General features: G+C 47.0%; 1 protein-coding gene across 1 annotated transcript; it reads right to left on the bottom strand.

The window, feature by feature from the left end:
• Positions 1 to 61,419: 61,419 nt before the first annotated feature.
• RAB2A (RAB2A, member RAS oncogene family) lies at positions 61,420 to 236,981 on the bottom strand. Its single transcript, XM_063923775.1, has 8 exons — positions 236,788 to 236,981; positions 199,166 to 199,237; positions 162,198 to 162,265; positions 135,600 to 135,682; positions 134,886 to 134,978; positions 125,129 to 125,240; positions 77,435 to 77,503; positions 61,420 to 64,345 (listed from the first exon to the last, which is right to left on the bottom strand). The coding sequence occupies exons 1-8, from the start codon at positions 236,831 to 236,833 to the stop codon at positions 64,253 to 64,255; spliced, it is 636 nt and encodes a 211-aa protein (XP_063779845.1). The 5' UTR covers positions 236,834 to 236,981; the 3' UTR covers positions 61,420 to 64,252.
• Positions 236,982 to 240,042: the final 3,061 nt, after the last annotated feature.

Here is a 240,042-nt window from a genome sequence, read left to right as displayed (position 1 = left end):
AAGGGAACACTAAAATAACACATCCTAGATCTGAATGAATGAAATCTTATTAAATACTTTGTTCTTTTCATAGTTGAATCACACAAACATTATCAATGGAATCAAATTTATTAACCCATGGAGGTCTGGATTTGGAGTCACACTCAAAATGAAAGTGTAAAAACACACTACAGGCTGATCCAACTTTGATGCAATGTCCTAAAAACAAGTCAAAATGAGGCTCAGTAGTGTGTGTGGCCTCCACATGCCTGTATGACCTCCCTACAACGCCTGGGCATGCTCCTGATGAGGTGGCGGATGGTCTCCTGAGGGATCTCCTCCCAGACCTGGACTAAAGCATCCGCCAACTCCTGAACAGTCTGTGGTGCAACCAGTCTGTGGTGCAACGTTGGTGGATGGAGCGAGACATGATGTCCCAGATGTGCTCAATTGGATTCAGTTCTGGGGAACGGGCGGGCCAGTCCATAGCATTAATGCCTTCGTCTTGCAGGAACTGCTGGCACACTCCAGCCACATGAGGTCTAGCATTGTCTTGCATTAGGAGGAACCCAGGGCCAACCGCCAGGGCCGGCTCCAGGCCTACTAACACCCTGAGCGAGAAAATGTAAAAGAGCCCCCCCCCCCATGCGCGCGCCGAAGGCGCGCGCGCTCCCGGAAAAGTGGGTGTGGCCTCTGGAAAAGTGGGCGTGGCCTCATAACTTCATATCATCAAACTATAAACATATTTTCACACAATTAGCAGCCTTACACATAGCCACAGTAGTGTTCCTTACACACAATGTCTCCAGTATAGTGCCAGGTACACATGACATGCCCCCCAGCAGTGCCAGCTACACATGACATGCCCCGCAGCAGTGCCAGCTACACATGACATGCCCCGCAGCAGTGCCAGCTACACATGACATGCCCCGCAGCAGTGCCAGCTACACATGACATGCCCCCCAGCAGTGCCAGCTACACATGATAGTGTTCACTTTTTAGGGCATGGTGCTGATCACAGGGAGGGCACATTTTTAAGTTAGGAGGGCAAAATGATGTACATACTGCTTGTTGTTCCCATACCTATATGTCAAAGAATGGACAGTGCGCGCCGAAGGCGCGCAGCAAAAATTAAGGGGAGTTACTTTGTGGGGAAGGTACGTGGCCACATAATAGTGGCAATTTGCATTACACCACACAGTAGTGCAGCTAATACACACTGCACCAGGTAGAACCTCCTATACACTTTGCGCCAGGCACAGCACTGAGACGCATTGCACCAGGGAGAGCACTGAGACACATTGCCTAGCCACAGACGCCTAGCGGGAACACTACATGACATGCTCCCCAGCAGTGCCAGCTACACGTGACATGCCCCCCAGCAGTGCCAGCTACACGTGACATGCCCCCCAGCAGTGCCAGCTACACGTGACATGCCCCCCAGCAGTGCCAGCTACACGCGACATGCCCCCCAGCAGTGCCAGCTACACGCGACATGCTCCCCAGCAGTGCCAGCTACACGCGACATGCTCCCCAGCAGTGCCAGCTACACGCGACATGCCCCCCCCAGCAGTGCCAGCTACACGCAACATGCCCCCCAGCAGTGCCAGCTACATAAATGGCCACACAGTGCCAGATACATAAGTGCGCACACAGTGCCAGATACATAAGTGCCCCCACAGTGCCAGATATAAAAATGCCCACACAGTGCCAGATATGTCCCCACAGTGCCATATATAAAATTGCCCCCACAGTGCCAGATATGCCCCCACATACTTAAATGCCCACACATTGCCAGATGCATAAATGCCCCCAGTGCCAGATGCATAAGTGCCCACACAGTGCCAGATGCATTATTGCCCCCCACAGTGTCAGATACATTAATGCCCCCAGTGCCAGATATGCCCCCACAGTGCCAGATACATTAATGCCCCCAGTGCCAGATATGCCCCCACAGTGCCAGATAAATAAATGCCCCCCACAGTGCCAGATAAATAAATGCCCCCCACAGTGCCAGATAAATAAGTGCCCCCACAGTGCAGATATACCCCCACAGTGCCAGATACATAAATACCCCCACAGTGCCGATATGCCCCCCCAGTGCCAGATACAGAAATGCCCCCACAGTGCCAGATACATACATGCCCCCACAGTGCCAGATACATACATGCCCCCACAGTGCAGATACATAAATGCCCCCACAGCGCAGATATGCCCCCACAGTGCCAGAAATGCCCCCACAGTGCAGATACATAAATGCCCCAACAGCGCAGATATGCCCCCACAGTGCCAGAAATGCCCCCACAGTGCCAGATACATTAATGCCCCCTCACAGTGCACAGATAAATGCCCCCCCCTGCAGTGCCAGATAAATGAATGCCCCCCACAGTGCCAGATAAATTCCCCCACAGTGCCAGATACATAAATGCCCCCACAGTGCAAGATACATAAATGCCCCCACAGTGCAGATATGACCCCACAGTGACAGATATGCCCCCACACAGTGCCAGTGCCCCCACAGTGCAGATATGCCCCCACACAGTGCCAATGCCCCCACACAGTGCCAGTGCCCCCACAGTGACAGATATGCCCCCACACACAGTGCCAGTGCCCGGCCCCGACTATCCCAACAATACCTGCGGCGGCGCTGGGAGGGGACGTGCTGCCATTGAGCCTGAGGGCACCGACTGTTCCCGGCCGCTTGAGCGCTCAATGCGCGCTGCGCGGCGCCGGCATCTGACGTCAGACGCCGGCGCCGCGCAGCGCAGCGCGCACACACAGTTTTGAAAGGCCGGGGACGGCGGGGAGAGCTGCCTGCAGTGTACAGGGCCGGCTCCAGGTAAGACTATGGCGGCGCCAGCGCGCGGCGCCCAGTAAGGGTGGCGCCCCGCGCGGCCGCTCTAGTCGAACGTGCCTAGAGCCGGCCCTGCCAACCGCACCAGCATATGGTCTCACAAGGGGTCTGAGGATCTCATCTCGGTACCTAATGGCAGTCAGGCTACCTCTGGCGAGCACATGGAGAGCTGTGCGGCCCCCCAAAGAAATGCCACCCCACACCATTACTGACCCACTGCCAAACCGGTCATGCTGCAGGATGTTGCAGGCAGCAGAATGTTCTCCTTGGCGTCTCCAGACTCTGTCACATCTGTCACATGTGCTCAGTGAGAACCTGCTTTCATCTGTGAAGAGCACAGGGCGCCAGTGGCGAATTTGCCAATCTTGGTGTTCTCTGGCAAATACCAAACGTCCTGCACGGTGTTGGGCTGTAAGCACAAACCCCACCTGTGGACGTCGGGCCCTCATACCACCCTCATGGAGTCTGTTTCTGATCGTTTGAGTAGACACATGCACATTTGTGGCTTGCTGGAGGTCATTTTGCAGGGCTCTGGCAGTGCTCCTCCTGTTCCTCCTTGCACAAAGGCGGAGGTAGTGGTCCTGCTGCTGGGTTGTTGCCCTCCTACGGCCTCCTCCACATCTCCTGATGTACTGGCCTGTCTCCTGGTAGCGCCTCTATGCTCTGGACACTATGCTGACAGACACAGCAAACCTTCTTGCCACAGCTCGCATTGATGTGCCATCCTGGATGAGCTGCACTACCTGAGCCACTTGTGTGGGTTGTAGACTCCGTCTCATGCTACCACTAGAGTGAAAGCACCGCCAGCTTTCAAAAGTGACCAAAACATCAGCCAGAAAGCATAGGAGCTGAGAAGTGGTCTGTGGTCACCACCTGCAGAACAACTCCTTTATTGGGGGTGTCTTGCTAATTGCCTATAATTCCCACCTGTTGTCTATTCCATTTGCACAACAGCATGTGAAATTGATTGTCAATCAGTGTTGCTTCCTAAGTGGACAGTTTGATTTCACAGAAGTGTGATTGACTTGGAGTTACATTGTGTTGTTTAAGTGTTCCCTTTATTTTTTTGAGCAGTGTAGTTTCAGGTATGTGCACAGGGATGCAGTTAAAATGCTGCCGGGCGGGATCCCGGCGGACATAATACCGACACCGGAATCCCACCCGGCGGGCAAAATACCGACATCACATTGCCGACACAGCTGGGATTCCCAACGTCAAAATAAAGATGCATAGAATCCCGAACCGACTCTCAGCAGGACGCGCTTGGGAGGGGGGGGGGGGGGGGTTAGGTTTAGGCACTAGTAGAGGGGTTAGGGTGTAGGGATGGGAAGGTTAAGGGCCACATACACTAGTGCGATATTGCATGTTTTCGGGCAATTACGATGAGTTCCTGAGATGGATAGCATGAAAAATGTCAAATTGCATGTACTTTTCTTGCGATTTCGTGCTCCCGTGCAATCGCAGATCACACGTGGTGCACGTAAGATTTATCACAATTGCATGGAAATAGGTTTAATAACATTAGATTGCCTGAGATAAATCACATGTAAAGATACACTCAAGTATGAAATCGCAATTGCAGGCACCCCGGGAAGCACCCGGCCAGATTGCAGAAAAATTGCATGGAAGTCATTGCTGAGATACGTCTCCCTAGTGTATGGGGCCTTAGGGTCAGGTACTGGGGAGGGAGGGTTAGGTTTCGGCACAAAGAAAGGGAGGTTAGGGTTAGGCACCAAGCGGGGAGGGTTAGGTTTAGGTAGCGGGGAAGGTAGGGTTAGGGTTAGGCACCCACAAGGGAGGGTTAGGGTTAGGGTAGGGGACAGGGGAAGTTGGGTCTTACCTGCAGGACTGTTGGGATTTTAAAGGCCGGCATGCCGATGTCGGTATTCTGACCACTGGCATCCCATCCATCTGCATTACCTACTGAACCCACCTAATTACAACATTACAAGACTTTAAACAGAATTTAATACATTTTTAATTTTATAAAAGTAAATTTGATCGAAAAGCTAAATCTGAAACTTTTTCCAGCACAAATGACAGAGGAGAATAAATACAGAGGCTGATTCTGAGTCAGATGGATCCCTGGACATGGACACCAATGGTGAGTATTTGCAGACAGCGCATCCTATTCTGAGATGGAGAGATCTTTGCCCAATCTGTCCTTCCATGAAATTGGGTGTATTGAGGCGGGAACTGGGCAGCATCAATGCAATCACGCAGAACCGCTCTGTCTTCTGGGAGTGTCATGGGCATTTATGTAAAGCTAAGTGCGAATCAGCCCCATAATATCTACATTCTACTGAGAGCACAGAAGCTGAGATGTTGTACCGTAGAGAGAAAGGGAGACAACAGAAAATCTCATCCAGAATATTTTCACATATGTAGGGCGGGATGTAATTAAGCCCGAGATCTCCAAAGGAACGGTATGTTGGACGGTATCAGATGTTTTTTAAAGGGACAATCACTTACAAGTCGTGGTTTCTCACTTTAAAAAAAAAAAAGTCAGAGATCGTCCGTCATCCCGCACCTCCAGCAATCCGGGACTTCATTACATCCCGCCAGTAGAGTGATCAAACTGAATTGTAAAGGAAAGACACTTTTTGAGGGATCAAAAAAAATATCAAATACAGTTTAGCTTTAAAAAAAACCCACACACACAAAAACCACAACTAATATTATTCCTCTAAGTTGAAAAGGTTCCCGTTTACCAGACCTTCATCATTTAGACCACAGGCGAACATCATTTGCATCTTACCAGGAGATGAGCTGAAAACAACCTTCCAGAGTCATTATAGACATTAGGACTATTTAGTCTGTTCAGCCTATGCAGTGTCCTAGCTACATTACAATACTTTATCATTGTCGTTCTGCAGGAAGTGCTGGCTCAGTTCCTAGTAGCCTATCATTACAACGGCCTCATTTTCTCTGACAATCTCCATGAACAACATCGACATTCATCTGGGGCTTCTGTGGGTCTCTGATTTATGAGAGAGAGAGAGAGAGAGAGAGAGAGATGCTCGCTCACAGAATCTGTGCCAAAAATGTGAAACTTTTTAAACCGAGTTTTACGTTTGCATGTTTCAAAGGGGATGTAGTTGCTTTACCGGTGGTTGGGATCCCGGTAGTCAAGATACCGACAATGGAATCCCGACCGCTTACAATTCCAGGAGCTGGAATTCCGTCAAACGGGCTATTCCCACTTGTGGGTGTCCGCGAAACCCATAGAGTGGGAATAGAACCTGTGTGCATGGCGAGCGCAGCAAGTCCACAAAGCTGCTGTGCGATGCTTTTGCGTTCCTGGGGGTGGGGGGGAAGGTGGATGGCACTGACATGCGGGGCGGCCTAGCCCTGTGCTGGGCATCCCCCCCACATGTCTGAGTGAGTACCTGATCGTAGCTGTGCTAAATTTAGCACAGCAACGATCAACTCGGAATGACCCCCTAAGTCATTACAGCAGAGGATTAAGTCTGACTGCCCTGGCTCAATTAATCCTATTAAAGGCCAAGATAAAGATGGCTCCATCTGTAGATAAGTATGTATGTATTTACATCTGATTAGAACAAAGAATGATACCTGATGAGCACAAACATTCTTGTTTTGGGTATGCAAATATCATTGTTATTATTATTATTATTATTATTATTATCATCATCATCATTTATTTATATGGCGCCACATGGGATGCGCAGCGCCCAATTACAGAGTAAACAAATAAGCAAAACGTAAAGAAAGTGACTTACAGCTCAATACAATATAGGACAAGTAGAGGGCATATAAACATAGCTGCGTCAGTAAACAGCACTGACATAAGTATCAGGGTGGCATAGGGTTGACTACATAGGGTTGACAACAATTAGGTTGACCACTATTGGTCGACAGTGACTAGATCGACACGGTTATTAGGTCGACATGAACAAGGTCGACATGGAAAAGGTTGACATGAGTTTTTTAAACAATTTTGGTGTCGTTTTCTTCGTTAAGTAACCGGGAACCTGAATTAGTGCACCGTGTTACCTTGCATGGCTCGCGCGCTGCGCTCGGCACAGGTTATTATTCTCAATCGTAGTCCACGTGGGTCGTATCAAAAAGTACAAAAAAGTATGTATGTATTTTAAAAAAAATTAAATGTGAAAAACGCATGCCAACCTTTATCCAAGTCGACCTAGTACACGTCGACCTAATGCATGTCGACCAATAGTGGTCGGCCTAAGTGTGGTTGACCTAACGACTGTATACCGATACAGGCATCTTTTATCTTTTAATGTTATATTTAATATAAAACGTCCAGAAAGGGCTTTATATACTGCACCGGCTGCGGTTGGAAAAAGATGTCGCTATTTAGATTTTTCTCATGAACCTCTTCACCAGCATTTCCTGCCCTTCCTCCGAGATATTTGTCTGACAAATCTGTATATGAAATTGTATTTACATAACAGTGTATAGCATCCTGTATATTCTGGCAAGTTAGATGATTAACATCTTATTTTCCTACAGGACAATAAGGAGTTAAACTATATAACATGTAGTTGTTTGTTTTTCATGAATTATCACATGTTGTCTTTTCACATAACTAATTTAGTCTATCTTTAGTCTATTGCTGTCATTTCATATATAACATTAATATTAGAGATGAGCGGGTTCGGTTCCTCGAGATCCGAACCCCCCGAACTTCACCTATTTTACACGGTTCCGAGGCAGCCTCGGATCTTCCAGCCTTGCTCGGTTAGCCCGAACGTCATCATCCCGCTGTCGGATTCTCGCGAGATTCGTATTCTATATAAAGAGCCGCGCGTCGCCGCCATTTTCACTTGTGCATTGGAGATTGAACGGAGAGGACGTAGCTGCGTTCTCTCCCTGAAAAGCTCCGTAATCTGTGCTCAGTGTGCTGCAAATATCTGTGCTCAGTGCAAATATCTGTGCTCAGTGTGCTGTAAATAACTACGTTCTCTGCCTGAAAACGCTCCATATCTGTGCTCAGTGTGCTTCATTTTGGTGACCAACAGTATATAGTTGTACAGTACATGATTAGGCCATTGCTGTAGTATCTTGCAGCTCAGTGTCACTGCAAGTATCCATTCCATATCTGTGCTGCATTTTTGTGAGCAGTATATATAGTATTACAGTGCAGCATTTTGGTGACCAACGGTATATAGTTGTACAGTACATTAGGCCATTGCTGTAGTATCTTGCAGCTCTGTGTCACTGCAAGTATCCATTCCATATCTGTGCTGCATTATTGTGAGCAGTATATAGTAGGACAGTGCAGCATTTTGGTGACCAGCAGTATACATATATAGTACAGTACAGTAGGCCATTGCTGTATCTTGCAGCTCTGTGTCACTTCTAGTATCCTGAATAGAAGAAGAAGATAGATATACACACTCCAGCGCTAAGGAGAGTACCACATTCACAAAATATATTCAGAACACTTCATGCAAAAAACTTATCACCAGTGTGGATAATAGGTCAATCGGTAATACTTAACGTTAGGGAAGTAATCAGCACAAATGGAGAATGGTCTTAATCCGTAGATTTCCACAGTTTACCATTTAAAAAGAACAAAAAATATATAATAGTGCAGATTATTTAAAACTAGATTCAAATTTTATTACAGGAATCCACTTACAAACATGAGGTTTGGTTTGAGCCTGATATTATTCCTGTAGTGGCAATTTCAGCATCTAGTAGTTGCATCGATTCCAGGTATACTTTGGATCCTTCAAATTGACTCCATGATAAGGTGTATGATACTGTGAACAACCTTATTGTGAAAAGAACCTGTGTGATGGCTTCACTGTAGTTGTCTGCAGTTCCAGACTCTGACTCACAGCAAGTCCAGTTATCGGTTTCAATGAGTTTTAGCAGTAAATCATAGGTGTCCTGGATTCAAGGTTTATTTTGGTTATCCTATCCATATGAACCTCAGTTCCTGCTGATCAGATCTCTGGACTTGTTTAAAGGATTTGCTTCTGCCTTTCCCTTGTAATACTGCTAAAACTCATTGAAACCGATAACTGGACTTGCTGTGAGTCAGAGTCTGGAACTGCAGACAACTACAGTGAAGCCATCACACAGGTTCTTTTCACAATAAGGTTGTTCACAGTATCATACACCTTATCATGGAGTCAATTTGAAGGATCCAAAGTATACCTGGAATCGATGCAACTACTAGATGCTGAAATTGCCACTACAGGAATAATATCAGGCTCAAACCAAACCTCATGTTTGTAAGTGGATTCCTGTAATAAAATTTGAATCTAGTTTTAAATAATCTGCACTATTATATATTTTTTGTTCTTTTTAAATGGTAAACTGTGGAAATCTACGGATTAAGACCATTCTACATTTGTGCTGATTACTTCCCTAACGTTAAGTATTACCGATTGACCTATTATCCACACTGGTGATAAGTTTTTTGCATGAAGTGTTCTGAATATATTTTGTGAATGTGGTACTCTCCTTAGCGCTGGAGTGTGTATATCTATCTTCTTCTTCTATTCACTGTTTTCTGAGTAACCTGGATGTACTACTCTGATATACATAACTAGCTGCAATATAGGGGGGGTTTCTTGCGCACCAAAATTAGAAACATATTTTTTGTTTACTATAACTTCTAGTATCCTGATCAGTGCTCAATATCTGCTGCATTGTTGTGACTAGTATGTATACTGTACTGTGTGACGTGTGTTATACACCTGGTGATTATACATCCTGTAATCTGTACTGAGCGATGTGTGAGATACACCTGGGGATTATACACCCTATATACTGTACTGTGTGATGTGTGAGATACACCTGGGGATTATACACCCTATATTATTATTGTTGTTATTATTATTATTATTATTATTATTATCCTTTATTTATATGGTGCCACAAGGGTTCCGCAGCGCCCAATTACAGAGTACATAAATAATCAAACAGGAAAACAGCAACTTACAGTTGATGACAGTATAGGACAAGTACAGGGTAAATAAACATAGTTACATCAGCAGATGACACTGGAATAAATATAAGGTGGCAGAAGACTACTGGATGTGGTACAGTTGAAGATTATTAAAGTAAGACAAAGGATAAGCACATGAGGGAAGAGGGCCCTGTTCATGAGAGCTTACAATCTAAAGGGGAGGGGTAGACAGACAGGGGTGACACAGATGGGGTACATAGAGAACGTGGAACAGAGGGTTAGGATGAGATTTGGCTGGGTTTGGTGAAGAAGTAGACCCCCAGAAGGCACAAGTCAGTACTTAACATTGCAACATTTTACTGGGCTATGCAGGAGAAAATTAAAAATAGGGGAAAAAAAAAATAAAAAAAAAGAATCGATAACTTCTACCGCTTTCAAAAAGGTCAATGGAAGCTGAAATAATGGACAACTACCTCATGGAAGCCAGATATAGTATACCAAACAGTACTTAGCAGAGTTAGGAATGAGTGCTTATGAAATACAGTAACATTTTGTCATAATATTTCAGAAACTGCATGGCTGATCTCTTGCACTCTTTTGCTCTAATACACCACCTGCTTTAGGATTTATATTCAAAAACATTATGTCTTCATAATCCCAAAAACATCAGTCTTCTTGGAAAGTGGTTTGTTCCTTTGTAAGGGAAAGAGAACAAACGTTCTCAAACAACGGTTTCTCAATTTCTTTTTCCTCTAGGAAGGGACTGTGGATTCGCAGGAATATCTGAGCATTACTGTAATCAGAAAGCATCGACTTTCTACAAATGTTTACGAATAATTCCAGTGATTTTGTCATTTTCTTCCAGTGATTTGGACCAATAATACCATTGATTAGAACGAATAATTCCAGTGATTTTGTCATTTTCTTCCAGTGATTTGGACCAATAATACCATTGATTAGAACGAATAATTCCAGTGATTTTGTCCTTTTCTTCCAGTGATTTGGACCAATAATACCATTGATTAGAACGAATAATTCCAGTGATTTTGTCATTTTCTTCCAGTGATTTGGACCAATAATACCATTGATTAGAACAAATAATTCCAGTGATTTTGTCATTTTCTTCCAGTGATTTGGACCAATAATACCATTGATTAGAACGAATAATTCCTGTGATATTGGGGTGTTTGTGTCGCTTAGCTTAGCCATCCGGCGACCACAGTGCACCTCTTTTTCTCTTTTCTTTGCATCATGTGCTGTTTGGGGCCAATTTTTTGAAGTGCCATCCTGTCTGACACTGCAGTGCCACTCCTAGATGGGCCAGGTATTTGTGCCGCCCTCTTGGGTCGCTTAGCTTAGTCATCCAGCGACCTTGGTGCAAATTTTAGGACTAAAAATAGTATTGTGAGGTGTGAGGTGTTCAGAATAGACTGGAAATGAGTGGAAATTGTGGTTATTGAGGTTAATAATACTATGGGATCAAAATTACCTCCAAATTCTATGATTTAAGCTGTTTTTGAGGTTTTTTTTTTTTTAAAACACCCGAATCCAAAACACACCCGAATCCGACAAAAAATTTTCAGGAAGGTTTTGCCAAAACGAGTCCGAATCCAAAACACGGCCGCGGAACAGAATTCAAAACCAAGACACAAAACCCGAAAAATTTCCGGTGCACATCACTAATTAATATGTTGCCACTATTTTCCTCTTCAGTAAAATAAATATTCTATAATTTTCAATGAGAGTATGGAGTAGAATTATCCTATTGGTATATATATGTGTGTACCAGGGAAGCTATCAGCGCCACAGATGCAGTATCCTAAATATCAACACTAGTACTGGAACCAAAACAGTAAGAAAACTAAAAAGATCTGCCTAGAGGACACTCCCTACAGTTTATTAGGGCGTCAGCCTGTTACCTCAGGTAAAGTTAGGCACTGGTATAAGTACCTAAAGTAAAAAGTGTGTGGACAAAGAATGAGGTAGTAAAGGCGACCGCTGATGTCAGACAATTGAAAAACTAGGCAGTTATGTAAAAAATAGAAAATATTTATTATACTGTGAAGCACTAAACAAACCGAGTGTTACAGGGTGGAAATTAATACATTTAAAATAACATGCACAAGGGGGTGAATAAAACGCATAAAAAGCACATAAAAACTCATAAAAAACTACACAAAACATAAAAAAGGTACATAGGACATAAAATATACAGGAATAAAAAAGTCAAAAATTCAAAGGAGAGAGGAGTAAAATATCTTAACTTAATAATTGAGGTTAGATCAAGGCAGCACCCAACGCATTTCGTCATGTGTGGACTTCATCATTGATGAAGTCCACACAGGACGAAACGCGTTGGGTGCTGTGGAAGTCTGGTGGAAGTCTCTGAGTGCCAGGTATTATGCATACACTCTGCGTGTTTTTAACTGTTTTTTAATGCATTGTCACGTAGGTGAGGGTGGTGAGCTACCAGCTGGAGCTACTGCTACCCCCGAGCGCCCTGTCAGACTCTCAGCATCTCTAGCGGGATCACTTTGACGGCATGGGACGCGCCGCACTGCCTGGATGTATTGGCGGCGCCATAGCAACGGGTGGAACGCAGGCCGGACTTCCGCTGCTTGGTGGAATGCATAGACCGGAAGTTCGGCTGTGAACAGCGGAAGCGCTCGGGGACGCGGATGCCGGCGGGAGCTGACTGAGCACTAGATGGTGTGGTATATAGTGGGTAAGTTTTTTATGTTCTTGTTATGTCTGTTTGTGCTGTAATGCATTCTTGATAAAGGGGGTTGCACCCCGAAACGTTGAATCTGAATACAGCTTTCTGCATTTATACATCAAAGTCTCTGAGTGCCATCTATTCATGGGGGATTCTGCATTATTGATTCGGATGGAGCACCTGAGCCTGTTGCATCTGAGTATGTGAGTGCCGGCTGGTTGTGGAGGATATATATATATATATATATATATATATATAGTACATAGTGAGCGCAGGAATGTGTGGAGCGAGCAGCAGCAGCAGGGTATAGGCTCAGCAAAAGCACCGCCCCCCGCCGCAGCCATTGGTCTCATGGTGGAAGACAGCCCTGTGATTGGCCGGCCGTGCTGCTAGCAGCGCAGTGATTGGCTCCCGTTGGGTCCCCGCTCTCTCAGGCGGATGCTGGTGGTCACTGCACTGGCGGGCATGTAATTTGTGCCCCAGGCCATGTAGAGCAGGGAGAGGATGTTACTCATCCCGCTCAGGATCACGCAGGGGGACAGGAGTGGTGTGTTCTGCGTGGTACAGACCATCCTCAGCTCCCTTTATATAGCGGGGACCGGGTGGGGAGTCTGTGGACCGGGAGCGGCTCAGTGTCAGGGGACAGTGCGCACGGGCACCTTACCGGACTTTCCGTCGCCTTTCAGCGCAGTGACTGGCAGCGTCCGCCTAAGAGAGCGGCGACTAAGCGGCAGCCAGTGATAGCAGCACGGGCGGCCAATCACAGGGCTGTCTTCCACCATGAGTCCAATGGCTGGCTGCAGGGGGCGGTACTTGTACTCACCCTTAACCTGCTGCTGCTGCTGCTCTCTGTGCACATTAATTGGTTTTATATATATATATATATATATCCTATTATCCTATGTATTATCCTATTCTGCTATATATTATCCGATTCTCCTATATATTCAGGCTGGGCAATGGATCAGACCCAATTGCTTAGCAGGTAAATCTGGGAAATTGGTGTGCAATTTAATAACCTTGGTCCAGCCCCCCATAAACCTCTGGGCCCCATAGCAGTGACACCCCTTGCACCTACTATGGTTACTCCCATGACAGTATCAGTAGCCAAGTGGATGCACCAGGATGTCTGAGGCACCCGTCTCCTTAATGTGATGAAGAAAGAAAATAAAAAAAACATCTCTGGCTATAGACTTTCATATGTCATTTATTACAGGTGTTATTGTGATGGGAATTTGAAGTACAGAGGGACAGATAGATTTCCAATCCAAGGCCAGATTTTGGAACGCCACAATCACCACCACATGTGCTAATCCATGCGTTTATCTGTAGAAACGAGCGCATTAACTCAAATATACTGTAGGTGAATTGTGTTATACACAGAGTAAGAAATTGGTTTGAGCAGCAAGTTTGCATACAGGTGACAAATAACTGTTACTGGACCCATATTTCTTCCCTTACATGATTTGGCTACGAGAAACAGAGATTTCACCAATGCACAATGCAGCAGCAAGTTATATTTTACATTCATTTTTCTAAACACAATTTTGTACCAAGATATTATTTTTAATTTCTGCTAGTCAAATGATTTGAATAATATAATAGGCCTCAAACATTACTTAGTGCCTACATAGAAAAGTACAGTTTATGTAATCATATTTGTAGCCTTTTTTTTTATTGGTGAATTCCGGTTTAATTACATATTATGAAGTCACATTATCATTTTTAAATGTATCTATCTACTTTGTTTCACGAATGTTTTATCCATCGTTTATTGTGACACTGGGTATTTAATAATTGGACTGTATGGGGCTCGTTTATGAAGTGTAAAATTGCAGTGGCGCAGCACAAAGCCTGTTTGGCGATCATGTGCTTCAGGTTGCAGCTAGATTTCTGTCAGACCACATAGGTGAGCAGAGCAAGATGGCGGTGTTTTCTCTGGCAGCTGGGAAGAGTGAGAATGCTCCTTTCAATGGGCCTGATTCAGAGATTTAAGCAAACCCGTTATATGAGCAATTATCAGCAATCTGCGCATGCATGTAATTCGCAGTTTGTATGTGCGATAATGACGGTGCTCGCAGAGAGGATTTATTCATAAAGTGATTGACAACAGGTTTGGGCAGGGTCGGACTGGCCCACAGGGGAACAGGGGAAACCACCGGTGGGCCCCACTGCCTGTAGGCCTCCTCCTTCTCTAGGGATCAGGTTACAGACTTTATCCAGGTGCACTTGAATTGTGCATTATACATATGTTATGTTATACTTCACAAGAATATGGTTTATATTATATATTTACCAAGGGGTACAGAACATGTACTCTGTAATGTTTAGCCAAACCTCTGTGGTGGCTGGCTATGCCCCCACTGGAGCCTGGACACACCCTTAAGCATGGGCCCCTACAACAGCATTCCCCCGGTGGGCCCTTAAAGCCCCAGTCCAACACTGGGTTTGGGGGAGTGTTTGAGCCTGTGACTGCAATTCCTTATGCGGTGACTCCGGCGTCTCACTTTTTGCAGCCATGCTACGTAACAAAAGGGCTACTGGGAGAGTCTCAGGGGACTGCCCAGCATTTACAGGAATGCTGGGCATGCCCCTCAGATGGATGAAACATCGGTGATGAAAACCATAGCCTCCTGGAGCACCCCCTTCTTGTGAAGCCACAGCCCTTTTCAGCCACACGTGCCCAAGGGGGTCTCTATTTGCCACACCAGGTGTTAACAGTACCAGTGATGCCACTGACCAGCACTAACACTTCTGCTTAGTTAAAATCTAGGAGACAAGAGTACTGGGTCATCTAGCCAGGGCTGGTGGCACTATAATAAGGGTCAACACAAAATATATTAGATAAATCTCTAGGCCTTTTTAATCTGTCCTCAAAAAAGGGCCTTGAGTTTTGTACCTCTATTCTAACATATTTTTTTTTGTCTGCTTGGTTGCACAAAGCATCATTTCTTTCTCCAGGGATCGAGACCTGCTCCACTCCTGTGTCCAGAACCCAGCTAAAATAATTGTCTTCATAAATAGCTGAAACCGTAGTCTGTATACTCTGGTTCCAAGATTACCTTTTCTAAAAGTTGACGCGTCTAAAACCATATGGTCAAACACTGGTAAATCTGAGATTTAATTTCTGACAGATGTGTCAATAAAGATTTCTCATATTGCAAAAATTGTATACTTTATTAAGAATGATCTCCATCCAATAATTTTTAAAGAAGAAGCTGTCATATAGTATTGGCACTTTGACCTGCTCCATTATGGGAGCTACTCATATATGCATTATGTGATGTATGTGCAGATCCTGTTTCTAGTTTTTTAAGGCAGAGGTCATTATTTAGAGAGAGTTGAAAAATGATAAGACTAGTGAAAAGTCTAACCAGGCAGTATAGGGATTTCCAAAGGATGGTAACATCACGGATGAAGTCTTGGAGGAAGTGAGAAGTGATAGTAAGAAAGGAGGAGAGACGCCAATATATGAATGGATGGTATTGAGGGTTCGGTAGGTGAGCCATTTGCTTTGGATTCTTGTGGACATGGAGAGTCAGTGAAGGGATCTACAGGTACGTGTGGTGGAGATGGAATGGAGCAGGGCTGTAACTAGGGGTGCCGCAGCACACAGCACAGAGCCCTGTCGGTGGCACTGTCACTGCCCCACAGCCCCTGCATCTGGCTAGCAGGGTGCTTGGAATGGCACCCTGCAGCCAGTATCGCTTTGGACAATCCAGTCTTGAAGACTGTAGCGTGTGCTGTCCCCCCCCCCCCCCCCCCGCCCCCCGGAACATCCTGAGGATGTTCCGGACGGTGCTGTTCCTCCTAGCACTGGCGGTCCCTCCCCTTTCACATAACATCATGATGTCATGCATTAATTCAGGGTGTGTGGCTGCCACAGGGCGCAAGTCATCCCTACAGTCCTGTTAGGGTACTGGAATGTATTGGGAGCATTTATGATGGATCAAAGTTGGTATAGATGGACGAGAGGAATGCCAAGTAGGAGGTTGCAGTAGTCAAGCTGTGAGGTGATGACAGAATGGATAAGGATTTTATATTGCTCTCACAGTAGTAACCACCAGACACCTTGGGGAAACCACCACCTACTCCCAAACTGTATCAAAAAGTTTGAAAAAAGTGTGGAATTATACAATTCCAGACATTTAGAATGTACCCATCAAAAATAGGCACTAGGGCAGTGGTCTCCAACCTTAATTGGGGTGTGAGCTACTTGAGAAAAATGACACCTCTGAAAGAGCTACTAAAATTTTTGAAAAAATAAAAACTGGCTAATAACCGAATGTTCCTTCTGCTCCTTCCCTTTTGCTTGCCCGTGTATAGGGAAGGTAATCCCTAGGTGCTGGTCCTGCTGTGTGGAAGGTGTGCATATAACACCCACAGAGTAGTAATGCCATACATAATGCCCACAATAGTGCCACACAAATAATGCCCAGGGTTGGCTCCAGGCCTACTAGCATCCTGATCGAGGTTTCTTGAAGCCCCCCCACCTTACCCCCAATGCACGCTCCGATGGCACGCGCACTACTGTGAAAGTGGGTGTGGCCTCATAATTATATATTAGTTACACATAATGCTCACAGTAGTGCTCCTTACAAGTAATGCCCCCAGTATAGTGTCAGATACACGTAATGCCCCCAGTATAGTGCCAGTTACACATAGTGCCAAATACACTTAATGCCCCCAGTAGTGCCAGTTACACATAATGCCCCCAGTAGTGCCAGTGACACATAATGCCCCTAGCAGTGCCAGATAGATGTAATGCCCCCAGCAGTGCTAGATACACTTTATGCCCCCAGCAGTGCCAGATAGATGTAATGCCCCCAGCCATGCCAGATATAATGCTAACAGTAGTGCTCACTGTTGCTGGCTTCATCTGTGCCGCTGTCGGTGCTGCTCATGTCTGAGGGGACGGAAGCGGAGGAAAGCGCAGTATGCTCCTCTCCTGCCACTCACTGAAGTTTGGCGGCCATTTGAAATATGGCACTTGCTCGTGAGCCAATCAAAGCTCATGGTCCAGCAGCCAATCAGCAGCCACCGCTGCCAGTTTGAAATCTCTGATTGGCTGATGGCTGGCACCATATTAGAAATGAAGGGAGCAGTGCCAGTTACTGCCCAGGACAGTGCAATCTGCGAGCTACCGACAATACTACGGCAAGCTACCGGTAGTTCGCAAGTTAAGGGTTGGCAGTCAATGTACTAGGGCCTCCATTTCTATGGACTGTGGGACTGATACAGAGATGTACATAAACCCAATTATTTACATACATCTCCGATGGTAAGAGATCTGCGCACATGCAGAGATTTCACTGTGCAAGCGCAGGTCTTGTTCTACGAGAGTACACGGCAGTTCCAAGCTGACATGTTGCGGCTGTTTGGGAGCGGAGGGGTGGCAGAGGCAGGCAGCTTCACTGGCTTTATCTGTGTAAATATCCCGGCCATCCTGAGTAACCTGAGGGTCAGAGAAGCCAACAGGAGGTGTCTTTTTACACAAGACACCTCCTGCATTAGAATATTATGGCACAGGTGCTGCATACAAAGTTGCAGCAGCTGTGCAATAATAATCTCTGAATCAGGCCCTGTATCACCACCATTCATGATGATGCAGCCAATAAATTCACTATGAAATAGTGATCTAGCGGATTGTACTGGTTCTTTGGTCACTGGCAGGTTTATTTTCATATGTCAGGGGCTCAGTCCACAACATGGCCGCTTCCATTGTGTGTAGTAGATGGGACGCTTTAAAGCAGCTATGAGAACTAATATCTTGGTTACTGTGGAAACACATAAATAACATATATAAAAAATAAATTCCTCTTTAACAGATATTTAGAATCTAATTTAATGCAAATTAAATTGCTACAATTTATTATGCAGAATATTTATGCGCAAAAATTACGTTCTAGTAACAGCTTCAGAATGTACAAAAAAGAGCTTTATTCGGTTGCTAAAAGCAGATAATACTAATGCTTACATTTTTACATCTCACTCTCCCAAAAGCCCTGTCAGGAAGTATTAGTCCCGTCACTCAGCCCATTTGTGTTGTGCTATGCAAACCTGCATGCTGCCACAAACTGTCATAAACACAATTTAGTCTAAATTGCCATTGAATAATTCTACCTTTGCAATGGAAATTGGGCATGAAGTCTGGAATTCCACAGGCTCCTCTTGGTTTGATTACAGCTGTTATCACACTGACAGCCGGGTTTCAGTTTGAATAAAACAGATGTAAAGGGTTTCCATGTCTCCCACGGTTACATTTCCATGAGAGTGATGCAGTTCACACCTTCGGTCTCAATCACTGCTGTGTTTATGCAGCTTAACGTAGTGTTTATAAAATGTGCTGAAGCGATTTTATATAAGGTCTGTGTGAATCTGTTCCAATGGCCGGACAGTGCAGGACAGATGTAATCACTGACCAATAACACCACTGTGGAATATAACAGTACATGCCAAAAACTGACACGTGTAAGGCTAATTTGTGTACAAACACTAAGGGGAGATTTAACAAATCTTGGAGAGAGATAATATGGAGAAATTGCTTATAGCACAGCCTGTAAAATGACAGATAGCAGCTGATTGGTTGGTATGCATAGCCAGATTAAGGGTGGGATGCAGGGCATACTGTACCCCAGGCCCCCCTTTATCAGGGCAGCCCCCCCCCCCCCCCCCCTTCCCCAGCTAGAGCACACTGACCACTAGCTTTACCTCTTAAACAGCAGCAGAACCAGCAGCCAGAATGCGAGCAGGACAGTATGCAGTGCAGGCAGAAACACAGGAATATCATGTTTCATGAACTACCAGCAGCATTCTGACCAGAGGAGAGATAGGAGGGCAGAGAGAGCTGTAAGTGACACAGGGATCCCAGCTTCTCCTCCTCCCCACCTGGGTGTCTGAGTCCTGTGTAAACAGTTATGCAACTAAACCATTTGGATCTAAGGATAGAGACACACACAGAGAGTCCCTCTTAGTCCTGTCCCAGTGTGTAAGTAGTACAGAGGCTGCTGCTATTCTTGGATGTGACAAAATAAATTATTTTCTTTTTCTATGTATATTTTAAGGTTAAGTTGTCTTTGTTCCACTACAAGAAAAGTTTATAAAATAGTGATGTGCACCGGAAATTTTTCGGGTTTTGTGTTTTGGTTTTGGATTCGGTTCCGCGGCCGTGTTTTGGATTCGGACGCGTTTTGGCAAAGCCTCCCTGAAATTTTTTTGTCGGATTCGGGTTGTCAAAGTCGAAAAATATTGCAGTACACACATCACGTACAAACAACACACAGATGGCCTCCGCGCGTGTACTTGTTCTGCTGTGCGTGCACATATTCGCAATTTGCGTATGGTCGCTCCCGCGGTCATGCGCATCAGCGCATGGTATGGGTATTTACGGTAGAGTTTGTGAACGCATGGAGAGCTATTAAAACACATTACATATTTAATCCAAATAGTGCACATTGTACACATAGTCCCCCTGCACCACATCAGAAAGTAACAACAGTTTAAATGATTCCAGAACAAAGGGATTCACCTTTACAGGATAAAAGGGGACAGACTAAGGTTATGAGGTGGTGTTTGGTATCCAGCTGTAGGGTATTTTAAGGGTAACATTCCGGTGTTGGTCTGCGGAAGATCGCATGTTCCTGCGGATAGTTATGTGCAGAAGCAGAATATAGATATAAACTGTATTTACTGTATATTATGTATGCGGCGGGAATCCAGAGGAGACCACCCACAAGAGCAGTTGAGAAAGACATCACCTACCTTTTCAAATTGACCTATGACCTCTCCTGTACTGTAAAAGTGCATTCCTGTGTCCAATGGACAAAGGGATTACAGTATCCATTGTATTGCTTTTGGAAGAATTGTATAAATAAAGCCTGCTGCAGCCTGGCCTAGCACAAGACTCACAACGTTATCTATCAGATGACCGGGGACCGGCCGGGTTGTGCAAGCGATTCCAATCACGTATGTACATTGACTGTAGCCATTATTCTGTTATATTGTCTTGTATTGTAGTGTATGATTTGCATTGTAAACCCCCTTTCAGCAAATATTACGCTGTGGTGTCGGAACCCAGTGGTTTAACTACAAATCGGTGTTGTGTCTTCCTTTTCCTGCTAACGTTTAAGAGTGTATTAGTAACGCATCGCATTGCTGTATAAGGTTTAAAGTGTATCTCTGGGTGTGTGCGCGCTGTGTGTACTTTGTACCCCCAGCGCGGCGTTTGTACGCTAAGTCCGTACAGTGATACGGGACTCCGTACGCAAACAGTGTATAAAGTGCGTAGCGTGTTTATTAAGTATAGCGGCCGCAGCGGCTAAAGGTTTAAAGTGTATTTAAGGTGTGTTTAAGGTATAGCTTTCTTTCCTGTAAGATAATCGACATTATCAGGGTGTGTTTTGGATTCGGGTGTTTTTTTACAAAAAACCCTCAAAAACAGCTTAAATCATAGAATTTGGGGGTCATTTTGATCCCATAGTATTATTAACCTCAATAACCATAATTTACACTCATTTCCAATCTATTCTGAGCACCTAACACCTCACAATATTATTTTTAGTCCTAAAATTTGCACCGAGGTCACTGGATGACTAAGCTAAGCGACCCAAGTGGCCGACACAAACACCTGGCCCATCTAGGAGTGGCACTGCAGTGTCAGACAGGATGGCAGATTAAAAAAAATTGTCCCCAAACAGCACATGATGCAAAGAAAAAAAGAGGCGCAATGAGGTAGCTGTGTGACTAGGCTAAGCAACCTAAGTGGCCGACACAAACACCTGGCCCATCTAGGAGTGGCACTGCAGTGTCAGACAGGATGGCACTTCAAAAAATTAGTCCCCAAACAGCACATGATGCAAAGAAAAAAAGAGGCGCAATGAGGTAGCTGTGTGACTAAGCTAAGCGACCCAAGTGGCCGACACAAACACCTGGCCCATCTAGGAGTGGCACTGCAGTGTCAGACAGGATGGCACTTCAAAAAAATAGTCCCCAAACAGCACATGATGCAAAGAAAAAAAGAGGTGCAATGAGGTAGCTGTGTGACTAAGCTAAGCGACCCAAGTGGCCGACACAAACACCTGGCCCACCTAGGAGTGGCACTGCAGTGTCAGACAGGATGGCACTTCAAAAAAATAGTCCCCAAACAGCACATGATGCAAAGAAAAAAAGAGGCGCAATGAGGTAGCTGTGTGACTAGGCTAAGCAACCCAAGTGGCCGACACAAACACCTGGCCCATCTAGGAGTGGCACTGCAGTGTCAGACAGGATGGCACTTCAAAAAAATAGTCCCCAAACAGCACATGATGTAAAGAAAAAAAGAGGCACAATGAGGTAGCTGTGTGACTAAGCTAAGCGACCCAAGTGGCCGACACAAACACCTGGCCCATCTAGGAGTGGCACTGCAGTGTCAGATAGGATGGCACTTCAAAAAAATAGTCCCCAAATAGCACATGATGCAAAGAAAAAAAGAGGCGCAATGAAGTAGCTGTGTGACTAAGCTAAGCGACCCAAGTGGCCGACACAAACACCTGGACCATCTAGGAGTGGCACTGCAGTGTCAGACAGGATGGCACTTCAAAAAAATAGTCCCCAAACAGCACATGATGCAAAGAAAAAAAGAGGTGCAATGAGGTAGCTGTGTGACTAAGCTAAGCGACCCAAGTGGCCGACACAAACACCTGGCCCATCTAGGAGTGGCACTGCAGTGTCAGACAGGATGGCACTTCAAAAAAATAGTCCCCAAACAGCACATGATGCAAAGAAAAAAGAGGCGCAATGAGGTAGCTGTGTGACTAAGCTTAGTGGCCTTCTGTACCGTACTGCTATATATTATATACTGGTGGTCAGCAAACTGTGCAAAACTGAAATGAACCACAGGTATGGATGGATAGTATACTTGACGACACAGAGGTAGGTAGAGCAGTGGCCTTCTGTACCGTACTGCTATATATTATATACTGGTGGTCAGCAAACTGTGCAAAACTGAAATGCACCACAGGTATGGATGGATAGTATACTTGACGACACAGAGGTAGGTAGAGCAGTGACCTACTGTACCGTACTGCTATATATTATATACTGGTGGTCAGCAAACTGTGCAAAACTGAAATGCACCACAGGTATGGATGGATAGTATACTTGACGACACAGAGGTAGGTAAGCAGTGGCCTACTGTACCGTACTGCTATATATTATATACTGGTGGTCAGCAAACTGTGCAAAACTGAAATGCACCACAGGTATGGATGGATAGTATACTTGATGACACAGAGGTAGGTAGAGCAGTGGCCTTCTGTACCGTACTGCTATATATTATATACTGGTGGTCAGCAAACTGTGCAAAACTGAAATGCACCACAGGTATGGATGGGATAGTATACTTGACGACACAGAGGTAGAGCAGTGGACTACGGTACCGTACTGCTATATATATAGTTAAACTGGTGGTCAGCAAAATTCTGCACTGTCCTCCTACTATATACTACAATGCAGCACAGATATGGAGTGTTTTTCAGGCAGAGAACGTATAATACTGGTGGTCACTGGTCAGCAAAATTCTGCACTGTCCTCCTACTATATAATACTGCTGGTCCCCAGTCCCCACAATAAAGCAATTAGCACACTGAGCACAGATATTTGCAGCACACTGAGCACAGATATGGAGCGTTTTTCAGGCAGAGAACGTAGATATTTGCACTTGCAGCACACTGAGCACAGATATTTGCAGCACACTGAGCACAGATATTTGCAGCACACTGAGCACAGATATTTGCAGCCCACTGAACATAGAAACTGAGAGGACGCCAGCCACGTCCTCTCACGATCATCTCCAATGCACGAGTGAAAAATGGCGGCTCCTTATATAGAATACGAATCTCGCGAGAATCCGACCACGGGATGATGACGTTCGGGCGTGCTCGGGTTAACCGAGTAAGGCGGGAGGATCCGAGTTGCTCGAACCCGTGCAAAAAAAGGTGAAGTTCGGGTGGGTTCGGATCCCGAGGATCCGAACCCGCTCATCACTATTATAAAATAGTTGTCTTTCAATTAGGTGGAGCTATAAACAGTACCTAGGCATTATTAAACTATTAGTTAAAACTAATATACACCATTGGTTTAAATTTAATATATACAATCTATACCTCCCACCATGATCCATTCCAGGAGGGACAAAATGCTCTCTACCTGGACTTCCATTTTAATTTTTGATTGCAATCACCTGTGTTGAAACACCTTTCTCATCAATTAAATAGTTCAACACCGGTTAAGTGGGAAGTCAAGCTAAAGAGCATTTTGTCCCTCCTGGAATGGGAGATGTTGGGAGGTATGCACAATTTAATATACATCCCCCACCTTCCATTGGGGGCCCCCTGTCTTAAGTTCCCCCGGGCACCCCCAAGACTTAATCCGGCCCTGTTGGTATGGACACCTTATTCACTTTACCTCTCTCCTAGATTTGATAAATATCCCTATAAACGTCAAACCCAATCTAAACCCACATCATAAAACTAACTGAAACACTACACTATCCTAGCAGTTCCCACTGCACCACCACAAATCCTGAAACTGTAAGAAACTGCTAGCTCTCTGAAGAGATCCTAATTAATATTATCCTTTATTTATATGGTGATACAAAGGGTTCCGCAGCACCTTAAAAAGTATGTAAACAACTGAATTAAACAAGAAAACCATGACTTACAGTATAAGTCATTGCAAGACAAGCATATGGTTTAGAAACATTCCTGCATCAGCGATCATACCTCTTAAATATGCAGCAGGATGGCAGCAACCAAGGGTTAAGTGCTGGGGTAGGCAGTATGGATACATGATAATACAAGTAAGGCAAGGAGAAGCACATGAGAAAAGAGGACTCTTTTCTAACATTGTAATTGGGAGTGGCAGACAAGGGTTAAACTATACCTCCCAACATGACCCAGGTGGGACAAAATGCTCTGCTTCTGGACTTTTCTGTTAATTTATGATTGCCAGCCCCGTGTTGAACAGGTTAATGGATAAGAAAGGTGTTTCAGCACAGGTGATGGCAATCATAAATTAAGAGGGAAGTCGAGGAGCAGAGCATTCTGTCCCTCCTGGAGAGGGTTATGTTGGGAGGTATGGTTAAACCATACTTGAATACCTGCCGTCTCCATGAGGGAGAAAATGCTCTGTTCCTGGACTTTCCTGGTAATGTATGATTGCCATCACCTGTAGTGAGCTAGTTAATTGATAAGAAAGGTGTTTCACCACAGGTGATGGCAGTCATACATTACCAGGAAAGTCCAGGAACAGAGCATTTTCTCCCTCATGGAGAGGGTCAGGTAGGCAAGTATGGGTTAAACACAGATGTCATAGGCAGTGAGGAAGGAGCAAGGAGTAGTTGATAAGGGTGTGTACACACGGTGAGATCCTTGCTATGCCCGATTTTCACTTGCGATTTCCCTTGAACTCCCCAGAGCCCAGCACCACCGATTTTGACTAACTTTTCTTGAGATATGGACTATGTGTGCTTACGATTTTGTCTTATGTGAGATTTTGGCTTATGTGAGATGTCATTGACATGTGAGATGAACTAGATAGTACACCGATCTAGCAAGGATTGACTTGCCTGCACAGTCTATCTTTTCTTGCGATGCCGACCTGGTGGGACCGCGCATCGGGATCGAAAGGTGACTTTCACCTTGCGGTCTGCACTAACTTTTCTTGCGATTTTGACTATATAGTCAAAATCGAAAGAAAATATCTCACCGTGTGTACACACCCTTAGGATGAGAGCTGGATGGCATTAATGATGAAATGGTTTTGAGAGCCTGTTTGGAGGAGAGGTGTAGAGTCTGATAGGGAGATAATTACAGAAGTAGGGAGCAGCATGGGTGAAATCATGGAGGCGGAATTGTGAGGAAGCAATCAGTTGGCAGGAGAGGTGGCATGCATTTGTGGGGAAAAGTGGTCAGGCTGGAGTGTGAAGGGTGAAGGAAGATGAGTCAAGCAGAGGCATTAATGACAGACTGAGTGGAGAGAGGTGGGAGTCTGGGAGGCCAGTTAGGAGGTTACAGTAGTCCAATCTGGAGATAACCTGTTAGTGGATAAGGATCTTTGTTGCCAAAATGGTGAAAAAGGGCTGATCTTAGAAATATTTCTGAGATTGAAATGTCAGGACTATGGGGATAATTCCAAGTTGATCGCAGCAGGAAATTTTTTAGCAGTTGGGCAAAACCATGTGCACTGCAGGGGAAGCAGATATAACATATGCAGAGAGAGTTAGATTTGGGTGGGGTGTATTCAATCTGCAATCTAAATTGCAGTGTAAAAATAAAGCAGCCAGTATTTACCCTGCACAGAAACAAAATAACCCACCCAAATCTAACTCTCTCTGCAAATGTTATATCTGCCCCCCCTGCAGTGCACATGGTTTTGCCCAACTGCTACAAAATTTCCTGCTGCGATCAACTTGGAATTACCCCCTATGAGAGGTATTGGTTTAACGGAGAGGAAGAGAGAGAAGTTTCAAGACAGTGCACCTGGGGACTAGAGGAGATGGTTGTGCTATCAATAGAGAATGAAATTGTGGGAGGTAAGGTTACGCAGGATGATGGACGAGGACCAGATCAGTTTAAGACATGTTAAATTTAAGAAAGCGCTAGGACATCTGGGAAGATATAGCAGACAGACATTTGGAGGTACGAGTGAGAACAGAAGGGGAGAAGTCAGGTAAGCAAAGGTAGATCTGAGTGTCATCAACATAAAGATGATATTGGAGGCCAAAAGGGTTCACATAGAAATGATGTATAGAGGGAGAAAAGGAGAGGTCCCTTGGGGACACCTACCATTAGTGGAAGTGTGGGGGGAGTGAAGTCATGAGAGAAAATGAAGAAAGAGTGGTCAGAGAGGTAGAAGGACAGCCCAGAGATGGCAGTCTCATGCATACTGAGGGAGTAAAAGATTTCCAGGAGGAGAGTGTGGTCCACAGTGTCAAAAGCAGAAGAAAGCAAAGGTCTAGAAGAATGAGCAGAGAGTAGTGGCCCTTGTATTTGGCAGCGAGGAATATGTCATGCAGAGAGTGGGAGGCCAGAAAAGCGGTAAGGTGGTTGAGAAAAAATGGTAAGATGGTCGTAGACAACGAGTTGAGACAAATGGGAGGAGAGAGATGGAGCGGTACATAGAGAGAGTATTAGGATCAGGGGTGGGTTTTTAAGAATGGGGAGACAAGGGCAGGTTTGGTCTGCTGAGAGAGGGTTAGGGTTAGGCTGCAGAGGTGGGAGGGTTAGGTTGCGGGTTGGGGGGGTTAGGATTAGGCACCCCCGGGGAGGGTTAGGGTTAAGTAACGGGGGAATGAGGGTTAGCTTTAAAGTTTTAAGCTACGGGAATGGGGGGAAGGGGGGGTTAGGTTTAGGCACCACCGGGGAAGGTTAGGTTTAGGCTGCTGGGAGGGAGGGTTAGAGATTAGGGTAAGGTGCATCACTGTTTGACTGCCCGCATCCCAACTGCCGGGATAACGTATGTATTCCCATCACTGTTAATGTGACATTGCACTGCAGCCCTTTTGAGTGTACACACTAGACGAGATTGTAAAAGATCTCGCTCAGATTGGCTCTTCTGAGCGATATCTTTTACTTTCTCATCTAATGTGTATAGGCCTAAACCTGGTACCAAACAATGGATGATTTGGCAGACATCTGTATTGCTGATACACCTTTCACATCACCAATGCTGGATCCCACCCAGGAAATGGAAACAGGTGGGATTGGTCCGGCTGCCATAGTGGCAGGGGGCGGAGCCAGTAGCGGGGGCGGAACCGGCGCTAGGAGATGAGCTCATCTCCGCGCCGCCTCTCCCTATGTAGTGAACGTGTCAAAGGTTGCATTGACCCGGCAACCGGTTCATACTCCCGGGAATTCTCCATGGCCCCTTTCACTTCGCACAGTGACCAGTGTCAACCCGGCAATATACTGAGTCGATACCGGGTTATTTGTGCAATGTTAAAGGGGTATGAGTGATCAGTGGTCGGTCCTGCCCCTATATATGAATCAACCAATGCATGCAAAGAACTGTATTTATAAAAAGCAAGTCTTCTTAAGTGTCAGTAACTGTCTGTTCAGTATAGAATGGTATCCTGCAGAGGTATAAAGCCACCAAGACATACATATTTAGTTATGTATAAGTCCTCCAGTTATGCCATAAAGCACCATGCCATACATAAAGACAAAAAAGATATAGCACTGTGCACATATAATATAAAATATTTTTATACGGTATATATTCAAAATGCCATCATTAAGAATGTCAGAACAAGAATGAATGTTGACACCAGAATGTCAACATGGACCTTATGTCGACATTCACAATTGTAAGTCAAGATAAGAAAGCGCTAATTGATCTTGTAAAAAAACATCCGTTACCTTAATTCTAAATAGCAGCAATACAAAAACAGTTAAAGGAAAAAGTGCCGGTGTTTATAGCCCTTTTGTGATTGATACCTTGATGTATGGAAGCGGAACACTTTACCTATATTCCATTTCTGCTAGAAACATTTGCACGTAACTGTTTCTATATTGCCGCTATTTAGAATCACGATCATGGAGGAATTGAAGCTTTCTTATCTTTTACAATTAAGAACAATTAAAAAAGAAAACATTTGTGTTGAAAGGCAAAGCTGCATTTCAGGCGAGCTCTTGGCTATCATTGTTTTATTATTCGACATTCAGTGTCAACACAGTGAATATTGACAGGCACAGTGTCCTCATGTTACTGTGTAGGGTTTAGGCTGTGGTTATGGGGCCCAATTCAGACCTGATTGCTGCTGTGCATTTTCGCACAGCGGGAGTTTATCGATTGACTGCGCATGCATATGCACTGCAGTGCACAGGCGCGTCGCCAAACAACGGGCATCGCAGGCTGGTGCGAAATTTTCAATCGCACAGCCATTCACATTGTGGGTGGTAACTGACCATTTTCTGGGAGTGCCAGGAAAAACTCTGGCGTTCCTAAGCGTTTTCTGGGAGGGTGTGTGACATCAGATCCGGACCCGATCAGGCTGTTTTCATCGCACTGTAGGAGTAAGACTGCACACACTGGAAAAATCATTAGATGGTGAGTGAGGTGCGTACGGATTTGCAGCTGTCCGCTGGCTGAGCGATTTTTTGCAGCTCGGTGTACACATGCGATCACACACTTGCACAGTGATTATACACTCCCCTTGGGCGGCGACAATCTGAATGCAGGACAACAAATTTAGCAGCCCAGCGATGAGGTCTGAATCACCCCCATAGTTAGGGTACCGTTGCCTTTTTATACATGTCTGAGAACACACACAACAGCACAACCTGCTCTAGCTCATTCCATGATCTTGCTGGGGAGAAACAGTGGGGGTCATTCCAAGTTGTTCGCTCGCAAGCTGCTTTTAGCAGCTTTGCACACGCTAAGCCGCCACCTACTGGGAGTGAATCTTAGCTTATCAAAATTGCGAACGAAAGATTTGCAATATTGCGAAAAGACTTCTCTGTGCAGTTTCTGAGTAGCTCGAGACTTACTCTGCCAGTGCGATCAGTTCAGTGCTTGTCGTTCCTGGTTTGACGTCACAAACACACCCAGCGTTCGCCCAGACACTCCTCCGTTTCTCCAGCCACTCCCGCGTTTTTCCCAGAAACGGTAGCATATTTTCACACACTCCCATAAAACGGCCAGTTTCCGCCCAGAAACACCCACTTCCTGTCAATCACATTACGATCACCAGAACGAAGAAAAAACCTTGTAATGCCGTGAGTAAAATACCTAACTGCATATCAAATTTACTTGGCGCAGTCGCACTGCGGACATTGCGCATGCGCATTAGCGACTAATCGCTCCGTTGCGAGAAAAAAATAACGAGCGAACAACTTGGAATGACCCTCTGTACTTCTCTTTTTTGGTGAAACAAGAGCATCTGGTAACCATATTATAAATCACCAACCTACCTTCCAAGGTGTGCATACCTGTGGAGGTCAGAAGACCCTTAGCAGTAACCATGGTGATATTTTCTGTTAACAGTATTTTATAAAACTTCATCACCATTTACTGGAAATTGGTCACTTTTCTTTCTAAAAACAGTTGAGATCTCATAAAGGGGGTTATTTGTGTTTTTAAAGAAGTTAATGATAGTATTTATTTACGTGTGTTATCACTTCTATAGTTTGTTATGATGAACCAAGATAAAAATGAAATTGATGTTGTCTCAATTGCTGCTAGTAACAGTTTTGTTAAAATCTATTACCTGCAGCTCCACCCATTTCATCTACGACTCTACAGCTGGAGCTTGTAGTAGTAAAACCTTATGAGTTACAGGTTAGCTACCTCTACATAACAGATATAGCCATTCTTATCTTACTGTGTTGCGGCATGTTGCATCACGGCATGCTGCATGGCATGCCAGTATAGTCGCAGCCTGGCACACCGTGCAGCACATCGCAGCAAAAATTAGCATACCTACATCTGTACGTGCTGTACGTGAAATCATGAAATTGAAAATGTAAAATGAACCTCTCTCAGTAACCACAGGCTCTAATTAAGGGCCTAATTCAGACCTGATTGCAGCAGCAAATTTGTTAGCAAATGGGCAAAACCAGGGGGGTCATTCCGAGTTGTTCGCTTGTTGCCGATTTTAGCTATGCTGCGATTTGTTGCTAACTGCGCATGCGCATGGCACGCAGAGCGCATGCGCTAAGTTATTTTACACAAAACTTAGTAGATTTGCTGGTGTTCAAGTGACGCTTTTCAGTTGCACTGCTGATCGGTAAGTGATTGACAGGAAAGGGGCGTTTCTGGGTGGTAACTGAACGTTTTCCGGGAGTATGCTAAAAAACGCAGGCGTGTCAGGGAAAGACGCGGGAGTGTCTGGAGAAACGGGGGAGTGGCTGGCCGAACGCAGGGCGTGTTTGTGACGTCAAGCCAGGAACTAAACGGACTGAGCTGATCGCAATCTGTGAGTAGGTCTGGAGCTACTAAGAAACTGCAAAGAATTATTTTGTAGCAGTTCTGCTAATCTTTCGTTCGCAATTCTGCTAAGTTAAGAAACACTCCCAGAGGTCGGCTGCATAGCGTGTGCAATGCTGCTAAAAGCAGCTAGCGAGCGAACAACTCAGAATAACCACCCATGTGCACTGCAGGTGGGGCAAATATAACATGCAGAGCCGTAACTACGTGTGTGCCAGGTGTGCCTGGCACACAGCGCAGTCGCCCTGAGGGTGCAACGGCTAGTGGCTTGTAATGAGCCAAATTGGCTCATTACAAGCCGCCTGTGCTGTGCTGTGTGCGCCGCTCTCGAGAAGAGGAGAGGAGCAGCTCCGGAGGCAGGAGAGGAGGAGGAGGAGGAGGAGGAAGGAGTGGAGCCGCAGCAGCGCTATGTAATTGGTAGTGGCGCCGCTGCAGCAGTCCCTCTCCTTCAGCATTGGCTGCCCGGTGCTGCTGTGAATGCTGGGATGCGCTTCCCTCATCCCAGAATTTACAGCGGTGGCGGGCAGCCAATGCGGAAGGAGAGGGACAGCTGCAGCAGTGCCACCACTACACTGCTCCAGTTCCCCTCCCTCCTCCTCCTTCACCCCTGCCTGGGATCTGCTGCATGAAGCCTGCACCGAGGAGCCTGACTGCCTGAGCCAGCGGGGAGAGATGATAAGTATCTATCTATCTATCTATCTATCTATCTATCTATCTATCTATCTATCTATCTATCTATATATCTATCTATCTATTCTGTCTGCCGCAATGTGTAAAAAGGGGGACTGGCTGCTATAATGTGTAAAAAGGGGGACGCTGTCTGCTGTACAGTGTAAAAAGGGGACGCTGTCTGCCGTAATGTGTAAAAAGGGGACGCTGTCTGCCGTACAGTGTAAAAAGGGGACGCTGTCTGCCGCAATGTGTAAAAAGGGGGACACTGTCTGCCGTAATGTGTAAAAAGGGGGACACTGTCTGCCGTAATGTGTAAAAAGGGGGATGCTGTCTGCCGTAATGTGTAAAAAGGGTACGCTGTCTGCCGTAATGTGTAAAAACGGGGACTGGCTGCCGTAATGTGTAAAAGGGGGCTCTGACTGATATAGTGGCGCTACTGTGCAGCGTAATTTGAATAATGGAGACTACTGTGCACCATAGTAGGAATTGGTATTATTTTGTGGCCACAGCCCTTCCCTGTGAAGCCACGCCTCTATATATTTTTTGCACGCCTACGCCGTGCACTGCCCCTATCTTGCATGGGGGGGAGGTGCCAATGCCATTTCTTGCACACAGCGCTAGTTACGGCACTGATAACATGTGCAGAGAGAGTTAGATTTGGGTGGGGTGTGTTCAAGCTGAAATCTAAATTGCAGTGTAAAAATAAAGTAGCCAGTATTTGCCCTGCACAGAAACAATATAACCCACCCAAATCTAACTCTCTCTGCACATGTTATATCTGCCCCACCTGCAGTGCACATGGTTTTGCCCATTTGCAAACAAATTTCCTGCTGGGATATTGGGGGTCATTCCGACCCAATCGCTCACTGCAGTTTATTGCAGCGCAGCGTTCGGGTCGGAACCGCGCATGCGCCGGTGCCACAGTGCTCCGGCGCATGCCAGCCGCAGTTGCCTAGCGATCGCCACTGAGGCAGAGGCGGTCGCTGGGCGGGAGGGGGATGGATGGCGGCGTTAAGCCGCCATTTAGGGGGCGAGGCCCGGCCAACGCAGTCATGGCCGGACTGTTGGGGGGGCGGGACGCAGGAGCTGCGCTGGCCGGGAGTAACTGCTGAGATGCAAAAGCATTGCCGCTGTGCGATGATTTCGCATTTCTGCGAGGGGGGGCGGCACTGACATGCAGTGCAGACTAGCCCTGTGCTGGGCGTCCCCCCGCATGTCTGAGTGCCTGATCGTAGCTGTGCTAAATGTAGCACAGCTACGATCAACTCGGAATGACCCCCCAGGTCTGAATTAGGCCCTAAGTCAGGGCTTGAAATTATTACTATAAATTGTACATCTAGTGTGCTGTTCCTTTAAGGCGTGAGTACTGAAATTAGAGCTTTATAACACTCGACATGCTGACAATTAAAAGGAATGGACTTGTACATGTATTTGTTTAGGCCAGAAATTACCATTTGTCAATGCATCGAAATTTTCTGTGCCACATTAGCTCTTTAATTTAAAGATTTGTTTTTCCTAATAGATGAGCTTATATAAGACAGCTTCCACAAAAGGCATCGGCTGACAGCATGCTCTTGTCCTAATTAGAGTCTGAGCGATAATTTTTTATTTAATACTAGACATTAGTGTAATTGTTGACTTTGAGATAAATAGCCATTTTTGGCATTAATATTAAAGCATAACAGCAGCATGGCAGCCTGACTTCAAAGTTCCACTGGCTGCAGATCGTTACATTTAATAATCACTTGCTAGGATGTCCCCTATTTATAATTTAGTCTAATTCCAAGCAATTATATTCTTTAATACTTTTTTTTCTTTTACTTAAATTAACTCCTTTTCTGCTTTGTCTCGGGTTTGAGTGTGATGTAGTGTGGTACTATGGGCCTTATTCAGACCATCTGTAAGCAGTTTCTGTATGCGGAGAGTCTGCGCTCGTGCATTGGCCGTAGTGCGCGTGCACAACCCTTCACCATGCAGCCGCATCCCGGAAGGGTCCGGAACAAAGGTGATTGACAGTGACGGTCGTCGGGGGGGCATCAACGCAGCATGTCCGGACCATCTGTGGGGCTGTTGCATGATGTCACACACAGCTGCTCTGAGAGAAAAAAGGCGCTGGACTGGCTGCACAGGCAGGGGTTGACCCCAAATTGATAAATTCGCTATTAATCGCGGGGCGGCGCATCACACATGTTGGGTGGCCCCCAGCATGTGAGTAGATGATGCAGATCTCGCTCTCACTGACACTGTCTCTTTTTCTCTCTCTCTGCCTTTCTCTCTCCCTGGCACAGTCTTTCTCTCTCTCCCTGACACCCTTTCTCTGACATACTCTTATTGACACCCTCTCTCTTCCCGTCTCTACCTCTTTCTCTCCCTGAAACTCATTCTCTCTCCCTCCCTCCCTGACACTCTCTCTCTCCCTCCAGCTCGCAATCTCCCATTTCTCTCTCTGACACCCTATCTCTGTCTTTCTGATGCCCTCTTTCTCTCCATTCTCATCTTTTTCTCTCTCTTTCTCCATGACACCCTCTGTCTCTCTCTCTCTCTCTCTCTCTCTCTCTCTCTCTCTCTCTCTCTCCTTCTCTCATCCCCTATTTTTTCATGAAACCCTCTCTTTCTTGCTCTTCTCTCTGCTTCTCTCCCCTGACACCCTCTTTGTCTCTCACTCGCCTCCATCTCCTGCTCCACTAAAGGACATTGTAGTGATAACGGTGGTGGTGGTGGTGGGGAGGGGGGGGGGGGCTTTCAAGAGCTTGCTATTGGGCCCACAAACTTCTAGTTATGCCACTGTCGAAGTCAAAAATATTACATACACACCACATGCAAACCCCAAACAGAGTGGCCTCTGTTCGTGCGCGTTGCCGCAGTGCGCACGCATACACGCATGCTACATACACTGGTTCACGAGCCTTGCGTATTGGCGCATGGTATGAGTATATACGGTAGCATACGCATTCGCACAGAAAAGGCACAAAGACATATTCAATATTCTATTTATATAGTGCATAATTTACACATAGTCTCCACACACTTTGCCAGCAAGTTACATATACTCAAAGGGTAGAACAACAGAGTTATTCAGGCTTACAGGATGTGAGGAGATGGAGCAAGGTTAGGACTTAATGTTTGGTATCCAGATGTGCAGTATTCTGAGAGCTACATTCCGGTCGCTATTTGCAGTTTATCGCATGTTTCTGCGCATAGATATGCGCAGAATTGTAATATTCATAAACTACTGTAAATACTGTACTCTTGATATTTGGCGGGAACCCAGTGGCGAACATCTGCAAATACATCTGGACCAAACATCGCCCATTCATTCAAACCAACCTATGACCCCTGTTGTACTGTAAATGACCTGCCCCTTGACCTATGGAAGAAGAGCTTACGTTTCCCATTGTGCTGTATTTGGACACATTGTATAAAAGAGAGGTCTCCTGATCCAGGCTTCAGTCCCTATTTCTCTGAGGTCATCTTGCCAAGACTGACTGAGACCTGGATCCAGGAGCGCTCGCGAACAAACGTATGTACTATTGGTTGTAGCTCTTCTCTGTAATATTGTTGTATCTTTTATCTGTATCTTTTGAGTAAATACTGTTGATGCGTTGGACCACATTCCATTTTACTACTGGTATGGCATTCCATTCTTATTTGGGATAAGGTGTATTCAGCTACACGTGTCGCTGCATTGTGCGTAACGCATGTCGGCTTGTATATGCAACTTATATGCATACTTTAGCGGGTGTACGCATATCTTTAGCGGCCGAAGCGGCTAAATCCCTAGTGTGATAAGGAACTGCTTTTTCTTGTAAGTTAACTTCACACCACTGCCCAGCAATAATATACATCTGGTGAAGAAAGATGCAAAAGTTCCTGTAGATGGTCTCTGGACCTTATTATTCTACTAATATTATAAAGTTGGAGTTAATGAAACAACTGTATAGCAGTCAGATGGGAGAAACACTTAAGGAAGTATCTGCACATGGTGGGAAAGCTGTCAATAAGGAAACTGAAGGTACGACGGGGACAGATACTGTAGCAAGATAGAGATTATAGGAGTGAAGGAACAAAGGACATAGGACCTAAAGAGGCAATATAAAGAAACTGGGAGACAGACCGCGCTGCAAGTAAAGAAAGAAACCAGTGGAAAGGGGAGAGTTAGAAATTAACAAGGAAGCGACAGGCACTGAGAAATGAGCAACGAGGCTGAGCGGCAGACCAATAAGGGGGAACTGCTGACTGAGGGAAAAGAAAGATAATTAAGAGTATCAGTACAAGAGGAAGGGAGAGGCTGGGAATGGAGAGAAAGCTGACAGGTTACAGGGCTTAAAGATAGATACCTAAAAAAAAGCAGATACAAGAGTTTTAGTAAAAAATTAATTAAGGGGAAGGACAATGGAGAACAAATATTCTGCCAAGGCTTAATAGACAGTAAACACAACATTAACTGGGATAAAGGTGTTATAATAGAGAAAAAGAAACAAGAAGATAAAAAGACATTTCTCTCAAGTGCAGTCAGGTAAACATCATTTAGTTCATTGTAAATTGTAATTATAAGCAGTGCTTGAAGGGAGTGACAGTATTTAGTTTAAGCGGTAGAAACAGAAAAGTTTCGTTCTGAAGGAAATGTTAGCCAAAAAATGGGGACCATATAGATAAGTGACAGCCAATGAGGATAAAGTAAGGGAGAGCCATGGAAGGCCAAATCACTAGTCCTCCTCACCAAGAGCCAGACATAGATAACTCAGAAAGACTTCAACCTGGAATGAGTACAATGGCCCAAAGATTTAGGGTTACCAAGACAATGCCAAGTGTCTCACTGTCGCTGGCACATAAAGTGCTAACATAAGTTACACCTCCAAAGATCCAAAGTAGATCCAAAATTACAGAAGCATCAGAAGAAGGAGAGGGGAGCTGGCCATACATCAGACCAACTTTCCTTCAACTATCCAACTTATTTGTCCAACTAAACAGTGCCGTGCCCCACACACCTAACCAACTTTTTCATCAGATCAGCCAACTTTTCTAAGCAACCAGCCAACTTCTCTTCAACTTGTGATGTCACAGAAGTAGGTGGACAGTGTTTGCACAAGCAGGCAGCATGTACTTGCACAGTAAGCCCACATATGTGTCTCTCTCTCTCTCTCTCTATATATATATATATATATATATACAGATCTCTCTCTCTCTCTCTCTCTCTCTCTCTCTCTCTCTATATATATATATATATATATATATATCTTTCTCTTTTATAGACTGATGTTTGTTGACTCAGGGATGTAACCCTATATCTGAACTTTTGCTTGTATTGAGAATGATTCATCAAATGAGGTTTATTTTGATGTGGAGCTGCTCCACTGTAGCGTGTTGGTTGGCACTCACGCACCTTTGTAGCTGACGTTCACCTGTCACATCAATGACACATGGTGGTGCTCCGCAGTTTCCACGTCAGTTATTGGCAATGGTGCCATTTTTCCAGTCACGATACACCTTCACCACAGCAGCACGCAAACAGTTCAGACACTGCGCTGTTTCAGAAGTACTGCCACCCTTGGCGTGACAGCCGATAATCATCCTTTTTTGCAACTTGGCTAAATCGCCCTTTTTACCCATGACAGCAATGAGAGATATGTGTGCAAATGGCCTATCACACACCTTATATACCCACCATCCCAACGCACGACACGTGATGTACTTCATAGGCTATGTGCTGCCGACGTCAAATGTAGGTGGTCATAGTGATGTGTCTCGACCGTGTATAAAAAACTAAATATTTGTTTCTGTTAAATATATATGTCCACAGATTTGCCCACATACAAAAAATATCAGAATATAGCATGCAGATAAACATAGCTAGATAGACACAATTAGATACACTGTATGCACTGATTTAATATCACTGATGCATATTACAATTAGTCATATCTGTAGTGTATGCAATCTGCCAGGGTCTGGGAGGCTGATCTTTGTACCTGTGCTCAGCCTGCAGCTGGCGAGTCACTACTCCAGTCAGCAGCCCCAGGGAGGATGGGTCAGTGCCCTCTCCCCTTGTCACATGCAGAAACCTTGCGCCCAGGAACCTTGGCACAGTGAGATTGTGAGAGGGGGCATGAGTTAGACTGGGGTCGCCATAATATCCCTCAAGCAGAAGCTGATGGTAGCGGGTAAGGGGCTACTCTACTGCTTCCTGACACCTGCAAAAACCTTTGTGCCTCTCCAGAATTGACACTATTTGAAAGACTTAATGTCGCTACCTGTAGCCCAACCCATACGATTTCCACCTTATATAAGTTACTGCAGAACCCCACCTCCCAGACACCTCCTTCCTTTATTTCAACTTGGGAAAAAGATTTGGATATATCACTTTCACACAAGGAATGGAAAGATATATTCCACAAAGCACACCGAAGCTCTATTTGTATACAAGTGAGGGAAACTCAATATAACATTTTAATGCGATGGTATAGGCATCCCTCCCTTTTACATGCTATGTATCCCACGCGAGATGTACTAAAGGGAAAATGCGATAAAACACCCGTTTTGGGGGGTTTTATCACATTTTCGTATGTACTATCACCCGACCGCCGCGTTTTCATCGTTGAGGGTATCGCCACCTCTGGATGGTGATACCCTATAGAAGCCTATGGGCTTCTTTTCACCAGCAGCCGCAACCTGCCGCAGATGCCGACCCCCCTCCCCCCCGCATACCTTCCTTCAGTAAGCCTGGACCCGGGAAGGTAATCTCCTCCTCCCCCCTAGCAACGCAGTTGGAGGTCCTTCCGGTTGCAGGGGGGTGGAGGAGGCGCCGGGAACAGCCTACAGCCTGCTTCCCGGCAGGGGAGCAGGTGAAGATCCTGGGGAGGTGACGCACACCACCTCACAGGTATCGCGGGGTGCCTCCTTCACTGCATTGCGATATTGATCGCATATGTTAGTACATATGCGATCAACAGCGCTGCGATAGGCGGCGATGTATGTTGATACATCCCACCCTGTGTGTCTCATAAATGTTGGACATGCCAACATGCTATTGGCTCTCTATTGCCTATTTGGTGGGACTGCCCCTTACTCCACCCCTTTTGGAATTCTGTTATTGTTGTCTCTGAAGATAAACTTAAAACTACTGTTCCTGTCACTCCAGCCTTTTGGCTGTTGAACCATTCGCCAAGTGTCAGTGTCGACTTATAAACTGTCATTACTTCGACACTTGAGCAATGCCACTCATGCAACCATTCCCTCCCTCTGGAGGTCCACTACCCCATCCACCCAAAGATTATGATTCTCTAGAATTGATTTCTATATGAACATGGATGATATCCTTCTTGTTTCGAAGGATAGATTGTCCGAGTTCATTGCCATATGGCTTCCCTGGCTAGACTATAAATCTACCTTGGTTTATAAAGATTATGTTTTCTCGATGACAGTTTTGAACACAGGGAATATATTTTAAGAAGCTCCTGATAACTACCCACAGTAAGCTTTCCCTGGTCTAGATCACTGTTCTCATTTTTTTTTTTTTTTTACATTTCTTTCACATTTTCTTCCCCACCCTTTTCTCTATTCCCACTTTCTTCTCCTAATTGAAGTACATTTAGTTTTCAATGGTATTTGTATTGTGACAGACTTTGGTTATATTAACTATATACTTTGTTTGCAAACTTCGATTTGTCTTACTGTTTCAAATGTATATGTTAATTCTTACTACTCGCAGTGTCGAGTAATACTATTTCTTTTTTCTGCCTTCTGTTTTACTACCTTCTGCTCTGGTACGTACTTCTTACTTCATTCTTTCAATAAAAACAGATTATAAAAAAATATTAAAAAAAGCCTCCCAAAAAATCAACTTTGTGCTGAGACCAGGGCACAGTGAGAATGGGCATGAGTGAGCCTGGGGCACCATGATATCCCGCAAGCTGCAGCTAATGACAGTGGTTATGGAGGAAGGCAGTGGGTATGGGGTTACTCTAGTGCTTCTCAACACCTGCAGAAACTTTGCACCAGGACCTTGGCAGTGGCATGAGTGAGCCCGGGGTACCATGATGTCCCACAAGCAGCAGCTGATGGCAGTGGTGGAGGAGGAGGGCACAACGTCGGCAGCGAGTAAGGAGCTACTCTGCTGCTTCATCTGTGTGTAAGGGGTGTCCCGAGGGCGTGATGTCTGGCTGACAGTCCGGTGCCCAGGCTGGGGAGGGCTGCGCCTTCTTTCCCTTACTACAGCAGCAGGAGCCTGTGCCCACTGTCCACCTACTTCTGTAAAATCTTTCAGTTGGGGGAAAGCGCCCACCTTTCCCCCTACACTGAAACGATAGCCACCCAACTAGTTGGTAAAAAAAAAAAATCAATGTTTGACTTTTACAACAACTTAAAACGACTGTTTCTAGCATTACAGTCCAGGTTTTAAGGATTTCCATGTCCAGATGGTTAAACCAAATTGGCTGAGGTACTAATTAAGTCATCTGTGATGAACCATAAATCTCCTGAAAACCTGGACTGTAATGCCAGAGTTTGTGAAACTCTGCACTAGATATTTCAGGATATCCCTTACGGCAGGAGTATTCAACATGCAGCCTTCCAGATGCTGTGGAACTATGCATCCCAGCATGCCCTGCGACAGTTTAGCATGCCCCAATAGCAAAACTCTGGACACGCTGGTATGCAGTGTCGGACTGAGGCACGAAGGGCTCACCGGGGGAATGCAGTGGTAGGGGTCCATGCTTAGAGGATTGGCTAATCATTAATGAGTGCATGGTCTGGACCCCTTGATACATATATATAGGGAATACTGCTAGTGCATGCATGATAATGTACCAGATTAATAACAGCAATGCCCTGTAGAAAATATGCCATAGTCCTGTGCAGTAAAATGTAACACATGTATAATATATAATTCAATTGCACAATCTAGAACCTGATCACTAGAGGTAGAGGTGGGCCCACAGGTAGTAGGGCCCACCAGGGGTTTCCCCTGTAGGCCAGTCCGACCCTGCTGGTATGTGTAGTTCACCAGCAGCTGGTGGGACACATGTTAAATAACCCTGCCAAAGGTATTGAGTCCAAATATAACATACTGTAATATGTGATCTTGTCTTGGGGAGAATGATACTCGGTCTGCTGTACTTATTTCTTCTGGGTGAAGAAGGGACCAGGGTGAGTATAATGATTGCTTGCATAATAATATTAGTAGGAGTTTATTAAGTTGAATTTATGCTGTTAGTTTAAAGGATACTCCTAATATACAAAGATACATTGTAGCCAAAAGCTACTGAGCCTGCAATTACTATGAGATGTGATTTGTTTAATTACAGCACAAGCTTCAACATTCTAAAGCTTCTGTGTAAGATATATGTAATCGTGATGCAATCAATTTGTCAGCTGTCGGGATCCCTGTGGTCAGGGGCTATTCACACTTGTGGGTGTCCACGACACCCAAGGGAACTCTTAGCGCTTGCCCCGCTGCCGACATTCTGGAGGGCAGGATGCCGCTGTCGGGATCTTCACAGCCGGCATCACGCCCGCTGGTAAATAGTATGTAACCCATGTATTTCAGGAAGTCTCCTTTTCATAGTTTTCTCTAGCCCCAACCATAAACATCTTAATTTTCTCTCACACTAGATCTACTTAACCTGTTGGTTGCCATGTAAAGATGGTTGTACTAACAACTCTAATGGTGCCCATACACTAGGGTGATATCGGGTTCAATCATGCGTTTGTGACCGCAACGGTGCGATATATCGCATGAATCGCATGTCAATCGTATGTGTCCCCCGATGCGATGTACAGGCACGCTGGTTGAATCTCGCATCTCAAGATATTATGTGCTGCACTTAATATTTATTGCATCGCATGTGCGATCGCATGTGGTTTTTAAGCATATGCGATTTATCGCACTGCGATGTGCGATCTGTGTTGTTTTGAGCTCACTTCCTGGACACTCCCCTCCACCCATTGTGCTGAGGATACAGGAAGGATGAGGAAGCACGCTGCCCCGATTTCAGATCGCAAGGGGCATGCGATTTATCGCATGATCGCACGCACTTTGAATGCAAAAAAAAGGCACTTCAGAAGCGATTTATTACAGCCTTGCCTGCCGGGGGAAATCGTAGCGTGCTATCGCATCGCGGCCAATCGCACAAGTGAATGAGCTCCATTATATTATCTTTTTTAAATACTTGATTGTACACATTTATTAATCATTATACATAGTAACATAGTAACATAGTATTTGAGGTTGAATAGAGGCAAATTGCCCATCGTGTTCAACCTGTTTTAAGTTGTGATGATTCTACATACTTGCTAAATAACGTTTTATGACTAGTTAGCTACTATAACTCATGTTACCCCCGGATTAACCACGTTGATATTTTAAGTATTATAACCTTGGAAAGCTTTTTCATTCATAAATTTATCCATTCCTTTTTTAAATCCAATTACAGAGTCCGCCATTACCACCTTCTCTGGCAGGGAATTCCACATTCTGATTGCCCTAACAGTGAAGAACCCTTTCCTCCGTTGCGTTTGGAACTTTCTCTCCTTCAGTCGCAGCGAGTGCCCACGTGTCCTAAACTGTGTTCTTTTAATAAATAATTCCTCTGATAACTTTGTGATGTCTCTTTACATATTTGAAGATATTAATAATATCTCCTCTTAGGCGCCTCTTTTCTAGTGTATACATCATTCAGCCTAGTAAGTCTTTCCTTATAGTCCAGTCCTTCTAGGCCTTTAATCAATTTAGTAGCTCGCCTTTGAACACTTTCGAGTTCACTGATGTCTTTTTTATACAATGGTGCCCAAAACTGAACACAATATTCCAGGTGTGGACGTACAAATGCCTTATACAGTGGCATGATTACATCCGAGTCCCTTGTCTCAATTCCCCTTTTTATGCACGCTAGCACCTTACTTGCCTTCTTTACTGCGTTTTGACATTGTGTACGGTTATTAAGCCTATTATCAATGAATACCCACAAATCTTTTTCCAACTCTGTTTCCCCTAGGCGTTCCCCATTTAATATGTAGGATGCAAGTTTGTTTTTAGTCCCAAAATGCATAACCTTGCATTTGTCTGTATTGAACCTCATTTTCCATTTAGACGCCCAGAGTTCAAGTTTAGATAGATCATTCTGCAAGGACTCCACATCTAGTTCTGAACTAATTACCTTACACAGTTTAGTATCATCTGCAAAGATTGACACTCTGCTTTCCAGGCCTATTTCTAGGTCATTAATATATATGTTGAACAGTAGTGGTCCAAGTACGGACCCTTGTGGTATTCCGCTGACTACTGGGGACCAGGTTGAGGACTTCCCGTTGACCACTACTCGCTGTACCCTGCTATCCAACCAGCTGCTTATCCATGTGCAAATAGTTTTTCCTAGGCCAATCTCCTTTAATTTGATCATCAGTCTCCTGTGAGGAATTGTATCGAAGGCCTTTGCAAAATCTAGGAAGACCACATCCACTGCTTTTCCTTGATCAAGATTATTGCTCACTTCCCCGTAGAAGCTAATTAAGTTAGTCTGACATGACCTGTCCCTCACAAACCCATGCTGGTTCTTGCTAATAATCCAAGCGGACTTTAGATACTCCTGCATGACGTCCCTTAGAATTCCTTCCAATATTTTCCCCACTATAGATGTTAAACTAACTGGTCTGTAGTTTCCCAGAAGATTTTTGGATCCCTTTTTAAATAATGGCACTACCTCAGCTATACGCCAATCCTTCGGTACCATGCCTGATCTAATTGAACTATTGAAAATCAAGTATAGGGGTCGTGCTAGTTGTGAACTAAGCTCCATAAGAACCCTTGGGTGAAGTCCATCAGGACCAGGTGATTTATTAATCTTAATTTTGCTTAGTCTCTCCCGGACTACTTCTTCGCTTAAAAAGTATCTAACCATGAATCATTACTGTCACAATTGTTATGCTCTACTCCCACCATCAGTTCTTCACTGGTGAATACTGATGAAAAGAATTTGTTCAGTATTTCCGCTTTTATTTCGTCATCATTTATCAATTCTCCTAATTCATCTTTTAATGGACCTATATTCTCCTTTTTTAACCTTTTACCATTTATGTATTTAAAAAACTTTTTAGGATTGGTTTTACTCTCTATAGCGATTTGATTTTCATTTTCCATTTTAGCTGCTCTTATTGCTTTGCTGATTTCTTATTACACTCCTTGTAATACTTGAAAGACTCCTCCTTTCCATTAGATTTAAATGCTTTGAAAGCCCGCTTTTTTTTTATCCATTTCTGCCTTAACCTTCTTCTTAAGCCACATCGGTTTGAGTTTAATACTCCTGAGTTTACCGCCCATGGGAATAAAGTTATGAATATTGCTATCCAGCAACCCTTTTAAAACATCCCACATTTCCGAAGTGTTCTTGTTATTAAACAGAACCTCCCACTCTATGTCGTTAAGTGCACATCTAAGCATACTGAAATTAGCCTTCCTAAAGTTAAAAGTTTTGGTGGAACCCTTGTAGCTATGTTTCCTGAAACTGATGTCGAATGTGATCATATAGTGATCACTGTTACCCAAAGTCTCCCCAACTTTAGTGTTTGATATAATGTCCACATTATTAGTAATTACTAGATCCAGGGTAGTTTTACCCCTAGTTGTGTCCTCGACTAATTGAGACAAGTAGTGATCCCTAATCATATTTAAGAAGCTGCTGCCCCTTGCATTAGCACATGAATCGTTACTCCAGTTTATATCCGGGTAATTAAGATCCCCAATGACAAGGATGTCCCCCAATCCCGCAGCCGTTTTGATTTGCTGCAATAGTTGTTCTTCCTCATGTATGCTAATATCCGGCTGTTTGTAGCACGTTCCTATGACTAGTTTTTTTGCATCAATTCCCCCACTTGAGATTTCTACCCATAGTGACTCCACATTATCGCCAGTCTCCTCATAGATAACCTCCTTTAGGTATGGTTTAAGTGATGGTTTAACATAAAGACATACACCTCCTCCTCTTTTGTTAGCCATGTCCCTCCTAAAAAGAGAATACCCCTCCAAGTTAGCAAACCAGTCGTGAGAGTCATCCCACCATGTTTCCATAATACCTATAATGTCATACTCACCCTTTGATGCTAACAATTCCAATTCCCCCATTTTACCTGCTAGACTTCTTGCATTTGCAAGCATACATTTTAGTTTATCGGTTCCTTTATTTGTTTGTTTTCCTAAAGATTTCCCATCCTGGTTAGCTAGTGCATCCGTAGAGTTACTGATACAGACTGTCCTTCTCGCTCCCTCTCCAACCCCACCGTACTTAGTATTGCCCACCTTACTTTTCTCTTTGGTCAACCCAATGTTCCCATCTAAAATCACCGCCCTGACATAAGTATTTTCCCTTAAGTCCCGTACAACATTTTCTATAGTCTGTAATGATGACACATTATTGTTATTATTTAATGCTTTAGCAATACCTTTCTTAACACCCTTAATAGAACCCATGTAAATACACTTACAGGCTGCACTTTCCCTCCCCCCTTCTCCACCCCCATTTATCTCACTACCACCATCCCTACTATACTCGCTGCATGACCCATAGTTTCTAGCTAAACCCTCCCCCCAGGCTCCTAGTTTAAAAGCTCCTCCAACCTACTAACCATCCTACCCCCCAGCACCGCAGCCCCTTCCTCATTCAGGTGCAATCCGTCGCGAGAAAAAAGATGGCGCCTGACTGAGAAGTCCGCCCAGTGTTCCAAGAACACAAACCCCTCTTTCCTACACCAGTCTCTGAGCCACACATTTACCTCCCTAATCTCTCTCTGTCTCCCTGGGCTAGCGTGTGGCACTACTATTATGACCTCCTCCTACATTTAACGCCAGCAGTGCGTAGCCTATATATAAGGTATGCGATAGACCGTTTGCACACATATCACTGGTTGCTGTCATGGGTAAAAGGGAAGATTGATCAAAGTTGCAAGAAGAGATGATTATCAGCTTTCTAATCAAGGGCGGCAGTATTTCTGAAAAAGCGTAGTTTGTGAACTGTTTGTGTGCTGCTGCGGTGAAGGTGTCATTGATGCGAGAGGTGGCCGCCAGCTACTAAGGTGCGTGAGGACCGACCGACGCGCTACAATGGAGCTGCTCAGTCAAACTGGGGGCTACCAGACGTGTGTCTAAAATGACAGTTCAGTGAACCCTGCTGCGTATGGGGCTCCGAAGGGGTTACTCTGGCTATTAGCTGGTGGTCATATTACTGTGACTAGGCCGTGTATATAACATTCAGAAAAGGTTAAAATCTTGTATTGCAGCACTTTATTTGGCGCATTGGTATATATAAAACTTCTGTTGCTATGCCCATTTGAAAACACAATAAACTGGAGAAATTGCACATAATATAAAGAACATTTTATTCTGGAAATTAACACTAGAAAGACTCTAACGGGGCAATCCAATTGCAAGTGGCAAATGTAAAATCCGCGCAGGAGTTTTTTTTCCCCAGCTGCTGGGATTTGGTATCCAATTGCGGGAGAGAAAACGGGTCTTTTTTCTCGCACCTCCAGAGCAAGTCTGATTTTTCCTAAAATTGTTTTTAGGAAAAATCACTGGGGCTTGCTCTGGGACCACCCCCTTCCCCTCAGAGATAATTAAGAAATTGGAAGTTTCCAATTAGCTTAATTAGTCAGTAATTACCTTCCAAAGTGGGCCCTTCTTCCAGTGTCGGGAGCCAGTCCTCTGTAGCAGCGGAGTATGTAGTGTGTGTAGAGTGTCTGTGTTTGCAAGTGTGTGTGTGTATGTATGCGAGAGACCAGGTCTGTGTGTAATCCCCCCTGGAGCTGGATGATGAAGAAACTACATCTCCCCAATGACAAGTTGGAGGGGAGGTGACTAGGCAGGTATGGTTTTTACATTTTTTTACGCACCGCAGGGTTTTCAGTGCTGAAAACCTCGCAACCACTTTTTTTTTATTGGATACCACGGGTATCGAGAGCGCTCATGACTGCGTTAATCTAAATTTGGGCACGAGGTAAGATGTTTTACCTCGCTAACCCTCGCGCCCAATTGGATTCCCCCCTATGGATAGGTCTCAGCCTCCCAGACAGCACTTTCCATTTTAGCTTTGGTCTCGCTAAAAATAAATAACAGAAATAAAATGGTAATTTATTTTTTTTATAGTACATAGACTTTCACATAATACTTTTCCAACAAAATCCCGGGTCGCATCTGGCTTAGATACTGTTTCTACTGCACCCTTGTTCCGTGTTTTTTCAGGATTGCCTCCATTCAGGGGCGGATCCAGAAGAAAATGAAAGGAGGGGCACCATGATAGGGGAACGGTAATAGTTATGTTTACATGCAACAAATGCTGCTTTCAGATCGCAAATCCCGGATCCTACCCGGTAAGAGAAACGTGTCCTTACCGGGTGGGATCCGGCATTTGCTCTCCTCTGCTGGCTTTCCGACCCGGCAATATACCGGGTCGGTTGCCATAGCAGCGGGGGGCGCAGCAGCAACAGGGGCGGGGGTGGAGGCGGCGCTGGTAGATGAGCTCATCTCCTGCGCCGCCTCTCCCTATGCTGTGAATGGGAGCCGTCTCGCATCGAAACGGCTCCCATTCACACTGCACCTGACCCGGTATTCAACCCGGTAATAACCCTTCTTTTTAACCGGGTTGAATTACCGGGTTAGGCGACCCGCTAATTCGGAAAAGGCGCTTTCACATCGCACACTGACCCGTTTCGACACTGCAAAATGCGGTGTCGATACCGGGTTATTTGTGCAATGTGAAAGGGGTATAAGGCACGCGTGTTCCCAGATAAGGAGTGCAGTATCACAGAGGGACGTGGCCTCACAGTATACGCCATCAGGTAATGATTGGCTGTAGGAGCGCATCCTGGTTTATTGCCAATGTTTCACGCTGATGAAAAGGCTGATTGGGCCTTGAAATGTTTGTCACCTGTTCCATTAGTTATGGGAGCCTGGAAGGCATCCCAGCACAATATAATTAATAACATTTTTAGTTGGTGGTAGCAGGTGCAGCATACCTTGTTTTGGTCACTGCACTGAGACTGAACTGCCCATCTTTAATTAGCAGAAGCAGCAAGCTGGATCTCCAACAAGTAGCATAAGAATTCTGCAGGGCAGCCCTGTCACAATCACACGGGCCGCCTTCTCAAAGCTGAGGCTGAGTTTGACTGCACCTAGCATGGTGGTAAAGGAAGTGGAGGAGGAAGCGCTGGGAAACTGTGCGGTGCAATGAGGGCTAATGAAGCCTTCTGCGCAGTCATAAGTAACAGTCTTAATCGATGCTGGCATTTAAACCCCACGCCTGGGCTGGTCTCTGGCCGGCTGTCAGTGGGGGAGGTAGGTTGCAGTGTGAGCAGGGGGAGGCAGGAGCTGCAGTTCCAGCCTCCCCATTGGTTACCACACAGACTTGCTGTTAGAGCCGCGGCGGGTCCTAGTGCCTGCCGGCTCTTTTATCAAATCTGACTGACGGAAATAGCAGTAGTGCTGCTGCTGTTCTCCTTTTGAAAAAAAGAAGTCAGAAACAACAGGTGTGTGTGTGTGTGTGTGTGTGTGTGGGGGGGGGGGGGGGGGGGGGGCCCGAGTGCCCCCCCTGGATCCGCCTATGCCTCCATTTCCACTGAACCTGGGTAAATCCAGCAAAAAATAAGATTTTACTCACCGGTAAATCTATTTCTCGTAGTCCGTAGTGGATGCTGGGAACTCCGTAAGGACCATGGGGAATAGCGGCTCCGCAGGAGACTGGGCACAACTAAAGAAAGCTTTAGGTCACCTGGTGTGCACTGGCTCCTCCCACTATGACCCTCCTCCAAGCCTCAGTTAGGACACTGTGCCCGGACGAGCTGACATAATAAGGAAGGATTTTGAATCCCGGGTAAGACTCATACCAGCCACACCAATCACACCGTATAACTCGTGATACTATACCCAGTTAACAGTATGAATATAACTGAGCCTCTCAACAGATGGCTCAACAATAACCCTTTAGTTAGGCAATAACTATATACAAGTATTGCAGACAATCCGCACTTGGGATGGGCGCCCAGCATCCACTACGGACTACGAGAAATAGATTTACCGGTGAGTAAAATCTTATTTTCTCTGACGTCCTAGTGGATGCTGGGAACTCCGTAAGGACCATGGGGATTATACCAAAGCTCCCAAACGGGCGGGAGAGTGCGGATGACTCTGCAGCACCGAATGAGAGAACTCCAGGTCCTCCTCAGCCAGGGTATCAATTTTGTAGAATTTAGCAAACGTGTTTGCCCCTGACCAAGTTGCAGCTCGGCAAAGTTGGAAAGCCGAGACCCCTCGGGCAGCTGCCCAAGTTGAGGCCAACTTCCTTGTGGAATGGGCTTTTACAGATTTTGGCTGCGGTAGTCCAGCCGCAGAATGCGCCAGCTGAATTGTGCTACAAATCCAGCGAGCAATAGTATGCTTAGAAGCAGGAGCACCCAGTTTGCTGGGTGCATACAGGATAAACAGCGAGTCAGTTCTCCTGACTCTAGCCGTCCTGGAAACATAATTTTTCAAGGCCCTGACTACGTCCAGTAACCTGGAATCCTCCAAGTCCCTAGTAGCCGCAGGCACTACAATAGGTTGGTTCAAGTGAAAAGCTGATACCACCTTAGGGAGAAACTGGGGACGAGTCCTCAATTCTGCCCTATCCATATAGAAAATCAGATAAGGACTTTTATATGACAAAGCCGCCAATTCTGATACACGCCTGGCCGAAGCCAAGGCCAATAACATGACCACTTTCCGCGTGAGATATTTTAGATCCACGGTTTTTAGTGGCTCACACCAATGTGATTTTAAGAAACTCAACACCACGTTGAGAACCCAAGGTGCCACTGGAGGCACAACCGGGGGCTGAATATGCAGCACTCCTTTTACAATGTCTGAACTTCAGGTACTGAAGCTAGTTCTTTCTGGATGAAAATCGACAGAGCCGAGATCTGTACCTTAATGGAGCCTAATTTTAGGCCCATAGACACTCCTGCTTGTAGGAAATGCAGAAATCGACCTAGTTGAAATTCCTCTGTTGGGGCCTTTTTTGGCCTCACACCAAGCAACATATTTTCGCCATATGCGGTGATAATGTTTTGCAGTTACATCTTTCCTGGCTTGAATCAGCGTAGGAATGACTTCCTCCGGAATGCCCTTTTCCTTTAGGATCCGGCGTTCAACCGCCATGCCGTCAAAACGTAGCCACGGTAAGTCTTGGAACAGACAGGGCCCCTGCTGCCGCAGGTCCTGTCTGAGCGGCAGAGGCCATGGGTCCTCTGATATAATTTCTTGAAGTTCTGGGTACCAAGCTCTTCTTGGCCAATCCGGAACCACGAGTATCGTTCTTACTCCTCGCCTTCCTATTATTCTCAGTACCTTTTGTATGAGAGGCAGAGGGGGGAACACATAAACCGACTGGTACACCCACGGTGTTACCAGAGCGTCCACAGCTATCGCCTGATGGTCCCTTGACCTGGCGAAATATCTTTTATAGCTTTTTGTTGAGGCGGGACGCCATCATGTCCACCTGTGGCCTTTCCCAATGGTGTACAATCCTTTGGAAGACTTCTGGATGAAATCCCCACTCTCCCGGGTGGAGGTCGTGTCTGCTGAGAAGATCTTCTTCCCAGTCGTCCACTCCGGGAATGAACACTGCTGACAGTGTTAACACATGATTTTCCACCCATCGGAGAATCCTTGTGGCTTCTGCCATCACCATCCTGCTTCTTGTGCCGCCCCGTTGGTTTACATGGGCGACTGCCGTGATGTTGTCTGATTGTATCAGTACCGGCTGGTTTTGAAGCAGAGGCCTTGCCTGACTCAGGGCATTGTAAATGGCCCTCAGTTCCAGAATATTGATGTGTAGGGAAGTCACCTGACTTGACCAAAGTCCCTGGAAGTTTCTTCCCTGTGTGACTGCCCCCCAGCCTCAAAGGCTGGCATCCATGGTCACTAGGACCTAGTCCTGTATGCCGAACCTACGGCCCTCTTGAAGATGGGCACTCTGCAGTCACCACAGTAGAGATACCCTGGTCCTTGAAGACAGGGTTATCAGCCGATGCATCTGAAGATGTGATCCGGACCACTTGTCCAACAGGTCCCACTGAAAAGTTCTTGCATGGAACCTACCGAATGGGATTGCTTCGTAGGAAGCTACCATTTTTCCCAGGACTCGCGTGCAATGATGCACCGATACCTGTTTTGGCTTCAGGAGGTCTCTGACTAGAGATGACAGCTCCTTGGCTTTCTCCTCCGAGAGAAACACTTATTTCTGTTCTGTGTCCAGAACCATCCCCAGGAACAGTAGACGTGTCGTAGGAACCAGCTGTGACTTTGGACTGTTTAGAATCCAACCGTGCTGTTGTAGCACTTTCCAAAATAGTGCTACCCCGACTAGCAACTGCTCCTTGGACCTTGCCCTTATAAGGAGATTGTCCAAGTACGGGATAATTAAAACTCCCTTTTTTCGAAGGAGTATCATCATTTTGGCCATTACCTTGGTAAACACCCTCGGTGCCATGTACAGTCCAAACGGCAGTGTCTGGACTTGGTAATGGTAATCCTGTACCACAAATCTGAGGTACTCCTGGCGAGGATGGTAAATGGGGACATGCAGGTAAGCATCCTTGATGTCCCGGGATCCCATGTAATCCCCCTCGTCCAGGCTTGCAATAACCGCCCTGAGCGATTCCATCTTGAACTTGAATTTTTTTATGTATGTGTTCAAGGATTTTAAATATAAAATGGGTCACACCGAACCATGCGGTTTCGGTACCCCAAACCGTGTGGAATAGTAACCCCATCCTTGTTGAAGTAGGGGCACCTTGAGTATTACCTGCTGGGAATACAGCTTATTAATTGCCTCTAGCGCAGCCTCCCTGCCTGAGGGAGTTGTCGGCAAGGCATATTTGAGGAAACGGCGAGGGGGAGACATCTTGAATTCCAGCTTGTACCCCTGAAATACTACTTGAATGAAACAGGGATCCACCTGTGAGCGAGCCCACTGATCGCTGAAATTTTTGAGACGGCCCCCCACCGTACCTGGCTACACCTGTGGAGCCCCCGCGTCATGCTGTGGACTCAGAGGAAGCGAGAGAAGAATTTTGATTCTGGGAACAGGCTGACTGGTGCAGCTTTTTCCCTCTTCCCATGTCTCTGTACAGAAAGGAAGCGCCTTTGACCCGCTTGCTTTTCTGAAGCCGAAAGGACTGTACCTGATAATACAGTGCTTTCTTAGTCTGTGAGGAAACCTGAGGTAAAAATATTTCTTCCCAGCTGTTGCTGTGGATACGAGGTCCCAGAGACCATCCCCAAATAATTCCTCACCCTTATAAGGCAGAATCTCTATGCGCCTTTTAAAGTCAGCATCACCTGTCCAGTGACAGGTCTCTAATACCCTCCTGACAGAATGGACATTACATTCATTTTGGATGCCAGCCGGCAAAATATCCCTCTGTGCATCCCTCATATATAAGACGACGTCTTTAATATGTTCTTATGTTTGACAGGGTCACCGACCACGCTGCAGCAGCACGATCTGCAGGTCTCAGTCTAGTACCTGAGTGTGTAAATACAGACTTCAGGATAGCCTCCTGCTTTTTATCAACAGGTACCTTCAAAGTGGCCGTTCCTAAAACGGCAGTGCCACCTTTTTTGACAACCGTGTGAGCGCCTTATCCACCCTAGGGGATATCTCCCAGCGTAACTTATCCTTTGGCGGGAAAGGGTACGCCATCAGTAACTTTTTAGAAATTACCAGTTTCTTATCGGGGGGAACCCACGCTTTTCACACACTTCATTCATTCATCTGATGGGGGAACAAAACACTGCCTGCTTTTTCTCCCCAACATAAAAACCCATTTTTAGAGGGTTAATGTCAGAAATGTGTAACACATTTTTTTTATTGCCGGGATCAAGTCACGGATGTTCCTAGTGGATTGTGTATATGTCTCAACCTTGTCGACACTGGAGTCAGACTCCGTGTCGACATCTGTGTCTGCCGTCTGAGTGAGCGGGCGTTTTTGAGCCCCTGATGGCCTTTGAGACGCCTGGGCAGGCGCGGACTGAGAAGCCGGCTGTCCCACAGCTGTTACGTCATCCACCCTTTTATGTAAGGAGTTGACACTGTCGGTTTATACCTTTCACCTAACCATCCACTCTGGTGTCGGCCCCACAGGGGGCGACATCACATTTATCGGCATCTGCTCCGTCACCATATAAGCCTCCTCATTTAACATGTCGACACAGCCGTACCAACACACCGCACACACACAGGGAATGCTCTGACTGAGGACAGGACCCCACAAAGCCTTTTGGGGAGACAGAGAGAGAGTATGCCAGCACACACCAGAGCGCTATATAATGTGGGGATTAACACTATAACTGAGTGAAATTTCCCCAATAGCTGCTTGTATATATAATATTGTGCCTAAATTTAGTGCCCCCCCTCTCTTTTTAACCCTTTGAGCCTGAAAACTACAGGGGAGAGCCTGGGGAGCTTTCTTCCAGCTGCACTGTGAAGAGAAAATGGCGCCAGTGTGTCTGAGGGAGATAGCTCCGCCCCTTTTTCGCGGACTTTTCTCCCGCTTTTTTCTGGATTCTGGCAGGGGTATTTACCACATATATAGCCTCTGGGGCTATATATTGTGGTATTTTTGCCAGCCAAGGTGTTTTTATTGCTGCTCAGGGCGCCCCCCCCCAAGCGCCCTGCACCCTCAGTGACCGGAGTGTGAAGTGTGTATGAGGAGCAATGGCGCACAGCTGCAGTGCTGTGCGCTACCTTGGTGAAGACTGATGTCTTCTGACGCCGATTTTCCGGACCTCTTCTTGCTTCTGGCTCTGTAAGGGGGACGGCGGCGCGGCTCCGGGACCGACCACCAAGGCTGGGCCTGCGGTCGATCCCTCCGGAGCTAATGGTGTCCAGTAGCCTAAGAAGCCCAAGCTGGCTGCAAGCAGGCAGGTTCGCTTTTTCTCCCCTTAGTCCCTCGCTGCAGTGAGCCTGTTGCCAGCAGGTCTCACTGAAAATAAAAAACCTAATTCTATACTTTCTTTCTAGAAGCTCAGGAGAGCCCCTAGTGTGCATCCAACCTCGGCCGGGCACAAAATCTAACTGAGGCTTGGAGGAGGGTCATAGTGGGAGGAGCCAGTGCACACCAGGTGACCTAAAGCTTTCTTTAGTTGTGCCCAGTCTCCTGTGGAGCCGCTATTCCCCATGGTCCTTACGGAGTTCCCAGCATCTACTAGGACGTCAGAGAAATGGCCTTTATTCAGGCTCACAAAGATAAGGTCACAGAAAGGGAACAAAAGGGAGGGGTGGGGGCTGTTCGCACCATTGCAGCAAGGATGATGGCGACGAGTTACAAATATGTAGCTTGGAGTTCCTGACTGTTTGCAGCTTTCTGCTGTTTTACACAGCTACTGAGGGGTTCAGTATATTCTCCCTCTATGGGACAGCATGGTGCAGCTTGTGACACTGTGCCAACTGGTGCAGTGTCAATTAAGGAAGAAGAGAGTGCAATTTCTGTTGGAATGGGCTAATTCTTGACATCAGTATCATCGACCATGGCAACCATACTGAAAATCAGCACTGCGAAACAACCGAGAATGTGGGTAAGGAGCCGCAGGCATGGAGAAGCTTTCATGATGACTGTGGAAGCCTTTTAGGATAGACAGTTGATGGCAAACTTATATACTGGATCAACCCCATCATGGCTACCCCCCCCCTCCCCTCACCTGTAAGGGACTACAAGTACTGGTAAGCATTGTTAAACAATGTGTGTTTTATAGCCACGTCACACTTTTTTTTGTGGTTTGGGATACATAATCTGATCAACATTATTTTGTAGCTCACTGATCTGTTTGTGGGATGGCCTGGCCAAACATATGATGCGCAAATTCTGGCCAACTCTGATCTCTATAGGCTTGCAGAGGAGAAGCAAAATGTCTGTGTTTCCTAAGGAAGTAAGACTATCTGGCCCTTGTTCTAATTCTGATAGCTGTACTTTATGTTTTTTTTTTTAAATTGTTGTGCTGTGAAAAGCTAGGGCCGACTACACATTTTAATCATTTTTGTTGTCATTTTTCACTACACCCTATTGAATAAGGCCCATAGTCTGGTGAACACAAGATCACGGCAGTGGCCCTCCTGATGAGTAGAGGAGTCAGTCCATTGGGAAAGGCTGAGAGAGACGGTAAGAGAGTAGTTTGGAGGCATGAGGAGATTGTGGACTGTCAATAGCAATATTGAAATCTCTCATAATTATGGTGGAGATGTCAGAGGATAAGAAGTAAGGGAGCCAATCAAAAAAATCTTCCAGAAATTGTTTGGATTTCCCAGGTGGTCAATAGATCACAGAGAGAAAGGGATGAAAATACTTATAAAATGTATTTCAAATGACATAAATGTAAGTGATGGAGTAAGTGGTAGAACTGTGTATGTGAAATACTGGGACATTAATATTCTAAACCCACCTGCTTTACTGTTACCAGGCCTGGAGGTGTGTGTAAAGTAAAGCCCACCATGTGACAGTGCTGCAGGAGAGGCCGTGTCCGATTGTGCAAGCCATGTTTCTGTTATAGCCAGCAGGTTGAGTTTTTTCCCCCCAAAACATAGAAACATAGGTGTTGGATAGATGTTAATTTGTTGTAACAGAGCCTGCATTCCATAACGCACATTTTAATGACTTGAAGGGAGGAACGTGGTTTATAAAATTTGTTGGATTTACATTTTGTTGTGAATCAGCTGAATGTGAGTGGGGACTGGATTTGGTGATATGTCACCAGCTGGAAGCCAAAGGAGAGAGACATAAGTATAGTTGTAGGAGATGTGTGATAAGTTGTTTTTTATGGCAACAAGTTAAGGAAGTTACAGTCAGTGTAAAAAGCTCATGGGTATTAATAAGGGGATCCAGTTTCTAGGTCGACCTTTATTGGTCAACAGTAACTAGGTTGACAGGGTCTCTAGGTCAACATGTTCTAGGTCGACAGGTGAAAAGGTCAACATGAGGTTTTCACAATTTTTTTTCTTTTTTTTTTACTTTTTCACACTTTACGATCCACGCGGACTACGATTGGGAGGCATATGTAATAGGGCCAGAATTTGTCAGAGGTGCAAGATGCCGGACGATCTCTGAGGTTTTTTTGTAAAGCGGCATACATTAACAAGGCAAGAACATTCCTTGTAAATGATTGCTGCTTTACTTCAGTTAATCTATTCACAAACACAGGTAGTAACTACGAGCAGCTGAAAGTTAGTTAGCAAAAAGAGATAAAGTCACATACCTTCATAAACAGAAGACATTCAGCCAGATGTACTAAGCTTGAAAAGTGATAAATATCACTGTGATAAAGCACCAGCCAATCGGCTCCTAACTGTCATTTTTCAAACACAGCCTGTGACATGGCAGTTAGGAGCCGATTGGCTGGTGCTTTATCACAGTGATATTTATCACTTTTCAAGCTTAGTACATCTGGCCCTCTATGAGCATGAAATGCTGCAGTCTGCAAAATCAGATGAAGTCAACTATGTGTATAAACAGATTAATTCTAAGAGTATGAAATGCTGCAGTTTGCAAGATGAGATAAAGTCTCATTTATGAGAGTAGAAATATGATCTGCCCTACCTGTAGTGTAACATGGTTTTGCCCAGTTGCTTGGTAATTTGCTTTATTTACAAACATGAATCAGGCCCATAATCTCCAAATGTCCCATAATTTCTTTAGTCCATTTATATGTCTTCATATCGTATAAGCAGTGATAAAATAGATAGGGACATGAGCATGCTTTTCCAATTCTCCCTATGGTATCTAAATGAATTGACCTACAATATTGCACAATATAGAACAGTTTCTCTACTGCAGAGCACCGATCTTACATCCTGTACGAATAGTTGGAGGTTATTAGATTACCCTTCTTGTAAGAGACCAGTAAAAAACTTTGTAATGTTGGAACTTTTCATTGAGAGAGATGCAAAGTTGCACAGTCTCTCAGTAGGGTCAAACCTCACTTCCTGAACATCTGCACTTCCTATGGGAATAATGCTCCTACTTTCTTGTCCACTGACTTTAGACTTTCTATAGTTACATAGTTCTGAATCACATACTGTATTTTATGCTATTCCAGTTACTAATAAATATCATATTTCTATGTGGACATTACCTGGCTAAACTATTTCTTACAAACAATTTGAAGTCTTGTAATTCTGTTTTATCTGGGCAGAGATAGTATATATACAGTACCTATATATAAAATAATAGGCCAATTACCATGCAGCTATGCACAGCAAATTATAGTGCACAGCTTCTACAGGGTGATTATATGAAATTCAATTATCTTTAGAAAGGATGTTATAGTTATTAATCCATATGAACTAATGTATTCATTCACCTTAGATGGGCGTTATGGAGTCTCCGATGTCATTTAATGTCAGGTTTGACAGCTCTTGAAAATACTATTCACAAGAAGTTGTATTAAATTCAACAACAGAGCTCATATGTTTTAACAAAGTAAAACTGAAACTTCCAAATTTGTTTCAAATACTATTGCGTTACATTTTCTGAAAGGGGTTTCTATCTGTCCATCTAGCACTGGGGCTTTTAACCTTCAAATCACAGTGGCTTGCAGGTCTACACTGAAGTTGCTGGTGATGTGTGTCAATCTCAAGACCCCAAACTGCCAGGACAAATGATATGGTTGAGAGAGGAGAGATTGCTAAAGTTGCTGTTTAAACTATCTGACCAATCAGGACATTAGAGGAGACAATGTGGGTCATTCTGACCCGTTCGCTCGCTGCGTTTTAACGCAGCAGAGCGAACGGGTCCCTGCAGCGCATGCACCGTCGCATGCCAGACGGCCAAAGGCCGTAGCCGGGATGCAAACGCCTCTGCCTTATTGACAGGCAGAGGCGATCGCTGGGCGGGAGGGTGCAGAACAGCGGCATTTGGCCGCCATTTTGTGGGTTTGGTCCGGCCAACGCAAGCGTGGCTGTACCGAATGCGCTGCGGGCCGGGGAGAGATGAGTAGCTCCCGGCCAGCACGCTCCAGCTGCGCTGGCCGGGAGCTACTCTTGAAGTGCAAAGGCATCACCGCTGTGTGATGCCTTTGCACTTCTGCGAGGGGGGGCCGGACGGACATGCGGGGCGGACTAGCCCTGTGCTGGGCGTCCCACCACATGCCTGGGAAGATCGTAGCTGTGCTAAATTTAGCACAGCTACGATCAACTCGGAATGACCCCCAATATGCTTATTACTCCTTACCCAATGGGGATTTTGTCACACTTGTTTTGGCATTTTGGGGTTGGCCTCATTTCAACATTATCAGTAATTTATTTATGCAGTTACCACACAAATTAGAAAAGAATCTTTTGCTGCGCCTGTGTATAGTAATCTATTACAGATAAATTGAACCTGGAGCTTATGGCGTGGGGGACACGCTCGCCACTATAAGGAGATGTGCAATACTCCTACGGGGTTAACCAAATAAAGAATATAAATAGAGGCGCTCATGAGAATCACACACCAGAATTTCACAGGTTCAATATCAACCAAGGAATCAAATATGTAAATATAAAATATATGTATTTATTAATGATAATGTAAAAATACTATTTCATAATAGATGATTCATAAGTAATATTCCTTATGACTTAGCATGATTTGTAAAATACAGAAATTTAAAAAACACATGAATTTTCTAAGCTTTAATTATTGTACTAAGTATCCTTGAAATATCACTGAACTAAATAATTTGAAAGTTCAAAAAGAGGTACTTCATATACTAACTTATGCTGACAATCCTCAATACGTGCAGCCACTGTGATATACTCAGGATTTACATCTAGCAGCTGTGGCAACAGTGTTCCTAAAAAGACTGCAACATTCTGATACATATTCTTTGAACTTTCAAATTATTTAGTTCAGTGATATTTCAAGGATACTTAGTACATTAATTAAAGCTTAGAAAATTCATGTGTTTTTTAAATTTCTGTATTTTACAAATCATGCTAAGTCATAAGGAATATTACTTATGAATCATCTATTATGAAATAGTATTTTTACATTATCATTAATAAATACATATATTTTATATTTACATATTTGATTCCTTGGTTGATATTGAACCTGTGAAACTCTGGTGGTGTGTGATTCTCATGAGCGCCTCTATTTATATTCTTTATTTGACCACACAAATTATACATTTATATTTTAGAAGATTTAGAATTTTCAGAAAATTGCATTAGCTTATTAAAAATAAAAAACTACCCAAAATGCCACAAAGTATTTTATTACATTTACTTAAATAGCAAGAAAGTGATCTAAGGGAGTCATTGCGAGTTGATCGCTAGCTGCTTTCATTCGCAGCGATCAGGCAAAAAAGCGGCACTTCTGCGCATGCGTAAGCGGCGCAATGTGCATGCACGACGTACTTTCACAACAGCCGAAGTAGTTTCACACAAGGTCTAGCGAAGCATTTCAGTCGCACTGCTGACCGCAGAGTGATTGACAGGAAGTGGGTGTTTCTGGGTGTCAACTGAACGTTTTCAGGGAGTGAAGGAAAAAACGCAGGCGTGTCAGATACAAACGCAGGCGTGCCTGGGGAAATGCAGGTGTGGCTGGCCAAAGGTAGGGAGTGTTCGGGACGTCAAAACAGGAACTAAATAGTCTGCAGTGATCGCAAGCTAGTAGGTGGTCTGGAGCTACTCTGAAGCTGCACAAAATTATTTCGTAGCCGCTCTGCGATCCTTTCGCTCGCACTTCTGCTAAGATACACTCCCAGAAGGCGGTGGCTTAGCGTTTGCACGGCTGCTTTAAGCAGCTAGCGATCGAACAACTCGGAATGAGGGCCTAAAAGCAAATATATTTTCCTATTTCGTTTTCACAATATGTTGAAAATTAGGATTTCTTTACTAGTTTGAATAAAATGTGCAGTAACCTGGCAATAACAATAACAATTACAATAACCTGGCAAGGCTTATAACAATTACAATAACCTGGCAGGCCATTACAATAACCTGGCAAGGCTTATAATTTTGAAAGTAGACCACTTAATGCATCAAAAAGGGCACTCAAGTTTCTTGGAGCAAGGATGTGGGAGATCTGGGCATTAGAAATCCCCATCTTAATGCTCTCTGTAGTATAAAGGTGTTATTGTTTGGTGACCAAAGAAGTGCTTTTTGAGTGTGTAGGTACCAGGATGGGGAAGCCCAGGCACATTTAGTGCGCTCTGCCATCCACTGGCTCTACTAGTATTTCTGATGTGAACAGTAGTGGGACAACTATCCTTCCTCTTAGGGTTTCCTCGACACCCCTGGAGGGAGAATAAATAGCGTACCGTGCCCGTAGCGTGGCAAAGCGCAGCGAGCCCACAAGGGGCTCTTTTGCACTCACCCCGCTGCTGGCATTCCGGCTGTCGGGACCCCGGCATGCTGGGTGCCGGGATCCCGATAGCCGGCCATTCGTAGTACACCCAACATTAATATTGTCTAGTGATCACCAAATAATAAGCACATAAGGGCCACCACATTTGGAAGAAGAGGACTCCTCTTTCACATAAGGGTGCCCCAGAGTTTTTTTTTTGTTTTGTTTTTAAACTAGGATAGAGGAGACTGCCACATACATGGACTGCATAATGATTGCTGTAGTGTAGTGGTTATTGTGTGGAGATCCCACGGATCACATGCAATACGATGGGTATATAAGGTTTAAAAGAGGGAGCTGTCCAATTTCAAAAGAAGGTGCCCATTTTTTTTAAATTACAGAGTAGGGGAGATACAGCACTTTAAATGCACCCCAGTTGTAGATGAGAGGAAGCGGGATTTGGTGAGATTGCTACCCCATCCCCTCATTGGGACCCTGCTGGTAGCAACTGCTGATGGGGAGCTTGTAAGCATGCCCCCTCTCCCTTTTATTAATGTAGTGCATGCAGCACTGGATGCTGGCAGCTCCTTTCCCCGCAAAGCTGCCAGCTGCTCCTCCATATATATTATGGGCTGGGAAATTTGAGGCTTGGCTATGATGGCAGAGCCTAGTGTCATAGTCCTACATGGAGAAACAGAGCATTCTGCTCACACCTCTAAGGTGTGTTGGGCACCTATACAGAGTGATATTTTCAAACACTGGGGCAGATGTATTAAGCCTGGGGAAGGGATAAAGCAGTGATAAGTGCAAGGTGATACACACCAGCCAGTCAGCTCCTGTCATTTTTCAAATCCGGAATGACTGGCTGGTTCGTTATCACCTTGCGCTTATCACTGCTTTATCCCTTCTACAGGTTAGTACTTCTGCCTCTATGTCACTTTAAACACCATGAAAGTATGAAATGGGTTGAAAACAAAAATATTAAAAGCAATGCTGATACCAGGTAAGTAAATGTACTGCTGGCATCTATGTTTTATCAGTCCCTACTTCCATCTATGTGATAGGATACATATTTCTCTCGGCTGCTGCTAACCTCATGTCACAAACAGGTTTGGTGCACTGCCTGTGGAGTACGTGCTTGGCAGGCCAGATTGCTGCTCATCTTTAGCGTCTGTCCTGCCGTAATGAAGGCAGTGCACTAAACCTGTTTCTGTGACATGATATCGCATACATCTCAACAAGTTGGTGATAAATTTCAGCTGCTGATGTGCCCGGTAGACACAGAAATCTGATCACACTACCCACCTCAATGTCTAACCAGGTTTCCGTCAGCCACAGCTACACCTGATGTTGGGACAGTAAGACCAATGAGACGCAGTCTAATGGCCTTGAAGGGAAGCAGTGGTCTACCTGCTTTGGCCCGGCCGGAAGTTAGAATGCAATAGGGAACATTACACACGTGAGGTGTCTTGTTACTTTACTTATTGAACCATCCTCGTACAAAGTGAGCCCCTACCTCCTAGACTGTAAATTCATTTGAGCAGGGCCATTATGACCTTTATTTCATATATTTTATTTGTGTCATGATCCCCTCAATAAACAAGGCTGTGTAAAATGTTGGCGCTTTATTAAATGTAAAAAGCTAATGAGAAGACCCCTCTCCTCCCCCTTTTATGCTGCAAGTAACCATGACCAATATCAGCAGATAGTTACTCCCATTCACGTAAACCTTATAGAGCTGTTCTCTAAAGAAGTGTAAGGAAGATATTGTTAACAGACAAGTAGCATATTATTGAACATCTCATTCATAGAACAATACTGTCATCAAGACCTATCTACACACCATCTGTTTTCTATAAGTTGCACATTTTATGGCACAGTTCCACATTTAGCGTACAAGATGTGTAACGGTTACCGCAACACAACTTACAGCGTATGGCAGTTCTCTCAGATACAAATAAAGAGCGTAGTTAAGAGATCTAGTTTACAATATTAAGAAAAAGTAATTTATTTAGTTTTTGTTTTACATTTATGACATCATATTCTGACACAATGCAATGTCCACCTGAACAAAGATCTAGATGAAAAACTAAAATTGTTTAACACAAACAAAAATATATAGTTTCCATATGTAAAAGCTTGTAAGCAATCATGCCTTAACAGATGATTATGTTTGTCAGCCTGTCCTCCAACTGGCACAGGTTTCCCAAACCATTGGCACGGCGAAGGGTATTATAGTTTTACACGTGTTTGAAGTCAAACAACATACTGTACATTAAAGCAGTCACTGGACTGGGATGAACATGCCAAAAACGTAAACTTTAAAATGCAGTACTGAAGCAAATCCTGAAGCAACTTTCTATTAGCTGTAGCTAGTGTAAAAAGGTCAAATCTACCAACCTTAGCTTGGCATATATACCAAGGCACGTTATGTTATACTGTATATACAAAATGTCAATGTTAAGTACAGAATTAAAAAATTTTTTGTGTAAAAGAGAATAGCTTCTAAATCGTTTTATTAAAATGGACACATTTACTCATTGCGCATGTAATGCTAGCAAGTAAGTTTGTGGTACTGACAGCGTCTGTAGTGGAGAGACAGCCATATTGTGTACTGAACCAATGTTTAAGAGAAGAGTCTAAAAGAAATAGTGACAGCACTGAGCCATGATAAAGGCCTCAGTGACATCACTGGACTCTCTTGTAATGAGCTCCGCATACAAAATGGCTTCCTCCCTCGTATGTGGGGACCGACACACATGATATAAACTGATGGGACAAATGTATCACAAATAGTAAAAACAAACTTTGATCATAAATATTCAGCAGACTACAGGAAAAAAAAATCTTTATTGTGAACACAGACCACAATAATAAGGCAAAGGAAAGGATTTTCAGCATCAGAAAACCATGATTTATACCGGGAATCAGATCTAAAAGGGAAAGTACTGAGAGGGAACACATTTAGTATTATAAAAATAGCAAATGTATTTACAGACATGACTTAAGTCAACAAATTCATGACTGCATACTAACTAAGTGATTTTAGGGGGAGGGGGGGGGGGGGGGGAGTAAATTCTGGGTATCTTTCTGTCCGCAGAGAATGGAAAGAATAAAATATTGAACATATCGTTTCCGGTACTTCTGAGTACCTCAATGCAGCATGCTCAATAAATAGCACAATAAAATCTAACCAGATTTCTACAAGATACGATTTCCTAAATCTTTTGTTACAGACTCAAAAAATAAGCCATGGGTTTTATAATCCAAGTGATATTTACATCTCCATATCTTCTTTGTGCCAAAGCCTCCCTCAAAAGTTGTACGTTTAGGTCGTATCCCGAATGCATCAGACATTTAAAGTGCACCTGTGACCAACACATTTGAGGCAGCGAACCAACATTCATGAGAATGTAGCCTATCAATTCCCTAGAAAGCCACATAATCCTTCTAAACTTTCCTAGCACTCTGGATAAAGATTTCCATACATGTATACGTCATTTTTCTCTCTTTTATTTTTATTTATTATTCCGTTGAGGTGCAGATTACATACACATCCAGAGGATTTCTGCAGCAGGAGGAAGCCACATAGGTGTCCTGGCCGGAAAGGATGTTCTAGTTCAGTGGTGGGTGGTAACCGACTACCAAGCGCTATCCCAAAAGATCAACAGATGAATGCAATTCAGTTTTGTCCAGCTGCATTGCCAATGAATCCTTTTCAAGCTCAGAGCTAGTATACATATATCAAGCATAATACACACATTACATCAGCATGATCCCCAAAATATTACACAGAGAACAATAATCACTTCATAGTCACAATATGATGTGCAAATAGGAGAATAACTCAAACAGTTTTGCATTAAAAAAAAAGAAAGAATTCTTTCACTAGGTTAGATAATGACAATACAGCTGTTTTACTTGAGGATAAAAAGGACTATAGCAAATTAAGTGTATTCTTGCCAATAATTTACCAGCTCACCGACTGGCCCACATCTTGCTTGTATGTATATTGTAGCATTACATTAGGAAATATGCACACTATACATGAGTAAATATGAAACAAATACATTTTGATTATACCCAATTCTTCCTATCTACCAATTTTAAAAATGGTTTTGGATTTTAATTAAAATGATTAATTTTGCAGCTTTCTTCATATAGCATAAAACCTTGCCAAATGAAATCTTCCTCTTGAGGGGCAACTATGAAGTACATGTGACCTTCATGCCTCAATTAAGTTTTTCACTACATGTTGCCATATTTCTGTGACAGACTGTTCCAATCATTGGTCAATGAATGTTAGCAGCAATGCATACAAGGTGAACATTTCAGATATTACACAAGGCAGCAATCAGCCAGCAAAATTAAAGATCAGATGCCTTTTACATTTTAATGTCATTTTATTTATTGGGTTTATTTCCTTCATTTAAAAAATATTTATTTGTTGGTAGACAGGAAAAATGGTATTATCAAATGTTTTTATTGTTTACTTTCATGCCCCTTTAACATGTCAACACAGTGCCCACATAAACCATTTAAAATACTCTGAAAATTTTTAGTGTTGATAAGTCAGTCTTTAGTTAAGGGAACAAGACGACAACATTTAAACAAATAACCACAATCAATAAACCTAGAAATCAAAAAGCAAATAGATACGGTATGTATACAATTTCCAAAATCTTTCCTTTTTAAAGTGAACATTGAAACACTGGAGGAGGAGGGGGCAGGGCGGGTGAGTAGGTAAAAGTACATGTATTTAACCAATGAATAAGTAAATAGCCAAAGCAGGCTTTTCGGATGGAAAAAAACAGGTTCAACAACATCCGCTGCCAGCTTGCTGCCCTCCAAGATGCGATCCAGGTGATCCAGGGGTTGAGTGCTGTGGTCCAATTTTAATTCCATTTGCCTAAAATAAAAAACAGCATTGTATGAGTTTGTAGAACACAAATACGGCTATTTAAATAAATTCCAATATCAGCAAAATATCCCGATAACGCCATGTATGAGGTTCTATAAAATAATCCAGTCAAAATGAAGGGCTTAATTTCCGCACATTCCCCCAAAACATATCTTGCTTGCCTGGTTGTGTGAGGGCATGAATGACTGCACTAACAGGCCCCTATATCATCTGGTTGCTCTACCAAGTATATCCAATTTGACCGCTAAAAGCAGAAGAGGCCTGACACTTGGAAAAAGAAAAGCAATCAAATGTCTGTTCATATTCTAGCAGTATTTATCACTGGCAGCAATTACCGCTATCCCGCAATATTTATTATTTGAATGTCAAAATATAGGTATGTAATAAAACCAAAATCTAAGCGGTATTGTCTACTGCTCTATAAACCCTCCTTCTCTAGGTGGCTGCCATATTGCTGCTCTCCAGCACAACTCAAAGCAGCCATTTGTACAATGTATACCGTTTATTTCACCTTTATTTTTTTTAATACATGATTCCCACACATACATTTTAGCCAGAGACCCATGAACCTTGGCCAACTCATATTTATTACCGTAAGTAAAAACTACCGAATTGGCAATAGTGTCCATATGAAAAGTACATTTTAGCCATAAACACCAATGGGGAAATCATCATGGTAGAACACTTGCTTGGCTTTAAAAGCTATGACATATGGGAGCAATTGTGTCTGTTCTACAAAACATTTAAAAAAACAACAACTAAGCCTTCAGTAAAAGTTTAGTTCAGGAGTAGGTGACCTGTGGCATTACACATCATAGCATGTCCTGGCAGATTTGCTGTTAGAGCATGCTAAAACACTAGCAGGGCCTGCTGGGATATGTAGTTTCACAGCAGCAGTTGGCGTGCCACCGGTTGCCTACCCCTGATCTAGCAGAAGGACTTCAGCTGAGTATACACTAAGTGATACTGTATATCGTACAGACGTGATCGCATTTGCAGAGGTCGTTCATCGTATGTTCCCATTTCCTATGTTCCATGTTACCACGTTATATGGGATCATGTAATGAACAACGGTAGGAACGACGCGATTGTGTCATCGTTCACCAGATTGTGCAATGTGTACGATGTATTGTTACATCACATTGCACCATTGGATGAATGCTTGCATGGCACTGAGACCATACATTTTGAACCACTGTACAAGAGATCTTTGACGCCGCCTCAGGTCTATGCTATAGCAAAATACCTTTTCTAAAAAAATAAATTATATATATAGGTGTATATGTATGTAATATATATCTACATATATATATCTATATATATCTATATCTATATATATTACATACATACATTTAACCAATATTGCATTTATTTTGGATTTGATATCGGCGGCAAGCGCTGCGTGTCCGCTCGCCACGCTTCGGGCCCGGTGGAGACACAGGTTTCTATTCCCCTCCAGGTGGTGGCTTGGACCACCACCCAAGAGGGATAACCAGCTGGCGGTCAGGACTCCGAGCGCCGGTATTTCAGCTGGTGTCGGGATTCTGGCAAGTGTTCGCAAATACGCGCTATAGCGCGTATTTTACCCGGATCTGAAGGCGGGGACTCACTTTTCAAAAATGTGAGGGTCCCCGGGGACGCGCTCCGCTGCAGCCAACTCCTTGTAAATTGACGGCGACGGCGCTTCTTGCCTGTACAGAGCGGAGGTGGAGCCTTACCACTGGCAGTCTGGCGGTGCCCCCTTCCCCTCCTGGTCACGTGCTGCGGCTTCACACGGGGGCCGGGCAGAAAGAGAAGACGGCTCTGCGGCTGCTGTACGCTGTGCTGCGGGCGGGCGGTGACTCGCCAAGACCGTGAACTGCAGCTCCCTCCCAACCCGATATCTGCCTCCCTCTCGGCTGCCTCCAGTGTGCTCTCCCGTGATCTGTGTGAAGGAGAGCAGTGGTGACCGGCCAGGAACCTCACCTCCAGCCCCTGCCGTGCTCAGCCACCATACTGCTGCCGTGAGAAGAGCAGGCTGCACCATTACCATCAGGCGTCCCCAGCATCCCTACGGACGCCCAGCTAGCGGGCCTGTGACAGGGGAGCCAGATCCCGAGGTGGCCGCATTGGGTACACACAATCCCCCCCCCCCCTCCTAAAACTTCTTCTCACTTCTTTTACCTGACGGAAGCAGCTGCGACAGCACAGGGCCCTGGTGGTGCGGAAGGTACGTGCTCTACCTGGCGCAGTGTGTATAACGGCGTGCTCCACCTGGCGCAATGTGTAACGGCGTGCTCTACCTGGCGCAATGTGTATAACGGCGTGCTCTACCTGGCGCAGTGTGTATAACATGCTCTACCTGGCGCAATGTGAATAACGGCGTGCTCTACCTGACGCAGTGTGTATAACGTGCTCTACCTGGTGCAGTGTGTATAACGTGCTCTACCTGGCGCAATGTGTATAACGGCGTGCTCAACCTGGCGCAGTGTGTATAACGTGCTCTACCTGGCGCAGTGTGTATAACGTGCTCTACCTGGCGCAGTGTATATAGGAGGTTCTACCTGGTGCAATGTGTATAAGCGGCACTACAGTGTGGTGTAATGTGAATTGGCACTATTATGTGGTCACGCCCCTTCCCCATGAAGCCATGCCCCTAAATTTTTGCGGCGAGCACCGCCTGTGGTTTCGGATCTGGGAGGTGGAGCTCCAATTCACTTTCTGCCAAGGGGCACCAAAATATCTAGTTAAAGCTCTGGGGCAGAATGTCCTGCATGCTACACAGCCCAGCAGCACTGTCACCCCATTCCCCCACCTTGCAAAACTTCTGTAGTGTCCAAATAAGATTAATATTAATAAAAACCTTAATTCCGTGGGACCCAGAAAAGAACAGGTAGGACCCCAATTTTTAAAAGTGAGGGGTCCCTGGGACCCACTTTTTTTTCGGCTCAGCGCGATCACTGCTGGCATCGGTATCCTGACCGCTGGGATCCCGACAGGCGGTCGACTGCCTCCCGGAAGGATAAACTGCCCAGAGGGTTTTGTTTGCTACATATGCTTTTAAAGGAATGTAAATGATCAGGGTAGACACTAGTATTAAACAGTACAAAACTTAAATTAAAGGTGTATAAACAAATTAAAGAGGTGTTCTAAAGTTTTCAAGTTAAAAGCAAAAATAAGATTTTACTTACCGGTAAGTCTATTTCTCGTAGTCCGTAGTGGATGCTGGAGACTTCGTAAGGACCATGGGGATAGACGGGCTCCGCAGGAGACATGGGCACTTTAAGAATTTAGGTTCTGGTGTGCACTGGATCCTCCCTCTATGCCCCTCCTCCAGACCTCAGTTAGAGAAACTGTGCCCAGAAGAGCTGACAGTACAAGGAAAGGATTTTGGTAATCCAGGGCAAGATTCATACCAGCCACACCAATCACACTGTATAACAAGTGAAAACAACCAGTTAACAGTATGATAAACAACAGAGCATCAGGTCAACACTGATGCAACCATAACATAACCCTTATTGAAGTAATAACTATATACAAGTATTGCAGAAGAATTCCGCACTTGGGACGGGCGCCCAGCATCCACTACGGACTACGAGAAATAGATTTACCGGTGAGTAAAATCTTATTTTCTCTAACGTCCTAGTGGATGCTGGGGACTCCGTAAGGACCATGGGGATTATACCAAAGCTCCCAAACGGGCGGGAGAGTGCGGATGACTCTGCAGCACCGATTGAGCAAACACAAGGTCCTCCTCAGCCAGGGTATCAAACTTGTAGAACTTTGCAAAAGTGTTTGAACCTGACCAAGTAGCCGCTCGGCAAAGCTGTAATGCCGAGACCCCTCGGGCAGCCGCCCAAGAAGAGCCCACCTTCCTAGTGGAATGGGCCTTAACTGATTTTGGCAGCGGCAATCCAGCCGCAGAATGAGCCTGCTGAATCGTGTTACAGATCCAGCGAGCAATAGTTTGCTTTGAAGCAGGAGCACCAAGCTTGCTGGAAGCATACAGGATAAACAAAGATTCTGTTTTCCTGACCCTAGCCGTTCTGGCTACATAAACCTTCAAAACCCTGACCACATCAAGTAACTCGGAATCCTCCAAGTCAGTAGTAGCCACAGGCACCACAATAGGTTGGTTTATATGAAAGGATGAAAACACTTTCGGCAGAAATTGAGGACGGGTCCGCAATTCTGCCCTATCCGCATGGAAAACCAGATAGGGGCTTTTATGTGACAAAGTCGCCAACTCTGACACACTCCTAGCCGAAGCCAAGGCTAATAGCATGACCACCGTCCACGTGAGATATTTCAACTCCACCGTTTTGAGTGGTTCAAACCAGTGGGATTTCAGGAAACTCAACACAACGTTAAGATCCCAAGGTGCCACTGGAGGCACAAAAGGGGGCTGAATATGCAGCACTCCCTTTACAAACGTCTGAACTTCAGGTAGAGAAGCCAACTCTTTTTGAAAGAAAATGGATAGGGCCGAAATCTGGACCTTAATGGAACCCAATTTTAGGCCCAAATTCACTCCGGACTGTAGGAAGTGAAGGAAACGGCCAAGCTGGAATTCCTCCGTAGGAGCATTCCTGGCCTCACACCAAGCAACATATTTTCGCCATATACGGTGATAAAGTTGAGCTGTCACGTCCTTCCTAGCCTTTATCAGCGTAGGAATGACCTCATCCGGAATGCCTTTCTCTGCTAGGATCCGGCGTTCAACCGCCATGCCGTCAAACGCAGCCGCGGTAAGTCTTGGAACAGACAGGGCCCCTCTTGCAAGTCCTGTCTTAGAGGAAGAGGCCACGGGTCCTCTGTGTGCATTTCTTGCAGATCTGGATACCAAGTCCTTCTTGGCCAATCTGGAACAATGAGTATTGTTCTCACTCCTCTTTTTCTTATTATCCTCAGCACCTTGGGTATGAGAGGAAGAGGAGGAAATACATAGACCGACTGGAACACCCACGGTGTCACCAGGGCGTCTACAGCTATCGCCTGAGGGTCTCTTGACCTGGCGCAATACCTCTGTAGCTTTTTGTTGAGGCGGGATGCCATCATGTCCACCTGTGGCAGTTCCCACCGACTTGTAATCTGTGCGAAGACTTCCTGATGAAGTCCCCACTCTCCCGGGTGTAGGTCGTGTCTGCTGAGGAAGTCTGCCTCCCAGTTGTCCACTCCCGGGATGAACACTGCTGACAGTGCGCTTACGTGATTCTCCGCCCAGCAAAGAATTCTGGTGGCTTCCGCCATCGCCACTCTGCTCCTTGTGCCGCCTTGGCGGTTTACATGAGCCACTGCGGTGATGTTGTCTGACTGAATCAGAACCGGTTGGTCGCGAAGCAGGGTCTCCGCTTGACGTAGGGCGTTGTATATGGCCCTTAGTTCCAGGATGTTGATGTGAAGGCAAGTCTCTTGACTTGACCACAGACCTTGGAAATTTCTTCCCTGTGTGGCTGCACCCCAACCTCGGAGGCTTGCGTCTGTGGTCACCAGGACCCAGTCCTGAATGCAGAATCTGCGGCCCTCGAGAAGGTGAGCGCTCTGCAGCCACCACAGGAGTGATACCCTGGCCCTGGGGGATAGGGTGATTAACCGATGCATCTGAAGATGTGATCCGGACCACTTGTCCAGTAAGTCCCATTGAAAAGTCCTCGCATGGAACCTGCCGAAGGGAATGGCCTCGTATGATGCCACCATCTTTCCCAGGACATGAGTGCAGTGATGCACTGACACCTGTTTTGGTTTTAATAGGTTCCTGACCAGTGTCATGAGTTCCTGAGCTTTTTCCATCAGGAGATAAACCCATTTCTGGTCTGTGTCTAGAATCATGCCCAGGAAAGGCAGACGAGTCGTAGGAACCAACTGCGACTTTGGAATATTTAGAATCCAGCCGTGTTGCCGTAACACTTCCAGAGAAAGTGCTACGCTGATCAGCAACTGCTCTCTTGATCTCGCTTTTATGAGGAGATCGTCCAAGTATGGGATAATTGTGACTCCTTGCTTCCGCAGGAGTACCATCATTTCCGCCATTACCTTGGTAAATATTCTCGGTGCCGTGGAGAGACCAAACGGCAACGTCTGAAATTGGTAATGACAATCCTGTACCACAAATCTGAGGTACGCCTGATGAGGTAGATAAATGGGGACATGAAGGTATGCATCCTTTATGTCCAGAGACACCATAAAATCCCCCCCTTCCAGGCTTGCGATGACCGCTCTCAGCGATTCCATCTTGAACTTGAACCTTTTCAGGTATATGTTCAGGGATTTTAAATTCAATATGGGTCTGACCGAACCGTCCGGTTTCGGGACTACAAACATGGTCGAATAATAACCCCTTACTTGTTGAAGGAGGGGAACCTTGACCACCACCTGTTGAAGATACAATTTGTGAATTGCAGTTAACACTATTTCCCTCTCGTGGGGGGAAGCTGGCAGGGCCGATTTGAGGTATCTGTGAGGGGGCATCTCCTCGAATTCTAGCTTGTATCCCTGAGACACAATATCTATTGCCCAGGGATCCAACTGGGAGTGAACCCACTTGTGGCTGAAATTTCGAAGACGTGCCCCCACCGGGCCTAGCTCCGCTTGTGGAGCCCCAGCGTAATGCGGTGGATTTTGTAGAGGCCGGGGAGAACTTCTGTTCCTGGGAACTAGCTGTGTTGTGCAGCTTCTTTCCTCTGTCCCTGCCTCTGGCAAGAAAGGACGCACCTCGGACTTTCTTGTTTTTCTGTGATCGAAAGGACTGCATTTGATAATATGGTGCTCTCTTAGGCTGTGAGGAAACATATGGCAAAAAATTTGACTTTCCAGCCGTAGCTGTGGAGACCAGGTCCGAGAGACCCTCCCCAAACAATTCCTCATCCTTGTAAGGTAAAACCTCCATATGCCTTTTTGAGTCGGCATCACCTGTCCATTGCCGAGTCCACAGGACCCTTCTGGCAGAAATTGACATAGCATTTATTCTAGAACCCAGTAGACTAATGTCTCTTTGAGCATCTCTCATATATAGGACAGTGTCTTTAATATGCCCCAAGGTCAACAATATAGTATCCTTGTCTAAGGTATCAATTTCCTCAGACACGGTATCCGTCCATGTTGCTACAGCACTACACACCCAGGCCGACGCGATCGCCGGCCTCAGTAAGGTACCTGAATGTGTATAAATGGACTTCAGGGTAACCTCCTGTTTGCGATCCGCAGCATCTTTGAGGGTAGCCGTATCCTGTGACGGCAGGGCTACCTTCTTGGATAAGCGTGTTAAAGCTTTGTCCACCTTAGGGGAGGATTCCCAGCGTAACCTGTCCGTTGGCGGGAAAGGATACGCCATAAGAATCCTTTTGGAAATCTGCAGTTTTTTATCTGGAGATTCCCAAGCCTTTTCACATAACTCATTTAGCTCGTGTGAGGGGGGAAAGGTTACCTCCTGCTTCTTTTCCCCATACATATGTACCCTCTTGTCAGGGACTGGGATTTCCTCTGTGATGTGCAACACATCCTTAATTGCTATAATCATAACGGATGGATTTAGCCAATTTTGGCTGTAACTTTGCATCATCGTAATCGACACTGGAGTCAGAATCCATGTCGGTATCTGTGTCAACAATTTGGGATAGTGGGCGCTTCTGAGACCCTGATGGCCTCTGCGACATAGGATCAGGCACGGGTTGGGACCCTGACTGTCCTGAGGCTTCAGCTTTTTCTAACCTTTTATGCAAGGAATTAACATTATCATTTAAAACCTTCCACATATCCATCCAATCAGGTGTCGGCGCCGTCGGCGGAGACACCACATTCATTTGCTCCTGCTCTGCTTCCACATAGCCTTCCTCATCAGACATGTCGACACAAGCGTACCGACACACCACACACTCAGGGAATGCCCTTTTTGAAGACAGTTCCCCCACAAGGCCCTTAGGAGAGACAGAGTATGCCAGCACACACCCCAGCGCTATAAACCCAGGAATAACACAGTAACTTAATGTTAACCCAGTAGCTGCTGTTTATATATTGTCTTTTGCGTCTAATTATGTGCCCCCCCTCTCTTTTTACCCTCTTATACAGTGTATCTGCAGGGGAGAGCCTGGGGAGCTTCCTCTCAGCGGAGCTGTGGAGAAAAAATGGCGCTGGTGAGTGCCGAGGAAGAAGCTCCGCCCTGTCCCGCTTAAATATGCAATTTTTGGCGGGGGCTCATACATATATACAGTGCCCAGCTGTATATATGTTTAACTTTTGCCAAAAGAGGTCCCCAATGCTGCCCAGGGCGCCCCCCCCCCCCCCCGTACCCTTACAGTGACCGGAGTATGTGAGGTGTGTGGGAGCAATGGCGCACAGCTGCAGTGCTGTGCGTTACCTCAGTGAAGAACGGAGTCTTCTGCCGCCTGTGAATTCTTCTTTGCTTCTCATACTCACCCGGCTTCTGTCTTCCGGCTCTGCGAGGGGGACGGCGGCGCGGCTCTGGAATCGGACAGCGAGGGTGAGATCCTGCGTACGATCCCTCTGGAGCTAATGGTGTCCAGTAGCCTAAGAAGCATGACCTAGCTTCAGAGAGTAGGGCTGTTTCTCTCCCCTCAGTCCCACGATGCAGGGAGTCTGTTGCCAGCAGAGCTCCCTGAAAATAAAAAACCTAACAAAATACTTTCTCTCAGCAAACTCAGGAGAGCTCACTGAAAAGCACCCAGCTCGTCTGGGCACAGTATCAAACTGAGGTCTGGAGGAGGGGCATAGAGGGAGGAGCCAGTGCACACCAGAACCTAAATTCTTTCTTAAAGTGCCCATGTCTCCTGCGGAGCCCGTCTATCCCCATGGTCCTTACGGAGTCCCCAGCATCCACTAGGACGTTAGAGAAAACAAATTGTACTAATTACGTCATCCAAGTTGATAAAACCCTGTGTTATGGTGTGTACACATGGTAAGATATTTTCTTACGATTTTGACTATATAGTCAAAATCGTAAGAAAAAAAAGTTAGTGCAGATCGCAAGGTGAAAGTCACCTTGTGATCGCAATTCAATGCCGATGCGCGGCAACGCGCGGTCGGCATCGCAAGAATAGATAGTCAAAATTGACTTACCTGCACAGTCTTCTCTCTGTAGAAGAGATAGTCAAAATTGACACTTCGCCAAAATCGCAGAGTCAGTATTGCAAGCACATACTGAGTGTGCTTGCGATACTGACTATAGGAGTCATTCCAAATTGATCTCTAGCTGCATTTATTTGCAGTGCAGCGATCATGCTAAAAAATGGCAGTTCTGAGCATGCGTATGCGTCACAATGCGCACGTGCAACGTACGGGCACAACGAACTATGCAGTTTTGCACAGGGTCTAGCGATGCATTTCAGTCGCACTGGTTGCCGCAGAGTGATTGACATGAAGTGGGCGTTTCTGGGTGTCAACTGACCGTTTTCAGGGAGTGTTTGGAAAAACGCAGGCGTGCCAGGGAAAACGCAGGCGTGAATGGGCGAATGCTGGTCGGGTGTGTGACGTCACATCCAGAACTGAATAGTCTGAAGTGATCGCAAGCGCTGAGTAGGTTTGGAGCTACTCTGACACTGCACAATTTTTTTTTGCAGGCGCTCTGCGATCCAACCATTCGCACTTCTGCTAAGCTAAAATACACTCCCAGTGGGCGGTGGCCTAGCGTTCGCACGGCTGCTAAAAACTGCTAGCGAGCGATCAACTCGGAATGAGCACTATGTCACGATCTAGCCCCTGTCGCATAGTGACAATCGGGCATAGTCCTAATCTCACCGTGTGTATGGGCCTTTACAGTGATGAAAACTTATTTTCCAGCCATTTCTAGTGAAAGATATTTCACGATTCTACATTAGATTGTTTATATTACAATATACAAAGCCTTTTGTGTTCTTTTGTTGCCTGATCTCTCAGTCTCTGGGTGTAAGCCAGCAAAAATAAATACACACATTGTACACTGTATAACCGGCATTTTCCAATGTACGTCTTAATGAGCCATTCCATGAACATGAGTAAAAATGTGCCATTCGTGACACTGTAAAAATCTGTAGCTGTGTATCTTGAGTTTTCAACATAAGTTGAGAAGTTAAAGTATAGCTCTTTCTCATAGATTTTCATAAAATGACACAGGCCCTTAATACAAAGAGCTGAGCTGAATTATAAGGTAAGTTTGCAACACGCTGGAGAACTTGGCTTGTCCCGTACGCAACAACTACATTTTGTTTTGCGTATAACGAAGAAAGAAAAACAGTTCTACCTACAATATAAGCCTAGTCAGAAACGCCTCCTTACACATCATCCACTTGGATTGTGCAAAGCAGTGATCTCAATTTTATTCTGGAGCTTAAACCAACACTAAACAACTAAGTCGAGACTGCTACAAAGTTTCCCTCTGCAGCCTGCATTTTCCATGTTGAATCAGCTGTGGAGATGCGTAAAAGTGTTCAGTGTCATCAATAATTTCTATGATCCCCAAAGACATGGCAGCTTGCCAACAACCCACACACGGAGCAGTTCCTTTCATTCATCAAGATCACACTTGGATCTTAACGCACGCTCCCTCAAGTGGGTTTCACTAAAGAATACAGCACTTTAGAAGGGAGGAGGGAAGTAATACAGTAGCTTTCAGAAATTAAGCTCTTAAGGAAACTTTGCGTCACACTAAATCTCAGATTTATAGTGCTTGGCAGTTCTGCAACTGTAGTAGCCTTGGGGTTTCTGGCAATAGCTCAGTATTGACAGCAGCTGATGTGGTTTCTAGACTTTCTTTGACTGTGTTTTAATAAAAAGCATGCCCTATGGCTCATTGGTTTTGCCCCCTCTCGGCTGGTAGCAACTTCTCGAGGACTCGGAGCCAGACTTGGCGTTGCGCCAGTAAAGTAGCACAGACGGCTGGGTCTCACAGCAGATTGCAGCCAGAGCTCTATAAAGGCACATTCTAGCAGTCAGGTGCTGTATTATGCAGGAAGAAGGAACTCGTACAACATTATAAACCATGACCTGCCCAACTTTCCTACAGGTTTTTATACTGGCATTACTGGTTTAGGATTATTCATGACCACCCCTCCCCCTTGTGTCATATCCCTCTCTCACTCTGAGAGACAAAGACAATGAGATAATAGCTGAGAGACGGGGAGGGAGAGCTAACAGCAGTGTACATACGTGGTGTGTGCGGCCAGAAAACGCTGGGCACTGGGAGGCACTGTGGGATAAACCACTGGAGAAAAGGGGAGTAACAGGACTAATACTGGCAGCAGTACCAGTGTCTGACAAAGGCTGGAGATGTGCCTGTACATATATACTGGCATAGATCATCTCCAGGGAGGCACAAGACGGCACTAAAGGACAATAGTAACTTTAGAGGAGAGAGAGACACAGACAGACATGTCGACAGACAATAAATAGATGACATGATTATTACAGGCTCTGTGTCTTCTCCACGTGGAGTGAGGATATTCCTCTAGATAACTTATTAATCACTTTAAGGGCATTAACCTGGTGCATTCAATATGTATGGAACTCAAACGTAGAGAACGGATACATGTATAATGGTATGGGATGGTAACGGGATCCCAGTGGTCAGAATACAGAAGCGGCATCCCGACGTGCAAGCTCCCGACACCTGAAAGGTAATATGCTACCCCTCCTCTTCTACCAACCTTACCCTAACCCTCCCTTCCCACAGCCTGACCTTAACAGCGCTGAGTGCTGAGCGGGGTGAGAGATGTGTGCTGAGTGGTCTGTGATAGATCCTTCAGCACACATCTCTCTAGTGTGTACCCCCCTTAACCCTAATCTCCCCCTCTGAGGCCTGACCCTAAGGAGCCCGGCATACCTACGGAGCCCGGCATACCTACGTCGACTGCCAGCATCCAGAACGCTGGTATGCTGACTGGATCCCGATTGTACAGCTTGCCTTTTTGCACTAGTGTTTCCACACAAATGTCAACAAACACATGTGACACAGAACATATGCAAATCCATCCTACACAATGCAGAGGTGTTCTGTATCAACAAGTGCACGCCTCGGCCTCCAGCAACACAAAACATCTCTCATAACTGTCCAACTCAAGGATACATTTGTTGTTCCCTATCTTTGGGAAAGTGGAGCTATATAAAAAAAACTGTTCAATCAATGACATTTTCCCCCAGATGACTTCTGGGGTGGTCAGCAATTACAGCAATGTATTGTGTCACACCCTGGGTTACAGAATAGCTGGAGTACGGCTGCGAGATGAATTGCTAGCAAATAGGGGAATTTTATAGTCTCTATACTATATTAGCATAACGGCTGAATCCAGACCAAATGGATAATAAATGCAATGAGAACAGATACGAATTCACAAAAGAAACTTCAAAGGAACGAACTAGGAACAGTAAACTCTGGGGGTAAAATGTATTTGGACAGACTGCAAACTGTTAATGAACCAAAATCAGCAGTCAGCCTTGTCTCAGAAAAGGAAAACAAAAGAGAACAAGTCCTGTGGCAGCCAGAACTGAGCCAGGTGGCGACCCTTGCAGTATCTGTGCTTTGCGAACAGCCAGTGCTTGAAATTTAAGTCCTCCATTTACTCACAGGCCACATGTAGTGTAAGCAGCTGCAGGGCTTCTGGAGCTTTCCCACAATGCTCTGCCAACGTCTGCAACCCCTGACCCACAGAGACATCACAAACACGGAGAGAGCGCCTCCACTGCACCTCCTTGTGGTCATTATTTATCAACATTTGCTAACCTGACATTTTTCATGGAAAAATTCCTTCTTACTGTATATAGTTTCATCATCACTGGGCTGACACAAGCTGGCATGACCTTCAGTTTATTTTATGTACATGGCTGGTATTTTTTTTACAGGTAAAGAATCCAGTTTACATGATGAGAACCAGTAAACATAAATAATTCTGCTTATTTGAATATGCCTTCATAAAATGCAGGAAACACTCGCAGAGTAGCACAGCTTCCCCACTAAAAGCTTGCCCCCCTTGCTTCGGCTCATCAGAAACGCGAGCATACCACGTGAAAATACAGAGACAGCGGCCACTAGTGTCCTCACCGCACCGGTCTAATAATGGCACAAACATCCTATAATGCAAGATGAATAAGAAAGCTAAATGCTAAAATCACCTCATTATTAATGTCGAAGACTCCTTCCTGAATTTTTTCGTAAATTTCTTTTGCTGTGTTTATAAATGCCTGAAACACAAAAATAAAACAGATTAAACATTAACTTGTGACATTTCACAGGTCACGTGAGCTGTACCAATCATCACAATGGCAATACAACATTGTCTGTACATTACAGTGGCGTGATGAGAACGCTGCTATTACAATGAAAACCCGGTAATGTCCTATAAAGAAGTGCAGGTAAGAAAAAGGACATCTGCAATGTTTTCCCTGTAGCGTGTTTCTGTTGTACCTACATTGTGGATATCAGGAGAGGGGACTATGATGATTTATGGGCCGGATTTAAGAGTATCATTCAGAAATTTGTGCGCCAACATCGTTCATGGACATATAGCGTAGACTGTGCAGCACAGCCGATGGCATATATATCTGAAGATATACCGGCGTATCTGGCTGGGTGTACAGGCGGTCCGCTTGCTTCAGGGACGGACGTCCGAGCAGGTCAGGCAAATTTAAATGTCCATCCAGCTTTGATGTCAGGATTACATAAAGAGTGGCAGTTCGGTAATAATGTACTTACCTAAATCACCCACCGGGCTGTCAAGTCGCCAAGGTATGTACCCAGCTTTACCAAAATTCTTCTTGAGTAGGAAGAATCATCATTGGAAGGGATGACCCAAAATAAATGGCTGCCACATTTATGTATTATATTCATAGTTTCTATATTTTATGCAACTCTAAACCGCTGTATTATGTTCATAATCTCTATAGAGCGCCTTCAGAACAGGTTATGTACTCAGTATATCAGTCCACTGTGGAGACCCCCCCTCCCCTTTAAACAATTGCAGCGCTTAAGAGAAGTTCCACTAGTCCAGTGATGGCTAACCTTGGCACTCCAGCTTTTGTTGAACTACATATCCCAGCATGCCCTGCTACAGTTTTGTTATTTGGCCATGTTAAAATTGATGCAGGGCATGCTGGTATGTGTAGTTCAACAACAGCTGGAGTGCCAAGGTTAGCCATCACTGCACTAGTCCTTAGAAGAGAAAGGGTAAATGCGTTATGAAGTCAATAGTGATGTCTGACAAGTAAACTTACACCAAATTACCCAATGTTGGGAGAATGCGGTTGCAGACTGTACCTGGCTAAACAAGAAAGTGTTTATAAAAAAATAAATTGCTATTTAAAATGAAAAAATAAATAAATATGGAAACTATCTAAAATTACTATCTAAATTACTGAAAAGATTTCATAATCACAAAAACAAAATGTTAAAACAGCCCCAACAACCTAACACAACCCCAGCAGGTAAATCCTACTGTATCAAACATTAAATTACCCAGCGAACATTCTTTTCAGTAAAACGCAGGACACAAAATGGTTCTGCCGGGGAAAGTGTTAAATTGGGCTTTGAAGCATCAATTCCACAGTCCGGAAATCCTCCCCGGATTGTCAGAGCGGGCAGCTATATTAACCAATGGTGAAATTACAGAGCAGCTATGAAGTCACCGCAGTAACAGATAGCGAGCACACTTTTACGAGCTGCCTGCTGCCGAGCTAGAGCCATTAAATATTAATGGTGACCTTACTAACATTGGGCAGCAGACACTAGAGATGTTACGCTTCAACAGAGTGCACTGGGGGAAGATGACACTTGCAATGGTTTATGTTCTGTAGAGTGCAGCACCACTTATCTGCAACACATCTGCAGGCAGAGAGAAGGGGATTGCTAAGCACCTTCTTTTCTCTCCCTAGGTTTTCACTGGGTCCTCACATACAGGCTTTCTAGAAGAAAACTACCACTATACACTTTTGTATTTACATTACAGGGAAATCAGAGTTTAATAAATGTAAATAATACAGGCAGAGCCAGGCATTCTACACAATGCATTCAGTAATCTATACAAAGCCTGGGCTGTTATTAGGGGAAGTAGACCCACTACAGAGTATCCATTCCAGGAGAGGAGCGGAGTAAAGAGAGGGAGCGCAAGGGAAAGGGCACAAGTGGGCGACACAGTCTATACCAATTTTCAGCAGACTAGGGCTAGCTTGTACTTTCTTTCCCCGTTCAGGTACATGTAATATGGACACACTATATAACCACACATATGGCCTGACTCAAACATGGACAGTGACCAGGTTCCTACTCAGTCGACTGTACGTGTATCTAGGTTGCACTGTGCACGTGACACAATGGTCATGTGACGGTGGTTGCAGAGAGGATTTATTTGCAAAGCGAGTGGCAGTTAGGGGCGGTTATGGGGAGTTGCAGAAAAAAAAAAAAGTGCTGTGACCATTTTTGGGGCTTATTTCTGCCTATGACGTCCACCTCAACACAAATCCAGGCAGCCATGTCATTTGCATGTTCGTACACATTTGCAGCTGTGGACAGTAGTGTACATCTCTGAACTAGGCCCATATGAAATATTTTGTCATGTGCCAATTATCTCCCCTACCAAAAAAAAAAAAATAACAGAGTAGATTACAATATGCATGACTTAAATCAGGCTACTTAGGAAGTCTTACAGCATCTTCGGGTTAATAGAGGAAAGATTTGGGTGAATGAAACAAGGAAGAGTACGTTTTTCCTCTATTTCTAATTCTGGTCAGAGGAGGGAGATGTAAATGATTGCTGACTGATAATCCAACACATGCTGACAGACAATACGTGGCCAGGCCAATCAATCTATACACAAAGACAGATGCTTTTCAGATTCTGAGGAGGATTAGCTGTCTTGTGGTTTGGTCTCTTGTCTGTGAAGTTTGAGATGCCTCCTCAGCACAATTCTCCCCTCACACAGTCTATTTTAGTATCAACATTTCCATAACTACCAGACTAAACAACCTACCGTGAGCAATATTTGCTGAAATCTAGACCCAGGTGCATACTGCCTCTCTTCCTTTATGCAGTTAGGCCTCACTGGTAAGCCAGAACATTTGCAGGTGTATTTATGTCCCACTGAAGCCAACACTAATAATGGCAGCCTACTCTCTCTGGAAAAGCCAGGACTCAACAAACGCTCAAGAAACTAATGAAAAGACTTGAATGATAAAACTAACACTGTACAGTAAAGGCCTGTCAGTAGGTTGCTCTACGCTCATATTATAGTATGCCACTTTTACTGGCACCTCCTAAGCTGCGAGTAACAGACCAGCGAGTGCCACCTCTGGCTAAGCCGACACAGGCAGTTCCGGGTGCTGCTCATGGCTAATGGAATCGGCCCAAATATAACATGCACCAAGAAATTGAGCCAAAATGACAAAAATGTTGTAAATCACATTGCAATTCCCATATAACGCTGCATTACTGAGCGGTTGCTATAGCATGAATCTTTCATGTGCACAAGATGGATATGTATGTGTACAGTGGAATCTCAATCACATTAAAAAAAAAAAAGTAAACAAAGGTCTAGGATGGAAAACTCATCACAGTCGTCCTCATTTCGACAGTGGTAGCATTTGACTGTTGAACTTGCCACCAGAGCTTTGTTTCCTAATTAACAGGACTGATATGTTTTCACCTTTAAAGGCCTTACAGCTCCCCAGAGCAATCAATCTACTGCAGCTCAATTACTGCACCAAGCTCGGGCTGGAGCTAAATAAGGGAGAGCGGTTGGGTGCACCAGGCACAGGGGCAAAATGAATATGCATGTGCTCTAAGTGGGTGATCGAATCATCAGAGGGGTCAGGAGAATTTGCAGCAAAATAATGAGAGGAATTAATCATCGGAGATTCGTCAAGCACTTAGGGAAAGCAACTGTATTTTTCCAGGCGTGCCGTTGGGTTGGAGAAACCCTGGCTCCGAGCCAGCCGTGAATTGATTCACAACCCTCAGAAATGGAAGATTTTAATTTTTAAATAATAATAATAAAAAAAAAATTCCTGCGCTTACGATTAACATACCAATTATCGCGATGGCCTAACAAACCATGCTAATTGAAAACGGCGGTCAAAAGCTGCACGAATCCAACCAGCTGGGATCCCTTATGGGGTGTTCAGTGGTTCACATTAAGTAAAACATTAAACAGAGCCATGAAATCCTGAAAATGTGTTATGATAACTCCATGTAAACAAGCACTTAACAACTGGCACATGGAGGAAAGTATTACGGCTCTCTGGACTTCCTCCCTCCCTTGTTTCATTACAGGGGAAAATCCGTTAAATTAAGTCCAAGGGCTCAGTTTATTTTAGGTCAAGAGAAATTATATGCTGATTTATGGATCTACAGATCTCATACTGTAAAGTATGACAGTGCCAAGAAAGGATTACTGTAATGTTAGAGCAATATACCATTTAGCCGCAATTACTCACAAATAAACATCAGACAATTCCAATTTTCGGTGCCTGACATCACAAATGACATGAAAACTGTTTTTATACCGCATTATGTTGTTGCCAGCTTAAACAAACCAGCTTTGTTAGGAGAACAAGTAACAGATGAATCCCAATGCGGTACTAGGTCCACGACTCCAGATGTTTAAAATCATATGCACCACTTACTCTAACATACCTTAGCATTTCCCTACTGTTCAATGCTATATATTCAATCTTTCAACACACATCAACTTAAATTACAAAAATATATACGTTTCCATGCGCTCGGTGTCTGGTTTTGTGCTCCTGCCTACTTTTCCTCTTGGCTAGTGAAATCCCAATTTGTTATGTGCTGCCTGGGCTGCACATGCTGGCACAAGGGAAGAGAACACCAAGCTGGCAAACTACAGGCCTGCAGACCAAAGCTGCCAGGACACAAACAACTTTCATGTATTTTTAAAGGGAAACCTTCAGGAAAAGATATATTTTGATTTACCACGACCTTATGTAGGAACAGCAATTACGTCTCGTGAAATGCACTTGTCCAATCCATTTATTTGATGCATTTGCACTGAAGCACAAAGTTGGCGGAATTCACAAAGTGTGATCCACCAAGAGATTCTTTTTTTTTTTTTTTTTTGTGTGGCCAGAGTGCAGATCCGCACATACATCCTATGAATGATGATACTCTGTGTATTTGCAGCTCCGCACAATGTATGAATGCTGGCCTGGGTGGATAACATGGTCACTGCAAAGTAATACCCAGGATTAGGTGATCATAGCTGTTGTGGTGGCATCATCACAGACATGGGAGATAGTGCAGCACCCATTTCATTCACTGGGCGACAGCCCAGATATACGCACAATAGCTGGGATTAGAACTCCTTTATGTGCAACTCTATGGGCGTTCTGACTTGTTCGGTATCACGGTGTACATTTCTGCATCTTGGGTGCCAAAAGTAAAAGTTACTCACTTTTCTTAAATGCCAGTCACAGACTCCTACAGTGTCCCAGCTGGTTTGTACATTTCCTGAGGCCTTGTCTAACAGGCACACTGCATGCACAGAAAGTCTAGTAACCTTATTCAGTATGTATCGCATCAGGGGGGGTAGGTTTAGGCTACGGCTCGGGGATAGGTGTGTGTGTTAGGGTAAGGCTGCAGGGAGTGCGTGTGTGTGGGGGGTGTTAGGTTTAGGCACCCACAAGGGGGATACAGTCAAAAGGTCAACATGTGTTTTACATTTTTTTTCCAAATTTCGAAATTTTTCATACTTTACAATCCATGTGGACTACAATTGGGAACGGTAACCTGTGCCGAGCACCGTGGTAGCGGAGCGAGGCACCTTGACTGAAGCGAGGGGACATGCTGCACTAATTGGGGTTCCCCGACACTTTACAAAGAAAACTACACCGAAAAAAGTCCAAAAACCCATGTCAACCTTTTGACCTGTCGACCTTCAGTGGTCGAACTAATGGACTGCCGACCTAAGTTGAGTCGACCCATACCCCATAGGCTGCAGGCGGATAGGTTGCGAGAAGGGAGGGTTAGAGGGCCAGTTGGGGGTGGGGAGGTAAGTATCTGTCTGGATTCCGATAATTGGGGTTGGTATTCTGACAGCCGGCATCCAAACCGCTGGCTTTTCAATCCCAAACTCACTATTGATGGTTACACCACACAATGGTGACAGATGATACCATCCCACTGCGGGCACAGTAATCTCTGGAAAGCAAGTCTGCCTAGCTGTCAGTCAGTGCCTGGCTGCTCCGTTAGATAGCAGCTCCCTCCTAATGATACCCTGCTGTAGAGATAGAAAGAGCATTATAGTGGACTTACGTAGTTTAGCATAAACACTACACTGTCATGCATGGTTCTATTATTCAGATCAGTAACACAAATCATTTAATAAATATGAATGTCAAACAGTGGCTTCCCTATATAATTAGTGAGCGTCCATCATTATAACAGTGGTACTATACACTGCATTTACCCACTATGCTCCTGCCCAAATCCAATAGAATTATTAGACAGAAATAAAGCGTACCATACGACAGCACTGGAAATAATGGGATGCTGCACAAAACTCACTTGGATAAATAGGATATATGATTAGCTTCTGCCCGACAGAAAGGCCAAAGAGACGCTATAAATTATTTATTTCAAAAACGTTCACATAAGAAGTGTTTTTATTAACCCCTACAACATTAGAGGAGACAGAAAAAGCTGGCACAGGCTCCTATTTAGATCAACCCAGAAGCAATGTGAGCTTTACATCACCGCTCAGCCATCGTTCCAGCCATTCCCAGATTTCACGTGGGACGATTCTAACCATTATTGTATTGGGAATTGAATGTGTGTAGTTTATGAGTTAATAAATGCTGTGTGCACAATAAATTTAGGAGCCAATAGAGAAGTGTTTATTAGCTCAGGGAACAGTTATTACTTTGTTAACCACAAACCCTTCCCAACTTAGTTATCCAAACCTTTGGAAATTAGATTAGCCCCAAAATAATACCTCTCTGCCAACAAAATATCTGACCTGGAACAAGGAACTGGAGGAGAGGGTGTAACGCAGCAACACTGAGCGAAAGAAGGCAATATAAAGCCCGTGTGCTTCCATCCTGCATCCTTATGCCACAGCAACACTTCTACGGACAACGGAATAAAACTAAAACATAAGATTATATGCCTTGCATAAAGAATCCCACACATGGCCACAGCTCTCTCGGGTGTTAGCTGGGAGCAGACACAGGTGGGGTTATATAGTAGCAGGATTTACGCATTTTATGCTATTTAATGCTTATTTAACCTAATCGAGCCCCCTACATACGTAGATATATAGGTAATACAGGTTTCAGAATTTTGATATTGGGCCCGATTCAGAGATGTGCAGAACAGTGGATGCGGTGAAGGTCGCAGTGCCCCCTAAGCCACAGCATGATTGACAAGCAGAGGCCGTTTGGTTGCGGGGAGGGTAAGACCCTAGGAGTGAAGGGTTAGGTTAAGGCAGGCATTCCCAACCACGGTCCTCAAGGCACACCAACAGTGCAGGTTTTAGTGATATCCAAGCTGCAGCACAGATGGTTAAATCAAAATAACTGAGCTACTAATTAAGTCACCTGTGCTGAAGTCTGGATATCACTAAAACCTGCTCTGTTAGTGTGCCTTGAGGATCGTGGTTGGGAATGCCTGGTTTAAGGTATAGGAGGGTTAGGACCTAGAGGAGGGTTAGGGGTTACTGTTTCTTACTGCCGGAACCACTCCATGACACCAGGAAGTCATGATCGGCTGACCCAGATGACACAGACGTATCCCTGCCACCAGGTAAGTGAATGCTGAATCAGGGCACACTGTTTTGTTGACCTTCTAATTACTGTATGTTGACATTTTATCATTGTCAACATTGCGCATGTCAACAAAATATGCATAAACCCAGCTTAGACACGATTATATACACAGTATGTGTGTGTCTACACAGGAAAAGGTTATAAAGACAGTATTAGGTGGTAGTTACCAAATATAAAGAATACTACTATATTATGATTGGTTTCCTACTGCACGTAATACCACACACACAAACATTATACTATAATCCCATATGCATAAAGTAGAGAGCCTCATGTTCCCTGTGCCCTGCATACCGGATGCATTACTCAGTAGTACACACTGTTTGCCTGTTGTGGGGGCATCACAGATCCAGATTATTGCATTCAAGAATCCCTTATATCCAAATACTTAAATGTATAATAGTAGCATTGTATCAGTGAAACATAATACAAACATGTTATTTAAAATCCAGTTATTTATGTCAACGTATTGCAGGAGCTAACAGCTGCTCATCTACTACCATGTATCGCTGCTGGAAAAAAAAATCACATTGCCTCCAAATGGAAAATCATTGCTTTAAAATGTCTTTCCCCCAAAAACACACTGTAGAGACCTATGATAGATAACATACAGTACAGAATGCAGAGCTACTCATGTGGGAGAGAGCATCACTACACAGAGAGTGGAGGCTGTATGATTAGAGAGAGGCTGGCAGCTTACGGTAGATGACAGCCACATTCATCACTGGGGTTCCCCATGGTATTATATCTATGGAGCCGGGCTCCTCTGGAATGCCTTCTGTACACCTTACAGCACCCATCCCCCTCCATACGGCATCAATAATTATTTCAATCTCTGCATCATTGTCTGTCACCCTTACTCAATATTTTGCCCATTCTGTCTCAACTAGAAGCTACATGCAAGAAACCAGGAGATGCAGCCATTACTGAAGATGCAGAGCCTTTTGTGTAGGCCAAGGAACCCCTTCAAATATAAGAAATACAGAATAGCTTTCATTCATTCACAGTTGTGCTGGAGAAATGTTTGCAAAAAGCCATGAAAATAAAATAAGCTCTTCTTTATATAAACTGGTCAATAACATTCCCACATATACGGGATCTAATAGAAACAGGTTTGGGGACGGGTGGCTTCCATGAAACCTATTATTCAGAGGCCTGAAAAATGGAAAAGATTAAAGGACCCTTATGTGGCTATTTGTCATGCGCCCAGACATAATTACCAAGTGTCTCTTCCTATAATTCCTATGAAGAGCTCTGCTAAGCAACTCAATGATTCAGGTAATGTTGGGAGCAGTTAGGGGGAAAGACAGGGAAAATTGTAAATGCATTTCAGTACGCTGGAAACCACTGCACCCCCAGTATGGCATACATCCTAAGCATGACATACAATAGATCCTACACCTGTATTTGCCATGCGGCAGTGGTACCACGGAACCAATGACACTTCTAAGAGGAGGCGTGGACCCAAAGAGAGCCACACAATTTAGAAATACCAGCTCTGCAACTTATTTCATTCATTTAGCACCACATCTATGTAGCACTTCTGCTAAGAGTCAGTGGAGGATTTTATGGGGCAGATGTATTAAGCCTGGAGAAGTGATAAAGCAGTGATAAGTGGAAGGCTTAATACATCTGTACTTATCTGTGCTATGTGAGCTCTCTCTTATAAATAAAAGGTGGAACAGAATGAATTGGAGGGGGAACTTCTGTCACCATGCACAGCAGTCTCCCTGCCTTCAAGCCCTTTCTCAGTCTGAAATGACATAACGTAAAACAAATGCAAATGTACACAGCAGTCGCTCATCTTGTAAGGTGCTATGCTCAGATCTGGAATTCCTAACACTACAAAAAATACCGAGCTTTTATCCATGTCCATGTAGAGTAACTGGTCAAAACCCACTTGGATAGACAGAATATTTTCCCACAGCCCTATAGGAAAAAAAAACCCTCTCTGTTTAGGCAGCTGTGACCCAAATGTTTTAAATATAATTTCTACCTTCCCCAATCCTTACCATACTCCTGAGAATAGTTTTGTGTAGGAATTGATTGGGGATCTCTAAAACCAAATGTGCCAATGTATCTGTGCATTTCAATACATGCAGAAATGCGGACAAGAGAGGGAGATGTACTAAGGCTTGGAGAGAGAGATAAAGTACCAACAAATCAACTCCTAATTGCCATGTTACAGGCTCTGTTTGAAAAATGAAAGGAGCAAATTGGGTTTGAATTGAGTTTGGTGTCTATGTACTAAAACTTGGTGGGAGGGAAGTCAATGGTTTTTATGGGCATCTATCAGCTATTGAAATGTTGCCCTGATCAGAGGCTCATAAGCTCACAAGCCACAGTAGACACATTTTAGCTCGCACCCCCCCCCCCCCCCTCCCGTTTTCCGAGTCGTGTTGTGCCACTCTATGCAGCTAATTCCTGTCTAATTGGGGGTGGTCACTATTGGGCGTCCAAAACAATTGAAATGCAACAATGGGCACCCATTAATTATCGTGACTTTAAAAGCAATTGAATTCCTCCCGGAGAGATAAACTGGACGGAGATCAAGTACCAGCCAACATGTGTAAAAATAATTTAGCATTTTTTTTAATTAGTGATCGAAAAATCAGAGACAACAAGTGTTTTCAGCAAATTAAAGTATTTTTGAGGTACAAAGAAATGTATTTAATGAGATTTTTCAGTGTTTTTACACAAGATATAGATGTGTATATCACTGTGTGAATCAATTGTAAAACGCCTCGCTGGACAGAACTTACTCCTTCCTGAAATGACCCATAATATTGACATCATGCAGTATTAACAGATAAATAGGCAGTGGAGAGGGTAACAGTATTCACGACATGCATAATTTTGAAAATGTCAACATTATGTCAGTAGCGACATAGTGAATGTCGATATATAAACATTCTGAGCGTCAATGTGATATACAACACCAGAAAATACAATGCAATGTATTAGGTAAAATAATAAGAATTTACTCACCGGTAATTCTATTTCTCGTAGTCCGTAGTGGATGCTGGGTACTCCGTAAGGACCATGGGGAATAGACGGGCTCCGCAGGAGACTGAGCACTCTTTCAAGAAAGATTAGGTACTACATCTGGTGTGCACTGGCTCCTCCCTCTATGCCCCTCCTCCAGACCTCAGTTAGGGAAACTGTGTCCGGAAGAGCTGACATTACTAGGAAAGGATTTGGAATCCAGGGTAAGACTCATACCAGCCACACCAATCACACCGTACAATTCGTGATACTATACCCAGTTAACAGTATGAACAACAGCTGAGCCTCATTAAACAGATGGCTCAGAACAAAAACCCTATAGTTAAGCAATAACTATATACAAGTATTGCAGAAGTCCGCACTTGGGACGGGCTCCCAGCATCCACTACGGACTACGAGAAATAGAATTACCGGTGAGTAAATTCTTATTTTCTCTGACGTCCTAGTGGATGCTGGGTACTCCGTAAGGACCATGGGGATTATACCAAAGCTCCCAAAACGGGCGGGAGAGTGCGGATGACTCTGCAGCACCGAATGAGCAAACTCAAGGTCCTCCTCAGCCAGGGTATCAAACTTGTAGAATTTTGCAAACTTGTTTGATCCCGACCAGGTAGCAGCTCGGCAAAGTTGTAAAGCCGAGACCCCTCTGGTAGCCGCCCAAGAAGAGCCCACCTTCCTCGTGGAATGAGCTTTGACTGATTTAGGATGCGGCAGTCCAGCCGCAGAATGTGCAAGTTGAATCGTGCTACAGATCCAGCGAGCAAGTCTGCTTAGAAGCAGGAGCACCCAACTTGTTGGGTGCATGCAGGATAAACAGCGAGTCAGTTTTTCTGACTCTAGCCGTCCTGGAAAATAAGAATTTACTTACCGATAATTCTATTTCTCGTAGTCCGTAGTGGATGCTGGGACTTCCGTAAGGACCATGGGGAATAGCGGCTCCGCAGGAGACTGGGCACAAAGTAAAAGCTTTAGGACTAGCTGGTGTGCACTGGCTCCTCCCCCTATGACCCTCCTCCAAGCCTCAGTTAGGATACTGTGCCCGGACGAGCGTACACAATAAGGAAGGATTTTGAATCCCGGGTAAGACTCATACCAGCCACATCAATCACACCGTACAACCTGTGATCTGAACCCAGTTAACAGTATGATAAAACTTAGGAGCCTCTAAAAAGATGGCTCACAACAATAAACAACCCGATTTTTTGTAACAATAACTATATACAAGTATTGCAACCAGCTTGTTGGGTGCATACAGGATAAACAGCGAAAATCTGACTCCAGCCGTCCTGGAAACATATATTTTCAGGGCCCTGACTACGTCCAGTAACTTGGAGTCCTCCAAGTCCCTAGTAGCCGCAGGTACCACAATAGGTTGGCTCATGTGAAACGCTGAAACCACCTTAGGGAGAAATTGAGGACGAGTCCTCAATTCTGCCCTGTCTGAATGAAAAATTAGGTAAGGGCTTTTATATGATAAAGCCGCCAATTCTGAGACACGCCTGGCTGAAGCCAGGGCTAACAGCATTACCACTTTCCATGTGAGATATTTCAAGTCCACAGTGGTGAGTGGTTCAAACCAATGTGATTTTAGGAACCCTAAAACTACATTGAGATCCCAAGGTGCCACTGGTGGCACAAAAGGAGGCTGTATATGCAGTACCCCCTTGACAAACGTCTGAACTTCAGGCACTGAAGCCAGTTCTTTCTGGAAGAAGATCGACAGGGCCGAAATTTGAACCTTAATGGATCCTAATTTTAGGCCCATAGACAGTCCTGCTTGCAGGAAATGTAAGAAACGACCCAGTTGAAATTCCTCTGTGGGGGCCTTCCTGGCCTCACACCACGCAACACACTCTCGCCAAATGCGGTGATAATGTTTCGCGGTTACATCCTTCCTGGCTTTGATCAGGGTAGGGATGACTTCATCCGGAATGCCTTTTTCCATCAGGATCCGGCGTTCAACCGCCATGCCGTCAAACGCAGCCGCGGTAAGTCTTGGAACAGACAAGGTCCCTGCTGGAGCAGGTCCTTTCTTAGAGGTAGAGGCCACGGATCCTCCGAGAGCATCTCTTGCAGTTCCGGGTACCAAGTTCTTCTTGGCCAATCCGGAGCCACGAGTATAGTTCTTACTCCTCTCTTTCTTATGATTCTCAGTACTTTTGGTATGAGAGGCAGAGGAGGGAACACATACACCGACTGGTACACCCACGGTGTTACCAGAGCATCCACCGCTATTGCCTGAGGGTCCCTTGACCTTGCGCAATATCTGTCCTGACTTAGGGCATTGTAAATGGCCCTTAGTTCCAGGATATTTATGTGAAGAGACGTTTCCATGCTTGACCACAAGCCCTGGAAATTTCTTCCCTGTGTGACTGCTCCCCAGCCTCTCAGGCTGGCATCCGTGGTCACCAGCATCCAATCCTGAATGCCGAATCTGCGGCCCTCTAGAAGATGAGCCCTCTGTAACCACCACAGGAGAGACACCCTTGTCCTTGGAGATAGGGTAATCCGCTGATGCATCTGAAGATGCGATCCGGACCATTTGTCCAGCAGATCCCACTGAAACGTTCTTGCATGGAATCTTCCGAATGGAATCGCTTCGTAAGAAGCCACCATTTTTCCCAGGACTCTCGTGCATTGATGCACTGACACCTGGCCTGGTTTTAGGAGGTTCCTGACTAGCTCGGATAACTCCCTGGCCTTCTCCTCCGGGAGAAACACCTTTTTCTGGACTGTGTCCAGAATCATCCCCAGGAACAGTAGACGTGTTGTTGGAATCAGCTGTGATTTTGAGATATTTAGAATCCACCCGTGCGGACGTAACACTACCTGAGACAGTGCTACTCCGAACTCTAACTGTTCCCTGGACCTTGCCCTTATCAGGAGATCGTCCAAGTAAGGGATAATTAAGACGCCTTTTCTTCGAAGAAGAATCATCATCTCGGCCATTACCTTGGTAAAGACCCGGGGTGCCGTGGACAATCCAAACGGCAGCGTCTGAAACTGATAATGACAGTCTTGTACCACAAACCAGAGGTACCCTTGGTAAGAAGGGAAGATTGGGACATGGAGATAAGCATCTTTGATGTCCAGAGATACCATATAGTCCCCTTCTTCCAGATTCGCTATCACTGCTCTGAGTGATTCCATCTTGAACTTGAACCTTTTTATGTAAGTATTCAAGGATTTTAGATTTAAAATTGGTCTCACCGAGCCGCCCGGCTTCGGTACCACAAACAGCGTGGAATAATACCCCTTTCCCTGTTGTAGGAGGGGTACCTTGATTATCACCTGCTGGGAATACAGCTTGTGAATAGCTTCCAATACTGCCTCCCTGTCGGAGGGAGACGTTGGTAGAGCAGACTTCAGGAATCTTCGAGGGGGAGACGTCTCGAATTCCAATTTGTACCCCTGTGATACTACCTGCAGGATCCAGGGGTCCACTTGCGAGTGAGCCCACTGCGCGTTGAAATTTTTGAGACGGGCCCCCACCGTGCCCGAGTCCGCTTGTAAAGCCCCAGCGTCATGCTGAAGACTTGGCAGAAGCGGGGGAGGGCTTCTGCTCCAGGGAAGAGGCTGCCTGGTGCAGTCTTTTTCCTCTTCCTCTGCCCCGGGGCAGAAATGAGTGGCCTTTTGCCCGCTTGTTCTTATGGGAACGAAAGGACAGTTTGAAAAGACGGTGTCTTTTACTGCTGAGAGGTGACCTGGGGTAAAAAGGTGGACTTTCCAGCCGTTGCCGTGGCCACCAGGTCTGATAGACCGACCCCAAATAACTCCTCACCTTTATACTGCAATATTTCCATATGTCGTTTGGAATCTGCATCACCTGACCACTGTCGCGTCCATAACGCCCTTCTGGCAGAAATGGACATCGCACTCACTCTTGATGCCAGGGTGCAAATATCCCTCTGTGCATCACGCATATATAGTAATGCATCCTTTAAATGCTCTATAGTTAATAATATACTGTCCCTATCCAGGGTATCAATATTTTCAGTCAGGGAATCCGACCAAGCCACTCCAGCGCTGCACATCCAGGCTGAGGCGATTGCTGGTCGCAGTATAACACCAGTATGTGTGTATATACCTTTTAGGATATTTCCCAGCCTTCTATCAGCTGGTTCCTTGAGGGCGGCCGTATCAGGAGACGGTAACGCCACTTGTTTTGATAAGCGTGTGAGCGCCTTATCTACCCTAGGGGGTGTTTCCCAACGTGCCCTAACCTCTGGCGGGAAAGGGTATAGTGCCAATAATTTGTTAGAAATCAGCAGTTTTTTATCGGGGGAAACCCACGCCTTATCACACACCTCATTTAATGCATCTGATTCAGGAAAAACTACTGGTAGTTTTTTCACACCCCACAATACCCTTTTTTGTGGTACTTGTAGTGTCAGAAATGTTCAATGCCTCCTTCATCGCCGTGATCATGTAACGTGTGGCCCTACTGGACATTACGTTCGTCTCCTCACCGTCGACACTGGATTCAGTATCCGTGTCTGGGTCGACCATCTGAGGTAACGGGCGTTTTAGCGCCCCTGACGGTGTCTGAGACGCCTGAATAGGCACTAACTGATTTGCCGGCTGTCTCATGTCGTCAACAGTTTTTTGCAAAGTGCTGACATTGTCACGTAATTCTTTAAATATAACCATCCAGTCAGGTGTCGACTCCCTAGGGGGTGACATCACTAACACAGGCAATTGCTCTGCTTCCACATCATTTTCCTCCTCATATATGTCGACACAATCGTACCGACACCCAGCACACACACAGGGAATGCTCTGACAGAGGATAGGACCCCACTAGCCCTTTGGGGAGACAGAGGGAGAGTTTGCCAGCACACCCCAGAGCGCTATATATATATTCAGGGATAACCTTATATAAGTGTTACTCCCTTTATAGCTGCTGTATTATATATTAGCTGCCAATAGTGCCCCCCTCTCTTGTTTTACCCTGTTTCTGTAGTGTAGTCTGCAGGGGAGAGTCAGGGAGCAGTCCTTCCAGCGGAGCTGTGAAAGAAAATGGCGCTTGTGTGCTGAGGAGATAGGCTCCGCCCCCTTCACGGCGGCCTTTTCTCCCGCTTTTTTCTGGAAAACTGGCAGGGGTTAAATGCATCCATATAGCCCAGGAGCTATAGGTGATGCAATTCTTTAGCCACATAAGGTTTTTATCAAGTTTTATTGCGTCTCAGGGCGCTCCCCCCCAGCGCCCTGCACCCTCAGTGACCGGAGTGTGAAGTGTGCTGAGAGCAATGGCGCACAGCTGCAGTGCTGTGCGCTACCTTATCTGAAGACAGGAACGTCTTCTGCCGCCGCTTTCTCCGGACCTCTTCGCTCTTCTGGCTCTGTAAGGGGGCCGGCGGCGCGGCTCCGGGACCCATCCAGGCTGAACCTGTGATCGTCCCTCTGGAGCTAATGTCCAGTAGCCAAGAAGCCCAATCCACTCTGCACGCAGGTGAGTTCGCTTCTTCTCCCCTTAGTCCCGCGCTGCAGTGAGCCTGTTGCCAGCAGGACTCACTGAAAATAAAAAACCTAAGTATACTTTTACTTCTAAGCAGCTCAGGAGAGCCACCTAGATTGCACCCTTCTCGGCCGGGCACAAAATCTTAACTGAGGCTTGGAGGAGGGTCATAGGGGGAGGAGCCAGTGCACACCAGCTAGTCCTAAAGCTTTTACTTTGAGCCCAGTCTCCTGCGGAGCCGCTATTCCCCATGGTCCTTACGGAAGTCCCAGCATCCACTAGGACGTCAGAGAAACATAGATTTTCAGGGCCCGGACTACATCCAGCAACTTGGAAGCCTCCAAGTCCCGAGTAGCCGCAGGCACCACAATAGGTTGGTTCAAATGAAACGCTGATACCACCTTAGGGAGAAATTGGGGACGAGTCCTCAATTCTGCCCTGTCCATATGGAAGATCAGATAGGGGCTTTTACATGACAAAGCCGCCAATTCTGACACACGCCTAGCCGAAGCCAAGACCAAAAGCATGACCACTTTCCACATGAGATATTTCAACTCCACGGTCTGAAGTGGCTCAAACCATTGTGATTTTAGGAAATCCAACACAACGTTGAGATCCCAAGGTGCCACTGTAGGCACAAAAGGGGGATGAATATGCAGCACTCCCTTAACAAAAGTCTGAACTTCAGGCAGTGAAGCCAGTTCTTTTTGAAAGAAAATAGACAGGGCCGAAATCTGGACTTTAATGGATCCCAATTTTAGGCCCATAGTCACTCCTGACTGTAGGAAGTGCAGAAACCGACCCAGCTGAAATTCCTCTGTTGGGGCCTTCATAGCCTCACACCATGCAACATATTTTCGCCATATGCGGGGATAATGTTTTGCTGTCACATCCTTCCTAGCTTTTATCAGCGTAGGAATGACTTCAACCGGAATGCCCTTTTCCATCAGGATCCGGCGTTCAACCGCCATGCCGTCAAACGCAGCCGCGGTAAGTCTTGGAACAGACAGGGCCTCTGCTGTAGCAGGTCCTGTCGGAGCGGCAGAGGCCAAGGGTCCTCTGAAATCATTTCTTGTAGTTCCGGGTACCAAGTCCTTCTTGGCCAATCCGGAACGATGAGTATAGTTCTTACTCCTCTCTTTCTTATTATCCTCAGTACCTTTGGTATGAGAGGAAGAGGAGGGAACACAAACCGACTGGTACACCCACGGTGTCACTAGAGCGTCCACAGCTATCGCCTGAGGGTCCCTTGACCTGGCGCAATATCTTTTTAGCTTTTTGTTGAGGCGGGACGCCATCATGTCCACCTGTGGCCTTTCCCAACGATTTACAATCAGCTGGAAGACTTCTGGATGAAGTCCCCACTCTCCCGGGTGGAGGTCGTGCCTGCTGAGGAAGTCTGCTTCCCAGTTGTCCACTCCCGGAATGAACACTGCTGACCGTGCTATCACGTGATTTTCCGCCCATCGGAGAATCCTTGTGGCTTCTGCCATCGCCATCCTGCTTCTTGTGCCGCCCTGTCAGTTTACATGGGCGACCGCCGTGATGTTGTCTGACTGAATCAGCACCGGCTGGTTTTGAAGCAGGGGTTTTGCTTGACTTAGGGCATTGTAAATGGCCCTTAGTTCCAGAATATTTATGCGTAGGGAAGCCTCCTGACTCGACCATTGTCCTTGGAAGTTTCTTCCCTGAGTGACTGCCCCCCAACCTCGGAGGCTTGCATACGTGGTCACCAGGACCCAGTCCTGTATGCCGAATCTGCGGCCCTCGAGAAGATGAGCACTCTGCAGCTACCACAGCAGAGACACCCTGGCCCTTGGGGACAGGGTGATCAGCCGATGCATCTGAAGATGCGATCCGGACCACTTGTCTAACAGATCCCACTGAAAGATCCTTGCATGGAACCTGCCGAAGGGAATCGCTTCGTAAGAAGCTACCATCTTTCCCAGGACTCGCGTGCAGTGATGCACCAACACCTGTTTTGGTTTCAGGAGGTCTCTGACCAGAGATGACAACTCCTTGGCCTTCTCCTCCGGGAGAAACACCTTCTTCTGTTCTGTGTCCAGAATCATACCCAATACCATACCAGACGCGTCGTAGGAACCAGCTGCGACTTTGGGATATTCAGAATCCAGCCGTGCTGTTGTAGCACTTCCTGAGATAGTGCTACTCTGACCAACAACTGCTCCATGGACCTCGCCTTTATAAGGAGATCGTCCAAGTACGGGATAATTATAACTCCCTTCTTTCGAAGGAGTATCATCATTTCGGCCATTACCTTGGTAAATACCCTCGGTGCCGTGGACAGACCAAACGGCAACTTCTGGAATTGGTAATGGCAGTCCTGTACCACAAAACGGAGGTACTCCTGGTGAGGTGGGTAAATGGGGACATGTAGGTAAGCATCCTTGATGTCCAGTGATACCATATAATCCCTCTCTTCCAGGCTTGCAATAACCGCCCTGAGCGATTCCATTTTGAACTTGAACTTTCTTATATAAGTGTTCAAGGATTTCAAATATAGAATGGGTCTCACCGAACCGTCTGGTTTCGGTACCACAAACATTGTGGAATAGTAACCCCGTCCCTGTTGAAGGAGGGGAACTTTGATTGTCACCTGCTGGAGGTACAGCTTGTGAATTGCCGCCAGTACTACCTCCCTGTCCTGGGGAGTAGCTGGCAAGGCTGATTTGAAGTAACGGCGAGGGGGAGACGTCTCGAACTCCAGCTTGTATCCCTGAGATACCACTTGTGGAACCCAGAGATCCACCTGTGAGCAAACCCACTGGTCGCTGAAGTTCCGGAGACGGGCCCCCACCGCACCTGGCTCCACCTGTGGAGCCCCAGCGTCATGCGGTGGACTTAGTGGAAGCAGGGGAGGATTTTTGTTCCTGGGAACTGTCTGTCTGGTGCAGCTTTTTCCCTCTACCCCTGCCTCTGGGCAGAAAGGACGCGCCTCTAACCCGCTTGCCTTTCTGAGGCCGAAAGGACTGTACTTGATAATACAGTGCTTTCTTAGGCTGTGAGGGAACCTGAGGTAAAAAAGTCGACTTCCCAGCTCTTGCTGTGGATACGAGGTCCAGGAGACCGTCCCCAAACAATTCCTCACCCTTATAAGGCAAAACTTCCATGTGCCTTTTAGAATCAGCATCACCTGTCCACTGCCGAGTCCATAATACTCTCCTGGCAGAAATGGACATTGCATTAATTCTAGATGCCAGCCGGCAAATGTCCCTCTGTGCATCCCTCATATATAAGACTACGTCTTTAATATGCTCTATGGTTAGCAAAATAGTGTCCCTGTCAAGGGAATCAATGTTATCAGACAGGGAATCAGACCATGCGGCTGCAGCACTACACATCCATGCTGAAGCAATAGCAGGTCTTAGTATAGTACCTGAGTGTGTATACACAGACTTCAGAATAGCCTCCTGCTTTCTATCTGCAGGCTCCTTTAAGGCGGCCGTATCCTGAGAAGGCAGTGCCACCTTTTTTGATAAGCGTGTGAGCGCCTTGTCCACCTTAGGGGATGTCTCCCAGCGTAACCTATCCGTTGGCGGGAAAGGGTACGCCATTAGTAACCGCTTAGAAATCACTAGTTTCTTATCTGGGGAACCCCACGCTTCTTTACACAATTCATTTAACTCATCAGATGGGGGAAAAGTCACTGGCTGCTTTTTCTCCCCAAACATAATACCCTTTTTTGTGGTAACCGGGTTAATGTCAGAAATGTGCAACACATTTTTCATTGCCGTAATCATGCATCGGATGGCCCTTGTGGATTGTACATTTGTCTCATCCTCGTCGACACTGGAGTCAGACTCCGTGTCGACATCTGTGTCTGCCATCTGAGGTAGCGGGCGTTTTTGAGCCCCTGATGGCCTCTGAGATGCCTGAGCAGGCGCGGGCTGAGATGCCAGCTGTCCCAAAGCTGCGTCATCGAACCTTTTATGCAAGGAGTTGACACTGTCTGTTAATACCTTCCACATATCCATCCACTCAGGTGTCGGCCCCGCAGGGGGCGACATCACACTTATCGGCACCTGCTCCGCCTCCACGTAAGCGTCCTCAAACATGTCGACACAGCCGTACCGACACACCGCACACACACACACACAGGGAATGCTCTGACTGAGGACAGGACCCCACAAAGTCCTTTGGGGAGACAGAGAGTATGCCAGCACACACCAGAGCGCTATATAACAGAGGGATATACACTATACACAAAGTGAATTTTCCCCCAATAGCGGCTTAAATCACAATTTGCGCCTAAATTTATGTGCCCCCCCTCTTTTTTTTACCCTTTCTGTAGTGTATACTGCAGGGGAGAGCCTGGGGAGCGTCCTTCCAGCGGAGCTGTGAAGAGAAAATGGTGCTGGCTGTGCTGAGGAAGATAGCCCCGCCCCTTCAGCGGTGGGCTTCTCCCGCTTTTTTAATGAAAATTATGGCGGGGGATTAGGCACATATACAGTTTAGAACTGTATTATGTGCAGTTTGCCACTTAAGGTATACTAATTGCAGCCCAGGGCGCCCCCCCCCCCCCCCCCCAGCGCCCTGCACCCACCAGTGACCGGAGCGTGTGGTGTGCTGTGGGAGCAGTGGCGCACAGCTGCAGTGCTGTGCGCTACCTTATTGAAGACCGGAGTCTTCAGCCGCCGATTTTCTCCGGTATCTTCAGTCTTCTGGCTCTGCAAGGGGAACGGACGATCGAGGTCGGGCCCTGTGTTCGATCCCTCTGGAGCTAATGGTGTCCAGTAGCCTTAGAAGCACAAGCTAGCTGCAAGCAGGTAGGTTTGCTTCTCTCCCCTAAGTCCCACGTAGCAGTGAGTCTGTTGCCAGCAGATCTCACTGAAAATAAAAAACCTAACAAATACTTTTATAGTGAACTCAGGAGAGCCCACTAAGTGCATCCAGCTCTGGCCGGGCACAGATTCTTACTGAGGTCTGGAGGAGGGGCATAGAGGGAGGAGCCAGTGCACACCAGATGTAGTACCTAATCTTTCTTTAAAGAGTGCCCAGTCTCCTGCGGAGCCCGTCTATTCCCCATGGTCCTTACGGAGTACCCAGCATCCACTAGGACGTCAGAGAAATAGTAATAAACATCTGTTCCATCCCATGGCTTCCCTTTCATGTGTATAGGTAGGGCCACACATAGCGGCCAAGCGGATCCCGTTCAACGGGACCAGCTTGGCCGGGAGGGGGGGTTTAAAGTGCACGCAGAACAGGACGTGGACAGTGAAACACAGTATTTCATAGAACACAGTGTTCACATTGAAATCCCGTCGTCCTGGCGTCCGGCCCAACCGGGATGGAACCGGCGACGGTGGAACTGACACACGTGTGATCGCATGCATAGGCACCCATGTGCACTCTCCTTCTGGCCAAGCGGGTCCCGTTCAGCCGCTATGTGCGGCCCTACACTTAGGGCTAAAACACACTACCCGGCTTTTGCCGGCCGGGAAAAAGACGGACGGCTTTTTCCCGTGCCGGCATTGTAGTTAACAGTGTGAGGGCTATGGTCCCTTCACACTGCACGGCCCCGGCCCGGCTGCCGGGTCTCACCACTGGAAGGTCCGGCGGCCGGGCGGCCGCCGGGCCGTCTTTGCAGCCAGTGAACAGTGTGTGTGAAGAGGAGCTTTCACACACAACGGTTTTTTCTGAAGCCGTGTCTGATGCTGCGCATGCGCACAGCATTACACACGGCTCAAAGCCGTCCTGTGTGCGAGACTCTGCCGGTTTCTCCCGGATGGCAAAAAGCCGGACAAAGTTTGTCCGGCTTTTTGCCATTCGGGAGAAACCGGCCAGTGTGTTACAGCCCTTAGAGGCAGAGACACAGGGGCTGAATTTGAGTCAGGAGCAATACAAACCAAGCAACTCTGTATCCAAACCAAACCATGTTGCAATGCAAGGAGTGCAAATACATTTGTTTTCTGCATGCAGGATTAATACAGATTGCTTTTTCATGAAGCTCACAAATGCAGAACAGCTTTCATTTTGCACGCCCCTCCCAAACGTAAATCTCCCTGCACCTTTTACATCTGCCCCACCTGCAGTGCAACATGATTTTACCAAAGTGCAAACTTACTTGCTCTGAACTCAGAATCAGCCTCATAGGGATGTGTAGAGATTTATCCATCACTACACGCTGCAGTAATCAGCAATACTGGCTATAGATGATAATATTACGATGTATAGAATCTAACGCTGGTCAGGCAGGGAACTTATTGGTATTATAAACAAATTATTGCACATTTTTTACTTTATTCCCAGCCTCTAGCTTGTAAGTACACTACACATACATACATAAATTAACATGAGCCAGGTAGCTAGAGTCCAAAATATCTCGGCAAGATTACCAAGATCTCAATGGGTCTACACCGTCGCTGACTCCTTAAGTAGCGCTTAATGCGTTAATAAAACCCAAAAAAACTAGTGTATTGCTAAGTACATTGTCCTTCCAGTGTTAAGCAACATAACATTTTCTCATACACCCCCATCCACCTTATATAAAATAACTGCAGCCTTTTCAGGAACTTATCGGACAATATTGGATACTAAAGCTGTAATTGAGGGGGCTATTTCTGCACCATGCAAATCAGGCCTCACATAAAGATGTGTCCACTTACATCTAGCCTCTCTGCACGTTGAACAGCCCTTATAATCCTGAAAAGGACGCACAAGCAGCTTATGCTGATTAAAATGATATGCAGTATGCCTATATTCTGTAAGTGACCGCAGGTGTATGTGCATATGAAATGCTATGCTACACTGTTTTCATATGAAGATACAGGTGCGGTCACTAACAGAATATAGAAATGCTGAGTATCATTTTAATCAGAGTCTGCTTGTGTGTCTTATTCACTTAGCAATGCCAATAAAATGCATTTTTGGTACGTATTAAAAAAAAATAAAAAAATGCCTGACCCTAACGGAGTTACACGGGACCTGTCAGCTCACCCATGCCATGCCTCTCCTGCTGTGTGGCGTAGCGAGGCAAGATGTATGAGGACACATCTGTAATGTAGCCAATGGAAGCATAATGTATAATGCTTCCCTATGGCAGCTGATAACTACACAACAGCTTGCATTCACATTATAATTAGGGATGTTTTTAAACTGAACCAATTGTCAGCTTTACACTTCGTGACCTTTACTCTGCTTCATCCATTTCCATTTAAGATTTTCCTTAAAAGTCAAAGATCTGTAGAAAGCTATCGCTTCATCTTGCCACACACAACAATGCATTGTTAGTTTCCGAATTAAATATTGCATTTCTTCGTAATCAAATCTGTACACACATTACATTCTGCAATTTGATTTAAAAATAAATTAAATCTAGAATAAATCCTGTTTTCCAGGCTTCTTCTGTGACTGAGTAATTTGTATAACTAGTAAAATTAAGCCAGTAACATAATTATTACTTAAAAGTATTGCAATCATTTAAAAAAAAAAAAAAAAAAAAAAGGAAAAAAAAAAACAACCCACAAAGCTGTATTTTGCACACATCTCAATTCTGCAGCAATCCCTAGTGCTTACATGTGCAGGTTTGAGATTGTATAGGCTATGCTGCCACCTTGTGGAAAAGTATCGCAAGTACACAATATAAATTGTGTCATTTCAAAAATACCAATAACATATTTAAAACAGACAAAGAAAAAACACATTCATTTTGTTTTGCAATTGCTGGTTACAGAATGCTGCAGTTGAACAAATTGTATCTTTTGGATCTATAGGTAACACAAAAACAACTTTGACCATAGTTTGGAATTTCGGTGAGACGCCAGGAATTTGGGAGTGTTCTCTCTGCTCCCGTGATAGCAGGCATCCCTCTGGCTCCTTCCCGCTTCTGAGAATCCCAGCATTATGTTGCAGGGGCACAGCTGCAATGATGCAATTCAGAGCACCAAGCCCCCACCTCTCGGATCCTGGACCTCTCACTGGCCTTTTTCCAAATAGTTAAGGTGGGTAAGTATGCATGGACACATGGCAGGCCATGATTTTCAGAGACACTTACAATTCTACCTATTGGTTCGCAGTGCAACAGGGACGCAGTGTAGAGCAGCTGCAGTATGGATAAGCAGAAGTGTAGCTAGGGGAGGTCCAAGTGACAAATGGAGTGGGCAGATCGCCAAGTAATGCAGCGCTGTGCAGAAAGGAGATTATCTGCAACAAGCTTATTTTAATGAGATAAACGTATGGAGGGGAATCATTTTCAAGGACAACCATTGTAATGTATGGCCTTTTCCACTATGAACAGGTACAGAAGTTGCAGAGTTGTCAGAGAATGGTCTCACCCTATACTTTCAATGATACAAAAGCAGATCCCATGTACAGTGCTTGGTGATCCCCTCACCAAATCCATTGCCCAGCCAATATCAAGGCATTTATGAGGTGAAAATTATTAAGATTAATTAAATATCGACGGTAAGTCCCACCTATAGTTATTTTGTTTCCACTGGCTGAAGCTTGCAGATAGGTGATTTTATTTTATGGGGATCAAAAGAAAAGATGTGTCTGTCTGTGAAGTAAATGAGGGCACTGGAGACTGTTTATTTGCTATAATAAAAGGTTTCAGGGACCATTTTCTGGGACCACTGGGGTTGTAGTGGTATTATCAGGGGTCCCCAGCTTAACAGCCACAGCCGGGGGTTGAAGGCACTGCTTTTTGTTTTGTTTTTGTGTCTCCCACTACAGACTCCAGAACTGCAGATTTCCTGTTCATGTGGAAACCAACTCAGGCCATCGGGCACAAAGGCCAGCTAAAGCATAACAGGTTCCTTTAAAAGACTGGACAAGGCCTAGTCTCAGGCACCTTCCAACCAAAAACCGAATTTGTAAGGAAACTCACGCAATAGGGACATATAATAAAAACAGTCACATTGTTCTTTTAAAAAAGTGACCTATTTACTTATCCTGTCTTGTCTTTGTTTGTCTCCCCCCCCCCTCCTTGTTAATTTTTGAGGTTTAACTTCTTAGTAATATAGTAGGTCTTTGACCTATCATCTTCTGAACTTAAAATTATACTACACTTCACTACGAGACCTGGTGAATACAACTGATTTCCTTCATGGAATATCTCTTCTGTGTTATCTTTCTGTTACATTTATATTGTTACTGATTCTCTATAATTGAAATGTACAAAACCCTATTTCAAGAAAAATGATTGAACCAAAAGTGACCTATTTGGTCCATAATTAAGGTTATAGTAGAAAATTGGGAGCATTTATTTAAATGAAAGACGGGGTAGTAAATCGGTTGCGCAGCACGGATGATGTAATGGTTAGCATTACTGCCTCACAGCACTGAGTTCATGGGTTTGATTGCCACTATGGCCCTAACTGTGTGGCGTTTGTATATTCTCCCCATGCTTCCGTAGGCTTCCTCAGGGTACTCCGGTTTCCTCCCACAATCCAAAAATATACTGGTAGGTTAACTGGATCCTAACGAAATTGCCCATATCGTGAATGTGTGTATACATGTGGTAGGGAAAACAGATTGTAAGCTCCACTGGCGCAGGGACTGATGTGAATGGCCAAACATTCTCTACAAAGCTCTGCTGAATTTGTGTGCGCTATATAAATAACTAGTAAGAAATAAATAATAGCATCTTGCACAATGATGTCATGTTTACACTTTTGCGCAGATCTGCACATAAATAGATGGCTCAGAGTAGGTTGACTCTACACAATAGTGACTTCACCTTATCGTGGATCTCCTAAATCAGCACTTGTTGCAAATGCTTCTTTTCAAAGAATTGCTTTCACCAATTTTCCGGTACCATGGAGGAGTCAGGAAGGAAACCTGCAGCTCGACTGGTTCAGGATGGGGGGCAAACTATTTTTGTTTACATGATAAAAAGTAACAACTTTTGTTACAAACCAGTATAGAATATGCCAGTTTGTACAGATGACCGCATTTAACATGACTGGCCACAAATAAATCGCATCCTGTTAAAAAAAAACCCTCCTGAACGGCTTGTTAATTAAACTTAACATATTATTTAATTTATGTCTTCTCCTACCGTGCCAGAAATGCCAGGCCGCTAGTGGGGATAAATGCTGCCACATCTTTCCACCATGCACACCTCTTCACATTGGCAACACTATCAACTGCTGCTGCCTGTGGCTGGAAATGGATGTAGTAATTCAATAACAGACTAGGAGGTCCAGCAGTGAATACTTAGAAATCCCAGCGTTTGACAGTCACTGCTCAATCATCTCCCGGCATGGAGGACCTCTGTTTTATTGTCAAACCATACATGCTGGAAACAGATAGGCACTGGAGGGGATGCCATCAGTTATTGGGCAGCCTAGCCTTGTAAAACAACTTTTACACAACGCCGTGGTGACTTTCCTCGTCCAATTTCACCTGCTGTGGGCCACAAAGTTTTGAGTGACCCCAGAACCGTTCTAGGTAACGGATTGGGGTTGCAGTCTCTAGGAGAACCCCCTGCTGTTTCTGCTCAAGTGATAAATCTCCTATTGAAAGCTGAGGCTTGGTGAGAAGATGTATCTCCATTATTCCTGTACTGCTAATTAATCTTAAGCTGTCATGTTGATGGGGGACCCTGCTAAGCTGGCTGACTTTCTACATTCCTTCCCAAGCCTTGCAGAAGGAGCAAAAAACAATAAAAAATTAAAAAGGTAAGGAAGCGGAAACTTTCTGAGTACCTAATTAATGGGATGCCACTTGCAATTAAGCATATCTCTTGTTAATTAGTTTAGTAATTTTCGAATATCTAAATTCATATTTTGCCTTGCACAATATAAGCTCCTAAACTGACATAGGCCAAACAGCTAACCGTGAAGTATGGTTTTAAAGGGACAAGACGTACTCACAGAACATCCAAGAACTAATAAAACTGTACCAATTTTCTCCAAACACAATACACTCGAATATGAAATCTGAGCACATATTGCATTGGGCTTTACAGAGATCCTGTCACCAGTTGCCTAAAGGAACCGGGCATCGCAAACAGCAGCCAATCACAGTCAGGGACACCACATCCCAACAAGCTCCGCCGTGCGTCTTTTGTTCGCTCAAAATTTGCATCTTATTCACATGATTAAAAGTGGAGGCGAGCGACAGAGTACGAGTGGGATAAAAAGTGTTTAGATATGAGCAGCTGCAGCTTTTCCTCACACAAAGTTCCGTTGTGCTTCATCTGCGACTTTGTACATGAGTGCAACCAACTCCTGTGCGGTTATAGTGGCAGCCTAGCATCCACGATACCGCGCAAGAGGCGCCAACAGTGTAATGTGTGCGGACACACCTGTATTTAGCAAGGTTATTTTTATAGACACAGGCAGGTAATATTGTCTATTAACCCTGAGAGCAAATCAATGAACCCTGGGCTTTCTTCCAGTAAGCAACCAAAAATGGAAGTGTTTCTAAATGAGCAAGAACATAAGGTAGAATGTTTAGTGCAGCAGTCAATGCTTAATGGCTTAACGAAGAATTCCCCCCTTACCACAAACAATCACAAAAGATATATGCCTTTTGCTGGAATAGTATGCAAGATCATTTAAATAAGGAGTGTGAAGTCTGCTCTAATTATAAATGACTAAGGGGGTATGCAATTAGGTCCGTTTTTTGCCTAAACGAAAAAATGGGACTATTCGCTATATTTAGGGTGAATGGGGATACACCCTATTCAATAGCAGGGCCATTTTTTCGCCTAGATGAAAAATTTAGAAGGAGCTAAAAACATATGGGTCGGCGAATCCACATGTTTTCTCACCTACGGCAGCTAAAACATGGGCTGTTTTCGACGATTGAGACATTTTTCGCCAATGTCTTCACAAAAAATAAAATAAAAAAAAAGGCATTGGCAAAAACAGGATTTTAATACCTACCGGTAAATCCTTTTCTCTTAGAGCGTAGAGGATGCTGGGGACTCCAAAAGGACCATGGGGTATAGACGGGATCTGCAGGAGACATGGGCACTTTAAGACTTTAAATGGGCGTGAACTGGCTCCTCCCTCTATGCCACTCCTCCAGACCTCAGTTATAGGAACTGTGGCCAGAGGAGACGGACATTTTGAGGAAAAGGATTTTGTTAAACTAAGGGTGAGATACATACCAGCTCACACCACCACACACCGTACAACATGGCCTGTACTACAACCAGTTAACAGCGTGAACCAAAGCGATCAGCAACAGGCTGACCTTAACCAAACACAACCTTTGTGTAACAAACAATAACCATTAACAAGTACTACAGATAGAGTCCGCACTGGGACGGGCGCCCAGCATCCTCTACGGACTAAGAGAAAAGGATTTACCGGTTGGTATTAAAATCCTATTTTCTCCTTCGTCCTAGAGGATACTGGGGACTCCAAAAGGACCATGGGGTTTATACCAAAGCTCCAGACCGGGCGGGAGAGTGCGGATGACTCTGCAGCACCGATTGAGCAAACATGAGGTCCTCATCAGCCAGGGTATCAAACTTGTAGAATTTTGCAAAAGTGTTTGAACCCGACCAAGTAGCTGCTTGGCAAAGTTGCAACACCGAGACACCCCGGGCAGCCGCCCAAGACGAGCCCACCTTCCTAGTGGAATGGGCCTTCACCGAATTTGGTAACGGCAATCCAGCCGTAGAATGGGCATGCTGGATTGTATTACAGATCCAGCGTGCAATAGTCTGCTTAGAAGCAGGAGCCCCAACCTTGTTGGAAGCATATAGGACAAACAGCGCCTCTGTTTTCCTAGAACTAGCCGTTCTGGCTACATAAATTTTCAAAGCTCTGACCACATCGAGAGACTTAGAAACAGCCAGGCCTTCAGTAACCACAGGTACCACAATAGGTTGGTTCATGTGAAACGAAGAAACCACCTTTGGGAGAAATTGTTGACGTGTCCTCAATTCCGCTCTATCAGCATGGAAAACCAAGTAGGGTGTAGGAGCAGGGATTTTGCTTGACTTAGGGCATTGTAGATGGCCCTTAGTTCCAGAATATTTATGTGAAGGGAAGTCTCCTGACTTGTCCATAGTCCTTGGAAGTTTCTTCCCTTTGTGACTGCCCCCCAGCCTCGCAGGCTGGCATCCGTGGTCACAAGGACCCAGTCCTGAATGCCGAATCTGCGACCCTCCAGAAGATGAGCACTCTGCAGCCACCACAGAAGAGACACCCTGGTTCTTGCAGACAGGGTTATCAAGCGATGCATCTGAAGATGCGATCCGGACCACTTGTCCAACAGGTCCCACTGAAAGATTCTGGCATGGAACCTGCCGAATGGAATTGCTTCGTAAGAAGCTACCATCTTTCCCAAGACCCGCGTGCAGTGATGCACCGATACCTGTTTTGGTTTCAGGAGGTCTCTGACTAGAGAAGACAACTCCCTGGCTTTCTCCTCCGGGAGAAACACTTTTTTCTGGACTGTGTCCAGAATCATCCCCAGGAACAGTAGACGTGTCGTCGGGACCAGCTGTGACTTTGGGATATTCAGAATCCAGCCGTGCTGGTTCAGCACTTCCTGAGATAGTGCTACTCCCACCAACAACTGTTCTTTGGACCGTGCCTTTATTAGGAGATCGTCCAAGTACGGGATAATTAAAACTCCCTTTCTTCGAAGGAGTATCATCATTTCCGCCATAACCTTGGTAAATACCCTTGGTGCCGTGGAGAGTCCAAACGGCAGCGTCTGGAATTGGTAATGGCAATCCTGTACCACAAATCTGAGGTACTCCTGGTGAGGATGGTAAATGGGGACATGCAGGTAAGAATCCTTGATGTCCAGGGAAACTATGTAATCTCCCTCGTCCAGGCTTGCAATAACCGCCCTGAGCGATTCCATCTTGAACTTGAATTTTTTTATGTACATGTTCAAGGATTTCAAATTTAAAATGGGTCTCACCGAACCGTCCGGCTTCGGTACCACAAATAGTGTGGAATAGTAACCCCGGCCTTGTTGAAGTAGGGGTACCTTGATTATCACCTGCTGGGAATACAGCTTGTGAATTGCCGCTAGCACCGCCTCCCTGTCTGAGGGAGCAATCGGCAAGGCAGATTTTAGGAACCGGTGGGGTGGAGCCGCCTCGAATTCCAGCATGTATCCCTGAGATACTACTTGAAGGATCCAGGGATCCACCTGTGAGCGAGCCCACTGATCGCTGAAATTTCTGAGGCGGGCCCCCACCGTACCTGGCTCCACCTGTGTAGCCCCACCGTCATGCGGCGGACTTGGAAGAGGAAGCGGGGGAGGACTTTTGTTCCTGGGAACCTGCTGTCTGTTGCAGCCTTTTTCCCCTACCTCTGCCTCTAGACAGAAAAGACCCTCCTTTTCCACGCTTGCTTTTCTGGGTCCGAAAGGACTGAACCTGATAAAATGGCGCCTTCTTAGGCTGTGAGGGAACATGGGGTAAAAATGCTGACTTCCCAGACGTTGCTGTGGAAACTAGGTCGGAGAGACCATCCCCAAATAATTCCTCCCCTTTATAAGGCAAAACTTCCATGTGCCTCTTGGAATCTGCATCTCCCGTCCACTGACGAGTCCATAAGCATCTCCTAGCAGAGATAGACAATGCACTTACTTTAGATGCCATGCGGCAAATTTCCCTCTGTGCATCTCTCATATATAAGACTGAATCTTTTATATGGTCAATCGTTAGCAGAATAGGGTCTCTGTCTAGTGTGTCAATATTTTCTGACAGTTTTTCTGACCACGCAGCGGCAGCACTGCACATCCAAGCTGACGCAATAGCTGGTCTAAGTATAATGCCTGAGTGTGTGTATACAGACTTCAGGATTGCCTCCTGCTTTCTATCAGCAGGTTCCTTAAGGGCGGCCGTATCATGAGAGGGTAGTGCCACCTTTTTTGACAAACGTGTGAGCGCTTTATCCACCCTAGGTGGTGTTTCCCAACGTGACCTATCCTCTGGCGGGAAAGGGAACGCCATTAGTACCTTCTTAGGAATTACAAATTTTTTATCAGGGAAAAGCCACGCTTCTTCACACACTTCATTTAGTTCATCTGATGGGGGGAAAACTACGGGTAGTTTTTTCTCTCCAAACATAATACCCTTTTTTGTGGTACCTGGATGTAAATCAGAAATGTTTAACACCTCTTTCATTGCCTCAATCATGCAGTGAATGGCCCTGACAGGCATTAGGTTTGACTCATCGTCGTCGACACTGTTATCAGTATCCGTGTCGACATCCGGGTCTGCAAACTGAGGTAGCGGGCGTTTTAGAGCCCCTGACGACCCCTGAGGCACCTGGACAGGCACGAGCTGAGATCCCGGCTGTCCCACATTTGGCATGTCGTCAAATTTCTTATGTAAAGAATCTATACGTGCACTCATTTCTTTCCATAAGTTCATCCACTCGGGTGTCTGCCCCGCAGGGGGTGACGTCCCTTCAAAATGCATCTGCTCCGCCTCCACCTCATTATCCTCATCAAACATGTCGACACAGCCGTACCGACACACCCCACACACACAGGGAATGCTCAACAGAGGACAGGACCCACAAAAAGCCCTTTGGGGGGACAAAGTGAGAGTATGCCAGCACACACCAGAGCGCTATATATATATATACAGGCACTAACTGAGTTATGTCCCTAATAGCTGCTTTTCATATAATATATGTATATATACTGCCAAATTTAATGCCCCCCCCTCTCTTTTCCCTCTTACTGTTTATTGCAGGGAAGAGCCAGGGAGCTTTCTTCCAGCCGAGCTGTGAGGGAAAAATGGCGCCAGTGTGCGGAGGAGATAGGCTCCGCCCCTTTTTCGCGGCCTATTCTCCCACTTTTTATGGAACTCTGGCAGGGGTATTTACCTCATATATAGCCTCTGGGGCTATATATTGAGGTATTTTAGCCAGCCAAGGTGTTATTATTGCTGCCTCAGGGCGCCCCCCCCCAGCGCCCTGCACTCTCAGTGACCGGAGTGTGAAGTGTGAGAGGAGCAATGGCGCACAGCTGCAGTGCTGTGCGCTACCTTGGTGAAGACAGAGTCTTCATGCCGCCGATTTTCCGGACCATCTTCTTGCTTCTGGCTCTGTAAGGGGGACGGCGGCGCGGCTCCGAACACCAAGGACTGGGCCTGCGGTCGATCCCTCTGGAGCTAATGGTGTCCAGTAGCCTAAGAAGCCCAATCCAGCTGCAAGCAGGCGAGTTCGCTTCTTCTCCCCTTAGTCCCTCGCTGCAGTGAGCCTGTTGCCAGCAGGTCTCACTGAAAATAAAAAACCTAAGTCTATTCTTTCTAAGAGCTCAGGAGAGCCCCTAGTGTGCATCCAACCTCGGCCGGGCACGAATTCTAACGGAGGCTTGGAGGAGGGTCATAGTGGGAGGAGCCAGTGCACACCAGGTAGCCTGAAATCTTTCTAGAGTGCCCAGCCTCCTTCGGAGCCCGCTATTCCCCATGGTCCTTACGGAGTTCCCAGCATCCACTAGGACGTCAGAGAAAATAAAAAAACTAATTCTATACTTTCTTTCTAGAGGCTCAGGAGAGCGCCTAGTGTGCATCCAACCTCGGCCGGGCACAAGATCTAACTGAGGCCTGGAGGAGGGTCATAGTGGGAGGAGCCAGTGTACACCAGGTAGTCATAAATCTTTCTAGAGTGCCCAGCCTCCTTCGGAGCCCGCTATTCCCCATGGTCCTTTCGGAGTTCCCAGCATCCACTAGGACATCAGAGAAATGGAGAAAACAACCCAGCTGAAATTCTTCCGTAGGCGCCTTCTTGGATTCGCACCAAGCAACATATTTTCTCCAAATGCGGTGGTAATGCCTCGCCGTTACCTCCTTTCTAGCTTTCAGTAGAGTCGGGATGACCTCTCCAAGAATACCCTTTCAAGCTAGGATTTGGCGTTCAACCGCCATGCCGTCAAACGCAACCGCAGAAAGTCTTGGAACATGCAAGGCCCTTGCTGTAATAGATCCTCTCTTAGAGGAAGAGACAAGGGATCTCCTATGAGTAATTCCTGAAGATCCGGATACCAGGCCCTCCGTGGCCAATCTGGAACAACGAGTATCGCCTGAACCCTTGTTGTTCTTATGATCCTTAACACCTTTGGGATGAGTGGAAGTGGAGGGAACACACAGACCAACTGAAACACCCACGGTGTCACTAGTGCGTCCACTGCTATTGCTTGAGGGTCCCTCGACCTGGAACAATAAGTCTGAAGCTTCTTGTTGAGGCGAGACGCCATCATGTCTATTTGAGGAAGTCCCCAACGACTTGTCACTTCTACAAAGACCTCTTGATGAAGACTCCACTCTCCTGGATGGAGATCGAAGACCCCACTCTCCTGGATGGAGATCGTGTCTGCTTCCCAGTTGTCCACGCCTGGAATGAAGACCGCTGACAGAGCGCTTGCATGCTTTTTCGCCCAGCGAAGAATCCTTGTGGTCTCCGCCATCGCTGCTCTGCTCCTTGTTCCGCCCTAGCGGTTTATGTGCGCCACCGCTGTTATGTTGTCCGACTGAATCAGGACGGGTAGGCCGTGAAGGAGATGTGCTGCTTGTAGAAGGCCGTTGTAAATGGCCCTTAAATCCAGAATGTGTATGTGCAGACAAGCTTCTTGCCTGGACCATTTCCCCTGGAAGTTTTCCCCCTGCATGACTGCTCCCCAACCTCGGAGACTTGCATCCGTGGTTACCAGGACCCAATCCTGGATCCCGAACCTGCGACCCTCTAGGTGGTGAGAACTTTGGAGCCACCACAGGAGAGAAATCCTGGCCCTGGGGGACAGGCTTATCATCCGGTGCATGTGTAGATGGGACCCGGACCACTTGTCCAACAGGTCCCACTGAAAAGTTCTGGCATGAAACCTGCCAAACGGAATGGCATCGTAGGCCGCCACCATTTTCCCCAGCACTCGAGTGCATTGATGAGTCGACACTCTTGCCGGTTTCAGAAGTTCCTTGACCATGTTCTGGATTTCCAGAGCTTTTTCCAACGGGAGAAAAACTCTCTGTAGATCCGTGTCCAGAATCATGCCCAAGAACGACAGCCGTGTTGTCAGAATCAACTGTGACTTTGGCAAATTTAGGAGCCAGCCATGTTGCTGCAGAACTGTCAGTGAGAGCGCAATGTTTTTAGTAACTGCTCCTGCGATCTTGCCTTTATCAGGAGATCGTCCAAGTACGGGATAATTGTGACCCCTTGCTTGCGCAGGAGCACCATCATTTCCGCCATTACCTTGGTGAAAATCCTCGGGGCCGTGGAAAGACCAAACGGCAACGTCTGAAATTGGTAGTGACAATCCTGAACAGCGAACCTCAGGTACGCCTGATGAGGAGGATATATGGGAACATGTAGGTAAGCATCCTTTATGTCGACTGACACCATAAAATCCCCCCCCTTCAGACTGGAGATCACTGCTCGGAGAGACTCCATCTTGAATTTGAAAGTTTTCAAATACAGATTGAGGGATTTTAAGTTCAGAATCGGTCTGACCGAGCCATCCGGCTTCGGGACCACAAACAGGCTTGAATAAAACCCTTCACCCCGTTGTGATGAGGGTACCGCGACAATCACTCGCTGCTGACACAGCTTTTGTATTGCCGTACACACTACCTCTCTTTCCGGAAGAGAAGCTGGCAAGGCCGATTTGAAAAATCGGTGTGGAGGCACGTCTTGAAACTCCAGTTTGTATCCTTGGGTCACAACTTCCAGCACCCAAGGATCCAGGCCTGAGAGAACCCTGACCTGACTGAAGAGCTGCAGATGTGCCCCCACCGGTGTGGACTCCCGCAGGGGAGCCCCAGCGTCATGCGGTGGATATGGCTCCTGGGAGCCTGCCCCAGCCGACGATCTTTTTCCTTTTCCCTTACCTCTTGCCGCAAGGAAGGATGACCCACGTCCTTTCCGGAATTTGTGTGACCGAAAGGACTGCATCTGGTATTGAGGCGTTTTCTTTTGCTGTGGAGGGACAAAAGGCAGAAAAGAAGACTTACCCGCGGTAACTGTAGAAACCAGGTCCGCGAGGCCTTCACCAAACAAAACTCCACCCTTATAGGGCAGAGCCTCCAAAGCCTTCTTAGAATCAGCATCACCATTCCATTGATGAGTCCGCAACGCCCTCCTAGCCGAGATCGCCATGTCATTGGCCCTTGATCCCAAGAGACCAATATCCCTCGCAGTCTCCTTTAGATAGACTGCAGCGTCCCTGATATGACCCAGTGTCAACAGCACTCTCTCTATCCAGGGTGTCCATTTCAGCTGACAAGGTATCTGCCCACTTTTCAATAGCGTTACTCACCCACGCCGCTGCCACGGCCGGCCTGAGCAGCATACCTGTCGTGACAAATAGATTTCAGGGTAGCTTCCTGCCTACAATCAGCAGGATCCTTAAGGGCCGCCATCTCAGGGGACGGTAGCGCCACCTTCTTGGACAATCGTGCTAGAGCTTTGTCCACCGTGGGTGTTGACTCCCACCTAACCCTATCCTGAGAAGGAAACGGGTATGCCATAGCAATTCTCCTGGGAATCTGCCACCAATTGTCCGGAGTTTCCCAGGCCCTTTCAAAGAGAGCATTCAGTTCATGTGAGGGAGGAAACGTTACCTCTGGCTTTTTCCCCTTAAACATACAGACCCTTGTCTCAGGGACAGCAGGGTCTTCCGTGATATGTAACACGTCTTTTATTGCCACAATCATGTATTGAATACTCTTAGCCACCTTAGGGTGCAATTTTGCATCATTATAGTCGACACTGGAGTCGGAATCCGTGTCGGTATCAGTGTCTGATATCTGGTTAAATGAACGTTTTTGGGACCCCCGAAGGGGTCTGAGTGTGTGGCACTAACTTTCCCATGGATTGCCTCCATGCTTGGTTCTGAGACTCAGATTTGTCCAACCTCTTATGCAAAAAAGCCACACTTATTTAAAACACTCCACATCTCAAACCAATCAGCAGTCGGCGGTGCCGACGGAGTCACACGAGCCTCCTCCTGGGAAGAGCATTCAGCCTCAGACATGCCGACACACACGTACCGAAACCCCAAACACACTGGGCTAAAGGGGACAGACCCACAGTAAGGCCTTTCAGAGAGACAGAGAGGGAGATTTGCCAGCTCACACCCAGCGCCCCTCCGGTCTGACGAATGAAACAATGCCCCAGACCTATAAGCGCTGTTATATATTAAGAATAATAATAATAACCAACACCAATTTTTGTGCCCCCCCCCCCCCCCACGTTTTTAGAACCCTGTTACTTGTGCCAGCAGTGAAGGGCCAGGAGCAGCGTCTCTGCAGCAAGCTGTGGAGAAAAATGGCGCTGGTTAGAGCTGAAGGACGAAGCCCCGCCCCCTACATGGCGCGGTTCCGTCCCGCACTTTTTTACACTGGCGGGAGTCCCCTGATAGCACTCCATATACATGCCAGTCATAAATTATGAGGTTTTTATTGCTGCCAAGGGCGCTCCCCCTGCCCCCATGCAGTGCCTGTGTGTGTGGGAGCAATGGCGCGCAGCGCGACCGCTGCACGGTACCTCAGGAAGACTGAAGTCTTCTGCCCCCTACACTGAAGTCTTCTTTGCTTCGGTTACTCACCTGTCTTCTTACTTCTGGCTCTGTGAGGGGGACGGCGGCGCGGCTCCGGGAACGAGCAGCTAGGCGACCCAAGTGATCAGACCCTCTGGAGCTAATGGTGTCCAGTAGCCTAAGAAACAGAGCCTTACAACTCACAGAAGTAGGTCTGCTTCTCTCCCCTCAGTCCCTCGATGCAGGGAGCCTGTAGCCAGCAGGCCTCCCTGAAAATGAAAAACCTAACAAAAGTCTTTTTAGAGAAACTCTGTAGAGCTCCCCTAGTGTGTGACCAGTCTCCTCTGGGCACAGAATCTAACTGAGGTCTGGAGGAGGGGCATAGAGGGAGGAGCCAGTTCACGCCCATTTAAAGTCTTAAAGTGCCCATGTCTCCTACGGATCCCGTCTATACCCCATGGTCCTTTTGGAGTCCCCAGCATCCTCTAGGACGAAGGAGAAAATGCCTTAAACACAGGCGAAAATGGGACATAATTGAATAGGTGGGGGGGGGGGGGGGGGCGAAACCAACAGCCACGAGATTACTGTAGCAAATTTCATACCCCCCTAAACATGCAACATTTGGGAAGTTTGTATGCAAGCATGTGATGAACACAATTATTCCTCAACACAGACTACAATTATTGTAGGACCTCATATCAGCTCGTGATGCTTCAAATATGCTGACCTACTTTGCAAACTCTTAAGGGCCTACACACTGGGCGATATGAACGATATCACGCAGAAAATAGGATTTTGGTACTTACCAGGTAAATCCTTTTCTTTGAATCCATAGGGGGCACTGGAGTACTCTTGGGATATGGACAGTGTTAGCAAGGAATGCACTGAATATTCAAATTTCAGTAACTCTCCTCCCCTCCATACTCCCCGAATACCTCAGTGTTTTTTCCTGAGGCGAACAGGATAGAGAGGATGAACAATGGAGAATTACCTATAACATTATAACATAACGGACAACAATAAAGTTGACACATAACGTAACTGACAACTAACCAGTTGACACCATAACCGATAAATCGGTGAGAATGTGTCACCATAAGGTCCACTGAACTTACCACAACCAGGTAAACTGCTCTGGGTGGGCGTCCAGTGCCCCCTATGGATTCAAAGAAAAGGATTTACCTGGTAAGTACCAAAATCCTATTTTCTTTTTCATCCACTAGGGGTCACTGGAGTACTCTTGGGACGTACCAAAGCTTCCCCTGTGGGCGGGAGAGCTGTTTGGCACCTGTAACACTAAGCGGCCCAAGCTATATGCTGATGCCGCAAACGTATCAAACTTGTAAAAGCGCACAAACGTGTGCACTGATAAGCATGTAGCCGCACGGCAAAGCTGCGTCGTAGAAGCTCCACGAGCAGCTGCCCATGAAGTTCCCACAGAACGTGTGGAATGAGCTGTTTCTGATGTAGGCGGCTGTAACCTAGCATGAAGGTAAGCTTGACGTATGGTCAGTTTTATCCATCTGGATAAGGTCTGCTTAGACGCTGGCCAACCCATATTGGCCGCAACATAGAGAACAAACAACGTATCCGTCTTACGAACTGTAGATGTTCGGGATACATAAACGCGTAATGCGCGTACCACATCCAGAGTTCCAGAATGTGCTGTCAACACAGGAACTACTATTGGTTGATGTGAAAAGATGACACTACCTATGGTAAGACAACGGGATTCATCCGAAGTTCCGCTCTGTCATCATGAAACACCAAATACGGTGGCTTGCATGACAATGCACCCAAATCTGAAACACGCCTTGCCGAAGCTAAGGCTAGAAGAAAAATGGTTTTCCAAGTGAGAAACTTTATATCCACTTGTTGTAAGGGTTCAAAATATGAAGACTGTAAGAAATGTAAAACCAGATTCAAGTCCCATGGCGCTGTAGGTGGAATGAATGGAGGCTGTACTCTGAGGACACCTTGCAGAAAAGTGTGTACCGACGGCAATAGAGCCAATCGTCTTTGAAAATAAATTGACAACGCAGATACCTGCACCTTTAGTGTAGATAAACGCAGTCCTCCATCTAACCCCGTCTGGAGAAATAACAAAAGACGGGATAACTTGAAAGATGATCTCGGAAACTTCCGAGCTTCACACCAACCTATATAGGCACGCCAAATTCTGTAATAATGAACTGCCGTAACTGGCTTCCTAGCACGTAACATGGTTGGTATAACCGATTCTGGAATGCCCTCTCTTCTTAAGAGGACGGTCTCCCCAGTCACCTCGTCAACCGCAGCCGCGCTAAATCGGGGTAAAGGAACAGACCCTGTTGTTACAAGTCCGGACATAGTGGGAGCGGCCAAGGATCGTCTGCGAGTAATTCGCGGAGATCCGAGAACCCAGTTCTCCGAGGCCAATGAGGCGCCACTAGTATGACTGTGGCGGACTCTCTTGATACGTTTTAGCAACAGAGGGAGCAGCGGAAATGGTGGAAACAGATACACGAGGCTGTACGGCCAAGCGATTGTGAGAGAATCCACCGCCACTGCCTTTGGATCTCTCGTTCTGGACACATACTGGGGTGTTTGGGGATTGTGGCGAGATGCCATCAGGTCCACTTGAGGGTAACCCCCATTTTGGACCAACATGTGAAACACTTCTGGATTTAATGCACATTTCCCTGGATGAAAATGCCGACGACTGAGATAATTCGCCTCCCAGTAGTCCAATCCCGTAATGAACACTGCCGACAATATCACTTGGTAAGGCTCGGGCCAAATGAGGATTCGAGCTACTTCCCGCATTGCCATGTGGCTTCTCGTTCCTCTTTGTTAATGTACGCGACCGCCGTCGCGTTGTCTGACTGCACCTGGACAGTCTGAGACCGGAGCATGTGCACTACATGTCGTAGACCATTGTAAAGTACCTGAAGTTCCAGGACATTTAGAGACAGCAATCTTTCGTGCTGTGCCCAGAGACCCTGGAGCTGACAATTTTGAACCACAGCTCCCCAACCTCTGAGACTCGCGTCCGTCTTTAGAATTATCAAATTCCAGGCGTTAAACCGTTTTCCTGCGGTTAGATTGTGTACTTTGAGCCACCAGAGTAGAGATACTCTGGTCAGTGGCGACAACTTCACCCCGTGGTGAATCTGCAGATGCGAGCCCGACCACTGTGCGCGCACATCCAGTTGAAAAGGACGCGAGTGAAATCTTCCGACCTGAAGCGCTTCCAAAGCCAACATCATTGTGCCTAAGAGGTGACTGCACAAATGTACTGTGCGTGGCTTGAGCACTAATTGCACCAGATGACGAATAATCTGTACTTTCTGATCTGGTAGGTAAATTCTTGGATTTACCGTATTGAGAATCATACCTAGGAATTGAAGTCGTTGAGACGGAATTAGATGTGATTTCTTGAAGTTGACAATCCAACCGTGCTGAACGAGTACATTGTACTTTAGCAACGCATGTTGGAGAAGTATCTGTTGAGACGGAGCTTTAATGAGCAGATCGTCCAAGTACGGAACTATTATAACTCCTAAGGATCTGAGATGAGCTATCATCAGAGACATCACTTTGGTGAATACCCGAGGCACTGACGAGAGGCCAAACGGAAAAACGTGAAACTGATACGGGTTCTGCCGTATCGCAAACCGCAAGAACCTCTGATGAGGTGGCCAAATCGGAATGTGTAAGTACGCATCCTTGAGATCCAGCGCAATCATGAATTCCTGTGGCTCTAAACCTGCAATTACTGACCGCAGAGATTCCATCTTGAATCTGTAGTAAATGACGAACTGATTGAGGCCCTGTAATTTCAATATTGGCCTGACCGAGCCATCCGGCTTTGGTACCATAAACAGACTGGAATAAGAACCCTGACATCGTCGTGTACAGGGACCTGAATCAAAACAGTTGAATCCAGCAGAGACTGAATGGCAATTTGCCAAACCGCCCTCTTGTCGTCCGACACAGGCAGTCCTGTCTTGCGCAGAGGCGGTAGACAGTCGAACTCTATATTGTAATCTTTTAACACGAAATTGCGTATCCACCCATCTGTGGAAGTCTGGAACCATGCCAAATGGAATATTTTAAGGCGTGCTCCCACAATTGGAGATCCGAGAAGGGCTGGGAGCCCATCATGCCACCGGCTTGTGGGTGACCTTAGCTTCCCGATTACAGGTGTTGGTTTGTTGAAAACCACGTCCTCGACCTCTCGTCTACTAGGCGTGGCTGTTCTTTTACCACGGCCTCGAAAGGGCTGAGGTCTAAAGGATTTGAAGGCCGGGCCAGAGTAGTTTATTAGCCTCTGCCTCCACTTGCCAAGACCGCAGTCAGAGTGCTTGTCGTAACTAGCGACGAGGAAATGCAAGAAGTGAGCTGACAGACGTCAGTAGAAGCTGTATCTAGATACTCAGCATCTTCACAGATGTGATCTGTGAGAAGTATAAGGTGATCGTCATGTAGACCAGACTTGTCTTAGTTACCCAAATGGCAATCAAACCAGGTGTAAGCAACACCCCTGCTGCTGTATACATGGACTGTAGCATAGCTTCTAGTTTACGCTCGGACGGGTCTTGAAGCGTATTAGCAGTTGTTACTGGATGTTAATTTTACAAACTGTGGAAATGGGCAACTAGACTTAAATCTGCGAGGTATAGAAACCCGGTTATCTGGTTTCTTCCGTGTTCCTACTAACATCTTATTAAGAGATTCCGAAACCGGAAAACACACCGGAGCTCTGTTTCGTCTAGTAAATACTACCCCATCAGGCATTAGAGTTTCTTCAGACTCGTAAACTTCAGAGACTGACGCACTGCCCTGGTGAAATTAACACTGGCCGACTGTTAATATTCCCACTATCTTGCGCAGTGAGGTTTTGCTGGCGCCTTACCTATTATGTTCCAGACAAATTCCACGACTCAGTAAAATTCTGTATATGGCTGAAGAACAGTGTACAAATGAAAATTCCTACTAACACCCCTGCGCCATCTGGTGGAGAGTGTTGTAGGACCGGAAAGTTCTAGAAAAGAAACAGGAAGCATTGTTAAAAAAAAATGGCCTCCAGCCATGTGCGTATAGTCTGTCACACAGAGCATACTACATATTGCATGTGAATGTTATAAAACGTGCCCTTATGTATATATAACACAATACAGTCTTTAGCAAAAGCAGTCTATTGCTGCTGCTGAGGGCACACACTCTCTCCCCCCCCCCCCCCCCTGCAGTCCATGAAGTAGGGGAAGTGAAACTCCTGTCTGTCCTGCATGAGCCCAGTAACTACGAGGACTGTTTTTTAGGGACAGACCGCGGCAGCACTGAGCGCTGTCCGCGGTCTGATTGAGCAGAGCCGCCGGCAACTTCCCCCTGCCCTTCTGAGTGACTGAGCTCCGTGACAGGGACAGACCCCGGCAGCAGTGAGCGCTGTCCGCGGTCTGTGCAGAGCATCAGGGAGCGCTGACAACGGCGCTTGGAGCGGCCCTGCAGCGCATCCCTCTGAGCGGCAGCCGGCCGCACGACCTCCCTCACAGACGGCCCCCGGCACAAGCACTGACTGTAGTCAGTCTCCCCTCTCTCCTCCCCCGGCAGACAGAGCCGCGCCAGCCGCCGTTCGCGGGTCAGAGCTCTGAAGCGGGAGGGAGGGGGAGAGCAGCGGCGCAGGGCGCCGGACTGTCGTGTACAGGGACCTTTAGGCGGGGAGCGGACATCAGCGGCGAGCGGTAGTTTCGGGGGAGGGAAGGGGGCCAGGTGGCAACGTAATAATAGTCCCCCACACGGCGGGGCGGCAGCCTGACTGACCGCCCCGTTCAGAAATACCTGTTTGTCGGCTTCTCCTCTGCAGCACTGCTGAAGTCATGTGCTCATGGGCTCTGACGGGGCTTCTTGATCAAGTGCCGTCCAGTCCCTTCTGCAGCCTCAGCTGTTATTAGCTGAGCTGCTTGTGGCTGTGAGGGGGCTCCTTTGTGAGGCCCAACACGCCAAGAGCTGCACGCAGCAGCTTCTGTAATCCTGGACCCAGAGCTTTTGTGTAAGCTGGGAAAGGATTGTAATAGAAAAAATAAAAATACTCTAAAAGTAGAATATGTGGAGGAACTCCACGCTTTGTGCTCCTTCCATGTGAGCACCGAAAAAACACTGAGGTATTCGGGGAGTATGGAGGGGAGGAGAGTTACTGAAATTTGAATATTCAGTGCATTCCTTGCTAACACCGTCTTCATCCCAAGAGTACTCCAGTGACCCCTAGTGGATGAAAAAGAAATGAACGATATATTGTTCATATAGTTTAGTGTGTAGGCACAAACGATGAACGATGCGCGTCCCAGTGGTCGTGAATCGTTGATTTCCCGTCGTTTTGCAATGCAAAACAATTTGGATGATAACGATCATCATTCTGATCGTTATCGTCCAAATTGCTGCCGTCGCACAGTGTGTAGGGCGTATTACACTGGGCTCCCTGTATCTTCAGGAATCCATTCCAAAATTTCTCACCCTTACCTACAAAGCTGTCAATCTCTTATCAAAGTACCCTGCTTCTCAGACCCACTTCTGATCTCTGGTAACAACATCTCACTGCCACCTACAAGACTACTCCCGTGCAGCTACCTTCCACCCCTGACCAGACTCTCCCCCAGACATCAGATCTAACTACTCTCTGAAAACTGATGTCTGTATAAGAGATTACCCTACTTCCACTAACGCACCCTCACAAATGTCCCAATCACTTGATTCAGCTGTACCCTCTTCCAACTACAAGGTAAGCTTCCCTCATGACCAGGACCCTCTTCTTTCAAGCCTGCATCTATTTTATCCACGTTTTACATATGTCGTTTTCTCAACATTATATGAGCCCGCTCATAATGCACAAACTGCTAACAGATGTCCTGGCATAATTTACACTTATTGCTAGTGCCAATGTAAAACTTTCAGCTCCAACTCACCGATAAGCAGCGGAGCCTGGTTCATTAATAAAACCCTTAAGGGGCCTACACATGGTGCGATGCTGCCTATGTGGCCAATTTGCACTATGCGATTTCTCTTGAACTCCTTGGAGCCTAGAACCATTGATATTGACTATACACACAGTGCGATTTTGACTATGGCCAATATTGACTATACTACGTCCTAGATTGTACACGTCTGCGTAAGGGGACACACGGACTAGCAGGAGGAAATCCACTCCGCATATGCGCAGAATGGTTTCCTCCTTAAAGGCCGAGGGGATGCAGCGAGGCGGCACTACTGTATGGGATGTGGCTGTGTCAGCTAAAGCCCAGTTGGCTGCAGTCACATCTCACGCGACCGTGCCAGTTGAGCAGTTAATGGACCATTTTAAGTTTCCACAGATCTTACATGTACAGTGTTCAGGAGAGAATGCAGATTTGTGCATAGCACTCGGGATAGTAGATTCCCATTCCTAAATGTGTGTGCTGCTCACACCACAGGAACTCAATGAGTCAACGTCCAAAATGCTCAAGGAATATATAATGCTGCTGCACTCTAGCCACAGTGTGTACATTGAGAAAGCAGAGAGGCCTTGATTTCTGCTGAGGAAGGGTGTGGCCCGAAAGTAAATAGATATTATCTGCGCAGATAACTGGTTTCCTGAGCAAACAGACACTTTCAGGTGAAGGGAAGTGTGTGGTTTAGTACAGAGTAAGAACAGATTAGTTACAACCGCCGGATGACTTCTGGTGTGACTACCCAGTACTCGCATGGCGACACCAGGTGGAGACAATGAACAGACCCATTCCAGTTTGGTTTACTTTGTCTTTTAAAAACAATATTTCTTAATTTAAATTTGACAATTGCACAAATTATACATTGGAAAACCCTAAAAATGTATTTCGCTGCGGACGTGCAGGTGCCTCATGAAGAGACATAGCTAAATCAATAAACCAGATTTAACATTGCATTGATGTCAAAGTGAAACCACAGTAATCATCCATGTTTATGTAGAAGAGAGAGTCATTACTGGGGACCGGGCACTTCGTTGCAATACATCAGAACATCATGACACAATGTATCATCAAGGAATTTAAAGTACATTGATTATGGATATAAGTAATAGAAATATGTATGTGCCAAACAGGTAGAAAGTTCTGCCACTAACTAAATAAAACCAAGGCTGGATAACAGTTTTTTTTGTTTTATTTTGTTAATGTTAGAAAGCACTAAAACATGGTTGATGACGTTTTCAAATAGATAGCAATATTTCAAAGTATTAATATAATAAGCAGGATCACATTTTTGTTCTCATTAAAACATTAGTGCAAAAAAAAAAATGGGAATAAAAATGTTTTAAGCAAAAAAACTAAATTCCATCACTGAATAAAACCATATTAATACTGTGATTCTGAGACAGTTGGGCTCACTTTCACAGTGCTTTACTTACTCTATCATTTACTGTATTATGCACAATGACAGGTCTCTCCTAACATTATATCAGTCCTGACACCATCTATTGAACCAGCCTGTCACTAAAACGACTGTCCTATGGGCCTAATTCAGACCTGATCGCAAAAGCAAAATCTTTCACTAATGGGCAAAAACATGTGGACTGCAGGTGGGGCAGATATAACATGTGCAAAGTGTGTTAGATTTGGGTGGGTTTTATTGTTTCTGTGCAGGGTAAATACTGCCTGCTTTATTTACACAGCAATTTATATTTCAGTATGAACACACCCCACCCAAACCTAACTCTCTCTGCAAAGGATATATCTGCCCCACCTGCACTGCACATGGTTTTGCCCATTAGAGAAAAATGTTGCTGTTGCGATTAGGTCTGAACTAGGCCCTCTGTTTCCCCATTTCCTCCAAACCACTTGAGAGACTTGCATTCAACCACCTACCACACATTCTCTCCTCTTGCTCAATCCACAATTCTCTGAAAATAGGGCTTCCACCCCAACATTTCACCAAACTGCTCTCAGAAAAGTGAACAATGATCTACTTAAGGCAATGCCTAAGAATCCCTTCTCCAGATACCTCTCCCTGGGACCTTACCGCTGCCTATGACACTGTTATTCACCCTCTTTCTCCTGCACACCCTTCAGTCAACTGCCTTATGTACCGCAGCCCTATCCTTGTTCACATCCTGTTCAGCTTCTCAATCTCTGGCACACCAAGCTCCCCACTAGAAACTGGGGTCCCACAAGATGGTTTTCAGCCTACAGGTTTTTCCAGTCTACACCCTTCTCTTGGTGAACTAACCCTTTCATTCAGCCTTCAGTACCACCCCGCCAACATCCAAACTAACTCTCCTCCACAGACTATCCTCCTTATTGTACTGTCTCTTGTAACTGTCATTGCCATCTCCGCAAGTTGGGTACAATGTCAATACTCACTATGCAGTGTGTCAGTATCTTGCCATGAAAATACTCACGCTGGGATCTCAACACGGATCTAATGCTATTTAGAGCATTTTCAGTGTATACAGACTGGTGTCATATTTAAAGTTGTAAGACCCACATGGCGAAAATGCTGTAAGTAGCACAAGACCCGTGTTGGGATTCTTGCATCGCCATTGTCATGTCGACAAACTGACTGTAGACAGTCAGCGTCAACATGCTTACTGTATGCCCATCTTCTCAGGTCCCAATGCCACCTAAAGCTGAACATGTCCAAATCAGCTGAGTTCTCTCTGTTTCCAGAGTCTCCACCTATTCAGATCACCCAGCCCACACCAGCACAATGTTTCAGCCTCTTAAGCCTTGGTGCCAACACACTGCAATATTTCTCACATCCCACCTGGGTCCAGCTTATTTCCTGCTTTAACCTCCTCCCCCATCTATCCCTTATAGCCTCTAGAATCCAATTCAAATTACTAAGCCTTGTTTAATTACCACCCTGTTCAAATCTCATTTGGAAACACTCTTGTGCTGCTACCAACCTATGGAATTTCCTACCACGATCAGACTCTCTCCTAGCCTTCCAATCTTTTATACCCCTTTCAGACCTAAAACTCCGGGTCCCGGGATCATACAGGGGCATTCCCGGGTAAGACCCCTTGCATACTGCATATTGCAGGGTTGCTGATGTCAGCGGTGACGCAGCGGGGGTGGCGCAAAAGATCACATGATCTCTAAGCGCCGCCTGCTACCCGTTCACACTGATCAGGTTCCCGGGAAGATCCCGGGACCAACCCTGGAAGATAGCAGGGTTGAAATGTCGGGGCAGGAATCCCGGGATTTTGACCCTGTACCCTTTCACACTGAGAAATTTCCCGGGTTGGTGCGCGTTCATGTGCATTAACCCGGGAAATTTTGGCTGGTGTGAAAGGGGTATAAGCAATCTCAGAATTTATTAAAACTAACCCTACTCACATGGAACACATGGAATTACCGTATATACTCGAGTATAATCCAACTTTTTCAGCACTTTTTTTTGTGCTGAAAAAGCCCCCTCGGCTTATACTCGAGTCAGTGCAGTGTGAAGGAGGAACACAGGAGGGCACAGCGCACGCCTCTCCTGTGTCCCTCCTGCGTCAGCGGCGGGTCTATTAAAGGAAGTACCCGTTCGTGAGCTCTGATTGGCTCACGAACCAGCACTTCATTTAACAGACCCGTCGCGGCCGCCGGAGATGCAGGAGGGACACAGGAGAGGCGCGCGCTGTACCCTTCGTGTCCCTCCTTCACAAGACAGCGCGGGAGCGGCGGAAGGTAAGTAACTGGCACTTTGGGGGGGGGGGGGGGGGGGGGGGGGGCGCATATCTGGCACTGAGGGGGCATATCTGGCACCGTGGGGGCATATCTGGCAGTGTGAGGGCTGTGTATGGCTACAGCTGCATTTCCCACCCTAGGCTTATACTCGAGTCAATAAGTTTTCCCAGGTAATTAGGTGCCTCGGCTTATATTCGGGTCGACTTATACTCAAGTATATACAGTACTAAGGTTCCGTTCTCCATTGGGTCACACTCACTCTGCATCTCAGCTGTGCGCTTTTAGCATTAGACTGTAAGCTCTGTACGGAACAAGGCTCTCACTACGCTGTGTGTTCAGGTCCGCATTTATGTGGACTACCTTGTAGGTCTCTGTTTTAGGTGTACTCTATTCTGACCACTGGCTGAGGAAACAGTGCTATATGGTGACCATGTAGTAATGTGTGCCATTAGTAGAACAGACAAAACAGGTGTAAGTTACCTCTTCCACATTTGAAGCGGTCTTTGCAGAGGTCTCCATGAAAATTAGGCCATGTTCCCGGGCAAAGGCTTCCCCTTCTTCTTTTTTTACTTCTCTTCTTGATTCTAAATCACTGTCGAGGACACAAACATGTCAGGGAGAAACTCGCTGAATAGGATCCCAGCAAAAATTGTATTTTAATTACCTACCGGTAAATCCTTTTCTTGTAGTCCGTAGAGGATACTGGGGTCCACATTAGTACCATGGGGTATAGACGGGTCCACTAGGAGCCATGGGCACTTTAAGAAATCAATAGTGTGGACTGGCTCCTCGCTCTATGCCCCTCCTACCCGACTCAATCTATAAACTGTGCCCGAGGAGACGGACATACTTCGAGAGAAGGATTCAATTGAACAGTGGTGAGATTCAAACCAGCACACACAAACAAGAGGAAAGCCATGCTAACCAAACTTGAACAGGAACACCAACAGCTGAACCAACAATAATACTTAACCAAGGAACAGTGCAGAAAAACCAAGCACCAGGCGGGTGCCCAGTATCCTCTACGGACTACGAGAAAAGGATTTACCAGTAGGTAATTAAAATCCTATTTTCTCTTACGTCCTAGAGGATACTGGGGTCCACATTAGTACCATGGGGATGTACCAAAGCTCCCAAACCGGGTGGGAGAGTGTGGAGGTTCCTGCATAACTGATTGACCAAACCGAAGGTCCTCAGAGGCCAAAGTATCGAACTTGTAGAACTTAGCAAACGTGGTCGATCCTGACCGAGTAGCCGCTCGGTAGAGCTGTAAAGCTGAGACACACCGGTCAGCCACCCAGGAAGTACCCACTGACCTAGTAGAGTAGGCCTGTACTTTAGGAACCAGCAATCCTGCCGATGAATAAGCCTGCTGGATAGTAAGCCTGATCCAGCGAGCAATAGACTGCTTTAAAGCAGGACACCCAATTTTCTTGGTATCAGAGAACAAAGACCGAGTCAGATTTTCTGTGACGAGCTGTCCTCTTCATGTAGATCCTCAAAGCCCTCACAACATCCAGGGACTTTGAGGTAGCAGAGGTGTCAGTAAGCAACGGAACCAAAATAGGTTGGTTGATATGAAACGCAGACACCACCTTAGGAAGAAATTGCTAACGAGTTCGGAGTTCAGCTCTATCCTCATGAAAAACCAAATAGGGACTTTTGTGAGACAACGCCCCCAGTTCGGACACACGCCTTGCGGAAGCCAAGGCCAACAGTGTAACAGTCTTCCACGTAAGAAACTTATCAACCAACCGCCTGTAAAGGTTCAAACCAGTCCGATTGCAGAAACTGCAACACCACGGTAAAATCCCAAGGTGCCGTGGGAGGCACAAAGGGCGGTTTGATGTGCAGAACACCCTTCAAGAATGTCTGAACCTCAGGGAGGGAAGCCAATTGTTTCTGGAAGAAAATGGACAAGGCCGAAATCTGGACTTTGAAGGAGCCCAAATGTAGGCCCACATTCACACCTGACTGTAGAAAAAGGAGAAAACGTCCCAGTTGAAATTCCCCTGCAGGAAATTTCCTGTTCTCACACCACGAGACATATTTTTTTCAAATACGATGGTAATGTTTAGACGTTACCCCTTTCCTAGCTTGGATCAGGGTTGGAATAACCTTGTTCGGAATGCCTTTCCGGGCTAAAATCTGACGCTCAACTTCCATGCTGTCAAATGTAGCTGCGATAATGCTTGATAGACGAACGACACCTGTTGCAGAAGATCCTCTCGAAGAGTTAGAAGCCACGGGTCCTCCAGGAGCAACTCCAGCAGATCCGCATACCAGGCCCTTCTCGGCCAATCTGGAGAAATGAGAAGTGCTTGAACCTTTTCCCTTTTTATTCTCTTGAGAATTCTTGGGATTAGTGGAAGAGGTGGGAACACGTAAACCATCTGGTAAACCCATGGAGTCACAAGAGCGTCCACAGCGACTGCTTGTGGGTCCCTCGACATGGAACAATAGCGCTTTAGCTTCTTGTTGAGACGAGAGGCCATCATGTCTATCTGTGGAATTCCCCACCGACTAGTTAAGGACTTGAACACCTGTGGGTGAAGGCCTCACTCTCCTGGACGGAGGTTGTGTCTGCTGAGGTCGTGTCCGCTTCCCAGTTGTCTACTCCCAGAACGAAGATTGCCGACATCGCCACTGCGCGTCTTTCTGCCCAGAGGAGAATTTTTGTTACCTCTGACATTGCAGCTCTGCTCTTCGTTCCGCCCTGTCGGTTTATGTACGTTACAGCAGTCACATTGTCCGACTGAACCTGAATGACTTGATCCTGAAGATGATGCGATGCCTGTAGAAAGGCGTTGTATATGGACCTTAGTTCCAGAATGTTGATCGGGAGAATGGCTTCCTGATTTGATCATTTTCCTTGGAACTGTTCCCCCGGGTGACTGCTCCACAACCTCTGAGGCTTGCGTCCGTGGTTAGCAGAATCCAATTTTGAATCCCGAACAGTCGACCCTCGGTCAGATGAGAAGTCTGGAGCCACCATAGAAGAGAAATCCTGGCTTTTGGTGACAGACGTATCCTCTGGTGCATGTGAAGATGTGATCCGGACCATTTGTCCAACAGATCCAGCTGGAATGGCATGGCATGAAACCTTCCGTACTGCAGAGCCTCGTAAGGGGCTACCATTTTCCCCGGGAGCCGAATGCACAGATGCACCAATATTCGGGTTGGTTTTAGGACATCCCGCACCATTGACTGTATTACCAATGCCTTTTCCAACGGAAGGAACATCTTTTGTTCCTCTGTATCCAGGATTATTCCTAGGAACGGAAGCCTCCGTGTAGGTTCCAGGTGGGATTTTGGTAGGTTCAGAATCCACCCGTGATCCTGGAGAAGTCTGGTTGAGAGGGCAATGCTGTCCAACAACCACTCCCTGGAAGGCGCTTTTATCAGCAGGTCGTCCAGGGATGGTATCATGTTCGCTCCCTGTTTGCGGAGGAGAAACAATCTCTGCCATCACCTTGGTGAAAATGGTCGGTGCCATGGAGAGGCCAAATGGCAGGGCCTGAAACTTGCAGCGACAGTCCTGCAGTGCAAACCTTAGATACGCCTGATGAGGCGGTCAAATCGGAATGTGAAGGTACACATCCTTGATGTCGAGAGACACCAGTAATTCCCCCTCCTCCAGACCTGAGATCACCGCTCTCAGAGACTCCACCTTGAACTTGAACACCCGTAAGTATGGGTTCAGTGACTTGAGGTTTAAAATGGGCCTTAATGAACCGTCCAGGTTTCAGTACCACAAACAGGTTGAAATAAAAACCTTTGTTTGGCAGGTGAAAAGGAACTGGAACAATGACCTGAGTCAGTAACAGTTTTTGAACAGCTGATTGTAATGTTGAACTGGCTTCTGGAGAAGCTGGTAAGCCGGATTTGAAGAATCTGGGAGGTGGGAGTTCCTGAAACTCCAGTCTGTATCCCTGTGCTATAAGATCTTTGACCCAGGGATCCTGGCATGACGTTGACCAAATGTGACTGAAACAACGTAACCGGGCTCCCACCTGCCTGTCTTCCAGGCAGTGTGTTCCACCGTCATGCTGAAGGCTTTGAGGAAGCAGACCGAGGCCTGTTCCTGAGAACCTGCAGCTGCAGGTTTTCTGGGCTTACTTCTATTCCTTTTGATGGCTGTAGAACCACCCTTGGATTTGCCCTTGAATTTAGCCATCCGAAAGTACTGCAGAGTTGGAGCAGAGTAGGCTTTCCTAGCCGGGGTAGCTGCGGAAGGAAGGTATGTATGTAGACTTATCCGCCGTAGCCTTGGATATTAGCTTATCCCCGAACAGGACCTCTCCTGTGAAAGGCAGATTTTTCACTCCTTTCCTGGAGTCCGCTTCCGCAGTCCACTGGCGTAGCCACAATCCCCTGCGTGCTGAAACTGTCATGGCAGTGGTGCGTGCATTGAGCACACCAATTTCTTTTATGGCTTCCACCATAAAGTTAGCAGAGTCCTGGATATGCTGTAGGAGTAAAATAATATCGTCCCTGGTTAAGGAATCTAAACCATCAATTAGGTTACCTGACCATTTAGCGATGGCCCTAGTGACACAAGCAATAGTGGGTCTCCGGGCCGCCCCCGCCGCTGTGTATAAAGATTTGAGAGTGGTCTCAATCTTGCGGTCAGCCGCGTCTTAAGGACGCAGCCCCGGGAACTGGTAAGACCATCTTACGCAACAACCTGGACACCGATGCGTCCACAATCGTCGAGTTCTCCCATTTCTTCCTATCATCTAATGGAAAGGGAAAGGAAGAAATCAACCTTTTAGGGATCTGAAATTTCTTGTCAGGGTTTACCCAAGCCTCTTCAAAGAGGGCATTCAATTCCTTTGAAGCGGGAAAAGTAGTGGAGGATTTCTTTTTAGTATTAAAATAAGATTCCTCCTCTGTCCTGTGAGGAATGTGCAGGACAGTTCTGATAGCCCCTGAATCCCCAGTGACAGCACAGCACACTCCTCTCTCTCCCCATCCCCCCCCCCCCCCCCCCTCCCATCCCCACACATCCACTTCCTCCTCCTCTGGATCTGATGCATCAAGATCAGTATCATCATGCATGATTTGGGCCAGAGTACGCTTTTGTGGGCAAATGGCGAGGGCTTGAGACGCAGGCATGTGAGCTGAATCTTTATCAGGTCATCCATAGACTGCCGTAAGAATTGCGTCTCCTTCTCATTATGAGACAGTTTAGTGGAAATATTAGAAATCATCCCTTTTATGTAAGCTAACCATGGGGGTTCAGCCCCACTGGACTGGGAGTGAGCACTATCCTGGGTACAGGGCAGTGCGTCCCCATGGGATGAGAGACATTCCGCTGTACAAGAAACAGTCCCTGGACATGAATGTGAAGGGACACCCACAGACACCAGGTGAAAACACAGTATATGTAGGCAGGGTCTTCAGAGAGACACAGAAGTCAGAGCCAGCCACACAGCGCCCCTTTAGCAAAAGTGAAACTTAGCTGGGTCGCAAGAACTAACACCTCAGTAGTGCTTATAATCTTAACACTGCTCCCCCCACCCCCTTCACTAAGACCCCCTGGTACCGCTGAGGAGACTGAGTCCTTGTGGAGGAGCTGCGCTTCCCTGTGAATGCTGCCTGTATGAGCTACAGAGGGAAATGGCGCCGGAGAGCTGTAGGATCCGCTCTGACTGAAGCCCCGCCCCCCTGTAATGGCACGTGGCTTCCCGCATTTATTATACTGGCCTGAGGTAATATAATGTCCAACCAAGGGTCAAAACCCCTGTTAGATAGTTGTAGCCAGTGTGGGTATCAATGGTGGCTCAGCGCGCCCCTCACAGCGGGACACACTGCAGTGTGTGCCTTCTGAGCCCCCTGAAGCGCAGCCTGTACTCAGAGCTGCGCTCCCACCCTTGTGCAGTCATTCCCGCCGGCGACCCGCTAACCGGGACGCCGGCGCTGTACTCACCACTCTTCTGTCTTCAGGCTCTGTTAGGGGGTGGCGGCGTGTTGCGGGAGGGTACGATGCGCCGTGGTGTGGCTTGCGAATGGCTCCCTAAGGTGCTCAGTGTTCTGTCAGCAGAGAAACGGGACCATTAACTCTAAGGAAGTTGGGCCGTTCTACCCACTAAGTCCCACGAAGCAGTCAGACTTCTGTCAAAACAGACCTGACTGAAAAAAAACAACATTTAAATAAAGGTGGAAAACTCTTCAGGAGCTCTCCAAAGCGTGACCAGCTCCCCCGGGCACATTTTCTAAACTGAGTCTGGTAGGAGGGGCATAGAGGGAGGAGCTAGCCCACACTTGATTTCTTAAAGCACCCAAGGCTCCTAGTGGACCTGTCTATACCCCATAGAACTAATGTGGACCCCAGTATCCTCTAGGACGTAAGAGAAAATTAGTTGTGCTTTTAAACATATATACTTATTGAGTGCAAGACATGCTTCTACATTGGTGGTGTCTAAATTTTAAAAAGGCAGGATAGAAAACAAGTGCAAGTGGCCTCAGCATGTATAAAACACTTAAATGGAAAAAAAATAATTCTGATGGGAACACTTTCTATTGGTGACATAGGAAGTTGTGTTCTCAGCTGTGAACACTAGCTGTCTACCTTCATGCAATCTTTCATCTCAATACCTCTAATGAGATCTGCGAAGCGCAATTAGCAGTGACAGTGCTGCAAAGGCAATGAGGGGAGATGATGGGGCCGTTAGCTTACTGAAGGTCATGGTTCTTTCCTGCCTAGTAGTTCAAGGTCTGTGTTAATTAAAAAGAGTTTGCTTTATGTATAAATAATAATTCTGAAAATAACATTAAAAAAAACCCCACACACATTGAAAGCAGCATAGTATCTATCTCAAACCAAGATTATATACTTTTAAGTAAGGATTTAATGACATCCAATTAGAAAACTAAAATGATTTGCTTTATGACACTGCACCATATACATCTATGGGGGATATCCAATTATCCCCGGTAAAACATCGGGTCCGAAAAACAGCCGTTTTTCTGATGCGTCACCGTTTTTTGTTTTTTTTTTGTTTTTTTACAGGCTATCCAGATGGATCGCCTATAAAAAACAAACAAAAAAAACCCTCTTCTCCTGAAAACACACAGGTTCAGTGAAAGCTGTGTGTTTTTGTGTGAAACAGGCCCGTTTTCAGACGACAACGGGCTGTTTCCAGGGATTCTGCTTCGGCTGCCCCCAGTGGGACAATTAGCCCCGGTAATTTACCGGGGTTAATTGGATATCCCCATATATCTGTTATTACCCAGTTTTGTGTTATCACTGTTGTTCCAATTGTAAAGCGCAACGGAATTTGCTGCGCTATATAAGAAACGGTTACTAAATAATAAAATATGACTGAAAAAAAATGGTGTGGTATAGAAATCTTCACTGTCCAGATAGACAGTCATTAGGTCGGCAGGTACAAAATATTGACATGATGATGGTTGACAAGTTTTTTGGGTGTCATTTTGTAGGTTTAACCATATCAAAGCACAATCAATGGAAAGGTGTACACTTGCTGGCTTGCTTCGCTCGTCACGCTCTGGGTAAGGTTACTATTCCCAATTGCAGTCCACAATTTGTGTGCGTCAACCATTGTAATGTTGACCTTTTGTACTTGTCAACCTTTGAACATGTCAACCTTCTGAGAATGTTGACCATATGGGGTCAACCTATACACTGGAAGCCGGAAAATTTGCTTATAGACCAATTACAAATCTGTGTGTGGTCATCGCCTATCCAAAACGAATGGGGCTCTTGAGGTCATCATTGCTACCTCATCAGCTACAGATCTATGTAGTCTTATCTTTCTGAATAACCACGCTAATACATTTTTCATTACAGGAGTAGGGAGCGTGGAAGGGGGGCTGGGGTGGTGATAATGCACAAAGATAATTGGCCGGTCACATTTTACACAGGCCTTTCAGTAAATACTTCATTAGGACATAATGCAAGGTAGAAAGTCCTAGGGGTGCAGATGCAGACCCCTCTGAGTTCTCAGTGAGAAATACATACATGTTTTTTCAAAACAGGCAAGACTAGAATCTTGCACCGATAATCTCTACCCATTAACTCTGCTGCTTTAGTATTTCCTGTGGCTTTACGAGTGTCAAGGCTGTTATCAAACATACAATTTAATAACTATAGCCTTATTTTTGTTTAACTTAAACACCCATTTATTGTGATTTACATTAAAGCACCATGATGAAAATGTATTGATTCATTTTACTGAGATTAAGAGCAAAATGTGCGGCACTTTGTGCAGCTAGAGAGCCGTCCAATGTGGCTCTTGATTGCCTGTCACTGCTCTATAATCTGCTATAACATATTACATTACAGAAATTACATCTGCATAAGACACAAGGTATGGCCATAGCAAGGGCAAGATGAAATTGCTTACCGTCTTGCCAGCACGAGTACAATGCCTATCGATGGCATGTAACCACTGCATGTTAACTATTCATGCAATGGTTGTACTCAGGCGCATTGAGGCTCTCCTACAGACTTATAGTACCACCTTGTGGTGTCAGCAGCAGGAATGGCATCACCAAACATCAGAACAACCATCGGAATGAGGTGTATGGAATCAAGTGGAAACCATCAGGATGAAAACATCAATGGTTAAGTAACCATGAGTTACGGATGAGCATCCTCATTAGACACTGGCCTAAGGGCTGAAACACACACTCCGGTTTCTCCCGGATGGCAAAAAGCCGGACAAAGTTTGTCCGGCTTTTTGCCATCCGGGAGAAACCGGCAGAGTCTCGCACACAGGACGGCTTTGAGCCGTGTGTGATGCTGTGCGCATGCGCAGCATCAGACACGGCTTCCGAAAAAAACGTTGTGTGTGAAAGCTCCCCTTCACACACATGGTTTACTGGCTGCAAACACGGCCCGGCGCCCACCCGGCCGCCGGACCTTCCAGTGGTGAGACCCGGCTGCAACCCGGCAGCCGGGCCGGGGCCGTGCAGTGTGAAGGGACCCTAGCCCTCACACTGTTAACTACAATGCCGGCACGGGAAAAAGCCGTCCGGCTTTTTCCCGGCCGGCAATAGCCGGGTAGTGTGTTTCAGCCCTAAGGAGCACTCAAAGGCTTTCCATCTAGGCGGAAAGCTTGCAGATGAGCAGTATGTCCTAAGACTAACTAGCAAGACACAAAAACCCACCAGACATCATACTTTTATGAAATAAAGAATATATCTCTTAAAAAAACAATACAGACAGAATTTATTTTGTAAAATGTATGATAAGCATCCGTGGGTTGTCTGAACTGCAAGCCCTTGGTTACCGTACTTTTCTACAGTCAGGTCATGTATATCAAAGCATAATGTGTGTGTAGCATTATACCAATGCTATAAAACCAAACACACAATACATATTGTTTCCAGGGATCGGGTATGATATACCAGCAGGCGGGATGCCGGCTGTCAGTATATTGGAAAGCAGTAAATGATGCCAGCACTCTTCTGATAGAGCAGATGCTGTAATACTAGGTACACACTAGTAGATATATCTGCAAATTACTTGATCTGCAGATGTATCTATGGAGGGACAAGGCAGTGTGTTGAGCATACACACTGCCTGATCCGTCAAGACTGACATCAGGAACTGGGCGTGCGTTTACATGCGCACGCCCAGTTCAGCTATCAATCACACATAGCAATGCACCAATATATCAGTAGATATATTGGTCATCGGCTGTGCTGTAGGGCCGACGTGATATATCTTAACGAGGGCGTTCACAGACATATCGATCGTACACACTGGCTGATAGACCCACAATATATCCGGCTGTTCAATAGAACGGCGGATATATCAGCCAATGTGTACGTACCTTAAGTCACAGCTGACAATGGCAGTCAGGGGTCACAGAAAGATGCCAGGACCAGCTACATCTGGTTTCCAACACCCCAATCACAGCTTAAAACCGTCAAAGTGAACACTCTGCGCTGATTTTCCTTAAAGCAGGAAATCCTGGGATGAAATTCCAGGGGTGTCAAAAACTTTTTCTCCAGCAGAGGGCATTTACAGGGCAGCAATGGAGAGACTTGTATCAGGAAAGCGGTGGGAAAGTACCCTAATATACCAAGATAAAGCCTTCTCTCCCCCCCTTTTGGTATATAAACACATTTTGAGTTATTACAGATGCAATGGATGTTTAACAAATCTAAAAACTGGTTTGATCATGAAAGGGGGAGATAATAGTATTAATAAAAGAGCAACAATAGAAAAATAATATCATCACAAACATCCATGTAAATTTACCTTTTATTGGCAATTAGCATAATCACCATGTTTGAATTTGAGTGTTGGCGAGCGTCTTCAAGCCAGGTTGTCAGATGGTTGAATGTGTCTCTCCTAGGCACAGAAACATAAGGCAAACTGTTAATATAACGTGGTACTTTAACACATACTTTTTTTTTTTCTCCTTCCATCAAGCAACCATGGGTTTGGAAATAGCACACCCTACTAAACAAGATGGCCGTGTGGTTAGAACTGTCCTTGAGCTATTCTCCTTTTTGAGTGTAACCCTTTCAGAATTTACTGCGACATACTGGCTACCAATTTTACAAAGGATGCTCAAAAATTCACAAATGATGCTTTTATAAAGGATGCTCAAAATAAGAATTCTACCAGTTTTTTTTTTTGTTTTGTTTTTTTAAATCCTGGTTCTCGGCAACCCCCAACAGGTCAGGTCTTGTGAACTTCTTAATTCATGCACAGGTGAGTAAATCTATTTAGCTGGGTCAGTAATTATCCCAACTGCTTCCAACTCCTGAGCTAACTGGGTGTAATTGAGGGTTGGTACTGTTGTAAAATGAAGTGTAAGTGGCACCTGTGGAAGAAGTGCACCTATAAAAATCCACAAGGAGCTTAATTAGACACCAGCATGACAGAGTGAGGCACAACGGCTCCCCCTCTTGCCTATATGCAGTAACTTGCAGGGAGGGATTAAAAGTCTGGGACAAAAACACTCACCTTGTAATATCATAAACTAATAAAGCACCGGCTGCACCTCTGTAATATGATCGCGTGATGGAGCGAAACGATTCCTGACCGGCCTAAAAGAGAGCGAGAGCACACTAGATATCAACAAAGAGAATTTTCTGTATAAAATATGCTGCTTCTATTTAACATTTACTGGTTTTGAGAGTACAAATAAACCCCCAAAAATGCAGAGGCTTGTGGATGTAAAGAAGAATAATGCCGCCCCTCTCAAAGATCTGTAGCTACCCCTAAAGCTCCTAACCAGGAAAATTAAATATTGGGCAAAAAATAACTTTACTCACCGGTAATTCTATTTCTCGTAGTCCGTAGTGGATGCTGGGGACTCCGTAAGGACCATGGGGATTAGCGGCTCCGCAGGAGACTGGGCACTCTATAGAAAGATTTCGGACTATCTGGTGTGCACTGGCTCCTCCCCCTATGACCCTCCTCCAAGCCTCAGTTAGGAACTGTGCCCGGAAGAGCTGACACAATAAGGAAGGATTATTGAATCCCGGGTAAGACTCATACCAGCCACACCAATCACACCATATAACACGTGATAGGAACCCCGGTTAACAGTATGATAACAAATGGAGCCTCTGAAGAGATGGCTCACCACAAAACCCGATGTTTGTAACAATAACTATGTACAGGTATTGCAGACAATCCGCACTTGGGATGGGCGCCCAGCATCCACTACGGACTACGAGAAATAGAATTACCGGTGAGTAAATTCTTATTTTCTCTGACGTCCTAGTGGATGCTGGGGACTCCGTAAGGACCATGGGGATTATACCAAAGCTCCCAAACGGGCGGGAGAGTGCGGATGACTCTGCAGCACCGAATGAGAGAACTCCAGGTCCTCCTCAGCCAGGGTATCAAATTTGTAGAATTTTGCAAACGTGTTTGCCCATGACCAAGTAGCTGCTCGGCAAAGTTGTAAAGCCGAGACCCCTCGGGCAGCCGCCCAAGATGAGCCCACCTTCCGTGTGGAATGGGCTTTTACAGATTTAGGCTGCGGTAAGCCTACCGCAGAATGCGCCAGCTGAATAGTACTACAAATCCAGCGCGCAATAGACTGCTTAGAAGCAGGAGCACCCAGCTTGGTGGGTGCATACAGGATAAACAGCGAGTCAGTTTTTCTGACTCCAGCCGTCCTGGAAACATACATTTTCAGGGCCCTGACTACGTCCAGCAACTTGGAATCCTCCAAGTCCCTAGTAGCCGCAGGCACCACAATAGGTTGGTTCAAGTGAAAAGCTGAGACCACCTTTGGGAGAAACTGAGGACGAGTCCTCAATTCTGCCCTATCCATATGGAAAATCAGATAAGGGCTTTTACAAGACAAAGCCGCCAATTCTGAAACCCGCCTGGCTGACGCCAGGGCCAACAGCATGACCACTTTCCACGTGAGATATTTTAAATCCACAGTCTTAAGTGGTTCGAACCAATGTGATTTTAGGAATGCCAAAACCACATTGAGATCCCAAGGTGCCACTGGGGGCACAAAAGGAGGCTTAATATGCAGAACTCATTTGACAAAAGTCTGAACTTCAGGCAGTGAAGCCAGTCCTTTCTGGAAGAAAATCGACAGAGCCGAAATCTGGACCTTTATGGACCCCAAATTGAGGCCCAACGTCACCCCTGCTTGCAGGAAGTGCAGGAATCGACCCAGTTGAAATTCCTCCGTCGGGGCCTTCATGGCCTCACCTTCAGGATCCGGTGTTCAACCGCCATGCCGTCAAACGCAGCCGCGGTAAGTCTTGGAACAGACAGGGTCCCTGCTGCAGCAGGTCTTGTCTGAGCGGCAGAGGCCAAGGGTCCTCTGCAAGCATCTCTTGAAGTTCCGGGTATCAAGCTCTTCTTGGCCAATCCGGAACCACGAGTATGGTTTTCACTCCTTGCCTTCTTATTATTCTCAGTACCTTTGGTATGAGAGGTAGAGGAGGAAACACATAAACCGACTGGTACACCCATGGTGTCACTAGAGCGTCCACCGCTATCGCCTGAGGGTCTCTTGACCGGGCGCAATATCTTTTCAACTTCTTGTTGAGGCGGGACGCCATCATGTCTACCTGTGGTTTTTCCCACCGGTTGACCAGCATTTGGAAGACTTCTGGATGAAGTCCCCATTCTCCCGGGTGGAGGTCGTGCCTGCTGAGGAAGTCTGCTTCCCAGTTGTCCACTCCCGGAATGAACACTGCTGTCAGTGCTAACACATGATTCTCTGCCCATCTGAGAATCCTTGTGGCTTCTGCCATAGCCCTCCTGCTTCTCGTGCCGCCCTGTCTGTTTACATGGGCGACCGCCGTGATGTTGTCTGACTGGATCAGTACCGGCTGGTTTTGAAGCAGGGGTCTTGCCTGGCTTAGGGCATTGTAAATGGCCCTTAGCTCCAGGATATTTATGTGAAGAGAAATCTCCTGATTTGACCACAGTCCTTGGAAATTTCTTCCCTTTGTGACTGCCCCCCCAGCCCCGAAGGCTGGCATCCGTGGTCACCAGGACCCAGTCCTGTATTCCGAATCTGCGGCCCTCTAGTAGATGAGCCCTCTGCAGCCACCACAGCAGCGACACCCTGGTTCTGGAAGATAGGGTTTTCCGCTGTTGCATCTGGAGATGGGACCCGGACCATTTGTCCAACAGGTCCCACTGGAACGTCCTTCCGTGGAACCTTCCGAATGGAATTGCTTCGTATGAAGCTACCATTTTTCCCAGGACTCGTGTGCATTGATGTACCGACACTTTTCCTGGTTTTAGGATGTCTCTGACCAGAGATGACAATTCCTCGGCTTTTTCCAGTGGAAGAAACACTCTTTTCTGGTCTGTGTCCAGAATCATTCCCAGGAACAGAAGACGTGTCGTCGGGACCAGCTGTGACTTTGGAATATTGAGAATCCAGCCGTGCTGTTGTAGCACTTCCCGAGAAAGTGCCACCCCCACTATCAACTGTTCTTTGGACCTCGCCTTTATCAGGAGATCGTCCAAGTACGGGATAATTAAAACTCCCTTCTTGCGAAGGAGTATCATCATTTCGGCCATTACCTTGGTAAAGACCCTCGGTGCCGTGGATAACCCAAACGGCAGCGTCTGGAACTGATCATGACAGTCTTGTACCACAAATCTGAGGTACTCCTGGTGCGGAGGGTAAATGGGGACATGCAGGTACGCATCCTTGATGTCCAGGGAGACCATGTAATCCCCTTCCTCCAGGCTCGCAATAACCGCCCTGAGCGATTCCATCTTGAACTTGAACCTTTTGATATAAGTGTTCAAGTCTTTTAAATTTAAGATGGGTCTCAACGAACCGTCCGGTTTCGGTACCACAAACATTGTGGAGTAGTAACCCTTTCCTTGCTGAAGGAGGGGTACCTTGACAATCACTTTCTGTGAATACAGTTTTTGAATAGCCACCAACACTGCCTCCCTGGCAGAGGGAGTTGCCGGCAAGGCAGATTTTAGGAAACGGCGGGGGGGAGACGTCTCGAATTCCAGCCTGTACCCCTGAGATACTACTTGAAGGACCCAGGGAACCACTTGTGAGAGAGCCCACTGTGTGCTGAAAAACCTGAGACGTGCCCCCACCGTTCCCGGTTCCGCCTGAGCAGCCCCAGCGTCATGCTGTATACTTACCGGACGCAGGGGAGGACTTCTGCTCCTGGGAACTAGCTGTGTGCTGCAGCTTTTTCCCCCTTCCTCTGCCCCTCGGCAGAAAGGATGAGCCTCTAGCCCTCTTATTTTTCTGGGGCCGAAAGGACTGTACCTGATAATACGGTGCTTTCTTTTGCTGTGGGGTAGCCTGTGGCAAAAAAGTCGATTTCCCAGCAGTAGCTGTGGAAACGAGGTCTGAAAGACCTTCCCCAAAAAGTTCCACCCCTTTATAGGGTAAAACTTCCATGTGCCGCTTGGAGTCGGCATCACCTGACCATTGCCTAGTCCATAACCCCCGTCTGGCGGCAACGGACATAGCGCTTATTTTTGATGCCAGCCGGCAAATATCCCTCTGTGCATCACGCATGTATAAGACCGCGTCTTTTATATGGTCAATCGTTAGCAAAATATTGTCCCTATCCATGGTATCAATGTTTTCCGACAGGGAGTCTGACCACGCAGCTGCAGCACTGCACATCCAAGCTGATGCAATAGCGGGTCTCAATATAATGCCAGTGTGTGTGTATATAGCTTTTACGGTACTTTCCTGCTTTCTATCAGCAGGTTCTTTTAGGGCGGCCGTATCCGGAGATGGTAGTGCCACCTTCTTTGATAAGCGTGTCAGCGCTTTATCTACCCTAGGGGGTGTTTCCCAGCGTGACCTATCCTCTGGCGGGAAAGGGTACGCAGACATTAACCGTTTAGAAATGATCAATTTCTTATCTGGGGAAGTCCACGCTTCCTCACACCTCATTTAATTCGTCAGATGCAGGAAAAAATAAGATTTTACTTACCAATAAATCTATTTCTCGTAGTCCGTAGTGGATGCTGGGGACTCAGTCAGGACCATGGGGATTAGCGGCTCCGCAGGAGACAGGGCACAAAACTAAAGCTTTAGGATCAGGTGGTGTGTACTGGCTCCTCCCCCTATGACCCTCCTCCAAGCCTCAGTTAGGATACTGTGCCCGGACGAGCGTACACAATAAGGAAGGATATTGAATCCCGGGTAAGACTCATACCAGCCACACCAATCACACCGTATAACTTGTGATCTAAACCCAGTTAACAGTATGACAAACGTAGGAGCCTCTGAACAGACGGCTCACAACAATAACAACCCGATTTTTTTGTAACAATAACTATATACAAGTATTGCAGACAATCCGCACTTGGGATGGGCGCCCAGCATCCACTACGGACTACGAGAAATAGATTTATCGGTAAGTAAAATCTTATTTTCTCTGACGTCCTAAGTGGATGCTGGGGACTCCGTCAGGACCATGGGGATTATACCAAAGCTCCCAAACGGGCGGGAGAGTGCGGATGACTCTGCAGCACCGAGTGAGAACTCCAGGTCCTCCTCAGCCAGGGTGTGCCCCTGACCAAGTAGCAGCTCGGCAAAGTTGTAAAGCCGAGACCCCTCGGGCAGTCGCCCAAGATGAGCCCACCTTCCTTGTGGAATGGGCATTTATATATTTTGGCTGTGGCAGTCCTGCCACAGAATGTGCAAGCTGAATTGTACTACACATTCAACTAGCAATCGTCTGCTTAGAAGCAAGAGCACCCAGTTTTTTGGGTGCATACAGGATAACAGCAAGTCAGTTTTCCTGACTCCAGCCGTCCTGGAAATCTATATTTACAGGGCCCTGACAACATCTAGCAACTTGGAGTCCTCCAAGTCTCTAGTAGCCGCAGGTACCACAATAAGCTGGTTCAGATGAAACGCTGACACCACCTTAGGGAGAAACTGGGGACGAGTCCGCAGCTCTGCCCTGTCCGAATGGACAATCAGATATGGGCTTTTGTGAGACAAAGCCGCCAATTCTGACACTCGCCTGGCCGAGGCCAGGGCCAACATCATGGTCACTTTCCATGTGAGATATTTCAAAACCACAGATTTGAGCGGTTTAAACCAACGTGATTTGAGGAATCCCAGGACTACGTTGAGATCCCACAGTGCCACTGGAGGCACAAAAGGGGGTTGTATATGCAGTACTCCCTTGTCAAATTTCTGGACTTCAGGAACTGAAGCCAATTCTTTCTGGAAGAAAATCGACAGGGCCGAAATTTGAACCTTAATGGACCCCAATTTGAGGCCCATAGACACTCCTGTTTGCAGGAAATGCAGGAATCGACCGAGTTGAAATTTCTTCGTGGGGCCTTCCTGGCCTCACACCACGCAACATATTTTCGCCACATGTGGTGATAATGTTGTGCGGTCACCTCCTTCCTGGCTTTGAGCAGGGTAGGAATGACCTCTTCCGGAATGCCTTTTTCCCTTAGGATCCGGCGTTCAACCGCCATGCCGTCAAACGCAGCCGCGGTAAGTCTTGGAACAGACATGGTACTTGCTGAAGCAAGTCCCTTCTTATCGGCAGAGGCCCTGAGTCCTCTGTGAGCATCTCTTGAAGTTCCAGGTACCAAGTCTTTCTTGGCCCATCCGGAGCCACGAGTATAGTTCTTACTCCTCTACGTCTTATAATTCTCAGTATCTTTGGTATGAGAAGCAGAGGAGGGAACACATACACCGACTGGTACACCCATGGTGTTACCAGAACGTCCACAGCTATTGCCTGAGGGTCTCTTGACCTGGCGCAATACCTGTCCAGTTTTTTGTTCAGGCGGGACGCCATCATGTCCACCTTTGGTCTTTCCCAACGGTGCACAATCATGTGGAAAAAACTTCTCAATGAAGTCCCCACTCTCCCGGGTGGAGGTCGTGCTGAGGAAGTCTGCTTCCCAGTTGTCCACTCCCGGAATGAAAACTGCTGACAGTGCTATCACATGATTTTCCGCCCAGCGAAGAATCCTTGCAGTTTCTGCCATTGTCCTCCTGCTTCTTGTGCCGCCCTGTCTGTTTACGTGGGCGACTGCCGTGATGTTGTCCCACTGGATCAATACCGGCTGACCTTGAAGCAGAGGTCTTGCTAAGCTTAGAGCATTGTAAATTGCTCTTAGCTCCAGTATATTTATGCGGAGAGAAGTCCCCAGACTTGATCACACTCCCTGGAAATTTTTTCCCTGTGTGACTGCTCCCCAGCCTTTCAAGCTGGAATCCGTGGTCACCAGGACCCAGTCCTGAATGCATAACTGTGGCCCTTTAGTAGATGAGCACTCTGCAGCCACCACAGAAGAGACACCCTTGTCCTTGGAGACAGGGTTATCCGCTGATGCATCTGAAGATGCGATCCGGACCATTTGTCCAGCAGATCCCACTGAAAAGTTCTTGCGTGAAATCTGCCGAATGGAATCGCTTTGTAAGAAGCCACCATTTTTCCCAGGACCCTTGTGCCATGATGCACTGACACTTTTCCTGGTTTTTGGAGGTTCCTGACTAGCTCGGATAACTCCCTGGCTTTCTCCTCCGGGAGAAACACCTTTTTCTGGACTGTGTCCAGAATCATCCCTAGGGACAGCAGACGTGTCGTCGGAGACAGCTGCGATTTTGGAATATTTAGAATCCACCCGTGCTGTCGTAGAACTACTTGAGATAGTGCTACTCAGACCTCCAACTGTTCTCTGGACCTTGCCCTTATCAGGAGATCGTCCAAGTAAGGGATAATTAAGACGCCTTTTCTTTGAAGAAGAATCATCATTTCGGCCATTACCTTGGTAAAGACCCGGGGTGCCGTGGACAATCCAAACGGCAGCGTCTGAAACTGATAGTGACAGTTTTGTACCACGAACCTGAGGTACCCTTTGTGAGAAGGGCAAATTTGGACATGGAGGTAAGCATCCTTGATGTCCAGGGACACCATATAGTCCCCTTCTTCCTGGTTCGCTATCACTGCTCTGAGTGACTCCATTTAGAATAGGTCTCACCGAGCCGTCTGGCTTCAGTACCACAATATAGTGTGGAATAATACCCCTTTACTTGTTGTAGGAGGGGTACTTTGATTATCACCTGCTGGGAATACAGCTTGTGAATTGTTTCCAATACTGCCTCCCTGTCGGAGGTAGACGTTGGTAAAGCAAACTTCAGGAACCTGCGAGGGGGAGACGTCTCGAATTTCCAATCTGTACCCCTGGGATACTACTTGTAGGATCCAGGGGTCCACTTGCGAGTGAGCCCACTGCGTGCTGAAACTCTTGAGACGACCCCCCACCGCACCTGTTTGTATGGCCCCAGCGTCATGCTGAGGACTTGGCAGAAGCGGTGGAAGGCTTCTGTTCCTGGGAATGGGCTGCCTGCTGCAGTCTTCTTCCCTTACCTCTATCCCTGGGCAGATATTATGGGGACGAAATGGACTGAGGCTGAAAAGACTATGTCTTTTTCTGCTGAGATGTGACTTGGGGTAAAAAAGGTGGATTTTCTAGCTGTTGCCGTGGCCACCAGGTCCGATGGACCGACCCCAAATAACTCCTCCCCTTTATACGGCAATACTTCCATGTGCCGTTTGGAATCTGCATCACCTGACCACTGTCGTGTCCATAAACATCGTCTGGCAGATATGGACATCGCACTTACTCTTGATGCCAGAGTTTCGCATATATAGAAATGCATCTTTTAAATGCTCTATAGTCAATAAAATACTGTCCCTGTCAAGGGTATCAATATTTCCAGTCAGGGAATCCGACCAAGCCACCCCAGCGCTGCCCATCCAGGCTGAGGCGATCGCTGGTCGCAGTATAACACCAGTATGTGTGTATATACTTTTTAGGATATTTTCCAACCTCCTATCAGTTGGCTCCTTGAGGGCGTCCGTATCTGGAGACGGTAACGCCACTTGTTTTTATAAGCGTGAGCGCCTTATCCACCCTAAGGTGCGTTTCCCAACGCGCCATAACTTCTGGCGGGAAAGGGTATACCGCCAATAATTTTCTATCGGGGGAAACCCACGCATCATCACACACTTCATTTAATTTATCTGATTCAGCAAAAACCACATGTAGTTTTTTCACACTCCACATAATACCCTTTTTTGTGGTACTTGTAGTATCAGAAATATGTAACATCTCCTTCATTGCCCTTAACAAGTAACGTGTGGCCCTAAAGGAAAATACGTTTGTTTCTTCACCGTCGACACTGGAGTCAGTGTCCGTGTCTGTGTCGACCGACTGAGGTAAAAGGACGTTTTAACGCCCCTGACGGTGTTTTAGACGCCTGGACAGGTACTAATTGGTTTGCCGGCCGTCTCATGTCGTCAACCGACCTTGCAGCGTGTTGACATTATCACGTAATTCCTTAAATAAGCCATCCATTCCGGTGTCGACTCCCTAGAGAGTGACATCACCATTACCGGCAATTGCTCCGCCTCCTCACCAACATCGTCCTCATACATGTCGACACACAAGTACCGACACACAGCACACACACAGGGAATGCTCTGATAGAGGACAGGACCCCACTAGCCCTTTGGGGAGACAGAGGGAGAGTTTGCCAGCACACACCAAAAACGCTATATTATACAGGGACAACCTTTATATAAGTGTTTTTCCCTTATAGCATTTTAATATATATATATATACATATCGCCAAATAAGTGCCCCCCCTCTCTGTTTTAACCCTGTTTCTGTAGTGCAGTGCAGGGGAGAGCCTGGGAGCCTTCCCACCAGCATTTCTGTGAGGGAAAATGGCGCTGTGTGCTGAGGAGAATAGGCCCCGCCCCCTTTTCGGCGGGCTTCTTCTCCCGTTTTTCTGAGACCTGGCAGGGGTTAAATACATCCATATAGCCTCCAGGGGCTATATGTGATGTATTTTTAGCCAGAATAAGGTATTATACATTGCTGCCCAGGGCGCCCCCAGCAACGCCCTGCACCCTCCGTGACCGTTGGTGTGAAGTGTGTGACAACAATGGCGCACAGCTGCAGTGCTGTGCGCTACCTTCATGAAGACTGAAAAGCCTTCTGCCGCCGGTTTCTGGACCTTCAATCTTCAGCATCTGCAAGGGGGGTCGGCGGCGCGGCTCCGGGACGAACCCCAGGGTGAGACCTGTGTTCAGACTCCCTCTGGAGCTAATGGTGTCCAGTAGCCTAAGAAGCCAATCCATCCTGCACGCAGGTGAGTTGAACTTCTCTCCCCTAAGTCCCTCGATGCAGTGAGCCTGTTGCCAGCAGGACTCACTGAAAATAAGAAACCTAAAAACTTTTTCTAAGCAGCTCCTTAAGAGAGCCACCTAGATTGCACCCTGCTCGGACGGGCACAAAAACCTAACTGAGGCTTGGAGGAGGGTCATAGGGGGAGGAGCCAGTACACACCACCTGATCCTAAAGCTTTAGTTTTGTGCCCTGTCTCCTGCGGAGCCGCTAATCCCCATGGTCCTGACGGAGTCCCCAGCATCCACTTAGGACGTCAGAGAAACTACTGGTAGTTTTTTCTCACCAAACATAATACCCTTTTTTGTGGTACCTGGGGTATCATCAGAAATGTGTAAAACATTTTTCATTGCCTCAATCATGTAACGGGTGGATCTATTAGAGGGTACACTCGTCTCATCATCGTCGACACTGGAGTCGGTATCCGTGTCGACATCTGTATCTGTCATCTGAGGTAGCGGGCGTTTTATAGCCCCTGATGACATTTGAGACGCTTGGACAGGCACAAGCTGAGTAGCCGGCTGTCCTATGTCGTCAAACCTTTTATGTAAGGAGCGGACCCTGTCACGTACTTCCTTCCATAAGTCCATCCACACTGGTGTCGACCCCGCAGGGGGTGACATCACATTCACAGGCATTTGCTCCGCCTCCACATCATTATCCTCATCATACATGTCGACACAGCAGTACCGACACCCAGCAGACACACAGGGAATGCTCTTACAGAGGACAGGACCCCACAAAGCCCTTTGGGGAGACAGAGGGAGAGTATGCCAGCACACACCAGGGCGCTATATGACACAGGGATATCACCTATACAGAGTGTTTTCCCTTATAGCTGCCTATATAATATATATATACTGCGCCTAAATTGTGCTCCCCCTCTCTTTTTTACCCTTTCTGTAGTGCAGGACTGCAGGGGAGAGCCAGGGAGCTTCCTTCCAGCGGAGCTGTGAGGGAAAAATGGCGCCAGTGTGCTGAGGGAGATGGCTCCGCCCCTTTTTTGGTGGGCTTTCTCCCGCTATTTTATCGTTTCTGGCAGGGGTTAATATACACCTATATAGCCCCTGGGGCTATATATGGTGTTAGTTTTGCCAGCCAAGGTGTTAATATTGCTGCTCAGGGCGCCCCCCCCCCCCCAGCGCCCTGCACCCATCAGTGACCGCAGTGTGTGGTGTGCATGAGGAGCAATGGCGCACAGCTGCAGTGCTGTGCGCTACCTTGGAGAAAACCGAAGTCTTCAGCCGCCGATTTTCCGGACCACCTTCTTGCTTCTGGCTCTGTAAGGGGGACGGCGGCGCGGCACCGGGAACAGACGACGAGGTCGGGTCCTGTGTTTGATCCCTCTGGAGCCAATGGTGTCCAGTAGCCTAAGAAGCCCAAGCTACCACCAGTTAGGTAGGTTCGCTTCTTCTCCCCTTAGTCCCTCGCTGCAGTGAGCCTGTTGCCAGCAGGTCTCACTGTAAAATAAAAAACCTAAACTATACTTTCTTCTAGGAGCTCAGGAGAGCCCCTAGTGTGCATCCAGCTCGGCCGGGCACAGAAATCTAACTGAGGCTTGGAGGAGGGTCATAGGGGGAGGAGCCAGTGCACACCAGATAGTCCTAAATCTTTCTATAGAGTGCCCAGTCTCCTGCGGAGCCCGTCTATTCCCCATGGTCCTTACGGTGTCCCCAGCATCCACTAGGACGTCAGAGAAATCTCCAATACAAAGCCTATCATGTTAACTAGATCATTTAGCTCAATAATATTATAATTTGAAAAAAAAAATGTTTTTATGAAATCCTTTTTTCCACCCAAAAATCCAAGCTCTGTATCAATTACGCCAATGTATACTGCCTACAAGTATACTTCAGTGCACTGTTTTTTTCCTGAGGGCTATCCCTGCACTGAAATCACTAATCTAGGTATATTCCAGAGTGCAAGAGGTGATCTCCAGTGGGTTGATCCCTTGAGCAGTCCCTGTAGTAATATTACAGCACAAATTGCTAATGAGATTAGCACTTCACTGTGAGAAAATAAATCCCTGCAGTATGCACAGCAGCTTCTCTTCAATGTTAGAACAGATATCTAGCCAACAGTCAATGATATTGGAGACGGAACGGATAATGTGCAACTTGATTGGTTTAACTCCGGCTAAATAATACCAAGCCACAGGTTGTTTAATAGACCTGATTCATATTAAATGTACCCACTCCAATGACCTCTGCAGTCACACACCGATACCAAAAACATCAAATAACCTTTAGATAGAAAACATAGAATTTGATAGCAGATAAGAACCGTATGGCCCATCCAGTCTGCCCATAGGGTATTAGGGTTAGGCGTTATGGTATTAGGGTTGTTTTAGCGGTTTGGATTAGGAGTGAGGGTTTTAGGGTTAGTTTGGGGGATATGGTTAGGATATTAGGGTTGGTTTATCAGTTTGACTTAAGGTATTCGGGTTAGGGGTTGTGATTGGAGTTAGGTTAAAGTCAGAGGTTAATGTATTTGGGCCAGCGTATTAAGGTTAATACACAAACACACAGAAAAATAAGCCGTTTCCTGGGTGCACTGGGAGCCTAGTAATTACAATTAGTTATATAAAACCTCTTATTATCATTTAAAATTTTCAGCCATATGAAATATATAAAAATAAAGTATGAAGTGAAACATTTTCAGAAATTGTGATATTAAAATTAATGTCTTATCCACAGAGACTGCTATCGCTATGTTGAAGACTTTTCTTCCATTAAGGGCATAATAGCCCCCCGCTGCTATTAGAAGCTGAATTGATACAGTTCTGTCGGCTTTCTATATTACTTTTCAGCAGTTATCAATATTTCTTGTTTCATATTAATAAAGAGTAACAATTGACACACAAATTGTAACCCTTTCTTTATTTGCATCAACAAGCTCTTCACAGAGATGTGTGCCTTATTTGTAATACTCTTGCTCTCGCTGTGTTTGGGTTAAATAAGCATCTGTCTTGTTCTGCATATTAGGTATACATGTTACTGATCTTATATTACACATATAATAATGTAAGATCAGTAACATGTATGCCTTATATGCAGGACAAGACAGATGCTTATCTAACCCAAACACAGCGAGAGCAAGAGTTACAAATAAGGCACACATCTCTGTGAAGAGCTTGTTGATGCAAATAAAGGGTTACAATTTGTGTGTCAATTGTTACTCTTTATTAATATGAAACAAGAAATATTGATAACTGCTGAAAAGTAAAGGTGGGTACACACTAACAGATATATCTGCAGATCAATTGATCTGCAGAAATATCTATGGACGGATCGAGCAGTGTGTTCAGTATACACACTGCTCGATCCGTCGGGGACTGACATCATGAACTGGGCGGGCGTGTACACACGCCCGCCCAGTTCACCTGCCAATCACCGCCGGCCGCCGCAGCGTGTGTACGGGCGGTCGGCCGACCGCCCCGTACACACACAGCGACGAGCCAATATATCGGTAGATATATTGCCCGTCGGCTGTGCTACACAGCCAACGCGATACGTCTGTGAACGACGGAGTTCACAGACGTATTGGCCGTACACACTGGCCGACGGTCCCGCGATATATATCGGCCGTTCAGGAGAACGGCCGATATATCGACCAGGGTGTACGGGCCTTAACATAGAAAGCCGGCAGAACTGTATCAATTCAGCTTCTAATAGCAGCGGGGGGCTATTATGCCCTTAATGGAAGAAAAGTCTTCAACATAGCGATAGCAGTCTCTGTGGATAAAAATAAGATTTTACTCACCGATAAATCTTTTTCTCGTAGTCCGTAGTGGATGCTGGGAACTCCGAAAGGACCATGGGGAATAGCGGCTCCGCAGGAGACTGGGCACAACTAAAGAAAGCTTTTAGGTCACCTGGTGTGCACTGGCTCCTCCCACTATGACCCTCCTCCAAGCCTCAGTTAGGACACTGTGCCCGGACGAGCTGACATAATAAGGAAGGATTTTGAATCCCGGGTAAGACTCCTACCAGCCACACCAATCACACCGTACAACTCGTAATACCATATCCAGTTTAACAGTATGAAAACAACTGAGCCTCTCAACAGATGGCTCAACAATAACCCTTTAGTTAACAATAACTATGTACAAGTATTGCAGACAATCCGCACTTGGGATGGGCGCCCAGCATCCACTACGGACTACGAGAAATAGATTTACCGGTGAGTAAAATCTTATTTTCTCTGACGTCCTAGTGGATGCTGAGAACTCCGAAAAGGACCATGGGGATTATACCAAAGCTCCCAAACGGGCGGGAGAGTGCGGATGACTCTGCAGCACCGAATGAGAGAACTCAAGGTCCTCCTCAGCCAGGGTATCAAATTTGTAGAATTTTGCAAACGTGTTTGCCCCTGACCAAGTAGCAGCTCGGCAAAGTTGTAAAGCCGAGACCCCTCGGGCAGCCGCCCAAGATGAGCCCACCTTCCTTGTGGAATGGGCTTTTACTGATTAAGGATGCGGCAGTCCAGCCGCAGAATGCGCCAGCTGAATTGTGCTACAAATCCAGCGAGCAATAGTCTGCTTAGAAGCAGGAGCACCCAGTTTTTTGGGTGCATACAGGATAAATAGCGAGTCAGTTTTCCTGACTCTAGCCGTCCTGGAAACATAAATTTTCAAGGCCCTGACTACGTCCAGTAACTTGGAATCCTCCAAGTCCCTAGTAGCCGCAGGCACCACAATAGGTTGGTTCAAGTGAAAAGCTGATACCACCTTAGGGAGAAACTGGGGACGAGTCCTCAATTCCGCCCTATCCATATGGAAAATCAGATAAGGGCTTTTACATGACAAAGCTGCCAATTCTGACACACGCCTGGCTGAAGCCAAGGCCAATAACATGACCACTTTCCACGTGAGATATTTTAGATCCACGGTTTTAAGTGGCTCAAACCAATGTGATTTTAAGAAACTCAACACCACGTTGAGATCCCAAGGTGCCACTGGAGGCACAAACGGGGGCTGAATATGTAGCACTTCTTTCACAAACGTCTGAACTTCAGGTAGTGAAGCTAGTTCTGTCTGGAAGAAAATCGACAGAGCCGAGATCTGTACCTTAATGGAGCCTAATTTCAGGCCCATAGTCACTCCTGCTTGTAGGAAATGCAGAAATCGACCTAGTTGAAATTCCTCTGTTGGGGCCTTTTTGGCCTCACACCAAGCAACATATTTCCGCCATATGCGGTGATAATGCTTTGCAGTTACATCTTTCCTGGCTTTAATCAGCGTAGGAATGACTTCCTCCGGAATGCCCTTTTCCTTCAGGATCCGGCGTTCAACCGCCATGCCGTCAAACGCAGCCGCGGTAAGTCTTGGAACAGACAGGGCCCCTGCTGCAGCAGGTCCTGTCTGAGCGGCAGAGGCCATGGGTCCTCTGAGATCATCTCTTGAAGTTCCGGGTACCACGCTCGTCTTGGCCAATCCGGAACCACGAGTATTGTTCTTACTCCTCGTTTTCTTATTATTCTCAGTACCCTTGGTATGAGAGGCAGAGGAGGGAACACAAACTGACTGGTACACCCACGGTGTCACTAGAGCGTCCACAGCTATCGCCTGAGGGTCCCTTGACCTGGCGCAATAGCTCTCTAGTTTTTTGTTTAGGCGGGACGCCATCATGTCCACCTGTGGCCGTTCCCATCGATTTACAATCAGCGTGAAGACTTCTGGATGAAGTCCCCACTCTCCCGGGTGGAGGTCGTGCCTGCTGAGAAAGTCTGCTTCCCAGTTGTCCACTCCCGGAATGAACACTGCTGACAGTGCTAGTACGTGATTTTCCGCCCATCGGAGAATCCTTGTGGCTTCTGCCCTTGCCATCCTGCTTCTTGTGCTGCCCTGTCGATTTACATGGGCGACTGCCGTGATGTTGTCTGACTGGATCAGTACCGGCTGGTGTAGAAGCAGGGATTTTGCCTGACTTAGGGCATTGTAAATGGCCCTTAGTTCCAGAATATTTATGTGTAAAGAAGTCTCCTGACTCGACCATAGTCCTTGGAAGTTTCTTCCCTGTGTGACTGCCCCCCAGCCTCGAAGGCTGGCATCCGTGGTCACCAGGACCCAGTCCTGTATGCCGAATCTGCGGCCCTCTAGAAGATGAGCACTCTGCAGCCACCACAGCAGAGACACCCTGGTTCTTGGAGACAGGGTTATTAGGCGATGCATCTGAAGATGCGATCCGGACCATTGGTCCAACAGGTCCCACTGAAAGATTCTGGCATGGAACCTGCGGAAAGGAATTGCTTCGTAAGAAGCCACCATCTTTCCCAGGACCCGCGTGCAGTGATGCACCGATACCTGTTTTGGTTTCAGGAGGTCTCTGACTAGAGATGACAGCTCCTTGGCTTTCTCCTCCGGGAGAAACACTTTTTTCTGGACTGTATCCAGAATCATACCCAGGAACAGTAGACGTGTCGTCGGAACCAGCTGTGATTTTGGAATACTCAGAATCCAACCGTGCTGGTGTAGCACCTCCTGAGATAGTGCTACTCCCACCAACAACTGCTCCTTGGACCTCGCCTTTATTAGGAGATCGTCCAAGTACGGGATAATTAAAACTCCCTTTCTTCGAAGGGGTGGTCTTCTGTTTGCCGGCGGTCGGGCTCCCGGCGCTCAGTATACCGGCGCCGGGAGCCCGACAGCCGGCATACCGACACTTATTTTCCCTCGTGGGGGTCCACGACCCCCATAGAGGGAGAATAAAATAGTGTGGCGCGCGTAGCGCGCCACCGTGCCCGTAGCGTGGCGAGCGCAGCGAGCCCGCAAGGGGCTCATTTGCGCTCGCCAAGCTGTCGGTAAGCCGGCGGTCGGGCTCCCGGCGCCGGGATGCTGGTCGCCGGGAGCCCGACCGCCGGCCAGCCGTAGTGAACCCCTTCGAAGGAGTATCATCATTTCCGCCATTACCTTGGTAAACACCCTCGGTGCCGTGGAGTGTCCAAACGGCAGCGTCTGGAATTGGTAATGGCAATCCTGTACCACAAATCTGAGGTACTCCTGGTGAAGATGGTAAATGGGGACATGCAAGTAAGCATCCTTGATGTCCAGGGATACCATGTAATCCCCCTCGTCCAGGCTTGCAATAACCGCCCTGAGCGATTCCATCTTGAACTTGAATTTTTTTATGTATGTGTTCAAGGATTTCAAATTTAAAATGGGTCTCACCGAACCGTCCGGTTTCGGTACCACAAATAGTGTGGAATAGTAACCCCGGCCTTGTTGAAGTAGGGGTACCTTGATTATCATCTGCTGGGAATACAGCTTGTGAATTGCCGCTATCACCGCCTCCCTGTCTGAGGGAGCAATCGGCAAGGCAGATTTTAGGAACCGGTGGGGTGGAGACGCCTCGAATTCCAGTTTGTACCCCTGAGATACTATTTGAAGGATCCAGGGATCCACCTGTGAGCGAGCCCACTGATCGCTGAAATTCTTGAGGCGGCCCCCCACCGTACCTGGCTCCGCCTGTGGAGCCCCACCGTCATGCGGCGGACTTGGAAGAAGAAGCGGGGGAGGACTTTTGCTCCTGGGAACCTGCTGTTTGTTGCAGCCTTTTTCCCCTACCTCTGCCTCTGGACAGAAAGGACCCGCCTTTTCCACGCCTGTTTTTCTGGGTCCGAAAGGACTGAACCTGATAAAACGGCGCCTTCTTAGGCTGTGAGGGGACATGGGGTAAAAATGCTGACTTTCCAGACGTTGCTGTGGAAACTAGGTCCGAGAGACCATCCCCAAATATTTCCTCACCCTTATATGGCAAAACTTCCATGTGCCTTTTAGAATCTGCATCTCCTGTCCACTGGCGAGTCCATAAGCCTCTCCTAGCAGAAATGGACAATGCACTTACTTTAGATGCCAGTCGGCAGATTTCCCTCTGTGCATCTCTCATATATAAGACTGAGTCTTTGATATGGTCTATGGTTAGCAGGATCGTATACGTGCACTCATTTCCTTCCATAAGCTCAACCACTCAGGTGTCTGCCCCGCAGGGGGTGACATCCCTTCTAAAGGCATCTGCTCCGTCTCCACATCATTATCCTCATCAAACATGTCGACACAGCCGTACCGACACACCGCACACACACAGGGAATGCTCCAACAGAGGACAGGACCCACAAAAGCCCTTTGGGGGGACAGAGTGAGAGTATGCCAGCACACACCAGAGCGCTATATAATGCAGGGACTAACTGAGTTATGTCCCCTATAGCTGCTTTTTCTATATAATTGTATACTGCGCCTAAATTTAGTGCCCCCCCTCTCTTTTTTTTTACCCTTTTCTGTAGTGTAGACTGCAGGGGAGAGCCAGGGAGCTTCCTTCCAGCGGATCTGTGAAGGAGAAATGGCGCCAGTGTGCTGAGGGAGATAGCTCCGCCCCTTTTCCGCGGACTATTCTTCCGCTTTTTCCTATATTCTGGCAGGGGTATTTTCCACATATATAGCCTCTGGGGCTATATATTGTGGTATTTTTGCCAGCCAAGATGTTATTATTGCTTCTCAGGGCGCCCCCCCCCCAGCGCCCTGCACCCTCAGTGACCGGAGTGTGAAGTGTGTGTGAGGAGCAATGGCGCACAGCTGCAGTGCTGTGCGCTACCTTGGTGAAGACTGATGTCTTCTGCCGCCGATTTTCCGACCTCTTCTTGCTTCTGGCTCTGTAAGGGGGACGGCGGCGCGGCTCCGGGACCGAACACCAAGGACTGGGCCTGCGGTCGATCCCTCTGGAGCTAATGGTGTCCAGTAGCCTAAGAAGCCCAAGCTGGCTGCAAGCAGGCAGGTTCGCTTCTTCTCCCCTTAGTCCCTCGCTGCAGTGAGCCTGTTGCCAGCAGGTCTCACTGAAAATAAAAAACCTAATTTCTATCTTTCTTTCTGAAGGCTCAGGAGAGCCCCTAGTGTGCATCCAACCTCGGCCGGGCACAAAATCTAACTGAGGCTTGGAGGAGGGTCATAGTGGGAGGAGCCAGTGCACACCAGGTAGTCATAAATCTCTCTAGAGTGCCCAGCCTCCTTCGGAGCCCGCTATTCCCCATGGTCCTTACGGAGTTCCCAGCATCCACTAGGACGTCAGAGAAACATTCACTTTAATATCACAATTTCTGAAAATGTTTCACTTTCCATACTTTATTTTTATATATTTCATATGGCTGAAAATTTTAAATGATAATAAAAGAGATGTTTTATATAACTAATAGTAATTACTAGGCTCTCAGTGCACCCAGGAAACGGCTTCTTTTTCTGTGTGTTTGTGTTGTAGTCTTCTAGGCTGAGGGTAGCACTCCCGAACAGTAAAGAAGTGTGTATATCACAAGATAAAATGTTGTAAGGGAAAGAGAACACTTATTTCATAAAATATCCTTACTGGTGCGGGATTGTTCCTTGTTCTGTATTAAGGTTAATGTTTAGGGTGAGAAGGCTCCCATAGTTACACACAATGGGCGGTATTCAAATGTCCCCCTCCCTCCCGTCGGTAGCTCAGAGATTGCAAAATACGTGCTACAGGGCACAAGGGACTCACTTTTTAAACATGATCGGGTCCTGCAGGATGCGCTGTGAATTACAGCCCTGTGCGCGCCTCAGCCAATACTACTGAAACATGTTATTTTTGTACTGTGAGTGGCTCACAGCACATCCTGCCGGACACGATCATTCCCCATTGCCCACATCCCATAAGTCACCGCCAGCATGTTCCCAAGGCACCTCCTACATCCGTCCTTCTCGCCCGCCGCTCAGCACTATGCTGTGTGCGCGCACTGTACAACTGTTGTCTCACTCAGTCCCTGCACACAGCAAGATCACTGCCTGGTGCTGGCATGTATATCATCGCTGATTAGAGGACCGTCCTCCTACCCCTATATCTGTCTGTCTGTCTCTATCTATCTATATAGCTGGTTGGTTATGTATAAATAAAACACCTCACAAGTCCTGCTTGTGGAACTACAAGAACCAGGTTCAATGGTCTCTTATCAATACCAGGCGATTTTCTCCTTTTACACAGTGCTGGATCCCGTGCACTCAAGACCTTCTTATTTAGGTCTTATAATTCCCGTATCAACATCAGGTAATATCAGCAAATAAATTTAAAAGAAAGGGTTCCCTCCATACTGTATAAAACCACAAATTTATTAGGACAACCAAATATGCTTAAGTATTTAATCACGTACCAACGGTGACGATATAACCAGTGGTTCTCAACCGCTGTCCTCAAGTACCCCCAACAGTTCATGTTTTCCAGGTCTTACAGGATTGCAAGTGAAACAATTTGCTCCTCCTGTGGGTCTGTTTAAATGAGTCAGTGAGTAATGAATACACCTGTGCACCAGCTAGGTGACATGGAAAACATGAACTGTTGGGGGTACTTGAGGACCGAGGTGGAGAACCACTGGTATAAACCACCGCAAGTAACATCAGCATGAAACAAGGTGGAGACTATGGCTAACCTCCCACTTTGATACTTACTTTCAGGATGTTGGCTGTCTTTGATCCGGCGTCGGCCTCTTGAGTGGTGTCGGGATTCCGGCGTCTGTCACATGACCACCGTCATCCCGACCGCCGGGATGCTGAACAGATCCTCTATAAAATAGGTATCACTGATGAGTTCTGGATATCTTATACTGGCCACAGAACAAGTTTTGCATAGCGGAGAGGATGAAAAGCTTTACATGACTGACTTAAGCATACCACATTTGGGTCCACAAACCTTGACGGATAGACCAAAGGTACTAATGCAATATTTCAATGATAAAGACAAATAGAGAGGAAAGCGGGTGTCCAATCAGGATGCGGTTACATTGCCGGAAGTTTGGATCCCAGCGATCAGGATACAGACGCCGAAATACCAACCACTGAAACGAAATCCCGGCTAACGGGCTATTCCCATTCGTGGGTGTCCAAGACACCCATAGATTGGGAATAGAACCTGTGGCGAGCGCAGCTAGCCACTGAGCCTGCAGCGTGGCGAGTGGAGCGAGCCCACCAGGGGCTGCGTTGCACTCTCCCCCCCTGCCGGCATTCTGGTGGCCGGGATACCATGCCAACCGTCAGTTGCGTCCAATCAGTGGGAACTGATACCTATGCACAAAGGATTTGGTCATTAACGGGATTAACCAGCAATGCTAGAGAAGAATCAGACTGACCCTAACTGGATTATAACAGGGATTTCTGGCCATTTTGGCTAACACGCCAGGTGTCTGGGCAATTTGGTAAAAATGACGTCTGAACTGCAAAGCATGATTGATTGCTCTGTGTGTTGTCAGCAAATAAATAAAAAAAGTAATCAGTACACCACCTTATAATTCCTTAACAAATGTTTGTACTTAGACCATCACTTGTGCAGTCTACATTACTGTCACCCTTAGCAGGGGCTTGCCTGCTTATTCAAGGGTCAGTACAGTCTGCCCACTCGGCTTTGATCAAACTCTCCCTAATCAACTGAGGAAAAGTGGATGAGTTGCCCATAGCAACCAATCAGATACTACAGTAGCTATCATGTTATAGTATACACTGGATGGCTACAATCTCATTGGATGCTATAAGCAACACCTCCCCTACCAACCACAAACTTATGACTGCAAATGGGGAGGTGATTAAGTGTATGGCCTTGTGCTTCTATTTATAGTGTCTCTGAAACTTAAACCGGTCACTCCGAAAACATGGTCTGTATCTCTCATGCAAAAGAAAGCTGCAGGCACCTGCAACTATATTTCACGGGCATATGTTTCAGATGCTGTCATTTCACAGCAGTCTTCTAGGTCTCTATGGTTTAAAGTGCCCTGAGGATACTGCAGTAGATATCAAAATTGAGCTTTCTAACCGTATGAACGAGCGAATGTGAGAAACAGGTAGCCACATACAGTATGTTTGTTTCCCCTTCTATTTCTAGGAACAAGTAGCTCTCTAAAAATCTTCCTTGGCAATCCCGACATCCCAATTTACTGAATGGCTTCACAATACATGAATCATTATTAGAACACAGAAAGGACTCCTAGCAACTGAGCTCAGAAGACAAATCTGAAAGGAAGCAAATAACCCAGAGCTGCGCATTTCAATTCAATAACCTGCTCCCTGGGGCAGCTGTTGACACTAGAATAAATAAAGCCCATTGTAAATAAATGATGAATGACATCTTTACGCCCACCATCTGCTGGTGTAGAGGTTGTTGGAAGGCCAAGGATGCAGATTTTATCCGTTATATCGGAAGCTGCAGCCAGCCTTTCAGCAGTCCCTGGACTTAATGTGCTCAGTTTTTCCCTTTTAATCTGTTTAGGCAAAAAACCCAGAAAGCTGAAATTCACTGACAGCCCAAATTCTTCCGCTGGTCACCTAAATGGATTTATTGAGTCTGTTGCTAACAAAAACAAAGGAACCATAAAGTATTTCTAGCAAGACAATTAAGTTACACATCTTTTTCAGAGTCTGCTCTTCCCAGATGTTCTTATCAACACAACAGCTGATGTTTTGTAGAATAAATTATAAAGAAAGAACTAAATAGAATTATAATCTTGGGCAAAAGATCTAGTGTTATATCACGGTCCAATGACTTCATATGTTAGTCTCTAAAATCTTATCTGTGACCCAGATAACAAATGTGCAGGAAAATGTGGACATAAATTATGGTGCACTTGCACACACGTAGCTAGAGCATGTGCCGGTATCTCAATAACCAGGGATGTTACCAGTCCATACCTTCAGATCCTCATGTCACTTGTGCTGTGCTCATTATAGCATACCCTCCAACACTGCTGGGCCGAATAACCGGTAAAAATTCGGGAAGGGGACATGGCCACGGGTAAAGAGGGCGCTGCCCCGCAACGCTCCCATAGGATTGGGAGATGGCAAAACCCGGTACAAAGCCCTTTTTGGCTGGTACAGACCATAAAAGAAGTAGAGGATTTTAATTACCTACCGGTAAATCCTTTTGTCGTAGTCCATAAGGGATATTGGGGGAATCTAGTACGATGGGGTATAAGCAGGGCCCAAAGGAGCCGCTGTATTTTAAATTTCTTCAACTGGGTGTGCAGGCTCCTCCCCACTATGCCCCCTCCCACAGACAGTTATAGGTAAAAACGTGCCCAAATGAGAAAGGACATATATGAGAGAAGGAAATATGAACAACAGAAAGTGGTGAGATTTATAAACCAGCACACCAGTAACATACAACAACCAACAACGGCTGGTAACAACAACAGCAACATCTGAACAGGTAACCACATAAAAGAGAACCTGCAGAAAAGTCAACGCACTGAGGCCAAATATCCCTTAAGGACAGCCTTGGACAGGGAGGGGAGGGGGTGCGAAATCTCAGCAAGGTAGAATGTATATTTTGGAGGAGCTGAGGTCCGGTAACTGTGCTCAAATTTCCGAATAAAAAGTATGACATAATTGTTACCTTGCATTGAGAACACACATCCGCCACACCTGTACAAAAACCTCCGTTGGTCAACGTGTTTCGAGTCTACTGTGACTCTTTTCAAGGCATGTGAAAAAAAGTTACATTGCTGAGATTTCGCACCCCCTCCCCCCCCTGTCCAAGGCTTTTTTGTATTTTTTATGTACTATATTAACTTTTTGTAAAATAAATTGTATTTTTGTGACATCTTTGTACAAGTTTACCTGACGTAAAGAAACCTTGATACGTGGAGTCACGCTATATCCATCGTGAGTAATGGTACGCTTGAGGCGCACCTCATGATAAAGATACCTTGATGTGTGTTAAACCCTACCTCACTATGTAAGTGAGGTATGCTGTTCCTAGGCTCACCTATAAATTTTATCACCTGTGGGGTTAAGAGATAAAGAAACCGCTATAAGATTAACTACACACCTTATTGTGTGAGGTACACCACCTCTAATCCATCAGAAAACAGATTGTTTACTTTCATAAGGAGTATTATCTCATAAGGAATAGTCTTGAGACATACCGTACAATAAAGAAACCTTGATGCGCGTTAAACCGTTCCTCACTATATAAGTGAGGTATGCTGTTCCCTAGGATCATCTACATATCTTATCATCACTTGTGGGGTTAAGAGATAAAGAAACCGTTATAAGAGCTACAACACACTATACTGTGTAAGCTAGGTACGCTACCTCTAATCCGTCTGGAAAAAGAATATCGACTTCCATAGGGAATATTACACATAATCACATTTCTCAAATAATTTTAAATATCCACACAATTCATTGGAATTTTCTACATGATTGTTTTTCTATTATGTTTTCCATGTACCTATGAGCCTATTGTGCAATAGCACAAAGAGAGGATACCTGTTTTCATCAAGGAGTCCCAGTTGTCCTAATTAATTTAGGATAAGTATCAACCTAATTTTCTCTATTATTCACTAGTCTTTCATTCACATAGGCACAGTAGCTCCATCTGTTTCACATCCCTCCATTTCTATTCCTTCAAGTAAGGATTCAAGGATTTTAGATTCAAAATGGGTCTTACAGAACCATCCGGTTTCGGCACCACAAACAGGTTGGAGTAAAACCCCTTGCCACGTTGCGGTATTGGTACTGGAACAATGACGCGAGACTGGACCAACTTTAGGATGGCCTGTTGCAACGTAACTTGCATATCCCCCAAAGCTGGTAAGCTGGATTTGAAAAATCGTTGGGGAGGAGTAATGTCGAACTCCAGCTTGCAGCCCTCAGAAACGAGATTTCTGAGCCAGGTCTCCTGGAAGGAAGCCTCCCAGACGTGGCTGAAGTGACGTAGTCGAGCTCCCACGTCGAGGTCCCCTTGGGGTGGGTGGGCACAGTCATGCTCGGGCCTTACCGGAAGCAGAACTGGAGGTCTGTTCCTAAGAGCTGGTGCTTGCAGGTTTTCTGGACTTACCTCTGGTGCCTCTAGTCGCACCTCTGGCCTTAGATCGAAATCTGTGAGACCGAAAGGTCTGTACAGACGGCCCCAGGTAGCAGCATCTTGCCGGCAGGGCCCCAGAGGGGAGAAACGTGGATTTCCCAGTTGTAACTTTGGAAATCAAGGTATCCAACTGAACCCTAAATAGCCATTCCCCAGAAAAGGGGAGGGATTCCACACTACGTTTGGATTCTGCATCCACAATCCACTGACGCAACCACAAGGCCCTGCGCGCCGACGCTGCCATGGCAGAAGTCCTAGCATTAATGTTCCCCATCTCCTTGAGCGAATCACAGAGGACACGTGTAGTGTCCTGAATGTGTTTTAGGAGGGTCACCATAGTGACCAGGGGCATATCCCCAGAGAAGCACCCCTGAATTTGAGTGGCCCAGGAATGAATGGCATGGGTCATCCAGCAATCCGCAATGACCGGCCTTTGCGATACACCTGCTGCCATGTAAATATATTTGAGTGTAGTCTCTGTTTTCCTATCCCTAGGGTCCTTTTATGGTAAAAAAAAAAAAAAAAGTCCGGGCATGTAGCACCGCCTTTCTAGACAGTCAAGTGACTGTACATCAACCCCTGGGGGCTCCTCCCGAAATTTCCTACCTTCAGGAACAAATGGGAAAGTGCGCAAAAACTTTTTGGACACTTGTAATTTTTTTGTCCTGATTTTTTCAGGCCAGCTTGAATAGGTCATCTAACGGTGCAGAATCAGGGAAAGTGACATTAAGCTTGTTGTGTGTAAAGAAAAACGACTGCTGTGATGCAGCGTTCTCTAGAGGGAGCTTTAACACGTCCCTAATAACCAGAATTAGGGGTTCAATACTCTGAGCAGAACCGGGATCCCCAATAACGGGGTCCAAGTACTCCCCATCCTCCTATATATCCTCATCTGTGTCAGATAGTAGTGCAGGTAAACCACGCTTTTGTGTTCCTGCATGAGAGGAGGGGGGCTGTGTAACATCCGACATAGAAGCTAAATCTGCAACAGCCTGTTTTCTGAGCATTTGCAGTGAGCTGGGATGACAGACATCATAGTTTTAAGAAACTCTAGCCAGCCAGTGGGGCTCTGGACCCTCTCCCCCAGCCCCTTCACTGATTTGTGAAGATGGCTGCATTGTTCACATGAAACAGAATCAGATGATAATGGAGAGAATCTGGTGTGGCATACACTGCACAGCTTGTGTTTACCAATGATTCACATTAAGCACAATAACATACACACACACAGTTACATTGCAAGCCTGACTTACTGTATGTGAGAGGAGACCCACAGAGAGGAGGACACCAGCAAACCCCCAGCTGTACTGCCCCAGAGAGGCTGTCAGCTCACTATATCACAGTAAACACTAATAAATTCTGTCCTGTAGAGGACCCAGATAGTTAACAATAGCGGCTCTCCCCCCTTGCTATACCCTGTACCAGATATCCAGCGTGGCTGAGGAGTCCGGAAGCGCTGTGTGTGCGGTGTATGACTGCAATAAGCAGTGGAAGGGACCAGGATGCCTCTGGTCCTGAACTGAGGTAGCTACGCCCCCTCCAATGGCGCCGAAGCTACAGTGATTTATTATACTGGCAAAGACCCCTTTCAGCTTAAAAACATCACAACAAGTGCTAGTCTAAGCGGTTTTGTGCAAGTCTAAACGGTGGATCTTAGCAAGACCCCCCCCCCCTGGGAGGGTCACGTACGCAGCCTTCAGCCGCACAGTGAACCGGGGGACCCCCTAGTGGGGCCCCCGGTGTGTACTCACCACCAATGACAGCAAAGGTGCAGTGCCCCGCTGAACAACCACCCCTCAGGACGGTGGTCCTGCAGCAGGGAAGCGGCTCTGCACCTCATAAGGCCTGTGACCGCCGTGTTGTGGGCTCAGTTTCACACCTGGCCTTGGATCCTTTGATGTTGGTTTCAATATCAGACAAGTTCATTTTCCTGAGCAAGGTTTAGCAAATCTTACAATCACAGCAACTCCCTATATTTTTACAGCATGGCTATAAAGGGCTTATTTGAGTGTTAGGAATCAGGGCAAAAGGTGTGAAATATGTTACTTACAGTATCCCATATCTGAAGCTTAATCTGCTTGCCATCAATGGTTATCATCCGTGCACCAAATTCTACACCTTTGGAAGGAAAGAAAGAAAGGCGTTAATATGCATTCTGCAATTTATCAGCTCACAAATATGGTTTCATATATTAAATAAAGCAAGGGACAATCATCATTCATATATTTAGGTGGAGCCAGCCTTCAGAGTATCAGCAATTCTATAACGGCTATGAGCTGGCCAGCGCTACAATACTCAGGTTCTCAGTCTAACCGCCTTTAATATGCCCTTGTGCCACTAGCCTTATGGTGCCCACACACGGTGCTCTCTCTGCTAGGTGCAATTTGAGCTATACTATGTGTGCTATGCGATTTGTACTTTAGTGGGTATGTGATTTGAACTACAACTACCCCTATGTCATACATACCGGTCCCTGAACCACAAAAACTAAAAAACAGCAAAATAAGTGACAACGGTAAATAATCCTGCCAGAGTAATATTCCCTCTCACAGGAAAAGTTGTGCTGCACACAAAACAGTAAAGATATACACCTCAAATATAACCAGAAACAGTTTACTTCTATAAACACAGAATAAGGCTACACTGCCATCTACCAGGAACTGTAGAGTAGCAACACAGCTCTCTACATAGGACAGTGTGCATCATAGATCCATAAACAAGTTGACACACTTGTATACAGGTCATCAGCTCAATTCTGTGAGAGAGAGAGAGAGAGAGAGAGAGAGAGAGAGAGAGAGAGAGAGAGAGAGAGAGAGAGAGAGAGAGAGAGAGTGTGTGTGTAATATTGTAGAACGGCTATTATCCTGTCAATTAGACAAATATACCATTACAATAATCCAAAAGTACAATCGACAGTTATTAGGCCTTCAGCTGCCTACCTCATAGTGGGCTGCCCATGGCAGGAACAGTGCTTTCATCTCAATTATGGTGTAGGCACCCTACAACTGATTGTGAGACTTTATTGATCATTTGGATAGGTTTAGTGTCATCCAGAAGTCACAGAGATCAAATAAACACTACAGAAACTCTAACCTGAACGCAACACCTGACCAGGACATGAAACCCAGGTTTTCCAAGCAGGAATCTTGCCCAGTGCAGGATTAACAATGGGGCAGATGGAGCTGCAGCTCCAGGCCCTTCATCAAAATAGGCGCACAAAAACCGCTGTGTTTCTGTAGACAGGATTTTTTCCTGTTACAGCAGCCTGCCAGCTGTGCTTCCCACTGAAACACCCTCCCATCACCGCCGCCCGCTTATTGATCAAACGCCGAGTAGTGGGCGGGCACAGGGATATAACTACTGACAGTGCTATCGCTATCCCTTCATGCCTTGAACCTTGCTCAAGTTGCCGAAAGTTCCCTCTGCCAGGCCATTCTCAGTGAGGACTCGGAAAGACGGGCACTCGGACAGTGTGTCCCCAGTGATTGACAGCACCTCTCCCTCAAGCAGCCCCCTACCCCAACTGCCAGGTAACTGGTCCTCCAGGCACCTTCCCCACTTTATTATTTGTATTGCATGGATAGTCTAGGGCTGATCTGTCTACCTCCCACCTCCCCATGATAGTAACCCAATGCAACGCTCCTCCGCGCTGCCCAGTACCCACATGTGGCTGCACTGTAGCACTGTGACACCCCCCCCCCCACACACACACTGTAGAGTGTGTGGGAGATCACTAAGGAGCATGCAGACAGCGCTGATCGGGAGCCAGAGTCAGCCTCATCACAGAGTCCGAGCTGCAGAGTGGCCCCGCCTCCTGTCCTCATTGCTCAGCCTCTCATTGATGGTGTCTGCCTGAAACTGATGCCAGGGCTGGGTACAACAGTTCTCTTCTCCACCCACCAACCGGGCCGCACAGCATCGCAAGGGTGAGGTAAAAATCACTCTCAGCCACCTTATGAACACAACAATGACAGATCCCAGCAGCAGCAGCCGGAGCGGAGGGTCTGCTCATGAAACTGCTGTGTGAGAGTGCGGTGCTGCAAGAAGTCTGTAGAGCAAGAATGGAACACCAGCACAACCCCAGGTCAGTGCTCCCATCCCAGTGCCCCTCACCATTATTGACCCCCCATCCCAGTGCCCCCCCCTCTACCTCCCCAACCAGCCCACTATCCCATCTGTTAGAAGCCCCTAGCCAGTCCAATCACAGTCTGTCCCCTCATTAAGCCTAGTGTACACTTGTCCTGCCTAGTCTCCACCCCTCCCACCCTTATCTCACTGTCCCTCCTTCCCATTCAACCCCTTGTCCCCACCAACTCACTGACATCCCAGTGTCTCCTACCTAACCAGCTCAGTGTCTGCCCCTACCCTCCCCAACCACCCTCTGCCTCGCCCCATCACCCTCTTACCCACTGCCTCTCCCTTGAGTCACCCTCTCCCTGAAACCCACTGCCTCTCCCCATCATCCACTACCTGTCCCTGTCACCCTCTTCCAGTCACCCACTGACTGTCAGCTTCTATCACCCATTGCCTCTGGCCATCACTCTCTCTTGGTGCTTTGAAGCAGGACACCAAAATTTTATTGGGATCGTATAGAACGAACAGAGAGTCGGATTTTCTGTGACGAGCTGTCCTCTTTACGTATTACCTTCAAAGCCCTTACTAAATCCAAAGACTTTGAAGTAGCGGAAGTGTCCGTAATAACCGAAACCACAATAGATTGATTGAAGTGAAATGCAGACACCACTTTCAAAAGAAATTGCTGACGAGTTCTGAGTTCAGCTCTGTCCTCATGGAAAATTAAATAGGGGCTCTTTTGAGACAAAGCCCCAAGCTCCGACACACGTCTTGCTGAAGCCAAGGCCAACAGTGTGGCAGTCTTCCACGTAAGATATTTTACGTCCACCTCCTGTAATGGTTCAAACCAGTCCGATTTGGAGGAACTGCAGCACCAAATTGAGATCCCAAGGTGCCGTGGGAGGCATAAAGGGAGGTTGTGTGCGCAGAACACCTTTCAAAAACGTCTGAACCTCAGGGAGAAAAGCCAATTGTTTCTGAAAGAAAATTGAATAGGCCTAAATCTGGACTTTTATGGAGCCCAGACGTAGGCCCACATCCACACCTGCCTGCAAAAAAAGCAGGAAACGTCCCAGGTGAAATTCCACCGCAGAATAAGTTCTGCTCTCTCACCAAGAGACTTATTTCTTTCAAATACAGTGGTAATGTTTAGACGTTACCGTTCTGGCTTGAATCATAGTCAGGATAACTTTGTTAGGCATCCCTCTTCTGGCTAGAATCAGCCGTTCAACTTCCATGCCGTCAAAAGGTATCCGCGGTAAGTCCTGATAGACAAACGGGCCCTGTTGCAGAAGATCCTTGCGAAGAGGAAGAGGCCACGGATCTTCGAGGAGCATCTCCAGAAGGTCCACGTAGCAAGACCTTCTTGGCCAGTCTGGAGCAATGAGTATTGCTTGAACCTTTTCCCCTTTTTATTCTTTTGAGAATTCTTGGGATCAGAGGAAGTGGAGGAAACACGCACACCATCTGATGGAGTCGTCAGAGCGTCTACCGCCACCGCCTGAGGGTCTCTCGACCTGGAACAATACCGCTTGAGCTTCTTGTTGAGACGAGAGGCCATCATGTTGATCTGTGGATATCCCCACCGAAGTGTCAAGCACCTGAACACTTCCAGGTGAAGGCCCTCTCCCTCAGGTGCAGGTCGTGTCTGCTGAGGAAGTCTGCTTCCCAGTTGTCTACTCCCGGAATGAAGACCGCTGACAATGCCACAGCAGGATTTTTTTCCTGCCCAGAGAAGAATTCTTGATATCGCTGACATTTCTGCTCTGCTTTTCATTCCACCCTGTCGGTTTATGTACGTCACTGCCGTTACATTGTCCGACTGGACTTGAATGGCCCGATCCTGAAGATAAAAGAGGCCTGCAGAAGGGCGTTGTATAGGGCCCTGAGTTCCAGAATGTTGAATGGAAGGACAACTTCCTGACTTGACCATTTTCCTTGAAACTGCACCCCCTGGGTGAATGCTCCCCAACCCCGGAGGCTTGCGTCAGTCGTTAACAGGATCCAGTCCTGAATTCCGAACCTCCGACCCTCAATGAGGTGAGAGGTCTGTAGCCACCACAGAAGGAAGATCCTGTCTTTTGGCGACAGACAAATCCTCTGGTGCATGTGAAGATGCGATCCGGACCATTTGTCCAACAGATCGAGCTGGAAGCGTCTTGCGTGAAAACCTTCCGTATTGAAGCGCCTCGTAAGAGGTAATTTTCCATAGAAGGCGAATCCATAGATGCACAGATATCTGGGTTGGCTTCAGGACATCCCGAACCATCGACTGAATTACAAATGCATTTTCCAACGGAAGGAACACTTTCTGGGACTCCATGTCCAGTATCATTCCCAGGAATGGGAGCCTCCGTGTGGCTCTAGGTGAGATTTTGGAAGGTTCAGAATCCACCTTTGATCCTGGAGAAGTTTGGTTGAGAGGCCAATGCTGTCCAGCAACCTCACCCTGGACAGCGCCTTTATCAGAAGATCGTCCAGGTACGGAATTCTATTTACTCCCTGCTTGCGGAGTATAAACATCATCTCTGCCATCACTTTGGTGAACACCCTCAGTGCCGTGGAGAGACCAAATGGCAGCGCCTGGAACTGGTAGTGACAGTCCTGCAGTGCAAACCGTAGAGAAGCCTGGTGGGGTGGCCAGATCGGAATGTGAAGGTATGCAGCCTTGATATCCAGAGACACTAAGAATTCCCCTTTCTCCAGACCCGAGATCACCGCTCCCAGAGACTCCATCTTGAACTTGAACACTCTTAAGAACAGGTTCAAGGACTTGAGGTTCAGAATTGGTCGTACCGAACCGTCTGGTTTCAGTACTACAAACAAGTTGGAATAGTGCCCCTTGTTGTGTAGATGAGGTGGAACTGGAACAATGACTTGAGTCTGTCCCAATTTTTGGCTGGCCTGCTGTAAAGTTATACTTGCCTCTTGTGAAGCTGGTAAGCCTGATTTGAACAATATGTGAGGTGGGAGCTCTTGGAACTACAGTCTGAAGATCTATCCCACAGGGATCCCAGCACAAACTTGACCAGATGTGACTGAAGAATTGTAGTCGGCTCCCACCTGACAGAGCTCCAAGGCCTCGCGTCCACAGTCATGCTGAAAGCGTTGAGGAAGCAGAGCCTGAGCTCTGTTCCTGAACACCTGCAGTTGCTGGTTTGCATGGTTTACCTCTTGCGCCTCTGGAGGCCGTAGAAGCACCTCTGGATTTTCCCTTAAACTTGGCTGTCCGAAAGGACTGTAAATTTCAATCTGAATAAGCTTTCCTGGCTGGGGGAGCTGCGCAAGGAAGATATGTAGACTTACCCACAGTAGCTTTGGAGATCCATTTGTCTAGTTCGTCTCCAAACAAGGCCTCTTCTGGTAATAGTAGGCCTTCCACGCCTTTCCTGGAGTCTGCATCAGCAGTCCACTGGCGTAGCCACAAGCCCCTGCGTGCTGACACTGTCATAGCCATGGTGCATGCATTAAGCAAACCAATCTCTTTTATGGCTTCCACCATAAAGTTCAGAGTCCTGTATATGCTGCAGGAGTAAAACATCCCCCCTAGACATGGAAACTAACCCCTCAATTAGGTTACCTGACCATTTAGCAATGGCTTTTGGATCCACGCACATGCAATAGTGGGTCTATGGGCCAGCCCAGCAGCTGTGTACAATGATTTGAGTGTAGTCTCAATTTTACGATCAGTTGTATCTTTTAGGGAGGCTGCACCAGGGACAGGCAATACAATTTTACGTGACAGCCTAGAGACTGATGCGTCCACTATCGGTGAATATTCCCATTTTTTTCCTATCCTCCAGAGGAAAAGGAAAAGAGAAGAAATTTCAAATCCCTAAAATCTCTCATCAGGATTAACCAACGGTTCTTCAAACAGGGTATTCAATTCCTTTGACGCAGGAAAAGTGACTGAGGGCTTCTTTTTTACATTAAAATAAGATTCCTCACAATCCTCTGACACCTTATCAGGAATTTGCATAACATCTCTGATAGCCTCTATAAGAGCCTCTATTCCTTGTGACAGAGCAGCATCTCCCACCTCCAAATCCACCTCGCCCTCCTCCATATCTGACCTGTCAGAGTCAGACTGCAGGATATGGGCCAGAGATCGTTTTTGCGGACAAATGGGAGGGGATTGAGATACTGGTTTGGGGACCGAGTCTCTGTTCAGAAACTCATCAACAGTCTTAAGTATTGCGTCTCTTTCTCATTGCAGGATAGCTTTGTAGAAATATTTGAGATCATTCCCTTAATGGAATTAACCCATTCCGGTACAGCCCCACTATTCTTGGAAGGTGCACTGCCCTAAGTACCCAGTAGTGAGTCCCATGGTGAAGAGGAACATTCCGCTGTACAAGAAACATACTCTTTGCCTGACATAATGTAAATGTGACAGCGCACACACACCCACACACAGGAAAGATTAAGCACAATTAACCCACAAAGAGCCCTTCAGGGAGACAGAGTAATTTGGAGCCAGGTCTCACCGCGCCCTTATCGCTAATGCCAAGCTTAGCCGGGTCGCAGACTAAGTACTCTGACAGGGGACTTGGCACACTAATAATAGCTCTCCCCCTGCTATGACCCCCTGGTACCGTTGAGGTAATCTGGAGTCACACTGGAGGAGCTGTGCGTCCCTGTCAGTCAACGTCTTTGTCCACTGCAGAGGGAAAATGGTGCTTTTGAGCTGCTGGATCCTCTCATAGTGAAGCTCTGCCTCTTCAATGGCACGCGGTCTTCCTGCATTTTTTCTATACTGGCTGAGGTAATCTGTTGCTTAAAATGGAGAGAAAACGGTTGTAAGGCTGTTTTTGCCAGTGTGGGTACTGTGTACTGAGACGCAGCTGTGTACTGTGTCTGTAGACGCATTCCGCCCTGGTTAGAAGCCGTGCATCTCTGTACCCACATGCCGCCGGCTTAGTACTCACCACTCTTCTTTCTTCTGGCTCTGTTAGGGGTGGCGGCGTGCTGCGGGAACGTACGCTCGCCGTGGTGGGGCTTGCGAATAGTTCCCTCAGGAGCTCAATGTCCGGTCAGGGGGAACGGTACCATTAACCCTTCAATAGGTTGCCCCCCCCCCTCTCCCCCTCTAAGTCCCACGAAGCAGGCAGGCTGGTGCTAACCAGCCCTGCCTGAAAATAACAAACATATAAAATAAATGCAGAAAACACTTCAGGAGCTTCCATAAGCGTGACTGGCTCCTCCGAGCACATTTTCTAAACAGAGTCTGGTAGGAGGGGCATAGAGAGAGAAGCCAGCCCACATTATCAAATTCTTAAAGTGCCCATGGCTCCTAGTGGTCCAGTCTATACCCCATGGTACTAAATGGAACCCCATTATCCTCTAGAACATAATGTCATGAGACAGGCTGCGTAGTATCTATAAAGGGTGCAGGGTACCCATGCATTACACTACCCTCACCAGTCTGGCACTGCAGAAAGCCCCAGGAAAACGGCACAATAGCCATTTTCGAGAAAGATTTGCACAGGGTCAGTAGAGAAATCATCAGGAACATGTCACAGGCGCCATGTTTTTAGTGACCTGCACATGGCAAAGCACTAGAGTCTACTCTCCAACTGTGCTGGTGAGAAAGGGGCCCCTTCCTATATTAAACCACCCCAGTACTGCTGGTGGCCATCCAGAGGTGAGATTGAGAAAGCTTAGAATATAAACTCTGCAGATATCATCCTAGCAGCATCTTCAATATTTTGCTATGGGGCCCATAAAGTTCTAGTTGTGCCCCTGCGTCAAATACTCTCACATTACACTATTGATATAGCCCATGTGCAGATCACACATTCACAACACTATTCACACCTCTCAAATCACTAGTCACCTCTCCATGGTGCTGGTCACACCCCTTGTGGCAGCATACAATAGGCCTTTCACAATTGTAAACTCCAGGCCCACGTGTACCTTTATGTGGCACTGATCTTGCAAAGTTGTGGGGGCATACGAAAAGCTGCACCAGCGACAACTGCTGGCAGTGCCTTCTATCAGAACAGGAGATTCTCCTGCCCACCTACAGTCTAGCAATGACAGTTATTTACTCTTTTAAAACGTTGTTTTTTTTGAGTGCCACAAAGAAAATAACTTTGAACTGAGGGGGTCATTCAGACCTGATCGCACGCTGCCTTTTTTGCAGCCGTGCGATCGGGTCTTAACAGTGCATGCGTGCAGGCCGCAATGCGCTGGTGCCGGACAGCGGCGGATTCTACGAAAAAAGCGATCGCAAGAAGATTGATAGGAAGGAGGCGTCCGTGGGCAGCAACTCACCATTTTCAGGGAGTGTCCAGGAAAATGCAGGCGTGCCTGGCCGTTTCCAGGGAGGGATCCTGACATCAGCTCCATCCAGGATCAGCGCAGCGGCTGAGTAAGTCCTGAGCTGTGCAGAGACTGTACAAACTTTAGTTTGTGAAGCTCTCTGCACAAGCGTTCGTACCAATGCACAGCGATTACCCCCTCACCTGTAGGCAGCGACTACCTGATCGCTGCAGTGCAAAAAATAGCCTGCTAGCGATCAGGTCTGAATCACCCAGAGTGCCACAAAATGTCTCTCTACCGACAAGAAACACTGGACAATGTAACCTTTACTGTTAACCTAATTACATCGAAAGAGTAATTTTTCGTGATGTCGCATCATTCAACAGGCTACATGATGGGTTATATAGTAGGCGTGGAGAGAAATATAATGATAAATGGCACACACATTAATGTCTGGTTGGTTCTATATCGGAGTGGCAGAAGGGACCTTCTGACGTATCTAGGGGAGGAGACAAGTCACATGGGGGAAGAGCTACGGCCGAACAGGGTACCCGAAAAGTACCCTCGCGGGCTCGCTTCGCTCGCCACACTTCGGGCTCGGTGGCTCGCTCCGCTTCGCTCACCACCTGATTACTAAAGGTAATAGTTGGTGGCGTGGACAGTAGAGGAACTATCCCGCTGGCCTAGCTCCTCCCCCTTGTGTCGTGACTCCTCCCCCAGACGGAAAAGGTCCCTTAGCCCACTTGATTCTAGCATCTACCATTAATGTCTTGCTCGGTTGTCCCACCACCTGCTCTACTTCCTCCTCATTCCTCTCATCCTCACCTGCTCCACTGTCTGGTGCTCATCCCCATCCAGCCAATTATAATCTGTTCAGTTTTCCGTATTCATGGGATATTACTTTGGGCAGCCTTGTCTATCACAACCTTGTGCTCATTCTTGTTCCCTGACATGCCTGTCTATAGCTGGCATGCTTATCGCCACTGCAACGATCCCCAGGTCGCATAAGAGCATTTCCCAGATGTGCATTGTAGGCCCCTCAGACGTGAATAATGCAGTCCAGTCACCGGGCTCCCACCCTGCTCTATAACAATAAGTCTCAGTGGATGTAGTCGGGATCCCGGTGGCCAGAATAGACACCAGGATCCCAACCGCCAGAATGCCGGCAGAGCCGCCACAGCTATGCCCACTCCTGGGTGTCCACGATACCCATGGAGTGGGAATAGAACATGTGGAGAGCTTAGCGAGTCACTGAGCCCACAGCGTGGCAAGCGCAGCGATCCCGCAAGGGATTTCATTTGCGCCCCCCCCCCCCCCCCCGCTGGCATTCTGGCGGTCGGGATCTATGCGTCTGTATTCTGACTGCCGGGATTCCATACCCAACTCGTTTGCACATATGCACTCTGCAGAAATCTTCCTTTACGTTCCCCTAGCATCCTCAGTATTAGGTTTAATCCAATTAGGTCATATTTGGAAACAGACAATTTTTGTAATTTTAGCTGTTAACCAAAACATACTCAGGTTACATATAATAAATATGGTTTAAAAGTGTAGACTAAGCTCTAAATGTGAGGTTATTCACATCCAAATTTTTAGAAATTACTACTGTTTAATATATGGCCCCTTCTTTTTCAAGGGACCAAAAGTACTTCAGTGATCGCAAAAACGCGCTATAACGCGTATTTTACGAGTTATAGGCAGTGAGGACTCAGTTTTAAAAAATGAGAGGGTCCTGCAGGCTGCGCTATGACTCCCCTACCAATCACTGCGGGCAGCATCACCAGTCTTTCCAACCAATCACTGCTGGCAGTGTCCCCAACCAATCACTGTTGGAAGTGTTTCCGGTCTTCTCATCCAATCGCCGCTGCAGCCTCCGTCCTAAAGGGGGATATTCTAAGCAATCTGACTAGATTGCTTACAACTTAAGCATTATCGCTCCGTGTGTACCCCCTACAGCGATAGCGATGCGCAGCTATCGCTGGTCTATCTAGCAGGTCGCTCACTTCACCTGCTGGGTGAAATGAGCGGCCCCAGTCTCCCCCCGCACGCTCAGCACGCATCTCTCCCACATCGGACCGTCTATATAGGCCTTAACTTCTCTTCCTGCTCTGCAGTTTGAACCAGCATTGGACATCCTCCTCCATGAGCTCCGAGTGACAGGATCCTGGGGCTCGGACATTCAGCAGCGCTCTTTGTGCCTGCTGCAGGGCGGAGCTCCGGTATTGTAGGGATGAATTTAAAGGCGAGGACGCGCTGCGCTTCACTGCAATGGACCGAACGCTGAAGACGTTCCCAGTTGGCGCAGTTAGTGTGTGACCCGTCCTCCTACCTGTCCTCACCCGTCTGGTTGCTGCCGTGGGATCCGGTGCCGATGCTGCTAGTGGCGGAGGAGAGGCGCTCACCACACAGCCTGGCAGCCAGGACAGTGAGCAGGGCAGTGGCTTCTCTGCAGCTTTGTCCACTCCTTGTCGCCTAAGCCATTGTGGGCAAGTTAGGCGCTTCAGTCTCTAGGTCGGGGGGAGGGGATTCCGTGAGTTGTGTGAGCGAGAGAAACGGGCGGAGGTTGGATCTGGAGGGAACAACACGTTTAGCTCGTGAACCCTTCCCTTGCGAACTCCTTCTGCCCCTGCCCATCAGAAGAGCGGAGAAAGTAGATTCATCCTGTTATTCAACATCAAAAGTCTTATGAGGGGTCGAAGAGCAAAGCCCCCTGTCAGCGGCAAGTCATGGCGATCAGGAGAGACTCACATTTGAAATCAGATGTCTGATGCCCATAGCATGGGACGTCTCCCTACAGTGAGGGAAGTAGTTAGGGGTATCAGAGCAATAAAACCTGAATAAACGTGCCGGAGCCACAGTCGTGGCTGTAGGACGGGCTCAGGTGGGATTTTACAGGAAGTCAGCAATGCTGTAAAACAAGGGGAGGCCCCCAAAACGGCAATAGGTACAAGGTGGAGGCCCTATTAATGTAAGGCATACAGGCCAAAAAAGGTAATATCTAAATGTGGAGTGGTTACAATCCACAGGAGCATAGGACAGCACAATATAAAATACGTGGGTTAAAATAAGATTTTACTCACCGGTAAATCTATTTCTCGTAGTCCGTAGTGGATGCTGGGTACTCCGTAAGGACCATGGGGAATAGAAGGGCTCCGCAGGAGACTGGGCACTCTAAAAGAAAGATTAGGTACTATCTGGTGTGCACTGGCTCCTCCCTCTATGCCCCTCCTCCAGACCTCAGTTAGGATACTGTGCCCGGAAGAGCTGACACAATAAGGAAGGATTTTGAATCCCGGGTAAGACTCATACCAGCCACACCAATCACACCGTATAACTCGTGATACTATACCCAGTTAACAGTATGAAATATAACTGAGCCTCTCAACAGATGGCTCAACAATAACTCTTTAGTTAGGCAATAACTATATACAAGTATTGCAGACAATCCGCACTTGGGATGGGCGCCCAGCATCCACTACGGACTACGAGAAATAGATTTACCGGTGAGTAAAATCTTATTTTTTCTGACGTCCTAGTGGATGCTGGGAACTCCGTAAGGACCATGGGGATTATACCAAAGCTCCCAAACGGGCGGGAGAGTGCGGATGACTCTGCAGCACCGAATGAGAGAACTCAAGGTCCTCCTCAGCCAGGGTATCAAATTTGTAGAATTTAGCAAACGTGTTTGCCCCTGACCAAGTTGCAGCTCGGCAAAGTTGTAAAGCCGAGACCCCTCGGGCAGCCGCCCAAGATGAGCCCACTTTCCTTGTGGAATGGGCTTTTACTGATTTAGGATGCGGCAATCCAGCCGCAGAATGCGCCAGCTGAATTGTGCTACAAATCCAGCGAGCAATAGTCTGCTCAGAAGCAGGAGCACCTAGTTTGTTGGGTGCATACAGGATAAAAAGCGAGTCAGTTTTCCTGACTCCAGCCGTCCTGGAAACATAATTTTTCAAGGCCCTGACTACGTCCAGTAACTTGGAATCTTCCAAGCCCCTAGTAGCCGCAGGCACTACAATAAGTTGGTTCAAGTGAAAAGCTGATACCACCTTAGGGAGAAACTGGGGACGAGTCCTCAATTCTGCCCTATCCATATGGAAAATCAGATAAGGGCTTTTACATGACAAAGCCGCCAATTCTGACACACGCCTGGCCGAAGCCAAGGCCAATAACATGACCACTTTTTTCCACGTGAGATATTTCAGATCCACAGTTTTAAGTGGCTCAAACCAATGTGATTTCAGGAAACTCAACACCACGTTGAGATCCCAAGGTGCCAAAGGAGGCACAAAAGGGGCTGAATATGTAGCACTCCCTTTACAAATTTCTGAACTTCAGGCAGTGAAGCCAGTTCTTTCTGGAAGAAAATCGACAGAGCCGAAATCTGGACCTTAATGGAACCCAATTTTAGGCCCATAATCACTCCCGACTGTAGGAAGTGCAGAAAACGACCCAGCTGAAATTCCTCTGTAGGGGCCTTCCTGGCCTCACACCACGCAACATATTTTCGCCAAATACGGTGATAATGGTTTGCGGTTACTTCTTTCCTGGCTTTTATCAGAGTAGGAATGACTTCCTCCGGAATGCCAATTTCCTTTAGGATCCGGAATTCAACCGCCATGCCGTCAAACGCAGCCGCGGGAAGTCTTGGAACAGACAGGGCCCCTGCTGTAGCAGATCCTGTCTGAGCGGTAGAGGCCATAGGTCCTCTGATATCATTTCTTGAAGTTCTGGGTACCAAGCTCTTCTTGGCCAATCCGGAACCACGAGTATCGTTCTTACTCCTCGCCTTCTTATTATTCTTAGTACCTTTGGTATGAGAGGCAGAGGAGGGAACACATAAACCGACTGGTACACCCAGGTTGTCACTAGAGCGTCCACAGCTATCGCCTGAGGGTCCCTTGACCTGGCGCAATATCTCTTTAGCTTTTTGTTGAGGCGGGACGCCATCATGTCCACCTGTGGCCTTTCCCAACGGTTTACCAACAGTTTGAAGACTTCTGGATGAAGTCCCCACTCTCCCGGGTGTAGGTCGTGTCTGCTGAGGAAGTCTGCTTCCCAGTTGTCCACTCCCGGAATGAACACTGCTGACAGTGCTAAGACGTGATTTTCCGCCCATCGGAGAATCCTTGTGGCTTCTGCCACGCCATCCTGCTTCTTGTGCCGCCCTGTCGGTTTACATGGGCGACTGCCGTGATGTTGTCTGATTGGATTAGTACCGGCTGGTTTTGAAGCAGGGGTCTTGCCTGACTTAGGGCATTGTAAATGGCCCTCAGTTCCAGAATATTTATGTGTAGGGACGACTCCTGACTTGACCAAAGTCCTTGGAAATTTCTTCCCTGTGTGACTGCCCCCCAGCCTCGAAGGCTGGCATCCGTGGTCACCAGGACCCAGTCCTGTATGCCGAATCTGCGGCCCTCTAGAAGATGAGCACTCTGCAGCCACCACAGCAGAGACACCCTGGTCCTTGGAGACAGGGTTATCAGCCGATGCATCTGAAGATGCGATCCCGTCCAAGAAGTCCCACTGAAAAGTTCTTGCATGGAACCTGCCGAATGGAATTGCTTCGTAGGAAGCTACCATTTTTCCCAGGACTCGCGTGCAGTGATGCACCGACACCTGTTTTGGTTTCAGGAGGCCTCTGACTAGAGATGACAGCTCCTTGGCTTTCTCCTGCGGGAGAAACACTTTTTTCTGTTCTGTGTCCAGAACCATCCCCAGGAACAGTAGATGCGTCGTAGGAACCAGCTGCGACTTTGGAATATTCAGAATCCAGCCGTGCTGTTGTAGCACTTCCCGAGATAGTGCTACTCTGACAAACAACTGCTCCCTGGACCTCGCCTTTATAAGGAGATTGTCCAAGTACTGGATAATTCTTTCGGCCATTACCTTGGTAAATACCCTCGGTGCCGGGGACAGACCCACGGCAACGTCTGGAATTGGTAATGACAATCCTGTACCACAATTTTGAGGTACTCCTGGTGAGGAGGGTAAATAGGGACATGCAGGTAAGCATCCTTGATGTCCAGTGATACCCTGAAATTCTCCAGGCTTGCAATAATCGCCCTGAGCGATTCCATTTTGAACTTGAGCCTTCGTATATAAGTGTTCAAGGATTTCAATTTTAGAATGGGTCTCACCGAACCGTCTGGTTTCGGTACCACAACATTTTTGGAATAGTAACCCCGGCCTTGTTGAAGGAGGGGAACCTTGATTTCACCTGCTGGAAGTACAGCTTGTGAATTGCCGCCAGTACTAACTCCCTATCTCCGAGGGCAGCAGGCAAGGCTGATGTGAGGTAACGGCGAGGGGGAGTCGCCTCGAACTCCCGCTTGTATCCCTGTGATACTACTTGCAGAACCCAGTGATTCACCTGTGGGCAAGCCCACTGGTCCCTGAAGTTCCCGAGACGCGCCCCCACCGCACCTGTCTGTGGAGCCCCAGCGTCATGCTGTGGACTCAGAGGAAGCGGGGGAAGATTTTTGATCCTGGGAACTGGCTGTCTGTGCAGCTTTTTCCTTCTTCCCTTGTGCAGAAAGGAAGCGCCTTTGGCCCCCTTGCTATTCTGAAGCAGAAAGGACTGTACCCGATAATACAGTGCTTTCTTAGGGTGTGAGGAAACCTGAGGTAGAAATTTTTCTTCCCAGCTGTTGCTGTGGATACGAGGTCCCAGAGACCATCCCCAAACAATTCCTCACCCTTATAAGGCAGAATCTCCATGTGCCTTTTAAAGTCAGCATCACCTGTCCACTGCCGGGTCTCTAATACCCTCCTGGCAGAATGGACCTTGCATTAATTCTGGACGCCAGCCGGCAAATATCCCTCTGTGCATCCGTCATATATAAGACTACGTCTTTAATATGCTCTATGTTAGCACCATATTCTCCCTGTCTAGGGTATTAATATTATCTGACAGGGTATCAGACCCTGCTGCAGCAGCACTATTCATGCTGAGGCAATTGCAGGTCTCAGTATAAAACCTGAGTGTGTATATACAGACTTCAGGATAGCCTCCTGCTTTTTATCAGCAGGCTCCTTCAAAGTGGCCGTATCCTAAGACGGCAGTGCCACCTTTTATGACAAACATGTGAGCGCCTTATCCACCCTAGGGGATATCTCCCAACGTGACCTATCCTCTGGCGGGAAAGGGTACGCCAGCAGTAATTTTTTTAGAAATTACCAGTTTCTTATCGGGGGAACCCACACTTCTTCACACACTTCATTCACTCATCTGATGGGGGAACAAAACACCGGCTGCTTTTTCTCCCCAAACATAAAACCCCTTTTATGTGGTACTTGGGTTAATGTCAGAAATGTGTAACACAATTTTTATTGCCGAGATCATGCAACGGATGTTACTAGTGGATTGTGTATATGTCTCAACCTCGTCGACACTGGAGTCAGACTCCGTGTCGACATCTGTGTCTGCCATCTGAGGTAACGGGCGTTTTTGAGCCCCTGATGGCCTTTGAGACGCCTGGGCAGGCGCGGGCTGAGAAGCCGGCTGTCCCACAGCTGTTACGTCATCCAGCCTTTTATGTAAGGAGTTGACACTGTCGGTTAATACCTTCCACCTATCCATCCACTCTGGTGTCGGCCCCACAGGGGGCGACATCACATTTATCGGCATCTGCTCCGCCTCCACATAAGCCTCCTCATCAAACATGTCGACACAGCCGTACCGACACACCGCACACACACAGGGAATGCTCTGACTGAGGACAGGACCCCACACAGCCCTTTGGGGAGACAGAGAGAGAGTATGCCAGCACACACCAGAGCGCTATATAATGTAGGGATTAACACTATCACTGAGTGAATTTTCCCCAATAGCTAATTGTATAAACAATATTGCGCCTAAATTTAGTGCCCCACCTCTTTTTAACCCTTTGAGCCTGAAAACTACAGGGGAGAGCCTGGGGAGCTGTCTTCCAGCTACACTGTGAAGAGAAAATGGCGCCAGTGTGCTGAGGGAGATAGCTCCGCCTCTTTTTCGCGGACTTTTCTCCCGCTTTTTTGTGGATTCTGGCAGGGGTAATTATCACATATATAGCCTCTGGGGCTATATATTGTGATTATTTTGCCAGCCAAGGTGTTTTTATTGCTGCTCAGGGCGCCCCCCCCCCAGCGCCCTGCACCCTCAGTGACCGGAGTGTGAAGTGTGTATGAGGAGCAATGGCGCACAGCTGCAGTGCTGTGCGCTACCTTGGTGAAGACTGAAGTCTTCTGCCGCCGATTTTCCGGACCATCTTCATGCTTCTGGCTCTGTAAGGGGGACGGTGGCGCGGCTCCGGGAACGAACACCAAGGACGGGTCCTGCGGTCGATCCCTCTGGAGCTAATGGTGTCCAGTAGCCTAAGAAGCCCAAGCTAGCTGCAAGCAGGTAGGTTCGCTTCTTCTCCCCTTAGTCCCTCGTTGCAGTGAGCCTGTTGCCAGCAGGTCTCACTGTAAAATAAAAAACCTAACATATACTTTCTTTCTAGGAGCTCAGGAGAGCCCCTAGTGTGCATCCAGCTCGGCCGGGCACAGAAATCTAACTGAGGTCTGGAGGAGGGGCATAGAGGGAGGAGCCAGTGCACACCAGATAGTACCTAATCTTTCTTTTAGAGTGCCCAGTCTCCTGCGGAGCCCGTCTATTCCCCATGGTCCTTACGGAGTTCCCAGCATCCACTAGGACGTCAGAGAAATAGGATTAATGAGCAGTGTTATAGAACTGCACAATCAGCTGGACACTCAAGGTCCACAGTGTGGAGGGGTTTAATTAGTGCAGAGAAGAAAATGTAATAACTGCAGCTCCCTGTCTGCAGCGGCTGGACAGACCTGTAGCAGCGGGCAGGCAGGAGGGCTGACGATCTGTGTACCTCTCCGCCTTGGGCTCAGTGGAGCGCAGTGTAGGGTCCGGGGACCAGTAGCCGCCACGAGCAAGAGAAAGCTGCGGCTTGAGGCCGGGATCCCGCGCACACACGCCGCTGGCAGGGGCAGACAGAGCTTTTAGCTGAAAGCGCGACGTGTTCAGCGATCGCGCCGGGAGGCAGACAGTCTGCGTCTCCGGCGGGGCCACATAGTGCGGCAGCGGTGAAGGGCCTCCAAGCGGTGAGCGCTGCATGGTGAGTGCAGGAGCAGCAGGGAGTAGCTCCGACGGGAGGTCCAGCATGGGTCTGCTATCAGGGAACCGGGCGGGGAGCCGAATATCTAGGTCCCGGCTTTGATGAGGGAGGTAGGCCGCAACGAGGCCTAATGCCTTTCCCGGCTCCGCAAACTCTACCTCCAGGGGAGTGATCAGTGGGCAAGCCCAGGGGGTGGTCTGGAGTGAGGGTTTCAGCCCGGTAATAGCGGTTTAGGGGCAAAAAACAGCAATAGTTGCAGGAGCTCTGCAGAGAGACAGCTACTCAGAATGGCCGCCGAGCCACACCCCATAACTCATATTTTAAAGGTGAGGATACGCTGCGCTGCACTGCAATGGACTAAGCGGGGTGGCAAGAACAATAGTGGCCAGGGCCAGCGATTCCCCAACCATTGGCTGATCTGTCCCTCTCACCCCCTCCCCAGCCCTGCATTAGAGGGAGCGCTTGCGTACTGTATATTAATGCATTGGCTTCGTTTTTTTTATTATACCAGGTGAACTAAACTAGTTTAGAAGGAAAGTCATAGCCAACAGTGAGTGAGAAGTCTACAGGCAGGTAGCCTCTGTGAATACATCTTTACAGCTGGTACCCACCACTGGGGGATTGTTTCTGTCAATATTGATGGATGCATCTCTCTTCTATGGCCGCATTGGGTATGTTTGACTGGCGGTTGGGATACTGGCGGTCAGCATACAGACGCTGGGATCCCAGCCATCAGAATGACGTCAGGGAGTGAGCGCGGGTCATCTCAAAACGTAGTCACGTCTGCCCCACAGTGCAACGTCTGCATGATTCTCCACAGTACACACTCCCACATACATGAATCCACAGTACTCACAATATTTACAAACATATTTACAAAGCAGTGGACTTTCAAATCCCGCAATCTTACCCTCTCCCTACCCCCAGCACTGCCCCAGTATTGTCTGCCGCTAACCCACTACAGGCACCTAGTACTGCAAAAGCTGCTATCTACCCCTATCCCCAGTAGCTACCTATACATACCACCTTCCTACCCCCAGCATTGCCCTAGTGCTGCCTACCCCAACCCCCTTCTTGCTCTAGCCGCTGTCTATCCTTATCCCCTCTCTACCCCAACTGCTGAATGCCCATATCCCCCTCTACCCCAACTGCTACCTGCTCACATAAATTCCCACACTGCTGCCTGCTTTTACTTCCTCCCTACCCCTAGTGCTGTATGCGCTTAACCCCCTCTCCCCCTAACTCCCTCTACCCCAAGTGCTCCCTGCCTCAACCCCCAGCTCTACCCCAACTGCTGTCTTAATGCCCAGCTCTATCCTGTTACCTGTCCCCAGCAAGCCCATATAGTGTAAGAGGTGATGCGACCCAGAAACAATGGAGTAGGACCCCAATTTTTTTTTAAAGTGAGGGGTCTCTGGAACCCACATATTTCACTCAGCACGATCACTGGTAATTGGACAAGTGACTCTAAAGCTTTGTTATGGACAGTGTGGGCTATTCCTTTGTTATTTCTATATCAATTAAGCAGGCAAAATGTCTTGAATATGGCATTTGCATTTGGAAGTTGTTGCTGTGAACCCACAACATGCATTCAAAGGAGCTCTCAATGCAAGTGAAACAGGTCATCCTTAAGGGGGGTACTCACGGAGAGATCAATGCTTAAAATCCAAGCAATCTGACTAGATTGCTTAGATTTTAAGAACAGATCACTCGTGTATACCCCCCACAGCGATAGCGATGCGCGGCTCCGCACATCGCTATCGCCGGTGCTAGACTGGCCTGCATGGGTGAAATGAGCGTCCTCCCCCGCATCGCTCAGCACACATCTCTACCTTCAATATGGGCATTTAGACTGCATAAACAACAAAAGATCCATCAGAAAGATAGCAGGTACATTAGGAGTGGCCAAATCAACAGTTTGGTACAGTCGGAGGGAAAAAAAAAAAAAAAAAAAAAAAAAAAGAAGGAACGTACTTGTGAGCTCAGGAACACCATGGAAGACAACAGTGATATAGGGGGTCATTTCGAGTTGATCGCTCGCTAGCAAGTTTTTGCTGTGCTGCGTTCAGATAGTCGCCGCCTATGGGGGAGTGTATTTTCGCTTTGCAAGTGTGCAAACACTTTGGCAGCCGACAGCACAAAAAATTTTGTAGCAGTTTCTGAGTAGCACTGGACTTACTCAGCTGCTGCGATCACTTCAGACTCTTTGGACCCAGAATTAACGTTAGACACCCCGCCCTGCAAACGATTGGACATGCCTGCGTTTTTTCCAAACACTCCCTGAAAACAGTCAGTTGACACCCATAAACGCACTCTGTCAATCGGCTGTGCGAATGGATTTTTCGTTAAATACATCGTCCAGCACAGATCCTCTTTGTACCCGTACGACGCGCCTGCGCATTGCGGTGCATATGCATGCGCAGTTTTGCCAAGTTTTAACCTGATCGCAGCGCTGCAAAAAGTTGCTATCGAGCAATCAACTCGGAATGACCCCCATAGTGTTCATTCTAGCATCCTGCACCTTTCAAAACCCACGCAGTTCCTCTTTCCTGCATGGGGTGTCGCTCTCTGCTGTGGCGCGTATAGCACAGTCTGGTCTGTATCTCAGTGCTGAGATACAGACCAGGCTATGCTAGAAGCACCAAAGCAGAGAGCAACCCCTCAGACAGGAGACGAAATGCATAGGTTTTTGAAAGGTGCAGGGTGCTAGAATGAACACTAGTGGTAGATGAACGCAGAATCCTTTCTACGGTAAAGAGAAAACTCTTCACAACATCCAGACAAGTAAAGAACACTCTCCAGGAGGTAGGCGTATCATTATCCACATTTACCATAAAAAGAAGAAGACTTCACAAGACCAAATACAGTGGTCACCACAAAGTGCAAACCATTCAGAAGTCTCAAGAATAAGAAGGCCAGATTATACTTTGCCGAAAAAATATCTACAAAATCCATCTCCGTTCCGGAAACAACATTCTTTGCACAGATGAAACCAAGATCAACCTGTACCAGAATGATGGTAAGAAAAAACATATGCATTAGGCTCGGAATTATGGTGGACAATCCCGGGATCAGCGGGATCCTGAGATTTTGACCAAAAATTAGCCAGGTTTCAATCCCTGGACTGGAGTTTCCAATCCCGGGGGATTTCGGGATTAGCCAGCCCCCTTTGTCTTTTCAATGCCGGGCGGCATTGCTCGTCCTGAGACGTTGCCCGGCTTCCCCCTGCCACCGACTGTGTGCACTGCGCAGCGAGGTTAGAGGTCACGCACTGCTCCACAGGAAGTGAACCCCCCCTCCCCGCTTGTCCAGAAAACGGTGAGTTGTGTGGGCTAAGGGAAGGGGGCGCGAGGGGTTTCAGGGGAGAGGGACAACACACATTGAAAACAAAACAATCCAGAGAATCCTGGGATTGATCATTTTTCAATGCGATCCCTAGGATTGAAAAAATAGCCTGGGATTGGCCACCCTACTTGGAATGGCTCATGATCTGAAGCACAGCACGATCGGTAAAACATGGTGGAGGCAGTGTGATTGCATAGGCATGCATGGCTTCCAATGGCACTGGGTACTAGTGTTTATTAATGCTGTGACAGAAGCAGCCGGATGAATTCGGAAGTGTATCGGTATATACTATCTGCTCAGACGCAGCCAACTTTAGCAGAGTTGATTGGACAGCGCTTCACAACACAGACAATGACAAAAAACGTACTGCGACAGCAACCCTGGAGGTTTTTGTTTTTTTCTCCACATTTTTATTGAAGCACAAGTAACAGTGACAAAGTTGCAAGACATAACATAACATGACTATCACACATACTGGTAAACTTCCGAAGGTGCCCATCATGTAGACAAGGTATTAAAGATTATTTAAACACCAGAAAATGGGGTTAGAAAGTATTTAGGTACAGGAATGTGTAATATAAAAACATTCATGTAGCTCAAGGATCATGTTAAGTATAGACAAGTACACAAAACAAAAAGAAAGTAAGACGGGTGTTTGGCACTCACCCGGCAGGCACGTAATAGGAGTATCACATGAGAGTTTGGGTTTCATACCATTGGGTTAGACGCATACTATGAGAAATCTAGTAATGTACTGAGGTTGGTACGGTGGCGATAAAGCTTCCCCATGTATGAAAAAAGGAGGCAATCTTCCTCTCCTTGTCAAATAATGCCTCCACCCAGTCCATGCAAAAATGAAATGGAGTTTCTCTTTATAGTTGAAAGTTTATGGGGGTTGGGTGTACCCACTCTTGCAAAATTGTTTTTTTGCTGCAGCACTTATGTCAAGTAATAGTTCCCTGCTGCCCTAAGTCTCTACCCTGGAGTTTTTTTAAAGGCAAAAAATAAGATTTTACTCACCGGTAAATCTATTTCTCGTAGTCCGTAGTGGATGCTGGGAACTCCGAAAGGACCATGGGAATAGCGGCTCCGCAGGAGACTGGGCACAACTAAAGAAAGCTTTTAGATCACCTGGTGTGCACTGGCTCCTTCCACTATGACCCTCCTCCAAGCCTCAGTTAGGACACTGTGCCCGGACAAGCTGACATAATAAGGAAGGATTTTGAATCCCGGGTAAGACTCCTACCAGCCACACCAATCACACCGTATAACTCGTGATACTATATCCAGTTTAACAGTATGAAAACAACTGAGCCTCTCAACAGATGGCTCAACAATAACCCTTTAGTTAACAATAACTATGTACAAGTATTGCAGACAATCCGCACTTGGGATGGGCGCCCAGCATCCACTACGGACTACGAGAAATAGATTTATCGGTGAGTAAAATCTTATTTTCTCTGACGTCCTAGTGGATGCTGGGAACTCCGAAAGGACCATGGGGATTATACCAAAGCTCCCAAACGGGCGGGAGAGTGCGGATAACTCTGCAGCACCGAATGAGAGAACTCAAGGTCCTCCTCAGCCAGGGTATCAAATTTGTAGAATTTTGCAAACGTGTTTGCCCCTGACCAAGTAGCAGCTCGGCAAAGTTGTAAAGCCGAGACCCCTCGGGCAACCGCCCAAGATGAGCCCACCTTCCTTGTGGAATGGGCTTTTACTGATTTAGGATGCGGCAGTCCAGCCGCAGAATGCGCCAGCTGAATTGTGCTACAAATCCAGCGAGCAATAGTCTGCTTAGAAGCAGGAGCACCCAGTTTGTTGGGTGCATACAGGATAAATAGCGAGTCAGTTTTCCTGACTCTAGCCGTCCTGGAAACATAAATTTTCAAGGCCCTGACTACGTCCAGTAACTTGGAATCCTCCAAGTCCCTAGTAGCCGCAGACACCACAATAGGTTGGTTCAAGTGAAAAGCGGATACCACCTTAGGGAGAAACTGGGGACGAGTCCTCAATTCTGCCCTATCCATATGGAAAATCAGATAAGGGCTTTTACATGACAAAGCCGCCAATTCTGACACACGCCTGGCTGAAGCCAAGGCCAATAACATGACCACTTTCCACGTGAGATATTTTAGATCCACGGTTTTAAGTGGCTCAAACCAATGTGATTTTAAGAAACTCAACACCACGTTGAGATCCCAAGGTGCCACTGGAGGCACAAACGGGGGCTGAATATGCAGCACTCCTTTCACAAACGTCTGAACTTCAGGTAGTGAAGCTAGTTCTTTCTGGAAGATAATCGACAGAGCCGAGATCTGTACCTTAATGGAGCCCAATTTCAGGCCCATAGTCACTCCTGCTTGTAGGAAATGCAGAAATCGACCTAGTTGAAATTCCTCTGTTGGGGCCTTTTTGGCCTCCCACCAAGCAACATATTTACGCCATATGCGGTGATAATGCTTTGCAGTTACATCTTTCCTGGCTTTAATCAGCGTAGGAATGACTTCCTCCGGAATGCCCTTTTCCTTCAGGATCCGGCGTTCAACCGCCATGCCGTCAAACGCAGCCGCGGTAAGTCTTGGAACAGACAGGGCCCCTGCTGAAGCAGGTCCTGTCTGAGCAGCAGAGGCCATGGGTCCTCTGAGATCATCTCTTGAAGTTCCGGGTACCACGCTAGTCTTGGCCAATCCGGAACCACGAGTATTGTTCTTACTCCTCGTTTTCTTATTATTCTCAGTACCCTTGGTATGAGAGGCAGAGGAGGGAACACATAAACTGACTGGTACACCCACGGTGTCACTAGAGCGTCCACAGCTATCGCCTGAGGGTCCCTTGACCTGGCGCAATATCGCTCTAGTTTTTTGTTTAGGCGGGACGCCATCATGTCCACCTGTGGCCGTTCCCAACGATTTACAATCAGCGTGAAGACTTCTGGATGAAGTCCCCACTCTCCCGGGTGGAGGTCGTGCCTGCTGAGAAAGTCTGCTTCCCAGTTGTCCACTCCCGGAATGAACACTGCTGACAGTGCTAGTACGTGATTTTCCGCCCATCGGAGAATCCTTGTGGCTTCTGCCCTTGCCATCCTGCTTCTTGTGCCGCCCTGTCGATTTACATGGGCGACTGCCGATGTTGTTGTCTGACTGGATCAGTACCGGCTGGTGTAGAAGCAGGGATTTTGCCTGACTTAGGGCATTGTAAATGGCCCTTAGTTCCAGAATATTTATGTGTAGGGAAGTCTCCTGACTCGACCATAGTCCTTGGAAGTTTCTTCCCTGTGTGACTGCCCCCCAGCCTCGAAGGCTGGCATCCGTGGTCACCAGGACCCAGTCCTGTATGCCGAATCTGCGGCCCTCTAGAAGATGAGCACTCTGCAGCCACCACAGCAGAGACACCCTGGTTCTTGGAGACAGGGTTATTAGGCGATGCATCCGAAGATGCGATCCGGACCATTGGTCCAACAGGTCCCACTGAAAGATTCTGGCATGGAACCTGCCGAAAGGAATTGCTTCGTAAGAAGCCACCATCTTTCCCAGGACCCGCGTGCAGTGATGCACCGATACCTGTTTTGGTTTCAGGAGGTCTCTGACTAGAGATGACAGCTCCTTGGCTTTCTCCTCCGGGAGAAACACTTTTTTCTGGACTGTATCCAGAATCATACCCAGGAACAGTAGACGTGTCGTCGGAACCAGCTGTGATTTTGGAATATTCAGAATCCAACCGTGCTGGTGTAGCACCTCCTGAGATAGTGCTACTCCCACCAACAACTGCTCCTTGGACCTCGCCTTTATTAGGAGATCGTCCAAGTACGGGATAATTAAAACTCCCTTTCTTCGAAGGAGTATCATCATTTCCGCCATTACCTTGGTAAACACCCTCGGTGCCGTGGAGAGTCCAAACGGCAGCGTCTGGAATTGGTAATGGCAATCCTGTACCACAAATCTGAGGTACTCCTGGTGAGGATAGTAAATGGGGACATGCAGGTAAGCATCCTTGATGTCCAGGGATACCATGTAATCCCCCTCGTCCAGGCTTGCAATAACCGCCCTGAGCGATTCCATTTTGAACTTGAATTTATTTATGTATGTGTTCAAGGATTTCAAATTTAAAATGGGTCTCACCGAACCGTCCGGTTTCGGTACCACAAACAGTGTGGAATAGTAACCCCGTCCTTGTTGAAGTAGGGGCACCTTGATTATCACCTGCTGGGAATACAGCTTGTGAATTGCCGCTAGCACAGCCTCCCTGTCTGAAGGAGTAATCGGCAAGGCAGATTTTAGGAACCGGTGGGGTGGAGACGCCTCGAATTCCAGTTTGTACACTTGAGATACTATTTGCAGGATCCAGGGATCCACCTGTGAGCGAGCCCACTGATCGCTGAAATTTTTGAGGCGGCCCCCCACCGTACCTGGCTCCGCCTGTGGAGCCCCACCGTCATGCGGCGGACTTGGAAGAAGCGGGGGGAGGACTTTTGCTCCTGGGAACCTGCTGTTTGTTGCAGCCTTTTTCCCCTACCTCTGCCTCTGGACAGAAAGGACCCGCCTTTTCCACGCCTGTTTTTCTGAGTCCGAAAGGACTGTACCTGATAAAACGGCGCCTTTTTAGGCTGTGAGGGAACATGGGGTAAAAATGCTGACTTCCCAGCAGTTGCTGTGGAAACTAGGTCCGAGAGACCATCCCCAAATAACTCCTCCCCTTATAAGGCAAAACTTCCATGTGCCTTTTTGAATCTGCATCCCCTGTCGAGTCCATAAGCCTCTCCTAGCAGAAATGGACAATGCACTTATTTTAGATGCCAGCCGGCAGATCTCCCTCTGTGCATCTCTCATGTATAAGACTGAGTCTTTTATATGCTCTATGGTTAGCAGAATAGTGTCCCTGTCTAGGGTGTCAATATTTTCTGACAGGGAATCTGACCACGCAGCGGCAGCACTGCACATCCATGCTGTAGCAATAGCTGGTCTAAGTATAATGCCGGAGTGTGTATATACAGACTTCAGGATCGCCTCCTGCTTTCTATCAGCAGGTTCCTTGAGGGCGGCCGTATCCGGAGACGGTAGTGCCACCTTTTTAGACAAACGTGTGAGCGCTTTATCCACCCTAGGGGGTGTCTCCCAACGTGACCTATCCTCTGGTGGGAAAGGGAACGCCATTAGTAACTTCTTAGAGATTACCAATCTTTTATCAGGGAAAGCCCACGCTTCTTCACACACTTCATTTAATTCTTCTGATGGGGGAAAAACTACGGGTAGTTTTTTCTCCCCAAACATAATACCCTTTTTAGTGGTACCTGGGTTTATATCAGAAATTTGTAACACCTCTTTCATTGCTTCAATCATGCGACGAATGGCCTTAGTGGACATTAGACTAGACTCATCGTCGTCGACACTGGTGTCAGTATCCGTGTCGACATCCGCGTCTGCCATCTGAGGTAGCGGGCGTTTTAGAGCCCCCGATGGATTTTGAGACGCCTGGACAGGCACGAGCTGAGAAGCCGGCTGTCCCGCATTTGGCATGTCGTCAAATTTTTTGTGTAAGGAGTCGACACGTGCACGCAATTCCTTCCATAAGTCCATCCACTCAGGTGTCTGCCCCGCAGGGGGTGACATCCCTTCTATAGGCATCTGCTCCGCCTCCACATCATTATCCTCATCAAACATGTCGACACAGCCGTACCGACACACCGCACACACACAGGGAATGCTCTGAGGACAGGACCCACAAAAGCCCTTTGGGGAGACAGAGTGAGAGTATGCCAGCACACACCAGAGCGCTATATAATGCAGGGACTAACTGAATTATGTCCCCTATAGCTGCTGTTATATATACTGCGCCTAAATTTAGTGCCCCCCCTCTCTTTTTTACCCTTTTCTGTAGTGTAGACTGCAGGGGAGAGCCAGGGAGCTTCCTTCCAGCGGAGCTGTGAGGGAGAAATGGCGCCAGTGTACTGAAGGAGATAGCTCCGCCCCTTTTTCGCGGACTATTCTCCCGCTTTTTTATGGATTCTGGCAGGGGTAATTATCACATATATAGCCTCTGGGGCTATATATTGTGGTATTTTTGCCAGCCAAGGTGTTTTTATTGCTGCTCAGGGCGCCCCCCCCTAGCGCCCTGCACCCTCAGTGACCGGAGTGTTAAGTGTGTATGAGGAGCAATGGCGCACAGCTGCAGTGCTGTGCGCTACCTTGGTGAAGACTGATGTCTTCTGCCGCCGATTTTCCGGACCTCTTCTTGCTTCTGGCTCTGTAAGGGGGACGGCGGCGCGGCTCCGGGACCGAACACCAAGGCCAGTTCCATGCGGTCGATCCCTCTGGAGCTAATGGTGTCCAGTAGCCTAAGAAGCCCAAGCTAGCTGCAAGCAGGTAGGTTCGCTTCTTCTCCCCTTAGTCCCTCGCTGCAGTGAGCCTGTTGCCAGCAGGTCTCGCTGTAAAATAAAAAACCTAATTATATACTTTCTTTTTAGAAGCTCAGGAGAGCCCCTAGTGTGCATCCAACCTCGGCCGGGCACAAAATCTAACTGGAGGCTTGGAGGAGGGTCATAGTGGGAGGAGCCAGTGCACACCAGGTGACCTAAAAGCTCTCTTTAGTTGTGCCCAGTCTCCTGCGGAGCCGCTATTCCCATGGTCCTTTCGGAGTTCCCAGCATCCACTAGGACGTCAGAGAAAAGTGGAATATCCTGCAGTGGCCAAGCGAGTTAACTGATCACTATCCAATAAAGCATGCACTTGCTGAAGACAAAACTAAAGGCAGAAAGACCCATAAACAAATGACAACTGAAGATATTATTTACATACTTAACAGTTTCTTATATAGCGCAGCATATTCCGTTGCGCTTTAAAGTTGGAACAACAGTTATAGAACAAAACTGAGTAATAACAGACAGACAGAGGTAGGAAGGCACTGCTCGCAAGCTTACAATCTATAGGGAAAATAAGAATTTACTCTAATTTAATTCTATTTCTCGTAGTCCGTAGTGGATGCTGGGAACTCCAAAAGGACCATGGGGAATAGCGGGCTCCGAAGGAGGCTGGGCACTCTAGAAAGATTTAGGACTACCTGGTGTGCACTGGCTCCTCCCACTATGACCCTCCTCCAAGCCTCAGTTAGGACACTGTGCCCGGACGAGCGTACACAATAAGGAAGGATTTTGAATCCCGGGTAAGACTCATACCAGCCACACCAATCACACCGTACAACTCGTGATATGAATCCCAGTTAACAGTATGAAACAACTGAGCCTCTCAACAGATGGCTCAACAATAACCCGATTTAGTTAACAATAACTATGTACAAGTATTGCAGATAAACCGCACTTGGGATGGGCGCCCAGCATCCACTACGGACTACGAGAAATAGAATTACCGGTGAGTAAATTCTTATTTTCTCTAACGTCCTAGTGGATGCTGGGAACTCCGAAAGGACCATGGGGATTATACCAAAGCTCCCAAACGGGCGGGAGAGTGCGGATGACTCTGCAGCACCGAATGAGAGAACTCCAGGTCCTCCTCAGCCAGGGTATCAAATTTGTAGAATTTTGATAACGTGTTTGCCCCTGACCAAGTAGCTGCTCGGCAAAGTTGTAAAGCCGAGACCCCTCGGGCAGCCGCCCAAGATGAGCCCACCTTCCTAGTGGAATGGGCATTTACAGATTTTGGCTGTGGCAGGCCTGCCACAGAATGAGCAAGCTGAATTGTACTATAATTCCAGCGAGCAATAGTCTGCTTAGAAGCAGGAGCACCCAGTTTGTTGGGTGCATACAGGATAAACAGCGAGTCAGATTTTCTGACTCCAGCCGTCCTGGAAACATATATTTTCAGGGCCCTGACAACGTCTAGCAACTTGGAGTCCTCCAAGTCCCTAGTAGCCGCAGGCACCACAATAGGCTGGTTCAGGTGAAACGCTGACACCACCTTTGGGAGAAATTGGGGACGAGTCCTCAATTCTGCCCTATCCATATGGAAAATCAGATAAGGGCTTTTACATGATAAAGCCGCCAATTCTGACACACGCCTGGCTGAAGCCAAAGCCAATAACATGACCACTTTCCACGTGAGATATTTCAGATCCACGGTTTTTAGTGGTTTAAACCAATGTGATTTTAAGAAACTCAACATCACGTTGAGATCCCAAGGTGCCACAGGAGGCACAAATGGGGGCTGAATATGCAGCACTCCTTTCACAAATGTCTGAACTTCAGGTACTGAAGCTAGTTCTTTTTGAAAGAAAAATCGACAGAGCCGAGATCTGTACTTTAATGGAGCCTAGTTTTAGGCCCATATTAACTCCTGCTTGCAGGAAATGCAGAAATCGACCTAGTTGAAATTCCTCTGTTGGGGCCTTTTCGGCCTCACACCATGCAACATACTTCCGCCATATGCGGTGATAATGATTTGCTGTAACCTCTTTTCTAGCTTTAATAAGCGTAGGAATGACTTCCTCCGGAATGCCCTTTTCCTTCAGGATCCGGCGTTCAACCGCCATGCCGTCAAACGCAGCCACGGTAAGTCTTGGAACAGACAGGGCCCCTGCTGTAGCAGGTCTTGTCTGAGCGGCAGAGACCACGGGTCCTCTGAGATCATCTCTTGAAGTTCCGGGTACCACGCTCTTCTTGGCCAATCCGGAACCACGAGAATTGTGTTTACACCTCGCTTTCTTATTATTCTCAATACCTTTGGTATGAGAGGTAGAGGAGGGAACACAAACTGACTGGTACACCCACGGTGTCACTAGAGCGTCCACAGCTATCGCCTGAGGGTCCCTTGACCTGGCGCAATATCTTTTTAGCTTTTTGTTGAGGCGGGACGCCATCATGTCCACCTGTGGTCGTTCCCAACGGTTTACAATCAGCTTGAAGACTTCTGGATGAAGTCCCCACTCTCCCGGGTGGAGGTCGTGCCTGCTGAGGAAGTCTGCTTCCCAGTTGTCCACTCCCGGAATGAACACTGCTGACAGTGCTAGCACGTGATTCTCCGCCCATCGAAGAATCCTTGTGGCTTCTGCCATTGCCATCCTGCTTCTTGTGCCGCCCTGTCGATTCACATGGGCGACTGCCGTGATGTGGTCTGACTGGATCAGCACCAGCTGGTGTAGGAGCAGGGATTTTGCCTGACTTAGGGCATTGTAAATGGCCCTTAGTTCCAGAATATTTATGTGAAGGGAAGTCTCCTGACTTGACCATAGTCCTTGGAAGTTTCTTCCCTTTGTGACTGCCCCCCAGCCTCGTAGGCTGGCATCCGTGGTCACCAGGACCCAGTCCTGTATGCCGAATCTGCGGCCCTCCAAAAGATGAGGGACAGGGTTATCAGGCGATGCATCTGAAGATGCGATCCGGACCACTTGTCCAACAGGTCCCACTGAAAAATCCTGGCATGGAACCTGCCGAATGGAATTGCTTCGTAAGAAGCTACTATCTTTCCCAGGACCCGCGTGCAGTGATGCACCGATACCTGTTTTGGTTTTAGGAGGTCTCTGACTAGAGAAGACAACTCCCTGGCTTTCTCCTCCGGGAGAAACACTTTTTTCTGGACTGTGTCCAGAATCATTCCCAGGAACATTAGACGTGTCGTCGGGACCAGCTGTGACTTTGGGATATTCAGAATCCAGCCGTGCTGGCGCAGCACTTCCTGAGATAGTGCTACTCCCACTAACAACTGTTCCTTGGATCGTGCCTTTATTAGGAGATCGTCCAAGTATGGGATAATTAAAACTCCCTTTTTTCGAAGGAGTATCGTCATTTCCGCCATAACCTTGGTAAATACCCTCGGTGCCGTGGAGAGTCCAAACGGCAGCGTCTGGAATTGGTAATGGCAATCCTGTACCACAAATCTGAGGTACTCCTGGTGAGGATGGTAAATGGGGACATGCAGTTAAGCATCCTTGATGTCCATGGATACCATGTAATCCCCCTCCTCCAGGCTTGCAATAACTGCCCTGAGCGATTCCATCTTGAACTTGAATTTTTTTATGTATATGTTCAAGGATTTCAAATTTAAAATGGGTCTCACCGAACCGTCCGGTTTCGGCACCACAAATAGTGTGGAATAGTAACCCCGGCCTTGTTGAAGTAGGGGTACCTTGATTATCACCTGCTGGGAATACAGCTTGTGCCTTTTGGAATCTGCATCTCCAGTCCACTGGCGAGTCCATAAGCATCTCCTAGCAGAGATGGACAATGCACTTATTTTAGATGCCAGCCGGCAGACTTCCCTCTGTGCATCTCTCATATATAAGACTGAGTCTTTGATATGATCAATTGTTAGCAGAATCGTGTCTCTGTCTAGTGTGTCAATATTTTCTGACAGTTTATCCGACCACGCAGCGGCAGCACTGCACATCCATGCTGTCGCAATAGCTGGTCTAAGTATAATGCCTGAGTGTGTATATACAGACTTCAGGATCGCCTCCTGCTTTCTATCAGCAGGTTCCTTAAGGGCGGCCATATCCTGAGACGGTAGTGCCACCTTTTTAGACAAACGTGTGAGCGCTTTATCCACTCTAGGAGGGGTTTCCCAACGTAACCTATCCTCTGGCGTGAAAGGGAACGCCATTAGTACCTTCTTAGGAATTACCAATTTCTTATCAGGGGAAGCCCACGCTTCTTCACACACTTCATTTAATTCATCTGACGGGGGAAAAACTACAGGTAGTTTTTTCTCCCCAAACATAATACCCTTTTATGTGGTACCTGGATGTAAATCAGAGATATTTAACACCTCTTTCATTGCCTCAATCATGCAGTGAATGGCCTTAATGGGCATTAAATTTGACTCCTCGTCGTCGACACTGGTGTCAGTATCCGTGTCGACATCTACTTGTGCCATCTGAGATAGCGGGCGTTTCAGAGCCCCTGATGACTTTTGAGACACCTGGACAGGCACGAGATGAGAACTCGGCTGTCCCGCAGTCGGCATGTCGTCAAATTTGTTATGTAATGAGTCTATACGTGCACTCATTTCCTTCCATAAGTCCATCCACTCAGGTGTCTGCCCCCCAGGGGGTGACATCCCTTCTAAAGGCATCTGCGCCGCCTCCACCTCATTATCCTCATCAAACATGTCGACACAGCCGTACCGACACACTCCACACACACAGGGAATGCTCAATATAGAGGACAGGACCCACAAAAGCCCTTTGGGGGGACAGAGTGAGAGTATGCCAGCACACACCAGAGCGCTATATAAGGCAGGGACTAACTGAGTTATGTCCCTTATAGCTGCTTTTTAATATAAACTATATACTGCGCCAAATTAAATGCCCCCCCTCTCTCTTTTTTACCCTTTTCTGTAGAGTAGTCTGCAGGGGAGAGCCAGGGAGCTTCCTTCCAGCGGAACTGTGAGGGAAAAATGGCGCCCAGTGTGCTGAGGGAGATAGCTCCGCCCCTTTCCCCCCGCTTTTTTATGGAATCTGGCAGGGGTATTTACCTCATATATAGCCCCTGGGGCTATATATTGAGGTATTTTTGCCAGCCAAGGTGTTTTTATTGCTGCCTCAGGGCGCCCCCCCCCCCAGCGCCCTGCACCCTCAGTGGCCGGAGTGTGAAGTGTGAGAGGAGCAATGGCGCACAGCTGCAGTGCTGTGCGCTACCTTGGTGAAGACTGATGTCTTCATGCCGCCGATTTTCCGGACCATCTTCTTGCTTCTGGCTCTGTAAGGGGGACGGCGGCGCGGCTCCGGGACCGAACATCAAGGCTGGGCCTGCGGTCGATCCCTCTGGAGCCAATGGTGTCCAGTAGCCTAAGAAGCCCAATCCGGCTGCAAGCAGGCGAGTTCGCTTCTTCTCCCCTTAGTCCCTCGCTGCAGTGAGCCTGTTGCCAGCAGGTCTCACTGAAAATAATAAACCTAAGACTATCTTTCTTCTAAGAGCTCAGGAGAGCCCCTAGTGTGCATCCAACCTCGGCCGAGCACAAAATCTAACTGAGGCTTGGAGGAGGGTCATAGTGGGAGGAGCCAGTGCACACCAGGTAGTCCTAAATCTTTCTAGAGTGCCCAGACTCCTTCGGAGCCCGCTATTCCCCATGGTCCTTTCGGAGTTCCCAGCATCCACTAGGACGTTAGAGAAATAGGCATTGATACACATAGGTGCTACTTATTGCATAATGGTCCTGCCAGATTGCAAAGGTTCTTAATGGGCTTTATCATATGGTCACATAGCAATGTTTACCAAGGTGAAAGTGTTATGAAGTGTTATGTGAAAGTGAAGAAAGACAAAATGTGTGGATTGTATAAAAGGGATGTAATTACATAGGGACATATTGAAGGTTACGTGGATGGGATCAGTACGTAATCCCTCTAGACGGGATCCCGGCGGTCGAAATACTGACGCCGGAATCCCGACAGGGGTGGCGAGCAGAACGCAGCCCCTTGCTGGCTCGCTTCGCTCGCCACGCTGCGGGCCCGGTGCCTCGCTACGCTCGGCACACTATTATATTCTCCCTCTATGGGTGTCGTGGACACCCACGGATGGATAATATGTCGGGATTGTGGCAGTCGGGATTCCGGCGTCGGTATTTCGACCACCGGGATCCCGTCCAGCGGGATGTTGACCGCATCCCACGTGGGTGGGTCCGGAATTTGCCAAGCTTGTCTGAAGAGGTGAGTTTTCATGGAACACTTGAAGGTTTGGAGACTAGAGACAAGTATTTTTGTGCGTGGGAGGGCATTCCTACCTCTATTGTCTGTTCCTATTGTTCTATTGCTGTTGTTCTAATTGTAAAGTGCTATGGAATATGTTGCGCTACATAAGAAACTGTTAATAAATAACAAACAAGAAATGTGCGCTAAAATCTGCACTTTGGGCGTCTGAACGGGCGCTTGGACGCCCAAAACAGGACTTTAGACGCGTAAGAAAACTGCAAAACCCGTTTAAACAGTCTGTTTGGGCGCGACATGCATGTTGTGCATGTGTGCCCAAACAAGTCAATTGTGACAATTGTTTTGGCATCTAAACAGCTTCGTTTAGATAGGATTTTTACACACGCAAAACAATTGAATTCCTAACAATGATATTTTATTACTACCTTTGCTACCACAGAGTTTGGATAATCAGAGTTCTTCTGTAGCTAGAAGTGTACAGTCCCTGCCTCCCACAAAATCAGTGAGCTACTGTGTAATGGTTCGGACATTCTAAGGTCATTCACTACATACATACATACTTTTGATGTTTCAATAAATTATAGATCTTTCTCATAGGTTTTCATTAAAAAAATTTTTAAATCATACAGGCTCTTAAATTGGAGTCGAGGAGAATCAAGTAGAAGTTTCCTTTACAAAACGGTGGTGAACTTGGCCTGTCCTGTACTAAACTTTGTGATACTGTGTTGGGTATAACAAAAAAATAAGCCTGGTTAGGCACATTGATATTACATCCATTTAATAAAATCACTTCATGTTAATTTTTTAATAAAAATGGAGATGTTAAAACTTGTACAAATGTCCCGTACGCGACAGTGGAATGACTCTTTACCTGTTACAAAAGGAGTAAAAGCTGGCACCATATTTAGAAGTGTAAATATGCATAGAGAGACAGGCACTGGTTGTATCTACAGCCTGAAAAACTATACTAGGAGAATGAAGAGGATTATAAACCCAGTGAGAACAGACTGCCTCCCATGTGAGCTGCGAGTACTGAAGGACGAGACTTTACCCGTTACAATGCACTGAATATTCTGGCATAAAGGCACTCTCCTCTCTCTCAGCTTCAACCAGAATGCATCCCAAACTTTACCAACTAATAAAGAATCCATTCAATTGTCTGTGTATTTACATGTAGTGAGAGGCTCTGCTGTGGCCTACATGGGAAGCAACTCATAAGCCAGATAATGTCAGGAATCCCATCAATGCACAGAAAGGAATTCACAATTAATGGATCATTTTGTTACGATACAAGTCTACCCTTGAGATGTATAAAATGTGAAGTGATCGCTAATGGCATCAATTTTACTTCTGGGTATGCATGGGCAAACAGCCATTACCTTCTGATCCCTCTCCCAAATACAGTGTGAAAATGTAGCTCATTGGCTACAATGGCTAACACCAACTACACTCAAGGCCGTAGAAACATCCATGAGGCCCGGGTACTAAGTGGATGTGCTCAAAGCAGTGAGGCGTGGCAGACCGCCCTCTGAAAGCTATGGGGGTCATTCCTTTCATGCCTTTGTGCGCATGCGCCGGCGCCTTTGGAACAGCCGTCGGCCGTAGCAGGACAGCGATCACCTCTGCCTGAATGACTGCTTGCTGGGCGGGAGGGGGCGGAACAGCGGCGTGGCCGGACTGAACGGGCCGCAGCGGCTGCATGACATCATACGCAGCTGCTGCTGGCCAGGGAGCGAGGAGTAGTTCCTGGCCAGCACGCTAAAGCTGCGCTGGCCGGGAGTTACTCCTGAAGTGCAAAGGCATCGCCGATGTGCGATGCCTTTGCACTTCTGCGAGGGGGGCCGGACTGACATGCGGGGCAGACTAGCCCTGTGCTGGGCGTACCCCCGCATGTCAGGAAAGATGGTCGTAGCTGTGCTAAATTTGGCACAGCTATGATCAACTCGGAATGACACCCTATGTGCGGTGCACTGCAAGAGGGGGAAATTTGTCCCCCTTAGAAGCTGGCCTGGGACTGGGCCCATCCATCTGCCCAGGCCTCCATCCCCTTCTCAGCGTCCCTGTATACATTTTCTAGAGCTTGGTACATTTCATATTTTAGCAGCCACCATAGAAATCTACAGAGGGGATGCTTATTCAAACCTCACCCTGTCTTACGTTTAGTGGAGACTTAGGGGGTAATTCAGAGTTGATCGCAGGAGCTAATTTGTTAGCAGTTGGACAAAACCATGTGCACTGCAGGTGGAGCAGATAGAACATGTGCAAAGAGAGAGTTAGATTTGGGTGGGGTGTGTTCAAACGGAAATCTAAATTGCAGTGTAAAAATAAAGCAGCCAGTATTTACCCTGCACAGAAACAAAATAACCCACCCAAATCTAACTCTCTCTGCACATGTTATATCTGCCCCCCCTGCAGTTCACATGGTTTTGCCCAACTGCTAACAAATTTGCTGCTGGGATCAACTCTGAATTACCCACTTAGTGCCCAATTCAGACCTGATCGTAGGTGTGCTAAATGGAGCACATTTACCCCCGCACATGTACAAAAGCATTGCACGGCCGACCGCCCTGTACACACACAGCAACACGCCAATATATCGGTAGATATATTGGCCGTCGGCTATGCTGCGGGGCCGACGCGATACATCTGAACGACGGAGTTCACAGACGTATCGGCCGTACACACTGGCCGACGGACCCGCGATATATCGGCCGTTCAAGAGAACGGCCGATATATCTGCCAGTGTGTACGGGCCTTTAGTTAGTTTGGCTGTGATCTTTGCAAAACGGTTGTTTTCTGAGGATTACTGGCAAATTAGTGTTAAGGCCCATACACACTGGGCAATTTTGAGCTGAAAGCAGCTCACTTTTGGTTTGTTGAGCTGCTTTCAGCTTAAAACCGCTCAGTGTGTATGCCCTGGCGATGAGCGCTGATGCACGCCCCCGCTTCATCGCCGGCGGACGCCGTTCATCTGCTGGTATAAGCAGCAGATGAACGGTGGGGTGGACGGCTTTCCATAGCGTCTTGCTATGGAAAGTTGTTCACCCCCGCTGACATCGCTGGGCAGCGGGGAAAATCTCTCAATGTGTATGCACTGAGCGATTTTCAGCCCAGCAATGTCAGCGATCATCGCTGTGCATACACGCTGGGCCTAAACGACCAGTGTGTATGCACCTTAAGTCTGGACCGTTGTCTCTACTCATCGTCTTCTAGTTTACATCAGCTTCACATTTTGGTTTTGAGGGAAGTTTGCACATCTTCTGTTCTGAGAAATCAGGCTGTACCAAAATGTAATAACACAGTCTACTGATTTGAAGTGGAACGTTTTACTCCGTTCTGATGGCAGTAATGTAAAATTGTGCATACAGACGTTCAGGTACAGAAATATAAACGTGCTGTGAGGCCTAAGGATAAGCAAAGCTATGGCTATGTGGCTGCATAGGTCTTTTGAGATCTATAAATTACCCATGACAAATGCCCAGTGCGTGGACACACTGCTTGGACAGCTGCCATACCAGCACATCAAAACAAATGTGGCACGAGATTTTCATATTCTACCGTGTCTGTAACCCTACAATATTAAAGGAGCTGCACCAACAAAGAGCTTGGCCTTAATTGTTCTACATGAGTAACTTACCAATTGTCAGATCGTGAACCGGCTGGAACCTTTTGTCTGTGAACTGCAAAAGGAGGCATGATTTACCGACACCTATAAAGAAATAAAAGCTAATTATAGCAAATAACAAATATAGTACTTAAAAGGATATGGATTAATATTTGCCTTTAACTTCAATTTAAAAACAAAAACTCTCTCCTATTTTGGACTAACCAAAATTTCAGATATAAAAAACAAAGAAAAATAATAATTTCACTCACAGAACTTAAATACACAAATAAAATACTGGTTACTACTATGCCAGCCCCCCCAATTTTGTATCCAGTCCTGCGTCTAAACAGTGGCACAAAACAGGTGAACTGAATGGAGCAGGAACTAAACAGATTGGTCATTGGCCCCATGATGGTTATATAAAGAGTTGAACATGAACTCTGTTGAATGTCAAACTTATATGCTTCTGCATTAGGTCTCCTTGTGGTATACTGATTAGAAGGAAAGAAATGTCAAAGACTCTTCAAATGGAGGAATCTGTGCCAGAGAGTACTTCATCTACAGAGCATCAGTTAGGACAGGCATGTCCAAACTATGGCCCTCCAGCTGTTGTGAAATTACATATCCCAGCATGCCCCGACAGTTTTGCAGTCAGAATGCTAAAGCTGTGTCAGGGCATGCTGGAATGTGTAGTTTCTCAACAGGTGGAGGGCCGCAGTTTGGACATGCCTGAGTTAGGAAGTCGTCAATGGGATTTTCAGAGTAGTGTTCATTCTAGCACCCTGTACCAGTCACAACCCGTGCAGTTCCTCTTTCCTGCCTGGGGTGCCCCTCTCTGCCATGGTGCTTCTAGCACACTCTGGTCTGTAGGTCAGTACTGACAGACCAGAATGTGCTAGAAGCACCAGAGTAGAGAGCGACACCCCAGGCCGAAAAGAGGAACTGCAAGGGTTGTGACAGGTGCAGGGTGCTAGAATGAACACTATCAATGGGGTCAATTCAATTCAGCGAAAAGTGAATAGCACTGGCAAGGCGGTCCAGGAGGTATACAGCTCACTGTTATGTCGGAGAATGCCGGTACTTGTGCCTTAAACCGGGTGTTTAGCCGCAAGAACGGCATTCTCCGACTTAAGTACCCCCACCGCGATGCTAAGGCGCTAAACACCACTAGTTTTGTTGAATTTCTGCTCGCAACTCAGGAGGGGTGCGAGCAGAAATCATGTAGTTGGAATTAACAGTGCGCTGAATTAAAACAGCTCCTGGACCACCTTCCTGGCGCTAGTAACAGCCACTGAATTGAATCGACCCCAATTTGTGGTTTTTAATAGCCAACTGGGGAATAGTATTGTCCTCATAACCCTAAAATCCTGTGTACAACATTCTTGCTGTCGACATTTATTATGTCAACATTTCTCGGACGTCCTAGTGGATGCTGGGTACTCCGTAAGGACCATGGGGAATAGACAGGCTCCGCAGGAGACTGGGCACTCTTAAAAGAAAGATTAGGTACTACATCTGGTGTGCACTGGCTCCTCCCTCTATGCCCCTCCTCCAGACCTCGGTTAGAATCTGTGCCCGGCCAGAGCTGGATGCACCCTAGGGGCTCTCCTGAGCTTCCTAGAAAAGAAAGTATTTGTTAGGTTTTTTATTTTCAGTGAGATCTGCTGGCAACAGACTCACTGCTACGAGGGACTGAGGGGAGAGAAGCAAACCTACCTGCTTGCAGCTAGCTTGTGCTTCTAAGGCTACTGGACACCATTAGTTCCAGAGGGATCGAACACAGGGCCCGACCTCAATCGTCCGTTCCCGGAGCCGCGCCGCCGTCCCCCTCGCAGAGACAGAAGACTCAAGAGAAAGTTGAAAACCGGCGGCTGAAGACTCCTGTCTTCATTAAGGTGCGCCATTGCTCCCTTAGCACACCAAACACTCCAGTCACTGATCGGTGCAGGGCGCTGGGGGGGGGGGCGCGCCCTGGGCAGCAATTAGAGTACCTTATTGTCAAAAAGGCACATAATACAGTCTAATAAACTGTATATGTGCAATAAACCCCGCCATTAACTATTAAAAAATGCGGGAGAAGCCCGCCACGGAGGGGCCGGGGCTATCTTCCTCAGCACACCAGCGCCATTTTCTCTTCACAGCTCCCCAGGCTCTCCCCTGCAGTTTCCAGACTTCAAGGGTAAAAAAAGAGAGGGGGGGCACATAAATTTAGGCGCAAACTGTTTATAATAAGCAGCTATAGTGGAAAAAAATCACTCAGTATAGTGTACATCCCTGTATTATATAGCGCTGTGGTGTGTGCTGGCATACTCTGTCTCCCCAAAGGACTTTGTGGGGTCCTGTCCTCTGTCAGAGCATTCCCTGTGTGTGTGGTGTGTCGGTACGGTTGTGTCGACATGTTTGATGAGGAGGCTTACGTGGAGGCGGAGCAGGAGCCGATAAGTGCGATGTCGGCCCCTGCGGGGCCGACACCAGAGTGGGCGGATATGTGGAAGGTATTAACCGACAGTGTCAACTCCTTGCATAAAAGGTTAGATGACGAAACAGCTGTGGGACAGCCGGCTTCTCAGCCCGCGCCTGCCCAGGCGTCTCAGAGGCCATCAGGGGCTCAAAAACGCCCGCTACCTCAGATGGCAGACACAGATGTCGACACGGAGTCTGACTCCAGTGTAGACGAGGATGAGACAAATATACAGTCCACAAGGGCCATCCGATACATGATTACGGCAATGAAAAATGTGTTGCACATTTCTGATATTAAACCGGTTACCACTAAAAGGGGTATTATGTTTGGGGAGAAAAAGCAGCCAGTGACTTTTCCCCCATCTGATAAGTTAAATGAATTGTGTGAAGAAGCGTGGTGTTCCCCAGATAAGAAATTAATGATTTCTAAGAGGTTACTGACGGCGTACCCTTTCCCGCCAACGTACAGGTTACGTTGGGAAACATCCCCTAGGGTGGACAAAGCGCTCACACGCTTATCAAAAACGGTGGCACTGCCGTCTCAGGAGACGGCGCCTTAAAAAGGAACCTGCAGATAGAAAGCAGGAGGCTATCCTGAAGTCTGTGTATACACACTCAGGTACTATACTGAGACCTGCAATTGCTTCAGCATGGATGTGTAGTGCTGCAGCAGCTTGGTCCGATACCCTGTCAGATAACATTGATTCCCTCGACAGGGATACTATATTGCTAACCATAGAGCATATAAAAGACGTTGTCTTATATATGAGGGATGCACAGAGGGACATTTGCCGGCTGGCATCTAGAATTAATGCAATGTCCATTTCTGCCAGGAGGGTGTTATGGACTCGGCAGTGGACCGGTGATGCCGATTCTAAAAGGCACATGGAGGTTTTGCCTTATAAGGGTGAGGAATTGTTAGGGGATGGTCTCTCGGACCTCGTATCCACAGCAACAGCTGGGAAGTCGACATTTTTACCTCCGGTTTCCTCACAGCCGAAGAAAGCACCGTAATATCAGGTACAGTCCTTTCGGCCTCAAAAAGGCAAGCGGGCCAGAGGCGCGTCCTTTCTGCCCAGAGGCAGGGGTAGAGGGAAAAAGCTGCACCAGACAGCCAGTTCCCAGGAACAAAAATCTTCCCCTGCTTCCACTAAGTCCACCGCATGACGCTGGGGCTCCACAGGTGGAGCCAGGAGCGGTGGGGGCGCGTCTCCGGAACTTCAGCGACCAGTGGGTTCGCTCACAGGTGGATCTCTGGGTTCTACAAGTAGTTTCTCAGGGATACAAGCTGGAGTTCGAGGCCGCTCCCCCTCGCCGTTACCTCAAATCAGCCTTGCCAGCTGCTCCCAGGGAAAGGGAGGTAGTACTGGCGGCAATTCACAAGCAGTACCTTCAGCAGGTGATAATCAAAGTTCCCCTCCTTCAACAGGGACGGGGTTACTATTCCACAATGTTTGTGGTACCGAAACCAGACGGTTCGGTGAGACCCATTCTAAATTTGAAATCCTTGAACACTTATATAAGGAAGTTCAAGTTCAAAATGGAATCGCTCAGGGCGGTTATTGCAAGCCTAGAAGAGTGGGATTTTATGGTGTCGCTGGACATCAAGGAAGCTTACCTACATGTCCCCATTAACCCGCCTCACCAGGAGTACCTCAGGTTTGTGGTACAAGACTGTCATTACCAATTCCAGACGTTGCCGTTTGGTCTGTCTACGACACCGAGGGTATTTACCAAGGTGATGGCCGAAATGATGATACTCCTTCGAAAGAAGGGAGTTATAATTATCCCGTACTTGGACGATCTCCTTATAAAGGCGAGGTCCAAGGAGCAGTTGTTAGTCAGCGTAGCACTATCTCGGGAAGTGCTACAACAGCACGGCTGGATTCTGAATATCCCAAAGTCGCAGCTAATTCCTACGACGCGTCTGCTGTTCCTGGGCATGATTCTGGACACAGAACAGAAGGCATTTCTCCCGGAGGAGAAGGCCCAGGAATTATCATCTCTGGTCAGGGACCTCCTGAAACCAAAACAGGTGTCGGTGCATCACTGCACACGAGTCCTGGGAAAGATGGTAGCTTCTTACGAAGCAATTCCCTTTGGCAGGTTCCATGCAAGGATCTTCCAGTGGGATCTGTTAGACAAGTGGTCCGGATCGCATCTTCAGATGCATCGGTTGATCACCCTGTCCCCGAGGGCCAGGGTGTCTCTGTTGTGGTGGCTGCAGAGTGCTCATCTTCTCGAGGGCCGCAGATTCGGCATACAGGACTGGGTCTTGGTGACCACGGATGCGAGCCTCCGAGGTTGGGGGGCAGTCACTCGGGGAAGAAACTTCCAAGGCCAGTGGTCGAGTCGGGAGCCTTCCCTACACATAAACACAACCGGTGCTGCTTCAGTCAGACAACATCACGTCGGTCGCCCATGTAAACAGACAGGGCGGCACAAGAAGCAGGATGGCAATGGCAGAAGCCACAAGGATTCTTCGATGGGCGGAGAATCACGTGCTAGCAGTGTTCATTTCGGGAGTGGACAACTGGGAAGCAGACTTCCTCAGCAGGCACGACCTCCACCCGGGAGAGTGGGGACTTCATCCAGAAGTATTCAAGCTGATTGTAAATCGTTGGGAAAGGCCACAGGTGGACATGATGGCGTCCCACCTCAACAAAAAGCTAAAAAGATATTGCGCCAGGTCAAGGGACCCTCAGGCGATAGCTGTGGACGCTCTAGTGACACCATGGGTGTACCAGTCGGTTTATGTATTCCCTCCTCTTCCTGTCATACCAAAAGGTACTGAGGATAAGAAAGAGAGGAGTAAGAACTACACTCATCGTTCCGGACTGGCCAAGAAGAACTTGGTACCCGGAACTTCAAGAAATGATCTCAGTGGACCCATGGCCTCTGCCGCTCAGACAGGACCTGCTACAGCAGGGGCCCTGTCTGTTCCAAGACTTACCGCGGCTGCGTTTGACGGCATGGCGGTTGAACGCCGGATCCTAATGGAGAAGAGCATTCCAGATGAAGTCATTCCTACGCTGATAAAAGCTAGGAAGGATGGGACAGCAAAACATTATCACCGCATATGGCGGAAATATGTTGCTTGGTGTGAGGCCAGGTAGGCCCCAACAGAGGAATTTCAGCTGGGTCGATTTCTGCACTTCCTACAGTCTGGAGTGACTATGGGCCTAAAATTGGGATCCATTAAAGTCCAGATTTCGGCCCTGTCTATTTTCTTTCAAAAAGAACTGGCTTCACTGCCTGAAGTTCAGACGTTTGTTAAGGGAGTGCTGCATATTCAGCCCCCTTTTGTGCCTCCAGTGGCACCTTGGGATCTCAACGTTGTGTTGGATTTCCTAAAATCACATTGGTTTGAGCCACTTAAGACCGTGGAGCTAAAATATCTCACGTGGAAGGTGGTCATGCTGTTGGCCTTGGCTTCGGCCAGGCGGGTGTCAGAATTGGCGGCTTTGTCGTGTAAAAGCCCATATCCGATTTTCCATATGGACAGGGCAGAATTGAGGACTCGTCCCCAATTTCTTCCTAAGGTGGTATCAGCGTTTCATTTGAACCAACCTATTGTGGTGCCTGCGGCTACTCGGGACTTGGAGGATTCCAAGTTGCTGGATGTAGTCCGGGCCCTGAAAATCTATATTTTCAGGACGGCTAGAGTCAGAAAAACTGACTCGCTATTTATCCTGCATGCACCCAACAAGCTGGGTGCTCCTGCTTCAAAGCAGACTATTGCTCGCTGGATCTGTAGCACGATTCAGCTTGCACATTCTGCGGCTGGACTGCCGCATCCTAAATCAGTAAATGCCCATTCCACGAGGAAGGTGGGCTCTTCTTGGGCGGCTGCCCGAGGGGTCTCGGCTTTACAACTTTGCCGAGCTGCTACTTGGTCGGGTTCAAACACTTTTGCAAAATTCAACAAGTTTGATACCCTGGCTGAGGAGGACCTTGAGTTTGCTCATTCGGTGCTGCAGAGTCATCCGCACTCTCCCGCCCGTTTGGGAGCTTTGGTATAATCCCCATGGTCCTTACGGAGTACCCAGCATCCACTAGGACGTCAGAGAAAATAAGAATTTACTCACCGGTAATTCTATTTCTCGTGGTCCGTAGTGGATGCTGGGAGCCCGTCCCAAGTGCGAACTCTCTGCAATACATGTATATAGTTATTGCTTAACTAAAGGGTTATTGTTATGAGCCACCTGTTACATGAGGCTCAGTTATTGTTCATACTGTTAACTGGGTATAGTTATCACAAGTTGTACGGTGTGACTGGTATGAGTCTTACCCTGGATTCAAAATCCTTTCCTAATAATGTCAGCTCTTCCTGGCACAGTTTCCCTAACTGAGGTCTGGAGGAGGGGAATAGAGGGAGGAGCCAGTGCACACCAGATGTAGTACCTAATCTTTCTTTTAAGAGTGCCCAGTCTCCTGCAGAGCCCGTCTATTCCCCATGGTCCTTACGGAGTACCCAGCATCCACTACGGACTACGAGAAATAGAATTACCGGTGAGTAAATTCTTATTTTGGTATGTCAGTATTCTGAATGTTGACATAATGACCGCATGCATATCTCCCATGCCAGACAAAGCTAATAGATCCAAACAAACTGATGGGCTACTTTTCTTGGCAGAAGAACATTTAAACTATCAGAGCTGAAAATTGGGGAGACCTATTAAGAGTTTCAACATATGCAATTAAAAAAATTCCAATAGCCATCTCTTATCTCTAAAACGGACTTGTGTTTCACACGAACATGCTGACAGATAATTCCCAGCCACAATTACAGAAGTACAGTACAAGTGTAATAGTGATCTTCATGCATTTTTCACTAGTTTTAGAAACCCAGATTGGAAACAGGAATTTTGCTTTGGTGCTTTTAACAAATTAATTGAATACAAAATACACCAAATGAGACCAATGTTGTGCATAAAAGTGCTTTGCTTATCAAAACAAAGTAGCTCTTTAATATGACGGTGGCAATGAACAGATGGGATTCCCCTGAGGATAATATTAAAAAGGTATTATATCGCTCCTCACATCCAGTTATGATATGGTCAGGTCTTACAGTGTCCATACACTTGTGAGATAATTGGTGCTAACCTTCGATTTCAACCGCATCTGTGAGAGAAATCGAAGGATTGTATGCACATTTTAGGTACCTTTCGACGCGATGCGTGGGTACGCCTGTCGAATCTCACGGCTCAAAATAGTATGTGCTGCACTTAATATTTATCGAATCGCAGTGCAATCACATGCGTTTTTAAAACCACATGCTATATATCGCACTGCGATGTGCGATGGGCACCCGTCACGAGCGGATGGAGGTCGCTCCCACTCGGTGGTGACGTGCCCATCACATGATCGCATAGTAATAACTTTGGCAGTTCAGGTGCGATTTCATAGCACCTGCACTGCCGGTGAGATGCCCCGCGATGTCGCGTCGCATCGCACAAGTGTATGGGCACCATTAGTCTGATTCTGAACTTCAGAAATGGTAAGAAGTCACTGCTCCAGAGTGCAATCAGGTGTACAGCTTTTCCCAAACATGTTAACCAGGAAACAACACTGCTGGGATCATGTGACCCTGATGACAATGAGTGTGCCTCATACTGAACACCACCAGTCTGAATAATACACCTTGACTGCAATGAGACTACTGCAGAAGTTCATTCCGGCTCTCAGATGGCAGCAGAATCAGGCTCCCCATCACCTGATTGTTGGCATATCAGTCCAATAATTGTATAGTGTGTGCCTAGCTTTAGATCACCACCTGGAGGTGGTAATCAAATTAATACCTTTAACATCATCCTCCCGAGACACCCATCTGTTTTTTGCCAATGTCATATGAAAGATCTGTATCTGTATGTCATATACAGATGTGTACACATATCTAGCATCAATATACCACGCAGTGGGAGATGCGTGGCGCGAGTAAGCAGTCAGGTCCTGTGCAACTTGACTAGCGTCTGTCTTTTTTTGCTGAAGATGCATGTTACTCAAAACGTGATGTGACTAGGACACACCAGGAGACTGTGCTGATATGCGCCACTTGAATATCTGTATGTGACAGAGTCTGTATACGGAGCACAATGAAACATGTACTGGAGAAAAGCTGCTGCTACATTGTAGCACTTTGTATACAGATTCAGAGACTCAGTATCACACAGATATACAAGTGTTGCATGTCAAATTAATCAGCACAGTCTACTGGTGCACCACAGCTGAATTGCTACTAAGATGCATAAAAAAAAAAAAAAAAAAAAGACTCCCAGCACTACCAGAGTCTCAAAGGACCTGGTATGCCGAGAAGGGCCTGTTTGGCGTGACTGAAGCAATGATGTATGAGAAAACATCTGTACCTTAGATCTATAGGGGAACTCATATCTCACAGACGCCCGGGCTAATACCGGATTCTACTTGATACAGCAGGATAGGAACTAGATCTGCTTAGGTATACTAGCAGCTGGCTGAGTCTTTGAAGGCAGTTTAGCAGCACACTTGATTTAGGACACACATTAGGAAGTTGATAGCTGGCTGGGTCCAGTAGTACCACAAGCAACATAGAAAGGAATAATGTTTACAGCTCTGTGCAGTGCCAAGCTGTTTGTGCAGTTCTCTGAAGACGCTGGATACACACAAAATGCAGTCTTAAGAAACCACCTGTCATAGGTCAGGAAGCCAAGGACGTGGCTGAATAAGTGGAATTATTATTATCCTTTATATGGCGCCACAATGGTTCCGCAGCGCCCAATTACAGAGTACATAAACAGGAAAACAGCAACTTACAGTGAATGACAATATAGGACAAGCACAGTGTAAATAAACAGCTACATCAGCAGATGACACTGGAATAAGTATCATGTGGCTGAAGACTGCTGGATGTGGTGCAGTTGAAGATTATTAAAGTAAGAAAAAATAAGATTTTACTTACGGGTAAATCTATTTCTCGTAGTCCGTAGAGGATGCTGGGACTCCGTAAGGACCATGGGGATTAGACGGGCTCCGCAGAAGATAGGGCACTTTAAGAAAGCTTTGGATTCTGGGTGTGCACTGGCTCCTCCCTCTATGCCCCTCCTCCAGACCTCAGTTAGGGAAACTGTGCCCAGAGGAGATGGACAGTATGAGGAAGAATTTTTGTAAACCCAAGGGCGAGATTCATACCAGCAACACCAATCACACCGTATAACTTGTGATAAACTACCCAGTTAACAGTATGAACAACATAGCCTCGGGTCAACCGATAAACTATAACATAACCCTTATGTAAGCAATAACGATAAACAAGTCTTGCAGAAGAAGTCCGCACATGGGACGGGCACCCAGCATCCTTCACGGACTACGAGAAATAGATTTACCGGTAAGTAAAATCTTATTTTCTCTAACGTCCTTGAGGATGCTGGGACTCCGTAAGGACCATGGGAATTATACCAAAGCTCCCAAACGGGCGGGAGAGTGCGGATGACTCTGCAGCACCGATTGAGCAAACAGGAGGTCCTCCTCAGCCAGGGTATCAAACTTCTAGAACTTTGCAAAGGTGTTTGACCCCGACCAAGTAGCTGCTCGGCACAACTGTAATGCAGAGACCCCTCGGGCAGCCGCCCAAGAAGAGCCCACATTCCTAATGGAATGGGCCTTAACCGATTTAGGCAATGGTAATCCTGCTGTAGAATGCGCCTGCTGAATCGTGTTACAGATCCAGCGAGCAATAGTCTGCTTTGAAGCAGGAGCGCCAACCTTGTTGGCCACATACAGAACAAACAGAGCTTCAGTCTTCCTGATCCTAGCCGTTCTGGTCACATAAATCTTCAAAGCCCTGACCACATCCAGGGACTCTGAATCCTCCAAGTCCTGTGTAGCCACAGGCCCGACAATAGGTTGGTTCACATGAAAAGATGAGACCACTTTTGGCAGAAATTGAGGACGAGTCCTCAACTCTGCCCTATCCACGTGAAAAACCAAGTATGGGCTTTTATGTGATAAAGCGGCCAATTCTGAAACACGCCTTGGCGAAGCTAATGCCAACAACATGACCACTTTCCACGCGAGGTATTTCAACTCCACTGTTTTGAGTGGTTCAAACCAAGGTGACTTGAGGAAACGCAACACCACGTTAAGATCCCAAGGCGCCACCGGAGGTACAAAGGGAGGCTGAATATGCAGCACTGCCTTCACAAAAGTCTGTACTTCAGGAAGAGAGGCCAATTCTCTTTGAAAGAAAATGGATAAGGCTGAAATTTGGACCTTTATGGACCCTAATTTTAGGCCCAAATTCACTCCTGTTTGAAGTAAGTGAAGTAGACGGCCCAACTGGAACTCCTCCGTAGGAGCAGCTCTGGCCTCACACCAAGAAACATTTTTGCCATATACGGTGATAATATTTCAACGTCACGTCTTTCCTAGCCTTGATCAGGGTAGGAATGACCTCCTCCGGAATCCCTTTTTTCCGCTAGGATCCAGCGTTGAACCGCCATGCCGTCAAACGCAGCCGCGGTAAGTCTCGGAACAGACAGGGCCCCTGCTGCAGCAGGTCCTGCCTTAGAGGAAGAGGCCACGGATCTTCTGTGAGCAACTCTTGCAGCTCCGGATACCAAGTCCTCCGTGGCCAATCTGGAACAATGAGGATTGTTCTGACCCTGCTTATTCTTATTATTCTCAACACCTTGGGTATGAGAGGAAGAGGAGGAAACACATAGACCGATCAGAACACCCAAGGTGTCACCAGAGCGTCTACCGCTACCGCCTGAGGGTCCCTTGACCTGGCGCAATACCGCTTTAGCTTTCTGTTGAGACGGGATGCCATCATGTCTATTTGAGGCAGTCCCCACCGACCCGTGATCTGTGCGAAGACTTCTTGATGAAGTCCCCACTCTCCCGGATGCAGGTCGTGCCTGCTGAGGAAGTCCGCCTCCCATTTGTCCACCCCCGGGATGAACACTGCTGATAGTGCGCTTACATGCTGCGGGGGGACATAAGGTAAGAAATTCGACTTACCAGCCGTAGCAGTAGAGACAAGGTCCGAGAGGCCGTCTCCAAACAACTCCTCCCCTTTGTAAGGCAAGGACTCCATATGCCGCGTTGAATCGGCATCTCCCGTCCACTGTCGGGTCCACAAGAGCCGCCGAGCAGAAATAGACATAGCGTTTATTCTGGAGCTTAATAAACAAATGTATCTTTGAGCATCTCTCATATACAAGGCAGCATCTCTGATATGCTCTATGGTCATTAAAATGGCATCCCTATCTAAGGTGTCAATCTCCGTAGATAAGGAACCTGCCCATGCCACAACAGCACTACAAACCCAGGACCACGCCATAGCCGGTCTAACAATAGTACCTGAATGAGTGTAAATGTGCTTCATGGTAATATCCTGCCGCCGATCAGCAGGATCCTTGAGGGAAGCCGTATCCTGAGAAAGCAGTGCCACCTTTATGGATAACTTGTCAGCGCCTTGTCTACTTTAGGAAAAGATTCCCATCGTATCCTATCCGTTTGTGGAAAAGGATACGCCATAATAATCCTTTTGGGAACTTGTGGTCTCCTATCTGGAGATTCCCAAGCCTTTTCGCACAATTCGCTCAGCTCAAATGAGGACGGAAAGGTGATCTCAGGCTTTTTCCCTTTATACATGTGTACCCTCGTGTCAGGGACAGAGGGTTCCTCAGTAATATGCAAAACCTCTTTAATGGCAATAATCATGTACCGAATACCTTTTGCCACCCTCGGCTGTAATTTTACATCTACAAAGTCGACACTAGAGTCAGTATCCGTGTCATCGATCTGGGATATGGTGCGTTTCTGAGACCCCGAAGGTCCTGGCGCCACAGGGACAGGCATGGTCTGGCTACCTGACTGATACCTAGCTTCAGCCTTGTCTAACCTTTTATGCAATAGATTGACATTTGCATTTAAGACATTCAGCATATCCACCCATTCCAGTGTCGGCGTTGCCGACGGCGACATGACATTCAAGCACTCCCCCTCCACATTAAGCGAGCCTTCCTCGTCAAACATGTCGACACAAGCGTACCGACACTTCACACAAACAGGGAAACTTTTCTGAAGACAGTACCCCCTTTAAGGCCCTTTGGAGAGAGAGAGTATGCCAGCACACACCCCAGCGCTATACCCCTGGAAAAAAAACACAGAATGCCATTTTCCAGAAGCGCTGAGTAGTAATAAAACGCCAATTGCGCCCTGCACCCTTACAGTGACCGGAGTGTGTGAGGTGTATGGGAGCAATGACGCACAGCTGCAGTGCTGTGCATTACCTCAGTGAAGCTCTGAAGGCTTATGCCGCCTGAGACGTCTTCTGACTTCGTTTCTTCTGGCTCTGTGAGGAGAACGGCGGCGCGGCTCTGGGAGTGAACGCCCAGGACGAACCTGTGTTCACCCCCTCTGGAGCTAATGGTGTCCAGTAGCCGAGGAAGCAGAGCCTATCATTTAAGAAGGTCTGCCCCTCTCTCCTCAGTCCCTCGATGCAGGGAGTCTGTTGCCAGCATTGCTCCCTGTAAAAATATAGGAAAAATTTAAACAAAAATGCTTTCTAGGCAGAGAACTCGGGGGAGCTCCCTGCAGTGCACCCATTTCCTCTGGGCACAGTGTAAAAACTGAGGTCTGGAGGAGGGGCATAGAGGGAGGAGCCAGTGCACACCCAGAATCCAAAGCTTTCCCTATCTCCTGCGGAGCCCGTTTAATCCCCATGGTCCTTATGGAGTCCCAGCATCCTCAAGGACGTTAGAGAAAGGATAAGCACATGAGGGAAGAGGGCCCTACTCGTGAGAGCTTACATTCTAAAGGGGTGGGGTAGACAGACAGGGGCACGCCCATTTAAATCAGGGGGCGTGGCCATAGAAACGTCATTTTAGTGGGCGGTGCGGACAACAGACGTTGCTATATGGGGCATCTGTGGTCGGCAACGTCACTGTTGGGGGCGTGCCCAGCAGACGGAGGTGCTGGGCTTCCCCCAGCTCTCTCCCATAGCGTGAATGGATGCAGTGCGCATCTTTACACGCTGGGAGGGCAGGAAGCGGGCGGCTGTTCTAGCAGGGCGCCGCAAGAGGGGCAGGGCGGATTTTGCCTTTGAAAAAAAAAAAAAAAAAAAATCGGGCAGGGCGCAGCGCCCTGCTAGAACAGCCTGGCGTGAACACTATATGCCCTGGAATGTTATTTGATTTCCAGCAAGCAGCTGACCAGATCAAAGATGGTACCAGCCATTACACTGAGATAATGGAGATGATGCAAGGAACCTCTGAATCCCCAACATGGCAGACACACTACAGACATCACTGTGACAATGGGTCACCTTCGCAGACATTGGGGACTCCAGGACAGCGCAGAACGGCACATAGGTAAGTGTAGCCATGCTGTACATAGATTCCTGACAATGACAAAGTAATGTAGAACAGGTCCAAAATATTAAACCACCAGACCCTACATATATAACAGTGGCCCAAGTGTGGGAAGGAACAGCTTCGGCTCACTGTAAATTAATTAATTAATTTATTTTAGAAAAACCAGAAATGACTAAAGTTGGAAAAGTTACTTTATGCATAGTCAGTCTTTATGCACATTGGTGGTCATTCCGAGTTGTTCGCTCTGTAATTTTCTTCGCATCGCAGCGATTTTCCGCTATTTGCGCATGCGCAATGTTCGCACTGCGAGTGCGCCAAGTACATTTTCTATGAAGATTGGTATTTTACTCACGGCATTACAAGGTTTTTTCTTTGTTCTGGAGATCGGAGTGTGATTGACAGGAAGTGGGTGTTTCTGGGCGGAAACTGGCCGTTTTATGGGAGTGTTTGAAAAAACGCTACCGTTTCTGGGAAAAACGCGGGAGTGGCTGGAGAAACGGAGGAGTGTCTGGGCGAACGCTGGGTGTGTTTGCGACGTCAAACCAGGAACGACAAGCACTAAACTGATCGCACTGGAAGAGTAAGTCTCGAGCTACTCAAACTGCACAGAGAAGTCTTTTCGCAATATTGCGAATCTTTCGGTCGCAAATTTGATAAGCTAAGATTCACTCCCAGTAGGTGGCGGCTTAGCGTGTGCAAAGCTGCTAAAAGCAGCTTGCGAGCGAACAACTCGGAATGAGGGCCATTAAGCAAAGATAGCAGAGTAATGGTGCTAAATGACAATCTGATAAGACAGTAACTGCATTAAAATGTTAATTGTGACATTTTGTGGCCTTTTAATATCTGTTCCTTTGCCTGGTCACTAGAATGATGGGTTATACTTTCAGCATAAGCCACTGCCCTATGTCAGTCTTTCCCTCATCTTTGGGTACACCTAGCGATGTTAGAGACATTCCATCTTCACATATATGATTTTACTTTATATAGCTGGATATTCTTTTTTTTTGCCGTTTGCTCCTTTAGTTTAGTGGATGTCATTTTTCAGCAGCAGAGAAATACAAGCTCTTAACACCACCACTAATAGATAATGAGCCCGATTCCGGATTGTAGGGAGGCAGCTGTAGGAAAAAGACGCCTCCTGCATGTACTGGATCATGGTCACAGCCCACAGGCAGTCTACACAAGGCGAAGCTTACTCAGACTAGCCATCAGCAATGGTCAGCCGGGTTCAGGAATTCTGCGTCCAACGATGAAGACACTGGGCTCGGCACGCCCCGGTTTTGTAGAATGATCCCTGTTGCCACCACTCATATGGGGTTGGGTTCAAATGGGGTTGGGTATGAAATGCCAGCAGATCCCGATACAGACAGTGGGAACCCGACAGTTCGTCCCCTCACACAGCCTAACCCAAATCTCCCCTACCTCTGCAGCCTAAACCCAAGGCCAGTACTTATGTTCGGGAATCCAGCTGTCGGCATTCTGAACACATCACCCCAAAATACCGACGTGCAGATAAGGGGAGACTGCAAGCAAGCATGCAGGACCTGTTCTGCATATGTATAGCATAGGTCCTATACATGTGCTGTTTTCCAACCATTGTATTTGTACATAAACATCATGTTTGCGCACAAACCTGTGTGTTGTCAATAATAAGAATTTACTCACCGGTAATTCTATTTCTCGTAGTCCGTAGTGGATGCTGGGTACTCCGTAAGGACCATGGGGTATAGACGGGCTCCGCAGGAGACTGGGCACTCTAAAAAGAAAGATTAAGCACTATATCTGGTGTGCACTGGCTCCTCCCTCTATGCCCCTCCTCCAGACCTCAGTTAGGGAAACTGTGCCCGGAAGAGCTGACATTACTAGGAAAGGATTTGGAATCCAGGGTAAGACTCATACCAGCCACACCAATCACACCGTACAACTTGTGATAACTATACCCAGTTAACAGTAGGAAAACAATAATAAGCCTCATTAACAGATGGCTCATAACAATAACCCTTTAGTTACGCAATAACTATATACATGTATTGCAGAGAGTCCGCACTTGGGACGGGCTCCCAGCATCCACTACGGACTACGAGAAATAGAATTACCGGTGAGTAAATTCTTATTTTCTCTGACGTCCTAGTGGATGCTGGGTACTCCGTAAGGACCATGGGGATTATACCAAAGCACCCAAACGGGCGGGAGAGTGCGGATGACTTTGCAGCGCCGAATGAGCAAACTCAAGGTCCTCCTCAGCCAGGGTATCAAACTTGTAGAATTTTGCAAACGTGTTTGAACCCGACCAAGTAGCAGCTCGGCAAAGTTGTAAAGCCGAGACCCCTCGGGCAGCCGCCCAAGAAGAGCCCACCTTTCTCGTGGAATGGGCTTTTACCGATTTAGGATGCGGCAGTCCAGCCGCAGAATGTGCAAGTTGAATCGTGCTACAGATCCAGCGAGCAATAGTCTGCTTTGAAGCAGGAGCACCCAGCTTGTTGGGTGCATGCAGGATAAATAGCGAGTCAGTTTTTCTGACTCCAGCCGTCCTGGCAACATTTATTTTCAGGGCCCGGACTACGTCCAGCAACTTGGAATCCTCCAAGTCCAGAGTAGCCGCAGGAACCACAATAGATTGGTTCAAATTAAACGCTGATACCACCTTAGGAAGAAATTGGGGACGAGTCCTCAATTCTGCCCTGTCCATATGGAAAATCAGATATGGGCTTTTACACGACAAAGCCGCCAATTCTGACACCCGCCTGGCCGAAGCCAAGGCCAACAGCATGAACACCTTCCACGTGAGATATTTTTACTCCACGGTCTTAAGTGGCTCAAACCAATGTGATTTTAGGAAATCCAACACAACGTTGAGATCCCAAGGTGCCACTGGAGGCACAAAAAGGGGGCTGAATATGCAGCACTCCCTTAACAAACGTCTGAACTTCAGGCAGTGAAGCCAGTTCTTTTTGGAAGAAAATAGACAGGGCCGAAATCTGGACTTTTATGGATCCCAATTTTAGGCCCATAGTCACTCCTGACTGTAGGAAGTGCAGAAAACGACCCAGCTGAAATTCCTCTGTTGGGGCCTTCCTGGCCTCACACCAAGCAACATATTTTCGCCATATGCGGTGATAATGTTGTGCTGTCACATCCTTCCTAGCTTTTATCAGCGTAGGAATGACTTCATCCGGAATGCCCTTTTCCATTAGGATCCGGCGTTCAACCGACATGCCGTCAAACGCAGCCGCGGTAAGTCTTGGAACAGACAGGGCCCCTGCTGCAGCAGGTCCTGTCGGAGCGGCAGAGGCCATGGGTCCTCAGATCATTTCTTGAAGTTCCGGGTACCAAGTTATTCTTGGCCAGTCCGGAACGATGAGTATAGTTCTTACTCCTCTCTTTCTTATTGTCCTCAGTACCTTGGGTATGAGAGGAAGAGAAGGGAACACATAAACCGACTGGTCACTAGAGCGTCCACACCTATCGCCTGAGGGTCCCTTGACCTGGCGCAATATCTTTTTAGCTTTTTGTTGAGGCGGGACGCCATCATGTCCACCTGTGGTCGTTCCCAACGGTTTACAATCAGCTTGAAGACTTCTGGATGAAGTCCCCACTCTCCCGGGTGGAGGTCGTGTCTGCTGAGGAAGTCTGCTTCCCAGTTATCCACTCCCGGAATGAACACTGCTGACAGTGCTAGCACGTGATTCTCCGCCCATCGAAGAATCCTTGTGGCTTCTGCCATTGTCATCCTGCTTCTTGTGCCGCCCTGTCGGTTTACATGGGCGACCGCCGTGATGTTGTCTGACTGAATCAGCACCGGTTGGTTTTGAAGCAGGGATTCTGCTTGACTCAGGGCATTGTAAATGGCCCTTAGTTCAAGAATATTTATGTGTAGGGGAGTTTCCTGACTCGACCATTGTCCTTGGAAGTTTCTTCCCGAGTGACTGCCCCCCAACCTCGGAGGCTTGCATCCGTGGTCACTAGGACCCAGTCCTGTATGCCGAATCTGCGGCCTTCGAGAAGATGAGCACTCTGCAGCCACCACAGCAGAGACACGCTGGCCCTCGGGGACAGGGTGATCAACCGATGTATCTGAAGATGCGATCCGGACCACTTGTCCAATAGATCCCACTGGAAGATCCTTGCATGGAACCTGCCGAAGGGAAACGCTTCGTAAGAAGCTACCATCTTTCCCAGGATTCGCGTGCAGTGATGGACCGACACCTGTTTTGGTTTTAGGAGGCTCCTGACCAGAGATGATAATTCCTGGGCCTTCTCCTCCGGGAGAAAGACCTTCTTCTGTTCTGTGTCCAGAATCATGCCCAGGAACAGCAGACGCGTCGCAGGAATCAGCTGTGACTTTGGGATATTCAGAATCCAGCCGTGCTGATGCAGCACTTCCTGAAATAGTGCTACGCTGACTGACTAGCAACTGCTCTTTGGACCTCGCCTTTATCAGGAGATCGTCCAAGTACGGGATAATTATAACTCCCTTCTTTCGGAGGAGTATCATCATTTCGGCCATTACCTTGGTAAATACCCTCGGTACCGTGGACAGACCAAACGGCAACGTCTGGAATTGGTAATGACAGTCCTGTACCACAAACCTGAGGTACTCCTGGTGAGGTGGGTAAATGGGAACATGCAGGTACACATCCTTGATGTCCAATGACACCATAAAATCCCCCTCTTCCAGGCTTGCAATAACCGCCCTGAGCGATTCCATCTTGAACTTCCTTATATAAGTGTTCAAGGATTTTAAATTTAGGATGGGTCTCACCGAACCGTCCGGTTTCGGTACCACAAACATTGTGGAATAGTAACCCCGTCCTTGTTGAAGGGGGGGTACCTTGATTATCACCTGCTGGAGGTACAGCTTGTGAATAGCTGCCAGTACTACCTCCCTTTCTTTGGGAGCAGCTGGCAAGGCTGATTTGAGGTAACGGCGAGGGGGAGTGGCCTCGAACTCCAGCTTGTATCCCTGAGAAACCACTTGCAGAACCCAGAGATCCACCTGTGAGCGAACCCACTGGTCGCTGAAGTTCCGGAGACGCGCCCCCACCCGGCTCCGCCTGTGGAGCCCCAGCGTCATGCGGTGGACTTGGTGGAAGCAGGGGAGGATTTTTGTTACTGGGAACTGGCTGTCTGTTGCAGCTTTTTCCCTCTTCCCTTGCCTCTGGGCAGAAAGGAAGCGCCTCTGACCCGCTTGCCTTTTTGGGGCCGAAAGGACTGTACCTGATAATACGGTGCTTTCTTCGGCTGTGAGGAAACCGGAGGTAAAAATGTCGACTTCCCAGCTGTTGCTGTGGATACGAGGTCCGAGAGACCATCCCCAAACAATTCCTCACCCTTATAAGGCAAAACCTCCATGTGCCTTTTAGAATCCGCATCACCTGTCCACTGCAGAGTCCATAATACTCTCCTGGCAGAAATGGACATTGCATTAATTCTAGATGCCAGCCGGCAAATATCCCTCTGTGCATCCCTCATATATAAGACGACGTCTTTAATATGCTCTATGATTAACAAAATAGTATCCCTGTCGAGGGTATCAATATTATCTGACAGGGTATCGGACCAAGCTGCTGCAGCACTACACATCCATGCTGAAGCAATTGCAGGTCTCAGTATAGTACCTGAGTGTGTATATACAGACTGCAGGATAGCTTCCTGCTTTCTATCAGCAGGCTCCTTTAAGGCGGCCGTATCCTGAGACGGCAGTGCCACCTTTTTTGACAAGCGTGTGAGCGCCTTATCCACCCAAGGGGAAGTCTCCCAACGTAACCTGTCCTCTGGCGGGAAAGGGTACGCCATCAGTAACCTCTTAGAAATCACTAGTATCTTATCGGGGTAACCCCACGCTTCTTCACACAATTCATTCAGCTCATCCGATGGGGGAAAAACCACTTATTGCTTTTTCTCCCCAAACATAATACCCTTTTTAGTGGTAGCCGGGTTAATGTCAGAATGTGCAACACATTTTCCATTGCCGTAATCATGCAACGGATGGCCCTTGTGGATTGTACATTTGTCTCATCGTCGTCTACACTGGAGTCAGACTCCGTGTCGACATCTGTGTCTGCCATTTGAGGTAGCGGGCGTTTTTGAGCCCCTGATGGCCTTTGAGACGCCTGGGCAGGCACGGGCTGAGATGCCGGCTGTCCCACTGCCGTTACGTCATCTAACCTTTTATGTAAGGAGTTGACACTGTCGGTTAATACCTTCCACATATCCACCCACTCTGCTGTCGGCCCCGCAGGGGGTGACATCACACTTATCGGCACCTGCTCCGCCTCCACATAAGCTTCCTCATCAAACATGTCGACACAGCCGTAACGACACACCGCACCCACACAGGGAATGCTCTGACTGAGGACAGGACCCCACAAAGTCCTTTGGGGAGACAGAGAGAGAGTATGCCAGCACACACCACAGCGCTATATAACCAGGGATTTACACTAAAGTGAGTGATTTTTCCCTATAGCAGCTTATTATACACAGTTTGCGCCTAAATTTAGTGCCCCCCCTTTTTTACCCTTGAAGCCTGGAAACTGCAGGGGAGAGTATGGGGAGCTGCCTTTCAGCAGAGCTGTGAAGAGAAATGGCGCCGGTGTGCTGAGGAAGATAGCCCCGCCCCTTTATCGGCAGACTTCTCCCGCTTTTTTATATGCTTTATGGCGGGGGATTATGCACATATACAGTTTATTAGCTGTATTATGTGCTATTTAGCCATGTAAGGTACTCTAATTGCTGCCCAGGGCGCCGCCGCCCCCCCCCCAGCGCCCTGCACCCATCAGTGACCGGAGTGTGTGGTGTGCAGAGGGAGCAATGGCGCGCAGCTGCAGTGCTGTGCGCTACCTTAATGAAGACCGGAGTCTTCAGCCGCCGATTTTCAACTTCTCTTCGGTTCTTCTGGCTCTGCAAGAGGGACGGCGGCGCGGCTCCGGGACCGGACGACCGAGGACTGGGCCTGTGTTCGATCCCTCTGGAGCTAATGGTGTCCAGTAGCCTAAGAAGCCCAAACTAGCTGCAAGCAGGTAGGTTCGCTTCTCTCCCCTCAGTCCCACGTAGCAGTGAGTCTGTTGCCAGCAGATCTCACTGAAAATAAAAAACCTAACAAATACTTTCTTTCTAGGAAGCTCAGGAGAGCCCCTAGAATGAATCCAGCTCTGGCCGGGCACAGATACTAACTGAGGTCTGGAGGAGGGGCATAGAGGGAGGAGCCAGTGCACACCAGATATAGTACCTAATCTTTCTTTTAAGAGTGCCCAGTCTCCTGCGGAGCCCGTCTATACCCCATGGTCCTTACGGAGTACCCAGCATCAACTAGGACGTCAGAAAACTATTTTGTTGCTGCCATAAGCAAATGAACCAGTTTATACGAGTAAGGGCAAGGCTTAGCAGGTCAAATGTAATAGGCCCTACACACTGGGCTATTATACTCAAAGATATGAACAATCTTGTTCATTAATGAACGAGATACCGTTCACATCTTTGAGTGTGGAGGCACCAGCGATGAACGATGCGCGGCCCCGCACCCGTTCATCGCTGATGCCCCGTCGGCTGTGCATGCAGGCCAATATGGACGATCTCGTCCATATTTGCCTGCACTTCTATGGAGCTGGGTGAGGGAATGGGGAGGGGGGGGGGGGTGAAGAAACTTCACTCCCCCCTTCACTGCCCCCCCGCCATCGGGCAGCTCATCGATCAATGTGTAGGGCCCTTAAGAGTGTAACACATTTATGACTAATTTGCAACATAGATGAGCATTGAACAAATAGTTTAGGAGAAATAATTTAAGCCCCATACACACTGGACGAGAAAGTAAAAAAAGAGATCGCTCAGAAGGGCTGATCTGAGCGAGATTTTTTACAATCTCGTCCAGTGTGTACACTCAATGTCGTTAACGATGCGCGCTCCCACATACCGTTAATGACCCCCTCCCTCGTGTGAACATGTACAGACGAGGGAGGTCCTCGTTAACGACAGCCGTTTCGTTCCCTCTGTCCCCGCCACCATAAATATCTGCGTCGGCGTGGATCGTGTAGTGTGTACTGGGCTTTACAAATTCAACTTTGGCCTATTCCAGCTGAGCTCCAATCAAAACTTTACTGTGTTCAACATTTGCATGGAGACTTTGGGAACATCCTATTATACATTTCACATTTGGTTAGATACACTCTTTGGCAGAGCATCTCAAGTTGACCACACACTGCAATAAGAGCAACTGGACAGATACAGCATTATGATTGGTCACAAAATGAGCACTCATATTTGGCCTTAATGAACAGTGATGCCGTCTCACAGCATTCACACAAAGTCGCAGATTTCCATGTGTGACCACTACAAAGTGAGGCTTTAATAGGGACTATTGTTTTAGATATTGCAACAATTATACTAAATTATATAATCACACTCGCCGCGCGGCAGCACTTCTGTCGGATTTCTTCTCTCATCCCCCAGGGGTGAGAGAAGAATTCCCGACAATTGAGGGTCACTTGTCGCTGTATTGAATAGCGCTGGGAGCTAATTCACGGCGCTATTCAACTGTCGGTGAATTGAATTGACCCCATAGAAATTGCACTTCTCTTCTAAGCATCAGACAGTCATATAAAAAAGGGACACTTATTTATAGACTGCAACCTAAAAAAGGCAAATACAGAGCATTCCTATTGCAGGGCTTTTCTACAATACAGGAGCCATTAAAATTAGTTGAATAGCTTACTGCAAATAATAGTCCCTGTTTAGAGTATGTACTATAATGTCATTATCTGTTCCAAACATATAGGAGGAATTAAATTTTTTAGGAGCCCAACAGAGCTTTTATTATTTATATGACGCCACAAAGGTTCTGCAATGCCCATCAAAGTACAAGAATGCAAACACCTCACAGACAAAGCAAGTACATGGTATACAGGTTGAGTCTCCCTTATCCAAAATGCTTGGGACCAGAGGTATTTTGGATATGGGATTTTTCTGTATTTTGGAATAATTACATACCATAATGAGAGATCATGGTGATGGGACCTAAATCTAAGCACAGAATGCATGTATGTTTCATATACACCTTATACACACAGCCTGAAGGTCATTTAATACAATATTTTTAATCATTTTGTGTATTAAACAAAGTTTGTGTACATTGAGCCATCAAAAAACAAAGGTTTCACTATCTCACTCGCACTCAAAAAAGTCCGTATTTCGGAATATTTGGATATGGGATACTCAACCTGTATAAACATTTCTATATCTGGTACAGGACACTGAAATAATCATCGGGGGTGCCAGAAACATAGGGTTAGGTGCTCTTGTAGGGAGTATGGAGTAGAAAATAGTATAAGAGAGGGAAAACAACAAGAGGGTCCTGCTAATAAGAGCTTACATTCTGAAGGATACCGGCAGACAGACATTCTATTGTTTTGCAGATTGGGCGCTGGCATAACGGACGGCCATAATTTCAGTTTGCACCCTAATGAAGTGGCAAGTAGAAATGCCCGAAAAGGCATGCTTTGGGACACCCAAACAGCAGTTTCAGCCTCGCACCCTATTGTTTAGACACAAACCCGATGCATTTGGACGTGACAAGCAATGGATATCGGCGGCACTCTCTCCCATCAGCAAAACAATTGAATAGCTTTGTCGGGCATCCATTACTTATGAGCGCACATAAAAAAAAACTAAATTGAACTCCCCCCATAGCATGTATTTACAAGTGATAACCCTCACACAGTCTAGCATCATGTTAGTGTTATCCAAGGATAGTAACATAGCCGCCTGTCAATGGGCACATGGACATGGCCATAGAATCCAAAAATGGTAGAAAGGCAGTGGGAGACAGAACCAAGATGACTATCTGGTTTTACAGGGTGTTAGCCATTTCTAAAGCTAGGTACACATTTTGGGTTCCTCGGAACTATTAATGGGTCAGTGTGAATTTTTAGCTCAGTGTGTACTTTTTTACAGGGATAGGGCGGTCAAGGAACACAGGGGTAGATTTATTATGCCGGGTGAAGTGATAAAGTGGAAGGTGATAAAGTACCAGCCAATCAGATCCTAACTTCCATGTTACAGGCTAGGTTTGAAAAATGACAGTTAGCAGCTGACTGGTTGGTGCCTTCCACTTTCTCACTTCACCAGGCTTAATAAATCTACCCCACAATTTTTAAACCAGGACTAATAATCCTGACCTCCCGATCTGACAGTTGCAGCCATTTATTGGCTAGAGCTCCTGCATGCACACCTGTGCAATTACTGGGCCCATCAGCCGATACTGAATGACCTCCCCGATAATTACATCGGTGTGTACTCAACTTAATACAAAGGTCTCCACTGTATTTGCTAATACAGTACTCCACTTACATTATGCCAGGAGCAGACAAAGACATTCAGGAAGCAGTCAAATAAATATAGGCTCCTTTAAGATCAACATCAATAATAATAGGATTTTAACACCTACCGGTAAATCCTTTTATCTTAGTCCGTAGAAGATGCTTCAAGAACCATGGGGTATAGACGGGATCCGCAGGAGACATGGGCACTTCAAGACTTAAAGGGGTGTGAACTGGCTCCTCCCTCTATGCCCCTCCTCCAGACTCCAGTTATAGGAACTGCACCCAGGGAGACGGACATTGAGGAAAAGGATTTATTTAATTTTTAAACTAAGGTGAGATACATACCAGCTCACACCTCAAACACGCCGTACAACATGGCATTCAACAACAACGCATGTAACGGCATGAACAACAACAACCACAGACTGACTGAACTCAACACAACATGTGCATAACCATAACTGCAGATACAGACAAGCTTCCTGGCTTGACTATTTTCTCTGGATATATTTCCCCTGTGTGACTGCTCCCCAGCCTCGGAGACTTGCATCTGTAGTCACCAGGATCCAATCCTGAATCCCGAACCTGCATCTCTCTAGGAGGTGAGAACTGTGCAGTCACCACAGGAGAGAGATTCTGGTCCTTGAAGATAGGATTATTCTCCGGTGCATGTGCAGGTAAGACCCGGACCACTTGTTCAACAGGTCCCACTGAAACACTCTGGCATGGAACCTGCCAAACTGAATGGCCCCGTAGGCCGCCACCATCTTCCCCAGCAACCAAGTGCATTGAAGGATCGACACTCTTGCCGGTTTCAGAATCTGTTTTACCATGTTCTGTATTTCCAGAGCCTTTTCCACTGGAAGAAAAACTCTGTAATTCTGTATCCAGAATCATACCCAAGAACGACAGCCGTGTTGTCGGAAGCAACTGTGATTTTGGCAAGTTTAGGAGCCAACCATGTTGTTGCAGAATCGTCAGGGAGAGCGTAACGTTTTTCAGTAATTGCTCCTTGGATCTCGCCTTTATCAGGAGATCGTCCGAGTACGGGATAATTGTGACTCCTTGCTTGCGCAGGAGAACCATCATTTCGCCATCACCTTGGTGAAAATCCTCGGAGCCGTGGACAGACCAAACGGCAACGTCTGAAATTGGTAATGACAATCCTGAACAGAATACCTCAGATAAGCTTGATGTGGAGGATATATGGGGACGTGTAAGTAGGCATCCTTTATGTCGACAGACACCATAAAATCCCCATCCTCCAGACTGGAGATCACTGCTCGGAGAGATTCCATCTTGAATTTTTTTAGATAGAAATTGAGGGATTTTAGGTTCAGAATCTGTCTGACCGAGCCATCCGGCTTCGGGACCACGAACAGGCTCGAATAAAAGCCTTCCCCTTGTTGTGACGGGGGTACCGTGACAATGACCTGATTTTGACACAGCTTTAGTATTGCAGCGCACACTACCTCCCTTTCTGGAAGAGAAGCTGGCAAGGCCGATTTGAAAAATCGGTGAGGGGGCACATCTTGAAACTCCAATTTGTACCCTTGGGCTACTATTTCTAATACCCAAGCATCCAGGTACGAGCGAACTCAGACCTGACTGGAGAGTTGGAGGCGTGCCCCCACCGGTGCGGACTCCCAGAGGAGCCCCAGCGTCATGTGGTGTATTTGGCAGAAGCTGGGGAGGACTTCTGCTCTTGGGAACTTGCCACAGCCTGTGACCTTTTTCCCCTTCCTCTCGTAGCAAGGAAGGAAGACCCTCGTCCTTTCTTGTATGTATTTGGCCGAAAGGACTGCCTCTGATAGTGGGGCGTTTTCTTTTGTTGTGCAGGAACATAAGGTAGGAACGATGACTTACCCACGGTAGCCGTAGATACCAGGTCAGCGAGGTCGTCACCAAACAAGACACTACCATTAAATGGCAGAGACTCCATAGTCTTCTTAGAGTCAGTATCAGCATTCCATTGACGAATCCACAATGCTCTTCTGAGACTGCCATGGCATTGGCCCTTGATCCCAAAAGGACAATATCCCTCACAGATTCCTTCAGATAGGCTGCAGCGTCCCTGATATGACCCAGTGTCAAAAGCACGCTATCCCTGTCCAGGGAATCTATATCAGATGACAAGTTATCTGCCCACTTTTCAATAGCGCTACTCACCCATGCCGATGCAATGGCAGGCCTGAGCAGCGTACCTGTAGTGACAAAAATGGATTTTAATGTATTTTCCTGCTTACGATCCGCAGGATCCTTTAGGGCTGCCGTGTCAGGAGACGGAAGCGCCACCTTTTTGGACAGACGTGATAGAGCTTTGTCCACTGTGGGCTTTGACTCCCAACGGATATGCTACCGGAATTCTCTTGGGAACCTTTAACTTCTTATCAGGATTTTCCCAACCTTTTCAAAAAAGAGCGTTCAGTTCATGAGAGGGAGGAAATGTCACCTCAGGTTTCTTTCCCTTAAACATGCAGATCCTAGTATCAGGAACAGTAGCGTCCTCCGTGATATGTAATACGTCTTTTATCGCCAATCATGTACTGAATGCTCTTAGCCAGTTTAGGATTCAATCTGGAATCACTATAGTCGACACAGGAATCAGAGTACGTGTCGGTATCTGTATCCGCTATCTGGGTAAATGAGACCCCAAGGGGTTCTGAACCTGCAACAATGCATCCTCCATGGATTTTCTCCATGTCTGGTTCTGAGACTCAGATTTATTTAATCTTTTATTCAACCGAGCCACATTTGCATTCAAAACACTCAACATATTTACCCAATCAGCCGTCGGCGGTGCCGACACAGTCACTCCCTCAGTCTTTTCTGTCCCCACTCCAGCCTCCCCCTGGGAAAAGCACTCAGCCATGTCGACACACGCGTACAGACACCCACAACACACTGGGGCTATAGGGGACAGACCCACAGCAAAGCCTGTTAGAGAAACACAGAGGGAGTTCTGCCAGCTCACAACCCAGCGCCTATCCCGGTTCTAAAGCGTGTAATATACTGCCCAGACCTGTTAGCGCTTTTAATATCAATAAAATAGCACCAAATCAACTATGCCCCCCCCCCGTTTTGCACCCTGTTACTTGTATAGCAGCGTGGGAGGCCAGGCTCAGCGTCTCTGCAGCTGTGAAGAGAAAATGGCGCTGGTTAGAACTGTGAGAGCTAAGCCACGCCCCCTTAATAGCACGCTTCAGTCCCGCTTATTTTTATATATTTATACTGGCGGGGGTCTGTATTTAGTGCCCTGTATACTCTTATGCCAGTGAGGTTTTTTATGCTGCCCAGGGCGCAGTGTCAGACATGAAAAGAATGAAAAGTTACAAAAGAAGAAAAAAATGAATCTTATCAACCATCATTAGTGAGTCATACGAGCAGCCGCTGCTCCCTTAATTTCAGAATCCTCCATGTCTGATTGAAACAATACTCGTCAGAACTATGCGCAGGAAGCTAGTGCATGTTCTCTTAATGGGGCAGATGTATAAAGCCTGGAAACGGCATAAGGAAGTGATAAACCAGTGATAAGTGCAAGGTGACAAACACACCTGCCAATCAGCTCCTGTTAATTTACATATTGGAGCTGATTGGCTGGTGCGTTTATCACCTTGCACCTCTTACTGGTTTATCACTTCCTTACGTCTTCTCCAGGTTAATACACTGCTCAAAAAAAATAAAGGGAACACTTAAACAACACAATGTAACTCCAAGTCAATCACACTTCTGTGAAATCAAACTGTCCACTTAGGAAGCAACACTGATTGACAATCAATTTCACATGCTGTTGTGCAAATGGAATAGACAACATGTGGAAATTATAGGCAAATAGCAAGACACCCCCAATAAAGGAGTTGTTCTGCAGGTGGTGACCACAGACCACTTCTCAGCTCCTATGCTTTCTGGCTGATGTTTTGGTCACTTTTGAAAGCTGGCGGTGCTTTCACTCTAGTGGTAGCATGAGACGGAGTCTACAACCCACACAAGTGGCTCAGGTAGTGCAGCTCATCCAGGATGGCACATCAATGCGAGCTGTGGCAAGAAGGTTTGCTGTGTCTGTCAGCGTAGTGTCCAGAGGATGGAGGCGCTACCAGGAGACAGGCCAGTACATCAGGAGACGTGGAGGAGGCCGTAGGAGGGCAACAACCCAGCAGCAGGACCGCTACCTCCGCCTTTGTGCAAGGAGGAACACTGCCAGAGCCCTGCAAAATGACCTCCAGCAAGAGTCTGGAGACGCCATGGAGAACGTTCTGCTGCCTGCAACATCCTCCAGCATGACCGGTTTGGCAGTGGGTCAGCATTTCTTTGGGGGGCCACACAGCCCTCCATGTGCTCGCCAGAGGTAGCCTGACTGCCATTAGGTACAGAGATGAGATCCTCAGACCCCTTGTGAGACCATATGCTGGTGCGGTCGGCCCTGGGTTCCTCCGAATGCAAGACAATGCTAGACCTCATGTGGCTGGAGTGTGTCAGCAGTTCCTGCATGACAAAGGCATGGATGCTATGGACTGGCCCGCCCGTTCCCCAGACCTGAATCCAATTGAGCACATCTGGGACATCATGTCTCGCTCCATCCACCAACGCCACATTGCACAACAGACTGTCCAGGAGTTGGCGGATGCTTTAGTCCAGGTCTGGGAGGAGATCCCTCAGGAGACCATCCACCACCTCATCAGGAGCATGCCCAGACGTTGTAGGGAGGTCATACAGGCACGTGGAGGCCACACACACTACTGTGCCTCATTTTAACTTGTTTTAAGGACATTACATCAAAGTTGGATCAGCCTGTAGTGTGTTTTTCCACGTTAATTTTGAGTGTGACTCCAAATCCAGACCTCCATGCGTTAATAAATTTGACTTCCATTGATAATTTGTGTGTGATTTTGTTGTCAGCACATTCAACTATGTAAAGAACAAAGTATTTAATAAGAATATGTCATTCAGATCTAGGATGTGTTATTTTAGTGTTCCCTTTATTTTTTTGAACAGTGTACATCTGCCCCAATTATGCTGTATGTGCATCCAGAGAAGGGAGAATAGAGTAGTACTAGAAGGTACTTAGCATAGGCTGCATAATATGGCAACTGGATATCAGATGTTCAGTGCAGGCCTCTGTGCCAGGTCCTGTGCAATACTATGGCTGTGGGACTGCATTGCTGATGTTTGTTTTGCTATGGCACATGATCAGTCTTAATGCGAGCAATGACACACGAGACTGATGATCAGGATGAGTACCAGGACTGCCTGGAAATGTGTTAGCAAGATCTCTGAAAATGGCAATGACTGGTAAATATTAGGTGGGTTCACTGCTTGGTATATTACTGAGGAATATGTGGTTAGTTGATGGCTAAAATCTATAATAACATTGTTAATTATCTTATATTTCTAAAATTCTTGCACTGTGATAATTTACTGGCTTTTTGTCGCAGCAACCAACAGTTATATCGTTAGGAACTGGATAATATGTATGGGCATGGTAGTAGTATGCCGAGACGGCAAAGGCTGCTGTGATTAATGATGCGTGTATACCAGTGGTTGCAAAACTGGGTGCCGTGGCACCATGGGGCGCTCTCACTGGTACGCAGATGCCGCCAGGACTTAACTCAGGGTAGTAAAGGCTTACACAAGTAACCGCAGGTAGTAGTCTGAAGTAGATGTAGTACAAATGAAATAGAAAATGAAGCTGGACTGGGCCTATAGTGTTTTGCAGATAACAAACAATGGAATAGCAGCGCTAAAGGCAATACCTGGACAGAATGGGCGTTGCACAGGGCAGGAGACAGTAGACCAAACTGGAAGTACAAAGCGAAACCAGGACTGCAGCAACACAGAGTTTTCACTAGGAACCAGGATCAGCAGGCTAAACACCAGGGCATGAAGCTATAACTGACAAGGAAGCCCTGCCTGCCTTATATCACACACAGCAACCAACCAGTATGTCCCAACAGAGACCGAAACCTTGCTGCAGCATTCCGAACACAGACATGGCGGGTGAGAATATAACAACAAAAGTGGTGCGTGTGTGTACGTACACAGACTAGTACAGTGCATATCAACTGCAGTTCAAAATGCTACATAAAACAGAAAATTGTGGGCGATATGGTTTCAGATGTTAGCATCTGGGCAATGGGTGTGTTCAACCTTGGCACTATGTGATGCCTGTATGTATGTGTCACTATGTGAGGCTATGCATGCATGCATGCATGCATGCATGCATGTGTCTGCAGTGGTTTCCTTCCACAGAAAGAGAAGAGACAACTATTGGTAGTTTAGTTAGTTGCTGACAAAATAGGAGAATGCATCTTCGTAGCCAGAGAACACATCTTCATAGCCAACATGGCGGATATCGGTACTCATTTATCAGAGTAGCTGCAGCACTGGATCTGAAGATACGATGAACGATGCAGGAGAGCGCAGAATTGTGTGTACACACTAGACGATGTAGACGATTTGTCATCCAATTTGGCTCAAAACGACAAGTCATCCAAAATATCATCTAGGTGTCAGAATACACATGTATGGGACTGCGTAGCCACAGACCAGTCAGAGTGATCATGCTGACTTGTCCACCGACGAAATCACCTACAATGGGCACAAGCACCAGAACTGGACCATGGAGCAATCAAAGTCCTAGACTAATAGATCATGTTTTATTTTACATCATGTGTACGGCCGGGTGCGTGGGAGTCATTTTCCTGGGGAAAAGTCAGAACCAGGATGCATTATGGAAATTAGGCAGGCCAATAGAAGTGTGATGTTCTGCTGGTGAACCTTGGGTCCTGGCATTCATGTGGACGTTACTTTGACACATACCACCTATGTAAACATCGTTGCAGACCAAGTACACCCCTTCACAATAACAATATTTCCTAATGGCACTTGTATCTTTCAGCAGGATAATGCAACCTGCAACACTGCAAAAATGGTTCAGGAATAGTTTGAGGAACATGACAAAAAGATTTCAAGACACAGACTTGAATTCCAAGTTCAGCAGATCTCAATCCAGTCGAGCAGCTGTAGAATGCGAAAGAAGTCCAAGCTATGGTCGGGTTCGGTATGAATTACCAATGCCTGAGATGCCGGCCGTCAGTACACATACAGCGGCATCCCGGACACCAGTATGCTGGCAGCGGAGCGAGCGTTAACCACTTGCGGGCTCGTTGTACTCGCCACAGGTTATATTCTCCCCCTATGGGTGTCATGGACACCCAGAGGGAGAATCACCTTGCCGGTATTGTATCGCTGAGCGGGATTCCGGTGTCGGCACTGTGATTGCCAGGATCCCGTGCGGCGGTATCTTAACCGCTTCCCCTATGGTGGACCAACCTTGCAACTTAAGCTGGATACACACTGAAGTGATGTCGTGGCAAAACGCCATTTTGGAGCGTTGGTGACCACATAAGTGACCTGTTTCACCAACGGCACCCTCTCTGCTGTTCACCGTAGAGTGAACACTATACTAGACCTGAAACCCTATTGGGTTTCCATTACCACCTTGTTTCAAAGGGGATGTAGTTGGCATCCCGAGGTACGGGATGCAGGCGGTCAGACTGACACCAGAATCCCAACACTTGTCTGAATGCCGACATCAGGAATCACGAACACATGCAAGGGAGGGTTAGGCTGTGGGAAGGTAGGGTTATACTGCGGGAAGGGTTAGATTACTTGCACGCCCCTGTCAGAATTATGGTAATCCGGATGCTGGCTGCTAGCATCCTGTACCTGACCCATTTCAAAGAACTGCCATTTCTGTCAGTACATGCCTATGATTTTATAGCACTATGTCACACTTGCACAAATGAATCACAGGGCTGCCCAAAAACAGTTGCCAAGGTGACAATACAATTTCATGCAGGCCCAGAAATTTCACTGTGGGGGTGGAGGGGCCGGCAGGACACAAGAGCAAATAAAAGCCAGTCAGCTGTGCTCTGATAAATTGATAGACTATCACCCACTTATAGTTCGGATGAGCTCTTAAGATGGGTACACACTACACAATTTGTCATACAATCATAGTGTTCACTCTAGGATTTTTTTAGGGCAGGGTGCTGATCACGGGGAGGGCACATTTTTCATTCGTGAGGGCACATTTTTCATTCGTGAGGGCACATTTTTAAGTTAGAAGGGCCAAATCAGGTACATACTATAATGCTTGGTGCTCCCATTCCTATAGGTGAAAGCATGGACAGTGCGCGCCGGAGGCGTGCAGCAAAAATTTAGGGGAGTTGTTTCGTGGGGAAGGGGCGTGACCACATAATAGTACCAAATCACATTATACCACACAATAGTGCTGCTTATACACATTGCACCAGGTAGAACCTCCTATACACACTGCGCCAGGTAGAGCACGTTATACATATTGCGCCAGATAGAGCACGTTATACACATTGCACCAGGTAGAACCTCCTATACACACTGCGGCAGGTAGAGCACGTTATACATATTGCGCCAGGTAGAGCACGTTATACACATTGCACCAGGTAGAACCTCCTATACACACTGCGCCAGGTAGAGCACGTTATACATATTGCGCCAGATAGAGCACGTTATACACATTGCACTAGGTAGAACCTCCTATACACACTGCGCCAGGTAGAGCACGTTATACATATTGCGCCAGGTAGAGCACGTTATACACATTGCGCCAGGTAGAGCACGTTATACACATTGCACCAGGTAGAGCACGTTATACACATTGCACCAGGTAGAGCACGTTATACACATTGCACCAGGTAGAACCTCCTATACACACTGCGCCAGGTAGAGCACGTTATACATATTGCGCCAGATAGAGCACGTTATACACATTGCACCAGGTAGAACCTCCTATACACACTGCGGCAGGTAGAGCACTGAGGCACACTGCACCAGGGAGAGAACACTGAGGCACACTGCACTAGGGAGAGAACACTGAGGCACACTGCACTAGGGAGAGAACGCTGAGGCACACTGCACTAGGGAGAGAACACTGAGGCACACTGCACTAGGGAGAGAACACTGAGGCACACTGCACCAGGGAGAGAACACTGAGGCACATTGCACCAGGGAGAGAACACTGAGGCACATTGCACCAGGGAGAGAACACTGAGGCACACTGTAACAGGGAGAGAACACTAGGAGGAAGGGGAGGACGGGCACAGGGCAGATGCAGAGCGGCACTCACAGTTGCGGAGGAAAGCGCTGTGCCGGGTCAGCGGGGTCGGTCTCTTGATGCTGACGGCGGAGCCCAGGTCAGCGCGCAGCGCCATGGTGAGGGGGAATCAAACCATGCCGGAGGACTGGCGGGAGACACCGCAGGCTCTGATTGGCTGCTCCTCCCCACTGCACGCTGGCCCTGTCTCCGCCTTCAGCTGAGAGCTATCAGCGCGGCGGGGGGGAGAAGTGCCAGCGCGGCGGGGGGGAGAAGTGCCAGCGCGGCGGGGGGGAGAAGTGACAGCGCGGCGGGGGAAAGAAGTGACAGCGCGGCGGGGGAAAGAAGTGACAGCGCGGCGGGGGGAGAAGAGCAGTCCTTAGCAGGGCGGCAGGGCGGGCACAAACGGGCAGGGCGGCATTCTGTCACTCAAAAAAGGGGCAGGGCGCAGCGCCCTGCAAAAGAAGCTTAGAGTGAACACTACAATCAGGGCACCTGCCACCACTCTCCACAACCATGGTAGTGCAGTTCTCAAATTTTTCTGCATCACGGCACCGTAGTGTACCAGACTTTTTTTTTCATGGCACCCCAAGGCCAAAAGTTTCTTATTGAGAAATCCAAATAAAAATATGAAATTAAGTTTATATGTCATCCTTAGGCTCCGTTATATGGTGAGGGACATGATTCACTTCTATTTGTCCACATATTTTATGTTTGGAAGCCACAAGCAGGGTTTTACCTGTTACAATAACCACTTGAACTGGTCCTAGAGTACCATCCCAGGACACCAATGCAAGTGCCCTGAGGAACACAGGTGTAGATTTATCAAAAAGTAATAATCATTCCTTAAGTAAGAGTACCCACTTCAATGCACTATCGTGGTGAAGCGGGTCCTCTCATCGACATACATGTATGATCCTGGCTGCACCCGATATGGGAGTACGTTGTGTCACCCTCCCGGTGAAACGCCACCTCCAACATTGGCTGTGTGCATCACAAGGTGTAGTGTGTTGTGCGCATGCACCAGCTCTCACGCCAAAGGCACGCCGGGAGAATGTGACAGCGCCATCACCATTTTCCAGCTCGCCCTGCACTAGTGAGCCGGCGCATGCGCAGTGGAATCTTGTGGACGCCGGAACACAGAAGCACAGTGGCGCCGTGGTAGGGAGGGGAGAATTGGACCAGGTAGTATGCTGTCCTTAGGCCTGCAGATAACTTATGTAAGACAGACTCACCTCAGTGGGAGGACACTGCTAAACACGATCAATAAAGATTGACAAAAGATACAAAATAAAAATAAAAAGCAGTCAGGAGACCCACAGCGCCATATCAGGCAGGCGATCTCCGACAGAGGAAAAAACTAAACGGGCACTCACAACGACAGATGATACATCAAGGAGCTTATAGGTATTCTAAATGACAGAAGCATCGATAATGGGAATGCGTCATATAGCCCAAGCCTTGCAGCCCGCATTGCAATGTTCATACGTTCGGGGATGTGCTATTTGCAGCACATAAGGTGCGTGGATAGCGCACCACCCCCATAACGAATGTTCATAAATCTACCCCACAGTCTGGGAACCACTGGTGTAGTGTGCACAAACAATTTATTGTTTGATTAATTGCGTTGTTGCATCATCCCCTCTGATGTGCTACGCACAAGATGTGATAATGCGATGTACAAAGCGGTTTGGTTAAATTAATTATGTAACATTATATTGTAGGGCGGATTGTGCAATGTGCACAATACAGTATATCAGAAGATTGTTGCAGTATGTACCCAGCTTAAGGGGGAGAAGTATCAAACCTTCTAAAAAGGACAAGCAGAGAAGCTGCCCATAGCATCCAGCTTCTATCATGTATCAAGTACATTCTATAAATGTAACTAGAATCTGCTTGGTTGCTATGGGCAACATCTCTATAGAATATCCGACACCTCTCTCTCTTATGCTGAGCATATACTGTCAGAAAAAATGTCTGCAACAGTCATTTTATCGGACAGCCTCAAACCCACCTGATACTGTGGTCATATACTGAGAGCTCACAGTGTATTGCTATACGATATCCGCTTTCCTCTCTTGGGGAGGATGCATTTCCTTGTAGGGTGGTCAGTGGATACACTGTCAGATGCGGCCAACCAATGATCGGACACAGCACGCGTAAGATTTATGATGCGGACAGACCGATCATCGCTGACTGGATGCACCCGTACACTATGTGATTATCAACCAATCCGTCATTAACTGCATAATGTAATGTATGTCCCACATGAAAGACAACAAGGTATAATTTTTTTTGAGCACAGGAAAGCATAATGCTAAAACAAGTTTATTACATTTAACCAGGATACCCCCCTCACTATTGCCTGGAAGCCACCTTACGAGCAGCACAGGTGGATAATTTTTGCTCCTAGAAATTGGGGGTTTCTAATACTGGGCATACACTGGTCAATTATCAGATCAAACAGCAGACAATCAGCTGATCGGGGAGACAACTGAATAGTGTATTGCCACGACGGAGCACCAATTAATTATTGGTCTGCTGGACATGCAAAATTGTTTAGCATGCCCGAAAGAGCAGAAAAATGGTGCTCCAATTTAACATGCTGACAACATCCAACATTTAATAGTGGGGTCAATTCAATTCAGCACACTGTTAATAGCGCTGGGGAGGAGGTCCCATAGCTATTCAATTCAGTGAACTGTTAAGTCAGACTACAGGATTTCTGCTCGCACCCCTCCTGGGGTGTGAGCAGAAATCTGACAAAACTAGTGCAGCAATGCTGTCTTGTGCCTTAGCAGGACAGCATCACGGCAGGGCACTTAAGTCGGAGAATTCCGGTTCTTACGACTAAACACCCAATTTAAGGTGCGAATACCGGCATTCTCCAACATAACAGTGCACTGAATTGAATGGTTCCAGGACCTCCTTCCTGGCACTATTAACAGCACGCTTAATTGAATCAACCCTAATGTATGGCAATGATTAGGGATGTTGCCAGCATATCAGATAATTGGTGTGTCGGTTTGACGGACATTTTAATCTGGTGTAGCCTCCAACTCTTGGTAGAAATTAGTTGGGTATACATTAAATATGCTAAAAAAAAAAAAAAAAAAAAAAAAAAAAGAGAAAGAAAGAATAAATCCATAATCTGAACTGGAAAGCGGGAAGTCCCAAAACTCCTTTTTGTTTTTTACTTTACAAAACCAAGATGACAAGGCCACAGATGGCACTGTCTTTTTGAGACATTTCCTGGGAATCCCATTTTATCAGTGCACTTATGATAGGTACCCTACAAAATCAACTGAGAATACAGTGATCGTCACCAACAAATTTGAGACACTACCCCTGTGAGAAAGAAGAGTGGAACACTAGCACTTTCTCGATCAGAGGAGACTGTCACAAAGTGCTGGAGAAACAGAACGCCAGCCAGCACCTCACTACCACCAACATAACACGTGCGCTATTGGCTACCAATATTCTGTGATGTTTAGTAGATTACAGAATTGCCCTCTTAATGCAGGTGACCCAGGCCTAGTTTTGTCAGAATCTTATCCACCCTATAAGACAGAAGGCACATGCATTGTGTGTGCATAGAATTCATAAAAAGAACCCTAAAAATGGTAACCTAAGCATAATCAGTTTCCGACATCTGGTAAAAAAATGAGACAGCTGCTTACAGCAATTGCAGGCATAGTGATAAATACAATAGGCCACCAATAAATATACTCCCCACTATGGGGTGCGTGGGGAAGTGTGTTATGTGGGTGGCCATCAAGAGCTGATGTTCCAATCACAGGCCTTGCGATCATCAGCACTAGTTGAACTGCCCCCTAAGCTTCACTATTACCCTAATTCCAAATCCCCCTGCCTAGCCCCAGAGAGCTGGTCTAATGATTACTTAAGAACACATGTGAAACATAGAGAGCAGGGAGCATGTAGTAGCAGCACAGGACTAGATGCAATGCAGCAGGTGTATGTAATGTGCAGTATATGGGGGCAACCAGCAGCCACCTGATGAGGAGATACCCCCACATGTCTCTTTACACCCTGCAGCAGGACTGGGTGGGGGAAGATGAGAGCCCCTGCCAGTGACCCTATGTGCCCAGCCTCCCCCTACATCACATCTGTGTGATACCCATCCACACACACTGCCAGGCACCGGGGCAGCGGCTCACGCCGATCTCCCTGACCGGGCCCTAGCAGAGCTCGCATCCACCACGTCAACGACTCCAACACTGCGGAAATGATGACCGACCGGCCGGCCCCGCCCGCACAGCCACTCACACAGAGAGGAAGCACCGAGGCCCCCGCCCAACCAGCCGCAGCGCCAGCACCGGCAGACAGAGCCGCAGCGCCCCCGCACACACACAGGCAGCTACTTACCGGTGTCACCGATGATAATATATTTAAAGAGGTAAGCGTAAGCCATGTCCGGATCTCTGTATCTTCGTCACTGCTGCTAGCGGACGCACTGACGTAATCACGGGCTCGCTCACGACGCCTCTTGCCAGCGGGAGCGAGCGCGCATGCGCCGTACGTCCACCTGCAGGGTATAGGGGATGAATCAGTGTGGAGTCTGAGTGCGAGAACAGCTGCTGCAGGTACAGGAGATGTGGCCACGCCCAGTAATCCGCGCTCCTACAGCGCTGGAGAGACTATCACATCCCTGCTTCTGATTGGTTCTATAGGCCAACCAACCAGATAGCCAGCTCAGCATTCACATTCCATTGCTTCTTTTTCAAACAAGCTGATTGGTTGGCACTTACCACCAATGTTGTTTTCTCTGACGTCCTAGTGGATGCTGGGAACTCCGTAAGGACCATGGGGAATAGCGGCTCCGCAGGAGACTGGGCACAACTAAAGAAAGCTTTAGGACTACCTGGTGTGCACTGGCTCCTCCCACTATGACCCTCCTCCAGACCTCAGTTAGATTTTTGTGCTCGGCCGAGCTGGATGCACACTAGGGGCTCTCCTGAGCTCCTAGAAAGAAAGTATATTTTAGTTTTTTTTATTTTACAGTGAGACCTGCTGGCAACAGGCTCACTGCAACTAGGGACTAAGGGGAGAAGAAGCGAACCTACCTGCTTGCAGCTAGCTTGGGCTTCTTAGGCTACTGGACACCATTAGCTCCAGAGGGATCGACCGCAGGACCCGTCCTTGATGTTCGGTCCCGGAGCCGCGCCGCCGTCCCCCTTACAGAGCCAGAAGCAAGAAGAGGTCCGGAAAATCGGCGGCAGAAGACTTCAGTCTTCACCAAGGTAGCGCACAGCACTGCAGCTGTACGCCATTGCTCCTCATGTACACCTCACACTCCGGTCACTGATCGGTGCAGGGCGCTGGGGGGGGCGCCCTGAGCAGCAATATTACACACCTTGGCTGGCAAATAATCACAATATATAGCCCCAGAGGCTATATATGTGATAAATACCCCTGCCAGATTCCATAAAAAAGCGTGAGAAAAGTCAGCGAAAAAGGGGCGGAGCTATCTCCCTCAGCACACTGGCGCCATTTTCTCTTCACAGTGCAGCTGGAAGAAAGCTACCCAGGCTCTCCCCTGTAGTTTTCAGGCTCAAAGGGTTAAAAAGAGAGGGGGGGCACTAAATTTAGGCGCAATTTGTGTATACAAGCAGCTATTAGGGAAAAAATCACTCAATTATAGTGTTAATCCCTGCATTATATAGCGCTCTGGTGTGTGCTGGCATACTCTCTCTCTGTCTCCCCAAAGGACTTTGTGGGGTCCTGTCCTCAGTCAGAGCATTCCCTGTGTGTGTGCGGTGTGTCGGTACGGCTGTGTCGACATGTTGGATGAGGAAGGTTACGTGGAGGCGGAGCAGATGCCGATAAATGTGATGTCGCCCCCTGTGGGGCCGACACCAGAGTGGATGGATAGGTGGAAGGTATTAACCGACAATGTCAACTCCTTACATAAAAGGCTGGATGACGTAACAGCTGTGGGACAGCCGGCTTCTTAGCCCGCGCCTGCCCAGGCGTCTCAAAGGCCATCAGGGGCTCAAAAAACGCCCGTTACCTCAGATGGCAGACACGGATGTCGACACGGAGTCTGACTCCAGGGTCGACGAGGTTGAGACATATACAAAAGCCACTAGGAACATCCGTTGCATGATCTCGGCAATGAAAAATGTGTTACACATTTCTGACATTAACCAAAGTACCACATAAAAGGGGTTTTATGTTTGGGGAGAAAAAGCAGCCAGTGTTTTGTTCCCCCATCAGATGAGTGAATGAAGTGTGTGAAGAAGCGTGGGTTCCCCCGATAAGAAACTGGTAATTTCTAAAAAGTTACTGCTGGCGTGCCCTTTCCCGCCAGAGGATAGGTCACGTTGGGAGATATCTCCTAGGGTGGATAAGGCGCTCACAAGTTTGTCATAAAAGGTGGCACTACCGTTTTAGGATACGGCCACTTTGAAGGAGCCTGCTGATAAAAAGCAGGAGGCTATCCTGAAGTCTGTATATACACACTCAGGTATTATACTGAGACCTGCAATGGCCTCAGCATGAATAGTGCTGCTGCAGCAGGGTCTGATACCCTGTCAGATAATATTAATACCCTAGACAGGGATAATATTTGGCTAACATAGAGCATATTAAAGACGTAGTCTTATATATGAAGGATGCACAGAGGGATATTTGCCGGCTGGTATCCAGAATTAATGCAAGGTCCATTCTGCCAGGAGGGTATTAGAGACCCAGCAGTGGACAGGTGATGCTGATTTTAAAAGGCACATGGAGATTCTGCCTTATAAGGGTGAGGAATTGTTTGGGGATGGTCTCTGGGACCTCGTATCCACAGCAACAGCTGGGAAGAAAATTTTTTACCTCAGGTTTCCTCACAGCCTAAGAAAGCACTGGATTATCAGGTGCAGTCCTTTCGGATTCAGAAAAGCAAGGGGGCCAAAGGCGCTTCCTTTTCTGCACAAGGGAAGAAGGAAAAAGCTGCACAGACAGCCAGTTCCCAGGATCAAAAATCTTCCCCCGCTTCTCTGAGTCCACAGCATGACGCTGGGGCTCCACAGGTGGAGACAGGTGCGGTGGGGGCGCGTCTCGGGAACTTCAGGGACCAGTGGGCTTGTCCACAGGTGGATTCCTGGGTTCTGCAAGTAGTATCACAGGAATACAAGCTGGAGTTCGAGACGACTCCCCCTAGCCGTTACCTCACATCAGCCTTGCCTGCTGCCCTCGGAGATAGGGAGTTAGTACTGGCGGAAATTCACAAGCTGTACTTCCAGCAGGTGAAATCAAGGTACCCCTCCTTCAACAAGGCCGGGGTTACTATTCCAAAATGTTTGTGGTACCGAAACCAGACGGTTCGGTGAGACCCATTCTAAAATTGAAATCCTTGAACACTTATGTACGAAGGTTCAAATTCAAAATGGAATCGCTCAGGGCGATTATTGCAAGCCTGGAGAATTTTCAGGGTATCACTGGACATCAAGGATGCTTTCCTGCATGTCCCTATTTACCCTCCTCACCGGGAGTACCTCAAAATTGTGGTACAGGATTGTCATTACCAATTCCAGACGTTGCCGTTGGTCTGTCCACGGCACCGAGGGTATTTACCAAGGTAATGGCCGAAATAATTATCCCGTACTTGGACAATCTCCTTATAAAGGCGAGGTC

Source organism: Pseudophryne corroboree, chromosome 5 (assembly GCF_028390025.1).
Source record: "Pseudophryne corroboree isolate aPseCor3 chromosome 5, aPseCor3.hap2, whole genome shotgun sequence".
NCBI lineage: Eukaryota > Metazoa > Chordata > Amphibia > Anura > Myobatrachidae > Pseudophryne > Pseudophryne corroboree.
Note: the sequence above shows the minus strand (reverse complement) of the source record. Positions and strands in the feature narration are given on the sequence as shown.

What these genes read in the sequence shown, in the direction of transcription:
- RAB2A (XM_063923775.1), bottom strand. Translation starts at nt 236,833, where the DNA reads ATGGCTTACGCTTACCTCTTTAAATATATTATCATCGGTGACACCG. An exon ending in TATTATCATCGGTGACACCG is followed by an intron (nt 199,238 to 236,787) that starts GTAAGTAGCTGC and finishes ATTTCTTTATAG; the next exon opens with GTGTCGGTAAATCATGCCTC. An exon ending in GGTTCACGATCTGACAATTG is followed by an intron (nt 162,266 to 199,165) that starts GTAAGTTACTCA and finishes TTCCTTCCAAAG; the next exon opens with GTGTAGAATTTGGTGCACGG.